Below are 288,358 nucleotides of genomic sequence, written 5' to 3'. Positions count from 1 at the left end.
CTAAGAGCTGACAGGGCTACTCTCCTGTCACCTTCTTGACAAGCTTCTGAGGTGAGGACTAAAGAAATGAAGGCTTAGCGGATTTTTTATTTGTGTAAGGCCATTGGAACTGGCGTGACAGCTGAGATTCAAACTCAATTACAGGACGTTTTGTTCTAAAACCAGAATCTTTGTTGTGTTGTGTTTTGTTTGTTTTAACTAATGTCTTGTTGCCTTAGATTCCTCATCTACATGCAATCCAGTGTCAGCTGAAGCCACCCATCCCTCAGACATCTAAACAACCTTGACTCGAGCATCTCCCTATCCACTGCCTATGGGAGACCATAATTTCTCCAAATCCTCAAGGGCATGCCTTGTCATGGGGGGTCTTTGACCTCAGATCTTCAAGTACTTTCCTTGTTCAGCCCATACCAACATTCCAGGATGAGAGACTCAGATCCTACACATCCAAATAATAACAATAATAATAATAATTACAAGTAGGACTCCATGAATTTAGTGATTTAAAACAATTTGAGAGCTCATGGGAGGACTCACAGCACACAGTTCAGCAGCCCCTCTCATCACATTCCATCTGGCCAGCTCTCTTAACTCTTCCTCTCCTTTCCCAAGGACCCCAGAAATGTCTTAAGTGAAGCAGTACTGGCCCTTTCTCAAAAGTGTTGAGGTTGGCCAACATTCATGGACTCCCCTGGTGAAACAGGAGTATCTAAGTATCGTCTCAGTAATACCTGAGCTTCTCTAAACAGGAGTCTTGGGCATCTGATCTTTTTCTATACATTACATGCAAAATATAATCGAGATGCCCAAACTGGGTTCTCTGAACCCCTAGGACTATGAACTGTTTTCAATATTTCCAAAAACCAGATAAATATTACATAATTATCTGCAACTAAGGTGCATGCAGTATCAGGTGTCCTTGTTTGGGGCTTGAATTATATCAGCTCTGTGAAGTATCTGTGGTTTGCTCATCTGAACAAAATATTTTGAGAGAGAACTCTTTGTTTCTGGTTAGTTAAAAGAGCTCACATAAATCCCTTATTACTTGACATTTATTCATTCACTCATTCAGTAAACATGTATTGATCAATTACTCTCTGCCAGGCTTGAGTATTCAGTGGTAAACAAGATGAAGTCCTTGCCTTCAGAATGGTGACAGGCAGTAAATAAACAAATACATTTGCATAATATTATTAGATAGTGATTTGGAAACTTGAAATTTGGGGATATATGCCTACACAATTCCCCCATTAAAATCCAGTCTGAAGAATTCTAGTTGGTTTTACAAGTCTTTCAGAAACTGTTTTAACCTAGAACACACTCCAGCCATAACTATGAATCCAGGTGAAAACTGGTAGCCAGCTTCACTGAACCATGAACATGAAAATGTTTCTTTTGCAGGACATGTGATGCTACTTCAGCAAGTGGTACAGGCTATACAGTTACACCCCTAGTACATTATCTGATTTGCATACAGTACAGCTTGGGTCTTAATTTAGATTTTGGGTGCCAAAGCCTTTTCCATAGAAATGGAAGAGGGCAGAAGAAGTCGGCTCAGAAAGAGCAAAGCTCCTCCACGTTCCTTCCTTGTGCTTTAATCTCCACAGAAGCACAATTAACCAGGCAGTGTCTGCCCCCTGCTTTCATCATCCTTGCTCAGGGATGAGCTTTCTCTGGGCACAATCAAGTGCTTTCAAAGCTTAAAAGTCAGAGCTTTTCAGTGATGCTAGCTTGTCCATTTCCATTTCATTCAGAACATGAGGAAAACAGATTGTTTTCTGCCAAGTGGATAAAAAGTGGGGGGAGGGGTGGCTGGGAAGACAAAGGACCAAAAATAATCTGTATTTCAAGAGCATATGAATAACTCTGAGGAGATGTTTAGATTTACAAGACTGGTCCGCCTTTTAAGATTTCATAGACCCATAGAAGGTAGAATTGGAGAGAATCGTAGAGACCAATAAGTCCAATTCTGTGCATCAACATAAGGGGAAACTGAGTCCCAAAAAGGAAAGTAGGCTTTCTAAGGCCACATGGTTGTTTGGTGGCAGAGTAAGAAGAACCATGATCCTCTGTCCAGTTCCCTTTCTGTTATACTAGACTGTTTCCATATTCCCTTTCTTCATTTATCCTCTTCCATATTTTTATAAATTTACTGAGGCACATAGAATCCTCCCTTTTGTACTAACCCCTGAGTTCTCTAGCTTTTATTCTCTATTCCATGTGCTTCAAGAAGTTAACCCAGTTATTCAAGAAATAACTTCCTCTCCATTCTCTGAAATTACGACATTTGCAACCTGAGTCACTGTTTATGCTGTAGCTTGCAAGTGACAATTTACAATTTAAATTGTCCTAAGTAAAAATAAAAGGGACAATTTGTTAGCTGGAAATCTGAACATTTAAGGGGTAAACCTCACTTCTGGAATAACTGGATTCTGAGGCTCAAATGATAGCATTAGGACTCAGCATGACTCTGTGTCTCTCTCCTCTGAGTGGATTCCTTTCTCAAAAGCCCCATCCTGGGTGGTATGGTGGCTGTCAGCTGCTCCATGCTAAACCTGTCCTCTTGCCAGCAGCATCAGGAAGCAGATTCTGTCTTTCCCAGCAGTCCCACAGAGTTCCCACATAGGAGTCTGCCTCATTGGCTCTGCTTGGGCATGTGCCCATTGTTGGCCTGCTGTGCTCACCTCCTCCTGGACCCCAGAGATAATTATCATCATTAGGCAGGTGTAGTACCTGCATAGGGATTCTTGGTTATTATTAGTACACTAAGGGCCCAGTGCACGAATTTGTGCACCTTGAAAGGAATGGTGGGCCATGAGACTGCAGTGGGCACAGGGCCAGGCCTTGGCCCATCCCCCCCACCCCTGCCCAGCCCCTCCCACTGCAACCCCAGGTCCCCTGTCTACTGGGGACTCCCGCCACCATTCCCACAAGACTCTGCACCAGCCCCTCTCATATCCGCTGACAGCAAGGAACAATTCTAGGTGCTAGTGGCAGCTGCTACCCAATCGCCCCTCAGGAGCAAGGGGAGATGGAGAAGCCCTCAGGGGTGATCAAGGCTAATGGCTTCAAGTGATCAGGTGCAAGCAGGGTTGGCACCAGTAGCAGGTGCAAGCGCCAGGAGGGACCACAGTGCACAGGAGCAAAGAATTTTCAGTAACCACCAGAGGCTCGCCCCAATAACAGCAGCCCACCTTGCTCTGATGCTCCCACTCACCTGCTCCACCATCCCGCCACAGCCAATGCCTCCCATGTTCTGTGCTCTGCTGCCTGCAGTCAATGCCCACCATGTTCCATGCATATCCCCTGGTGGTCAGTGTACGTCATAGCAACCGGTTGTTCAGTTGTTCTGCCGTTCGAGCTATTTGCATTTTAGGGTCATATATATATAGATAGATAGATAGATAGATAGATAGATAGATAGATAGATAGATATAGATATAGATATAGATATAGATATATATATAAAGTCATGACCCTCTGTCCAGTTCTATATATATATATATATACACACATATAGACTAGAGGCCTGGTGCATGAAATTCGTACATGGAGGATCCCCCATTAGCCCAGCCTGCACCCTCTCCAATCTGGGATCCCTCAAGAGATATCCAACTGCCAGTTTAGGTCGGATCCTGGGGATCGGGCCTAAACCGGCAGTTGGACATCTCTCTCACAATCGGGGACCACTGGCTCCTAACTGCTCACCTGCCTGCCTGCCTGCCTGATCACCCCTAACTGCCCCCTCCCCCCTGCCAGCATGGTCACCCCTCACTGCCCCCCTCTGCAGTCCTAGTCATCCCTAAATGCCCCCCACTTCTGACCTGTTGCCCCCAACTGCCCCCCCCCCCACCAGTCTGGTTTCCCCACACAGCCTGCTGCTCATTTGATAACCCCTCACTAACTCCCCAGCCAGCCTGTTCATCCCATGCAGCCTGTTCGTTCATCTGTTCAGTTGCGATGGTCGCTTAGGCTTTTATTATTATAGATAACTTGTGGACAATGCAGCATGTTGGTGTTACTGACAAGCTAAGAAATTGATAAGACTTGATAAAGTCAGTTTTGGCAACCATGGTGCTACAGTTTTATAGTGTAACACCTTCCTGAGATCTGTCAGGGCCTCGTGGCTGATAAAGCCAGTTCCAAAACCACCGACCCAAGAGCATCTTCTGTGGGAACTGGGGCATCTCAAGAAGCTGAAGTCTTTGAACATCCCACAGCCTATTGTTTCCTGGTATATTCTGCTGATAATATGTCCTTGAGCTTCTCAGAGTAATCTATAACTTCTGTAAGAGTTTGGTTCTGAGACAGCATTTTTTACATAATTCTGATGATGTTCTGCCCCTCTCTGAACAATCACTGGAATGTGATGCTCTAATTGGTCAGGGCTGGGCCACATGACTTCCTCAGCAGCTTCAATGGCCACATGGCAGAAATGGCTATAGTTTGGATTCTTTCATAGTATGTGTGGGGGTTTTTTCCTGGAGAACGCTAAATGCTCCTAAGAGCATGGAGTGTAGAGCAGCAATTCCAATGAAAACCAGTGTCTCTTGCCAGAAAAAGAGGCATTGGATGTTAGGCACAGAAGGAAAATGGTGATTCATTATAGGCAATGTTCTCTTATTGTTTCATATGGATAGACCTTGATTTTTCCAAATCAATTTTAAGGTCCTTGGAGGTGAAAACAGAGTTCAGTATATAGTCCGTAATCAATACATTGTTCTTGGTTGGTCAAAAGCAAACATTAATTTGGCACCCACAGAGAACCAGCTACTGTGAGGCTTAGAGGGGTCTTAAATATCAGACATTGCTTCAGATTCAGACTCCAGTTTGGCACAACAAACATTTCCTGACTATCATATGCCAAACAGAGTGCTAGTGTTTTGATTACAACATTGAATAAAATATAACCCTTGCCTTTAAAAAGTCTCATCTAGTGGGAGTAAGAATAACAGTACCACTGTTTACTGAGTGCCTACAGTGTGCTTATATTCCACACACATTAATCTTAAGTCTTAGCACCTCTCTGAGGTATGATGTATTACTTCAATGTGATTTTATTGAGACCCAGAAAATGACAGTTAAAATCTGATAATCAAGCATGGAGGGCAAATAAAGCATTAAGGATGTCCAAAGACACAGAGCTAATAATATGTAGTAGAGTGGAGAATTCTGGATGTGAGGGGGGTCAGAGAGTTCTGGTCATTAAGATTTGTAGACATCAAAATAAAGGAGAAAGAGAAAAATCTATTGCTAAAGGACTTTTAGACATCTCTTTTCTGAGGAATTCTGGAAAGCCCGTAAGACTTTATTGCTTCCCACCATGCACACACAGGCACACACTCCTTTAATTTAACTTTAGAACACATTGCATCCTCAGTTCTTTTCTATATAAATTACAAAGCAATTCAACCATCAGAGAAGCTCAGTACCAGATAAATACAATGTATTATAATTATTATTTTGATCATAACTCCTTTTTTCTTTATAGCCACTGAACACTACTTCTGGTTGATTAGGCTTCTAGTACTTAATAAGTTCTAATAGGAAATGAGCAGGATTAGTACAATATCTTGAATAATGAGCTATTAATGTATTTTTAATGACTAAGATGTTCCGACAAGAAACTCGTTGATTTTTGTCACTATAACGTTATTGGGGAAATGATCAGTAAGTTGACTGGGTGATGTTTTATTATGTGAAGTGGGATGAGGTGTTAGTACATTGAGAGCACTCTTTTAGAAGCCAACTTGATTTAAGAATGTTGTCACAGAAAGGAGGATGAGCTCAGAGGTCAGAATTGAGTATGAACTGCAACATTTTTACAATATTATAGCCATGAAAATCTATATCTTTTCCCCATAGATTTCACTTTGTCTCCTTTGGTACTTACTGGTTAGTAGCTATCAACCCATTTTACAGATGGGCAAAGTGGAAAGGCTTCTGCCTGGGCTGACTTTCAGAACAATCATAGAATCAGTTTACTAGGTTTTGTTTTTGTTTTTAATAAGAGCAGTTATATAACCTCTCTGAGTCTTAGTTTCTTTGTCTGTCAAATGGAGCTAACAAAGTGCATGTTTCCTGGAATATTATAAAAATGAAGTGAGATTAAAGTACCACTAGGTCTTCCCCTCTTTTAGTCCCTAAGCCAAGTCAATTAATGACCCCTGCCTAAGATAGTACTCCTTGGGGAAATTTTGTATTTCAACAGCCTTTACTATCCTTCTTAGGTTGTGAGCTCCCTGTGGTCAGGGGCCATATCTAACACATTTTCCTTGTAAGTCTTTGTATTTATACAGTATTGGGCATAGAACAGGTGGCCAAAAATATCTGTCAAAAGACTGCCTCTGAGGTGGTTCCAGCACTTATATGCTATGACTAGTTTCAACAAACTTCTCCAGGAGAAACTGGCTCATTCAATGATCATTCATTATGACATCAACCCTTTTCAATTTTATGGTAACAGTAAACTTAATTGTAAGGAACCTATGGTTAGACACTATCTTTCCAGCAAAATGTAGCTGCAAGTGCTTCCTAAAGTTAAATTTAAAGAATAATAGTAAATAGAGAAGGAAGGAAGAAGGCAAGTGTCTAGTATGTTTGTGTATAGTGTTTCATTTTAGATGGTGATTTGGGGTAATTAAGCAGATTAGCATATTTAAGGTAGGAAAGAGTAAGAAAATGAAAAAATATTTGACATGTAACAGAACATTGATTATATTTATCATGGTCATGTAGTAATTCCAATTTTTTGAGCAATTACTATGTCTAAACACTATGCCAATCAGTTTACATCTACTCTTTCATTTAATCTTCATAAAACTAAGAAGCAAGTACTATTGTTCCCATTTTACAGATGAAAAAAGTTAAATCCTTTGACAAAGTCAACAATCAATAACTAGTAGAGTTAGAATTTGAACCTAGTTCTGATGACTTAAAATAGCATAATTACCCACCAACCAGGTCTGAAATATCATGTCTGACATGTACACATAAGAAACTAGTTGACATTGAAATTGGGACTCAAAAGAACTGTTGGCCCAGAAAGGAACTCACTGCAGACTGATTCATTTGCCTCTCAGCATAATCATTATGGCTTGTTGCAATTTAGGTTCTTACAAGGGTATTCTTGGATCACATGATCTCACACATCTAGAGGAAATAATGAACAACATAAACTGATGAACAAAAACAGACCCAGAGAAAGAGAAGCAGCGATCAGACTCTCAAACCTCAGAGGGAAAGTAAGGGAGGGTGGGGGTAAGGGGAAGAGATCAACCAAAGGACTTGTGTGCATGCATATGGGCCTAGCCAGTGACCATGGACAGCAGGGGGGGTAGAGGTATATGTTGGGAGGGGTCTGGGGTGGGAATGGGGGTATGAGGGCAATTATGTGATACCATAATCAATCAATAAATTAATTTTTTTAAAAATAGCATAATTACCCTAGCTGGGTGGCTCAGTCGGCTGAAGCATCATCCCATACATTAATTCCCAGTCAGGGCACATAACTTGGTTATGGACTCAATCCCCATTTGGAGTGCTTATAGGAGGCAACCAATCGATGTTTCTCTTACATTTATGTTTCTCACTTTCTCTCTCTCTCTCTCTCTCTCTCTCTCTCTCTCTCTCTCTCTCACACACACACACACACACACACACACACACACACACACACACACACACACACACTTCTTTTCTCTCTAAAAATCAATAAAAACATGCCTTGGTGATGATTTCAATAATAATAAGAAAAAACTATCGAATTTAACCAATTCTCTAGCTCAGCCCTCAACTTCTCCCTTCTGCTAAAGTAAACAATAAATTGAATAGAAATTTAGCTAGAAATAAGTTACTGTATGTTAAGGGACTAAGAAAAACCCTATGTTACATGGACTGATTAGTTTAGCAATATAATAGTAACAATTGTCAGAGCCTTATCAAGGGCTAAATATGAGCTAGAAATTTTATACAGAAACATTAAGGTATAACATCTCACCTATGAGTCTACAAATAAGGTATAATAGCCTGTTTCACAGATGAGGAAACCAAAACTCAAGCCACTAAAATAAACTTTCCCAGTTTTCATAGGTGTTAAAGGGCAGAGGACACATCTTGGATATGGGTTATGTTTTTTTCCTTCGACCTCTGCTGAGGCAATATTATACCAGGGAAATCTTTTGTTGTATAGTGGTTGAAACAGGCTATGGAAAAAACATACTAATTCAGCTTGCTTTACAAGTTCTGAGACTCAGGAGGGTTTGGGTTATTTTGTTATTGTTGTTTCTTTTTTTAAGAAACTATTCAAAAGCATCTCTCCAGTGTTTGGGATTTGGTAAGGAATGCAAAAAAAAAAAAAAAAAAAAAAAAAAAAAAAAAAAAAAAAAAAATTTTTTTTAAATCCTTGTTCCCCTGAGAATGTTCTCTATTAAAATCTCTAAGTAATTTCAGGAGAAACTAATCCATATGTTTCTGATTTATTTCTCCCAACTTATCACCATGTTACATAGGGCCCATTTATTTTTATTATCTTATTTTTTAAACCTCACCTGAGGATATTTTTTTCATTGCTTTTCAGAGAGAGTAAAAGGGAGGGAGGGAAAGAGAGAGACACATCAGAGTGAAAGATTGACTGGTTGCCTCCCACATGCATCCCAATGGGGAGGTAAGGGGTGGCCAGGGAGAGAACCTGAAACCCAGGTATGTACCCTTTGGTGTGCAGGCTAATGCTCCAACCACTTAGCCACACCAGCCAAGGTATAGGGCCCATGATTTTTGGAATCGCCCTGAGCTACTTCTCTTTAAAACAGAACATTATATTTCCTGTGAGGCAAAAAAAAACTTGGTCCTCAGAGGGAAGAGAATGTGTTTCTGTTCTGTTAAAAGTATGAATTCTAAATCACTTACGGCCCCATTTGACAAGGAATGTTAGGAATCTTCTAAAGCAACTTAAGAAAGAGCTCTTAAGAAAAGGAGGCAGAGAGAGAGAGAGAAACATCGACAATCTTCCAGTCAGGATGGACTTCATGTAAAACCGTGAGCAACTTTCTGTGATTTCAGACCCTCTCATCCATATATGTCTCCCATTGATCTGAAATTATGCCACAGTCGCTTATTTGGGTTAACCAAAGTCCCCTGTTAGAATGTAAATAGCTTTTTGAGAGGGCACTGTGACCCATCAGATTGCTGAGAGTTAATAACACCTCAATCAGATTGTAGCAAGCAGGGGCCTGAAAGAACAGAAACAATGAGAAGCCAATTTTTAAAAATTGTGGGGAGGAGCTGCCAAAAAGAGCAGACCAGGGTGAGGGGAGAAGGTGAACAAAGCAGCCGAGCCAAGAGGCAGCCTAAAGCCCCTAGAGTAGACCCAAGAGGGTTGAGGAGTGGACAAGAGACCCAGCTACAGCTACCATACCCTAATGTCCCAGATGGTCACAGGTGCTAGAGAAATGTTCGTACAAGAGGCCACTGGGGTGTGGTATTTATTTAATTAATGTATTTAATAAACACATCATGCTTACTAAGTACCAGGCACCATTCTAAGTGCTTAACAAATATTAACTTGAATTTAACTAGCCAAAGGCCTTCTCGAAAGTCAGAGTTTGACAGCCAACTCCACTAGTTTCTGGTTGCCACTTCAGTAGTTTTTGGTTGTGTGACCTTGAACCAGTGACCCATGCCTTCTGAGGCTCATTCTCCCCCTCTCCGCCCTCCCCGCCACACAAAAAAGGGTACCTTAATGAAAGTACCTCGGAGTTATTGTGAAGACCTATCAGGCTAAGAGCCACAAAGGCACTTTATAGACTGTGAAATGTGTTGCAAATCATGACTAATACTATAAGTAAGCCAAGGACTGGCTCAGCCTCTAGTGCCAATAATAACAACAAAAATCATCTTCATGGTACATTCTTATCATCTATTACCTACCGTGTGGGCTCTGGAATTGGATGCCTTCATCCAGGTCCCCATTCCCAGTCTAACAACTGCATGACTTGAGGCAAGCTGCTTTAACTCTCAGTGATTCCATGTTCTGCTCTGTAAAACTAGGACTAATAATACTATCTACTTCATAGAGTCACTGTGAAAACTTTAAAAAGGTGATAAAAAAAAATAAGTATTTAGGATAACGACCTAGAGTAAATGCACCATGAATGGTGCATACCTCTACTCTTTTAAGCCTCATTCGAAAGTGTGTTATTATTGTTATTGTCCTTATTTTCCATACAAGGAAGTAGAGGCACAGAGAAGTTTGGTCACTTGCCCAATGCCACATATCTAAGGAATGGTAAGGCTGGGATTCCTAGGCAGATCTCTGTCTGACTTGGGCATTTTTGTATTGCCTAAGCCAATGTTCTCACTGTCCATAATGACACACCAGAAACAATGAAGAAAATTCTTGAGCAAAAGGAAGAATTACAAAGCTAGAAAAGAAATAACAAGTACCTGACTTCTCCCAACATACTAAGTTGTTGCATCTTCAAACATAATTGATGGGAACTGCAGAGGCTCCCAGAAGCCATCTGCTTCCAGCTCCTGCCCCAGGCATGTATGGCACAGCCTGAGACATTATAAACAAACTCAACCCCCCTATCTCCTGTGCCATTACCCAAACCCTGCAATGAGGTATGATGGAGTGCTAGACAGTGGAATGCAAATGAAAGAGACATGTCCCTCTTCCAGGCATGGTCTATCATCACCTCTTTTTTTCTAACTACTTAACCCCACTGAGCATGGTGACCTAAAAAGCCACATATTAAAGATGATGGAGCCACAAGATGAAAGGGGCCTGAGTTCTTGAGCCATTTCCTGGAGAAGAGCTGCCTACCCATCAAAAATAGCTCTCTTTGATGGTTGACCCATTTTAGAGTTTGGATCTGTTTGTCGCAGCAGCTGGCATAACTAACCAATGCCAGGAGGAGGAGGAGGGAAAGGGAGGCTTTCTCACATCCCTGACTATTGACCATTCAACCTCTGCTTAAATCTTTTCAGGGGTGGGGGATTTATTTTCTCCTGAAGTATTCACCCACTCTTCATTAATTGAATCAACAATTGTTTATTGAATACCTACTATGCGCTAGGCACTGAAGAAGCAGGAATGGACAAGGCTCAAAGACCTCTGCCCTCAAGAAGCATATAGCTCAGAATAGTAAACAGAAGCCAAGCAAGTGAGCAACAGCAGACATGATGTTTATTGCCTTTGATAAGTAACTTAAGGGAAATAAATATGTTGATAGCACAAAAATAACTGTGGGGAGAATCAAATTTAGTTGGGAAGGAGTTCATGGAAGCCTTCTCTGAGGTCACGAGAACAGCACAATTGGCAGACAGTTCTAATTGTGGAAAAAAAACACAGTTGGGTTTATTGTTGTTGTTGTTTTGCTTATAGTAACAGAAAAATGTGTCTCCTTTAGCTCTACCTCTGGTCCTACTTATATAGTCTGGGGTCCCAGAGAAATCTGTTTTTCCTTATTTCCAGCTGACAGCTTCCTCATCATCTTACAGTTGCAGACAGCTGTTACATCTCTCCTGTTCCCAAGAATCCCTCCGTCCCTTCCTTCCCCCACCCCCAAGCAGCCCCATCGGGCTTAGAAGCCCAAGCACCTGCAGGCAATATTAAAAATAGCAAGTAGCTGGCATCAAGGTAAACAAGGAGATACAATTCAGAAGCTATGTGGACACTCCCTCAACATCTTGGGGATAATCGGTCTCACTCCCGTGACACGGTTTGTTCATTTCCCTAGGGTTCGTTGCTAACTGCTGGCTCCTGTCAGGCCTGATTCTCTGACACTGTGAAGAAGCAGCAGGGTTAGGGTCTTCAAGGGCTACCGCTGGAAGCTTTCTTTCTCTTTCTTTCTCTCTCTCTCTAACAATTTATTATTTTATGTTAAAACTGTGTCCTTCCCCGCTGGTTTGAACACCAAAACAAACCCAACTGTCCTCAGAGTTGGGCCCAAACTGCAGGCTTTTGACTGGAGAGTCTTGTTCCTCCAGATTCCTGCTAAGCGCCACTGGGGAGGCAGGGAGGCTGTGTCTCCCTCTCCTCAGAATTAACCAGGAGGGGCCTCAAGGGCAACAAGTCTGCCCTGCCCCTAAGGAGCTCACAGGAGGCAGCAGTCTATGCGAGCTCCTGGGGCCTCTGGGTTAGCTGACAGCCCCTGTCCCACCCGCCAGATCAGGGGCAGACTAAGGCCTTTGCCTGGCACACTGTCCACAACTGTTTCTCTTGCTTGGTGTAGAGGTAAAAACAACTGCTGCTACTTGTTTTCTCACACTTTCCACTGATATCACTCGGGGAGGGAATGCATCAAGGCTTCCAGAAGGTGTGGCAATATGGAGGGGGGTGGAAGGAGCAAACAGTGGTGCTATAAGCACAGGACACTACTGAGCTCCTTCCTTCTCTGAGAAGTTAGATAGACTCATACCACTAGGAAACTGCCCATCTGAGCCTTCATGTACCTTGTCTACTCCCTGTGGTCTTTTCCACTCAGCCTGACCTACACATATGGGTCCTCTGACTCATACCTGGTCCTTCTTCATGCAAGTTCAGAGTTAGCCTTGAGAGTGAGTGCCTCCTTAAATTTTGCACCCTAGGCACCTCCCATGCCTCACCTATGCCTGGCCCTGTACTTGCCACCCAAACTTGGTTTCCCGTGCAGTTCCCCGAGGAAACATTTTATTTCTTTGATCTCTCTGATTCCCTGTCCACTTGAAGAATCTACAGATGGCTTCACACTCCTATGCAAAAAATCAAATCCAAATTGGAGAGGGAGAAGTGGTTTTTTGTTTGTTTGGGGGTCAGATAGTACTTTAATTTGTTGTTGTTATTATTGGATGCAGTTTCTAGCAGCAGTGATGGCCAGTAGGGATACTGGTCAGGGAGAGGAAGGGGGAAAGTTCCTGATATTATGAAAATCAAGCCATGAAGGCAGGTCCTCGTTCCATCAGCCAGGGTGCCAACAGGATTGACACCTGCAGCTTGGGAGAAGAAACCTATCTGACAGCATCAGAAGAGCAGCTGTGACAGAGGGACTCACGTTGGAATAAAAACAGCTCTGACCACGGTCAGGAGTCCTGCCTGGGGAGCCCACATTGGCCTCTGACTTTTGCACAATGTGGAATACAACTCCTCCTAGCTTCAAATTCCTCATCTCCTATTAGGGAGAGTTCAGCTGGATTATTTTTAAGGCTCCTTCTAGCTCTACTTCTCTTGAATTTAATGCTTACTATTCTTAGGTGGAATTATTCTAGTAAAAGCGAGTCTCAGAACATTTTTCGAGCCTAGCTGAGAAGAGCAATTGAGCAAAGATCAGAAACTACATTTCATTGATAGCAATGGAATTTTGTAACTTTCTCGGCTCTCTACTTATCCTTTCATAATTTCTCTGATTCTGCTGAGAATATATACTTGGAGGAGCTCAAACAATAGCCCGAGTCATCCATCCATTGCCTTAACAATCGCCTGTCTGCTTGAGAATTCACTAGGTGTGAAAAATAGTTTGATAAAGGCTGTGCCTCTATTTTAAAATACCCCAGAAAAAGAAAGCCTCCTGTCCGCACTGGGTGGGGGTGGCGATCAAAGTGGAATTCAATGCAACAGGCATCAACAAATATCTAGGCAGCACTCTGCACACCGTGAGCTGCAGGAGACCAGGAAATGCAATCAGAGGAAAGCTCAGGTCTTGTCCTCAAGGAGTTTACAGTGGGCAGGGAGGTTAGCACAATGCCTCCAGAATCCACATACATGACAGAGTAAGATAAAAGTCTTCCAGAAATATAATGTGCCCAGAGGACTCATTAAGGGGGGGGGGGGGGGGGAAGCAGTTACATAGGCCAAAGGATGAAATAGATGAGGACAAACAGAAACAAACACTGGCCCAGTCATTTCTTCATCTCCTGAGGATGAAAGCTTCCTGCCACCCGCCATTGTCTGAGCTAATGGGATGCAGTGGTTAACAAGACAGGTGGAGTCCTGCTCTCATGAGACTTACTTTTTAGTGAGGAACATAGACAAGAACACAAATACATCAGATAATTTCAGATATTGCTGAGTGCTCTGAAGATATTGAATGAAATTATTATCACAGAGAATGACTATGAGATGGACAGGGAAGACTTCTCCATTCAAGCTGTCATGAGATGATTTGGAGAACAGCATAGCATCCCTGGGAAGTGGGGTCGGGGGGTATAAAAGCCCCCAGCATAGAACTGATATAGACAGTCTGATAGCTAATACCACAGGGCTATTGGGGCTAATGGGTCTTTCTTAACCTGTTAACCAGGGAGTTCCCTTTTTAATTACGCAACGTACAACGGGCGCATACTCTTTCACTAGGAGGTGTCAGTACGTCATGCCCAGCGGATGTAATTTTATATTATTATTTTTTTATTTATACTTAATTAAAATAAATGAAATATATATTTTTTTCGTTTATTTATATATAAAGCACAAAGGAAAATACAAAATTACAAACAAATAGAAAAGAATACCAACAAAAAAATGGAAACATCGAATTAAAAAATTATAGCCGAAACTGGTTTGGCTCAGTGGATAGAGCGTCAGCCTGCGGCCTGAAAGGTCCCAGGTTCGATTCCAGTCAGAGGCATGTACCTTGGTTGCGGGCGCATCCCCAGTAGGGGGTGTGCAAGAGGCAGCTGATGGATGATTCTCTCTCATCGATGTTTCTAACTCTTTATCCCTCTCTATAAAATATCAATAAAATATAAAAAATTACAAATTTTACAAACAATTATAAAGATTACAAAAAATATATACCGTCCCTCTCAGGGTGCAATATATATTTCAAGGACATATTCATATGTCCTACCTGTTCCCGATAGTGTTTATGTTTGACGTATTTATAGGTCCCACTCGGTTAACAGGTTAATCCAAGAACCCTACATCCAAAATGGTTTTAGCCACCAAATCAGAGGCTGCATGAATTGCTCAAGCATCCCCACTACTTAAGGCAGTCTCTATAGCTATGTTTGTCTAGGTCTTCATTTTTATTCTGTTTTTTTAAAGATGGCAAGAGGGGAAAAGAAAGTATGATTTGATTCAAGATTTACATATTGAGTGCCTACTGTGTTTCCATTACACCCATCTTTCCCATGAACACAAGCAAAGACACGGTGCATTTGAGGAAATGCAAGTCCTGGTCTGGACTGCTTGGGAATGCCAAGCTAAGAAATTTTACTTCATCCTGTAAGATACAGACAATAGGGAGCCAGGGAAGATTCTTGAGCAGGAATGCACTTATTCAATACCTGAGGGGCTACAGGGTTAATATTCACTTCAGCAGAGCTGACCCCCTGGCCCTGCATTTTATTTCTCCCCCCCCCACCCCGGCCCAGTTTCTTCACAACTCAGTGTGAGGGGCACACAGGTGGGAGCCAGGAGAGCCTCCTGGGAAAACAAGCGCGGTCCAGCAGTGGCTGCATTGCTCAGGACAGATTCTTGCCCCCACAGGGTCACAGCGCCCTGCCTCTGAAGGGTGTGGGCGATGGAGCTGTTTTGGTGTGGCTCAGAAAACTGATCCAGGCTTGGCAGCACTTGAGAGCGTTTGGGAAGCTTCTTACCACGTTTTGTTTTGTTTTGCTCACAGGCCCATAGAGTGAGCTGCTGAAATAGCCTCTGCAGGCTCGGATCCCCATCGCTCTCTAGCTCCCACAAGCTGCCCTTCCCTGACCTGGTGTGGTTGTCTTCTCTCCAAAATTGAGCCTACCTACCACAGAGGGAGCAGCGTTCACCAGGTCAGCTCCAGGCGGAGGTGAAGCAAGAATACAGGCTGCAAATAACAACCCCTACAATCAAACCTGTGGCTTAGGAGTCCCACATAGCTGGACGCCAAGTTGAATATGTGTATCCTGTCATCTAATGGCCAGAACAGCCTAGCGAAGTAGGTACAATTATTTTCTTTGTCCATTAGATAAAATGAGGCACAGAGAGCAACGTGCCAGGCCACATAGCTTGTATGTGGCAGAACCTAGATTCAAACCTAGTTCTGACTCTAAAGCCTGGTCTTGAGACCCCAAGTCTCCCATTTCTCAACACTTCCCTTAGGCACCGCCCCTTCCTCTGCCCTCCAGGTACCTATTGCCTTGCACCTATATTTTCTCAGGTCAACATCCAGTTCTTCCCAAGTGTAGCTTCTTTTTCAGGAGAGTCTCAGCTCCACCATGAATTAATTCCATGATGCTGGGAGAAGTTCCTTCATCCACCTGGGCCTCAGTTTTCTCCTTGGTAGAATGGGCATTACCAGCCTATTTTATAGCTAGTGTGGGGATGAAATCAGTTTGTGATGGGCATGTAATTGGAAGGTCTTCTCATGATGATGCAGAAGTGGCTCATACAGTAGAGTAGGGGTGTCGAACTCAATCAGAGAAGGGGCCAAAATCTAAAATCCAGCCTAAATCGCGGGCCGAATGGTTTACTGAACAGTCATAAACTGTCATTGTGATGGAAACGCAGCGGAGTGCAGTGATGACAGCGCGGTGCGGGCCACATTGCAAGGCCTGGCGGGACGGATTTGGCCCGCGGGCCTTGTGTTTGACACATGTGACCTAGGAGGTCTTTACAAATAGGTTTGAGCAAGAGGTGTCTGTACCGGGGGCAGCTCGGTACCTGCCAATTCTGCCAGCAAAGCTTGCTCTTTGCTCTTTCCAAGGAGAGAGGTCACATTCCACAGCCCGGCAGCCCAGCACAAGGGAACAGTCCTGCCAGACACATTGGAAAAGTGAACATTAAAGGGGCGCTGTTTGTTTATAAAAGGTTATGAGCCTCCACATTCTCGTGTTTGTTGCCAAGTGGAAGAGACAGGAGAGGAGGAAGATAGGGTCCAAGGGAAGCATGGAAATTCCATGCTCTCAGCTCATAAACAGAGGCACTGGTCTCCCCAGGGCTGGGCCAACAGCTTTCCCTGCAGGCCAGCTGGGCACTGCTGTGTTCAGAGCTCAGATTTGGGTCTAAGGAGAAAGGAGCCTGGAAGCAATAATCCTGTGTTCGTGGTACATATGCTGCATTGGTTTCCTGTGGCTTTTGTGACAAAGAACCACAGAGTGGTGGCTTAGAGCAACAGAAAACTTCGCAATAAATTTTTAGCTCTGGAAGCTGGAAGTTCAAAATTGAAGTGGCTACAAGACCATGTTCTCTCTCAGACCTATAGGAGAAAGATCCTCCCTGACCTCTTTCAGCCTCTGATAACCCTCAACAGTCCTTGGCTTGTAGCATCATCCCTCCAGTCTCTGCCTCTCCCTTCACATACATTCTCCTTGTGTCTTCACATCATCCTCTATCTATGAGCTTTTGTGTCCAAATTTCTCCTTCCTAGAAGGACGCAAGTCATTTGAATTAGGGCCCTCCCTAATATTAGACTTTATTTTTACTTGTTTACCTCTGAAAAGGTCCTATTTTCAAATTAAGGCACATTGCAAAGTGATGAGGGTTAGACTTTAACATATTTTTTCGAGGCACAATTTGAACCATGATGCCTGCTTTCCTCACACTGTAAGAAGGAGAAAAAAGGGTCCAAAAGATTTGGATTTGAATTCCAGTTCTGCCCATAATTTGCTTCTTGGTTTTGATGGATTATTTCAAACACAATTCCTAATCTGGCTGATTTGGGGAAAAGATTAAATGAGATTATAGAAATCAGCAGTTTTATAGCTTGAAATGGCATCTGAGATCATCCAGTTTCCCAAAGTGCTCATGGGAGTACTAATCCTACAAAGTCCTTTTGGAATAACAGTGGGGACTATGAGTCCTACTCAGAGATTTTTCAATGTGCAGTGAAGGTCCTAAGAAGTTCTGTAGTAGAAAAAAAGCCTTATATTCCAGCATTTCCCTAACTTATTTCATATGAAACCCTGTTTTTTGGGTAATCCTGGTAATACTCTTTGATCACTAGTCCACACTCCAGATATGTTCATCTAGATTAATCCTTTTAGTTTGTTAGAAAACCAGGAACTTAGACTTTGGTTACCTCCTATGTAAATTACCCACTCCCACATCTTCATTTCAGGTTCAGCTTTGAATGGGATGCTAACTGAGACAAATCATGGTTTCCCAAATGAAAACAGCTTTACTACTATCTAAAGTTTCTAAAATTATTTTTAATACTATGTACTCAATAAATTTTCAAACACAAGAAAGATAAGCAAAACTCTCTTGAATCTTCCTACCCCAAAATAACCTGCTAATGTGAGATCTTATTACTTCTGCCACTTTTGATTACACAAGGCGGTGATGAAGTTTAGAAATGGGATAGGAGCTGGCCCCAGAATCAGTGAGCTCAGAATCATGTCCTGATATTAGTTCTTGCTCAGATTTATGAAAGTCCCTTGGTCCCCTTGTGCTTCTGCTACCCCTTTAGGGAAAAAATGTGTCTGTCTATAGCAGAGCCTAACGAATGGTAATATTAATGGCTACCATTTATTGGGTGCCTACTAGGTACACACAATATTATATTACATGTTATCATCATTCCAGAAATTAACTTAGTATCTACCCAAGGAGGCCAATGAGATCACTGAGGCTTTGAGAGTTTAAGTGTCTTGACTAAAGTCTTAGCTATAGCTGTCAGCAGCAACAGAGCCAATTTCCTAGGAAGAGAGCAACTCAAGGAGATTTTCTGGGAGATCTATTTTGCTGGCAAGAATGGTGCCAGCGATCTGACTTTGGGGGTGATGTTGTTTGTAAGGTTGAGATCTTGGCAGAGAGGCAGTGGTGGCTTCCTTGAGGGCTTGGTGGGACAGCAGCAGGGGCAGTGAGCCCCGATCAGTCCTTTCGATGGAGTATTTTCCTTTTTTTTCTTTTTTTGTAAATATATTTTATTGATTTTTTTTTTTTTAACAGAGAGGAAGGGAAAGAGAGAGAGAGAGAGAATCGGAAACATCGATGACAAAGAAACATCGATCAGCGGCCTTCTGCATACCTCCCACTGGGGATGTGCCTGCAACCAAGGCACGTACCCTTGACCAGAATCTTACCTGGGACCCATCAGTCCGCAGGCTGACGTTCTATCCACCGAACCAAACCGGTTTTGGCTCAAAGTAGTATTTTCATTGCTCCTGGAAACTTAGCTTCAAGACTGGCTCTCCATTTCTCCTAACAATTCTGAGAGCTCCCAGTTTCCTGTTGGTAAACAACTTCTCTGCCTCATTAGCCAGAGTCAGCTTCTGTTGCTGCCACCAGAAACCATGACTGATATGTGCTGTGTCAGTGAGACAGATACTTCTTACTACACACAACTCCAATGGCTTTTTATGTTTACAAAGTTATGAACAGAGATAGTCAGGTTTTGGTCAATTGTATTTTATCACAAAGGGAACTTCTGGCCAAAGTTGTACAAAATTGGCTAAAACCATACTGACCATATTACCCATCAGTGGCTGAATCTCTAGTTCACATTGTGTTTTGTACCTGGAGTCCAAAGCTAAAAGGCAGCCAGACTTGCCTGGATAAGTCTTCTTACAGTAGTTTAATTGAAAATAATATGTATCATGTTCATGGATTGGTAGAATCAACATCATTAAAATATCCATACTACCCAAAGCAATGTACAGATTCAATGCAATCCCCATTAAAATACCTACAACGGCATATTTCAAAGATCTAGAACAAACTTTCCAAAAATTCATGTGGAATAAAAAAAAGACCCCGAATAGCCACAGCAATCCTAAGAAGAACAAAGTTGGAGGGATCACAATACCAGATATCAAGCTATATTACCAAGCCACGGTTCTCAAAACTGCCTGGTACTGGCACAAGAACAGACATACAGACCAATGGAATAGAACAGAGACCCCAAAAATCTACCCAAGCCATTATGCTCAATTAACATTTGACAAAGGAGGCAAGAGCATACAATGGAGTCAAGACAATATATTCAATAAATGGTGCTGGGAAATTTGGTCAGATACATTCAAAAAAATGAAACTAGATAACCAACTTTCACCATACACAAAAATAAACTCAAAATGGATAAAGGACTTAAATGTAAGATGGGAAACCATAAAAATTCTATAAGACTCCATAGGCAGCAATATAGCAGTCATATGTTGTAGCAATATCTTTACAGACACAGCTCCTAGGGCAATGGAGGCTAAGAAAATAAATAAATGGGACTACATCAAAATAAAAAGCTTCTATACAGCAAAAGAAACCATCAACAAAACAACAAGAAAGCCCACAGCATGGGAGAACATAATTACCAATGATATTTCAGGTAGGGGTTTAATCTCCAAATTTTATAGAGAACTCACACAACTTAACAAAAGGAAGATAAATGATCCAATCAAAAAAATGGGCAAAGGATCTAAATAGATGCTTTTCCAAAGAAAACAAATAAGGCCCAGAGACATATGAAAACATGCTCAAAGTCACTAATCATCCGAGAGATGTAAATCAAAACAACAATGAGATACCATCTCACACCTGTCAGAATGGCTATCATCAACAAATCAACAGATAAGTGCTGGCTGGCGAGGATGTAGAGAAAAAGGAACCCTTCCTCTACACTGCTGGTGGGAATGCAGACTGGTGCAGCCACTGTGGAATACAGTATGGAGTTTCCTCAAAAAATTAAAAATGGAACTCCCGTTTGACCCAGTAATCCCACTTCTAGGACTATATCCCAAGAAACCAGAAACACCAATCAGAAAGGATATATGCACCCCTATGTTCATAGCAGCACAATTTACAATAGCTAGGATTTGCAAATAGTCTAAGTGCCCATCAGCAGATGAGTGGATTAAAAAACTGGTACATCTATACAATGGAGTACTATGCCACTATAAAAAAATAAGGAACTTTTACCATTTGCAACAGCATGGATGGAATTGGAGAGCATTATGCTAAGCAAAATAAGCCAGTTAGAGAAAGATAAATATCACATGATCTCACTCATATGTGGGAAATAAAGATCAACATAATTTGATGAACAAGACTAGATCCAAAGACAAATGGGGGGTGGGGAGGGTAGAGAGCAACCAAAGGACTTGTATGCATATATATTAGCATAACCAATGAACACAGACACTGGGGAGGTGGGGGCTTGCCTGGGGTGGGAATGGCTAGTGGGGGGTGGGGGGGAGTCAATTGGGGGGAAAGGAGACATATGTAAAACTTTAGACAATAAAAAATTTAATTAACTAACTAATTAAATAAATAAAAGATGTAGAATTAAAAAAAGAAAAAGAAAAAGCCACTGAACTGCACACTTTAAATGAGTAAACTGCATGGTATGTTCATTATGTCTCAATTAGGCTGCTACCAAAAGGAAAGAAAATAATATGTATCCTTTAATCCAACAAATCTCAAACTTTATGTCCTCAAAACACATTTTCATCTTAAAAATATTTAGGATCCAAATAGCTTTTGTCTATGTAGATTATATCTACCCATATCTACTGTATGCAAAGTTAAAAATGAAAAATGTTTAAATTGTTCATTTATAAATTCATTTAAAAAATAATAAAAATATCATATATTAACATAAATAATATATTTTTTAAATGTATTTTCTGAACAACAACAAAAAAAAGTGGTACTGTTGGACACTCCTGGAAATCTCTTTAATGTCTAGCTTAATAGAAGACAACTGAATTTTCGTATTTATTTTTGCACCAATTTGTTATGTGTCACATGTTATGTAGCCACTAGAAGACTCCACCATATATTTATGAGAGAATGAGAATGGAAGAGCAAATATTTTGACACTACTATGTGTCAACTTCACAAACCTCTTGAAAAGATATCGGGAACCCTCAGGGGTTCCCAGACTACAGTTTGATAACTACTGCTCTAACCTCTAAATTTTTTCATGCCTTATATTCTAAGTTTCAAATCCAAGATACAACTGATTCAGATGACAGACCACTTTTACATCCTAATTGTCAGCCTAATAATGTGGCCCTATCCTTTAGAATTATTCTATTCATCGGTCCATAACCTCTCTGTCTTGGGCTGTAGCTGATTATTAAAAACTCTGGTCAAAAAGTCAAAAAGCCTGGTTCTGCCACTAACTAGCTATGAATATATCAGTTGTCCCCTCTGGGCCTTAGTTTATCCACTTGCCAAATAGATACTTGTTAACTTCATAAAACTGCTTAAACATTAAATAGGATAGTAGGCCATGAAAATGCTTTTAACACATCCATGTAATAGGATATTATACCGTTATTTTAAATAATTGTATTATTTAGAATGCTTTGAGTTGTCAGGAACAGATAATACCACTCAAATAGGCTTAGATTTATTGACTCATTTAATTGAAATGTCTAGGATTGGCACGAGCCTCCAGCATGCTTTCATCCAGAGGTTCGTGATGGAGTCCAGGCTTTGATTTGTGTTTCTGCCACACTCTCAACTCTACTCTGTATTACTCCGGTCTCAGCCAGTCCTACCCTCTCCTGTTAGTAATAATGATTGCTGAAATTCTAATCCCAACCTCTCATGCCACACCACCTAAGGTAAAAGAGAGCATCAATTCCAGAAGCGTTCATGAAAGACAGAAAAGCATTCTAACTCAGAGGTCCTCAGCAAATGTCTCCTCTTGGATCCAAACTGAGTCAAGTGCCTACCCCTGAACCAATCACCGAAGTCTGGATGATAAGATGATTGGCTCAATCTAATCAAAGTCTATTCTGAAGCCAGGGTTAGGATGATTCATCCAAACCATTTGGCTGGGAAATTCTTCATTTTATTAAGAAATGAAAGGACAGGAATACTTGTTTGGAAAGCAATCAATGAATGTTCAGTGCAACATCACAGATCTGCATTTATTGACCAAGGAAGATGATCACAGCCTACTGTTCAATAAGAAAAAAAATGGATTGAAGAAGGATATGTCTACTAAAATCCTCATCTACAAAATTCATATGTATACATATATCTGTATAAATATCCTTAGTGGTAATGGCTAAGGGATGAGATTATGGATGACTATGCACTTTTGTTTGTTTATTAGTTTGTTTTTGGTCATCTAGCTTTTATATAATAAGTGTAATACTTTATTTTTTTAATATGTTTTTATTGATTCATAGAGGAAGGGAGAGGGAGAGAGATATAGAAACATCAATGATAAGAGAGAATCATTGACTGGCTGTCTCCTGGATGCCTTCTACTGGGGATCGAGCCTGCAACTCAGGCATGTACCCTTCACCGGAAATTGAACCTGGGACCCTCAGTCTGCAGTCCAATGTTCTATCCACTGAGCCAAATCAGCTAGGGCAAAAGTGTAATACTTTATATAAAATTCCCATACTGGGACAAGTCTAAGATCCTATACATTTATGAAGCATAATCACTGACCATCCCATTCTGCACTCCTAACACCTGCTGGTCTTCCATCCTAGCACTTGAGGCTGGCCTTAGCTCATGTCACCCAGTGGAACCCTGGCAAAGGCTGAGCCAGTACAGGAAGCTTCCAACTGTGTACATTTGCTTCAACACCCCTAAAGAATCACAAAACCAGGATCTCTTGCTTGAAATAGAAAGCAGTCTATTTTCATTCATATGCAATTCTAATTTTTATTGGTTCTTTTCCCTGTCTCCTCCCCGTCTACCCAAACCCTCCATCAGCTCCCATGACCTCATCATGATATTCAGAATAATAGTCTTTTCCCACAGGTCATCAGCTTCTAAAATAAATATATTTCCATCACCGGAAGCAGCAAAGTCACCAAAATTATTATACCTCAATTCAGAGCCACAAGCTCATTAAAGACTGATTATTGTGCTTCTTCCCCGCCCCCCCCCCCAAAAAAAATCAAAGTGGAAGGAGCAGGATGATTTTTTTTTAACTAGGGAAAGAGACACTTAGGCAGATTAATGTAAAAGGCAGCCTTTGGAGGAGGTAGATGAGACAGCTAGTAAGTAAGAAAATGAGGGAACAACAACAGCAAAATACCACTGAAGTCTTGGCAAACATTTCACTGACCTCTGAATTCCCCTGGAAGACACCAAGCAGTGAGACAGCTTGGTCAAAAGGAAGAAAACTCAAGAGCAGAAATCAGGAATTCTAGATCCCCTGCTGCATTTTATACCAGGTGGGACTCATCCACTTCTCCAGGCCTTTGAAGATGAATAAAATCATAGATGGCAAATGACATCCCTCCACCACCCCTTCTTTCTCGTTCTGGCAGGCATCACTAATCCTTTCCCAGGGAGCCCAGATGCAGCCTGGGAATCAGTGCCATGCTCCAAGCAGCCATTCTCCATTTATCAATGGACACATGAAGCTATCTGATTTCCCTGGGCTATCGATCTCTAAAATGCCCAGAAAATTCTGATGCTCTCATTTCCCTTTGCTCACCCAGGCTTCCTTCACTTGCTAAATGCTCACAGCTGGCATTTAATAATCAGTAATAACATTATTAACATCATTCATAAAAACAACAGTGAGTTATGAGTGCTTGCCATTGAGAGGAGATTAAAACAGTGGCAACACATCTAACTACTGTGTATGTCAGAGAAATTGTCATGTGCAAGAGAGTTAGGAAAATCTGTGTAACTCGAAGAAATGGGACTGAGGTGTTTCAAGGCCACAGGCTGGCCCATATGAGAACATTTCTCTACCTCTGGATGTATTGCAAGCAACGCGGGTTCAGCCACATCCCAAATAGGTTGTAGAAAAGGATCATTATCGTGTAGATAGACCCCGTGTAAGTGATGCAGGGCATGGTGAGGCCAATGGCAACCAGGGAGCACATGTCTAGTCTGAAGGAGACATGTACAAAAGATGCTCCAAGCAAATTAAGCCCTGCGTTTATTTCTTCCCTCCTCCAGCTTACAGCTGTCCTCCCTTCAGTCATATAAGCTCCTTCTTATTGTCTCCCCACTAGGCACTTAGCACTTCTGCCTCAGATTCATGTGTAAATAATGAGGAGGTGGCATAAACAATGAGCCATAGGAACACAGAGCAAAGAGAGATGGTTTTGGTATGATGGGGTTGGTGAAGACCTCCTGGAGACAATGGCATTGGCTCTGGATTCTGAAGGGGGTTGGAGTCCAACACTCAGTGATAAAGAGGAAAATGCCCTCCAGGCAGGAAAATTGCATGAGCAAAGGCCTGGAAAGGAAATGTTGGAGCAGAGGAACGTGAAGAGATAAAACTGGAAACATAGGACCCAGGCAAATCACAAAGGTTCTTGGATGCTCCACCAAGGAAGTTGGACTTTATGATGCCATTTAAGGGGTTTAACTCCTCAGCTTCCCAGAGCAACCCTCCTGGTCTCTTGCCTCATTCCTCACTCAGGCCTCCCCTGGAGGGCAAATGGGAAAGAGGCAAAGTCATCTGATTCTGCCACCTGCTACTTAATCTAATCCCAACTGGTACACAAAGGATATGAACCAAAGTGTATTTTAATCATACCACTTCCTATAGTCACTCAACAAAGTGAGGCCCCAAAATGTACCAGGAACTGGGGACAAAATCAGGGCAAAGCAAACTAGGTCCTGCCCTCTTTTTGCATACAATCTATTGGAGGATAATTAAGTAAATAAATAACAAAATAATTATGAACTGTAGGAAGATGAATAAAAGAAACAATTATGGTGCTGACACAAGGAATGGGGGAGGTGGCAATTGTTAGAAGACCTACAGTAAGCATGATAGTCAGAGAAAGGTTTCTGGGGATGTAATATTTAAAGAGACCAGAAAAATGAAAAGGAACCAGCCAGGTAAAATGGGACTGGAAGGAGGAGATTTGCAGACAGAATGCCATATGCAAAGGCCCTAGGGCAAGAAAGCACCAGGTCTGAAAAAAGAAACTGAAAATGGACCAGGGCAGCAAGATCATCAATGGAGCAAAGACAGTGATTCTCACAGCAACTAGTTGGCCCTCCTTTTATATTACATCTTATGGATGCCTCTGTGAAGCCAAATGGCATGCATTCGTGGCCAAAAGGAAAGGGCAAACAAGCTTTCATATATTATAGGGCTGAGGGTGGTAATGGAAAAACAGATGGTTTTCACGTTGGGAGATAAACTTTTAAGGCAAAATGAATCTGTCCTTTGAGTCTATTCATGAGTCCACAAAACTCTACTTTCTTAGCGAACACACCACACCCCAGGAACCTCAGAATACCAAATTCTAGAATCTTTCAGGAATTTCCACTGGAAGGGCATTGCTCAGTGTGGTAGCTTCTCAGGAGGGAAGGGAAAAAATTTTTAAATAAAAAAGGAAAGTTTCAGTGCCAATCAGAAGAAGAATGACATGGAGCAGACAGATGAATCTCCGGAGAAAGATTAACCAAAGAACTTATATGCATGTATGCATTACCCACAGACACAGATAATAAATAGAGCTGTGAAGGCCTGGAGGGGGTGGGATCTGGGTGAAGGGTATGATGCGGGGAGGAAAAGAGGGGAACATCTGTAATACTGTCTACAATAAAGAGAAATAATTAAAGAGAGGAAGGAAGAAAGGAAGAGAGGAAGGAAGGGAAGAAGGGAGAGAGGGAGGGAGGGAGAGAAAAAGGGAGGGAGGAAGGGAATCAAAATTTCTGGCCATTTCTTCAACCCAAATAGCTAATATGGCCTAGAGGAGAGAATTAAGTGAATATTCCTTTTAAAAGCAAATTGATGCTCCTATGGCATTGACAGGGGCACCGGGGCCCTTGCTTCATGTACAGACACTGAGCTCATCCCCAAAGACTTGGATTCAGTAAGATGGTGATAGGCCCCAGAGATCTGCCTTTCAACCAGGACCAAGTGTTTCTGCCATCACTTGGACTGGGGGAGAGGGCAGTTCAGGTAAGAAGGGAACAGGGCCAGAAGGAAGGCAGAGGTACAGAGACTCCTCAGGAAGACTGCACAAACTCTGAGCTGTGTTCCTGTGAGGCTGGGGTCACAGCTGCCTCAACACCTTAGACTCCTACCTTCCTCTTGCCCTGCCTATGATCTCTCTTGTTACTCCCTGCAGACACAACTGCTCGAGAGCATTCCCATTCTGTCAAAACATCCTGGCAAAACCTCAAAACCTCAGGCCTAAAGTCATGTATCTCCAACTTTCTTCCATGCGCATTGTAGCTTGAAAAGAAGACTCAGACAAGGTTTTAGGCCCACAAATCTCAAATATCTCCCCATGACCTGACTAAGGCCAATGCCTCCATCAGTTTAAGGAATCCCATTGCTTCTCTCCTACTCAGGAGTTTGCTGACATCTTTGTCCCTGTGCTCTTCTGTATGAACAAGACATGGTTCTTCATTGGATCATTCCCTAGGCCTACAGACTCACTGCAATATCTTCCATTACCTAGGCACCCACAGCTCCTTCAGTGACCACCCCCATTCCTCTGTTTCCCTTACATCAGTCTTTTCTGAAAAAGTTGTCCCTGCATGGCTAGCATGGCTCAGCAGTTGAGCATTGGCCTATAAACCAGGATGTAATGGTTCCATTCCCAGTCAGGGCTCATGCCCGGGTTACAGCTTGATCCCAGTGTGGGTTGTGCAGAAGTTAGTCAATCAACAATTCTTTCTCATCATAGATATGTTTCTCGCTACCTCTACTTTCCTCTCAATAAAAATAAAAAATAAAAGATTGTCTCTAGCCACCTTCCATCCCTCCCCCTTGTGCCATCTTTGTCCTCTTCAGTCCGGCTTCCAACCTTCCACTCTACAAAACCACTTCCTCTAATATCCCTAGCTGCTTCCTAATACTATTGCATTGGGAGTTAGGATTTCAGCACATGCATTATGAGGGGAAACAAACATCCATCCTCCCATAATATATGGGAATTTAAGCATCCAAATGTATCCCCAGACACATCTTAAAACAAGCAAAATTACTTTGCAAGCTTTCAGTTCAGTAACCATTATGTACCCACTGTGGACCTGCCAGGGTGGTAGGTGCTAGTTGTTCAGATGGAAGTCAGGCCCAGGCCCTCTTCCCCACAATTGGACTTAGAACCTCACCTCTTATTCCCATAGTATGATTTGAGAAGACCTCTTAGGGAAAGTGATCTTTTTAAAAAAGGTGGACACATTGTGTACTATTTTTCTTCCTCCTCAAGGATTCATGAACTTAGCTTAGTAAAGTTATAAATCCTAGGGTAGAAAAAACCTGCTCAACTTTGTTTAACCCAGTGTTTCCCCAGTTTATTTGCCTGCGGATTCCCCATTTTGAAGAATACCTATTTACAAACTTGTATTCCAAGGTACAACTTGATATAAACTATACCCCACTCTGCTGCTTACACCTCACCCCAATCGGACCAGTCATAAGGGATGGGGCGTGGTCTCCAAAACTCCTTCTTTCAAAATTGGGTAGGCCTGGAGTCCTTCTTTCCTCTGTTCCCCTTCTTTCATTTCCTCTAGCCTAGTGTCTTTATATGGACTCAGGGGATCCTAGAAGGGAATATTTTAATGTCGATCTAGCACCAGCCCTGGGTAAGTGGATTTTATGTTCACCCAGTAAGGAGCTTCCTGGAGCAGACTAGGAGATAGGGCTATTTTGGTCCAGGCAGGCGATAAAGCTCAGCTAGGAGCCAGCTGCCCACTCCTCCTTATGTCAGGCTGCCCTGTGAGATGTTCTCACTCTCCGCCATCCTCCGTCTATTCTTCTCGAATATCACCCTAACTCTGCAGTGTTCAAATAGAACTGGGGTTACACAACTTGCCTGTGTAATGTATGCTGCCACCCTGCTTCTTTGCCCAAAGTTACAAGAATCCAGAAGTAAAAGGAACTCATGTCTAGATTTCATAGGTCCCAATCCTTCACTGAACAGATGAGAAAACTGAGGCACAGAAAAGCCCAAAGTCAGTAATTAGGAGCAGTAGCCCAAGCTTGTGCCCCAAGTCCAGAACAGTTTTCATCCTATAATGGAAAGTCAGTAATATGCCTGCACAACTACACACACACACAAACATACACACACACACACACACACACACACACACACACACACACGAGATCCTGTGCATGAAATTCATGCGGGGGGGCGGGGGGTCCCCTCAGCCCAGCCTGTACCCCCTCCAATCCAGGACCCCTCGGGGGATGCCCAACTGCCCCTGGGGATTGGACCTAAACCAGCAGTCGGACATCCCTCTCACAATCCAGGACGACTGGCTCCTAACTACTCACCTGCCTGCCTGCCTGGTTGCTCCTAACTGTCCCCCCACCCCTGCCAGCCTGATCACCCCTAACCACCTCTGTATGTCAGCCTGATCACCCCTAACTGCCCCACTCTACTGGCCTGGTCGCCCCTTACTGGGCCCCTATTGGTCTGGTTGCCCCAACTGCCTCCCCTGCTGACCTGGTCACTCCAACTGCCCCCCTGCTGGCCTGGTCACCCCTCACTGCCTCCTCCTGCCATCCTGGTCACCCCACACAGTCTGCTATTAGGTCAGTTGATCACCCCTTACTGCCCCCTCTGCCGGCCTCATCGCTTCATGCAGCCTGCTGTTTGGTCATTTGGTCGTACCTCACTAACCCCCCTGCCAGCCTGGTTGCCTATCAGCTTGCTGTTCGATTGTTACTATGAGGGAATCCTGACCAATTTGCATATTATCCTTTTGTGTGTGTGTGTTTGTGTGTGTGTGTGTGTGTGTGTGAGAGAGAGAGAGAGAGAGAGAGAGAGAGAGAGAGAGAGAGAGAATGTATTTATGCATATTCTTTTTAAAATATACTTTTATTTCACAGAGGAAGGGAAAGGAAGAAAGAGAAACATCAATGAGAAATAATAATTGATTGGCTGCCTCCTGAATGATTCCCTACCAGGGATCAAGCCTGCAACCCTGGAATGTACCCTTGACTGAAATCGAACCTGGGACCCTTCAGTCTGCAGGCCGGCACTCTATCCAATGAGCCAAACTGGCATATTCTTTATAAAATTACCTGAAGAATCATACTTATGTTTCTGTGATTATTTTGGGGTTTTTTACTTACTAATGTTTTGAACATTTTCCTTTCCCCATGATCACAGTTAGATCTACCTCCGTACAATCCTGGTCTCCCTGACTTGGCTTTGCCTTTTCATCATCCTTGCTGAACACAGCAGTCAGCATAATCTTTCTAAAATGTAAATCAGATCCTGTTACCTTGAGGCTCAGAAACCTTCAGTAGCTTCCTATTACTCTTAAAACAAAGGCCAAACTGCTCAATCTGATCTCCGAGGCCTTAGGTGACCTAGCTCCTCACTTCCTTCTTGGCCTCACCTCTGGCAGCCATACAGACTTCTTTCAGTCCCTTAAAGACACCCAGCTCTTTCCCCAAACCCCTTGACTCACTCAGGGTCTTTAAGAATGCTCTTCCTTCTCACTGAAATACCCCTATGCTTGCATATACATGTACACACATATGCATGAATGTGTGTTCACATTTGCATACACACACATACTTCATCTAATCTTGAAAGCTTAGCTCAAACATGACTTCCTATTTTTCCTGAAACTCCCTCCACTTCGACCCCACTCCAGACTATATCACATCTGTTACTACTCACCCTTATAGCAGCATATATTTCTCTTTAAGTCTTTGTCCAAGTGTATACTTGCATTGCATATTAAATATTTGCAGAATTATGTGATGAACATATGTCTTTCTCTGTGAGACGGTAGGCCCATGGCGGGTAAAGGGCCGGCTTTGTGCATCGTTGTATCCTCACGCTTAACCCAGTACCTAACAAAGAGCAGACCCCAAATCAATATTTATAGAATGAATGAGTAAATGAAAATGCCAAAGGAAGAGAGGATGGGTGCAAGTTGTAAAGGAAAGTTGTCAAAAGAAAAGATGAGTCTTCCCCTGGAAATAAGAAGGCAAGTACACATTGCAAGTCTCAAATGCAATTTGACAGGAATATCACCTTCTTTATTTTAAAATCAGCTTCCTTCCTATTCTGAGCCCCCAGTCTGCCAGGGTAGAAATGGAGGGGTTAAGTCTTTAATGAAGGGTTCCTATTTCCTCCCACCCATGAATAAGAACAAAGTGCATTGCTGTAATGCTCCAGAAACAGAAAAAGGGTTATAACCTTAAGCCTTTCGTGGACACCATTGATATCTTCAAGGTCCACCCCCACAGTGGTCCATTAAAGCATCACAGGCTACTTGATCTCCATGCCCTGCATGGGGCACAGAATGCCCCTGTGACCCAGGCCCCCAGTCTTAGGGTCCTGCCTTCCTGGAAGAAAGGGAGGTTTACAAAACTGCCATCCTCAGAAGGTCTTATCTCCTTAGGAAGTTGTCACAAGACCTCCCCATAAAAAAGCACCACTCGGAGAGTGTGCCTAGAAGATGTATCTCCTGCTCAATACCTCTGTCTGCCCCTGACCCGAACCTCTCTTCCCTTTTGTTCCCAAGGACACTTGCTCATTGCCTCCCCTTCTCCATGGAATCTCCATGAAGATACCATTGTGTCTCCTCACAAGATGCAGATGAGCTGTGGGCTGCAGGCTGCTTCTACTGACAGGAATCTCTGAGGTAAGAATCCCAAAAGAACCAAGCCACTTGAATAAAATAAGGATAATTGAGGAAGCTTAAAAACAAATTAATATTCCAATAAATCATCTTACCGCACTAGTCACTTTGATGCCCTATACCCCTAACTTCCTATCTGAGCTGCAGCCAATTGTCATTTGCAAGAAGGTTCTGATTACTGAGGCTCAGACCTTATATGGGGAGGCATGTCTGTCCCCCAAGGGAGGGGGTGAGTATCTAATGAAAGGGAGGAATTTGAAGAGGTACTGGGGAAAGGGGAACTAAAAATATTGAGAGTCAGGAGGTGAGGCATCTGGTGGGCCATTTCCCAGACACCTACACTAGCACATTCTTCCCTTCCTCGTAGTCACAGCACCCCACTGCCCCCATCCCTGCTTCCTCCCTGTATTGCTTTAAGGCACTCTTCTGAGAACATCATGGTAGAAATGCTTACACCATCCTGGAAATTCAGTTGAGTTTAGCCTGAGAAGAGAAGAATGGCAGGACTTAAGGTCTCTTGCAAAAGGGGTGGTGGGTGGTGAGTAGTAGGTGGTGGGTGAAGATAACCCTCCCAGTATTGGACTATAAGACAGAATACATCATAGGCCAACTCCTTTACAACTAATCAACCAAACGGTCTTCTCACCACCATGGAACAGAAAAGAGGGTTCCTGCTCACCTGAATTACATTAATGCAGCCATTGGGAAATTCTTTTGAGTAAGCTAGGCCTCTCAGCAACTGGAAGATAAGCCAAAAAGTGGACTGTGACACCATGGTCTGAAGATAAGAGTTAGTCACACAACCTCAAGCCTAGGCATCCCCATCCAGAAAGCTTTCACTTGAGCTCAGCTGTTATCTCTGGCAGTTCCTGGCCATCGTAGGACAATCTGCCCAGTTCCCATTCTGGCGCCAGCTCGTGGGTGAACCACAAAGGCTAGGATGACTTTTTTCTTAAACTAATCTGTAGCAGCCACTCAGTTGGCTCGTGCCTCAAAGGCAGAAATTCCTCCTGTGATTCATCAACACTGATTTCTGCCAAGAAGCAGGGAAGGGACAGGCTCTTGTCTCCTGCCTGGCATATGAGCCCAGACACAGACTGTGGCTAATGGAGCCACTGATTATACAGGACCTCAAGCTTAGTCCAAGATAGCATATAAGGTGCAGGGTCTCCTTACCACAGGTCTTCCTTGGCCGGAAATCTCCACCTGGATCCTGGTGGTGATAAACAAGGTGATTATCACCTTGCTTCACCTCACCTTGTCCTAGGCGGGGACAAGAACCCCAGAGGACTAAATACCAATGGCTGTCAGCCCTCAATGAATGGTCGTTGAGTGAATGAGTAACTGAGGAGAATATTTGGCTTTGCACCAATAAATATTAATGATCTACACTGTTCCAGAACATTTTATGTGAGGTAGGGATACAAAAGTGGTTTGGGATAATTTCCTTAGAAGGATTATGGCCCAGAAGACACCAAACTCATGCAATGAGTGATGATCACTTAATAAACATTTACTGAGCACCTACTCTGGGCTGGTCACTGTGCTGGGACAATGTTTGTGACCAAGAAGACATGGCCTCTGCCTTCACGGAGCTCATACTCTCATGAGCATGATGAGGACGTAAATGAATAATTACAATAAAGTACAATGAATATTCTGAGTGCTATGAAATGCAAAAGCAAGAGAACTTCACGGGAATGTGCTATTCAAGAAAAGGCTTCCTGGAGAGAAGGCAGAAGCAGTGGAGGGAAGACAGGGGGCCTGAGCTACAAAGACTTGGAGAACAGACCCTGGTGGACAGACCAGCTCAGATGCTAGTGCAGAACTGAGATGTGACCAACATGTCTCATTCAAACTCCAGCTCCACTACTCACTCTGGTTCGATCTCAGATGAGCCTCAGTTTCATAGGGTAGCAAAGATGGTTAAATGAGTTAGGTAATACAAGGAAAGATCTTAGCAGAATAAGTCTCATTATTCAATAACTAATATTATTGTTACTTTATCACAGATAGGCAGGAACCAGGGAAATTATAACAATAAACTCAGCCCAAAACACCCTCATGGAACAAAGTCATAGGATTTAGTGACAGGCTGTGTCTAGGTATCAAGGAAGAGAGAGAATTGGCAGTGATTCTCTCATTGTTGTGGAACAGTGTGGAAACTGCACGGAGCTTTGAATTAGGATGTCAGAGCTCTAACATTTGGTAGCTGGTAACTCTGGAACATCACTTAAGTTCTGTTTTCACATCTGGAAAATGGAGATAACATGGCTTCTTTGTGTACCTCATAAGGTGGTAATACAGAGCAAGCAAAAGGTGGGTGTGAAGGCCCTTTAATTAAATTGTAAAATGCCACAGATGTGTGTATTGTTATTATCCTAAAGGTTCTAGCTTGTGGAAACAAAAGTACATTTTGGACTGAATTTAACAAAGAGGAAATCATAGATTTCTTTTTCTTTGCTTTCACCTTTCCTTTAATGGCTCTAAAGCTGTGCTTTTCAAACTTGTCTGTCCCTGCAAATCACCTGGGGATCTCAGTAAGTGCAGGTTTGTTTCAGTAGGTCCAGGGTGGGGCCTGAGGTTCTGCATTTCAAACAAGCTCATGACTGATACTGCTGCTGGTCCATGGACCACACTTTGAATAGCAGGTTCAATAGGGGGTCACATTCCTCAGGGTGAGCTGACAGCATAGTCTAAAGGGAGAGCTAGGACCCTGTGAAAATACTTAGGATCCACAGCTGTCAGGGTTCAACCAGTCACTCCTCCTTTAGGAACAGTCACACTGTGGTGCTTGCACAGTGTCCAGCTCTATTCTAAACGCTTGGTAAAAATATATTCATTTAATCCCCCATGACATCCCTATTTTTGCCCCCTATTTTACAGATAAGGAAACTAAGGCCAAAGAAGTTAAATTATTTGCCCAGGGACACACAGCGCAAAGTCTTTATACCTCCAAGTCCAGAACACAGAATAATAAAACAGCAATTCTGTGACCACTTGTCCCTCTGAACCTCAGAGCAGAAAAGCAACTGCTAAAATATTATCTACTATGAAGGCTGCTTAAAACTGAGTCTCTCAATGGTGATGGCCTAAAGGTACAGTCTCAGATTTGCCCTGGTTCCATCCTGATTGATCTTCCTCTCCCTTCCATCCTGTGAGCTGTACAGGATCTGTCTAATAAACCCTTTGCTTTTGCATAACATGGGGCCTGCCTGGCTTCCAATGCTGACTTCACCAGTTCCTAGTTACTTCACTATGCCAGGCTCAGTTTTTTCATCTGTAGCATGGGTAAAATAATAGTATCCACCCCACTGAGTTGTTGAAAAGGTTAAAAGTGATCAAGCTCATTGAGCATTTAGCCTGATGCCCAATGCACTGCATGGGCACCATAATTGTAATTGGTATAATTATTAAGGCAAAAGTAAAAACACACCCTTAGCCCCTGCACTGTGAATTCAGCCCAAAACCACCTAACTCTCTTCCTCAGATGTGGCAGAAGCCACCCGGGTGTCAGGGTGTCAGTGTGAATAACTTGTGCTTCTAGCAGGAAGTTCCAAGCCAGGAACCTGCCAGCCACATTCAACACTGCTTCTCTTAGAAAATGGGGAATGTGTCACAGTGCTGGGGGCCCTGTATTGCACATCAGGGAAGCATTTTGCACAAAAGGTTGGATCAACTCTTCATGATACTGGCCCTGGGCCCACTATGAGTCAGCCTTGCAGTCCAGCTCAGCACCACACTCTTCTAGAGGTGATCCTAAGGCAGCTCTCTTCAGTGATGCCTGCCTCCCACTCCTTCCTCTCCCCTCCCACCTGCTGTCACCAGCCACACCACCCTGAACCCCCAAGGAACCCAGGATGAAAAAGAGAGGCAAGTTGGTGATGTGAATGACAATTGTCCAAGACCCACACTGGATTCATTAACTGCTATTAAAAGATACTCCAAGTCATTATTATGACATTATGGTGACTTAGCTGATTGCAGCTAATCTCAGACTTCCTTTGTGTTCTTAATGGAAGGGAGCACTCCATGTGAAAAATCCCATTTTGTGCCTATTTTCTAAAATTTCATTTAAGAAAAATAACTAGAGCAAAATGTGATATTCAGCCATTGAAAATCAGTAAGATAAAGGTTTAGGTACAAAGCAAGGGCATCACGGTATGGAACTGTTTTTAGTCAGGTGGACATTAGGGACAACAGACACACAAGATGAATTAAGAAATAAGACATATTAAATCGCTTGATGAGCACATCATCCTCTTTTGATTCTCTTCCATGCCTTCCTATTACATCAGTGAAAAACTCTCGAGTAGTGTGCCTTTAATACCCTCTGATGCAAGCTAACCTCTCTTTTTTAACAAAGGGAGAATTGCCCACGGGTAATAGGCAACACAGCACAACCCACTTGGAGTAAAATCTCAGCTAAGGCACACACTTATTCTGGGACTTTGGGCAAGTGGATTAACCTCTCTGTGGCTCAGTTTCATAATCTGTAAAATGGGGATAATAATCGTCCCTCCTTCACAGAGTTACCTTGAGGATCAAAAGAGTAATATAAGAACCAGTGGTCAAGGATGATAGGGGGTTGGGTACATGATGGGGAGGGGGGGTTTTGGAATGGGGGATTGAGGACAAATATGTGATACCTTAATCAATAAAGAAATTAATTTAAAAAAATAAATCCACAAAAAAATAATAAAATAAAATAAAATAGCTGAGATAATATTAGAAGCACATCTGAGAAAAATCCCAAGTATTATAATTGAATTTTCACCCCTTACATGTAAATAAACCAGTAAGATAAAAATTAAATTCTATACATTCACATATAATGCCTTAAAAAAAAATGTAAAAATTTTTCAAAAAAAAAAAAAAGAATCACAGCCAACACAATCCCACTAGACTGTAATAGTGGTGCTCATTATACTTATGTTTATTGTTCAATTTTATGTGAGGGACACCATATTTGTTTTTTATTATTAATAGTAATATAGAATATATTTGTAAATGAGAGATACTTAAATTTTAAATAAAACTAGCATATTAACAATAAAACAGATAATATGAGGCTGTAAAAAGATCACTGAAAGTGGTACTTGAACAACTGAATTTTGGAAAACTTGATCCAGTCAAATTCATTTACTTTATAAGTGATGGCCTGAAGCCCAGAGAGGGAAAGTGAGTTCCCTGAGGTCACACAGAAAGCTAGAGGTAGAGTGGTACTAAAATCTAGAACCCTGCCAAAACCGGTTTGGCTCAGTGGATAGAGCGTCGGCCTGCGGACTAGAAGGTCGCAGGTTCGATTCTGGTCAAGGGCATGTACCTTGGTTGCGGGCACATCCCCAGTAAGGGGTGTGCAGGAGGCAGCTGATGGATGATTCTCTCTCATCGATGTTTCTAACTCTTGGTCCCTCTCTCTTCCTCTCTGTGAAAAATCAATAAATTTTTTTTTTAATCACAAGAAATGGGAGAAATACGTTCTCTTGGCTTTCCACTCACCAAGACCCCCCCAAAAAATAAATAAATAAATAAATAAAATCTAGATCCCTAACTTCCAGCCCAGTGATTTATCCAACATAATGTGTTCAGGTCACTAAATTGATAGTGTCAAAAGAAAGGGAAAATTAAAAGGTACCTTTGAAATGAGTGGCCATTCCCTTTGAAGCCCTGGAACTGGGGCTATTATTATGGAAAGCCTTAGCTGCAATGAACCACTTTCACACACACACACACACACACACACACGCACAAAAAAGGAAATAATATGATTTCAGGTTTTCAAAAATTTGGGGCAGGATGCAAAAAAAAACAACTCAGAACCCAGGATAATGTTTTCGTTGGATTATAAGAAGATATGCCTTTTGAAATCCTTTTTTTTTTTTTTCTCATCAAAGCATATTTAGGCCAAAGCAGAAAATACTGTAATAATTTTTTTTATATATAAAAGCAAAAAGAGCAGGCAAAACGGTGTCTGCCTCGTTAGAGAACAAAAGTGGAATTTATGTGGCCCGGTGTAACCACGGCGTGAGGCGTGACAAGATTACATCGCTGGGGAAGATCAGCCCACTGGCAACTGGAAAACAAAAAACAAATTGCTTCTCAGCCCTGGCCTGAGTGGTAACTGGCTCCAAAACTGAACATCAGACTCCCAACCTTCTTTATCCTTTCTCTTCTGTAGGCAGGCCTACAGGTGTCCTTTCATTGCTAACTTTCCTTGGCTCTGATTATTAGTGAATGAGTGTCATTCTATTAGTTCAGTACTGCAGTGAGCAACATACTAAACCTCGCCCTGCAGAAGTCCTTCCCTTCAGGAAGATCGAACTCACATCCTATGAATGAAATCGGAAGCAATGAAGAGCTGGACGTGACACCAAAGGAAGGGATCTCCCTTGGAGTACATTAAACTAAGAACATCAGTGTCGCAAACTGAAAAGTCCTCATGGAAGTGAGAGGAGTGGGCCCTCTGGAGACAGAGACGACCTAAAGGTTGTATGCCTTTCTAAAGGGGCAGCAGCAACTCAGCTCCAATGTAGATTATAATGGGGACCTAATATTGCCAGATCTTTCTATCATTGAAGAGATACCAGGATATAATTTTTCCCTAATTTTTAAATGTCAATGACTAATTTGCTTTTTATCCAAAATTCAGTGTACGCTCAATACAAGCATCTGAGCAGCAGACCCAGCCTCTGGGCACCTTTGGTCTGTACTCTCTCCCTAGGCAGCCTTTTTCCTTTCAGGCTTCAGGCACAAAGCATGAGCAATGACTCCCAGACTACCCTCCAGCTTGGCCTTCACCAGGGCTCTAGATCTGCTTGACTCAGCTCCAGCCTCCGGTTTTGTTGTTATTCTGGACCAACATATAAGGCATGGATGCTGAAGGAGGCAATGAAGGAAAGATATAAGAGGAACCTAGTCAGTGGCATCCAACATGGCAGAGAGGTCAGGATGGCTTCTTGTTCTCACTTATAGCCTCAACCCTGAACACGATGCCTGGTACACAGTAGGTGCTTAATAAATGTTTGTTTCTGGATGACAATATGAAGGAATAAACTGGAAGACAAATGAAGTCACTGCCTTATCCATAAGGAATAATGACTAGGGTCTGAAGCAGACATTAGCAATCACTATAAAGGAATCAGAGAATAAAAGACTTCAGCTTATGAAGTCAGAGGTCAAACAAGGAGAGAAAAGAAAGGTAGAGAATTTTAAATCCCATAATAGCCTTAGCCAAAGTTGGATATATCATCCAAAGACAAAAAGCTGGACTTGAGTCATTGTTCTGCTGATGAGTAGCTACATGATTTGGAGAAGTCATGGACCCCACTGGGTCTTGGTTTCTACATCTGGAAACTGGGACCAGGATTATCTGGCTCCTAGAGGGTCAAATGAGATAATGGATTTTAAACTGAAAAACATCCCAGAAGTGGGAGAGTCAAGTCACATAGCCGATTATGAGTCACAAGGACAGTGCAGAGCCAACATGTTTCTTGAGCTGTCTGCATCATGTAACGTGTCAGGACAGCTGTTGGCCTAGCACTTGGCTTGAGTCATCCTGATTAACAGGTGCCTGGCCAGCCAGGAGTTTGACTCTAAGATGATTAGATGACTGAATGAGGAGGAACTTGACCAGTGATGGGGGAAAGCTAAGACAACAGCCAAAGGGTAAAGCAACCTTCCCCACCCAGCCCAAGGATGACTGGGTCATCTATAAAACAGTTTGTCTCCAAGGGTACACATGTAACAGTTCTTCTAGGGTCTCAGTGGGGATGAAGAAGGCACTCCAACAAACAAGCTCATCCAGGGTGTTAATTATTTATGTTCACAGCATGCAAGTTTACACAGAACCATTAACAAAAGTTACACCTGGCAACCACTTCCAAACAATTATAGTTAACTGTGGTTTTAATAGTGACTGACATAATAAAATGGAGCAGCCATCTCAAGTCTGCGGAGTGTTACTCCTTGACCTCAGCAGCTGGAAGCTAGATAAATGGTTAAGAACATGGTCTCTGGGGATAGACCTGGTTCACTGTAGCTGCTGCCCTTTTAGAAAGGCACACACTCTCTATGGAGAAACATTACAGTTACTTCAAGTGTAAAATAAAAATAATAATAATAGTTGCTGCTTTTTAAAGAAGTGATTAGGATTAAAGGAGATGACTTTCGCAAGATGCTAAGCATAGTGCTTCTCTCAGAGAAAGCAGTCCAAAAATGGTAGATAGTATGTCTATTTCTAGAGCCACTTTAGAATTCCACCTTAGATTTAGGCCCTTGATGATGCATCTGGGGGACTCTGGACTGTTAAAGGAAGCATCATTTAATTAAGGCTCCTGAAGGCAGAGGGTATCTTGAAACTCCACAAGAAACTCTTTGGGGAGAGAAAGAAGATCCCAAATTAGAAAAGCTCTAGGTCACCCATGAGTTCTTCAACCAAAATAGATCCATTTTTATCTGATTTCTTATATTGGAATTTGGTGTGGGATTTTGCATGATGAAAAGTTTTCAGTAGTAAATGTAATTCCACTTCATTTTATGAAGAGAGAAGTGAAGCCCCAAGAGCAGTGGCCTGTCCCAGGATACCATGTGACTGTGTAACAGATACAAGATTGGCTTTTATGTCTCCAAACATTTCTTAAGCTTAATAGTAATTAATCTAAATTTTAATTGTTAAAATTAATTAATAATTAATGCAACTATTCCATCCCCAATGCAACTATTCCATCCTTAATCAGATCAGTTACACTCAGCCCAATATGCTTCTTTTTCTTTGAGACTTATGATAAAAAGACAGCATCTCAGGTCCAGAGAGATGAAGAATCTCACTTAGGCATGTATACCTTATGCCTTGATCTACAGTACAACTCAAGAATCTTTACCTTCTGTTGCTTTGCTTTGGCCTTTATTTTCAAGCTAGCGGCCTGATGCATAAATTTGTGCACATTGGAAGGAAATTAATTTGAAGAAATATTTTAACATTGCTCTTGGCCCTTTCTCTACAATAGAAATAGTGTCAATCAAATTCACAATCAACAATGACAAATCAAAACACATCTGTGAAATTGGCACAGCGAGAGATTTATATGTATGCCCAAGTCAACTTAGCCTTTTATATAGAATAAACTTGCTTAATTAGACCTGCTTTGTGATTTAGCAAAACCTTTTCCAGCCCAGTAAAGCACCCCAATTTCTCTTTCAGGTAATTGTCAGCAATGCAGCAGTAATTATCAACATGAAGCACATTATTATTGTAGATCACACAGGGAGAACAAAGGGTAAAATATTTAACTGCAGCAGTATTTGACTATATTCTGTGCAGTGAAAAAACCTGAAGTCATTTTCAATGTCTACTATTTCTTACTTCTTTTCAGCCAGGTCAAGTTTCTAAGCTTTCTAAATCTCTGTTTTTGGGTAATGAAAAGAAAATAGGATTCCATTGAGTCTCCTCTCTACCTACTCCAGGACTTCTATAGGATGAAATGAGATGAGGCATGGGAAAACACTTCGCAGACATTTGGTTAAAGTGTGAAATGTTTCCACCTAGCTATAAAGTAAGTCGTGTTCCTGGGCTGAAGAAACTTCAAGGAGGCTAGTCGCTAGGGAGAGGAAGCCAGGCATTGCTACATGACATCATTACCCAGACGGACACTTACATATTAGCCATGTACACTAGAGGTCCAGTGCACAAAATTCATGCACGGGGGGGGGGGGGGGGGTTGTCCCTTAGCCCAGCCTACACCCTCTCCAATCTGGGATTGGGCCTAAATGGGCAGTCAAACATCCCTCTCACAATCTAAGATGCTGGTTCCCAACCATTCGCCTGCCTGCCAGCCTGATCACCCCCTAACCACTCCCCTGCCAGCTTGATCAATGCCCCAACTGCCCTCCCCTACAGGCCTAATTGCCCCCAACTACCCTCCCCTGCTGGCCATCTTTTGGCAGCCATCTTGTGTCCACATGGGGGCTGCCATCTTGTGTGTTGAAGTGATGGTTAATTTGCATATTAGGCTTTTATTGTATAAGATAGATAGGTGAAAGAGCAAAGCAAGCTAATTTAAAAGAGATAGTGAGGAAATAAGAGGGTAGGCAAACAAGAATGCAGAAATCTCAAATTATAAGAGATCTAGATATACAGAGAGTGTCTAGCCCCCAGAACATCATTAAATTATCCCCATGTCTTCATGTGTATCCTCAGAGCTGGCAGCTTCTGAGTATTTATCTGAGCCAGGCTCCATGCCAAGCATTTTGCATGTTTCCTCATTTACTTTTCAAAAGCCCTATGAGGTAAGTATTATTAGTCCCATTTTACAGATGAGAAAAGAAGTACAGAGATATTAATTAGATGGCACAAGATCACAACACAGGGCAAGAGCCAAAGTTAGAATTCACATCATTGTAACTCCAAAACTCATGCTCTTTACCATGGTATACTGTGGACTCATATACCCTAGAGTCATATGTAACTTACATGGATTCAGCTGTATATATTTAAATAAGCAAGGAAGGAAAAAAGAACTAGAGAAAGAGAGATAGATAAAGATAGAGAATCCAGTAGTGTAGGTGGTCTCCAACTGTCCTTCTAACCATTTACCATGGACTCCCAAGGTGAGTATCAAATTGAAAATGTGCAGTGATGATCAGTCCATGGCCAACTTTTGTAGCATTATCACCACTACATAGGAAAAGTGATTCTAGATACATTTTTTTTTTCATTTTACCTAAATGTAGGTTAGCTATGCAATCTGAAGCTGCAAGAAACAGCAATGATATGGTCCAATACTGGGAGAAAAATGGCTGTGTTTTGATTCTTACATTGTTTAACAAGGACAAGTTGTTCTAAGGGATGTTCAAGGGAAATTTCAACCACACCCAATTTTTCTCCTGTGTGCTCACTTTAGAACACAATCCCTTTAGAAGTTATGCCTCCTATCTCTGAATTGACAGAGAGCCTGATGGAAGGCAGGAGAGCCAGCTTCAGGCCCTCACTATGCCACCAACCTGGAAGGAGACCCCTTCTAATTTTCTGCCAAGTTAGGGTTGGATTAAGCTGATCACCAAGGAGCCAAATGATAAGGAAGACAGGGCTTTGCGTTTGGGTCTAGTTTCTGAAGACTGCAGACAGTGGGTTAAACCAAGTTTCGGTCTACAAGAGGACTGTCCAAACCTGCAGGAGATTCCGGGTTGTCACAGAGTGGACGCCCACTAAACCATCCTTCCTGGGATCCATGTTGTTTAAGGGTTGAACCTCTTCTTGGGTCTGTGGACATATGAAAAGAGACAGCTTCTTGACCTGGAGACACCATTGCAGCTGAGTTGGGCTGGGGCTCAGACCTGAGGAAACAATGACAGGCTGCAGAATCTCTCTCCATCCAAATCAGCCCCCTCTGTAACCCGGCAACCAGCCCCTGATAATCCATCTCAATGACAGAAAAGAGATGGGGAGCCAAAAGAAGGAAATACATCCTTTCCAACAAACTGGGATCTAAGCTGTTGCATCCAGAAGTTTATTTTATTAAAAATAAAAAGGAACAAGAAAAACTTGACCAAGTGTGATTATAGCATCTTAGACTACATATGGCTGGGCCACCTGGTGATAGATGAGGTCTTCCTCCTTCAGCCAGTGGTTTTGTCTTCATTTTGCCAAACAGCCAGCCACATTTACTTTGTTTTCTTTCAATGAATTGACCCGTTTTATTTGCCCAAACAGACCAATTGTTTGAGTGCCATGCAACATAGCCTTCATATTCTCCTGCAACTTAGCAAAGTTTCTCACATAACAGCTTTGCACGCCTGCTCAAGCTGATGAAACATCCAACTTAATCACTGAGGGCCCTGAGCCAATGTGGTTGCTGGAGGAGACAAACATAACAGTCTATGTGTAATGAAGGTCCAGTGTCCCATGGAACTTAGTAGAAAACAACGCTCTTTGGGACTGAAATCTATTGAGGAATTTGATCCTCCCCCAGTGGAATTTCAATTAAAAAATACTAAAAGGAGCTAGAATCAGGCAGTCCTAGACTGAACCATTCTGCTGCCCACTCAGACTCTGTAATGCAATTCCTCGAACTCCTGTGGTCTGCCCCTTGGAGAGGTCCCTCTCTCCCTAGCCAGATATGCTCTGAAGACCAGCCTGCTTAAGGAACCCAAAGTTAAAGCTGGTACCCATTTGCTACTGGTGCACTTACTTTCCAGTTTTAGGAAGTTGTGTGTGTGTGTGTGTGTGTGTGTGTGTATGTATGTACATATATAATTAATATTAATGCTATATTTTATGCCTGTGAACTGTGATATTACCCAAGAACCTTGCTTTTGTTCTCAAGCTGTTTTATGGAGGTAAGATTTTCCTTTTCTTTCCAGTCTAGGAATATCTCTTGTTTCTCTAAATCAAAAGAAATCCAGTGGGTATTAAAGGAGGCGTTGTAAAGGTTCATTTAGCAATCCAATGTTTGACTCCCTATCCCAGAGCCCAGTACACAACTGGCTCACAGTTGCCATTCAGTAAATATTTGACCACTTAATCAGGAGGTTGGTTAAAAGGCTAACTGGAGCCTGCCCTGATCAAAGGCAGTTTCAAGTCCTTAGCTCTGCTTCCTTGACCACACCAGGGCCTCAAGGACCTTCATCATCATCTAATAAACACATACGTACACAGTTGTAAGCTCCACAAGGATAGTTTGGAATTCCCTCCTTTCCCAGGGCATCCCCTGAGCCAAGGACTCAAGGGCAAGTTGTTTATTTCAGAGGTGATTCCAGAAAACCCTCTTAGGGGGTGGGAAAGGTAAGATGGAAGGGAAGGAAACCAAGACTGGGTGTGTTAATGAGCAACTAACTCATATTCCCAGTGGGACCTCTGAGAGAAGATGGAGAACATGCTCTAGAGTTGCCCCCGACTAAGAAGATATTCTCCCAACTCCCATCTGTGAATTCAGGGCTCTTCCTATAGATATCAGTCCTCAGCCTGCCCTGCTCATGGGCTGAGCATGTGGCTGCAGCCCAGGAAGCCCTGAGGCAGAGGCAGAGGCAGAGGTGCCACAATAAGAAGCAGGTGAGCAAGGGAAGGATCAATCTTGGGGATAAGGAGTAGGACACAATCATTATTACAGCTAGATTCCCAGGGCCTCTAGCAGTACCCGGCATATAGCTGATGCTCAAAAGCAAAGTGCACAAATGAGTGCATTCATTCTATTGATTTTTTAAAACTTTTTTTTAAGGAGGACACTTTCTTCCAAGGAAATTTTATGAGAAAGGTTCAGAATGTGTAAGACATTACAGAGGAGTTGCCTAATTGAAGAACCGAAACCCCATTGCTTTCCCCACCATACACAGACAGCTGTGAAAAACAGCCAGAGTACCTCAGAATGGTAGGAAGTCCTGATTTAATTCATCCCCTTCATTTTACAGGTGGGATAATTAATGTGTTGTGTCTCTGCCGACACCCTGAGTTGGTATTGGAAGCCAGAGGCAGCCCAGGAGAGTTGGTCACTGGGGATGACACCACTCTAAGCATTAGCTCGGTCTCAGCAAGAACCTTCTCTGGGAGCACCTGGGAAGACCTTGCTCAAGATAGATGCACTTCCTTCAAGAGTGGCAGGGGAAGAGGGAGCCATCTATCACAATATCATGACACCTCAACTATCTCCAAGAGCACAAGTGGTTATGTTTATTGTCATTCATAGCCCATCTCTGAGATATGGGGGTTGCCAGCACCTTCCATTGTCACCATCACTGAATCTCCATTCCACAGCTGCCAGAAGGACTATCATTATGGACAGGAAGGCTCTATGCCCCATGTGGAACTGGATCCCTTCTTCCCTGGGAAGTCATGCCAGACACATCTTAAGGGGATGGATGAGAGCAAATATCCCAAAGAACTTAAAAACATATTTGTGCTAGAAATCCAAATTGGAGACAGCTAAACTGGAGCAAAGTCATAGTTTGGACAGAAAAAATAACTGAGATGTGGAAGAAAAGATTTCAGCATTAACTTCCAGAAGCTCTTGAATTTCCTATGGCAATGTTTGAATCTATGCGGCCACCCCTCTGAGTCTAGGTCTCTCGCAGCCAATACTGAAAACTCCCAGTTCAGCCACCTTCCTCCAGTCGTGACATCAGTCTGAAAACCTGGTGAGGTAGCCAGGGCTAACTACTGGTTTTACCAATGCAAGTGGGAAATGCCTCTCTGGAAAACCTGGGCCTTTCCTCTGCTGACCACAAAGAGAAAATAAATAATAAAGAATGGTTAGTGTGAACCCCACTGGAAATGAGCTCTCCTTCTTGGTCCATTCTTCGAAGAGGAACACTCAGCGGATCATTCCAACCAGGGCAATTGTGCCCACACTCCTCATTTTCATGTATGAAAATCTGAAGCCCACAGAGGGGTAAGTAACTTCTTTAAAATCTCAGTTATTTAATAGAATATCTACAACTGAAGTAACAGTTTTTCCTCATTTCTGGTCCAGTGTCTTTTATACTAATTTGAAGTACAATCAACCATTTTTTTCTTTTGCTCTACATTTTTTTCTTTCTTGTTTATTTTTATTTTTATATTTGTTTATTTAATTTTTATCTCTGTGCCTGGCACATAAACGCTATCAAATATTTGTTAGAATGGCCCTCGCTGGTGGATCAGTTGGTTGGAGCATTTTCCCATACACTGAAAGTTTGTGGGTTTGATTCCACATCAGAGCATGTACCTAAGTTGTGGGTTAGATCCCTGGTCAGGGCACGTATAGGAGGCAACTAATTAATGAGTCTCTCTCACATCAATGTTTCTCTCTGTGTGTCTCTCCCCCTCCCTTTCACTCTCTCTAAAACCAATGGGGGGAAAATATCCTCAGGTGAGAGTTAATAAATATATATATGTGTCCTTTTTATGCCTTTATTATATGCCAGACACTGTGCTAAATGCCTTATATACATTATCTGAGACCTTTACAGCAAGTTGAGAGAGCAGCTTTTATTCTATTGTTGGGAAATGTAAAGCATAGAGGGGTTAAATGACTTGCCCAGAATCACATATCTGGTAAAAGGCAGAGCTAGAAAAGCAAATTCAGGATTTTGGAGTCCTAAGTCCATGCTCTTGACCAGGAAACTACATGGTACCCTTCATTCCACTGGTTGAGGCAGATGTATGTACACATGGAGTCATATTCTACACATTGTTCGTAACTTGTTTGCGTGTGTGTGTGTGTGTGTGTGTGTGTGTGTTTTCATACACAAGGGCATTGAGTTTTCAATCCTTGCCTTTAAACTTAAAATGTCCTGACCCAATCCTGATCCCTAAGACCAGCCTCTGCCCCTCCTGGTGGTCCTTGCTACCCTGACCACTCATCTCAACCTTCTTGCTCTCTGTCACTCCTCAACTCCTCACATTGCTCTCACCTTCAGGTTGTCATTTTACACTTATTTCTCAAACCAGATACTGTATATAGACCCACTGACCCAGACCTCAGGTTTCAAACAAACCCTCATCCCCAGGATTAGGCCACTCTAATCACTTTGGTGGTGAGCCATCTTACCCTATCCAGCCTGCTCCCCAGTATCAAACCCTCAATACAAGTTTTTGCCTTGCAAGCACTTGTCACCTTTCCAAGACTGGCTCTGGCTGAATAAAAAGTCAGATACAGAAATTCTGCCCATAACAACTAAATTAGTTGAAAACAATGCCCAGTGTTACCACCTCCACTTAAATAAGGAGATGAGGGTTTCTTGATTAATATGCACAGACTAAACTGCCCTGAGGTTGGATTCTGTCCATTGGTCTGCTTGAAGTATCTTGCTGTGGGACTTTGAGCAAGTCACTGTTAGCTCTCTTGCTATTAATGTCTCTAGCTGTCAAAAAACAGAAATACAATAGATAGTCCCAGGCCCTGGAAAACACTGAAATTCTATTATCCTATCATTAAAGAAATGACAAGCCTGGTAGATAGTACTCCCATCAGTGTTTTTGTCCAATCATTAACCAAACTAATGAGGTCGTTTATGCAATCCAACTGCAAAGTTCACATTGGGGGAGAAAGGGAGGAATCAGGGCAATTGGACATTCCAGGACCTCATTGGGGGCCAAATGTGAAGTTGATGGTAGAGTGCAGGCAGCAGAGCAAGGAGATCAGGGATCCTCGCAGAAAGGAGGGTGCATTTTGGAACGAGGAAGCACTTTCGGTGAGTAAAAAACTGTTGTCTGGCTGAAGCCATAACAAAATCTGCTTTTTGAAAATGTTTGTTGTTGTTTTAAGTTTGGCTCAATCACTTGTTTTTCTCTGTTCCTTATGTAATCTTGTGGGATGCGGCGTCGATAGTCATAAATCATTCATGGTGCTCTGGAAAAAAAAAATCACTTAAGCAGATGCAACTTAAAATGAAATGGAAGAAGTTTTTGCACAAAACACAAAGAATAATATAACTCATAGCCCATGCTGATCACTAATTCCCACAATCACTATGTGGCTTGCTTTTGATTCTGGCTTCTAAATGTGCTTCATTTTAAATGGAGACTGGATTAAAGATATAGCCTGTCATAAATACACTGCATTTTTTGAGGAGTCTTAGAAAAGATGCTGTGGTTGGAGTGTTTGTGGGTATGACTGAAGCTGGCAGATTTTATTTTCTGCTTCAAGAAACCAAGAAAGCCCCTTTTTTGTTCAAAAATCCCTTTTTCAATATGCCTGTCACTGAGGTCCATAATTCCATGTGTTAGTTATATCCCCTTTGTAAATATAAATACTCTTCCCCAAAACTCACAAAAAAAAAAAAAAAACCAGCTAGCCCCCAGCAGAGGTAACCAATAAGGCTAACTCCCAAATATTAATGCCTTAAATAAATGGCCTAGCTTTATAATTTTTAATGTGGCAGCTAGCTGTGAGGAGATTTCTAATAAACAAGAAAATTATGGGTTTTTAGAAATCTCTTTCATATTCATGAACTTGTTCGAGCTTCACAGAAGTAGCAAGGCCAAGTATATGTTCATTCATTAATTCATTCCCACAACAAGTTTTATGCTGAGGTGCCAAAGGTACAGACAGACAAGATAAAGCTGCTTGCCCTTGAGCCACTCACAGTAGATGGGGAAACACTTAGCAGAGTTATATGGGAGAGACTAAAGTTCTTTTAAGCTGATGAGGGCAGAACAGCAGCCATACGTACCATGGAAGTAGGTTTCAGCTTCATATAAGGAAGAGCATCCCAATTGTTGTAGTTCACCAGTTGGAAAAGTGAGTGAGTCTACATTGCCAGAAATGCTTCAGAAGGATCTGGAGTGGCTGTAGGAGACATTTCTATACAGGCTAGGAAGTTAGCCCAGAAGGTATATACATGTCTGCCCAGCTCTGAGTCCCAAAGTCCCTCAGTACTTAGCATGTTTCATTCATTTATCCAACAAATATTTAATGATAGGTGCTGACTTTGGGGCCATCTTGGCTGGGTATAAATCTCAACTCTGCCACATTCTCACTGTGAGATGGTAGACAACTCAGCTTCTCTATATCTCAGTTTCCTCATCTATAAGATGGGAATCGTAATAGTTTCTGGTCCTATAGTTGCTGTGAAGATTGAAAAGAGATGATTTATATAGAGCACTTTTGAACAGTGTCTGGCACATAATTCACAGCTGATTAATATTAGACATTTGATAGAAATAGTAGCATATATCAGGCACTGAGCTACTCACTAGGTCACCAGGGTTAAGAAAAGAGATGAGTCCTACCTTTCTTGAGTTTAAAATTAGCCCGAATGTGGTAGAATACAAAAGAGATAAAACTAAAAGTCACACAAAAAAATACAAATACAGCTTCATGCTATGATAATCACCATGAAAGGGAAAAAGAGAATGTCATAAGAAAATATAATAGAGAAGAAGGGGTCTCATTAGATTGGAAGGTACATGGGGAAGTTCTTTGAAGACTTATCACTTAAGCTGAGTTGCAATACATGTGTTTTCCAGTATCCAATGGTGTAAAGCAGTGCCCCAGTGCCAGGCCTTATTTTAAGTCAGCAGAGAAAGGAAGCCAGATTGTTCTCTGCAAGAGTCACCTGTCGATCTGAGTTCCAGTTTATACATTAAGCTTCACCTTGTGCAATGTAGATGGGTTCTCTTTGCTTTAGCTATTAGCTTCCATTTGATTGTTTTCTTAAATCTGTAAACTCATCAGTTTATCCATCCATGCATTCATTTATCCAGTCTAGGGGGGGCTCAAAGATATGAAGCCCCCAATCTCAAGGAGCTCCTAAAAAGGAAGGCTGATCTATACACAAGTTCCTATAAGCAAAGATACATCGGGGAGATAGAGGGAAATGTTACGGAAGTTTAAGGAAGCTAGAAATTCAACACAGATGAAGGGGTAAAGGGAGAATTTTTTGAAAAGGTAGCAGGATGAATCATGCCAAGGAATTCTAAGCAAAGTGAATTTGAAGGAATCCAATCTTACTCAGCATTTAGGTTCTAAAATCAATGCATAAAGCCAAAAAAAAAATGACTAGATGATAGTCAAAAGTACCCTTGAAAATTCCTTCAGCAGTGACTGAGTTGGCAAAATGACATAATATCTTTCAAGAAATCCAATACAGTGTTTCCTCTAGTTCTGAAATCAATTGCTGTTGCTTCGGTTGAGCATCAGACAAATGTGTGAGCTTGCCTTGAGGTGCCAAGTTGAGTGAAAAAATATGAATTTCTAAATGCAGAACTCACACATAGTACAAAGTCCACAGGAGAGGAGAGAAGGGGCAGTCATTACCAAGCCTCCTGCATCCTCCAGGGCAGGCACTCATCACGTACCATGTGGAAAGTGAACAGAACTGTCCCCAGTAGCCTCACTATTAGTTCCCTCTTGCTCTCTGCCTCTCTCTGACAATCTATCAATTATTCTGTTTCTTTTCATATTTGCCAAATAGTTAAATATGCATGCATTAAATATAAATATGCATGTCCAATATAACATAATCAAAGTCCCAAGTCCAGCAAAGAGCTAGACTTTCAGGAAATAGCTCAGTGACATGATATAGCCAAAAATTTGGGATCTGTGTTAGTTTTCTAGAGCTGCCGTAACAAACCACCACAAATTGAATAGATTAAAAGAAAAAAAAAACCACTCAGAGAGAAATTTATTCTCTCACAGTTCAGAAGCCAGAAGTCTGAAATCAAAGTGTGAACAGGACCACACTCTCTGGAAGCTCTAAGGGAAATTTTATTCTTTATCTCTTCTAGCTTCTGGTGCCTCCATGTCCCTAAATTTATGGCAGCCTACCTCTAATCTCTATCTCAGTCTTCAAGGTTTCTCTGTAGCTCAAGCCTCTCCTTCCTTTCTCTTAAGAACACACCAGTCATTAGATTTAGGGCTCTGTCTAAATCTAGGATGACATCATCTTGAGATCATTAACATCTTCAAAGACCTCATCTCCAACAAAGGTCACATGCATAGGTGCCTGGAGTTAGAACTTATACATATCTTTTGAGGGCCACCATTCAACCCACCACAAATTTCAAGAAAGAGTAATAAAAATGGGTCTAGCCCTGGCCAGCTTGGCTCAATGGATAGAGAGTAGGCCTGAAGACTGAAGGGTCCCAGGTTCGATTCTGGTCAAAGGCACATATCTGGGTTGTGGGCTCGATCCCCAGTAAGGAGCATGCAGGAGGCAGCCGATCAGTGATTCTCTCTCATCATTAATGATTCTATCTTCCCTCTCCTTTCCTCTCTGAAAGCAATAAAAATACATATATATTTTTTAAATGCTCTATTTTGATAGGCTTAGAATGCCAATTTCAGGTGTCTTTAAGGGTCTAGTTCTTTGCAGAGTTCTAATGCTGACAACCTTGACTTCCACTGCTGCTTAAATGCCTTGTAATGTAGGGTCTCCTCTGCCTCACTGCCACCATCCAACACCCTAAAGTCCTTCTCCCACTACTTTAACTACTCACCAGGGTTCCTGCAGCATGATAAACCTTGACATACTTTATCATCTACTTTTCCATGCCCTAATCAAAATTCCCATCTCATATCCCATCCTCTACATGAGTGATGGTTAATCAACCAAAATAATTTTTATTAAGGCACTGGCTTGTCAACATTGTTAAAACCTGTACACGTAGCCCTTCAACTGTCATCATGTTAATATCAGCTCCACACTATGGAGATGCAGCTGCTGCCTGAGACACTACTTGAAGCTGACAAGAAAGGAGAAATGCTCCCACCTACCCCCTTCTTCTTATCCCAGATCTCCTACAATTGGCCAAACTCACCTAGAAGCCAGCCGATACAGGACCCTGGGAATAGTAGCCTGAGATATCAGTCCCCTGTGACACAGAGCAGAGGAGGGAGGGATAGGCATGGATATGAGGCTTGGGACCCACACATATTATTAATCTTCATTTTACAGAGTCGGACATGGAGCTCAGAGTTATTAATTGCCCAGAGTTACATACTAGTAGGTATTAGTATGGATTCTGAACCCAGGTCTATCTGAATCTAAAGGCTGCATTCTTGCTCTGCTCTGCTCTCACTACCACTGCATTCATTTCAGTGGTTTTGTCCAACTGCCTTGGTCAATGGCATAACTTGGGGTTCTGAGAGGCTTGTTTTGAGGCTGTCACATCAACAAAAGGACCTTCTCTGGGCTTGAGATTTGGGTGTTGTGTAGGACAGAGATGCCCCACTGAGATCTCCCTTCAAGAAAGAACTCACCATGCTCAACACTGAGTGCTGTGAACTCATCTTGGCCCATAACCTACACATACTAGTTGATGATGGGCCACTGTGCAGAATAGTGAAAGCAATGGGGATGGTGTCACCTCCTTTTTTCTTAGACACTCTACAGGCTTCCACACCTGCCCTCACTGAGATTTTTCTGGATAATTTAGACTGACAAGCAAGTGAAGATACCATCAGATGGTGAGGCATTTGGCCATTTTCTTGATCATCTTTTGCTGATTTTCCCCAGAAAAGGTCATCAAGACCCTTTGGTCTATGGAAACATAACCACCAACTCTTTAACCTCACCTCTGTTTCCTATGCAGAGGCCAGGAAATTCTTCATAACCACTTACTAATTTGGTGGCAGGGACTCAAACACATCCTAACACTCTTCAGCACTTCTGGGATGTTGAAATCTACCTAGAAGTGGCCAAGGTTAGGCTTTGTCTTTTTGCAGAATGTTCCTTCTTCATTCCTGCAGAATGCTTAGAGAAATGCCCAAATTCACTTATTTCTGACTGACTGCCCCCTCTGCCGTGATAAAGGCCTGGAGTTTGAAGGAGCTTCTGAAAGCTATCAAGCCCTCTGTCTGCCTTTGAAGAAAGACCCCTCTCTCCAACACATCCATAATTTTTTCTTTTAAAAAAATGAAAGAAATTCCCTATTTTCTTAGCTAAACAATCAAATGACAATGAGCTACAGAAGCTGGCCTCCCCCACATACTGTTTTCTTCCCTGCCAACTAATCCTGCCCTTAACCTTCTTAGGTGTCAGTATAGGACCTATTATTCATCCTTCATTGACATTTCTTCTCAATCCCTGAAGCTGGTGGTGACTCACCTCTTGTTTCATCAAAGGACAGCACACAGTACACTGCATGAAGTTCCTGTTAGCTCTTCTCTGATGCCTTTTAGCAGAAGTACTCCAAAAACTTTCTAATTTGATGATCTAGATGCAAACATAAAGATTTCCAAGTTTACAGCCTGTGGACTTTAATTAAGCAACCTATCTGGGTCACACAGCCACCAGGACTCTGGACTTGGGGAGCACAGTCCCCAAGTCCATGAAAGTTAGTTTAACAAAAGTTAGTTTGAACTTACCACCCCTCAAAATGCTCTTAGCACAGAAGGGGAACGATATTGCAGTGCAAGCCTCTGTCTGAAAACAGTGTCCTTGGATTTTTCTTGGAATAGTTTTACTTTGCTGAAAAAAACTGAGCACTTATTGGGCTAAATGGAACTGAAGAGGCTTGCTCACTGACAAAGCTTGTGTTTCTGTAGCACTAATAAAGTCATATAGAATGGCACTTTTCTAGGAGACTGCATCCAACTTCCTAGCCTCACGGCTGTCTGGTGGAATAGACGCTCATCATTCCTATTCTTAGAGCCTAATGAGCTTAGTAAAGAAAGTCACAGTTACCCTTTCAGTAAAATCACACACAAGACCGATTTTACCAATTTTTGTGTGAAGAGAAGGTTTATCTTGCAGGGTAAAGGTTTGATTGTTCCACCTTAACTACAAGCCAGAGTTTTTGCCTTTCTCTTCCCTTCCCCTTTCTTCTATCTATCATTTCTGTTTCACCCAAGCCCACAACCACAGCCCCACCCAACAGCAAAATCTGAAAGAACTCACTGACAGCCCACACTTGAGATCAAGCCCAGGAAGCAATGGAACTCTGGGATTAAAGCCAGATCACAAATGTGTGCCCTCTAAACTATACACAGTGCTCAGAAGTGCTCATTTAGTCTATACAGTATATTATTTAAATTTTAAATGCTTACATAAAATTGAAAGATTCTACATAAAAATACAGTTTTCTGATTTCACTTAAAAAAATAAAAACACCTGGTCATGCCCTGCTAGCACTCCTGCATGACCATCACCAATGAAAGTTAACTAGCCAGCACCAGTCCCTTTACAAGGAGTACTAACTCTCTAATTTGCTTCTCTTAAACAGGGCAGTTTCACCTTTCTATATTACTTGGATGCCTGGTCCCTGCAGGCATCCAAGTTTGAGTCCCTTGGATTATGGAAGGGAAGGGAGAAGGAAGAGAGAAGGTCAAATGAGGATGTTTCCCTAATGTATTACTTGGAATGCTTTGGGATACAAGTAACAGAATATCTGACTAAAAGTTACTTAAACAATAAGGACTGTTGATACTTTAATAGAAAGTCTACAAGTTGGCTGTTGGATGCAGGATTAGATCAGGCACTCAACAATTTCAAGGCTCTCAGTCAGCTTCTCTGCAGTGTTCTTGGCCTTCTCCTCATGGTAGCAAGGAGGCTGCCACAGCTCCATGCACCATATCCTCACCCAATGACATTCATAAGAAAGAAAAGAGAGACAAGAGTTTCTCCTCCCATGTCTCTCTTTAATCAAAGAGCAGAATCTTTCCAGAAGACTCCAAAAAACTTCTCCTCAGATCCCATTGACTAGAGCTGGACTACATGACCACCCATAAACCAAACATTGGCAATGGAGATGGAATTATTATGTTTAAGGAAGAACAAACATGGTTCATCTCTGGATCTAGTGGAGGTGTCCGCCTTAGTACATTGTTGTCTACACAGTGCTGCTAAGAAGGAAGATGGAGAGGTGTGACCAGGCAGGGCATCCCAAGATTCTACTATAATAGCCCCATTTCAGCTGGGATATTAAAGAACTAGAATGTGACTGAGGGGCATCACCCACTGTGGTGTTTGTAGGGGATATAAGTCCGGGGAAAAAAGTGAAAGACTATTTATCCCTTCTTCTGGACTCTCTGTAAGCCCAGCTGACAATAAGACCATTTTATTAGGAACTATCAGATCTCCTCATCAGGGGACACGATTCTTGTTTCTTGGGTATTCACTGGCCAATAGGAAGACAGGTTCCTATCCTGACCTAGTCCCAGAATTTGCTTTCTGGGTTTTCTTCCCCTTACGGGGTGCATTAAAAGGGGTTTCCCTTTGGAGCAGGCCTGAGACTCAGTACTGAGGCTGGAGAGCAATTCATCTGATGGAAACTCTTTCCCAAAGGGACTGATGATGTGGCTTTTGGAATAGGGAATATCAGGCCATAAATCAGGGTTTTTGCTTGGTCCTCTATCACCTCATTGTTGGCTCACTTAGTCCAAGCAGTCTCAGAGCTATAAGCTCTGTGAAATAGCAAATAAAAATTTAGCTCCTGATCTAGTGTGCCCTCTTCACTTATAAACCACTCTGCTAAAATGAAAGGACTGAATAATGTCGATGGCCTCAGAAGGCTTGGGGACAATAGGCAGACCCTTTAGATGTCCCTTACTCCCACTGTACCAGATTGAAATGGCAGACAGGAAATGGGTCTGGAAGTCCATCACACCTTCCATCAACCAGGTGCCCAATCAGGTCCAACAGCACATCAGTTGGAAAATTGTAAAAACTGAGATAAAATACTTATTTTAATACTCTATGTGATGTCATGCTCTCCAACCTTCTTTTAAACACATTCACATCTCTTATCTCATTTGAGTAGCCACAAGGACAGGGGTCACAGAAGTAAATCTCAGACATCCTAGCTACCATTTTATTGGCTGCCTGCTATGTCCAAGGCACTGTGCTAAGTGCTAAGGGTGTCTCATTTAATGATCTCAACAGCCCTATGAAATAGGGGCAACATGTTAGTGATCCCATTTTATAAGTGAGAACCCAAAGTTCAGAAAGATGGTGCAACTTGCCCAAGGCCACATAGCTGGCAAGCAACAGAGCCAGGTTTCAAGTTCAGGTCTGTCTGGTTCATAAGCCTGGACTATGAATAGCAATTATAGTATCCTCTGTCTGGAAGTAGTGTTTTAATGGTGGCTTTACCTCTAGAACTAGAGGCACAGTGCATGGATTCATGCACCGTTGGGGTCCCTCCACCTGGCCTGCAGGGATTAGGCCAAAACCGGCTCTCCGACATACCCCCAGGGGTCCCTAATTGCAAGAGGGCAGTTCTCCAGTGACGCACTCTGGAATCAGGCTCCCTCTTCTCTGGTTCCAGGTGCATCACCCAAGAACTGCAGCTGCCAAGTCACCGCATTGAGCATCTGCCCCCTGGTGGTCAGTGCACATCATAGGTACTAGTCAGAAAGTCTACTCCTTGGTGGTCAGTGTGCATCATAGCTACCGGTCGGACAGTCACTTTAGACTTTTATGTATACACTGAGTGGCCAGATTATTATGATCTCTGAACACATAATAATTTGGCCACTCAGTGTATCCTATCTAATAAAAGAGTAATATGCAAATTGACCATCACACCAAGACACAAGATGGCTGCCACCATGTGGTCAAAGATGGCTGACCCCATGTGGACACAAGATGGCCTCCACAAGATGGCTGCCACAACATGGCTTGCAGTGGAGGGCAGTTGTGGGAAGTTAGGGGTGACCAGGCCAGCAGAGGAGGTCATTTGTGGGAGGAGGTTCCAGGCCTGCAGGAGAGGGCAATTGTGAGTGATCAGACAAGCCAGGAGGGCAGTTAGGGGTGACCGGGCCAGCAGAGGAGGACAGTTGGGGGAGACTGGGTCAGCAGGAGAGAGCAGTTTGGGGAGACCAGGACTGCAGGGGAGGGCAGTTGTGGAGGGAGAGGGACCAGGACATCAGGGGAAGGCAGTTGGGAGGGACCAGGCCTGCAGAGGAAGACAGTTGGGAGCCAGCAGTGCTGGATTGTGAGAGGGATATTCAACCGCCAGTGTATCGGGCCCTAAATAGGCAGTTGGACATCCCTCAAGGGGTCCCAGATTGAAGAGGGTGTAGGCTGGGCTGAAGGACACCCTCCCCCCATGCATGAATTTCATGCACCGGGCTTCTAATACACACACACACACACACACACACACACACACACACACACACATACACATACACACACATACACACACACATACACATATACATTAGAGGCATGGTGCAAGTTTTGTGCATGAGTGGAGTCCAGCCAGGCTGGCCAGGGGATGGGGAGGAGACATGGGTGGTTGGCCAGCCTGCCTGCTGGTCAAATTCCTGGTTGAGGGAACAATTTGCATATTAGCCTTTTATTATATAGGATATACACTGAGTGGCCAGATTATTATACGTTCAGATATCATAATAATCTGGCCACTCAGTGTATAGATAAGGCTGGGTGTTACTGTCCTCCACTTCTTGATTTTTCCTTCTCTTCTAAGCCTCACTTCCTGCTGCTCTTTTTTGTACTCTGACCTCCTCCCCAGGAATAACTTCAGAACTCAAGTGCTGGATTTGGCACTCTGTATCCTAGAAGATCAGGTTTAATGCACTTCATTATGGTTCCATCAGGACTCCAAGGCAAAATTAGGCCCATGAAATCAGAGATAAAAGCAGATAGATAGGATCAAAGGGCACGACAGGCTCAGGCCACCCTGGCATGTTGGGGAGATCAGGACCAGCAGACCCAGAATGGCCCACTTGAATCAATAGAGTTCAAAGACAAGTGGTGGCTGTTACCTAAGCCATGTCCAGGGCCAGGAGTCAAGGGCCAAGAGGAAGAGCATGTGTGGGTGGAGCACAGGTCTGCACTGACAAATGGGGTTCAGTCCATGGGGTCTCCCTCAGCCTGGAACAAAAGTTCAGATGCACATACGTGCCAATGGAAAGCAGTGGGAGCTGAGAGGAGAACCCAAACTCCAAATACAACTCCAGGCCAAGCGGAAGGGCTCACAAATAAAAGGCCAATAGAACAAATACTCCTCAGAAATCTTGGGTGGGGTGCAGGGGTCCCTGTTTCCTTCCAGGTGCAATCTGATCAATTAATCCAACTAAACTGTTATTGGTCGGTAATAACTTCATATCCATTCCTGAAGTAATACACTTGTACCATCTCTAATCCTTAGCATGGTCCCAAAAACATAGTAGGTATCAGTGAGTCACCATTTTATTGATGAGCAAACAGAGGACTGGAGATATTAAGTGACTTGCCAAGATCTTCTAGAAGAAGGGGCGGGATTAGAGGTCTGGTCTTCCTGGATTCCTAGAAAATGTTCTTTCTTCTCTAGCATGCGTAGTACCCACAAATTGTGACTGGGGTCCTCTTGCACTAAGAAATTAAAGAGATAGTGCATGTGCCCATCTTCTGGGTGCTGCCTCTATGTCAGCTAGTATGCAGGGTGCTAGGGGTGCAACACTATGTGAGACACAAAGTCTGCACTCAAAGAGTTCACTGACCCCACCAGCATTACCACCAAATTTTGCTGGTGTCCCTCAAAGCTCAGCAAAGAATCAGTGCCTTTTCCTACCCTGTGAAGGAAGATTGAATCCAGTGACATTTTCTTCATGCCACTTGCTCTGCTTTTTACAGAAACCACGCTATTGACAAAGGCAGGGCCAGCAGATTAGACTGTGTCATTTTGAATCTAAACTGCATCCTTCATGATCAGTGGCCCCTGCTGCCCCTGTGAGATTTCTGTTTGCTTGGAGCTGGAAGGCTTTGCCTGGATTAGCATATAATTGCCTGTGCACTGAGGAAAGGGGCCCAGTGGCTGCCAGTGGACCAGATGGGACACAATCAGCTCAACTCCTCCCTATGGACCACAGTCCTGGAGTGATACAGCGCTTCTCTGGGCACCTGCAGCAACAGGCGCCTGCCTCTAAGGAAGCACGATGGTGGGAATGACATCTCTTGGTTATCTTATCACTCAGCATCACTGAAGCTCCTCAGGAATGATTTCAGCCCCCTCTCCAGGGCTATAAATAAAGATTCCCCAGGGATGCTGAATCCTGCCCTTCGTCCCAGGCGCTTGTGACTCATCCCGCAAACAGATTCATCTTCCATCTTCTTGATTACAGGGAGAGGGAAGTGAACGTCTGCCTGTCATTGTACATGGGTGTGCATGGCCATGCTTGTCTGCATGCCATGTTGCATTTACTTAGGTGCAGTCTGTGTGCATGCACGTGTGTCTGTACATGGAATTCTGCATGTACACATGTCTACTTGTGACCCAGTGTTTCATTTCAAAGGGTAGAGGAGATGTGCCTTCTCATCCACGCTTTGGTGTGGGGACTGTAAGCTAAGATTCCAGGTTAAATCTTATCTACTAGTATTTTTTAAGTTCCTTCTGTGCACAGTTCTATACTAAGCAAAAAAAAAAAAAAACAAGACACGAGCTCTAGCATCTTTATGGACTACAGCTACTTAAAGCAAATAAAATGCCTGAAGTGGCAGCAGCAGTTGAAAAAGCAGCATTTCATGAAAAAAAAAAAAAAAGACTGACTTTATAACAGAGAAAAATCAAGAATGCACCCACTCACTTACTGAGCTCGCCTCTGTGCCAGGCACCAGCTAAGTGCTGCATAATTTACTTCTCACAACAACACAGCAAAAGAGAGTTTCTCATTCCAGTTTTCACAGATGAGAAAACAGCCCCAGAGAAGTTAAATAACTTGTATAAAATCACATAAGCTCTGAAGTCCAGGGTAAAATTAGAATCCAGGCCATAGTCTTAAAGGTCTTCTCATCTGAACCTTCTTTTAATGTTTGTATCTACCCTACAAAATCCCTGAAAATTGATCATTTGGCCATTCCGTAGGAGAAACTCAACTCCTGAGCCAAACTCTTCACCTTTAGGCAGTGCCAAACTGCTGGAAAGTTTTCATATCAGCACATCAGCTCCCTTATGCCCTCTTAGGTTAATAAGGTGAATCTAATTCCTCTTCCTGTCACTTCCCTTCAAATAAAGATGACAGCCATCATCGTGCTGTTTCTCCCACCAAGCCAGGCCCTTCAACCATTTCACACTTGAAATAATTTTAAATCTTTAAATATTTGTACATCACTGTATCCCTCCTGCTGGTACCCACAGTGCTGGCACATTTAGGTTAAGTAAATATCAGTTGAGTGAATAATGAGATGAATGGGCCTTGCAGGGTAGATGGTGCCATGACTTGTTTCATTAAGACTTTTGTCTTAATTAAGGATTGCCTGGTTGCCAGGAACAGAGTCTCTGTCTAGTTCAAGTAACATTTCAGGTTTGAGAGAAGGATCCAAAGGACTCTGAAGAAAGCTAAATATAGGAAAATTGAAAGGCCTTGTGAAATGAAAACAATATTAGAAACCTCTTTCTCTCTCTCTCTCTCTCTCTCTCTCTCTCTCTCTCTCTCTCTCTCTCTCTCTTCCTTTATATTTTCTGCTCTCTACTTTTTTTGTGTGTGTCTGCTATGTTCTCCTCTAACTATACTGGTTCCTCTCTTGCTCAACTCAATATGACAGATGACCCAGAACCATATTCCTATTTGGCTCCATGTTCATCAGCATCTAAGTGACAGAAGTTCTATGTCTCTCTAGAGAGAAACTGTTACACTTACATCAAGTGGCCACTCCTAGGTCAGTCAGTGAGAGCTGGCAGGCAAAAGGGGATCATCTAGAACAGTGGTCGGCAAACTGCGGCTCGCAAGCCACATGCAGCTCTTTGGTCCCTTGAGTGTGGCTCTTCCACAAAATACCACGTGCAGGTGCACACATACAATACGATTGAAACTTCATGGCCATGCACAGAAGTCGGTTTTCAGTTTGGGCGAATCTATTTTGAAGAAATGGTTCTAATGCCAAGCCACACTCAAGGGGCCAAAGAGCCACATGTGGCTCGCGAGCTGCAGTTTGCCAACCACTGATCTAGAACAAATATTCATCCTTCGATCCCTCTTTAGCAAGGACTTAAAGGATTTGTCATAGGGGAGGAAAGATTCTTTGGGAAAGGAGTATACCAATATTATAAATCCACCTGAAAGACAGAATGCTCTCAGAAAAGCATTTTATCCTTAGGATGTCCAAATATGGATGCTAGAGACTTTGGGCCTTCAGACTTTCTTGTACTTCTATAATTCAGCCTCAGGACCATGGAGCTATTAAAGGCCTAATGAGTGTCCACAGGTGGCCTGAAGAAGGCTCAAAGTTCCCTCCTGTGGGAGATGTGCCACTGAAATTAGTAATGACTCCTTAGCATCTTGTCAGTGATCCTGGTCATCTCCAGGTTCAACCAGCAATTACTAGACACATAAGCAGCCCATTTTCTTCTTCCCTGTTTTAATCGAGAAGGATTATGTGTATAGAGTGATGAAGGTTATGGTTAGGGAAGGGCTAGATAAATGGGGGATGTAACTGTTTTGCAAGAGAAATTCATTAATTATAGATTAGGGAGTCCCTTAGAGGTCATCTAGCGATGTAGTTATCAAACTGTGTTCCTCGGACCTCTAGTGTTTCCCAGAAGTACCTCAAGAACCAAAAGAAGAGGTAACCAAGGAGACTGAGTAGGCAGATTTCTCCCTAGTGTAACCATCTGGCCTACCAGTATTCTTCCAGCAACCAGAGCAATTCTGCTATTTTTAATATTATATGTTGGGTTGCTGTGTGTTATTTACTCTTTTATAGGTGAGGAAACTTCAGGGGGGTAAAGTGACTTTCTCGCATGGCTAGCCAGAGCCTGAACTTTGCTGGTTGCCCACTGTACTGACTCCCAGAGCGCTCCTTCTGCTAGCATAGGTCATATTGAGACAAGAGAGTGATGGTTTTTGACAAGGATAAGTATCATGGCAAGCTAACCATCTATACCTCCAACCTGCAATGAAGCACCCAGCAGGCACTACTAACTCGTTAACATTGTTCAAGCATACAGCTGTGCTTGGCAATGGTTAAGCAGCAGGACAGTAAGGAACTGTAGCTTCATGGCTCAAGTCCCCTAAATGGTCAAACTTGCTCCTTGGGCATCTATTTTGCAATTAGCTGATTCATAAAGGGACCTTATAACAGCTAGGGTTATTTAATCTCAATCAACAGAATCCAACTCTATCTTAAAGACTGAGAGAGACTGCTAAGGAGCTCTCCAATTTAACAGTGTCAAAGCACCGTGACTGGAAAATACGAAGGTCAGCCAGTCTTCCTCAGACATAAGGTTCTCAAAGAGGGAGATTGATGGATGAGCTCAGTTTACATGACCACTTGCTTAGTGGCCACTGATGTTCTCTTGTCCAACTGCTATCCCAGGCTCTCCATGCCACCATATTTACTACTCCTCTTGTGCCAAATCCTGATTAGCATAATTGCAGCAGTCATAGGCTTTCTAGCTCATAAGTTGGTCTGGCCCCTTCTCCCCTCTCTCTGTCTGACTTGTTTCTTGTCATACTTCCATCACTCTAATTATCTTAAGACCAAACTCTTGTCAAGCTCCCAGAGTTCCTTGTGTTCTTAAGTATCTTGTAGTTTGGTGGTATGATTCTTTCATTTCACTCACTCATTTCTTACCATGCCCTCTCTTCTAGGAACTTAGGCAAGGTTTATTTGGGACTGGAACAGAGGGTAGCATCCAAAAAGTGTAGCATGCAAAATTATCTCCCTTCTTTCATGGGGCATCCAAGAACTAGACTGAAACTTAGAGTCGGTTCAATTCAAGAGTTAAGGGGCAACCCTTATTCCCATCGTGGTTCAAGAATTTTAGCCTAGAACAAACAGTCAGCTCCAACATATTCCCTCACTAGTTCTCCTAAAAAGCCTATGGGGACTTCATACAAACAGAATCTCTGCGTCAGAGTCCCTGCAGCAGACACAAATTGGGCCCATGGAATTTGCTGCAAAAACATTTAAACACATATTCTCCAAAGTCACTTCTAGCTCTAAGGGTTCATGATTCTCTGAGGAAGCAAAGGGAATTTATTTCTAAGAAGTGGGTAATGAATGTCTTACTCAATGAACCATAATTCACTCTGCTAGATTCTGGAGATTTTCTGGCTTATCATTGAGAGCACTCCCATGATGCTGAATTTCTGCCATTTGCCTGGGAGTTTATGACACTAGAAAGCAGGGTCTGGCCTGACCTTTGGAAGAAAAATATGTTCTAAACTATGAGTTAATAGAATCATTTCTACCCTCAGAACCAAACACGTCACTTTTTGGTTGCCTGAGGTCAGTTGATCAGCAGCTGAGGGGTTACTAATGGTTGATTCAGCCGACCACTTGCAACAAACAGGAGAAGGTATCTGTGCCATCTGCTCAATAAACAGCCTTTATTGTGTCCAAAAGCCAAGAATAAATTAAGAAGAAGAAAATCAATTCAATTATGCATATGGAACTAAGCTATGTTTTGGGGTAGGGGAGCTTAAAAAATTGGTTGTTCCATGTAACTAAGGAATAGTTTGCATCCCCCAAGTGACATACCATTATGTTTTGAGATGTTTTGTCAAAATGGGAATGGTTTTTCACCAAACTGTCCACTCTGGTCCTTCTTTAAAATAAAAAGTGCACATCTGTAGCCACAAAACACTAAGGATTTATCTCAATTAGTTAGAAATGTTCAAACCTACCGCCCTTTAATCCAGAACACTATTTGAGGGGGGCTTGCCATCTTGGATAGAGGAAGGATTCCAAGGTAGGTTCCTGGAGTAGAAAAAGGCAGATACTTTGTTGTGAGTGACAGATGCTTGGTTCTTGAAATCAGTGCCTTTTGGCTGGTTTTTAGTATGCTGGCTTGAGGTATTTCCAAGAGGAGAATAAAAATTGGAAGCAAAAATGGTACATTTCAGTTACCCTCTCATCAGAAGAGTTAGAAACCAAATTTAACCCAGCATACACTGAGAATACCAAGTAAGGTCAGAGTCATGACTCTCATAACAGGGAAGAGACTGGGAGAGCAAGCAGTCCAAAGCAGACACTGATGAAGGAGAAGAAAAAGGAGAAGGAGAAGGAGGAGAAAAGGAGAAGGAGAAGGAGAAGGAGAAGGAGAAGGAGAAGGAGAAGGAGAAGGAGAAGGAGAAGGAGAAGGAGAAGGAGAAGGAGAAGGAGAGGAGGAGGAGGAGGAGGAGGGAGAGGAGGAGGAGGAAGAAAGGGAGGAGGAGGGGGAGTGGGAGGGGGAGGAGGGGGAGTGGGAGGGGGAGGAGGAGGAATGAATATTATAGTGAATTAGAAACAAATCCTAGAAGAAAAAAAATAACAGTAGTGAATTTTACTGATGGTGGAGATTTCAGTCAGATGCCCAGCCAGTGTTCCTATCTCTCTTCCTCTTTTCCAACAGAACTTCAATTTTGTTCAGGCACCCAACCTCCTTCCAATTAGCCTCAGGTGCAGCTGACTGTACCTGTCAAGTCCAGAGTGAGCTCCATAGGTCAAATGCTTCTTTCAAGTAATTGGTGAGAACAAGCACCTGACCTAGTTCTGGCCAGTAAGATATGAGCAGGTTTGCTGGTGGGATACAAAACAACTTTCTGTGCTTCAAATAGTCTGTGGAGGCACATCCTTCTTCTCCAGGATACTGACACATTTAGATATGATGCCTGGGAATGAGGCAGCCATCCTGATACCAGCCTAAGAGTGGAGCCAACACTCAGGATCACAAAACAGAAATATGGGAAGAACCAGGTTCTTGATGACATCATTGAGGAACAAATTTAACCAACTTCAAATACATCTTCTTGTTTTTTGGATTACCTGAGCTATTACGCTTCCTTGTATAAGCCATTCTGAGCTGGAGGTTCAATTACTTGCAGTCAAAAACATCCTAAATTAGAGAGAATGCTTACCATGTGATAGTGCTTATACCCTACAGCATTATTTTCCTTAATCCTGTTGACAACTCTCTGAGATGCCCATTGTTGTTATCCCATTCTACATTTGAGGAAATTAAGTCTTGGGGAGATTAAATAACTTGTTTGGAATCAGTTGGAAGGGTTGGGGGTAGATTTAAAATTTAAGTTCGACTACAGGGCCTGCACTCTTAACCTCCATGCTTTATAACCCAGGAAAGGAAAAGACTTGCTCCAAAAAGCACCATAAGTCAGTATCGTTCAGGAATTTAAACTGAGGCCTAGTGTTCTTAAATGCTCATATGAATGATGATGATTTCAGAGCTCAGAAACCAGTGTGGTATCTTCAACCAACCTTTCACCAAGGCATCCCTTCTCATGGAACCCATAGTCTGATTTAAATGACTGGCTCTTCTCTCTAACCATTGGCTACATCGCTGGCTCTCTGTGCTCATCTCCCTTCCATCTCTTTCTTCATTTGTGCCTTTTTAGCTCATTAATTGACTTTTTTGCAGCCATTGAAGAGAGACATGTCATTCTCCTGGAAAGTCCCCCAGTGCATTGGCTCATTGCTGGTGGGGAGTTCTCACCAGCAAAGAAATTCATTGGCCTGCTGCTGAATGTGGAGGATGCGTTGGCAGGTTTCCTGTACTAATTGGTTTTCATCTTGATTTGTGGGTCTACCAATCCAGGTGACTGCTCAATAATGTCTAGCAAACACTCAAAGCTGCTTCAAGCAGAGGATGAGTCACCAAACTTCACCTAGGAACCTCACAGGCCTTGGATTGTCCATGAGTGAGAGGGCAGGCTGGTGATAGCATAACAGACTGACATCAAGATAATGACACAAACAGAAATGAGGAGCCCACCCTTGCAATGTAGGGTTCTGGATGTGGGAAAGTGATAGGATGCTGTGGTTATGAGACTGGTCTTGTAATTAAGCAGATATGGATTTGACTCCCAGTTCAGTTACTTGCTAGTTTATGAAAGCATAAAAAGTGAATAGTGGAACTTTGCTAAACCTCAGTTTCTTCCTCTTTAAAAAATAAGATTAGGATGGTTGTGGGGATTGGATGTTCATTATGCCTGGCACATAATAATTGCTCAGCGTTTGAATATAATGATACTGGGTACAAAGATTATGACAATAATGATGGAAACTGAGTGTATAGAAAACATGTGTTAATTCTCATGGTCAAAGTTTCTCCTTCTTAATAACAACTCCAAATAGGTCCCAGCCTCATTTGAATAGACTTTTATCTTCTATTTTCCCCCGTATTCCCATATTTCTTCCCTCCTTAAAAAAAGCACAATTCAATGCACTTGAACTTTACCCAATCAATTGGCTATATCACATGTGTCAAACACAAGGCCCGCGGGCCAAATCCGTCCCGCCAGGCCTTGCAATGTGGCCCGCACCGCGCTGTCATCACTGCACTCCGCTGCGTTTCCATCACAATGACAGTTTATGACTGTTCAGTAAACCATTCGGCCCGCGATTTAGGCTGGATTTTAGATTTTGGCCCCTTCTCTGATTGAGTTCGACACCCCTAGGCTATATAAAGATAATTTTCTATCATTTCAAGCTGTGTTAATGGTGAACAACCACCTCAACGCAGTAGAGTCAATTATTCGGACTACATATAGAATTGGGAAGGGTGAACCAAAACAGATAAAGTTAATTTCAAGAGGGAATTTTTGTTATGGAGTAACTAAGCCTCAAGGCTAATATAATGATCTTATCAGGATTATGGTGCAAAGATGTGGGCTACACTTATTCAGATATCTGATTTACATCTGCCAGGCAATATTGTGTGGTTATCCAGTTGGCCAAAATATGCATGTCTATTTGACATGGCTTTAGAGAAAATTTGCACCCCAGTTTTTAAATCTGTTGGTTGAAATGATGCTGTATGTAGGCTATCATTTGAGCAATGCATGGACATATTTTACTAGTAACCCAGTACATGGATTCATGCACATTGAAAGGAAATTAATTAGAAGGTGGCCAGCAGGGCAGGACTGAGTGAGATGGGCCAGGCATACCCTAAAGTCAACCTCCCATGGTTCCCTCCCCAACTGTCCGCACCTGGGGTGGCTCAAAGGGCATCTGCGGAATGAGTGGGGTCCCTCTGGAAGGTGGGGTTCCTCAGCCTGGCCTGCAGGGATCGGGCTAAAACCAGCTCTCCGACATCCCCCAAGGGGTCCTGGATTGTGAGAGGGCAATTCTCGGGTGACAGGTGACGTACCCAGAATCAGGCTCCCTCTCCTCTGGTTCCAGGATGCATCACCTGAGAATCACCGCTACTAAATCACCACAGCTTGGCAGATCCTACATTGAGTGTCTGCCCCCTGGTAGTCATTGTGTGTCATAACGACCAATGGGAGGTCACTTAGCCTTTAATATATATAAATTAGCTCACCTCCTTGTTCCTGTGTGTGAAATGCTGAAATACATAGGAGATACAATATAGTGCAACTATAACTTTGATCCATGGAGCCCTAGAGTTCATGATAGAAGTGTCACCAAGGGTTCAGGACAGCAGGAGCACTGGGGTTCACAGAACTCTGGAATGCCCACCTCTGGCTTCAGCCAGAGCATATTTTTGGTTTCCATATTAGGCTTCCACATAATATTACTCACAACTTTAAAACGAACATTTGGAAATCACCCTTCTGATTGAACTCACTTATTTTTTCAGAAGAGGAAGTCATAGCCCAGAAAAGTCAACTGACTTGTCCAAGATTGCACAGCTAGCTATTAATGAAACCTGAACTAGAATTCTAGACTCAAAGATCATTACACCTGCCTAAGAAAAGATACTGACACTTTCTCTTGCAAATATACACTTCTGATCTTCATAACTGTCACTACATATATGGCTACTGTCACACACCTACCTGTGAGTGTGTGGTACTGTATTTACCACCTTGGACTTAGAGGGGCAGAGTACAAGAGTAACATCAGGATGGCTTCCAGGAGAATTAATGCCTAAACAAAGTTTTGGAAAATGCATGAGTTTACTAGGTTAAAAAGGAAGAAATTGGAGCATTTCAAACATTCAGCCTCTTTGATTGAGAATCATATTATAAATGTAAAGCATATAGTTCTTGCCAGAGTCCAGTCAGAAAACAGGAAGCACATTAGTATTTCAAATCAGGGAATTTGATGCAGGAAACTAGTTACAAAGTGTTGGAAATGCTAGAAGGACAGAAAGGAGAAAGTGAGGTAAGCCAGAGACTAGGAAAAGCAGCAAGCAATTCCTTCTCCCAGGGCTGGGACAGAGATGAGAGTATGTTATTATCCAAGTGCAGGAATACACTTATGACTTCACCACTGGGGGGTGCCAGAGAATGTGATGGCACCACCAAGGAGAGACCATTGAATCAGTACTAGGAGCAATAGGGAAGACAGTACTAAGCTATGGAGGCTGAAGTTGGAATTGTCAGAGATGCTGTCACTCTCAAAGATCACATGAGGGACATCAAGAGTCAGAGAGACAGCCCTAACTGGTTTTGCTCATTGGATAGAGCATTCGCCTATTGACTGAAAGGTCTTTTGAGTTTGATTCAGGTCAAGGGCACATGCCCAGGTTGCAGGCTCAATCTCCAAATAGATTGCAGGAGGCCGCCAATCAATGATCTCATCATTGGTATTTCTATCTCTCTCTTCCTCTCCCTTCCTTTCTAAAATCAATAAAAATATTTTTTTTTAAAGAGAGACAGAGATAGATAGGCAGTCAGAACAACATGCTTTCTCACCTCCTCCCACCTTCCCACTTCTTACTAATGCTTCCCATTGGCCAGACTTACCAAAAGTGGCCTGGAATCTGGGCCCTGTGATGGAAAGGCAAGAATAGTGCAGAGAATAGGCAGGAAATAACTAGCATACCATATTTTTTATTTTTATTTATTTTTTAATATATTTTATTGATTTTTTTACAGAGAGGAAGAAAGAGGGATAGAAAGTAAGAAACATCGATGAGAGAGAGTCATCGATCAGCTGCCTCTTGCACACCCCCTACTGGGGATGTGCCCGCAACCAAGGTACATGCCCTTGACCGGAATCGTACCTGGGACCTTTCAGTCCGCAGGCCAATGCTCTATCCACTGAGACAAACCAGTTTCAGCACATACCATGTTTGGTTTTTGTTTTGTTTTGTTTTTAATATATTTTATTGATTTTTTTTGCCCCCCTCCCTCCCTCCCACACATCCCCTCCCTCCCCAGAGTTTTATGTCCATTGGTTGTACTTATATGCATGTACATAAGTCCTTCGGTTGATCTATTATCTCCCCCAGATCTTCCTCCCCTCCCCACTGTAATTTGACAGTCTTCCTGTTGCTTTACTGTCTCTATATCTGTCTCTTGATTCATCAATTTATAATGTTCTTTATCATCCACAAATGAGTGAGGTCATGTGGTGTTTCTCTTTCATTGATTGGCTTATTTCACTCAGCATGATGTTCTCCAATTCCATCCAGGTTGCTGCAAATGATGAGAATTCCTTCTTTTTTATGGCAGCATAGTATTCCATTGTGTAGATGTACCATAGTTTTTGGATCCAATCACCTGCTGACGGGCACCTGGGCTGTTTCCAAATTCTGGCTATTGTAGATTGTGCTGCTATGAACATAGGTGTGCATATATCCTTTCTGATTGGTATTTCTAGTTCCTTGGGATATATTCCTAGAAGTGGGATTACTGGGTCAAATGGGAGTTCAATTTTCAGTTTTTTGAGGAAACTCCATACTGCTCTCCACAGTGGTTGCACCAGTCTGCATTCCCACCAGCAGTGCACGAGGGTTTCTTTTTCTCCGCAACCTCGTCAACACTTGTCGTTGGTTGATTTGTTGATGTTGGCCATTCTGACAGGTGTGAGATGGTACCGCATTGTTGTTTTGATTTGCACCTCTCGGACAATTAGTGACTTTGAGCATGTTTTCATGTGCCTTTTGGCCTTCCTTCTGTCTTCTTTTGAAAATATTCTATTTAGGTCCATTGCCCATTTTTTAATTGGATCATTCATCTTCCTTTTATTTAATTGTATCAGCTGTCTGTAAATGTTGGAGATTAAACCTTTATCAGTGGTATTATTTGCAAATATGTTCTCCAACGCCATGGGCTTTCTTGTTGTTTTGTTGATGGTTTCTTTTGCTGTAGAAAAGCTTTTTATTTTGATGTAGTCCCATTTGTTTATTTTCTCTTTAGCTTCCATTGCCCTAGGGGCAGTATCAGTGAAGAAGTTCTTTTGGCATATGTCTGAGATTTTGCTGCCTGTGGATGCTTCTAGTATTTTTATGGTTTCCCATCTGATGTTTAAGTTCTGTATCCATTTTGAGTTTATTTTTGTGAATGGTGTAAGTTGGTGATCTAGTTTCATTCTTTTGCATGTGTCTGTCCAATTTTCCCAACACCATTTATTGAAGAAACTGTCTTGACTCCATTGTATATTCGTGCCTCCTTTGTCAAATATTAATTGAGCATAGTGATTTGGGTTGATATCTGGGTTCTCGATTCTATTCCATTGATCTATATGTCTGTTCTTGTGCCAGTACCAGGCTGTTTTGAGAACAGTGGCTTTGTAATATAGTTTGAAGTCTGGTATTGAGATCCTTCCTACTTTCTCAGGATTGCTTCTTTCTCAGGATTGCTGTGGCTATTCGGGGTCTTTTATTGTTCCAAATGAACTTTTGGAGAGTTCTTTCTAGGTCAGTGAAATATGTCGTTGGTATTTTATTTTTTATTTATTTTTTCTTTTTTTTTAAATACATTTTATTGATTTTACACAGAGAGGAATTGAGAGGGACAGAGAGTTAGAAACGTCGATGAGAGAGAAACACTGACCAGCTGCCCCCTGCACACTCCCCAGTGGGGATGTGTGCCCGCAACCAAGGTACATGCCCCCGACCGGAATCGAACCCGGGACCCTTCAGTCCACAGGCCGATGCTCTATCCACTGAGCCAAACCGGTCCCGGCTGTCGTTGGTATTTTAATGGGGAATGCATTGAACCTATAGATTGCTTTAGGAAGTATGGACATTTTGATGATGTTGATTCTACCAATCCATGAACATGGTATGTTCTTCCATCTCCTTACATCTCCCTCTATCTCTTTTTTCAGTGTCGTGTAGTTTTCTGCAAATAGGTCCTTTACTTCCTTAGTTAAATTTATTCCTAGGTATCTTAATTTTTTTGCATACCATGTTTTTTAAGTATAATATTCTTCTCAGAAGTTTCCCCAGTGTCTATTCTCCTCTCCCCCACAAATGCACATTGGCACACTGATATACCCACATGGGACCAAGACTGAAGCAGCCCTGTAGGGGACATTTATAATTTTTTGTCAACACAGTACCTGAGATTTCTTCCTATTGGGGGAATCCCCCATTGTACAAAGATGAACTCTAGGTCTTTAATCCCCTTGCAGCTAGATGGTGGCAAATGACCAAGGCTCTACCGATCAGATCTATCTGTTTCTGGACTTGGAATTGGGAGCTAATTATACAGAGAAATAGAGACATGAAGGTTACACCCTGATGGAGAAATTGCCACATCTAGGTTCCAAGGGCTATGGCAACTGTACCTTTACTGAATTGGTCCTCTCATGTGACTTGGCCCTTAATCTCTAATCCTCCCAAGGTTTTAAGAACTATCTGAATCTTTCCAATAATTTCATTTTCAGCTTAACTCATCTAGAATAATTATCTATTCTTGTAACCAAGAATCTCTACTATTGTAGTATAAACTCCTCCCATGTTTTGTGACCAGAGATCTTATATCTTGAGTCTAGCACTTATGGTTACCCATAGGTTTTAAGGAGCTTTGTCTCCTATATCCAAGAGAAATAGGCAATGAAAGTTAAGGTCTTAGTATAGAACCTTGGAAAAGTCCTGAAGAGCTGGGGTAGGCTGTGAGCCTCCAGCACGCAGAGGCGTGAAAGCATGCCATCTCCAGCCATGATGATGGAGAAGAGGACTGTGTTCAAAACCCAATGGCAGAGTCATCTTCATGCCTCTCCCACAAAGATTCACTCAGTCCAGGAAGCCATCAGCTTTGTTGCATCTCTTGCCCTCTCCTAGACCAAGCAACTATCAGAAATTTTTGCCCTCTTCTCCCCTGCAATTTCAGAACCTCAACCTCCTTGAAATACCAGCCAAGGATCTCCTTGGGTCAGGATACTTACCCTACTCCTATACTAATTTGCTATCTATTAAACTGGTCATCTATTGCTATATAATGAATCCCCTCAAAACTTGGTAGCTTATGCCGAAACCGGTTTGGCTCAATGGATAGAGCGTCGGCTTGGGGACTGAAAGGTCCCGGGTTCGATTCTGGTCAAGGGCATGTACCTTGGTTGCGGGCATATCTCCAGTAGGGGGTATGCAAGAGGCAGCTGATCGATGACTCTCTCTCATCGATGTTTCTAACTCTCTATCTCTCTCCCTTCCTCTCTGTACAAAATCAATAAAATATATTTTTAAAAATTGATAGCTTAAAACAATAGTAGTCGAGTATTACCTCTCATGGTTTCTGGCTTATCTCTGCTCCATACTGATTGGAGGGGCTTCAGCTAGAAAATTAAAAGGCTAGAGGTTGCATTCATCCAAGGGGCTTGTTCACTCATATATGGCAGTTGATGCTGGCTGTAACTGGAACAGTTCCCATACATGGCCTCTCCCTGGCTTGTGCTTCCTTACCACATGGCAGCTGGGTTCCATGAGCCAGGCAGAAGCTGTTTTGCCCCCTGTGATCTAACCTTGGAAGTCATGTGGCATCACTTCTACTTCATCCTGTTGGTGGAGACAGTTATATAAATTCGCCCCACTTCAAGAAAAGGGAAGAGAGATACACACACACACTTTCCAATGGAGGATTGTCAATGTCACACTGCAGGACAAATCTGTGGAATGGGAGATATATTGACACAGCAACCTTGAGAAAATACTTTCTGCCACAGTCACCTTCAGTAACTCACAAAAAGGTCCCTTTCGACTCGTTCTCCTTTAACTTAATTGCTACAATTCTCATGTAGCAACTCACTCTGCACCTATCTTTCTATATGTACTCACCCTCAGTGGGTCCAAGACACCCTATAGCACCTCACTGAGTCCAAAAAAACCCTCCACATCCCCTTCTAAGAAAGGGACTGCACTCAGTGAGTCCCAAACTGTCTTCTGGATCTTTGTTCTGAAGAAAAACATATAAATGCAAATGTCATCTCAATAGCGCTCCCCGCTACACACGTGACCCCAAGGATACTAATTGCAATTACCCCTTAGAGCTAATACACACTTTATAGTTCACACTGTGCTTTTGCTTGCAGGCTCATTTAATCAATAAACTACAAGATTACTTTTCTGATGAAAAAAAAGTAAATGAATAAAACTACACAGTGTTAAGTACCAATGTGGCTTGAAAATCACTGATGCTACACTTCCCCAGCTTACCGTCTACTGTCTTCAATTATATTCATGAAGACCCAGCCCTAGGGGGCTGACACCTTGGCATGAAAAATGTTGCACATCAGCAAGCTTGCTGAGGTGGGAGAGGAAACCAGGTAGGAAGGTGGCTTCTACAACAGGAAGAGGAGGCCCTAGCAAACCTGAGTTAATGTTCCCAAGCGAAAGATCTTGCAGGAGCTAGATAATTTGGAGGCATAAAGGCACCAAATAAATTAACTGTGCTTTTAGCCCTCAGGCAAAACATCAGTGATTCATCGCTGAGAATTTTCACAACAACCTCCAGCGGCCACGTAGCCTCAGTGCTTCTGCTGGAGACCAGGCCTGACTCCATGTGAGACGAAGGCAGGCTGGTGTTAGGGAAGCCTGGATTGGGTACAAACTCTAGGCTGCTCAATGGCCTAGAGTCTGTGGTAGGGGAGAGTCTCCTTAATGTTTCTACCATGACTGTAAAATAGAAGTCATGTGAACTTGTCAAAAAACTTGAGTTATCAATGCTGAATTTTGACATGGGTTCCTCATGGCAAATAAAAATAATTGCCATCATTTGAAGAGCCTTGGTTTATGCCAATCACCATATTGTGACCTTTATAGATATTACAGGAGTCAGAAACGTGCTTCCTCTGCATGCCTGCCATAATTCCAAGCTCTTGTATCACTTCCCCAGAGCTTAATGGCACCAATCAATTTTAAGTGATCAAATGTGTCCCCAGAATTCTCAGAGATCCCTCCTGATTCAGATAAAAAGGTGCAAGCTACGGAAGAAAAAATCTGATGATCTACTGTTCACTGCATGTGGATGTGAAAGGGTAGCGACTACATGAGTCCATTATTTCGCAGGGTTTGGAAACTTAATATGACTTGAAACCAGTTGCAAGTTGTTTTCTGATGTGAACATCTCAGGATAGACCACTCATCAGCCATGCTCCACTGGAACCTCATATCTTACAGCCCCCTCAACAAAATTCTCAAGAACAGAAAGTGCTTCCCAGCACCGGGCAGAAAAAGCATCTTAGTTATCTCTCTCAAGACAGAAAAATGCTGGGTCATCATCTATATTCAATGTGATAACAGGTGAGAATGCCTGAGGCAGTGCCCAGCATAGTGGAGTCTGAGAATTCCCTTCTGTCATGAAAGAGCTCAAAGTAACCAAACTGTCTGGGTCCCAAATACTTACTTACAGAACATGGGACCATTTGGAAATTCCGTGGCTTTCTTTCCTGTATTTTTCTCCCCAGTAACTCTTTTAGGCAAATTGGCCATGGCTCTGCTGTCCCCAAGCAGTGAGGAGGAATTCAAGGCTCAGACAATCAAGGGAGTGGACCATGGCTGGGATGGGAATGCAGCTTTTTGGACCCCAGGGGCTATTTCTCTGGACTCCTCTGCCTTTCCCACTGGCTGATTTGGTATCTCTTGAACTGGCCCCACTCATGGATGAAGGAGATGGTCATTTAAGCAGAGTGATTTTTTTTTTAATTTTTCTGCCCAAAAAATGTTTCCTCTAATGACCTTGTAAAATACCTGAAACCCTTGCTCATCTCTCTGCAAGGTCAAGTGTCCATAGGGAACCCTTCACAAAGCTGACCCATCTGAGACTTCAAAAGACCCCAGGCCTATGCCTGTTGGTGAACATTTGAGTCAAGATTTTGCTTCTGGACTTTCAGTGCCTTCATCTATAAAATAGTCTGTGTCACATGATCTTCAAAGTTCCATCCTGCCAGGACATTCTTTGTCACTCTGTTCTGAGCATACATCTAAGGAGTTTGGCCACCTCTTCCTTGTTCACTTACAAAAGGCCCAGTAGCAGCATAAGGACAAGGGGCATTGGTGCCTGAAAAGAAATGTTCCTGCCAGAGTCTGGCAGAGCTCCCTATTCCAATGCCAACAATTTAATAACACTCGCCGCCCCTCCCTGCTCTCTTTCCTCACTCGCCTGGCCAGGCTGGCAAACCACAGGCAGAGAAGTCCTTGGCAAGGCTGGTCTGTGGTGTGTCCACTAGCTCTGCCTGGTTCCACTTAAAGAAACCAGCTGTGCTGATGTCTGTGGTCCTGCCCAATGTGTATGGCTGCTTCTGCTTTGCCAGTAAAGAGCACTGAAGGATGGCCTCCCCTGGCACCTGCCACTACCACAAACTCACAAGTTCACTGGTTCCTATGAACACAGACAGCCATGGTGGGGGAAGAGAAAGAGAGAAGAGACCAACTCAAGAGATAGCCATAAGGTATAGGGCTGAGAGAATTATCCCCCTGGATTTTAAATTTTCACCTTTTACTTACGTTCTAACCTAGGGTTTAAACAGGAATACAAACAGCCCTAGTTGGTTTGGGTCAATGGATAGAGCATCGACCTAAGGACTGACTGGTCCCAGGTTCCATTCTGGTCAGTCAAGGACACATGCCCAGGTTGCGGGCTCTATCCCCAATGATTTTCTCATTTATGTTTCTATCTTTCTCTCCCTCTCCCTTCCTCTCTGAAATCAATACAAATATATTAAAAAGAACATATTATAACTGCCAGGCTCTGAACAAGGCACAAACCTTACTTAAGCACTACAAACCTTATTTTCCTGTTTCCAATCAAGAAATTTTAAACATTAAATTAAAAAGAATACCAACAGAGATTAAGAGCTATTTGAAGGTCAACCATGTGTTTATAGGTTTCAACATGGTGATTTTTAATATTTTATTATTCAATTACTAATTATTGGCCATTTGTAAGATGTCAGTTACCATCTCAGGACTTTACTTGTATTATCTCATTTAATCCTTAAAACATTCTATGATGTTGTCATGGCCATATTAACTGTTTTGTTTGGGAGTTTTCTTGTTATCTGATGCTAGTATCAACAGTCAGAAGCTAAGTGGAGGTTTGGGAGGGGAATCATTCTGAAGTGCGCTACTTACTCACTTTAGCACAAGAAAGCAAATAGATTTTAGCTACAAATGAAAACTGGTGGGAACCTAGAAGGTTGTGTTGAGAAAAATTCTGAGATTAAGTCTGTGTTTAGTGGAAAAGAGTAACATGATTGGTAGGTAATGCATGTCATGGTTACTGAAGGGATTAGTGTCACTACATGTGACAAGTATTTGTCATCCCTACTGAAGAACAAATCCCAGACCCATCCTCTTGGTGTAGGCCTCCTAACTATGCCCATACAGGTCATGCTCTGCACAACTCTAGAGGTGCCTATAGATTTTGGTTAAACAGAACCCCTGAAATTGTGCGGTCCATAACCTGCACAACTGCACTGGCAGCCCTGCTCCTCTGATCCCTCATGGAGATGAAAACTGAGGTAGAACATGGTGACCTGGGATGTAGGGTGGGTCCTTAAAAGAGCAAAGAGCTCCAAATGGGAAATAATGAGTCCTTGGCCCTGTTCTCAGTTTATTATGTGTCCTAGAGCAAGCATGTTAACTTCTCTGGGCTTTAGTTGAACATCTTACAAAATGAACTATTTAGATCACAGGGACCCCAAAACCCTGCCAAATGTGTACTTTGTGGTGAATTTGTTGTTGATTTTACTACCCAACATATCTTCTGCCTCTTGTGATATCATAGCCCAATTTTGTCTGGAGAGCTGCACTCCTCACTCTCAACTTTTACATTTTACTCCAGTCATGAGCTAAACTCTGATATAACTAAGCAGTGTGTCTCATCCACCCCAAACCCACAGCCACAGTGACTGAACCCATAGCCCCAATAGGGCCAATGAGACTCAAATCCAGGGATTTTTCTAAAGCTGGCGTAGAGGTGAGCTTCATCTCTCCTACTGGATGTGAACCTGGAAGCATGTAGCCCAAGAAGTGTTGGCAGTCATTTGGGGGAACATGAAGTTAAATCCTGATAAAATAAAAATAGAGCCCTTAGCAAAGAATCAAAATTTAAAAATAGAGAATTGTATACAGGTTGTACTGTCTGAGTCTTGCACCACACTTTCCCTAAAGCCAGACATTCTCTGATATAAACCAATAAATTCCTTTTGCTTAAGTAGTCTAGTATAGACTTTCCAATCACAGGATCCTAACTGAAATGTTTGGATTTATAGATTAAAAGAGTTAATATTAACACCCTCTACCTCTGGCTAAAATTGGTCTTGGATCACTGACAAGAGCCCAATAGAATTGGGACATCTGCGTGATGCTGTGAGATATTCAGTATGCATCCCAGATTCCATGAGAGTGCTGCTCTCAGACACATCACACACACATAATGGGACTAGGAAATGAAATAAGTTATTACTTGCTTTCCAAAACTTCCTCTTGTAAATGAGTGTTGTCATCAAAGCAGTCACCTGGGAAAGGAAGCTGTGGATTTATTTCTTTATGTCAAAAATGCTTCCAGTACTCTTTTTGAAGGCCTGCAGATCCAGAGTGCAAAACCCCCAATTAGAACACTCTAGATCAAAATTACAACAAACCTTTACTGACCACCTATTAGATGTAAGGGTCTTTCACAATCACTGAGAGATGAGCAAATTACAACAAAAGAGTCCAGGACTTCAAAGTATTTATAATTTAGAAGGAAAAAAAAAATAAGGCATGTGGCCAATCCATCCAAACACTATACTCCTGCTGGCTCATAAAACTAATCTCCAAATGTTAAGTGATTTTCGAGTTAAACCCTCAGGCTCTTCTCCATCTCATTTTGCATCCTGTGTGCTCTGTAGTGAATACCTATGAGGTGCCTCTTTTTGAGAACTGTCTCTCCCCTTGTCTGTACAGTCACCATGGAAGCCATCCCAGAAGGATGTGACCTTTCTCCCCTGGCCAAGGTTGATGATCCCGGGCTTATCACCTACCCAAGCTGGTGCAATAATAGAACCATTGCCTCGTGACAGCTGATTGGCCCACATGTAATTTATCTGAAGCCTTCCGTGGGAGTTTTAGAATAAGGAGCCAGATATTTTTGTGACTGCCTACATTCTTAAAATGTAAAAACTACAACTTTTGTGGTCTTGTTTCTCATCATGTGAATCAAAAGAAAAGGGTTTCATCCTGTGGGGGAAAAAGAAGGAAGCAAAGATGAGATGTGGTACATGAGAAGTTTTCCAAAAGTTCTTAAACCCCGGGTTCAGTTGCTGCTGAAGCCCAAACACAGGTTTGAATTGTGTGTTATATTCAACTAACATAATAAATTCCTGGTTTTTGCTTAAGCTAACTGGAGCTAGTTCTCTAGAATCCTTGTAAACACATGGTCCTGATACCCTGTTTCCCAAAAATAAGACAGTGTCTTATATTAATTTTTCCTCCCAAAGTTGCGCTAGGTCTTATTTTCAGGGAATGTCTTATCTTTCCATGCGCTAGGTCTTATTTTCGGAGGATGTCTTATTTTCGGGGAAACACAGTAGGTATGATGTCTCTGGTTCCAGTTCGAGTCCACAAGACAGATTTGGTCCCCTCCCTACCTTCTGCACCTGGACCTGCATGGATGTGAGCACACTGAGCACTCCTGCAACTTGATGCCTTCCATTCTTTCAGGTGGCGCTTCCCCACCTTTATCCCAACCTGTAAAACTCCAGCTTGATTCCCCTGTAAAGGGAAGAGAATAGGACAGGACATTCCCAGGAAACAGCGACATCTGGTTGTGCTGGAGCTGTGTCCACCGCACTGTGGGAACACTGAGGAAGGAGCAAGCAGATCTGGCTGCAAGGATGGGGAGAGAGCCACAGAGACTTGGCCAACCCTCCAAGGCTGAGTAGAACTTGCATAGGTAGAGAGGATTGTGATTATTAAGAGGAGAAAGGCATCTTGGAAGGAGTATTTCTAGCAGAAGAGGGAAAATAGGCCAAACGTTTGTGGGGAAATGGATAAGTACAGTGTTAGTAGACATCTATATGAAAAAGCCTTCCATCTTGACACCTACATTACTTAACAGATTTGGCTCCAATTGACTTTGCCCTTTCAAAATAATTTTTGGAGGGAAACATGGACAGTTGATTACATGTCTATTGTTTATAAAAGCAAATGAAACTTTTAGAAAATATGAAAAAGTGTACAATCACCTATAAACCTTCTACTTATTCAAATATAAGCCCAGCAAATGTATTTGTATATATGCTTGTTACCTCTTTCTAATCATCTAAACATTTACATAATTATAAAATGGCTTTAACTATTTATATAGTTTAGCACTCTCGTTTTTTTACTTTCAATATTTCATGGACAGAATGTCATGGAAAATATGCTATGTCATGAGTTGACATCTTTGTCATTTAAATGGCTGCATAGCATTCTTCATGGGGATGTACTATAATATATTATCTAGTTTCCTATTGGTAGACATCTACCCTGACATTTCCAATTAGGTGTGAGTGTATATGTGTGTGTGAATTTGCTTTTACGGAAAAACTGTGATAAGCTGATCTTTGCACATTTGTTTGCTTATTTTCTTAAGATAAATTCCAACAAGTGGGATTGCTAGGTTAATGCTATACATATTTTAGAATCTTTTGACGCCTTTTCTTAAGGGCCCTTTTAAAAAGTGCCAATTTACACACCTACCAACTCCGTGTGAGACAATCAATTTTCCTTTTCCCTTTTCTGATTTTTCATACTTACTTTTGTTCCTTTCTATCTACGCAATAGGTAAAATCTCGATATCATTGTTGTATAATTTGCATTTATTTTATTACTATACAAAGCTTTATATGATTATTGATGTTGTACATATTTTATTTAAGATTTATCCATTCTTTTACTTTCCACGTTTTTATTTGGAACTTACTCTTCTTTTCATGATTGGTCTAGAAAGATTCTTTAATTATCTAGAATATTAATATCTATTATTAATGTAAGTTGAAAATATGTTTTAATATATCCTTTGTGTTTTAGCTTAATAATGTGATAAGTTACGTACAAGTTTCACATTTTTATTTATATTCATAATCATTTCTTCTGTGGTTTCTGATGTTGATAGCAATGTTAAAATACTTCCCTAATCCTAAGAAGCTAAAACTATGCACCTGTCCTTTCTTCTAGAAGTTTTATAATTTAGATGTTTACATTTAAATCTCTAATTTATCTGGAATTTATATTTTATGTAAGGTGAAAAGTAAGGGTCTAACTTTTTTTTTTTTTAATATCCAAAATTGATGCCATTTGTGAAGAATGGAAATGTCACATATTAGTTCTGGTGCATAGGTGGGATCTGGTTTTAGGTGATATATTTTAATAATCTGCCAGCCTAATCCTGGGCCCATAATATTATCAAGCATTTTAATTTGTAGGCAGTTACCTCCACATAACCCTTCTTTTTCTAAATTTGTTTGGTATTAAGCATGTATTCTTCCAGAAGCATGTTGGAATCATTTTGTTACATTTCCTCCAAATCCCATTGATATATTTTTATGGCATTGCCTTAAATAGATTCCATTATTTTCAGAAGTATAATATGTCTTTCCATTTATTTGTCTTCTTTCATACTCTTTACTAAAAATGAGTCAGTTTCTCCATATACTTCCTTTACATTTCTCTTTTTAAAATATGATTTTATTGATTTTAGAGAAGAGGAAGGGGGGAGAAAACGAGGCCGGGGGCGGGGGGAGGGGGGGGCGCGATAAAGAAACATCAATTGGCTGCCTCCTGCATGCCCCCTACTGGAGATCTGCAACCCAGGCATGTGCCCTGACCTGTAATCAAATGTGACCTTTTGGTGCATGGGATAATGCACAACCAACTGAGCCACATCAGCCAGGGTCATCCTTTACTTTTTTTAAAAAATATATTCCTGGGTTTTGCATATTTGGTTGCTATTGTGAGTGAAATCTTTTATTTTATAGCAAGTTCTTGCTGGTATATATATAGTAAACCATTGATATATATTTTTATATGTATAGAGGCCCAGTGCACAAAATTCATACACTGGTAGGGTCCCTAGTGGCTGTTGGCTACTGGCCAGGGCCTCCCTCCCTTCCCCCAGCCAGCCCCACCCTCTGGTTGAACTCCTGGACAACTCACGGTTGAGGGGACAATTTGCATACTATGCTTTTATTATATAGGATTATTTCTATATATTATATGTGTATGATTTTTCTAGTGGAAAAGGAACCATGGAAATGATGAATCTTTACCAGAAATAGCCCCCAAGAAACAGAGATAAGGGTGTGTAGGGGTGATGAGAGAAATGTCCTGGCTTTTCTTATTTCTTTCCCTCTGCCATGTCCCCCACTGACCATAGCCCTGGAAGGTAAGGAGTTAGCCCCAAGCCATTTAAAATAGCTCAGGGACATCATGGAAAAAATCTGGGAGAGACAGGCAAGGATGAGGGAGGGCTGTGTGCCTTCATAAGGACTATTGATTGCTTCTAAAAATCACATCTGCTCTCAAACAATGAGTGCTTGACTCCACCATAATGTTCCCAAGAACATATATTGGTTTGAGAACAATATTAAAAGAGGAGGGGAAATACAGTTTAATTGGATTATTGAAACAAGTTTATTGCCTCTCAAAGTGACTACTCAGAAGCAGAAAAATTATATATGGACATATTGGTATTTTTTAAGTAGTCACACTAATGTAGAATTATTCACAATATATAAAATAGATGTGTTACTCCAATAGGCTCCCAGGTGGAGACCAAACATAGTTTGCTCTCTGAAAGGACTCAGTGAAATCCCTTTTCTCTGCCTTAGAGTAGCCAGCTTGACTTCCTGGGGAGAAAGTGAGGGGACTTCCCAGGTGGTTCATCCCCTCCAGCCTCCAGAACCAGCCAAACAGGCCAAATAGAATTCCAATAGGAACAATACTTTTAAAATAAAGACTTGCTAAATGCCAGCATGAACTAATGAACCCACTATGTAATTTCAATTCTGAATCATTCATCTTTCTTAAAATCAACCTTGAGGAAAATCCAGCATCTTTCTAAAAGCTCCCTAAGGGATTTCCTGTTCATCTCAACTGTCTTCAGCACCTGGTAGATGCTGAAAGAATAAAATAAAGTTGAACCCATTTGAACACAAATGATTGACACACTCACTCTTGGCGCTGCCCCACACTTTAAATCTCACCCTGGTGATAGTTCCCTGTTCGATGACTTATTCCCCTCATAATCAATAGTATTGTTGATGACAGTGTCTATGTTTTTCCCACATTTGTATTTTCCGCTTAGTCTTAACACAGCCTGGCACAAAGCTCAACAAATGTTTGTGCAATAAGTGAAGGAGTACATGAAATAGGGCCTCAGTGCCCTCAACCATAATATGGGAGCCTTGAATATCTGCCTTTGGAAGAGCCTTGTGATGGAGAAATTACTCTCAGTCTCTCTGCTTGTGGGAGGTGAGAAGGAGGGGGTTTTCTTCCTTCTGTGCCACCCATGGGTGTCTGTTCCCCTCCTAATGAGTCATCTGGGAGCCAGACACCATCTGTCTCAGACAAAACCAGTCAGGTACTTACTCAGGAGCAGCAGGCCATAAATCTGAACAGCATCCCCATGGTTACCTAGGGAACAGTGGGGCATAAGCCAGGAGGGGAGCACTGCAGACAGAGAGGACTCTGATCAATGTCCCCTCCCTCTCAGTGACAACCCTGCAGGGGCTCCCCACTCTCTAGTTCGGAATCAGAATCCTGTTCCCTGCAAAGGGCAAGATGGCCCCCAGCCAAGAGGACCTGAAAATCATCAAGATCCTGCTACCAAACAGGCGAAGGGATCAGTTAGGTGGGGAACTCAGGGGACAGTACCAAGGGAGGTTGAACTGAGACAGAAATTGGGACAGCTGGAATCAGGTACTGCATTTTAATCCTTTACCTTTACACAAACAGCCAGAGCAGATCCCCCTTCCACTCTCTGTGGGTATGGAGACTAAATGAAACAATATATTAAACTGTTTGTCATAAGTCCTGACCACAGCAAACAATCAACAGAGGCAGCTATAAATGTAGTTGTTATTGTCGGGATTGATAGAACTAGTAGCATATTTTCTTCACTATGACCTCCCAGGTAGTATTCCACTTTACAGATGAGGAATACTGTGCTCAGAGATTAAGTGACTTGCTCAAAGTCCTTCTGCTAAGAATTGGATCCACTGGTCATTGGCACGCAGCTACTCTAAAGCACTGGAGTTATCCTCATGGGAATTACTCCTGTGGGAGTGAGTGGGAAGGACAGGCACTATCAGTCAGCTCTGTTCAGCTCCACATTCATACAGGTAACCTCACAGTGATCACATGGTGGATGGAATGCCTCAGACCCTGCTCCAAATCCTACTTCCCCTCATCTTCAGATCTCGTGGCAAAGAAGTTCTGAGCTCTCATTGGCTATGATTGAATTAGGGTTTGACCCTAGAGCCGTAGGAGGGAATGAGCCTGTGTCTGAAAGGTGGGACTCAGAAGACAGCTGTGAGTACCAATGGAGGCTGAATGGAGGTGATGGGCCCAAACAAGATGCATTTGTATGTGTGCATGGGTGCATGTGTGTGCATGTATGTGTGAATGTGGAAAGTCTAGAAAACATTTGCAGTTTATAGTGATGCTCTCTCTGGACAGTAGAACAAAGAGTGATTCCCTTTTATTCTCTATAACTTTCCCTAGTTTTACCAAAAGCACAATTTACTTCCATACTTTTTTTTAAAGCTATTTTCATTTGCTTAATGTTTAAATAATGTAAAAAATATAGTTAAATTAAATATATTTATATTTGAGAGTATTGAGCTGAACATTAGGGGCTTCCATTCTGGTTCTGGCTCTGAGTGACCATGGTCAAGTCACTTGCCTGGCCTCACTTTCCCCATCTATGAAATGAAGGATGGGCTACACAATTTCCACAGTCCCTTCTGAATGCCTCTCTTCTGAGTACACACAGCAAGTAAGAGTGTGGTTCAGCTGGATCCTAGGAGACCCACTTGAATGCAAAGAGAGTAACTGTTTTCAAACAAAAATCAATTCTGAATATAAGCAGGTGCATTTATGGAGTCAAGTTGAATATCCCCAGAACCACAAAGAGAACACCCCTCCTCAATGGAAGCCAGCTCACCTACTCCAGCCCTGAAAATCCCTCCCTCATTAGAGGGAAGAAGAATTACCATGACTGAGTGTGCCTACTGTGTGTCCAGCAAAATACAAAGTGCATTATACATGAAATCTAATTTACACTCACAGCACTTGGTGGTTAGCATCATTTGTTGGACAAGCAACCAAGTGTCTAGGAGTGTTATTTAATTACCACATTGTTGTTAAATGTGAGTCCATGACACCTCCATAAAGATCCTTGAGGGAGAAAAACACTCTTTATCTCTATATGTCCCTCAGACCCTAACATGGGGCTCAGTAGATATTTGCTGATTATTAGAAACCTCTTCCCATCATCCATGCTTCTTGGGCTCCATAGAGGATGATCCCTAATACAAAGGTTTCACCAGCTCATTGGAGCAACACAATTTTGGCTAAGAAAGAGAAGATGGGAGGCAACAGATGGTCATGATCCATTGTTGGGAGGAAGCTATCACTTTGAAGAGTTGTCCTAACACAGGCCTTCAGAAGGTAGGGCATTGAACTGGTTGAATTTGACCAGGAACAGGGGGTTAGAAAAGTTCAGGATTCAGCAGTGAGTGGAGGCGGCAACATGGAGGCATTGGGACCTTGGGCAAGAGTTAGAGTTGAAAGGAAGGGAGGCTTTCATAGAGGAGATATTTACATGGATATTTAAATATTATTACATGGATATTTAAATATTATTAAAATATCCATGTAATAGAGGAGAATGGATCCCCAACATAAAATGTGCTGTAATAATAGAAAGATTAAAGAAATGATAGAGAAGAGAGACAAAAAAGACAAACAAAATCAAGGAAAGCAAACCTCCTCCTACACAGTTTTGCCTCTGGGAAGCTCTGGTTTCAGGGATAGATAAGCAGTTAGGATCACACAGGCTCAGCCAAAAACAACCGCCCCCCCCAAAAAAAAGGGGGGGGGGCCTCAAAAGAGAAAGCTCATTGAAAGGCAAACATTTCACTAATTTTGTTTTATTTTGACTTTCAGTTAAGACTATCATTCATTCATTCATGTACTATCTAGTAAGTATTTATTGAGTACCTACTATCTATCCATTACATACTATGCTAGGCCTTTTTTTTTTCTTTCTTTTTTTCCATTTCTTCACTCAAGCCCTGGAATTCAATTGAAAATGTATATTCACTGGAGTCTGTTCTCTGCCCCTTTCCCTACCTCTTCTTCCCCTACTCATGGATCTGGGCCTCTCTGAGGTATTAGGGAGAGATGGAGGTTCTCAGGTGTCCCCTTCCTTCCCTGCCTTTCTAGGGCATGAATGGTAAATAGTCTGTGAGTCTCTTTAGTCTGATTCACAAGGAAAATTCCTGTTGACGCTAATTGTACCAGGGACCAAGAATTATAGGCTGGGAGCCTGCCACCTGCTGAACCAAGCTGTTTCCCTTTCCCTCTGCACAGAGAGCTCACTGCCCACCCCCCACCCCCCACCCCCAAGCTCACCCACATTGGCACTGGTTTTGTATCTAATCTTGCCAGGAGTTCTCTGCAAGAAGAAATATTTCCAGCAAGCTCAGGCTCTGTGGGTATGGCAGAGGCCATTTCAAGAATTGCATCTCAAAGGCCAGATAAAATATTTCTGCCTATCTAGGTTCTTGTGTTAAAATGAGATAGTGTGTGAAGACTATAATACAAACCTAGCACACAGTAGGATTCTCAACAAATGGTAGCTATTGTTATTGGTATTATTGTTATTTTTCCAGTCACTATTTATATATTTTTTAAAAAGGAATCAATTATATCAATTGGCAAATAAAGGGTTAGAAGATTCACTGAGAGGTCAACTAGGAAAATCTTTACCTCAATACCCCAGATTCTGAGAATCTGTTTTATGTTTTTATAATTACACATAATTCAATGATAACATCTATTGGGAGGTTTCTAAGTGCCAAAGTCCCATTGAATCCTGACAACAACTCAGTGGGGTAAATATCATTAAAATATCCATGTAACAGATAAACAGACTGAAGCTTAAATAAATGAAGTAACTTGCCCAAGGTCAGAAAGCTAGGAAGTGCCAGAAACTAGAAATTGGTCTGATGTTTAATAAGCTAGTTCCTTAGGTCTGACTAGCATCTCTCATACTGAGTTTGCACTCTATATATCCTCTCTCTCTCTCTCTCTCTCTCTCTCTCTCTCTCTCTCTCTCTCAACAATTGGTTATCATCATGGGATCAACAGCCTTTTCAGTTCTTGAAGACATTATGAGGTCAGGTCTTTCACTTTTCTTCTAGGAAGATTTGATATTCCTCAAGCTCACTTGAGCTTCCCAAGGAGGGGTAAGGAGGAGAGATGGAATCCTTGGACCCCACTCTAGAGAAGGGCCCATGTTTGCACATACAGCCCAAAACAATTTCTGCCTCTGAATCCACATACCTAGCTGAAGTTTGCCCAGTAATTCCTGTAATTTTGTTTAGCTAAGAGGGCAGCCTACAGCCAAATTTGGATAGTATCTGGGAGATAAAAAGTATTGATTTTGAGTCAAACTGTCTCTGCCCTAATCCCAACTCGGGGTAATCATGGATATGTAATTAATCTTGTCCTCAGTCGCCTCACCTGCAAATTGAAGCCAACAATGTCTTCCTCAAAAGTGCTTTTGGAGGATTAAATGAGATGTTGCGTGGGAATTAGCTTAGCACAATGCCTGATGCATGACTGCACTCAGTCATAAAATAGGGACTGGGCAGAGATAGTGCCTACCTCTCAATGGATAGCACCCCAAAGGGCAGGTAGATATTTGGAGGCCCCTCCAGGAACTTGTATTCACAGCATACAGCTAACTGCCATTATACCAGGCTGCTCCTGTCTAGAAGTTTTCACACAACCTTCCCCAAACTCAACCCCCCAAGCACTTAACAGGGCAGTCCCCAAAGAGGCAGAAAAACCAAGGTTCCTCCTTCTCCTCCCTTCATTTTTTCAGGACTCCCAAATCTACCAGGTTGGCATCCAGTAAACAACTGAGAAACACTGGGCATTTCCTGTCCCAGAATTCCTCAGTACACGAAGGATATGGGCAAAGAAAATTGCCTTTCTCACCCTCTGCCCTCCTTTTCCATGCCCATGTGCCCTGCAGTAATGTACACACCAGTTCCCAAGCATGCCCACCCCCATCCAGGGTCCTACCCTGTCATCTCTGCCAGAGAAGATATGAAAAGGCAGAAGTCACCCTCTGACATCACTTTCTTGCCTTGCTCTAGTCCACATGTGTCAAACACAAGGCCCGCGGGCCAAATCCGTCCCGCCAGGCCTTGCAATGTGGCCCGCACCGCGCTGTCATCACTGCACTCTGCTGCGTTTCCATCACAATGACAGTTTATGACTGTTCAGTAAACCATTCAGCCCGCGATTTAGGCTGGATTTTAGATTTTGGCCCCTTCTCTGATTGAGTTCGACACCCCTACTCTAGTCTGTCCTCTCTGAAGCTGAATTTTAACACTTTATCCAGATACCATTTTTAGATGCCCCCAAGGAAAAAGTGATTTCCACCACTTCCTGTCACCTTTCTGAACTTGGTGGCCACCACAAGGGAGAATCTTCCAAAAGGTTTGGATGGTTTGGTTCAGAGGGCCACAAGAGAGGAAGAAGAGGGAGTATGGAGAAATTTGAGACCTGTGTCACGTATTTTGTTTCCTTATTTAACTTGCATCCATGTTCAATGTCTCACACAATGCTCCATGCATCCTCAGATGCACATTCTGTTATTCATCTTAGACCACAAACTCCAGGAGGACATTCACTTTATTCAGTTCAAGTTCTACTGCATGATGAATGGGGAAACAGTGAGTTAGTTCTGTGGCCCAGGATTGGAAGAAGTGACACCAAATGAAATTAGCAGGAGAGAGGCCCAGCAAACAAAAATAAGAAGTAACAGGGTGAAGATCAAGTCATCAAGGGGCCTGCCAGGATCTTGGCAATAAGGAAGCTCCTGAAATTAGCAGGAGAGAGGCCCAGCAAACAAAAATAAGAAATAACAGGGTGAAGATCAACTCATCAAGGGGCCTGCCAGGATCTTGGCAATAAGGAAGCCCCTGTCAGAAATTCAGGAAAAGGGTGGAGTAAAGCCATGTGTCCATAGCTTTCAGTAGGTTCTCAGTAAGATCTAGGACCTAAAAAGTTAAAGAACCACTGGTAAGGAATAGCCCTTTCCTTCATGAAATATGGAGTGGGAGGGATTAGATTGATGCATATAAGATTACAGAGGACATCAGTACAATAACAGTAGCTACTTCGGGTTGAATGTTTTGTGTGAGCCAGATCTCAGCCTAAGCATTACAGGCTCCTTTAATTGTCACAATCACTTCGTATGTGCCTTATCTCAAGAAAATAGAATGCATTATCTCCAGGTCTAAAAGAGTTCATGTAGCTTGCCCATGATCATATGTCTAGTCAACTAAAGCTGTAATTCAAACTCAGAGCCTGCTCCTGGCTGCAGAAATAGATGACAGGAAAAAAAAAGAAAAAAAAAAAAAAAAAGAAAAAAAAAAAAGTCACATTGGTGGAATCAAAATCCCAGGCTACTCACACTGGTTTTGCCTTAGGCAAATCCCTCCTCCTTTCTGGGCTTTGTGTCCCCACATGTAAAATAAGAGGGATTGACTAGCCCAAAGTCAACAAAGGATTTCTATGAAGGGTTAGAGAACAAATATTTTAGGCTTTGCCGGGCATGGGGCCTCTGTTGCTGCCACTCAACTCTGTCATTGTAACATAAAAAATACCCATAGGAAATGTGTAAGCAAATGGGTATGGTGTTCCAATAAAACTTTATTTACAAAAAAAAAAAAAAGGCACAAACCTGGATTTGTTCCAAGGACTATAGTTTGCTGAGCCCTGGACTAGGCAATCTCTAGGGTCCTTCTGATTCTGACATTTCTGAAATCTATGATCCTAACTACAACAGTATAGCCTTCAAAAGTCAATTGTAAAGAGCCTATTGCCATAAGTTTTGTTTTGTTATGTCTTACTTTAACCTTTAATGGTTTCAACAGTGTGATTAGAAAGTACATTCTGGCAGCAGCAATACAGAGGCAACTTGGGAGAGCTTTAGTGCCAGTAAAACCTCCATCAGCTCCCTGCCCTCAGTCTTTGATATAAACAAAGACATCTGTCTTGTGGAGAACATGCTGCAGACACTACTACCCACCCAGCTCCAAATCAGATCATAGCCTAGAGACCCTTCCTAGATCAATTTTGGGGTCACCATAGATTCCTGGGCAGAGTGTTGGGCAAAGCCCATGGCCATAAAGGGACAGCCAGAGTCATTCAAGGAAATGGCACTCTCTCCCTCCTGGCCCCTCGACTATGCAGCACCACAGGTTGGTTTGGGCAACCTATTTATTTTGTCCCACCCACCAGAGGAGCCGCTGGGGCCCAAGCGAGAATAGACCCCTTTCTCCAGCTCCCGAGTTAGCAGGTTTTTCACATTCCACACTACTGTGCCCTCACACCCCAGACCTCCAATTCAGGGCTCTTCCCAAGGTGTGAATGGGCAACCATTCTGAGACTCAGTTTCCTCATCTATAAATGTTGATAATAATAGCATCTACCTCATAATATTATTGTGAGGATTAAATCAGATCATGGCCATAAGGCATTTGGGGCACAATGCCTAGCATCTAGCCAACACTTAATAACCCTTAGCTGATATTATTACTATTACTCTGTGCTGGGCACATGACACACATTATTGCATTTAATTCTCACCTCATGAGGCAGGGACTATTTCGATCTTCATTTTACAGATGAGGCGAGTGGGGCTCCGAGTGATTAGATAGATGACTTGCCCAAGGACGCACAGCTAATAAATTAGTGGAACTGGAACATAAATCTAGATCTGTTGGATGCCAAAGTTCAGGCTCTTAATCACTTTACTCTCCTGCCCAAGGTCACATTAGTAGCTATTAAATGAGAGAGGCGGAATTAGATTCCAAGTCGGCTCTCAAATTCTCAGCAGACGGGGTGTTGGCCAGGAAGCCCGACCTGAGAAGCTCCTCGGCAGGACCTTCTCACCTGGCCAGCTCTGCCTTGCCGTCCGCTCCCTGACCTCTGCCTCACTCAGGAACCTGATCACATTCTGTCTTCTGCTGTAATTTCCTTCAAGGCGAACACTGAGCCTGCTGCTGCCTTTTTTTTTTTTTTTTTTTTTTTTTTTTTTTAATCTCAGTCTGCTGCAGAGAGAGGGATGCAAGCTTTGGAGCCTGACAACAATGCTTTGAATACCAATGCTGCTTACTCACTGAATAAGCTTGGCCATGCCAAAGGACCTCTCCAAGCCTCAGTTTCCTCATTTGTAAAATAGGGGTAATTCCTGCCTTACATTGTTGTGGAGATTTGCATAAATGCACACAGAGTACCTACCTAGCACAGTGCCTGGCACATTGAAGGTACTCTCTGGCGGGTGCTCTACCATCTTATTCATTGCCCATGGCACCTAGATCAGTGCTAAACTGTAGGTTTGATTTAATTAATCTTTGATTCACCCACATCTCCTAGCATGGTGCCTGGCACAGAGTAGATGCCCTGTATATAGCTGCAAACCTGGAGAGAGCTAGAGAGGGAGAACCATCAAAACTGCATGATCTCGCCGAAACTGGTTTGGCTCAGTGGTAGAGCGTCGGTCTGCGCACTGAAAGGTCCCAGGTTCGATTCCGGTCAAGGGCATGTACATTGGTTGCAGGCACATCCCCGGTAGGGGGTGTGCAAGAGGCAGCTGGTCGATGTTTCTCTCATCAACGTTTCTAGCTCTCTATCTTTCTCCCTTCCTCTCTGTAAAAAATCAATAAAATATATTTTTTTAAAAAAAAAACACTGCATGATCTCATGTGAGAGTTCTCCTCCCATACACCCTCAAAGCAGATCTCTGAGTCTCCCATCGTCTTGGTCTCTCCAGAGGTCAAACTCAGTGGCAGCTTCACCTAGAGGGCTCTCAGAAATGGGAGTTTGCAACATCAGAAGATTCTAATGTAATCACCGATAATGAAAAGGTTCTTCTTCCCCAAGCCTCAAGTGAGTCAGAGCTCTGTGCTTGGCTTTGCCCCAGGGAGTGCCAAGAAAATAAAATATCATCTGTATCCCCATGACACCTAAACAAACGGTCAATTCCATCGGTCAAATATCAGCCAGGCGGAGTTAAGACGCATCTCCAGTGAAGAGAGGGGAGGAACAGCAAGGAAAGGGCCATTAGCAAAGGTTGCTTTAGTGGTGTCCTGGTACATGGCTGCTATTAAAGCTAATACCTGTTTGCCTTGCGGTGGGATGTTTGTTTTGTCTTCAAGAAAGACACCGGTAAATGACAACATGTCTGAAATCTACAAGGGTTTTGAACCTCTGGATATGGCTCAATAATCTCTTCCACATCCTGACACTTGAATGAAGACATAAGGTCTCATCTAAGTAATACACTTTTCTCTTTCAAACAAGTATAAACCAACTCTGAATCTCAGATTTGCTCTTTTTCTTTTCCTAGCCTTTTGCCACCCCAGGAAAATACCTGATGGGCTGAGCTTTCACACTGCAGCTGGTTACTGTGATTATGTAGACACAGCCTCTAAGAATTCAATGGTGTGTTGCTGGATGTTCAATAGCTGGTGAGATTAGTGCCCAGGGAAGTGGGAAATGGGCCACCACCATCGAAATGTGGGCTCAGGGCTTGCTCTCCATTCTGTCCCACTCCTCCTCTCCCACATCCCTGCCTTTGTGTTAATTGCCAGCTTATGCCCAATTTACTGGCATTCTCTACCTCCTCCCACTCCTGCTTGGGAATAAACCAGTTTAAGCCACCCAGGACCAAAGTCAATCTCTCCTCTTCATAAAGACCCTTGGCAGAGAGTTGTCCCAGTCTCACACCCTGCTGTGTAAGTCATGAGTAGCTGTCCTATGTGGCTTCCCTCTGGGGCAGAGGCAGGAGCACAGCTCTGTGAGACCCGGAAGCCCTGTTTGATGACCAGCTCTGCACCTGACTAGCTGTGGGAGCATACCACTTGCCACTGCCTCCTGGGCCTCCTCCAAAATGGAAAATGGGCAAGTGAGGTTCTAATAGTTCTTGAAGAGTAAAGTCACCATACATCTGTGAATCTCTTATTTTAAAATATTAAAAAAAATTAAGCCAGTTTAATTAAAATAGAAAAATTTCAGAGCTGTCTCCACTTCAGATATCTTAATCTCATGGAATCCCTTGAAATTGTGTGTTTTGTGCATTTTTATGATAAAATATTAAAACCTTAGGTGTATAATAACCACCTAACCCCTGCCCCCAAATATATGTGTAAATTAAATAAAAAGAAATTTAGAACCTTCCTCTAGGTCAGTGGTTCTCAACCTTTCTAATGCTGCGACCCTTTACTATAGTTCCTCATGTTGTGGTGACCCCCAACCATAAAATTATTTTTGTTGCTACTTCATAACTATAATTTTGCTACTGTTATGAATCGTACTGTTTTCCAATGATTGTAGGTGACCCTGAATAGCGACCCACAGGTTGAGAACCACTGCTGTAGAGCCTAAGACCATCGGAAAACACAAATATTTACATTAAGATTCATAACAGTAGCAAAATTACAGTTATTAAGTAACAGCGAAAATAATTTCATGGTTGGGGGTCACCACAACATAAGGAACTGTATTAAAGGGTTGTGGCATTAAACAGGTTGAGAACCACTGCTCTAGGTTGTGGAGCCTAAATGTCAGTCACCCTGAGTGATTTCCTGGTTTCCTAGCCCTGAATATCAAGTTATAGTGGAGGTAGGAAACCCTAGATGCAGGCTTGCAGACAGGAGTAAAAGAAAGCATGAGGCTTTACTTTTCAGTCTCCAGCTGTGACTGCTTATGAATCTGTCACATGTATACTGGTCATGTGACCTCAGGAATATACATATGCTCTCTAAATCATGGTTTTCTCACCAGTCAATGGAGAATGGTTTTACTTCTCTCAAAAGGGTTGTTGAGAAGAATAAAGGGGAATTCGTAAGTGCTTGGCTGGCTATCAGTAAGAGCTCAATAAATGTGGGGTCCCAAAATTGACTATTTGGAAGACTGTGCCTTCTATAACAATCAATCCACCCCCTATCTCAAATTTACATTGGAATAATCCTATGAAAAACCACATGTAAGTGCCAATTAAAAACAGAATTACCATATGATTCAACAACCCCACTTCTGGATATATGTCCAAAACAAATGAAAATAGCAACTCAGAACTGTACCGCATGTTCATTGCATCATTATTCACAATAGCCAAGATATGGAAACAACCTAAGTGTTCATCAACTGATGTGTAGATAAAGAAGATATGGTGTATATACACAGTGAAATTTCATTCAGCCATGAAAGAAGGAAATCCTGCCATTTGCAACAACATAGATGAAACTTGAGGGCATTATGCTAAGTAAAGTAAGTTAGACCCCCAAAACAGACATGCTGTATGAGATCACCTATTTGTAGAATCTAAAAAAGCTGAGTTCATAGAAACAAAATTGAGTGGTGGTTACCAGGGGTTAGGAGAGTAGGATGGGAAGATGTTGGTCAAAGGGTACAAACTTCCAGTTATAAGATGAATAAGATCTAGGGGTCTAATGTATGGCATGGTGATTATACTAGCACAAGGCAGAAAGGCGGGGGAGGGGGAGAGGAGACCAACAATTAATCTAGATTCCCCAAGTCCTGTGCCCTGATGCCAAGAGGTCTCTTATCCCCACCATCACCATCCTCACACCCAGATAACTCACTACTAGCTTGTTCCTCATTTCTTTCAGGTCTTGACTCAAATATCATTTCAGTGACATCCTGAGCACCCATTCAAAATTTAAAATGCCACCCCCCTATACACACCCCATTCCATTTCCCCCCTACTTGCCATATTTTCTCCGTGATATCTGTCAGCATAGGACACCCCTCATTTGCTTGCTTTTTTAATGACTGTCTCCTTCCACTAGGATGTAAGCTCCTAGGGGTCTTTGTCTATCATTGGTTCAATTGCTATGCCCACAGCACCTAGAACAGAACCCAGGGCAGGCGGTGGGCACTTAGTTAATCTGTTGAATGAATGAGTGCGTGTCTGAGTGAATAAGTGAATGGTTGAATGAATGAATGAAGAGAAGCCTTGGCTTTATTTTCATGGAGAGGTAAAGGATGGAGGTTGGTCTCAGATCTGACTCAAGTCCTTCCCACCCGCCTAACCTAGGCATTCTTCCTCTTTCAGGTGCCACACAAGTTGCATATCCCGCTAATTCTGGGGGTTGACTCCAGACGCCATCCTATTTAAAGGTAAGCACCCCCACCCCACTTTTTAAAATGAGTAAATAGGAGGGAAAAGAGCCTCAGCGTGCCCCCTGGGGATGGGGCGTAGGGGAATTCCCACGCTCAAGTTGTTCTTTTTGCCCACCCCCTCATCCCCACCCCCACTCGCACACATACACACACCAGGCTTGCCGTGGGGTGGTGGGGGCACAGCTAGCTAACCTGGGTGGCGGCGTCGGGGCTGCGGGCGCCTTGGCTGGACCCGCATTGCCCCCTAGTGCCGCGCGGAGTCAGGGCGCCGGGCTCCCCCGCCTGATGTCACCAGCGTGCAGTCAGCCCAGAGGCGGCTCATTGAAAGCGGACCCTCCTCGGCGCTGGCTGGGCGGAGACGCTGCTGCCCGCCGACCCGCAGTGGGCGAGCCCGCCGGAGCCCGCGCCCCTCCTCCCGTGGCTCCGCTCCCCGCTCCCTCGCGAGCCGGCCGGCGCGCCTGACGTGGACCATTAACTTGGAGCTGCCGCCTCTCCCCTCTCCTCCTCCCTCTGACAGGCACAGGCGAGCGAGGAGCAGCGCGGTGCAGGAGACGCACTGCCGGCTGCTAGGGGAGATGCCTCCTCGCCAGGAGGGTGCCTCTGGGAAGAAGCCCACCGCAGGGGAGGCAAAGTTTCAGGGCAGCTGAGGAGCCTTCCCCGCAGCCCTTCCAGCCCTGTCCACCCCCTGGCTATGGAGGGCGGACTCTAAGATGAATCCCGACCTGGACACCGGCCACAACACATCAGCACCTGCCCACTGGGGAGAGTTGAAAAATGCCAACTTCACTGGCCCCAACCAGACCTCCAACAGCTCCAGACTGCCCCAGCTGGACATCACCAGGGCCATCTCCGTGGGCATGGTGCTGGGCGCCTTCATCATCTTTGCCATCGTAGGCAACATCTTAGTCATCTTGTCTGTGGCCTGCAACCGTCACCTGCGGACACCCACCAACTACTTCATCGTCAACCTGGCCATCGCCGACCTGCTGCTAAGCTTCACCGTGCTGCCCTTCTCGGCTGCCCTGGAGGTGCTGGGCTACTGGGTGCTGGGCCGGATCTTCTGTGACATCTGGGCCGCGGTGGACGTCCTGTGCTGCACCGCCTCCATCCTGAGCCTGTGCGCCATCTCCATCGATCGCTACATCGGGGTGCGCCATTCGCTGCAGTACCCCACGCTCGTCACCCGAAGGAAGGCCATCTTGGCGCTCCTCAGTGTCTGGGTCTTGTCCACAGTCATCTCCATCGGGCCTCTCCTCGGGTGGAAGGAGCCAGCACCCAACGATGACAAGGAATGCGGGGTCACCGAAGAACCCTTCTACGCCCTCTTCTCCTCGCTGGGCTCCTTCTACATCCCGCTGGCGGTCATTCTGGTCATGTACTGCCGGGTCTACATCGTTGCCAAGAGGACCACCAAGAACCTGGAGGCCGGGGTCATGAGGGAGATGTCCAACTCCAAGGAGCTGACCCTGAGGATCCACTCCAAGAACTTTCACGAGGACACTCTCAGCAGTACCAAGGCCAAGGGCCACAACCCCAGGAGTTCCATAGCTGTCAAACTTTTTAAGTTCTCCCGGGAAAAGAAAGCAGCCAAGACCTTGGGCATCGTGGTCGGGATGTTCATCTTGTGTTGGCTACCCTTCTTCATTGCTCTACCACTTGGTGAGTTGGGGGCTTGGTGGAGGGGCTGTGGGCATTTTCTGATCTTGGCTTTACTGATGAGTTTACTGCAAAGTTTTCTTTTGGGGGGTGGGGGGGGCCGGTTGGTGTGGTTGTTGTTTGTTTTTTTTCAGTCTGTGAGTGTTTGGAGATTAAAGAATACTGTTTGTTCTGCAACGGCTTTGCAGATTGGATAGCTGGCTAAGAACCAACTCAGGTGTTAGTGGAACACGCTAAGATACTAGCCGCTTGAAATAGAGCCACAGGAGGAAAATCTGGTATGCGGAATGATTCATTCAGCAGCCTCAGTTTAATAATTAAAAATGCCACTGGACTTGAACATCACACCGGCGTTATTTCAGTAGTAATCATGTGTCAGCTAAGGCAGCCCCACGAATGCAGCATACAAAGTAGTTTGTAGTTACCGCAGACGCGGCACTGGAGAGCAGGGAGGCAGCTCGTACACAGAAAGGCGGTTTTCATTCAGCATTTCCAGGGCTCTTTGCAGAGAGCCCCATGCTGCTCTAGAGCTTTGCAGAGGCTGCGTGCTCCCCCTCCTCCCGGCACGGCTTCATTATGAGTTAATAAGATCATTTTACAGTCACACAGCCCCAACTTGCCTTTAAGTTATCTAAAGCCTGAGATTTGAAAGAAAAGGAAGATGACCTAAGGATCACATAGTCTCAGTTTTCACCCAAAAATGCTCCTAATTCTGGTAATTTATGAAATGACCAGAATTGAATTATAGTCGTCCCTCACCATTAACTGCCAGACACCAAATCCTGCTAGGATGAAATTGAGTCCTTCCCCTCCTATAAAAACACGTCCATCTTATTTTATTTTTTTATTTTTTATTTTTTTACTTTTTTTTATTTTGGTGGTCCTACTGAGTTATTCAAAGGCTACCTGACTGATTTCTTCTAAGGAAGAAGAGGTCTGGTTAAGAGGCAAACCTAGAGCAGAGTGTGATATGCTATCCACACGGGCTGGGAAACACTTGTCCCCTCCTCTGAGGCACTGATCTGCTTTGATTTCTTCTCCTATCTCTGGGGGACGCTCCAGAAAAATGAATGGAGGGAGGCGATCACGGCAAAGTCATGTGCCGTGGTATCAGAAGACGTAGCAGCTGCTATATGTCATGGACCACACATGCCTGCAGTCACACCAGAGGCTCAGTTAGAACCTTACACGACCAAATTCCTCAAGTGACTACAATTCTGAAGACATGCTGCTTTAAAAGACAGAGGCAAATGGAAAGAAAGCAAACTGATATCAGGAATTGCCCTTTAAAAAAGATAAAGGGAAAAGACTGTTTAACCTACTCTCCATGTTATCATTTCTAAAGCCCGGCTAATGCCGTCATGACTGTTTTCAGTGTTTTCAGAGGAAAGGGTTAAGCTCGAGTGATCACATCCCACTGCAGAGAAGCTTTCTGTTCTTTCCCAAGGTCTCAAGGTCCTTTCGCAGACTTGTCAGGTTAAAGTGAATGACGATTCACACTGCATTTGGGCCATTCAAAGCTCCTATTTGTATGTGGAAGTGATTTGGCCACGTATCATTAGCTAAGCGACCTGGGCAAAGACAGCTCTTCTGTGAGCCTGAGTTTCTTCATCTGCAAAATAGACCTGTTTACGATTTGCTCCACGGGGTTTGCACTAATGCATGGAAGGGATTTAATGCGGTGTCTGGTGCACAGCAAATGCTCAAGGAAAGTTAGCTGTTGGTACTACAAACCCAACCCAAGTCACCCATCAGCTGTAACTGTGTATTTCCTCCTTCTCTACTCATTTGCCAGTCCCCACACCTGTTACTAAAGGCTCAGAAAAGAACTGGGCCTTTCTACTCCTGCTCACTGGAGGCTATGACCACAGCATCCTCAGGAAGGAGGCCCCAGCAGGATGCAGGGATGGATCAAAGGGGCAGGCGCTCACAGTAGTGGGGAAGGGAAACAGCTCCAAATAGGTGAAGAGGCTGCCGGCATGGCATGTCGGAATGCTCTGGGAGTCAGGAGGAGTCTAGTTTTTTTATGCATTGCTCTGAGGATCAGGAGCCATCTAGTTCTCATGTGAGCTTCGCCATCATGTGACTTTAGGATTGTTGCCTTACCTCAGTGGGCTTCAGAGCTCACTTTCAAAGAACCACAGGGTTCGAGATCAAGGGCTCGAAAGCGTTAATAAACATCAGAATCATCTGTGGAACCTGATAAAACATTCAGCTTCTTAGGCCTAACCCACCGACACTCTGACTCAGTAGATCAGATGAATCCCAGGAGCCCAGGTGGTGATTCTGAAAAGGTGGCCCGCCAACCAGGCTTGGAAAGCCACTGCTGGGACCCTATCCAGCCTGCTGGAGGCCATGGTTTTACACAGTGTGAAGCCTTGTCCTTCTCCAACCACAGGGCGGTGTAGGATGATATGGCTGCTCTCTGGCTCCTGCTCTTCAGGACCACCCTCAGTTGCTTCTTACTCCCACCCTCCCCACTTTCCCCCTTTCTGTTGATGCCTTTCTGAGACATCCCCGTAACAGCTTCCACACCACAGAAAGTGAGATGTGCTCGACACCATGATGCTCTCAAAGCTCCTCTCTCCTATCCTTGCCATGAAAACTTTCTGAGCATCCATGCCATTATCTCCCAGAGAGGTCCGAGTGAGCTGCCCCTGAACTGACCCCATCCACATCCTCTCCTCCAGCCCCCTCGCCTTAGCAGATGAGGAATATGGACTCCAGGCTTTGGGTTTGAAAAGGTACACAAGTGCTTCAAATAGAGAAGGTGCTTAATTAACATGTTCTTAATAATTCAGCAAGAGCATCCAAGCAAGCCATAGATGTGGATTTCTACTTTCTCTGAGTTCAAATAACACCCAAATAAGAGTAGCATGATGTAGAAACAATAACTCCTCTGGAATCTGAAGAAGGTTCCAAACTCTAAATTTTCCATGAAAGACTTTCTACTCATAAGGAGAAAAAGCAGATCTGAGAGGACAGTGGTTGGCAAACACAAGTGCAGGTAGGAGTAACTTCCAGTTGGCGATAAGGGCCTGGATGGCAGGAGATTTCCATAGCTGTGTTTGTCTTCTCCGTGGGAGAGAAGGGTTTGGTATTCCTCTTGGGAAAGAGGGAAAATAACCATGCCCCCTGCAGGGTCCTAGTTAGGAGCCCCATTTGTTTACCCTCCTCCCTTATTTTTATTTTTGGAAGCAGGGTTGGGCTGCCTCTCATCTCCTGTGGAGCCCTCCCCACCTGCAACACCCTCCCTACCTCCTCCCCACCCTTTTCCTGTGGCCTCAGACCAAGTAGGGCCAGGGACCAGCTCTCACTTACTCTGGAGCAGGAATGGACTCCACCAAACAAGGACCTCTTTATTTGGTCCCTGGAATCAGGCCATGGAGAGTCAGGAAATAATTGGAATATAATAGAGCAGCATTTCTACTCATTTGGGTCATGTACAAGATGTTCAAGGAATCTTCACCTGCCCAGTATTATCATGAAGGTCAGCTCCCACCTGCCTGGGGAGGGCCTGGACAGGGTCTCAAGAAGTGACTGGGCTATTGAGGGAAGTGCAATCCACTGGGGGAAAGGATGGGATTGGAAGGGGGGTAGCAGGAAGTGCTGAGCAGCCAACTAGTAGCTGGGTTTAGTGTGTTGTTTAGAAAACACTGGAACCTTGCCTTGCTCCAAATCTTTCTTCCATCTTTTAAAATGCTGAAAGGCCCCAGGAAGCCCTTATTGAACTAACTGCTTTCCCCTTCAAATAAATGAAGGTCTATTTCAAAGAAGCAGTTGTGTTCTCTATAGCACTGGAACCAAATAGGAATTCCTCCCTCCATTGATTTGTTTCTCCAGTCTTCTCATTCCAAGTGGGGCTGATGAATCCCCACCTCCCACAGGAGCATACAGGAGGTAGGGGTCTCAAAGGTGACTCAGGACAAAGCCTCCCCGACAAACACAACTAATCCTCCAGCTCAGAAGTTTCAAAACACACGGATTTGAGTTGCTCACAAGGAAAGCAGTTGATTTGAGTTAGGAGAAATTTTCACATACAGGGAATCCTTCCTGCAAGAGGGAAATCCTACAGAAGGAAAATACATTCGACCATTAATGAAATTATTAATAAAGACTTTCTAAAGCACCTACTAGGTACCAAACATTATGTTAATTACTGGGTGGTTGAGCCAAAAATAAACATGGCTCCTGCTTGCAGGAGAATTACAGCCTAGTGGCATCATACTAACATGGAACACATCTTATAAACCAGACATTTTGCTAGGCCCTCAACAGACATTATCTCATTAATCCTGATAGGGGAGAGTAATTGCTCCCTCTCTATAGAGGAACATCCTGGAGCTCGGAGAGGTTAGTCTTCCTGTTCAGGGTCACACAGCAAGTAACTGATGGTGCTAAGAGTTGAATCTAGGTCTGTCAGAGCAGGCACATACCTGTTCCACTGCACCCAGGAGATGTCTGTCCTTTCTGCTCTGTGGTTCCAACCTTCTCTCATAGCAATTGGTCTCCAGGAAACCCAGAGCCACCTGTCAAAAGTGTGTTATTGTACTTCTGTTACAAAGCCATACCTTTCTCCCACTCTTCACTCACTCCCGTAAAACATCAGAGAAGTTCATCCAACACCCCGGAATATCTAGCTAGATCTTCTGCACACCTCTTGCACTGTATAGGATGTGAGTGTTTCAAGGATGGGCCTTTCATCACCCCAGCCCAAAGGAAAAAAGTGGCACCTGGCCCTTCCTCTAGTCCTAGAGGGTTCTAGCTCTACATATATTTAATCATTCATTCATTCACTTCACTTAATAAGTATGTATTTTTTGCATGCCCACTATTGTGATAAGTGACTTGAAGAAATGGGGTGAGATGCTATTTGAAGTCTATAATGGGAATCAGTGTATCATAGGGGTCCCTGAGTGACATTTAGGGAGAATCCTGGACAGTTCGGAGGAGCTAATTCAGTGAAGGAGAGGAGTGTAGGCAGAAGGAAGGACACACCTGTAATTCCTGAGGTAGGATTTGTAGGAAACTAACAGAGCCCAGAGAATGGAGGGGAGACGGGTACAATTGGAGGCTGGAGGTGTGAGCAGAGGCCATGTCATGCAGGAACTTTTAAGTCCCATAAAAACTTCAGATTTTATCTAAGTTGCATTGGCCACTATTGAAGGATTTAAAGCAGACAAGAGACAGAATCTGAATCATGTCTTTAAAAAGACAACTTGGGCCAGCATGTAGAACATAGACCAGAGACAGAGCAGTTAGGGGGCCACAATCCCAGTGAGACCTTGTTGTGACTTAGACCAAGCTGGTGTGTGGGAATGGAGAGAAGTAGGCAGTTCAAAGACTTGGGGGTGGGTTAGTTTTGATATAGGAGGGTTTGTGAGAGCAAGAAATGTGTCTGAACAGTGTGGAGTTTCCTCAAAAAACTGAAAATGGAACTCCCATTTGACCCAGTAATCCCACTTCTAGGAATATATCCCAAGAAACTAGAAACACCAATCAGAAAGGATATATGCACCCCTATGTTCATAGCAGCACAATCTACAATAGCCAGAATTTGGAAACAGCCTAAGTGTCCGTCAGCAGATGATTGGATCCAAAAACTATGGTACATCTACACAATGGAATACTATGCTGCCATAAAAAAGAAGGAATTCTCATCATTTGCAGCAACCTGGATGGAATTGGAGAACATCATGCTGAGTGAAATAAGCCAATCAATGAAAGAGAAACACCACATGACCTCACTCATTTGTGGATAATAAAGAGCATTATAAACTGATGAACCAAAAGATAGATATAGAGACAGTATATCAACAGGTAGACTGTCAAATTACAGCGGGGAGGGGAGGAAGATCTGGGGGAGATAATAGATCAACCGAATGACTTTTATACATGCATATAAGTACAACCAATGGACACAAAACTCTGGGGAGGGAGGGGATGTGTGGGAGGGAGGGAGAGGGGCAAAAAAAAATCAATAAAATATATTTTTAAAAAAAAGAAGAAAGAAAAAGAAATGTGTCTGAGATTTCCAGATGATAGAGGGACCATTTGTTGAGATGGGGAAGATCAGAAGGGGGGGGGGGGGGGGGGGGGGGGGGAGGGGATGAAACACACAGCCAAGAGAATTCCTCCCAGGATCATCTTCGGACCCCATTCATGAGGGCCCATAAGGCACCATACTAGGAATGATCTGCCAGATACACTTATGGGTTGAGGGGTCAGAGTGTCCCAACCCAAAAGCCAGAGAGTCATGATCAACAGCTAACTGAGCTGCTCATCAGAAACATCAGCTGTTTTTAAAAGTAAAGTTTCTTGGACCGCCATCTGCAGACCTGTCCTATCAGAATCTCTGCTGATGGGCCCGAGAATCTTGATTTTTAACAAGTTCCTACAGGTGAATCTTATGTAGCCAGCATAGCTAACATCAGTCTCCCGCCCTCTCCCATGCCTGGAATCAGAACCCCATGATGGGACCAGAAAACTTGATTAAGCCTCCCCTGGTACAGCCATAAGCATCTTAATCCTGCCCAGAGTCTTGGACTAGTCCACATGGTGGAAGGCAGGAAGGCTGGCAGGAGGGAAAAGCCTCCTTGGAGAAGGGGAGGAAAATGAGCTCTGTGGAAGCAGCATTGTCAGTGTAGCGGGTGCTGTATTCTTACAGCTCCTCTGCAGAGCAACATCTATGTATTTTTAGGCAAGGGAACAAGAGTTCAGAGAGGTTTGGTAACTTGCCCAAGGTCACACAGCCAGTAAATCATAAAGTCTACCAGACTCCACAGTTGGCACTGAATAAACAGTCATTATATCATTCCTTTTGTAATCACAGTGCTTCCCAAACATTTATCTGAGGTCTGGTGCCCGTGGGTGATAAAATTTTTGCTGCTCATGATGAAACGAGAGAGAAAAAATTATAAAAATTCTGTGTTTTTCCAAATGTATTCAATATACCATGACTGTTCTTTTATTCTATTTTGGGCTCTGAAATAGCAGGTTTTTTTAATGGAACCATTATGTTTTTTTTAGAAAGGATGGTAATAAGTGGTGGCGAAAGTCATTGTGTGTGTGTGTGTGTGTGTGTGTGTGTGTGTGTGTGTGTTTAATGCCTTACTTACAAAACAAAAAGTTGGTAACTCTATGTCCCCTCAAAAAAATATATATTTTGAATTTTTACTATGAGTCTCCTAAAGTCCTGGAGTCCTGGAAAACACTATGGTGGCTGCATACAACGAGTATTTGTGGGAAGAAGCGAGGGGCAGGGTAGAAAGAAGAAAAGAAAGGAGAGAAAGGATGAATCATAGCCTCAGCTTTGCCGTGAGATTCAGAGGACTGGGGCAGAGGGTGGGGAGGGGGAGCTGATGCTTGTCAGGTACAATAGGATGAGGGGCCGTTTGTGGAGACATCCAGTCCTGCTGGAGCAAAGCAGGCCACAGCCATGCCAGCGGGTTGTGTGTGACTGCGGTGACATCACAGATGGGCCTATTAAGATCTGTAATGCAGGAGAGGCCTTTACCTGAGCATGTGCGTGGCTCATAAAAATAACTGATGGCCTCCAGGCCACACTGGGAAATTGCTTTCTGCCATTTCTGCAGGGGGTTTCCACAGCCACTGTGCTCCCGACCACGTCTGATAATAATAACACTAACAGTTACCATTTATTAGGTCGGCCACGTGCCAGGCTCATTGTGCTACACCAGGCAGGGGTGCTCTCTATGCATTCTCTCACTCACTCTTCCCCAGAGGCCTATGAAGCGGGCACTATTATTGTCCCCATTTTATAGATGAGGAAGCTGACACTCAGAGAGACTGAGGGATTTGCCTCAGGCTACCCAGCTGACTAGTGATAGAACCTAGATTGTCTAGGTAACCAGGTAATGCTAAGAGTTCATCACTAGGGATACCCTAGGGATGGGGCTCTGAGCCCCTTTAAGGAACCCCATGAAGGAACTGGGGAAACCAGATCCTACTCTGAGAAGGAGGAAAGGAAGGGTAAGGAGCTACCTATAGTTCAGCCACCAAGAGGCACAGTATCCTGCTGAGAAACCAGAGAATATAAAAATAACTGAGTCTTCCTTCCCCTAGCAAGAGAAATCAAATTTTCTCTTTTATTATGAACTAGAGGCCCAGTGCAGAAATTCGTACACTGCGGGAGGAGGGGGGCCTCAGCCCGGCCTGTGCCCTCTCACAGTCTGGGACCCCTCACTCCTTACTGCTGCCTGCTCTCTGTTCCTTACCACTGTGCTCACTGCTCTTTAGCGCTGCTGTGGAGGCGGGAGAGGCTCCTGTTGAAGTGCACTGACCACCAGGGGGGAAGCTTTTGCATTGAGTGTCTGCACCCTGGTGGTCAGTGCACATCATAGCAACCGGTCATTCTGGTCGTTCCACCATAATGGTTGCTAAGGCTTTTATTATATAGACTAGAGGCCTGGCGGGTATGGTCCCTAGGCCTAGCCTATGATCAGGGCCATCTCGCTGCCACCCACCCCCATTCCCCATTTGCCATCAGGCGATGGGAGCCTAACAGCCGGGAAAAGAGGCCAAGAGGAGGTCGGTGCACCTCATAGTGACTAGTCGAGCAGTCGTTCTGGTCGTTTTTCCATTATGGTCACTGGACTTTTATTATATAGAATACTCCAGACTTTCCTCAGCTTCATAACTTACTAGCAATCTCACATAACATTTTTAAGATTTTTATGAAATTTGGGAAAACATCAAATTTGGAAGACTTTTTTTGCAGTTTCATTTCTGGCTGCATACATTTCACCTCTGTCATCCACATCTGTGCGGTCCCAGCACCACAGGACTCCCCTATCAGGGACCAGTCTGGAGTCCGACCACTCAATGCCACAAGACCAGGTGGATCGGCATCATGGACAAGAGAGTATTTCTAGAAGCTGTTTGTCCGCCATGCCCTAAGTCTGGCTCATGACAACCGAGTTATACAGAAAGAAAAATTTGCAAACCACATATGTGTATTCAACAGAACACAAATGAAATGTACCTTAACTCTCAGCTAGTTCCTCCAAATGCCCATGGCTCCTATACTAACACCCACATGAGGGGAAATCTGGCAGAGGAGGGTCAGAATGGAAATAGACTGTGATCCTAATAATTGTAGTAATAGATCTTACTTTTGAAATCTTCGCAAAATCATACAATCGTGAGAAACTATGCTGGGTTCCCTCCCAGGGCCTTGGAGGACCCCATGAAGAGAGGGGGTTTGAGGCTCAGTAGGGGTCCACACCCAAACACCACAGGGATGGCTCTCTCTGGCAACCTCATGTCTGATGCACTTCCCTGTCTCATCTCTAAACTATGATCTTCTCATAAGCAGTGACCACATTTTTCCTCACTGCCTAACCCTGGTCACCAAAGCTAAAGGAATAAGTGAATGCACAGCACTGTGAGTTTGGCAGAATTAAGAGCATACTCTAACTCCAATGGAATTATTTGCATTTCACAATACAGCTTGCTTGTATTTTCCTTCCCTGGTGCCTTTGTTCAGACTGTTCCCTCTGCCAGGAATGCTCTACCTGTACTCGCTGAAGATCCCAGTCCTGCCTACCTGTAAACCCCCAGTTATGTGGACACCTCTGTATGGTCTTTCCTGGCTCCTACTCCCTTTCTAGGCAGTGATCACTCCTTTTATACCCTATGGAACTTTCCACATTTGTTCATGGGGACCAGGACTGATGTGCACACCTTTAACAGTTACCTGGCTGCAGACCTCTGGAGGGCAGGGTCCAGGTTTGACACATCTTCTTGTCCCCCCAGCCCAAAGATATGTACCTAAGTGACTCTTGGTGAATATGGCACTTGAATAAGTTAGTGTGTACCCAACTTGGTGAATATGGCATTTGAATAAGTTAGTGTGTACTCAACTTTTTTAAAATTTCTTTATTGATTAAAGTATTACTTATGTGTCCTTATTCCCCCCTTACTCCCCAACCCCCATTTATGCCTCCACCCCCCTGTTGTCTGTGTCCATTGATTAGGCTTATATGCATGCATATAAGTCCTTTGATTGACCTCTCCCCCTTACCCCCACCGTCCCCTACCTTCCCTGGGGTTTGACATTCTGATTAATGTTTCTCTGTCTCTGAATCTGTTTTTGTTCACCAGTTTATGTTGTTCATTATATTCCACAAGTGAGTGAGATCATTTGATATTTATCTTTCTCTGCCTGACGTATTTCACTTAGCATAATGCTCTCCATATCCATCCATGTTGTTGCAAATGGTAAGAGCTCCTTTTTTTTTTACGACAACGTAGTATTCCATTGTGCAGATGTACCACAGTTTTTTAATCCACTCATCTGCTAATGAGCCCTTAGGCTGTTTCTAAATATTAGCTATGGTGAATTGTGCTGCTATGAACATAGGTATACCCTACTTTTGAACATCCCAGCAGCCCATCAGATAGATATAAGTGTTACTCCCATGTTATAAAGGAAATGGGCTCAGAGGGGGTAAGTGACTTGTTCCGTGCTTGACACCGCTGGCAGCCCATTGAAAGGAGCCTGAGATGGGGAGGGAGGGAACCTGGCACCCACAGCTGCCACAATCCAGAGAATGAAATGAACATCAATTTAAGGAGAATGGATGTATGGGTTTTTGTGGGAAGTAGGAGTTATTGTAAATGCTAGTTTGACGTTTTTAAATCTTCAATTAATTTACCCTGGTTACCCTGGGATCTGAACCCGTGGTTAGCTGACCCTATATACTTCGTGAATGAATAAATGAAGGAATGGATCGTTTCAACACGAGGAAAATGGTGTGATCAGAATGATGAGCATCTCAGGAATGTAGGGGGGATGGAAAGGAGGAGGGCTGCACAAGAATTGGGGGAAGGAAAAGGAAGCGAGGTGTGTCTTAATGACTTATAAGGCTGAAATGGCTGTAGGGGGAGGGCATCTCACCCTGTCCATCATGCTCCCTCCTGGAATGACAGAGCATGAGTCAGGGCACAGCCCCTACTGCTAGGCTAATGTTCTTAGAACTCTGTCAACAGCCCACTCGTGACCACACCTACCCACGGCACATTGGAGCCCCCTTTGAACACTCAAGTGCCCCTCTCTGGTGTGAGTACACAAATTGTGCTATAAAAGTTGCACCAATAAACAGTTCGGGCCAAAATGTTCAGAAACAGAATGTCCTAGCACATGCAAGTGGACCATTCCTCACCGAGCCCCGTTTAACTTTTTTCATAATAGAGGTCCTCGGTGACTTGTTCCCCTGAATTTGGGATGCATGTGGGGCTTGGTCTTGTACGCTTTTTGAAATTCCTTAAAATAGTTTCCTGTCAGGCAAACATGCATTGCTTAGAGGCACCCTGGCCCAGCCCCACAAGGAGGTTCACATGGGACCAAGGACAAGCCGGGCTCACCGTCGTTCACAGGCTTGGGCCCCAGGCATCATAGCACCAGCACAGGGCTGGGCAGGGATCCAGGGAGACAGCTGGTAGGGGGTTGGGGGTGGAGGTTTCACCAACTATAACAAAAAATATACCTCCAATTTCTATATTCAGGCCATAAATTGCCCCTGGCAACAAAAGAAACTGATAGGGCCTCCTCTTTTGCTTGCAGGTACACCCTCACCATGTCCATCAGAACTTCTTGTCCCCAACCCTTCAGAATTGATCTTAACAAAGAGTTCCATGAGCCCCTTTGGCAATCTGGAGAAGCCCCTTTGCACAACAGTCATAAGATGCATAGGACTTCAAAGAAAACCAATTAGGTGGAACTAGTTATTATGATATTGTAGAGGCAAATTTATTATAAAGAGAAACAATATTCTTAGTTATTAACATATTAAGTAAACAAAGATCTAGTAGCAAGTCAAATAAATAACTTCTGCAGTTTTAAGTTGTGAAAGTGGAAATATTTCGAGATACCTGCAAAAAAAAAAGTAATGTGATATCATAAATCTGATTTATATTGGTGAAAAATTCTGCTAATTCTACTATGGCTTGTAGCCTACATTCTTATTGAAGAAAATGCTCACTTTCTGCCAAAGATTAGTTTTGGGTTGTTGTTGTTTTTTAAGGTAATTTTTCCCATCCAAGTTTAAGGATCCCCAGAATAAGAACCCTGCCTCTGACATTATGAAGCTGTGCTTCAGGCAGTGAGGTTTTCTCTCTTTTTTCCTTTCTTTCTTTCTTTCTTTCTTTCTTTCTTTCTTTCTTTCTTTCTTTCTTTCTTTTTTTTTCCCCCCAAAAATACAGTCTTTGGACCTCAGGGAACTTGGACTATGCCATCGTACTTTGCAACTGTTTTTGCATGACTGCTTGTGAGGATTTTACTTTCTTTATTAAAAATAATGCATAGATTTATTTAAACCAGAAAAAAAAAGCAATGAAAACAATTCTTCTGCCCTCCCAAGACCCTGGTCCATTGCCATTCTGCATCTTTTTTCTCCAGAAACAAACACTGTTACCAGATTACTTCCAGAAACATCCTATTTACGTATTTGTAAACATAGACATGCAAGTATGTATATATATGAGTGTGTATGTGCATGGAATATATGTATTTCTACCCTGTTTATTTTTGCAAATGGGATTTTATAAGCATGACAGTGAAAGTTACATTTTATACTCAGCAGCATATCTTGGACATCACTGTCAGAATGTTTAGAGTTACTGCTTTCCTATTTGTGGCTATATAGTAATTCACTTAGTGGAGTATTCTATTTTACTTACCAATTTCCCAATTCATTGGCACTTGGGCTATTTTTAACCTTTTATTACTATAAACAATGTCTGTACCCACGTATTCAGGATAATTTCATAGAAGTGGAAGCACTGGGGCAAGAAATATTTGATATTTCAGGTTTAGCCTAATTATGTTCAATTTTACTACATAAGGAATTTAAAATATTGTAAAATGAAACACGTATGTTAGATGTGTCTACTAAACTATCATTTAGAAGGATTACTCATCATATTTACATTTAAAAAGTAATTCATAGAGTATATGTAATCAGCCGAAACCGGTTTGGTTCAGTAGATAGAGCGTCGGTCTGTGTACTGAAGGGTCCCAGGTTCGATTCCGGTCAGGGGCATGTACCTTGGTTGCGGGCACATCCCCAGTAGGGGGTGTGCAAGAGGCAACTGATTGATGTCTCTCTCTCATCGATGTTTCTAACTCTCTATCTCTATCCCTTCCTCTCTGTAAAAAATCAATAAAATATATTTTTTTTAAAAAGAGTATATGTAATCAACCTATTCTTAAAAGCTATTGACTTAGTCACCTCAGGGGATAAAATGAAATGAGCAAGAGTAGATTAACTTTTTCTATTGTACATACCTCTGCCTTATTTCATATGTTACAATAAACAAATATTCTATTTGTGATTAAGAAAATGTGATAGAATATAAATTGGGTCCCAATACAATTATAATTGAGACTATTACATTATGTTTAGGGGGGTGGGGGGGAATCAAGGACCAAGAAAGAAAAGGTAGTTGTCCTTAGTCATTTTTTTAATGTATTTTTATTGCTTTCAGAGATGAAGAGAGAGGGAGAGAGAGATAGAAACATCAATGATGAGAATCATTGATTGGTTGCCTCCTGCTCACCCCACACTGAGGATTGAGCCCACAACCCAGGCATATGCCTTGATCAGGAATTGAACCATGACCTCCTGTTGACTCTCAACCACTGAGCCACTCAGGATGGGCATCCTTAGTCTTTTTTAATCTTGACACACATTTAATATAATTTTAGTTGATTGAAACACATACACACATGTCCTGCTATGTGATCACCAGCTCTGGAACACTTGAAAATTACTTTGACCCCTTCTGCTGGGTATAGCCCTGCCTACTCCCCTAGTTCAAAAAGATGTTGTTTGTTGACTTTTGTTTTTATAATTTTTAAATGAGAAATTTTCTCTCTTGATAGCAAAAAAATAATTCACACACAACAAGATACAAAAAAGAAAGGAAAAATCACACAAATCCTATCCTCTATATAACTATGTTTAATATTTTCCTATAGAACTTCCCAGAATGTTCCATATATGCATGTGTGTGCATATACACAAGCCAGATCATCTAGTGCTTTTATTACTAAGCATCAAGCATGGATTTCTTGACATTTCAATAAATTGGAATGTCTTCATTTACTTTTTAACATATTTTTATTGTTGCATTTCATTCCATGATAGAAGATATCATTATGTACTTAACCACTTATGACAACCCACTTATGTAAATAGGTGGGACATACACAAAGCATCATATCCACAAGGCCCAAGTGGGGGGTGAAAAGAGTGTCCCTCTCACTCACTGGGCCCCAGCCATTCAATTTCACCCCCACCAAGAGACAACTATTATTACCAGTTTCTTGCACATCTTGTCTGTGATATTCTATGCATACAGACATATATTTATATGTTCTTTTTTTAATGGAAATAACACTATAAACATTCTTCTGTACCTTGCTTTTTTAACTGAATAATGTATTTTGGCAATCTTTTCATTTCAATATAAATAGAGCAATCTCATTCTTTTTAATAGCTACATGGTATTCCATTCTAATTTTTTTCAAATAGACCTTTTATATTTATGTTATTTCAAATAATTTGCTATTACAAACAATACTGTAGCAAACATGTTTTTAAATTTATTTTTGTTTTTGAAAGTATTACAGAGGTCCCTCTTTCTCCCTCATTGACTCCTTCCATCCTGCCCCAGGCCTTCACTGCATTCTTGTTCATGGGTTATGCATATATGCATATAAGTTATTTGGTTAATCTCTTCCCCCTCCTCTCTCCCCATCCCTCTGAGATTCATCAGTCTGTTCTATACTTTCATGTCTCTGGATCTATTTTTGTTGTTGTTGTTGTTTGGTTGGTGACCTTTTAGAGAGAAGGGAAGATAGAAATATTAATGTAAGAGAAACACACCGATTGGTTGCCTCCTGCACACACCCCAACTCTGGCCAGGAAGGCATCTGCAACCAAAGTACATGCCTTTGACTGGAATCAAACCTGGCACCCTTTAGTCTGTGAGCTGATGCTCTATCCACCAAGCCAAACTGGCTAGGGCATTCTGGATCTGTTTTGTTTGTCAGTTATTTTGTTCATTAGATTCCACATATAAGTGAGATCGTATGATATTTGTCTTTCTCTCTCTGGCTTATTTCCCTTAGCAGGTCCCTCCATGCTGTCTCAAAGGGTAAGAGAGTCTTCTTTTTCACAGCTGCATAGTATTCCATTGCAAGCATTTGTACATGCTTCACTTCCCATATTATCTGTAAGATAAAATTATGGAAGTGGACTATTTTGAGGTAACTTTTTTATTTTTATAAATATTGCCAAATTGTTCTCCATAGAAGGCAGTTGGTCGATGTTTCTCTCTCATCGACGTTTCTAGCTCTCTATCTCTTTCCCTTCCTCTTTGTAAAAAAATCAATAATATATATATATATATATATATATATATATATATATATATATATTTAAATTGTTCTCCATAGATATTTAAATATCCATAACGAACATTTGAGAGTGCCCACACATTCACCAAGAGTAGGTTATCAGACTTTCAATCTTTGCCAACTTGATGGGTGAAATGTTTGTGAATGAGGTTAAGTTGATCCATCCCCTCTTGGTGCACATTTGTTTTGAGTTTTCAGCTGTGACAAAGGTTCTTACACACGTTTTTAATATATTTTGTGCACCTGCCCTTTAGGATCTCCTTAGGGTATGAATGGCTAGGTCAAGAGGTAGCCTCTGTGAAAGGCCTCAGACAACCCTCTGGGAAGGGTGTGGCAGTTCACACTCCCATTAGTGTGTCTCAGCACAGCCAATGAAACTGCTTTTTATACAGATAGTTCCTCTTGGCCTGAGGCCCCAGGCATCTGCATGACCAGTCAGCTTCCCCTCCGAGGTGATAAGATGGCTGGGAAGTTTCAAATCCTTCCAACTGACTTGGTTGTCAGCTTCCCAAGTTCAAGGCTAGCAAGCTGCCTTCTTGGAATACAACACCCGTCCAGCAGGGGAGCCAGAGCAGCAGCGGCCTTGGAATGTGTGTATTTTACCCCAGATCTGAGAACAAAAAGCAGTCACCCATGGTGTGTAAACGCATTTGATCTTTCTCAGGGCTGCCAGGCCCACCGCGGTCCACATCAGTGGTTCAAGGCTCCGGGGCTGACATCCCGATTAAAAACCATAACAATATAAAAGAAAGGGCTGGAAAACAATCAAGTGTACAGCATTCAGAGGATAAGTTCATAAGGAGGAATGCCTCTGGGCATCCGAGTTTGCCCTACCCTACGGTGGGGGCCTGTGCGGATCCTGGGAACGCAGTGGGCAGCCTATATTTAGACAAGGGCATGGCGAGTGCACCACATTTTAGTTGAAATATTCAAGTTGGCTCTGGAAGATGCCAGCCTCACGAATTAAAAATTGAATTGAGCACCATTCAAGAATCAGGGAGATGGCCCATTGAGAGCATTCTGCCGGGGAAGGAGTTTTGATGAGAGACAGTCGATGGGCCCTGGTCAGTCAGGGGCATAATTTAATCCTGACCTTGAACAGCTGCCCTGGAAAGAAAGGCAGGGTTATTTTCAGACTGTACTAAATCTAGAGGTGTTGGAACTGACATCTAGGACAAGACAGGAACGGGGTGAACTTTGACCCACTGCCACAGGGGCTGGAGATCAAGTTGACATTAAACCAGGGTCCTAGGATCACCCAGGAATTCTCAGAACCTGACCAGGAAAGCCTTCTCTGCCACCTGTCTCTGTCACTGCTGCCCAGGGAAGGACTGGCACCTTCCCTTCCCTTCCCTGGGACATTCTCGTTAGACCTTCATGACTCCTGTCTGAGTGGCAGCTTGGAGTACTAGCAAGAACAGGGACATAGAAATAAGACAAATCCAGGTCAGAAGTCCTGGCCCTGAAGCTCATTTCTCTAAGCCTCAGTTAATTCATCTGTAAAATGCAGCTGAACTCATCTGTTCATAGGATCGTAGTGGGAAATAAATTTTAAAAATGAATGAAAAGGACTCAGCCAGGTGCCAAATATAACTACATGTCTCATAAACATCAACTGTTAATACATGTGAAGCCTTGAATACATTATTGACTTCAGAGGCAATATTTAATAAGTATCTGATATTGTGATGATGATTAATTCTATGAATGGGCTATACCTTTGGGGAAAACAAAAACTGGACCGATTTCTTCTCATTAAAAGGTTAGAGGTCCCACACAGCTGGTGTGGCTCAGTGGGTGAGCATCGACCTATGAATCAGGAGGTCAGGGTTCAATTCCTGGTCAGGGCACATGCCCAGGTTGTGGGCTTGGTCCCCAGTAGCGGGGAGTGAAGGTGTGCAGGAGGTAGCTGATCAATGATGATCTCTCATCATTGATGTTTCTATCTCTCCCTCTCCCTCTCCCTCTCCCTTCCTCTCTGATATCAATTTAAAAAAAGATTTTTTTTTAAAGGTTAGCAACCCCTCTGTTAAGAAAGACAAAAAGAATAAAAAACTAAATAAATAGAGTGCTGAGTATGATAGTCACATGCTCAGAAAATATCAGAAGATTTTAACCTACATTTCTACTCATGTTTCTCTCTTCTTAAAATTGTTTTGACATTTAATTATGAGATATCTCAGTCATTTCCAAAAATAATAATAATTTAAGAGAGATGCCCAAGATTCCCCCACCCAGATTTTACAAATGTTAACATGTGCCTGGATTTGCTACATATCCTTTTTCTTCTAAGAAATAAAATGTTACAAATACATCTAAAGCCCCACTCCTCTTCCCAGTCCTCTCTCTCCTTCTCCGAGGCAACCCCCAGAATGCATGTAATTAAATGGACTCTGTCCTCTGCACCTTAAATATGTTCTCTCAGAAGCAAGGAGAAGAGTGGTCGAGACTAAGGCTTTAGATTATGTATGTCCTGAACTCAAATTCTACTCCTGCTCCTTACTAGCTGTATGGTCTTCAGCAAATTGTTCAACCTCTCTGTTCCTCCTTTTCCTCCTCTCTACAATTCGACAAATAACATTTCACTGGGTCATTGTGAAGATGAAATAAGTTTACTTGAGTAAAGCAATGGTTATCAGTCAAGCGTGATTTTCCTTCCCCACCCCCTATGCTCCAGGGGACATTTTTTATTGTCATCACGAAGGTGTGCTACTGGCAGTGGCAGAAGCCAGGGACATAGCTGAACCTCCTATAATGCACAGGGAAGTCCCCCAGAAAAAGAATCATCTTGGCTCGAGACATCAATAGCGATCAAAGTAGAGAAACCCTAACATGAAGCCTGGGGTCACTATTTCATAAGGGCTCAGAAATATTTGTTCTATAAACCTAAGAACAAAATGTAATTCTTTCATTTATAAGATATCATACTAGACACTTTTCACATATAATATTCTTTCACTAGTATCCAGTGAGCTGCCTCTTCCTGGTTTAAAAAAATAAAAGAAATAGAAGGCAGGGACTGTTTCTTCTGCATGTCTAAGAACATCCTATTCATTAAATCAGTGGTAAACTTATTAAAAATGTAAATTTTCAGGCTAATAGATTAACTGGAAGTTGCTACTCAGAGTCCAACTCTCATTGCTCTCTGTGAAGAACAAATGGCATCATCACTTTCATTTACTAGTAAATCACAAATATCCCTTCAGCCTAAGCAGGCACAGGGCTGGCATGGCAAAAAACAAATAAGGTCTCATAACGAAGTAAACATTTTGGGCCCCTGTTTGCAAGGACTGGCTCCCAAAGGCTCAAGAAACTGCAGAAGAGGAGTGAAAAATGGGGAAGAGGAGAGAGGCCAGAGCCCCGCTCCTCTGAATCACCCCAGGCTCAGTGGACTCAGAGTAATTGCTGCCCATGGCCGCCCGAGGGATCGGAGCCACTGTGGTGGCCAGAGAGCACTCACTAGGAACATCCTTACCCTGTGGGTCTCCAAGTGTGGTCCCCAACCCAGCAGCATCAAAATTCCCCCCGAGCCGAAACCGGTTTGGCTCAATGGATAGAGCGTCGGCTTGGGGACTGAAGGGTCCCGGGTTCGATTCCGGTCAAGGGCATGTACCTTGGTTGCGGGCACATCCCCAGTGGGGGATGTGCAGGAGGCAGCTGATCGATGACTCTCTTTCATCGATGTTTCTGACTCTCTATCTCTCTCCCTTCCTCTCTGTACAAAATCAATAAAATATATTTTTAAGAAAAATTCCCCCCGAGCTTGTTAGCGATGATAATTCTTAGGTTCCACCACAGACCTCCTGGATCAGAAACTGGAGTGCTCCATGGCAATCTGGCTTCTCCTGAACCCTAAATGTGATTCTGATGCAAACTCAAGTTTAAGAACCACTAGCCCAATAAGACCAGATCCCATGTTCCCTGTGGGCTGGTCTCCTGTTCCCCAAGGTCTTTCCGCCGTAGCCAACACAGCTCACCAAGGCAGAAGGGCAGGAGCCACTACTTCCAGCATTCTGCTTGCGCTGGGTGCTTGAGAGATATCCTTGAGCTTTCCCAACAAGAATGTGAGAGACCAAGATGGGAACAGCACAGCTGAGAGAGCTTAAACAGCTTACCTAGGGCCATACCTACACAAAGGGCTGGAACCAGGATCCTCATAAAGATGATGTCACACTGCCCATTGATGATGAGAGACAGAATACAGACATTCAGCCCTGCTGGGACCAAACTCTGAGCCCTGCCAGGTTTGTCCTTAGTGCTCCTCAGGAACCTGTCCTGGGGTTCACCTGCCCACAGATAATCCCTCAGGGTACTTAACCGCTAGTGTCCTAATACTGCCCCCTAGAGGCCAAGGCTTCCCTCGCTGAAACCCTCTCCTAGCCTTTGCCTCACGTTTTGGGACTTCTAATCACTACTCTGTCTTACTGGCTGTGTGACTTTTAAGCTGACTCAACCTCTCTATGCTCCTGTTTCACATCTATAAATCAGTTATATGAATACATTCATATCATGGTCACTTGAGAATGAGATGAGATAATAAACATAAAAATATCTAGCTCAGTGTCTGGTGGATAGCATAAACTAGTTAACTCTTGTTTTTTTCCCAACTTGCTTTACACACCACTATCAAAACTACACAATCCAGAATTGATTCTCTTGAAGTCTCATTTATTTGGCATACTATTAGCTAATGTGATGCGCTAATCCTCACCAAAGTGTTAATGGTTTTCTGTGTTTACATCAGCATTTCAACCAGGGGCCCTAAGTCCTCAAAATTGTGCAGGTTGAGAATGATTAATGGTGGAAATATTAGGGAATATGAACGGCCAACAGGGAGCCTTTCCCCATCCTCCACATAGCTTCCAAACAACTCCAATGGGCAGGAAGAGCAGAGAAATGGGGAATGAGATCTTAAAAAAGAAAATATGACTTCAAAGTTGCACCTGGCTTTGAAGATGAAAAAAATTTACAGGCATTTGAATATCAGAATAGTTGGGAAAGGTGCAAAAAAGAAGTGAAATCAAAGACTAATGGGTCGTTTGCCAACATTTAATACAATTGTTTGGGATCTGCGTACTTGAATGTGATAAAGCTTCATTAAAAAGTAGTTATAACAACTAATAAGCCCCTAATTAAATTAACTTTCACTGGGCAAGCTGCTCCCAGGTCCTAATCAGGTTATTTGCTGCCATTGCCACAGTCTGAAAACAAAGGCAGATTCTGACCTGTCTTCAGTGATGCCCAGAGCGCCAGGGCCCTGGCTTTGTGCAGGAAATGCTGAGAGTCTTTAACTTGGAGGCAGCCAGTCTGTAACTCTCTTAGCTCCCCAAAAGCCATAGTATATGTCCAGAGTGAAATACTGTAATAGTTCCCACTGCTCTTAGGAGCCAGCCAGTTTTAAAGACGGAAAGGGCATTTAGAGATGAACATTCCAGGAATTTCATTTGACGGAAGAGGAAACAGGCCATGAGAAAGTGATGTATCTAAGCTGCCCCAGTCTCCGTCACCGTGCTCTGGAGTAGACAGAACTCCAGCTGCTGGCATGGATCTCCATTTGGGAAGAGAGAGAAACACAAAGGGCTGGATTCCCAGAGGCTCTATCTTTGAAGCCGTGAGTGTGTGTGTGTGTGTGTGTGTGTGTGTGTGTGTGTGTGTATTCTGTGCGTTTGAGTGTAGATGAGCATGTGTGTATGTGTGAATGAGTGTGAAAGTGTGTGTGTGTGAGTGTGTGTGTGTATGTGTGTGAGTGTGTATGTGTGAGTGTGAAAGTGTGAGTGTGTGTGAGTAGTAGTGTCACTGTGTAGAGTGGTTCAGTCCCAGGTAAACTGCTGACCTGTGGGTTGAGCTCTCTCCAAACCTGTCTTTGCATTGCTGCCACAATGAGCTTCCTAAAACACAGACCCTGCTTGAACTCCCATGGCCACTTCTCAATTCCTGGACATGGCAGAAAAGTCTCGTGGCAATTGGGCTTCAACCTACCTCATCCCTCAGGACTGAGGTCTGTGCTCAACAACCTGGAATCCCAGCCCCAACCCTCACAAGTGGTGTGGCCTTTAGCAAATTACACTCTCAGCTTCCACTTCCTGCCTGTAAAATGGGGGTGACATCTTATCAGGCTAATGGGAGAACTAAATGGCAATAAAGCAGATAAGCCACACGTGACCCACACGAGAGCGGTTCCCCTTCCCTGAATACATCTGGCTCATTCATGCCCTAAGACCTTGCACATGCTCTTCCCTCAACCCCTTCTCTGTGCCATGAATTCTCCCAATTCCAAAGCCCAGCGCAGGTGTCACGTCCCATTGTGGTCTTCCACCACTCCCCACCGAAGACTGCTGCTCTCCTGTCTTTCCCTGCCCTCTTCTGTCCCTCTCAGAAGGTGGTCACACTGACTGGGAGGGGGTTTTGATGCCTGCCTCCCCATAACACTGGGTCTCACCTACCACAGGCCTGGCACAAAGTGAGAACTCTACGTGAACAAAATCTTATCCCAGGAACTATGAGGAGGGATTGTGAGGAAGGAATATGATTGCTTCCAGAGCCTTTTTTTGTTCCTGCCCCCAAAGCTGAAACATCAATCAATTCTATGTACACACACACACACACACACACACACTCACGATATCAGAGTAGTACCGATGGCCATTATTTTCTGCTCATGCTTGCTTCAGTGAACGTGTGTTACTCTTGTGATTTAAGAAATCAAACCATAATGACGGTTCTCTCTCCCTGGTGAGCTGAAAGCATAGAGGAGGTGCCCGAAGTGTAAATTTCCAAACACATCCCTGAAAAAATTGGGAGTTGCCTGAATTTCAGTGTGGTGTGTTTCTGACTGCCTTCTTTGTGATTCTGTGGCAAACGCTGCTGTGGAGCTGCAAGGGGCCGGCCAGAGGAAGGTCACACCCTGGCATCTAAAGGTGTCTTTAGGGCACTGTGAGTGTTCACACCCCGGACAGCGTCAGTGTTGTGTGTCCAACACGGTAGCCACTAGTCGTATGAGGTGAATCCAGTGTAAACTCATTAAAATTAAACAACATTTAAGATTCCCTCCCTCAGTCATAGAAGTCCCATTTCAGTAGCCACATGGGGCTAGCAGCTAGGCCGGATGGCACGGATTTGGAATATCCTCATCACCATGAATGTCAGGGTTTCTCAGATGCTCCAGACGTGGTAGGTGATGTCTCGAGAGGATAAGTGCATCCTCTGATCCCGTGAATATGTTCTTTCTTATTAAAAAAACAAGCAAGCGTATTCTTTGTGGCAATGCAAAATGATGCAGCCACTTTGGAAAAACAGTCTGGCAGTTCCCCAAAAAGTTAAACATAGAGTTGCCTTCTGACCCAGCAATCCCACTCCTGCTAAATACCCAACAGAATTGAAAACATGTGGTCACACAACAACTCGTACACAGTGCATGATTAACAATCAATTTTAAAGGTCTTTATTAAAATAAAAGCATACATTGAAAGAGTCTCTGGAGGAAGTAAAGAGAACTAGGATAGAGAGCAAGTTTTGTTAGTGTGTGTGTGTGTGTGTGTGTGTGTGTTGTTGTTGTTGTTGTTTTTTCAAAAAAAATAAACTACCTGAGGGTAATCAAATACTTTGTTAATAGACCTCGTATGGTCTCCCCAGGAAAACAAGCTTAAACTTTGCCCAGCCCTGAACTCTCTGGGGTTGCAACTACTCCCTCAGGGCTATTTCCTCTGGTTTCCAGGCCAGCGGGGCCCCAGACATAAAGCTCTCCAACCCCCTACCTCCACCTGATTAAAAGCCACTACTTGGAAGATGTCCTGTCTCCGTCACCTGTCATCGCCTCTCCCTAACCTGGAACTGTGCTCCCAGGGTGCCAAATGCTGGCTGTGCTCATCTTATACCAACCAGAGGCCTCTGACTCATTTGTCAGGAACAAACAATCGTGTTTTATTCTGACAAAACTGCAACATGGCGTGTCAAGAGACCAGGTTCCCAACGTTGTTCTGACGTGTCTTTGGTGAGGGCTAGCCCTTCTCTGTATGCTGAATAATTACCGACTGATTAACAGAGACCTTTGTGCCACTTTGATCATTCTTCAAAAGGCAGGGCAGATGGAATCTGTACCTGGAAGAATGAGTAGCCCCTGGAAATGCTTTTATGCTTCTGTACCTGTCCTTGCCGAGATGATTGAGGACACTGCCTGTGACCTACTTAGGGGGATTTTGTTCCCAGGGGTCAGAGAAGAGAAGAGATTTGCTTTTCATTTGATTTTTTCCCCAATTTTTTTTCAGTCCTTTCTTCCCTAGATCACGAGGCAGTGGGAGATAAAATGCAGAGGAACACAATGGAACAAACACTTCTCATTTTGTAGCTAAAATTCTGCGATGGTGTCCTTCCAATCAGGATGTTATTACCTGGTGACTGACTGACAACCACAATCGGCTCTCATTCTCTCTCTCTCTCTGACTCTTGCTCCCCACTTTTATCTTTCTGGGGTTTTTTGTCCTTTCTAATCAGTTAGCTCTTTATCCTTCCTTGAGGTTCTTTACCCAAGATTTGCCCATTTATTTACACTGACATCTTACAGAGATCACTTTTGCCTCTGTGAACTCCTTAAAGTTCTGTTCCCCCTGAACCTTTCTAGCAGTTTTTTTTTTTTCCCCATTTTTTTAACAAGACACTTCTAAAGACATTTACCTACTCAGGATGCCCCAGAAGCAAATGGCCCCATTTGTTCCAGCCATAGCCTTGGCAGCTTGCTCTCTCACTGGCCTGAGGGTTTTGCGCCTGTGTCTTCATTTTTTACATGCCCGACTGGGATGCAGTGTCCTACAGGCTACTCATTCTTCTGGGTACAGATTCCATCTGCCCTCCCTTTTGAAGAATGATCGAAGTGGCACAAGGTCTCTGTTAATCAGTCGGTAATTACTCAGCACACAGAGAAGGGCCAGCCCTCGCCAAAGACACGCCAGAACAACGTTGGGGAACCTGGTCTCTCGACACGCCATGTTGCAGTTTTGTCAGAATAAAACACGATTGTTTGTTCCTGACAAATGAGTCAGAGGCCTCCGGTTGGTATAAGATGAGCACAGCCAGCATTTGGCACCCTGGGAGCACATCTGGGCACTGTGTGAAGGCCTCACATCCATTGTCTCCTGTAACCTTTACAACAACTCTGGGGATAGATGGAGAGGCTTATGTCAGTCTAGTTTCACAGAGATGGACACTGAAGTTCAGAGGTTGAGAGGCTTATAAGATCACACAGCCAGATATCTACTGAGTACCCACAATGTGTTGGGCATTCCTTTAGGCATTGTAATACAAGAGTGAACAAAACAGGCAAAGCCTCCACCTTCATAAGGCTCTCAGTCTTGGGGGAATGGGGAAAAGGAACAAATAGTACATGTTTATACTGACAAGGTGATATAAGTCATTCTAGGTACTATCCTATATAATAAAGCCTAGGTGATACAGCGCAATGTTGGCACAGGATGGCTGCCATGAGATGGCCACCACAAAATGGCCACTATAAGATGGCCGGCAGGGGAAGGTAGTTGTGGGCGATCAGGCCAGCAGGGGAGGGCAGTTAGGGGCAATCAGGCCGGCAGGCAGAAGGTTAGGAGCAGTCAGGCAGGAAGGCAGGTAAGCAGTTAGGAGCCAGCAATCCTGGATTGTGAGAGGGATGTCGACTGCCGATTTAGGCATTGTTAATACGAGAGTGAACAAGACAGGCAAAGCCTCCACCTTCATAAGGCTTTCAATCTTGGGAAAAAGGAACAAATAGTACGTGTATACTAAGGGGTCTAAACTGGCAGTCGGGCATCCCCTGAAGGGTCCCAGATTGGAGAGGGTGCAGGCCAGGCTGAGGGACACCCCCACCCCCCCATGCACAAATTTCATGCTCCAGGCCTCTAGTCTATATACAGGAAAGCCTAAGTGACGGTTAGGACCAACCAATCAGAACGACTGGTCAACCAGTCACTATGACACACACTGACCACCAGGGGGCAGATGATCAACACAGGAGCTGCCCCCTGGTGGTCAGTGTGCTCTCATAGCCAACCTCCCATGGCCAGCCAGCCTCCTGTGATCCCTCCTGCCTGCTTGTCAATCTCCTCCTTTCTCTCCCCCTCCCAGCTGGCCCCCCAAGAGTCCCCAATCAGAGGGCTGGCCATCCACCTCCAGGGGTCTCTCCCCCCAGTGAGGCAGCCCCCAATAGGCCTCGATTGCCAGCCAGGCCGAGGGACCCCATCCGTGCACGAATTCATGCACTGGGCCTCTAGTAGCAGAAATAAAAGAAGATGGTTCACAGGAGAGGGATGGGATAGGGAAGATCATGGAAAAGCACAAGAACATTGAGAGGAAAGGGTTCTTTAAGATCACAGATGGAAGCATGAGTGACTAGAAGGAGCCAGCCATGCAGGGATCTGGGGTAAAAGCATTGCAGGCAGCAAAATAGTGAAGCCAAGGGCCCCAGTATAGGGATGTGCTTGGCCTGGTGGAGCAGGAAGAATGGCAGGTGGAGTGCTGGCATGAAGCAAGGTGATGGATGATGTCAGGAAGAAAGATAGCATGGACATTTCGTGCAGCCTTGTAGGTCAGGATAAAGAGCTTAGAGAATTCACTAAATGGGATAAAAGTCACTGGAGGGCTTTAGAAAGGGAAATAATATCATCTGATTTACATCCTTTAAAGACCTCTGTGGATAAAGAGAATGCATTGTAGAAGCTCGCAAGGGGAGTCAGGGAGGCCACTCAGGAGGCTGTAGCAGTGACCCCGGAGACAGGTGATGGGGGGCTGGGGTTGTACTCTCTTCTTACCTATAAAAATGTAGACCATTCAGGGAAAAGCGTGATCTAGGGTTTACAGAGAATTCTCCACCTTCCTGAGGAAGTTGACAGGAGACATCTGCAGGCCTTGTCCCATCATACTGAATGTGTGCATGTGTCAAGTGTGTGCCACTTATTTTCTTTAAACTTTTTATTAAAACCTGACATCAATACAGAAAAGTGCACCTATCATAAGGGTAAGGCCCAATCTGTTTCCACAAAGTGAACACATCCCTGTAAGCAGCCCCGGAGCAGGAAAGAAAAGATTACCCACATCCCCAAAGCATCCTTCCTGCCCCTTCGGGTCAGTCCCTGGCTTCCAAGTGTGTTTTGCCAGAGTGACATTCTGTAAATCATTTTTGTTCAGTCTGGCTTAACCCATGACCCCTTTTTCTAAACGGAAAGTCACATGCCCTCTGCAATCAGATTCTCTTATACCACCAGCCAAGAAGATTCAAGCTTTGCTTTCCGAGATGCGTATAATGAAAATAGGGTCCTCGCATTAAAGATTATAGAATAATGTTGACCATGCTTTTTTCAAACTTGACATACGGTGCAAATTCTGGAAAGACTACCAGTCGCCTTCGTCTGGAAGTATAGTCTAGAAATCCAGTGTCACAGAACGACAACATGATTTAGGGGCTTTGTTCAGGGGGCAAGATGCCGGCAGAGTACTAATATTTACTGAGCGTTTTTTGTGCCCCGGGCCCTGAGTGAGGTGTTTCCGTGTGTTATCTTATTTAATCTTGACCACTCTTTAATGGTGGTAGCAGTCTCTCCATTGGATGGATAAGCAATCCATAGCTCAGAACGGGAAAATAATTGGCCCACGTTCTCAGGGCTCCTAAGGGACCAGCGCTGAGCTTGAGACCAGCGCTGAGCTTGGAACCAGCACTGTCTGCGCCCGGCTCCCCTGCTCTTTTCCCTCAACAACAGCAGCCTCTCTCCTGCTTGTCTTCCTTTGATCTAGACGAAGTGCATTTAAAATGTTGGCCTCCACATTTGGCTGCTGCAATAGGCCACATTTCTTCTAATGATTTCCCTTCTCCATTCTTTTTTAATACAATGACTTTCAAATTAACAGTAAGGCTATTCATACATGAAATAGGGCATCCGGCTAGAACTTTGCTTCCTTCCAGCAAGCAAGGGCTCTGTAAGCCTGGATGAGGTTTAACGCTTGCTATAAATCCAGGAAAGAAGCTAATGAGCACAATTTAAATCACCCAACCCAGAGTCTGGCCACGTGAAGGGCACGGAGCCCCTGTGCAGCACCATGTCATCAGTTACTGAGGAAAGAGCCAGCAATTAGCACGGCAATCTAGATTAACCATGTTAACATCTCTGGGGGAGTGATTCGCGTTCCCAGCTTTCTGGAAGCTCTTCCAAGCCCCAAGCTGTCTCTGGGTTCTTTGGCTTTGCATCAGGAAGGGAACTGATTTGATCAATTACATCGCTGCTGTCTCATTAGTAAGCATGGCCACACTCCCCCATCAGTTTCACAGAGATTAAACCCGGGATCCCGACTGCAGACCAATTTTTGTAGCTGAAAGTCGCTGTACCTTTCATCTGCCATCCATACCAAGGTCCCCAGAGTCTATCACAACCTGCCCAGGGCCTGAGGCAGGTTTTCCACGTCCAGATGGCTGGGCCTCGGGTCCTCCTGCAACGCAGACAATCTCTGAGGTTAAGAACCCCTGCTTTCCTGCGCCTGCCACGTACCTCACCTTCGCAAAGCACTTTCACCTCCGCCCTTTCCTTTGAGTTTCCCTTTGTCTCAAGGAGAGAAGGGACAGCTTTCACATGAAAAGAGGGACCTGCACGGATAGGATTACTCAAAGCCACATAGTGTTTCTCAACTCAGATTAGTCATCCTATTTCTAAAAAGTAACTTTTACTGGGTTAGTTTTGTCTTATTGCTACAAGTTATGTTCACTCATTGTAGAAAACATAGAAGATACAGAAAATCAAAAAGAAAAAGCCATCCCTCAAACATAACCACTGAAATATTAAATGTTTATTTCTTCAACCATTTTTCTATATGACGGCATACTATGCTGTCTTTTGATAATTTATTAATATTTTAACTAATCACATTAACTAATTTGATATTTAGTGGTTGAGGTGTATGGATCATTAAACCAGTCACTGATGTTGGGTAGGTATTTGGGGTTGTTTCCAATTTTTAGTTACGATAAGTCATGTGGCAACAAAACTTTTATATTTAATCATAATGAACATTTAGTATATATTGTGTCTCAGGCACTATACTAAGTGCTTAACATGTATTATCTAGTTTAACACCCCCCCCCCCAATCCTATGGATAAAGGATATTACCTCCATTTTACAGTTGAGGAAACTGAGGCCTAGAGAGCTTAAGTAACTTGCCCACGGTGACATAAATAATGACTCCAGAGCCAGTGCCCTTAGCCATTAAGACAAATTCTTAGAATTGTAATTTCAAGGTAAGGTCTCTGAGTCATATTACTTCAGAAAGCATCCCAGTTTATACTCCCACAATCAAGGTATGACTGCCAACTCATTCACTTACATCATCACCAACATTGAGCACTATTAATTTTTATTATTCATTAGAGAAAGGAAGGCCAGACCTCATAGCTTATTCACACTCTTTAGAGCATGCATTCAATCCAGTTCCTGATTGAAACATTTTCTTTCAATGAATGCTTCTTAACCTTTTTTTTCTTTTCTTTTCTTTTCTTTTTTTGTCCATGGGCCCCTTTGCGAATCTGATGGGAGCTATGAAGCAGCTACACAGAAAATGCACATAAATGACCTTTATTTCTCAGGGCTTCACAGACACCATTAAGTACTCCTGTGCTTGCTAGAGGATTGACACATCAAGATCATTGAATCTAATACTAAAAGCAGGAGTAATAAAGCCAGTAAAATGCTGGTTTGACCAGATTGTCCTTTCAAACTATCCTAGAGCGTAAGGAGCCAGCTCAGAAGAGACTGAAATAACATGGCCGAGCCCTATCATGGTGCGTTTGTGTGTGGAGAGGAGGTACCTTAGGTCGTGCTGTCCTCTACCACCCCGGCAAGAGCAGATGGACGGGCCAGCACTGACCTGCCCCATCGGTGCACTTGACCAGCCGCTGAAGAACAAGGCTGGGATCCTCCTGCCAAACGCGCTTCTTCACACTCTGTTTTCTATTATCTCCCCCTGCATTCTTCTCCTTAGCGATTTGGAAAGCCTCGTCCCAGATCAGTCAAGCCTCCACCGATCCTACCCACACCCTCCTGTTACAAGCCCTGGATTAGGACAGCAGGGGGAGGAAGCGCCAGAGCCAGAGCCAGAGCTTTGCCCGTCCATCTGCTGCTATGCCTGGCAGGTTTTTCTGGGAGCCCTCCTTGGCGTGAGAACAGGCTTCTGAGAGTAACGGGGCCGTTTTTCATAATGATCCACCGGGCTCAGTGACACTTCAGAATGGGGGTGGAACATCTCTCCCAGCCTGCAAAGGAAGGAGGTGCACAGAGCAATTAGCGCACTGGAGTGAATTGCCAGACCACCGGGAAGCACACAGGAAGCGTGCCCGCAGCTCCCTGGCTGGAGCCTAAGTTGCCCTGGCCTCCACCCCCCATGCAGGGCCACCTTTAGAAGGGTCTCCTTTTGCATGCAGCTACCACATCCTTTTCGGAAGCACAGGGAGGAGTGATGAGGAAAAGGGGGCTGTCCTGTCCTTTTATTTCCTGGTTCAAATCTCTTTTGCACTCTGTTTTTCTCCATTCTATGAAAACTTACCCTTTGCCCTATCCTCTCACTTTTGTTCTTGGCATTGCCTGTCTGTAGATGATGGAAGAATTTCTGTTAAACATTCTTTCTCCCGTCCCGTCCCCCCGCCCCCCCCCCCCGACACACACACACACACACACACACACACACACACACACAGTAAGAATGTGGAACTCTGGAGCCACGTAGGAGGAGCGGGTTTGCTATGGGAAAGGAAGAGGAGGGCTCATTGCCTCAGGTGCTAGAAGCAAGCGGGCTGGCCAGGGACTGGAGCCGGAGGAGAGGCAGGAATGAAGAGAGTCCTCTGCCCCACTCTACAGACTCCACCGAGGGTCCGGACTCGCCAGGGCTATGGAAGGGACACTCAGGATAATCTCGCCTCGCTTTCAAGAGCAGGAAGGCCCCAGCTGATGTGGGAGCTATACATGTATAAACAGCACAGGCAGGAATGCTGAACATTGTCCTGTGGCCACAGCCAGCCCGGCCCGCTCTGTCCCACAGCCCCTCTCCAAGTGTGAGGAGCCTGGGAGCTGGGAGAAAGGCAGCATTTCAGGGTGGTTTTATGGCATGCCATGGACAGGGCTGAGAAGCAGGAGGAAGTCCCGCTTTGCAAAACCTGCAGAGCGGCACGTATGCAACAGAACAGACTAATCATTTCATTAAAGGATATTCAAGACACCAGCCACGCGCCTGGCTCTCGGGGTTCAGACAGGCAGGAGAGGGCTCTGGTAAGAAGACAAGACACCCCAGAGAGCCGGCTGGCATCTCTCACACTGTGGTCCAGAAACGTTGAGGGCTGTGCGTGTCAAGGAGGGCATGACCCCCCGGTGTGGCCCCCTCAGGTAGGAGTATGTCCAGATGAGGCCGGATAAGTAAAAAGAAGGCGCAGAGCTGTCCGGGGTCCCAGGCCAAACTGAACCTGGCCAGCCAGTTTGGATGTAGGGCACCGTTTTGATTACCAGCCGCCAAAGGACAGAGCAGAGGGATGAGTCCAGGGAAGCCTGTGGACCACTGCTGAGAGAGGGGATCAAAGGCATTGCGCGGAGCCTAAGCGGCTAAGTGGCCCAGCCTAGGCGTCATACCTTCCCATTCGCCAAGGCCAGTAATTGTCCAGGTTCCCTCGTGGAGCCTTTCATCCAAAGACACTGGGCCTCTCGGCCAGCCCGCGGGTTCATCTGCTGCCTCAGAAGGAAAGATCAAGTGATGTGTGATGTTTGTTCCAGATCTAGGCTCAAAGGCACTCTGGCTGCAGGTGCATTTATATCTTCTCCCTAATTTCCATTCTGCCTCTGTAATGGGATGAATACAAAGCTTACAGTCTGAAAAGGAGGGGGCCCTAGTGGCTAATGCCCCTTTGTCTCATACATGAGGAAATGAGGGCCCTGGGTGGTGATCGGGCCTAAAGATGGACCAGCTACTAGCCTCTAGCCTATACTGGTTCTTTTCTTCCTATGTGTGCGCTCGCGCTCTCTCTCTCTCTCTCTCTCTCTCTCTCTCTCTCTCTCTCTCTCTCTCTCTCCTTCTCTCTCTCGCTCTCTCTCTGTCTCTCTCTCTGTCTCTCTCTTTCTCTCTCTCATCAATGATTGTTCATTGCAAAAAAAATTTCAAATACAAAGTGTGAAATCTTATCATGAAGCCATCCCTCAGAGGTAACTACTATGAACAGTTTGGTGATTTTTTTTTTTCTATGAACATACTAACACACAATGTTTTTTTACAAAAATCAGATTATACTGAAATTTGCTTCGGGTAGGAATATGTCATTCTCTCCTGAAATTTCCTTTTTTTTTTTTACTTCTGTCATGGACATCATCCATGTGGAATAGCTTACTGTTGTAAGAGATGTATGGTGGTGTTTCATTTGAATGCTGCAGGTTTATTTTACAATCCCCTATGTTGGAATTTAGGCGATTTCCCATTCGGGGGGGAACCTCACTGCAGTTCCTTGTGTTTTTATCTTTGCTCCCTTTTAAGAGTGCTGCTGTGGGATAAATTCCTGGGTGTGAAGGTACTTAGATCAAAGCTGTGCACATTTTCATTTTATTAGATAAAACCAATTTTCTACCCCTACCCAGAATGGATAATACTCTGTTTTCCCACACCTTTGCCAAATTCAGCACATAGAATGTTTTTAGATTTCATTTTATTTTGCCGTTTTCCCCATCTCTCTTGTATACTTTGACTTCCCTCACTCCCAGGAATACACGAACTTCTTTCATACATAGAGCTCTATGCACATTCTGATCCTCTGCCTAGAATACCCGCCCCTGCACCCGCTCTGCCTGGCCAGTTCCTTCTCAATTCCTCGGTATCACACAGGCCTTGCCCTAGCCACTGTAGGACCACCCCTACCTGCACCCCACTTCACTTTGGTTATGATTTCCCCCCATAAGTTAATAAACCTTTATGCTACCATCTAATTCCAATATCTGGGTATTCTCAATTTTAGTTGTGTTTTTTTTTTTAAGATCTCCCAAACTAAGAGATCTAGAATAGTTTGCCACTTTTTAATTGGCATTATTTATTTTCTGAAAGAATTTTATTGTGTTTTTATTCATTCATTGGCTGTTCATTGTACGTCTTTGCTTATCCATATTATTTGCTTTGTTTTGTATTAAGTTGTTTTTCTTCTTGATTTGAAACAGAGCTTTGTGTATTAGAAATATTATTCCTTTTACTGTTGTTTAAATTACAAATATTTCTCTCAGTTCTTCTTTTAGCTTTGCTTTTGAAGTTTGCAATTTACAGAAATGTTCAGGCAAACTCACCAATACTTCTCTTTACAGACTCTAAGCTTCTGTCATACTTAAAAGGGTCTTTCCTATTTCAAAATAATAAAATTATGCACTCAGACTTTCTAATATTTTAATAATTTTTATGCTCAAAACCTTGGGTCCATATGGGCTTATTTTGATATAAGAAATAAAGTAGAACTCCACCTTTATTTTTTCTAAAAGACTAGCCCGACCATATCAAAGGCTAATGTGGGCCAAATAAACGAGGCATGCGGCCCACAGGCCACGAGTTTGACATGCTTGGGCTAGCCTGTTGGTCCAACAGTGTTGATAGAATAATCTCTTCTTTCCCACAAACATTGAAATGGCATATAAAATTCTCATGGATATATGGTTGTCTTTACAAACTGTATAATTTCATTGATCTATCTGCCTCTTCTTGCACTTCCTGCTCTAGTATTTTTTTAGTTACTGGATTTTATAATGGGTTTTAATATCTGTAAGGGTGGACCAACCCATCTTCTTAATACCACCTCCACTATTCTTATTTATTTTAATTGACCTTGCTGGGGTTTTTTTCATGATTATTCTTTCATATTCCATATTCTTCCATATACTTAACTTTGGATCATTTAGGTTCCCCTCCACCCACCCAAGAAACAACCTCCTGTTGTAATTTTAATGAGGTTGTCTTCAATTTCCAAATTAGTTTGAGAAAAACTGAAGTCATCTTAGGTAGAGACTTCCTGTACTAAAGCAGACTAAGTCTCTCCTTTATGCATATCTTCTTTATGCCCCTTTATGAAGTGTTACAGCTTCCTTCACGGAGGCCCCACCAATGCTCAAATTCTGAAAGTGTTCTTCAGGGAAATTGCTATTTTCAGTGAGGTCAAGGCATGGAACACTCTCCATTTGGCATCATGTAGACCCTTAAGTGCTACAGACACCACTCCACCCCATCTGGCTCTCACCTCTGGGCCTCGACCGGGAGGTAGCTTCCCTTCTGGAAGACAGAATAGGTCTATCAATTGATTGCACTGACCATATGCTCAGCCCTCCCTGTGCTAGAAATATAGGACACAGATCACATCTTTAATTTTAATTTATATTTTTATTGATTTCAGAGAGGAAGGGAGATGGAGAGAGAAATAGAAACATCAATGATGAGAGAGAATCATTGATCACTGCCTCCTGCATGCCCCACACTGGGTATCCAGCCCACAACCCAGGCATGCGCCCTGACTAAGAATCGAACTGTGACCTCCTGCTTCATAGGTCAATGCTCAACCACTGAGCCATGCTAGCAAAGCCAGACCCCATCTTTAAGGAGAGTGGACACTGTCTGCCTAAAAAGTCAAGCATCATATCCCTTAACAATAACCTTTCGTGTTAACCCATCTGCTGCAGACTCTGTTTTTATGGGAAATAAAGGAGAAGAGGCCTGGAACAGTCAGGAAAGCTTTCAGGAAGGAGATGGGAGCCACACTGGGCATTGGCTTGTGTCACACTTTAAATAAATAAATAAATAAATAAAAGGAGGGGAAAATACAAGAGGTCACTCCACAACTGTTTATTCAGCACCTACTATGCACACAACAAATGAAAAGGAGATCATGTGCTCAACAAATCTTTTCAGACCTTCACTATAAGCCAAGCTCTGCATTAGGTGCTGGACATACCAAGACAAGTAAGATCAGCCCTAGCCTCAAGGAACTTGTAAACAACGGAAATAGAATCTTAGTAAGTCCAATAGCTGTTATGATAGAAATCTGTGACAAGAACATCAAGAGACCCTTAATCTGGTAACCGTACACCTCATGGGTGTACCATGAATGGGATTCAGCAGGTTTGTGAGACCCTGAAATTATATGATGCTAAACTATTTGCATAATAAATATTGTTAAGAAAGAACCACTGGGTCCCTGACTGGTTTGGCTCAGTGGATAGAGCATCGGCCTGCGGACTGAAGGGTCCTGAGTTTGATTCCAGTCAAGGGCATGTACCTTAGTTGCATGCATATCCCCAGTAGGGGGTGTGCAGGAGGCAACTGATCAATGTTTCTCTCTCATCGATGTTTCTAACTCTATCACTCTCCCTTCCTCTCTGTAAAAAATCCATTAAAATTTTTTTTAAAGTCTTTAAAAAAAAAAAAAAGGAACCACTGGGGTACAGTGATTCAAAATTCTTGGCCTCTAGACATATTGTTTGTTGTGGAAACTGTCCAAGTTTGGGACCAGGCATATTTGGGTTTGAATCCCAGCTCTACCATTCAATAGTTGTGTGTCCTTGGATGAGTTCTGTACATTCAGAGACTCAGTTTTCACATCTGTAAACAGGGAATTGAGCATTACATTAGGTAAGGCAGTGTTTTTCAACCTTTTTTGGGCAAAGGCACACTTGTTTCATGAAAAAAATCACGAGGCACACCACCATTAGAAAATGTTAAAAAAATTTAACTCTGTGCCTATATTGACTATATATAAAGTAATTCTCTTAAATAGGAATCAAATAAACACAAAGAAAGTATTTTATAATTACTTTATTATGAAATATTAAGTAAACAAAATAGTGAAAAATTATAAAATTCTTGTCTTGTCTGCACCTACGGCACACCAGGCAACATCTCGCGGCACACTAGTGTGCCGTAGAACAGCGGTTGAAAAACGCTGAGGTAAGGTGTGCGGGTCATCTGGACTTTGGCAGGTCTTTGAGGCCTGCACATCCCTTCCTCCTGCTTTCACGCTTCAGAGGAAGCTGTGCATCGTGGGCTGTGGTTATGGGAAGAGGCATTTGGGCCAGGCTGGGAAGGGTAGAGAGGAGGAGGGGAAAGGAAAGGGCTTCTCACACTAGAGGACAGCGTGACTAAAGGGAAAGGAGCCAGAAAGTGAACTCATGTTGCAAAGAATCGGGCCATTGCAGCCAAGTTGAGCAGGTCTTAAATTCCAGCCTAGGCAGTTTGAACTTTATCCTATAAACTCTAGAAGCCACTGGAGTGTTGGAGGCAAGGGGGTCGGTCAGTCCCATGGTGAGGTGGCTCTCAGCCCAGCCTTTGCTCATCCATGAATCCCAAGACACCCAGAAAACATGGCTAAGGCCATGCTTCTCACTTTGAGATCTTGTTAAAAGGCAGATTCTGAGTTACTGGATCACAGAGATTCAGCATTTTTAATAAACACCCAGGTGGTATCCATGCTGCTTCTTCAGGGACCTCACCCTGAGTAGCCAGGGGAGAACATATTTCAGTTCTTTTCCCCCCACTGTTATTCACGTAACACAGGTTGGCTGCGTGCCTGTCCTATGTCAGTCTCTGGGAGAGAGAGACAAATCAGACATGAATTCTCTTTCCTAGAAGTTCACAGTCTAATCAGGGGACGTGAGGCATAGCCCTAAGCAACTGTAATTCAAGGCAGAGGGAGATTAAGTGCTGTGACAATTCAGCAAAAAGAGAGATTGTTCCCAGTTGAGGGAGAAATTACCTGGTGCTTAAGGAAGTAAATAGAAGCTTCTTTTTTCTTATAAACAATGAAGCAGACTTCAGAGATGGATTTTAGTCCTAGCTCTCCCACTTACTAGACATGTGGCGTTGTCTCCTAAACCTAAATGTCCTCGTCTGTGCAATGAGACACGATAAAGCAGGGCTGCTGGGAGATGGTGTGAGCAAAGGTTGTAGACATAGCGCCTCATAACTGGCTCCTAGTTCACTGGAAATGGTGCCTCTGGTGATTCTTACTGTTTTCAGCTTTTCCTTTAAAACTTCACTTGGGCCTGTTGGCCCCAAAAATATTGTATCTGGTGGATAGTTTTATGATCTCATTCAAACCTTGAAGGGAATTTCCAAATCCAAGGAACACCCTTCCCTCCCACCCCCCACCCCTTAATAAAGCTGGTGCTGAAAGAATCAGCAACTGTTTTTAATTTTTTTTGAGTTTTTATTGAGCTAAACTGGAAGGCTTGGCTTAGCTATAGGTATAGCCAGTGCCCCTAAGAAGAGAGACATTGGCCCTGGCCAGTGTGGCTCAGTTGGTTGAGTATGGTCACTGTACCAAAAAGTCACCGATTCATGCCCAAACCGGTTTGGCTCAGTGATAGAGCGTCGGTCTGCGGACTGAAGGGTCCCGGGTTTGATTCTGATCAAGGGCATGTACCTTGGTTGCGGGCACATCCCCGGTAGGGGGTGTGCAACTGGTCGACGTTTCTAGCTCTCTCTTTCTCTCTCCCTTCCTCTCTGTAAAAAATCAATAAAATATATATTTTAAAAAAAAACAAAAAGTCACCGATTCAATTGCTGGTCAGGGCACAGCCCTGGTTGCAGGTTTGGTCCTCTGTTGGGGGAGGCGGGAGGAGTGTTTCTCTTTAACATCAATGTTTCTATATCCCTCTCCCTTCCTCCCTCCCTCTCTAAAAATCAATAATAGTGTATTTTTGAGAGAGAGAGAGAGAGAGAGAGAGAGAAACAGACAGACAGACAGACAGACAGACATTGCAAAGGAGTTCCACTCTATTGACAAGCTGATCAAACAGTTTCACCACCCACTGGCTGCGCTGCAGTCATCGGCTTATCTGATGCTGACTATGAAATAAGTCAAGTCAAGTTTATAAGCCTAAAGTCCCAGAATGTCAGAGTCCAGAGGGATGTTACAAACCACCCAACCCTGTGTGGACCAGATAAATGATGCATTAGGTCCTCATGCCTCACTACAGACTCTAAGCCCTCCCACAGTCATTCCTGCATCCAGTGTTTAATAAAGGCCTATGGATGTAGGTTTACATAAAGAATTAAAAGGGCCCCTTTCTGCCCCACAGTAAGGCTCCATAAGCACAGTAACAACTAACAGAGGAGGCTGCTGAGTTTAACAACGAAAGATCTCATTTTAAACCCTCTCTTACCTGCACAGAACCTTGGGCAGTGTGGCCCTCCACCTGGGCCTCTGTTTCATCTTCCTTCTTTGCAGTAGGGATAATCCACTTTGCTGTTATGGGAATTACATGAAATAGAACATAAAGTTGGCTAATGCATGACAAGGACCCCAATAAACATGGTATCTTTTTTTTTTTAAGTATCTTTTGTTTTGGGTGTTGTTTTTTTAATATTGCTATTAATTTGAGAGAGAGAGAGAAATGGAGAGGGAAAGAAAGAGAAACATCCATCAGCTGCCTTCTGGATATCCCCCCTATTGGGGACTCAGCCCACAACCAAGTCATGTGCCCTGATCAGGAATCAAATCAGCAACCTTTCGATGCGTGGATGATGCCCAATCAATTGAGCCACACTGGCCAGGACTGTTTCTTTAAATAATATTCATTGGATTTTTACCAATTAAAAAAGTAATTCATGTTTATGGAGAACATTTAGAAAAAGACTGAAAACCACAACAGAAGGGAAATTACCCCGTAATTTCAGCACCCAAGGATAAAATTGTTGGTTTCCTTCCATGTATGTACTTCCAGCCTTTATACATGTCAGCATACAAATTGTACTTTCCCATGAGCTGTATTAATAGTGATTGAGAGGCTGCCCATGCTAACAAATTTTAACTCAATTACCTACTAACTAGCTCCGGGACCTCGAGAAGGTTACCTTCCATTCTCCTCCCCACATCTCTCACACACACACACACACACACACACACACACACACACACACACCAGTGATGGCCTCCAGCGGACACATGCAGGATGGACAGCCTACTATAGTATGGAGAATACAGTGTAGAATGGCGCCCCCTAGAGCAAGGCACTGTCTTGCCTGGCTGCCTTTGGAACAGTGACTGTTGAAGGAATAACTGGAAAATGATGGTTATTAAGCATTTAGCCCAGTGGCTGGCACAGAGTGAGCTTGTTAAATGGTATCTACTATTCTACAAACATGCCCCATGGTTTTGAAGAGAGGAGGTTCACAGAGACCTTGTGTTCCCTGTTCAGATTTGATGAATGGCACCTTAAGGATGACTTGCTGGGACCACGTCCAGCTGAGAAATGCTTCTCCCTGTGCCAATCCTGCTCAGCCTTAGCTTTTGATCCTTGAACTTCAAAATCCCTCTAAATCGCCTTAAAGCAGGGAAGGCCCAAGTACACCATCTGCTTTCGGCTTTATCCATCCCCCTCAAACTCCTCCTCCTCATCCCATTCAGGTGTCCAGCTTGCAATCCCTCCAAGCCCTTTCAGAAGTGTTGCCTCATTTGATCTGCTTTTAAAGCCTCAGTAAGAAGCTACAGGAGGCATCAAAATGGAGCCATGGCTGCCTCCGGCTAGTGGTTTCCCAGGACTGGGCCTACACTGCTCCTCAGGTTCAGTACAGAGTTGAGTGGTGTGCAGAATAACTTGAAATGACAGCTAGATTTGGCACAAGAGTCTGTGAATTATACACTCAGTCAGTCAGTCATTGAGCAATTGCTTATTTAGCCCCTACTATGTGTCAGTGAGGACGGTATTCCAAGTTCACTTCTCTTTCAACCATTCAGGCTCCTCAAAGAGGAATTCCCTCAATTTAGGGCAGCAAGTCTTCAACACCCTCCAACCCTAGCTAATCTCCCTTTTTGAAAAAGAGCAGACCTTGGACCCACCACTGTCTCTACCACGACATTCTATTTATAACAAACGGTACAGGTTTTTAAATAGTGATAAAAGCTTCCTTAAGTATTTTTAAAATTTAGATATCAAAAGTGAGCTAACTCGGCCTTGGCCAGTATGCTCAGTGGTTAGAGTGTCAGCTCGCAAATTGAAGCGTTGCGGGTTCAATCCCTGGCCCCAATTTGGGCATATGCGAGAGCAACCAATGTGTGTGTGTGTGTGTGTGTGTGTGTCTTACTCTCCTTCTCTCTTACCCTCCAGATAGATAGAAAGATAGATAGATAGATAGATAGATATTTCTCTGTCCTGCTCCCTCTCTCTCTCCCTTCCATTCTCTCTAAAAATCAATGGGAAAAATACCCTTGGGTGAGGATTAATTTTTTTTTAAGTAACCTGACTTAAAGAAAGGCAGTAAAAACAGGTGGTCCAAGGGCAGTAACTGATGCTTGGAAACCATAGACGAGTGAGGTCTAACCATTCTAGGGTTGCTGACTCCTTCAAGCCCATGGTGACAGCTGTGGATTCTCCCCCAAGAAAAATAGGTGAAAGTCACATACAATTCCAGCTGGTTCAAGAACCACCTGAGTTGCCGAACCGGTTTGGCTCAGTGGTAGAGCGTCGGTCTGCGGACTGAAAGGTCCCAAGTTCGATTCCGGTCAGGGGCATGTACGTTGGTTGCGGGCACATCCCAAGGTAGGGGGTGTGCAGGAGGCAGCTGGTCGATGTTTCTCTCTCATCAACGTTTCTAGCTCTCTATCTCTCGCCCTTCCTCTCTGAAAAAAATCAATAAAATATATATTTTTTTTTTAAAAACCCACCTGGGTGGGACCCATCTATGGGCCTATATTGAAAAGAGCGTGTGTGGCTGGTGTGGGTCAGTGGTTTAATGTTGACTTATGAACCAGGAGATCACAGTTCCATTTTTGGTCAGGGCACCTGTCCGGGTTGCGGGCTCTATGCAGGAAACAGCTGACCCAAGATTCTTTCTCATCGGTGTTTATGTCTCTCCCTCTCACTTCCTCTCTGAAATCAATAAAAATATGTTCTTAAATAAAGAGCAGTGAAGTAAGAGTCCCAATATGTGGTCAGCACAGATCTCAACCTCTTGGCCTCCTTCCTCATCTTTGTAGCAGTAATACTGGCAGGGATGGCAGTGGTAATAGTAGTTGTGTTGGAAGCAGTCAGAATAGCTGCACAGGAGTGCTCTCAACATGCCTGGCACTGACCAAGCCCAATAAGCTCATCTCATCCATGCACAGAACTGTCGCCCTCCCTATTTTCCAGGCAACAGCCACACCAGGTCATGTAGCTTCTCCAAAGCCACGCAACTGGGAGCCAGATCTGCCTACCTGTGGCCTTTAAACAGATCCTTAGCCACTAACCCCAATGCTCCAATAAGCGTTTGTGGAACCAACTGAACAACTTAAATAGATTTGATGGTCATTCTGCCATTTCCCAGCTGACTGCCCTTGAGCAAGTCACCTATCCTCACAGAGCTTCTGTGAAGGAAGGTTACCCAGCCCTGGCAAGCCAGGATTCTAAGTCACAGGGCAGGGAGCCTGGACCATGTCATAAGCGAGAGAAGTGGAGCCAGGCTCAGGGACACGCACAGTGAGTTTGTGGCCCTGTCACAGAGCCAGCAGAGCGCTGACTTCCAGCAGAGAGCAGGCTTCCAGGAACCTTCAGTTCCTGTTGCTATTTACTCCCCTAAGGTCTGTTTGGATGCCCAGCAGAAAAGATCCTTGCCACCCATCCTCTTTCACGCCAAAGAGGCTCAGCACCTTCCTCAATTAACTAGGCTTTTTGGCTCCCACCAGGGTGGCCAGTGTGGCAAACAGGGCCCCTATTCCCAGTAACTACGATGCTGCTAGGGGGAGAGGGAGGAGGAAAGGGGCGGAAATATGCAAGGAATCCCAGGCACCAGCTGGCCCAGTCCCTGCCCTACACTGCCCCTGTGTGGTGAGTCCAGAGAAACTGACTCACCCCTGCAGGGGTGGACAGGGCTTCCATCTCAGACCTCACAGACTGACTCTAAGGCCAGAGAGGACCTAGATCAAACGGCTCACCCAAAGGAGGGACCCTGAGGCCTGGAAAGGGAAAGCAGCTTACCCAAATGATACATCGAGTCCCCACACAGAGGTCTCACGCACAGGCTTCCTGGAAGCAGGTTTCCACCACAGTGATTTACAGAAATAATCATCATTTGGTTGTGTTAATGCAGAGGTGGCAGGCCCCTGGTACTCACACACAGCCGATGCGAGAGCCAACCGCTGCCACCCACCAGTTCAGAAGGCAGTCTGCTGGCTGTCAGTGCTTTTGCTTGAGTGTGGAACTGGCCTCGTGATTACTAGGATAGGAATTAATTCTACAGAAACACTAAAACGTGCAGAAATCAAAATGCAAGAGGCTTTTCCTGACTGCAGTTTGTAACAGCTGAAAATTGGAAATCACCTATTTGGCTATCATTTGGAAAGGGGTAAACTACTGTGTATCCAGACAGTAGGCTGTAATTCACAGGAAGGAGAGGGTGGGAGTGGTGCAGCACCATTATGTCCTGACTTGGGAGAGTGTCTTATATGTATTCTAAGCAAAGAAAGCAATTTTGGGAAAAGTATGTGTATGACTCCACTTTAAAAAATATCCTAAGAGGATAAAAACAAAACTATTACTGGTAACTCTGGTCCCCTCTATTTGAACTCTATATTCTAAAGTGTTTTTGTGCAATGTGTAATCTTTTAAAATTCAGCATGTGTTGCTTTTTTAGTTTAAGTAAGTGAGGTTCTCTTTATAGGCTTTATTTTTAGGAGCAATTTCAGGTTCACACCCAAATTGTCAAGAAGGTACAGAGACTTCGCATATATTCCCTGCAGCCACATGTGTATAGCCTCCCCCATTATCAGCCTCCTTCACTGGAGTGGTTCATACCATCTCATCATCACAGGTCTGGGTTAGCATCATTCTTATTTCATTCCCATTCCTCATTCCCATTTCCCTCTGCCTCCACCTTTGATCATTCATTTTGTGTTTAATATGTGTGGGGGGTTTTTTAATTTGAAAGTAATTTTGCAAAATGTGTGTGGTTGTTTGACATGTTACTTAGTAGTATTGTTATAAATCTCATTGTCTCCTACTTTTTTCTTTTCTTTTTTCACAAAGAACAATGTATGTAAGACCTTCCCATATTGTGATATGGACTTGTCAACCGGGGCCTCTACGTGCCACACAGTCTCCATGCTGTGCATCTACCCCACTCTGCCGTCCCATAATTCCTTGTGAGGGACCCAGGTTTTCTCCAACTCCCTATCACCACAACAGCACTGCCCTGAGCACATTCATACATGTCCCTTATGGACGTATGTAAAGACTCTTTTGAGATCTAGGCCCTAGAGCAGAGCTGCTGGGTTAGGAGGTGTGTGTAGACTTAATTGGATCACGTGGTGCTAGAGTCTTCTCCAGGCTTCACAGTCTCTGCCCGCACCGGCCACGCAGAAGGCTCCCCATGTCCCTACAGCCCACCTACGCTTGGTGCTGCCCATCGTCCTAGTTTTTGCCAGCCTAACAGATATAAATTATATTTCTTTATGGTTTTCATTTTAATCTATTGGACTACCTAATACTTTGAGCTTCTTTGTCATGTGCTCATTAACCCTCAGGTTTCCTATTTTGTACATTTCCTGGTCATTTTCTTTGTCCATGTTTCTACTGGGAATGCCGTTTCGTCCTTTTCTTGTAAATATCAACCCTTTACCTGTCTTATTAGACATTGTAAATACGTTCTCCCACCCTTTTTTTGCAGTTTACCTTTTTGGGTCATTTTCCTTCATCCCCAGGTCAACAAGATCTTCCTTTTCATTGTCATATTTTGCTTTTAATGTTTTACCTTTCACGGGAAGGTCTGTAATGTATCTCATATTTGCCATGGAAATAAATGAGCATCTACTTCATGGTGTTCTGTGATGGATAAAACAATACAAGTGAAAGGCCCAGCAGAGTGCCTCTGACCCAAAAGAAGCGTGCAATTGCGGGTGGCTAATAGCATTTTAGCAGAAACTGGTGAGCGTTGCCCCAGGAAATCTAGAGCTATTAGGAGCTTAGGTGCTGCTGAGCTAGAGGAGGAAAGCTTTCATGGGCGAAGAGGGGGGGGGGGGTCGATATTGGCCCTAAAGGTGAATGGAGCATTCATTCCTTTTGAGACGGAAAGGCTAGCATTCCGGATGGAGGGAGGATCCTGAGGTGGGGAGAGGGGGAGAAGGAGGGGAAGGATGCCCAGGTGGCGCCCGTGGAGGGTGTGACTACTCACAAACCGCTGTCTGTCTCTCTGCCTGTGCCCCCCACCCCTTCCCCTGCAGGCTCCCTGTTCTCCACCCTGAAGCCCCCCGACACCGTGTTCAAGGTGGTGTTCTGGCTGGGCTACTTCAACAGCTGCCTCAACCCCATCATCTACCCGTGCTCCAGCAAGGAGTTCAAGCGCGCCTTCCTGCGCATCCTGGGCTGCCAGTGCCGCGCCCGCCGCCGCCGCCGCCGCCGCCGCCGCCGCCTGGGCCGCTGCGCCTACACCTACCGGCCGTGGGCGCGGGCCGGCTCGCTGGAGCGCTCGCAGTCGCGCAAGGACTCGCTGGACGACGGCGGCAGCTGCCTGAGCGGCAGCCAGCGGACCCTGCCCTCCGCCTCGCCCAGCCCCGGCTGCCTGGGCCGCGGGGCGCCGCCGGCCCTGGAGCTGGGCGCCTACCCCGGGTGGAAGGCGCCCGGCGCGCTGCTGGGCCTGCCCGAGCCCCCGGGCCCCCGCGGCCGCCGCGACTCGGGCTCGCTCTTCACCTTCCAGCTCCTGGCCGAGCCCGAGAGCCCCGGGACCGAGGGGGACGCCAGCAGCGGCGGCTGCGAGCCCGAGGCCGACGTGGCCAACGGGCAGCCCGGCTTCAAAACCAACATGCCCCTGGCGCCCGCGCCGTCGTAGGGCTGGCTCCCTGTCCCGGGGAAGGGAATCCTGGCGGGGGAAGGGGCGGAGGGAGGGCATCGCCGGCGCCTGGGGGAGCCGGGCCCCGGGGAGGGGGAAACGGGGGGAGGGGGGTTGGGAGAGGGGCAGCTGCTTTTCTGGCAGGGGCATGGGTGCCAGGTACGGCGCAGAGCTGGGCCGCGCATGCCGAGAGCCTGGGGACCCGACGCCGACCGGGGTTACGCCTCTCTCTCTCTCTCTCTCTCTCTCTCTCTCTCTCTCTCTCTCTCTCTCTCTCTGTGTATATATATATATATAAATGAGGCCCTCTGTACATGTATTTAACTGTGGGTACACGTGCGTGTGTGTGTGTGTGTGTGTGTCCGTGCGTGTGTGTACGTGTGGTGTGCATGTGTGTGTGGGGTGGGGTGGGGGGCAGAGCGAGTGCGCGCCCAGGAGGCAGCGGGAGCCTTGTTCGTCTCGTGACTTCGTACCTCTCAAGCCCCTCTTCGAACTACACTGAACGCTGGCACTTTGGCACTTTGGCGGAGTTGGAAACAAAGTCGGACATTAAAGATCATTTCTCCTGTGCGGCTGTGAGTAATGTGTGATGAGGTGGGGGGAGGGGGTGGCAGGCAGGGGCTGGTGTGACCCAGCCCCTCGGGCCATGCTGTGGGGAATAGTGGTGGGGGCCCCTGGAATCCACTTCTGCCTTTGCCATTACTGCCCTACCCCCACCCACTAGAGCTAAACAGATCTGACCCAGTGGCTGCAAGTGACCCCTGGGACTTGTCCCATAAATCCTGCCTGTCTGCTTTTGGCTCAGCAATGTCTAACTCCTCCTGCTGGCAATGTCTGGCCTGGCCCTGACCGCTAGGACCCCAGGCCTGGGCAGGACCCTAGGTGGGTCTGGCACCTGGGAGGGATGGAACCCTGGCAGAGAAATGGGCTGGTTTCCTTAACCTCCTCCCGGCAGCCCTAGGCCAAACACTCCATTGTCTGCCTGTGCCCACAGACTCTGAAAAAATCCAGACTGCAGAGTTTTCTGGGTAATTATGGATCCATGTGGCCAAGCCACACACCTGGGCACAAAGTCCCTCCTGAGCTCTTCTACCTGGCGGCTGCTGGGAAAGAAGCACTGAGGAAAGTCACACAGAGAAGGTAGCCTCGGTTCTGGCATTAGTCCTATTCCTGTATGACCTCCAGAGTCACATCCCTGCTCTAGGTCTCGGTTTCCACCTGTGTAATGATGGAATTGATTCCAGCATCTTTACTAGTCTAAAAGCCTCCAGTTTGCTAGAAGAATAAAGGATAGGGAGCATTTTTCCTACCTGCAATTAAAAAAAAAAAAAAAAAAAAAAAGCATGAGAGGAATATCCATTCCCCCGTTTTTTTTAGCTCTGCTTACCTTTATATGTCGCCCTTGTTTCCTTTACGCAAATAGTTTTCTCACATCATTCTTACTACTTGAGCACCCCCTTCCCCAAAAAAGGTTTTCCAGCAGTTCTGCCAAAAGAAAAAAGAAAGAAAGAAAAGAAAGAAAGAAAGAAAGGAAAAAGAAGAAAAGAAAAAAGTCCTGGGAAACTAGAGGTTCTGTATTGCAGTCTGCTTTTAGACTCTGATGAATACTGTAGATACAGAAAAATGCACATACAAAAAAATCTACAACATTTTCATGTGATTTCAGGTGACTCGCCCTGTTTAAGATCTGATTAGCTAAATCTGACAGCCCAGTTACTTAAGCCAAAGTGGATTTTCAGAAATATGTAGGCCAAGCCCTCGTTTTTGCAGAGGGGGAGACTGAGATGAATAACGTGACCCCATCACACTAAACTGGACCCAGTACCTTTTACAGTCCCGTGTGTTGCCATCTTGGAGTTGAGTGCTTCATCTAATGGGAAGCAGGTCTCTTCTTGCTCCTGTAGAGAAAGAGGAGCCTGAATCCAATTCCCAAGGAGGAAGAAGCTTGGGTAGTTCTCTGAAAATACTTTGTTAGCGGCGCAAATCTTTCAAACCAGCCTGACACAGAATCCTGATACAGGTGTGGCCCTGCGCGAAGTGGGCCACTTCTTTCTCTCCTTTCTCCACCTCCTCCTCAGTCCCTGCCTCTGGCCTGCCCAGGCACCTAGAACTCCACACAGAGCGGTTTGAAAACTACTGGGCTCGCACAAGTGAATAGGACTGGGCATCAGTGGGGCCTCGGTCCAACTTGGCACTCTTTGTGACCTTGAGCGCTCACCTTGCCTCTTCCGGTCTGTTTCCCCATCTGTCAAATGGATTTGACCATCACAGTCCACCGGGACGCCAAAAGGAGTCAGTGAGGTCATGGTGGTATAAATCCCGAGCAGTAAATCACTAGGCAGATGCAAGTTATAATTTGGACCTCAGATATCCGAAGCCACAGGCACCAAAGGCATTTCCTGAGCCACTCGGTTCTGATGACCTCACGCATTACTGGTATTTGGAGGCCACACACGCAGCAGAGGGATCTGCCTCTTTCCAGAAGGGAGGTGTACCAGGCAGTGGCTCGCATCCCCAAAAAGTGCTGGGTTCCCGATCTACCCCCCGGCCAGACCCCGCATTACCCTGACCTCTCAGGTCATCGCCCCCTGGTCAAGCCCAGCAGGGCCCACAGTTCATCAAGAGCCGTTGGGGCAAACAGGTCCTCTCTACTCTGACCTCTAGCTGGCAGCAAGGCAGCCTACTTTGTTCTCTCCGGCCACCCAGGCACTGCCGAGTCATTTGCTGTCACTGAGGCACAAGGACACATCTGCCAATCAAAGAGGTGAGTGGTTCAGGAAGGTGTGATAACTTAACCCTCCAGATCTGGGCTCAAATCCCACCTCTGCCTTTTAGTAGCTGTGTGACTTTGGGATCTCGTGACCTGGGTCTAAACCTCACTTCCCTTAACTAATAAATAAGGATGATAATAGCACCCACTTCATAGGAACATTTGGAGGGTCAAATAAAAGCATGAGGGTGAAACACCATGCCAGTCACTACGATAGCATCTGACAAACAGTAGCTATTAACAGATGTATTAATTATGCAATTATTTACTTTGACATCAAAAGTTTAGAAATCTGAATAAAAAGACAAAATAAATTTGGTAGGGTTTTTTGTTGTTTTTAACCAGATTCCAGTGTTTTAGGACTCAGGGCCTACCTTGAAGAAAAAAGACACAAGCTCATGACAGTATAGGAATTTTGTGTCCTACAGTGTGAAGAAGCATATTACTCAAAGAGGTGATCGACCTACACTAAGAGTAAACATGAAATTTAGTAAAAGTTATGAGTTTGTTATACCATAACAGGTAACTAGAAACGAAAGGAAGACTTAAGATTTCTACCTGGTCTGACCCTGGAATTCACTTCCATAACCGTTACCCTAGTACCGAATTGGTACCCAACAAGTGTTTGTTCTCTCTCTACAGAGCTGGTGAAATGCAGGGCAAGATTTAAGGTCTGGCACCTACTGGCCTTGAGTTGCAAAGTAGACAGAGGGCATGAGAGGAAAAAAATAGAAAATGGGGCCAGAAAGGATATGCTTTGTGGTTTCATTGTTTTCCCCCAGCTTTCCTGAGGTACCATCATTGATCAATAAAAATTGTATATATTTAAGGTTATAAAACAATGCGATGTTTTATAAAATGGCACTACCACACTCAAACCAATTATATCCATCACCTAACATAGTTACCTTTTTTGTGGTGAGAATGTTTAAGTTCTACTCTCTCAGCAGATCTCAGGTTTGCTATCCGGTGCTGTTAACCATCGTCACCTGCTGTGTGTTAGGTCTCTAGAACCTATTTGTCTCACATGATGGAAACTTTGTACCTTTGACAGCACGGCCCCTGGCACCCACCTACTCTCTGCTTCTATGAGTCAATGTGTTTAGATTCCACGTGTAAGTGGGGTCATGCAGTATTTGTCTTTCTGTGTCTGGCTTATTTCACTCGGTATAATGCCCTCACAGGTTCATCCCGTTGTTGCAAATGGCAGGATCTCCTTCTTTTTTAAGCCTAAAAATATTTTAAATTAGGACAGGCAGCTTTCTCCTGGTCAACCTTGAGGCCCTCCAAAGTTTGTTTAGCGTTGTGTTAGTTTGCTAGAGCATCTGTGGGCTGATGGCTTCCACCACAGTAATTGGTTTTTTCACAGTTGAGGCTCCAAGTCCCAGATCAAGGTGTCGGCAGAGTTGATTCTTTGAGGCCTCTTTCCGTGGCTGATAGATGGACGTCTTCAGCGGGTGACCTCATAACCTTTCCTGTGTGTGTCTGCGTCCAGATGTCCTCCTCTGAGGACAATAAGCTTATTGGATTAGGGCCCACCCTAAAGCCCTCATTTTACACCCCTTCCCTCCTTAAAGACCCTGGCTCCAAATGCAACCGCATTCTGAGGTACGGGGGTCCAGCACTTCAACATATGAATCGGGGGGGGGGGGGGGGGGGGGGGGGGGGGGGGGGGGGGATGAGGAACGACACAAATCAGCCCATAACAAGGATCAATATCTCAGAACCTTGGGACTAAAGCCATAATGTTAGGGCACATCAATGAGGTAGGCATTCGTAGTGTCTCATTTTTAGGCTTAGAAAAGTTTAATAGTCCAGACGATAGGGCTTTCCAGGTGGAAGAGGCAAGGGTTTGAATCAAAGAGCCAACCGACCTTGCTCTGCACACTCCGAGCCTGGATAAGTCTCTGTGTGTGGAAGGAAGCTCTTCTCACCTTCCTGTTTCTTCAGGGCCCTTCTCCTCTCCCACCAACCCAGCTCTGCCCTCTCTCCGGTCTGGGGCTTTAAAAAACAAAAGCCAGGAAACCTTTTACCTGCTGACACCCTGAATGCCCTCTGTTCACACCTCACCCGAGACTTGGAAGCACAAAGCCTGCCGCCTGCTGAATGAAGGGAACGCGGTGGGGGTTGGGGATAGAACATGAGTGAACAGCACAAAAACCCATCCAGTGGCACCACCCCAAGGTCCCATGGATCCCCATCGGAAGGGTGAATCGGTACTGACATGCTTCCTGTGTGTGCATGCTGACCCCGCCAGGTGTGGAGAGGGCCAGTGCATACAGCTAATGCAGCTCCAGCTCACCCCCTCCTCCTCCTCCCCCTCCCCCTCCTCCCCCTCCCCCCCCCCCCCCCCCCCCTCTCCTCAGGCTCTTGCAGAGCAGGACTGGTGAGAGAGCCTCTGCTGCAGCATGCAGGGTGAGGCGGCCTCCTCCTTCCCCTGCTGATTCCAGGTGGTCCTTAGACCGCTGTACTTGAGCATGCACCCCTCAGGAAAAGCACCCCGTTTTACTCCCCCTCGAGACCCCCTCCAGGGACCCACGTGGCCCCACACTGAGATGGAAAAGCTGCTTTCTCCCTCCCCCCGGGGCGAGTGTTGTAAGCAGCTCAGGGAGCCTGTTCCCAGAGCTCAAGCAGCAATTGCTTTCCTGCCTTTTAAACCACGCCGGGAGGTTTCAGTTTCCTCCTTTTGCAGGCTCGTGCACATTTGGTGTTCAGCTTGTTTTCTTCCACCGCCAGCAGCTCTGATCGCGGGTCCCCGCGGAGGGGGGGGGGGGGGGGGGGGCGCGGGTCTCTCCCGGGGCTCAGCGGGCGGGCGCCACAGCGGCGTCTCCAGCAACGAAGACGCAGGCTCTCGGAGCTGCCCCTCGCCTCCCGGAGCGTGGCGCCCTTCCCCCGTACGTGCCGAGACTGGGAAACAGTCCTCAGACACCGCAGTGTCCGAGACCGAGGCCGCTCCACGCCCCCTTCGCTGAGCAGGTGCTTTAAGGCGGACCCGGGCGCCACCTGCTGGCCGTCGCGCCTAGGCGACTAGGAGCAAAGTCGCTTTGCCATTCAGCTTGCTCCGTCCACTTCCTCGGAGCCCCCTATTGGTGTCTCAGCCGCAGCCAGACGTTCTAGAAATCTGGACTAAGAAAACTTGGAGTTGTGTGTTGGCTTCAGGGGATCTGGGGACCTCCTAAACCGTAGGTAGAAGGTAACATCTTGGAAGAGTGTAGTACAGCTTTCATGAGTCGAGCTACTGTTTTATTTTATTTTTTAGTTACTTTATTGATTAAGGTATCATATATTTGTCCTCATTAACCCCCCCATTCCCACCCCAAACCCTTCCTCACTCATACCCCCACCCCCCCTGTTGTCCATGACCACTGGTTAGGCTCATATGCATGCACACAAGTCCTTTGGTTGATCTCTCCCCTTTATCCTCACACACACCTCCCCCCTCCCCCAACCTTCCCTCTGAGGTCCGACAGTCTGATCCGTGCTGTTCTTGTTCATCAGCAGTATTTGTTGTTCATCATTTCCCCTGGATGAGTGAGCTCACGTGATACTAGAAATACACTCCTGTTTTATGATCCGGGGACCCCATGTCCAGCAACGTGCAAGTCATTGGTAAGTCAGTGGTGACCAGACAGACAGGTTACTTCTCCTCCTGGACTTTACATGAAACTTACTATGGTCTGCAGTAGGCTGAATAATGGCCTCCAAAAATGTCCACCACCTAATCCCTGGCCTTGAAATGTCACCTTTTCTGGCAAAAGTGAACTTTGCACATGTGATCAAATTAAAGATCTAGCTGGAGGTGATCAGATTATCCCGGGTTATCCCAGTGGACATGATGTGATCACAGTGTCACTCTAACAAGAGGGACACAAGCCAAGGCAGAGACAGCCAAAGGGTGGTAAGTGACGACAGACCCAGAAGGATGGAAAGAAAAACCTTTGAAGATGCTGCGTGGCTGACTGTAAAGATGCAGAGAAGAGTGGCATGACCCTTGGGCAAGGATGACACACAAATTCGTGATCCGTTCCATGTTTACAAAAATAAAGATAAAGATGTGGAAACGGGGCCAGGAGCCCAAGGATAGCGACGGTGTCTGGATGCTGGGAGAGGTGAGGAAACAGATGCCCCCCTGGAGCTGCCAGAAGGACCTGCTGTCACCCTGACTTGAACTCGGGGAACCTGCTTTCAGGCTCCCTGCCTCCAGAACTGTCCGGGAATACATTTGAGCTGTTTATGCCTCTCAGTTTGTAGTGATTTGTTTCAGCAACAATAGGGAACGAATCCATATCTCAGCAGGCCTCAGCCCCCACCGGTGGGGAGACCCCATACTCACAGCCTTTCCAATGCCGAGGGTCTCTACATCACTGGCCCTGGCTCTCTTCAGGAGGAGGCAAGTCCATGAGGCAGGAAGTGCACTAACACTGAGGGCTGGCTCTACCCACCTCCTTCCTGGGACTGGGAGGTGAGCCTGCCTCTGAGTCCCTCCCCCGGAGAGCTGTGGGACTGTGGGGAAGGTGAAATTCAGGTTGCATTTTCCTACCTGGGCTACCAGAGCTGGGCCAGGGACTCCGCAGAGCTGGGGGATAAATGTGGGCACCTCTTCGAGCCCCAATTTTATCAGAAGAGACAAGATTTAAAACGTTTCCAATAGAGGCCACCTCAGCGATGGTGCGGGCTCTGTTTCAGACCACCGCAGTAAAGCGGGTTGTCATCTTTTTACTGGAGGGTCCTGCCTGCAACTAGGCTCAGAGCTCAAATTTAATAATCCTGCTTTCATTATATTTAATTTTACTGAGAACTTTTTTTTTTTTTTGTAGCAAAGGTGGGAATTTATTGAAGAACAACTACAGACTCACTCCCACTTGGGGAGGGGGAAAGAATCACAGCACAGACTCCCCTGTGGGGAGAGGGAAGAGTCCCACAGAACAGACTCCCCCCGTGGGGAGGGGAAAGAGTCCCCGAGAACTTCTCTTTAGAGCAAGTGGCACTGGTATCATGCAGATGACATAAAATTCTCCTTTTAATGTACATCTTATTAAGTAGAAAAGGATTAAAATATTTTAAGATTTATGTCAATAATAGAAAACCACAGAAATAGCAAAAATCACAGTGAGAATATGCTAATGACTGAAGTACTCTCTTCAATTACTGCTGTTACTTCTTGGAAACTGTAACCCATCAAACCTTGAGAAATACAGGCTGTGGGCAAGTTCTAGCTAAGAACTCAGGTTGTACCAGCCTCTGTTCACCCCCACCCTGTCACTGTGTCATGGGAATGGAGCAAGGGGAGTGGGCCCGAGAGGCCTCCAGTTTGGACATTAGAGCTGAGGAGACAGGAGCTGGTCCAGGGCCTCTCGCGCTGACCCTGAGGGTGACTGGGGAGCTGTGTGACTCCTCAGAATCCCCCAGCAGGGGCAGGGATGGGCGGACAAGAAGAAGCATGCCTGTCAGTCTCACGGCCTCCCCAGTCCCACCTCACCCTCCAGAGGGGGCACGTTAGCCACCCCTGAGCTAAGGAATTGGAAAAGCTGCCTGCCTGCCTGGTAAAAGGAGGAAGGGAAAGATAGGTTAAGCACAATGTAGTATTTTGAGAAACAGTCCTGCTCATGTACTTACATAATTAAGAATATTAATCGTGTACTTATACAATTAAGTCAGCATATTGAGTCAGGCTGCCACAACAAAATATCACAGGCTGGGTGGCTTAGAGAACGGAAATTTATTTTCTCACAGTTCCGGATGTCTTACGACCAAAATGTCAGCTGGCTTGGTTGCTACAAGGCCTCTCTCCTTAGCTTGCAGGTGGCTGCCTTCTCACTGTGTCCTCACGTGGCCTTTTCTCTTTTTTTTTCTTTTTTTTTTTTTCTTTTTTTTTTTTTTAATATACTTTATTGATTTTTCACAGAGAGAAAGACAGGTGGTTAGAAATATTGATGAGAGAGAAATACTGATCAGCTGCCTCCTGCACACCCCCTACTGGGGATGTGCCCGCACCAAGGTACATGCCCTTGACGAGAATCAAACCTGGGACCTTTCAGTCCGCAGGCCGATACTCTATCCGCTGAGCTAAACCTGTTTCGGCTTCACGTGGCCTTTTCTCTGTGAGTGTGTATCCCTGGTGCCTCTTCCTCTTCTTCTTGTATGTGTGTACATATATTTTTTTTATTTTTTTTATTTTTTTTTTATTTCAGAGAGGAAGGGAGAGGGAGAGAGAGATTGAAACATCTTTGAGAGAGAAGCATTGATTGGCTGCTTCCTGCATGCCCCCTACTGGGGATCGAGCCCACAACCCAAGCATGTGCACCTGACTGGAACTGCACCTGAGACAGCCTGACACTCTACCCACTGAGCCAAACCAGCTAGGACTCTTCCTCTTCTTGTAAGGGCATCAGACCTGTTAGATTAGGGCCCCACCCTTATAATCTCCTTTAACCCTCTTTAGTCCTCATAGGCTTGATCTCCAAACACAGTCACATTGGGAGTTCGGGTTTTAACACACGATTTTGGGGGGAGACACAGTTCAGTCCATAGCAGACAGGGCATGGAAATCTCCCGGAAGGACACACAGCACACTGTTGTTAATGTCATCTCTGGGGAGTGGTGACAGGTTCCAAGTTAGTCCTATTCTTCCCCCTGAAGTTTGTAAATGGTGTTCTTTTAAAAGGTGACGGTAAGAGGATAGTAACTGAAAGGGGTGACGGATTTTAACCTGCCCTGTACATCTAAAGCAGCAGCCCATCCCTGAGTGTGAGAGTCGTCGCCCCTTCTCCCCCTCCCCCCTCCCCCCGCCGAAGCCTACTTTGCAGGCACCAGCTGCCCGGTTGTCCCCAGTCTCAGTGCGAGGGGAAGGAAAAGGGCCTGTGGGGCAATAGCTCCATCCTATGACCAGACTGTAGGCCAGATGCGTCTGTAGGAACCTCCACTCCCTCTTTACCCTTTGACCCCATCTTAGGCCCGTAGGCGTACACATGCCTGCGCCACCGCCACCGCCACCACCACCACCACCACCACCACCACCACCACCACCACCCCCACCCCCTGGGTCCCCAGCTCTGGTGGCTGAAGTCCACAGCAGAGTGGCCACTGGAGCAGGAAGTAAGGGGCGGGGCTTTGAAGTCTGAGGGTCCTTTGCAGCCTCCCACAGCCTCTGCACTCACTCCTGATCCCACACCCTCCCTGTGAAGTCAGCTCAGTGGCAGAAGAAATATCTCCGGGGCTCATGCAGAAATCTTGGCATAAACGAGAAGTGGCCTCAGTCCCCTGCATTTACATAAGCCTCCTAATTGCTTCCATGTGTCTGGTTGGTAGCCACTAATTATTAGGTGTTTTGTCTCCTTCAGCATTTTCATAAGCTATTCCTTTCTGTGACAGGCATTTGATCCAGGCTGAGTTGCCATGTTTGGTGCTGTGTGGGGGTTTTGAAGCTGTGAGCCAATGTGGTAGAAATGTGCTGTGCGTTGAACAGCAATGCACTGAGACAGCAATAACAACATCTGCATTTAATATGCCGGGCACTGCGGTGCATCCTTTGCTTCCTTGAATCCTCGCCAAGAAACCCTAACTGTTGCTCTTATAGCTGAGAGGCTCAGAGAGGCGTCGTCACCCGGCCAGGAGGAGGTGTGTGTGTCGGTCAAGGCGTGAGTTTGGCTGCTCTTAGCAGATACAAGTAGCAGTGGTTTGGACGAGTCAGAAGATTTTTTTTGTTTCTGTCACTTGTAGGCAGTTAAGGAACAGATAGTGTGGCCGGTTCATAGTGTCAGGAGAGGCCGTATCCCTTCTCATGTGGCTACAATGTCCCTCTTCCAGGCAGGAGGGGGAAAGGAGCAAGGGCAAAAGGTGCATACAGGTGACTTTGTCTCTCTTTTAAGGAGATTTCCAGGAAGACCTGTCTCTGTGTGTCTGCTGTGTGTGATCGCTGTTTCCGCCTGACGCTACCGCATGTGTGATTCTGTGCTAAGCATCACATAGATTACTGCCTTGATTTTTTTCATAACCGCCTTGGAGAAAGGTCTTTCCAACCCTGGTTCTAGTTTAATGCCTGCTATTACTAGTGCACTGCTAAGTATTCCTAGACAAATCACTTTCCTGCTCTGCCCCTCAGTGTTCTCATTTGTTTTATGAGGAATTAGACTAGATAAGGAGTTCTTTAATTTGGGGGTCTACAGACCCCCACAAGGCCATAGATAAAATTCAAAAGGGAGGGTGATGAAAAATTTGGATGATGAAAAAAATGTCATATTCTTGTTTTCACTAACCTCTAGTTAAAATTGAGCATTTCCTTCTGACTGTAGGCAGCAGATCACAGTAATCTTAGCAGAACCTGTGACTTTTCATCAAAAGAAATTATTTTTTAGCATATTATAGTAGCTCAGATATATTAAAATAGTGTTTTTTGATCATCACTACCTCAAAAGTATGGTATTTAATACACCTACCATATTTAATGTGATTATATGTACATGTATCTCAAAAAATGTGATTTATGTCACATTTTTAAATATTTGAGTAACTTATTGCATTATAATTTATTTTCCTCATAATCCTGTGTGTTTTGTTTTATGCACACACAGGAAAAAAAATTTTTTTTCTGGCCCGGCCAGTGTGGCTCAGTGGTTGAGCATCAACTCATGAACCAGGAGGTCACTGCTCGATTTTCAGTCAGGGCACATGCCAGGGTTTCAGGCTCAATCCCCAGTAGGAGACATGCAGGAGGCAGCCAATCAATGATTCTCTCTCATTTTTGATGTTTCTATCCTCTCTCCCTCTCCCTTCTCTCAGAAATCAATTAAAAACGTATTGAAAATCATTTTTCTTAAAAGGGTCCATAGGTTTCATGGCCAAAGGAACTCTTGGGACAAGTGAGACCACCTACTGGGCTAGGAGATCTCTCTGCCCCTCTGGCTGTACATGAAACTCTGCCACTAGCTCTCATCCTGAACAAGTCCCTTCAGCTCCCGGTTTTCTCTTCTGTAAAATGGGTACCACACATGCTTTGTCTAGCTCAGAGCTGCTAGGAGAACCAACGTGATCTACTTGAAGCGCACTCAATAGCAGAGTGTATGCATATTCACTTACATGAGGTCAGCTTCTGAAGTGCTAAGCAAATGTAGAGTGTTATTAAATTATTCCATTTTAGCCCCATTTCCCAGAAATGCTGATGTTCCTCTATTACTTCCAGATAAGTGTCCTGCTACAGCCATATAATTGCTGGTGCCAGATTGGGATTGAGCTAGTGCAAAATTCAATAACAAAGAGGAAAATGCACCTTAAGTGCACTTGGATGAACTTGCTTAAGAACACGAGATAGAATGAGATTTCACCATGGATAATATAGCTTCAATTGTCTTAGGAAAATGTGAGCCATTGTTTAAAAAAAAAAAAAAGTCATGGATTAACAAGTCATTTTCTCTGCAACCTCTAAACGCAGGGATAATTGGACAAATGACAGGAAAGTCAGTTTCCTTCCTAACAGTGCCTTTAAAATATCTGTGAATACTTATTAAATATGTACTCAACCAAGACATCTGCTGAGGAGGGATGTCTTTAAAACCATCATGAAGGTTTTAAATAGCAAAGTAACGGTCTACAAATACCTTATTTCTTAAATTATATTTTAGAAAGAACCTCAAGTGATGTTTGGCATGTTACAGAATGCTTTCAATCCTGAACCCAAGACACAGATAGTCAGCTTGGCCAGGAAAGATGGCCCCTAAACGAACAGGTATTTCTATCAGTTTCCCCAAGGATTTATGGAAATACTCATGGATGTTTTTGTTGGAGAGAGTGTTTGTTCTGCGCCATGGAAGCTGCCCTTTTTCCTGGCTGGCTGAGGAATTTATAGGTTACTTAGTCCCCAAATACCCATTGCCTCTGCTTTGACCCAAACAGAGGATGACAGACCAATCTCCTTTCTGGAGTGAAAAGAAGTTCTCCCCCTTCAAAGGGAGGCTGGCAGGATTCAGAGAGAGGGATGGCAGATGAAAACAGCCGGCACCCTGCTTCCCACCCAGCTGGTCCCTTTTTCCTTCTGACGCCTGCCCTTGCCCCTTGCTGGACCAAAATCGGCCCACTGCCTGAACTTGCAAAGGTTTGTACATCACCACAATGCTTTATGCTTTAAAATGGGCGTTGCCCTTTAATACAGAAAAGTAAGGGTCAGAAGTATGACCTAACTCAGAATAAATTGTTTCGTGTACTTGATGAATCTCAGTCATTCCATTTGTGGCTGGGGCACTTTTTCCTTAGTCTGTGAGGGCTGAGGGGGGTTGAGCAGTCAGGCTGGTGGGTGCAGGATGCTTGCCTTGGCAGGCTTTTGGCTGACTGCCTCCAAGATTGTCAGTCTCCATGAGTATGGTACCTTTACCCATCCGTCACCAGCATCAAAGGTTGCATCTTTTACCCAGCTCTGAGCCACTTGCCTGACACTGACAAACTGCAGGATTTTCCTGCCAAGTGTATATCCATATACATTTGTATAGCTATAGATCACTTTCAAAGGCCACTTCTCCTTCTTGCAGTTAAGGTTATTCTATCTGCCACCTCTTTTGTTCTTTAGAAAAGCATACTTTGTGGTTAGACCTGGCATTATGTCCTTGGTCTGTTCTATTAGCTGTGTGACCTTGGAGAAAACGTTTAACCTCTCTGAGCCTCCACCTTATAATTTGTAATAATAACACCCAACAATGGCACCCATTTATGCAACATTTGAATATTGAAGCAAGACAAGTTCTGAATCCTTGTGGCTCTTACAGCCTAGTAGAGGGAATTATAATAATCAAGTTAAGAAATACTCCAGATTGTTACCGACGTGATAACAGACACAGAGGAAATGGACAGGGTGACATAATAGAGTGGGCTGCGTAAATGATACTAAAGTGAGATCTGAAGAACGAGAATGAGCAGACCATGGGAAGAGCTGCTCACAGCAGCAGGAGAGGAAACAGCACAAGGTCTGGAGGTGGAGGAGAGATTGTGCTTCAGGAACAAAGAGGAGCATCGTGTCCAAGAGGGAAAGGGGGTACGAGGTGAGGTCAGAGAGGTAAGCAGAGACCAGATTGCCATAGGGGTCGTGATAAGGAATTTTAGATTTTATTCCAATCAGAGCGGGAAGTCAATGAAAGTGGTTAAGACTTGTTTGGTATTTGTGTTGGTAAGGGATCGGGCTGGTTACTGAATGGTGAAGGGATGAGAGGAAGCAAGGGTGAAAGCGGGGAGGCCAGGGTTATTGTGGGTAAGAGTTACAATAGTGAGCACACCCTTTACATAATGAGCACGGCCCCTGACACACAGTACTTCTCTAAGAATGTTCATCAGCTGTTGTTCCAGAAAGTCTGAGTCTATGCCGTCTAATGCAGTAGACACCAGCTTTATGCAGTGATTGGGCATTTAACATGTGGCTAGTGCAACCATGGACTTAAACTTCTCATTTTATTTAATTTTAATTAAATTACACTTATAGTTAGCCTTGGCTGGTGTGGCTCGGTTGGTTGGGCATCCTCTTGTGCACGGAAAGGTTTCCTGTTCGATTCCAGTCAGGGCACACGCCTGTGTTGCAGGTTCCATCTCCAGTAGGGGGCGTGCAAGAGGCATCAATTGATGTTTCACTTTTGCATCAATGTTTCTCTCCCTAAAATTCAATAAAAAAAAAAAAATTTTAATAAATTAAACACGTTTAAAAACTAATATTTGATTCAGTCATTGGGAAGTACATTTTTTTGAAACTTGGATATATGAATCTAATTATAAATGTTATGAAATTTTCTAATTATAAATGTTATGAAATCTGAATGTAGATTTAAATATTTTCAATGGAAACTTAATGTCCAGATTGAGATGTGCTTTAACAGTAAAAGCACACGTGATCCCAACAACTTAGTATGAAAAAGAGAATGTAAAATATTCTATTAACTGTTGTATTGATTACATGTTTAAGTGATAATATTTTGCACATATTGGGTTAACTAAAATATCATGTAAATTAATTTTTCTTCTCTTACTGTTTTTAATGGTGCTACTAATGACTTGAAATTAGATCTATGGCTCATATCTTACTGCTAGTGAACATGCTGATCTCAGAGAAAACAGAAACATAGATATTTAAATACTCAGAATGTTAACTCTTGATTGTGTCTCCTGTGAGAAATCTCAGTTTGAGGATTGGAACTGGGAAAGAATAAAGAGCAATAGCATCTCTGAGAAACACTATACAGGCTCTACATCTAAATTATGTATTTTATATTCATCTCACCCTCAGGAACCTTTTGGCGTCTCTGGCTGTTGGATATTGGCCTGCTGTGGCAAGTTCAGGTACCCCAACTCTGGGGGAAGATGAAGAATGGTCCCAGAGTATAAACCTGTATTCCCAAAGCCAGGCTCAGTAAGCCTCGTGGAATTAATATATCCACTCTGGGCACAGAAAGAACTGAGCCAGTGTAGCAAAGATTTATTAAATATCCAGGGAGCATAAAAGCACAGAACCTCCCAAAAGTTTAGCACAGTGTGGGCGGAATAAGTCACTGGGGAGGCAGGAGTGATCTCCATCTCTGCCTGCACATTCCCTACAAAGCAATTTCTTCCCAGGTAAAGAGAGTGCCAGGTTCAGGTTCATTATCCCACATAAGCCTCGTGAAACTTTACAAAGGAGACATCAAGGTTCAGTGACCTGTCCGAGACCAGATCACACAGCTGCTAAAAGCAGGGCAAACTCAGACCGTCTGACTGCCTTCACTCTTAACCCCCATCCTGGGCAGCAATCCCGCTGTCCTGCCGTGACCCAGAGGGCCACCTTGCATAGAAGGCCCTTCTCTTGTATCCTCCACCACTTCCCACCAGGCTGTCACCTGCTCACCTCTCCCTAGTCCCTGCCCTGCTCCCGGGAGAGCTGGCCACAGACCGGGTGGGCAGCTCCTTACTGATTGTAACACTAAGAAATCACCTGCTGGCCCTGACCGGTTTGGCTCAGTGGGTAGAGCGTTGGCCTGAGGAATTAAGGGTCCCAGGTTTGATTCCGGTCAAGGGCATGTACCTTGGGTGCGGGCACATCCCAGGTAGGGGGTGTGCAGGAGGTGGCTGATTGATGTTTCTCTCTCATCAATGTTTCTAACTCTATCCTTCTGCCTCCCTTCCTCCCTCTCTCTCTCTCTCTCTCTCTCTCTCTCTCTCTCTCTCTCTCTGTATATATATTTTTTTATTTTTTTATTTTTTAAGAAATTGCCCGCTGCTCCCCCAGAAAGAAAAGCAAAGAGAAAATGGCTCCTTCACTACTCTCCGGATTTACTGCTGTACCCACCACAGGGTCTAATATGATGACTAGCATCCATTCCTTACTTATTCATTCATGTTCAGCTTCCCCCTCCTTTCCACACACTTAGGTGCTCAGTCTCCTGTCTATGGGGATGTGAATGAAAGTTGCACAAATAGCCAGGACCAGTTTGGCTCAATGGATAGAGCGTCGGCCTGCGGAATGAAAGGTCCCAGGTTCGATTCCGGTCAAGGGCATGTACCTTGGTTGCGGGCACATCCCCAGTGGGGGGTGTGCAAGAAGCAGCTGGTCAATGTTTCTCTCTCATCGATGTTTCTAACTCTCTGTCCCTCTCAATTCCTCTCTGTGTAAAATCAATAAAATATATTTAATTAAAAAAAAGAAAGTTGCACAAATATATCACTGTTAATAATATTGTTAATTATCATTAGTAGCACTAATAATAATTAAATTCCTACCTATTAATAATTGGTCAGAATGATGGTAATACTGTAATGGAGGCCTTCGTGAGTAATAAAGATTACAATGACAGCAAACGTTTATTGAGCACTTACTGAGTGGTGTTAATAGGGAGGCATTTTTTTCTTTTTTAAGCACGTTCCTTTCTGTGTTTTAGATAAGCCATGACACCATTTACAAGAATCCTATAAGGTCATTCCAGAAGTCTCGAAATCTATGCAACTCACCAGAGCACTGAATGGCCAGGGTCTGGGCCATAATTCCCTAAAGATCACCCATCCATGTGCTAAGAGGTAGTTCATTTGCAACTGTAGACAAGACACACGTGGTCTCTACCCTGGGCAATAACCACAGAGCCACCCTCTACATGAGAGACCTTTCTTCCTTTTAGAGCAGCCGTGAGTGCTAAGAGACGAAATCTCTGGGCTTCCATCTGTAAAAGTATGTGTCTTGCTCTATGGTCTATAGCACATGTGTCAAACACAAGGCCCGCGGGCCAAATCCGTCCCGCCAGGCCTTGCAATGTGGCCCGCACCGCGCTGTCATCACTGCACTCCGCTGCGTTTCCATCACAATGACAGTTTATGACTGTTCAGTAAACCATTCGGCCCGCGATTTAGGCTGGATTTTAGATTTTGGCCCCTTCTCTGATTGAGTTCGACACCCCTAGTCTATAGTATAGTGGTCGGCAAACTCATTGGTCAACAGAGCCAAGTATCAACAGTACAACGATGGAAATTTCTTTTGAGAGCCAAGTTTTTTTAACTCAAACTTCTTCTAACGCCACTTCTTCAAAATAAACTCGCCCAGGCCGTGGTATTTTGTGGAAGAGCCACACTCAAGGAACCAAAGTGCCACATGTGGCTCGCAAGCCGCAGTTTGCCGACCACGGGTCTATACTTTAGCAGCATTCTGCTACTTATTGTTAACGTGAAAAGCAAATGGAGAGCAGCCTTGCGGGTTCCCTGAGCGGATAAAACCAGTTTAGTCATTAGTTTAGCTCATTGCCAATTGCTGCGGAGAACAAACAGCCGCTGCTCCCTCCTTCACTATATAAGCTTCTTTGTAACCAGGGGCCCTCCCTGCACCTCAGCCTGTGTTTTGGTTTGAGTGCTCTGGTGGGTGCACGGTGAGTTTTTACCAATTACTACTTCTGTGGTTCAGGGTTTTACTGCGGCTGTTTCTGAGCCTTTGGCATTCCGTGGCACCTGCAAAGGGACCCAAAGAAGACGAACCCCAGCAGCCCAGAGGCCAGTGAGCCAGGTGCTGGTACCCACAGCTCTTTGCACTCACTACTTTCTCGTGGCGTTTTGGGTGTTTCTTGGATCCAAACTCCCCTCTCTCTGCCTTCTGAGCTCTCCAGCTGTATTGTGCACACTTGCTTTCTGTTTCTGTTCTGTTTCCTGGTATCTGTTTCTGTTGAAGTTTCTAGGCAAGTCATCCATCCTGTTCAAGAGAGGGGGACACAGTGTGTGTGTCTCACTGCCCAGCCCCAGGGAACAGCTGTGGGTTCAATGTGCTAGGGAATCCAAAAGTCAGATAGGTTCCACCTTCTTCTTGGGCCTGCCTCTTCCGCCTCTCTGGAACATGGATGAACTTTTGGATATTATTTATTTTGCTCCTAAAGTCACCAACATTTAATTAACAGCACTTCTTATAAGTCATAAGAGGTCTAACCACTTACATTTGTAAAGTTCCTGCTACATTTAAAAATTAAAATTAGTTTCAAATCTTTAATACATTTTTAATGTTTATGTTTAGTTCATTAAAGCTTTTGACTTGCACAAAAATAGAACCTCATTTAGACATAAATTCAAAAAACAAGTTTGCTTTCTTCCTGAAAAAGCCCCTTCAGCTCTTTGCAATGAATTACAGAAACATACTTAATTCTCACCTGTCATTGCTGGTTACCTGACTAGCTACCTTAAGGGCTATCTCAACTCTGAATTCCCAGCACAAGGTCTGGTGTCTAACAAACATTTCTTTGAGTGAATGTGTAGGTCCACAGTTCCGGTTTGGTTCCAGGACCTCATCACAATCTTAAATATTATTGAGGAGCACAGAAAGCTTTTATGTGGGTTATGCCTATCAGTGTTTGCTGTATTAGAAATTAAAACTTAAATGAGTTAATAAATGCTAACATTTTTTAAAGTTAACACTACACCCATTGTATGCAAACGTAAATAATCTTTTTATAAATAACTATTTTCCAAAGCAAAACACATGTAGTGAAAAGAGTCTCATTGTTTTACATGCTTGAAAATCTTTGGCTTAATAGAAGACAGCTGGATTCTCATAGCTCGGTCTGCATCCAGTCCATGGAGCCTCTGGAAAACACTGTACAGTCACGAGAGGACTATGGATAAGGCAAATGGTAGTATTATTATTATGAGAACCGTTTTTGATATAGAGGGGCCTTGAAAGCACACTTTACAGACCATTAGAGGGAAAACTCCATTTTTTTATAAGGTTTTTGCTATACATTGCCGGCATGAGAGCAGTCGGAGCAAAGGAAGAAGAGAAACGCCTTTTTCCCCCCCATGCGCTAACGCGGAGTCTTGCCGTAACACAAGATGGCCACCGCCCCTGGTACTCCCGGGCCGTACAATGACGTCACGCAGCGCCGTTCCACTACATTTCCCAGGATGCTCTGCAAAAAGCGACGCCATTGGTCGGCGCCGACGGAAGTGTACTTGACTAAGCGGAAGTAGAGGGTTCTCGGAGGCTAGGAAGGTGAAGAGAGGAAGCGTGAAGCGGTGAGTAGCCCGTTGGGTGTTTTTAGTGTCGGAGAGGGACGCAGCCGGGGCGGCGAACTGTTGGGAAGCGCGGGGCGGCCCCTTCTTAAAACAGGGACCTCACACTGCTGCGTTCTTCCCGTAGACTCGGGAGCGGGGAGAGACGAAACGCTGCGGTGGAGGCGCAGTCTCCCTGTTGAGATATTGCTGTTTTAAGTTTGCTTGGGACGAGCTGGAGCGAATCCGGGTTCTTGCCGCGACCCCGGGGTCGTTGGTGTAATTTTTCTGCTGCCGTAAGGCTGGGGCCGTGTTGGTCTGACTCAGCTTCTCCCACGGTGGTTGTCAGTTGGTTGCACATTAGAATCACCTGGGACGCCTTTAAAAAAAAAAAAATTACCTATGCCCTATGCTAACCCAGCGAAACCAATAAATCAGAAGCTGTGGTGTGTGAAATCTGAGCTAAAGCGTACCAGGTGTTTGGTTGTGCAGCCAGGGTGGGGAACCATTCTTATTTAGCGCATGATTTTGACCCCCACGGGGATCCTCCTTTGGACCACCTGTGCCAGGGCTCCCCTTCCGCTGTAAACTGCGTGGGCTCTGTCTCTCTCGGATTTGGGGTGAAGTTGGTGATCACTGGACATGGATTGCATTTTGAGTTCCATAAGAAACTTACTCTTTTGGGGAGGGGAAGAAAACAAAATTTGTGGAGGGGCGGGGATACGAACTTCCTGCTGCAAGGGAGGGAGCCCAAAATGGTTGACCCCAGAAATTTATTCTTGACCTTTGTGCGGTAGTGCTGGAAAGTCAGGGTGTAGTTCTTATTTAGGACCTGGGTTTTCATTCTGAATAAGCTTTGGGTCACTTCATTTATCTTGCCATTGTTCTAGCTTCTGCCTTTCTTTTGCTATTGGACAACTTCCGAGCATTGGAAAGTAGAAGTCACATTCAAATCGGTCTCTACTGTTGCTTATAAGAAGTTCTGGAAGGGAAATCAGAATGGTATTTGGCATTATTCCTGGGGGTACGATACTACATAATAAATTCTAACAAAAGGAAGCGAGAGTGTGTTTTGAGCTCTGGGGGAGAAGTTTGTTTGGGTGTGATAGGGTTGTGTTTGAATATACGCACCGTTGCCCAACGTGTGTTCTGTTTTTTCCAGAACCAGCTTCACCTCCCTCACTGATTCAGCATGGAGGAGAAGTCAGAAAACGGTAGGGCTCCCGAGGACCTGCTCAGTGGTTTGCAAGTTACAGATCCCCAGGAAGCAGAATGTGCTAGTCCTTCAGTTTCTAATCCCAGTGACCCCCAGCCCCAGAGCAAGCCGCCACAGGCTGTGGAGGCCCAGCCCCAGGAGGACCAGGGAGAAGAGGAGCACTTCCATGACTGCAGTGCCTCCTTTGAGAAGGAGGAGCCAGGAGTGGACACGGTTGAGGACAAACCTGAGGATGATGTGAATTCCTCTGAACTCGACGAAGAATACCTAATAGAACTGGAAAAAAACATGCCAGATGAAGAGAAACAGGTAAGTATTTATTGTGCATGAGTCTGCCACGTAAAGTGCTTTTTAAAATGATTAAGTGGGGCTGACTGTCATATACCACGTCATGTGTGGTTAAGAATAACTTGCTCATCTGTGTCTTTATTGCTTTAGTAGTGATGCGTCTGAGATAAATCAGTAGCATGACAGGGAAGCATAGAGTGTATCTGCTTAGCAAAAAATTTCCTTTCTTTTGAGACCTTTGATTTCTTATATTCATCTTGTGAAATTATTTTCTAACCTTTTGGCTTTTTTGTGTGTGTGTGACCTTATCTATAGTTGGCTGCTGAAATTCTTATAATGAGCATAGTTAGACTTCAAAGTTATGGAATGCTGCCCATTCATATTGGTACCTTGTTAGTAAAAAATGACTGCCTGAATATCCTGGTGGTGGTTTGGTTACAGAGGGGAGTTACTGGGGCCTGTATCATTTACATAGCGTTCTCAAGAAACAGAATTGTGTATGATAGTAGCTATAATTTGTTAAGCACCTATAATGTGCCAGCCGCTGAGCTAAAAATGTTACTTGTGTTTTCATTTAATCTTCGCAGCACGCCTTAGAAACAAATACCGTTAGCGTCCTTTGTAAGAGAACAGTTCAGTGGTAAAGTAACTGGCCCAAGATGATGCATCTAATGGCAGAATTGATTCTCAAACCCAGATCGGTTTGATACCAAAGAAAATATAATGTAGAATTTAATAACAAAATGAGCTGTTTTCCTACAAAGCCAATACACTAATAAAATGTACACCTTCCTGCTTCTTTACCTCTGGGCCCCCTCCTCTTAGTGTCCTCCATGTATCCTTCTGATCTCATGAGCAAGGTCCTTTGAAGAGCTACCATAATATCTGAGCTTGGGGGAAAGGGGAGATATATGTAATACTTTATAAACAGGAAAGAATTTAAGTTTTAAGAAGATACCTGAGCTTGTCTGCACAGGACTTGAATAAGACTTGCAGTTTAGCCTTGGCCAGTGTGGCTCAGTGATAGAGCGTCGATTCCCTCTCATGGGCATGCAGGTTCATTCCCTGGCTTTGGTGTGCAGTAGGCAACTAGGCATGTGGGAGAGAACCAATCCATGTGTCTATCTTACATCAGCATTTCTCTCTTCCCTCCCTCTTTTCCTCCTTTCTCCTCCCTCCTTCCTTCCTCCCACCCTCCCTCCCACTCTCTAAAAATCAGTGAAAAAATTGTGCTCGGTGAGGATGAAAGTTTATAACAACAACAACAAAAAACCTGTAGTTGAGACTCTGAGGAGCTCACTTGTCGAACAGGTTATGATAGATTGGTAATGGGCCGAGATATTAAATCTATTGGTTTTAACATTCATGTGTTAGCTTTTGTGCTGTGTATGCCACTAGTAGAGAAGGATAAAGAGCAAAAATGAGCCAAGTTCATAAACTACCTCAGCAGAAATGGCTCAGAAAATTAAACCAAGTGCTATTTGATAACATTAGAGAGATGATTTTCCAGAAAGTGAATGCGTGGGTCGGTTTCCATATCACTGGTGTAGACTTTAGAAAAATATGTATGTTTAAATGGTAGCAATTTTCTGATGCCTTACTATATTTTGCCCTGATATTACAGTGAATTTTCTAGTGTTGTTGGTTTGACAGTTGAGTGGTTTGGCCCAAGTGTTATACATAGTCTGCACCCCGTTTCCAATTTGCAAAATTTTTTGTGTCCCTCGGCCAGGAAATCACATTTTAAGTTCTAGAAATATTTGAAATTTTTATTGCCTATCAATTATATTTTTTAAACAGCACATACTTTTTAAACTTTTAAAAATTTAATGCAATTTACATATAGTGAAACTGTTTATGTTCTGTCGTGTACAGTCCATTGAGTTTTGACAGCTGTATATCACTCACACCCCTATCAAGAAAGAGAACATTTCAGCCAAAACCGGTTTGGCTCAGCGGTAGAGCGTCAGTCTGCGGACTGAAAGGTCCCAGGTTCGATTCCGGTCAAGGGCATGTACCTTGGTTGCGGGCACATCCCTGGTGGGGGGTGTGCAGGAGGCAGCTGGTTGATGTTTCTCTCTCATCAACGTTTCTAGCTCTCTATCTCTCTCCCTTCCTCTCTGTACAAAAATCAATAAAATATTTTTATTTTTTTTTTAAAGAAAGAGAACATTTCTGTCTGGCTGGTGTGGCTCAGTGGTTGAATGTTGATCTGTACACCAGGAAGTCCCTGGTTCCATTCCTGGTCTGGCAGTGCCTGAGTTAGGCTCAGTCCCCGGCCAGGGGTGTGCGGGAGGCAGCTGATCAATGTTTCTATCTTTCTTTCTCTCTCCCTTTCTCTATCAAAATCAATAAAAACATTAAACAAACAAACAAACAAACAAAAAACACTTCCATCATGCCAGAAACTCCCTTTATGTGCTTGACCACTCATTCCATCTCCCAACCCTCACCCACCAGCGGAACCACTGTTCTGACTCGTATCCATGGGTTGGTTTTTCCTGTTCCAGTGTTTTGTATAAATATAATCACTTAAAAAACAAACATTTCATATACTTTTTATCATCCCATATGTTTTCATAGCTAATTTGAAAGTTTATAACAATATCCCCTAGAAGTGATATAGTAGTGATAGCCATTACTTTATAGAATATAAACCATTAACTTCACTGTAAGAAAACAACCTGTGAGAGTGCAGACAGCCTTTAGCTAACTGTAGTACTACTCTGTTAGCTATTTTTACACTGTTTTGATAAATATCTGTGAAATAATTATTAGGAAATCAGCAAAACAGTTGAAGAAATGTCTCTTGGCTACACATAGGTTAGGTTTTATAGGTTTTTGGGAACAGGATATCTTTAAACTTGACTCTTAAAATGGACAAATTTCAAATAACCCAACAACAAAAATAAGCACAAATGGCCCAAAAATGTGAAAAGACTTTAATAATATATATGTAAATTAAACATTATATCTCATGTATTAGATGAGAACATTGATCTGATATTGACAAGAAGAAGATATAGGAACTCATGTTGGGAGTTAACATTGCTACATCAGTTTTATGGGATATAGGTATCATGTTTTATATGAACTTTTCTTTAGACCAGGCTATCAATAGAACCTTCTGCAATGACGAGAATGTTCTATTTTTACACTATCCAGTTCGGTCACTGGCCATCGGCTACTGCATTTTAACAGTCATCTGACAATTGTCATCCAATAAATTTAATTAGAAAACAACAGTCATCTGGATGAGCACTTGAAATGTGAATTTTCCAATTTTTTATTTTAGTTAATTAAAATAGTCACATGTGGCTAGTGAATACCTATTGGACAGCACAGCTTTAAACTTCTAATTCTCCTTTTGTCATTTATTTTAAGGAAGTTATTAGAGATATGAACAGATGTATATATAAAGATGTATTGCAGCATAATTTTGGAAAACTAGAAATGTTAGAGGGTATCATTCTAAATATTTTTGGCATATTTATGCAGTAGTGTGCAATGAAGTCATTAAGAAGGAGCTCAATCTTAGAAATGACATGGGAAAATGCCTGTAATGTAGTGTTAAATGAATTAAGCAGGGGTGACAATATGATTTGTAATAAATATATATTTAGTTATTGTCCAGTCCTTGGCACCAAGTACCTAAAAGCCTTGGGATTTCCTAAGTCACATGTGTCAAACACAAGGCCCGCGGGCCAAATCCGTCCCGCCAGGCCTTGCAATGTGGCCCGCACCGCGCTGTCATCACTGCACTCCGCTGCGTTTCCATCACAATGACAGTTTATGACTGTTCAGTAAACCATTCGGCCCGCGATTTAGGCTGGATTTTAGATTTTGGCCCCTTCTCTGATTGAGTTCGACACCCCTACCCTAAGTGATAAGGGATAAAGGTGTATTTTATTGTTAACAAGCCCCTTTCAACCACACTTAAGTCAGTGTTAACAGGTGACTTTTGGAAAGCCCCTGAGGATGAGGTCTGGTTATCAGTTTGGAGCTTTCAGTGCCACCTGACCCCTGCCTCTTGAAAGGGGAGAGGGGCTGAAGGTTGAGTTAATGGCTGATGACCCAAGATTTGGTCTGTCATTGTTACACAATGAAGCCTCCATTGAAAATCCAAAAAAAGCTGAAACCGGTTTGGCTCAGTGGATAGAGCATCGGCCTGTAGACTGAAAGGTTCCAGGTTCAATTCCGGTCAAGGGCATGTACCTTGGTTGCGGGCACATCCCCAGTAGGGGGTGTACAAGAGGCAGCTGATCGATGATTTCTCTCTCATCAATGTTTCTAACTCTTCCTCTCTGTAAAAATTCAATAAAATATATATTTTTTTAAAAATCCAAAAAGATGGGATTCAGAGAACTGAGTTGATAAACACATGGAAGTGCTAGAAGGGTGACACACTCAAGGGCATAAATGTTCCCCTTCCCACATATCTTGCTTTATACATCTCTTCACTAACTGTTCCTGGGTTACATCCTTTATAGTAAACCAGTTATCTAGTGAGGAAACTGTGTCCCTGACTTCTGTGAGCCTCTCTAGCAAATTCATTGAAACTGAGGATTAGGTCATGGGAACCTCCACTTTGGAGCCAGGAGGTCAAAAGCAGAGGTGGCAGCCTGCTTCTAAAGTTAGCATCTCAAGTGGGCGTGGAGAGGGGCCAGTCTTGGGGGCACTGAGCCCCTTAACCTGTGGGATCTGATGCTGTTTCCTAGTAGGTAGTGTCAGAGTTGAGTTAAATTTTAGGACATCAGCTGGTGGTCCTTGTGGAGTTGGAGTTGCAAGTTATTCCATTTTTAGAATGTAAATAAAGATTGATTCTTGACAACCAAGATGGACATTTTACCGAAAGCACATAAAACTGACCTTTGAGGATTGGGGAAGAAGTGTTGACATAACATCTATGTATTGCTGAATGTTTCTCTTGGGTAGAATTAAGTACCATTAGCCAAAGTCTGAGGCACCCGCTAGCTCAGTCGGTAGAGCATGAGCCCTTAACCATTTGTACACCTTACGCATCTGGTTAATAGCCTAAGTCTGTTATTCAAGCTGACTCAACTTGCCTGGTGGCTAAGAAGATAATCTAGGCGCAAGAGTGTGAGTTTTCAGCAGAGCTCCTAAACCCTGAGGAATAATTAAGGAAGAGGACAGCAGTTAAGATTTGATAAAAACAGGCAAAATCTCTTAACATAAAGCACTGTGTATGTGTGTTTTTATTCAAATCTTAACTGTGTGAAAGCCTAAATGTAGACATGATGACCCAGAGGAGTGGGATTTTAGCTGATATTTGCGATATAGTAGATGTGTGAAGCAAATAAGGATTCTGGAAGGCTTGGCTGAGGTAGAGGACAGATCTGGTAGGAGATGAAAGTTGTTGCTATAACCTTATGACATAAGATGCTTATAGTACTGGGACCTATAGGATATCCTTCAAGAGACTCGCCTTTTATCGGCTACTTGTCACAATAGAGTTCTTAGGCCTCAGTGGGGTTTCCTGTGGAATTCGTATGCACACTAACAGTTTCAGGGCACAGTCATGGGGCCCTGCACATAGTCTTTCTTCATTAAATAGTATTGAATGGACCATATGGTTATCTTTCTCATGAGGGCCAGTAATTGCCCGTATAGAGATTTTTATCTCACACATTTATTCAAGCAGTATTTGCATTTCTCCACAGGCCAGGCATTGTGTGAGGCCCATAGGGATACAGTGGTGAAGATGAAGAGGGCTTCTTTTCACTCATAAGTACTTTTCTAGTTGGGAGGTATGGAAAAGATAAGATGAAGTGATGAGGGTTGGGAGGATGGGAAGGACTATTCCAGATCAGGAAAGGCCAGTCTGGGGAAAGGGCATTTCAATACAGACTTGGAGGGGAAAAGGAGTCAGATGTGTTAACAAACATGTAAAGAAAGGCTCTAAGGTAACTATAAGCTTGGTACACTCTTGGCATGCAAGGTATTAAAGGGCCAGGCCAGTAGCTGGAGTTGTGGTTGAGGAGGAGGGTGAGGTGATGAAGTAAGTGAGGGTCTGATTATGGAACACTGAGTTGTGATAAGGAATTTCAAGCTTATTCCAACAGGAAACAGGTGGATAAGCCAGAGTAGAGATGAAGTTAATCTGAAAGCAAAATGCAGATTTAGTCATTTTCATGGGTTTGCTTCATAGTGCCAATTGTTTGCGTAAGGTATTCATTGTAAGGTATTCATTTACACATAGTAGATACATAACAAAGATCCATGTAAGTAAGGAATACAAAAGTCTTACTTGGTGAACATGGACCCAGAGCACATGGCTTCTGGGATTTTAAAACATTTTCCTTAGGCTCTGAAAAAGTAAAGGATTATTCTTTCCTTTAAGGCTATTTTATTTTTAATCAGGAACCATTATTGCAGTATTGGTTTATAACAGAAATTTTATATCCATTCTCTTCCTTCTTTTATTTTTCCTAAATCCTATGGTTTCATTTTTCCTAAGTCCTTCTGATTCCATGTTTCTGCTGCCTCACCTCATTGCATTGCTTTTATAATGTCATCAATGCCGTAAGAGTGGCGTGTTTACAGAGAATATTCTCCTGGTTGGTTCCAGAAAGTTTTCAATAACTTTTCTGTAGTGGCATGCATGTTCTGTTAACCTCATAGGAAAATCTTTGATTTATTGTTTCCCTTTTATTTCATTCCTAATGGGCATTCTTTGGAACTAAGGTTGTCTTATTAATTTCTTAGAGTTTACCAGAATTAGGTTTATGAATGCTATTGACAAGTGATTAAATGAAGTCCTAGAATTTAAGAACTGAAGGGACCTTAGATTTCTGTGCCTGGGTTTAAACCAGGAGAAATAAGGCTTGTTTACTCCAAAACATTTGGAAGTTAATATATTTAGATTACCTGCTGATGGGAGAGGTAAAGTGTCCTTCAGTGCTTCTCAAACTTCATTGTGCCTAAGAATCACAGGAATCTTTGTAGCCGTGCAAAGCCTTGAGCAGGGACCGCAGGTTGGTGGGGTGCAGCCGGCGTTCCCCTTTGTCTACATCCCCAGGTCATTTCTGTGGCCACACTTGGGAGCCAGAGAGCCAGATTGATACAGATGTCTAACTTCCAGAGCGAAGTAATGATCTAACAGTTATATTGACTGCATCCAACATCAGAAGAACAGTTTTCTAATAGGATTTTTTTCTTTTAACTGTCATATGTGCTCAGTGTCTAAAGAGGACTTACTGTGTGGAATTTAAGCAATACCAAAATAAGGAAATTTATTTCTATTAAATTGAGGTTTTGGAAATAGAATTTTCTGAGTTAAAAAACAAAGGAATATTTTTTTCAAGATTAACTCCTCATAGATCAATCATCTTTCCTCAGAAAAAGACAATAAGAGTCAGGTTCCAGGGATCCAAGATGGCTGCGCCCAGGTGAACACCTAGCCGCAGCCGCACACAACAATTTCAATAAAATACAACTAAAATATAAAACGGACATTGCCCAGAACTACAGGAAGGTTGACTGACTGGAAATTCTACAGCGAGAAGCAAGGAGAAAACCAGAAGGAGGTGCGGAAGAGCTGGAAAAGCCAAGGTACGGAGACGCAGAGACGCGGCGCGCGGAGAGGACGGAGCCGGAGAGGAGGGAGGCCGAGTGCCTGGCGGGCGTTCCTGAGCGGAAAGGAGAGAAAAGCTCCGACTGTGCTGGGCCCCCGACTGCTCTGATCCCCGGTTCTGGGCCAGACCCCGGGGACTCAGGCTCAGCCATAGGGAGCTGGGCTGTAAGGCAGAACCCCGGGGAGAGGCGAAAGGAGGTCCTGGAGGCGCGCACATTGCACGCAGAGAAGGGACGGTCGGCTGTGCCGCGGGATCGCCCTGACGGGAAGGAGACTGGGGCTCCAGACTGCTGTGAACGCCACCTCCAACTCCACTTCCAACTGAACTGAACCCCAATACCGGGCTCATTGGGGGAGAGCATAGACTGTTTGGCAGCAGGCGAAAATCGAGGGCACCTTTCTCTCAGAGGCGCCGGCAGCAGCGAGCACTGAAGGACCCGTATAGGGCGGGGCTGACAGAAGCCAAAGCTGCAGGCTCCACCCTGAAACCCCGTCCCATCTGTAACAGCGAAATGCGACAACAAAATAGATCACAAACGAAAGAAATGGAGGACAAAAAGCGTCTGGATATAGAGTTCAAATCTACGCTTATAAGTTTTTTCAAGAATTTCTTAGAAAAGATGGATAAGGGCTACGAGGATATGAAAAGAGATCAACTAGAATTAATAAGGAGTCAACAAGAAATGATAAGGGATCAACAAGAAATAAAGAATACATTGTCTGAAATAAAAAATATTTTACTGAGTCCTAAAAACAGAAGGGAAGATCGCAAGAATCAAGTCAAAGATTTGGAACATAAAGAGCCAGAAGACACTCCTCCACAGAAGCTAGAAGGCAAGAGAATCCAGAAAATTGAAGATAATGTAAGAAACCTCTGGGACAACTTCAAGCGAACCAACATCAGAATTATGGGGGTCCCAGAAGATGAGAGAGAGCAAGATATGGAAAACATACTGAAAGAAATAGTGACAGAAAACTTCCCCTACCTGGTGAAAGAATTAGACTTACAAGTCCAGGAAGCGCACAGAACTCCAAACAAAAGGAATCCAAAGAGGACCACACCGAGACACATCATTATTAAAATTCCAAGAGCAAAAGACAAAGAGAGAATATTAAAAGAAGCAAGAGCAAAGAAGGTAGTAACCTACAAAGGAGCACCTATACGATTGTCAGCTGACTTCTCAACAGAAACCATGCAGGCCAGAAGGGAATGGCAAGAAATATTCAAGGTGATGAATAGCAAGAACCTACAGCCAAAAATAATCTACCCAGCAAAGCTATCACTCAGAATCGAAGGCCAGATAAAGAGCTTCACTAATAAAAAAAAGCTAAAGGAGTTCATCACCACCAAACCAGAATTATATGAATTGCTGAAGGGGGTTCTTTCAGAAGAGAAAGTAAACAAAGATAAAAATTATGAACAACAAATACATAACTATCAACAAGTGAATCTAAAAACCAAGGAAATTAAAAAAATCTGATGAACAATATTAACTGTTGAATATAATAGAATCAGAGGTATGGAAGGGGAGTGAACTGACGATTCTTGGGGTAAAGGGGAGAGGGGGGCGTGGGAAGAGACTGAACATAAACTGTGCACCTATGGATGAGGACAATGGGGAGAGGGGAAAGGGCAGAGGGTGGGATGGGAACCTGGTGGAGGAGAGCAATGGTGGGTGGGGGGAAAGGAACATTTGTAATAATATGAACAATAAAAACTTATTAAAAAAAAAAAAAAAAAAAAAAAAAGAGTCAGGTTCCAACTAAAGCTTAAATCCAGAGATCTTCCCGCCAGGTTTCCCAGAGGGCTCCTGAGGGATTTGTGGGAAGAACAGATGTGTCTGTATGTGGAAAGTAACTCTGTCCAATTTCAAAGAAAGCAAGACTTGAGCATTTGTTTATTTTTTAATGGTGAAGAATTCCCTTTCAGAATAACTTGTGGGGCTGGTTTCCCTTGGCCTTTCAGTGTATAGCTTTCCATCCCACCTAGACTCAAGCAGAAAGTTGTTGCATGTGCCTCCATTTCCCAGCCCTTTAACCGGTGTGTATTTTTTTCAACCCTTTGTTTACCTGGATGTGATTGGTCTCTGGGTGACTATGCTCGACTTAAATGTTTCATTTGTAGCAATTGCTTTACAAAGCTGCAGGGGGCAGCAGAAAGCCGCCAATAGATTTACAACATGGAACTTGCTGGTGTGAATCTCGTGGCTTTCTCCCCATTGTCTATTAAATACATGCTCACTGCAGATTTATTTAAGAGAATATTTTAAAATAAATTTAATAGTCTTCCTTAGAATGCAGACTGTAAAAAATATATCTGCTGGGACCGGTTTGGCTCAGTGAATAGAGCGTCGGCCTGCGGACTGAAAGGTCCCGAGTTCGATTCCGGTCAAGGGCATGTACCTTGGTTGTGAGCACATCCCCAGTGGGGCTTGTGCAAGAGGCAGCTGGTCGATGTTTCTCTCTCATCGACGTTTCTAACTCTCTGTCCCTCTCAATTCCTCTCTGTGTAAAATCAATAAAATATATTTTTTTTAAAATAGTGTGTGTGTGTGTGTGTGTGTGTGTGTGTGTGTATGTGTGATTTGGGAATTCAATTCTGCCTCAAAGGTTATTTTTATATATTTTATCGAATAGTGATAAGAGGCATATACACTTGTAAGCTCCAAGTTAATGATGAGTGAGCAGTACAGAGCCCTATAAAGTTCTTTAAGTCAGCTTTATTCACTGATCTAAAGCATGCAGGCAGACCCAGGCAAAGGCCCTGTAGATCCTGGAAGTAGACTGGGGAGATGTAGGCAGGACTTCCGGGAGCATAGTCGGAAAAGGGTCCATGGGAGGCAGGTTGTGGTCAGAAGGCCTTCACAGGGCCCCTCTTGCCCAGGTCTAAGGAGTGTGCACTGTTTTACAACCCATGAAATTATTTAAGCCTTAAGTACCATAACAAATTCTTTTTTAGTTTTTTATAATTTAAAAAAATTTTTGAGGCAGAATTGAATGTCCAGAGTAGAGACATTATGTGCAGGCTGCATTCAAAGGAAGATCATGTGGGAAGGAAGTGAAAGGTGGTCCTTGAGAGGAGATAGGTTTTGTACTAGACTTAGGAAATTTGGTTTGGACAGTCGGGGAAGATACGGAAGAGAAACAAGGGCATTGCTTGAATAAACAAAAGAATGGACTGAAGATTAAGCATGGTGAGTTTTGAGAGACAGCAAAGAAATCAGACTGTCTAGAAGAGAGGACTTGTGCTGTTATAGAAAACCAGAGAAGAACCAAGCAACACTTAGAGATATGGAGTTACATTTATTACGCATGGGCCCAGAATAAAATGTCTCAAATTCTGGACCCCAACAGGGAGGAACTTTCCCTATCTGTAAGTTTTTACCTTCTTTGTCTCCCAAATATGGGGCCCCCTTTGCAAGTTCTTAAAGAGCCCCTATGGCTGAAACCGGTTTGGCTCAGTGGTAGAGCGTTGGCCTGCAAACTGAAGGGTCCAGGGTTCGATTCCAGTCAAGGGCAGGTACATTGGTTGCGGGCACATCCCCGGTGGGGGCTGTGCAGGAGGCAGCTGGTCGATGTTTATCTCTCATCGATGTTTCTGGCTCTCTATCCCTCTCCTTTCCTCTCTGTAAAAAAATCAATTTAAAAAAAAAAAAATATATATATATATATATATATATATATATATATATTTTTTTTTTTTTTTTTTTTTTTTTTTTTTTTTAAAGAGCCTCTATCTGCTGGGACATTGAGATCTCAACCAGAGGCCTGGCCTTGTGCCAGCACTGATAACATGGTCCGGGGAAGGTTTAATGGCCTCTCTGAAGCGGGAATAGTCTTATTTTCCCTATTATTTAAGCAAGCAAGCATTTACAGAAGCCACATAGCAGGGTTAAAATTTCAGACAGCAGTTTTTATATAAGATGGATGCTTCAGTTTAAGGTAGCAGGGGGTAAAGTTGAGTAGGTTGTAATAGAGGTTTGATGTATAATAGTATAAAGAACAAGTGATTTCTGAACCTTGATTGCTTACCTGTAAAATGGATAGTTAAATACGTCCATGTCCTCCTCGTAGAAGCAAATGAGTCATGTATGTGACAGCAGATTTTAAGCAGTGAAATGCTATACTGGTGTGTGTTGTATTGAACTTTAAATACCAGGCTGAAAAGTTTGAAGTTGTAGTAATAACTATTGAAATAGACTGCATTTATCAAGGGCACTGTCTTTTGGGGGTTTTCCCGGACAGCTCCTGTGATGATTGTACAGTGCAGAATGATGCCGCTCTTTCCCCTGAGTTTTCAGTGATGGGGAGGAGTGAGGAGTACAGAGCCCTGTAAAGTTCTTTGATTCCCACTGTGATGGAATGGAATCCTAGAGCAGATGTTTCTCTGTGAGGCCTCTGGAATGTGCTAAAAGGCATTGTTGAGGCCTGTGAGAGTCTCCTGACCACATTAGACCAGGGCTTGGACTGATTTGCATCTGATAATGCTGCAGAGTATCAGCAGTCATTTATGTGTGACTGCCCCTGGCACTTAGCATGTTAAATAAGGCACATACATATAAAATCTGTCCTTGGATTCCAGTACCATTACATAGTACGCATGCCATCCTTTCGGGAAAAGCTGTTCCAGCAGCAGAATAAACCCTCGTCTTTGTACTAGAATCAAGTCAGTCTCTTGGCACAGCTGGGAAATGGTGCAGCTTTCTCTTCAGAGTGTATTTTTAGCTGTTTCCAAGGAGATGTTCAGCGTGATATTGATAATTGCATTAGTCCTCACTTTACACAATCTGTGGAAGCAGTAGCTTCTTTCCAGTGTTTACTGCTTAATAGGTCACCGAGTTATGATTGGTCAAGCCAAAAAAATGAAATTCCTTCCTGAGAATAATTGGCCATAGAAATATGTTACGGAGTCTTTCTGCCAGTTCAACTCTTGATCCTAGTTTTGAAGACACTGGGAGCTTTTCTTGGGCTGGCTGGCTGCTCAGGTTGGCTCTTAATCAGTAATTCCTTCTGGGCATGCCTTGGATCTAGGCTTTGCCCATTGGGGTCTTCATGTTCTACATTTACTAACGAACAGTTAAACTCAACACACACGCACTCACACAAGAGCCTAGCCTGGTAGGCTGAGTGATTCATCTGTGGTCAAAACATTCCTGACAAGTTGGCACTGGAGAACAGATTTAAATCAAAAAGTAGCTTCAAATTAGAGTTAAAGTAGAGGAGATCGAAATTAAAGGATGGACATTAAACTCCATTAACTTGATGAATTGCCTCTAAAGAATTTGTGTTTTTAAAGTAACTTAAAAATATATTTAAAAGGAAGACCTGTGTAATACTTTCAACAATAAAGATTAAAAGAAAAATAAATAATATATTAAAGACCTGTAAGACCTATGGTGCATTTATTCATGAGAGCATATCTTCTCTCTTAACTTAACATGTTACCTTGCATTGATATATTTCTAATGTGAAACCAACTTTTCATTTCACTTTATTCGACAATGATATATGGTGTGTGTGTGTGTTAATTTAAAATTAATGGACTGAATTTGCTAATAATTATAGGGTTTTACTTTTACCTTAATTTAAATTGTTTTATAATTTTAAAATTAAATTTCTTGGGGTAACATTGGTTAATAATATTATATAAATGTTATATTTCACATGTACAGCATTATAATTCAACATCTGTGTACTCTTGCATGCTTACCCCCCAAAGTCTAGTGTCCTTCCCTTACCATATATTTCGCCCCCTTTACTCACTTTGCCCTCCCCCTACCTCTCTTCCCTTCTCGTAACTGGCATTCCATTGTAAGTATGAGTTTATTTTTGTTTTATATCCCACATGAATCCATCTGACTTATTTCACTTAGCATAATACTCTTAAGGTTCATCCATGTTGTTGCAGATGGCAGTGTTTCAACTTTTTCATGCCTCAGAAGTATTCATTGTATATATGTACCACATCTTCTTTATCCAGTCATCCATCAACGGACACTTAGGTTGTTTTCATGTCTTGGCTATTGTAAGTGTTGCAGTGAACATAGAGGTACATGAATAAATGTTTTCAAATTTGGGGGATAGATCCCAGAAGCTTGCTGGGTCATATTTTTTAAAGAACCTTCATGTTGTTTTCCATAGTGGCTGCACCAATTTATACCAGCAGTATAAGAGGGGTTTTTCTCCACATCCTCTCCAGCACTTATTTTTGTCCCTCTCCCTTCCTTTCTGAAATCAAAGTGTGTGTGTGTGTGTGTGTGTAATTTTAAGTCCAGCTGCTGCCTATTAAATAGCCTAATATGTAAAGAAAGCTGACCTTTTGTTCACTTAAAATAATATTGTGACAAATTCTGTATATCTCTGATCTCTTACTTTATTTATTTGTTTGTTTGTTTGTTTTTCTGATCTCTTAGAAAAGAAGAGAAGAGAGCACTAGACTGAAGGAGGAGGGAAATGAGCAATTTAAGAAAGGAGGTAAGAGAGAACTGTTTCAGCACTGATATCTTCTCATTCTTAACTCCTCTTTCTTTCGTACAGTCTGGAGAAAGCCCCAAAGAACATTTGGAAACAACTAGCAAATAAACGGCTCTCAATACATTCTGCCTTCCAGCATTTGCAGTATTGTTTTTTACCAGGTTCAAATCGTTCTCAGCTGACAGTGACCAGTTACCATGTGTCTCTTGGCACAGGCAGAATTCTTCTTTTCTATAATCCAATCTCTATAAATCCAGAAATTGGGAGGAAAACTCTTCAGCTGTGGCTTTGGAGATCTCTAACTGGAATGTTAACAGGCTCTTTGCTGCACTGCTGCAAACCCAGGGCCCGAGTCCTCACTTTGCATAGCCTATAAAAGCCAGCCGCGGTTCCGGCAGGCCCAGGGAGAATCCTGCTTGTACTTGGGCTGCGCTTCCATGTGCCTTTTCTTTGGATACTGTAAGCAGAGAGATGCTCCTTATGTCCTTCTGGGTTTCCTCCGTAGCTTAGGAATAAGTCGGGCTCATTCCGATACTTTGGGCAGCTGTTTGATCTTATGATAGCCTTGGCCACATCTTAAAAGGGTAGATGCCTTAAAAATCTAGGCATAGTAACATTTCTCCTTAGTTATTTCTTGGATTAAAGATGTGTTTCTTACATCCTGGTTTAATCAGTCATCACTTATGTTGTTCTAAGAGAACTAATAGTTCTATTATAATTTTGAAAACATATCTCTTTGTATTTTATTATTAACTATTTCTAACCTGAGAAAGACGTGAATAGACAATTTTCCTTTAGGACTCTGATTGTCGTTCTGTATGTGACAATGAATATATAAATGTGTTACCACTTTCTCTTTTAAGGTCTTTAGTCAACAGGCATTTAATCCCAGGCTTCAGTCTGTTTCATCTGTCCAGTTCTCAAACCCCTTTCCAAGTTCCTCACTAAATTGAGAAGCCAAATGGAAGCTGAACATTTGGAGTTTTCTGTTGGAGCCCTTTGTCCTGTGACTGGAAGACTTTGCACTCTGAGATCCAATGGAACACAGTCTTTCGGGAGTAAAATAATAACCTCTCGCCTTTTACTTTATCCTCAGATTACATAGAAGCTGAAAGTTCTTACAGCCAAGCCCTTCAAACGTGCCCATCCTGCTTCCAGAAAGACAGGTCTATTCTGTTTTCAAACAGAGCTGCTGCGAGGATGAAACAGGTATGTGACATTGACCTTTTCTTTTTTTAAGATGCACGTGGACTTGCCGTGTATTTGTAGGATAGCGTTTCTCCAAAAACTCACATAGGGCCTTAACGTTGGTGTCTCCCTTTTCCTGCTCATATATCTCCGATATAAAGGGCACAAGAAAGATAGAAACATATTGTCTTAAAACTTGAGTCAGATTACTGTTAGCATTCCTCATTAAGATGGCTGAGTGAACACTTTACAGAAAGAAGGCTGGCAGAGTTTCCACCAAACTAGGGAAGGTTCATGAAGCAAAGCCCTTAGAGGTGCGTGGCTTGGAACAGCTACAGCAGCTTGTTTTGTTTTAGGCTCGGGGATTCTAGATAAAGACCCAAGGGAAGCACTGGCTAAAACTTGGGATTTCAACATGCTTCTTCCAGAGGGTCTGATTTTCCTGTTGAAAGTATGACGTGGGGAGAGATGCCCACCAGTTGGAATGAGTGGTGCCCTTAACAACAAGATAGGTGTCAGGGAAAGTTCAGGAACATTTTGCATTTCTAAAGGCTTGAGAACCTGGTGTAGCACGTGAATGTAGAATAGAAAAGAGTGTACCGGTAGTTGTATTTCTTTTGAACCATGTTGGTATTAAAAGTTAGATTTGTCTGATTTCCTGTTTAGTCAACATAGTAGATTTTGCTGGATTGAAATAAGAGTTGTTTAAAAACACTACACTTGTTTAACTATGGCTACTTGTGTCCAAAGCACAAAGAGTGGTTATTTAACATATCTATAAGCAACCACGAAGCAGGCCCTTGCTTGGGCAGAGTGGTCCTTTTATTTGCTTAGGTCAGCTATTCACGTCACTTTCTCATTGACGTTGCCTGAAACACACAAGTGCCGCTATGGAAGTCTCTTTGGATAACCAAGTTTACAAAGGGTGGGGGCGGGGAGAAGGGAAATCCAGGGTAGTTTAGATGTGCAGAATGGTGTTGTTTCTTTAAAACCAGAACTTGTTTGCTTTATTATTGGATTCAGTCTCCAAAGTGAAGTAAGTTTTGGGGGTGATTCATGTGGCATTAGAGAATAATTCTAGAGTATATAAACAGACATATTTGGGGAAATAAAATAATTAGGTATATTTAAACATTACTCACTAATATATTCTATCGTCGATCAGGATTCACACCTAACGGAGTTTACACTTAGCTTGGAAAACTCTATTTCGCTTTTGCTCCTCGGAGACATCTGTCCTGTTCTCAGACTGGAAGTTGTCATTGCTAAATGGAATGGAGGGCACCTTCAATGTCAAACAAAATGCACCATGCCCATCTGGCTCCTGGGACTGGGGATTCTTTGTTTCCACAGTTGCCAAGTTATTGGTATTGCTAGGCTCGGGCTAGTATAATCAACTGGTTCTGAGTCAGGGCGATGTGTGGTCTTGGTCACATGTAAGGAGAACTCAGGAGAAAGTTGCTCTGTGACCATTTTCTTTACAAAGGATAGCTTTTCCAGGGTGGGTGGGGGTTGGTGGTTTTGTTCTTTTCAGTTGCACTCTTTGATATTTTTAAGAAGATTCAAAAGTTGGTAACTTGAAAATGTCCAGGATTAATGCATTTTAACAATTAGGACCATATTCTGAGTTTATTCAGAGGTGATGGGTTCACTGCTTTAAGAAGAATTTCTGAAAAGCAAGTTTGCAGGCTCAGCATCCCTGACTGAGTGTGTCCGGCCAAACTTTACATTTCATGTCTGGAGAGAGAAAAGACAGACGGGTGAGGGCCGAGTGTCACGTCTCTGCCTGCCTCCACAAGAGAGACAGAACCCTAAAAGTTTTTTAAAACTACCATCCTTATATATTATGTGCATTGACTTATATATGTATATAGACTAATAGAAGTTATGAAAGGGTGATAAAGAAGTTCTAATTTTTTCCCCACATGCCCCGCTTTGCAGATTATCACTCTAAGCAGCAGGCAACACCTGGGTCCCCTGAGCTCTTAGCAGACTCTGAGCCTGAAGCAGAGGATTCTGCAGTAAAAGGCCACCATCCCTCATCTGCAAAAGCCAGCTGTTCCTAAGACGCACTGCAGCTTAATGCTTACTAAGGGGCACAAAGAATACATCACCACAGATGTGCACATGCATTGTAAAGAGCCTCTCCTTTTTCAGATATGAAATTGAGAGTCCTAGATTTATAGAAAGCTAATGTATTGGGGAAAAACTGACTTGTACAAAGTTACACAGATTGCGTTACTACAAGACTTCTTTGACCTTTTGATATGTGAATTGCTATAATGAACATTGGAAGAGATATAATGCATTGTTTTCCAGATGACTCTGGAACCTTCTGTGTTTATTGTGGGTAAAAGGCACCTGGCATAAAATAGACTGTTTAGCCCTAGCTGGTTTGGCTCAGTGGATAGAGCAATGGCTTGTGAACTGAAGGGTTCTGCCTTGGATTCCTGTCAAGGGCACATGCCTGGGTTGCAGGCTCGATCTCCAGTAGGGGACGTGCAGGAGGCAACCAATCAATGATTCTCTCTCATCATTGATGTTTCTTTCTCTCTCTCCCTTCCTCTCTGAAATCAATAAAAAATATTTTTTAATTGACCATTTTAATCTTTTTAAACCTTATATTTAGTTCCATTAAATACATTTATAAGTGTTATGCAACTATCACCATTTGGTACCAGAACTTTTTCATGACCCCAGAAGGATACCCTGCACCCATTCAGCCTTCACTCCCCATCCTGGAACTGTTTTTAATTAAATCCTAAAATTCAATTTGGTAGACATTGCTCTAAAATACTCTGCAAAATATTTAGTATTTGCTACAGTAGCTATTACAGAATTGTTAACATTTATTTGAACTAACATTTCTGTAATGTAGAATAATACAGTTGGGGGAAATAGACCTTTTAGAACTGGGAGGTAAACAGCAGGTTGGTGTCAGAGCTGGAACAAGAGTCAGGTTCATTCGACATTGGTGTTCTGTCCGCTGTGCCATGCTTCTAGATTCAGCAGCTCAGTCAGTGAGGCGTCTCATTTGGTAGGTGGTTGTGTATCTTTGTTTCATCAGTGGATGAATTGAGGTTTTAGCTGAAACTGCATGACAAGCCACACTGTGTTATTGTAGACATAGCATTTGTATACTTTCTAGAAGATACTACTTTGGGTCAGTTAGCCAAAGAGGAGGGTTATTAATTCAGTTATCCATATTTTAGTCATTTGCCCTGTTTATTGGTCACAAAGTTTTCTCAGTATCAGCATTCTGACATAGGGCATCTTGCAAATCAAATAGGTCCATGACGACAATCTTTAAAATATTTAGGAAGAAGCTACTCGAATATTTTGTTGCCAGAAGACTTTCAAGTCACTATATTTGAATTTTAGCTTGGAAATAAGTTGCATGTTTTTGTGTGTTTTCTTTGAAGAGCATTCTGTATCTCCATAAGCAATTATTAATGATCAGCTTTGTCATTGAGCCTTTGGACCATTAAGATAGAACCAGGGTGACACATATTAATCTTATATTTCCTTTTAGGACAAGAAAGAGATGGCCATCAGTGACTGCAGCAAAGGTACAATTTTTTGGTCTTGTTACATGTTAACATTAAGAGCCTCACCTCAGCCAGACCAGCAGAGACAGAGGCTGTGGGTTGGGTGTGAACTGTACCTGTGCCCCTTCCTCTGAGGCCTTTGAAGAAGTAGCTTTATGGTTTAGCCCTTCTCAGAGGTGTTATGTAGTAGTCACCTCAGTGTAAGTGTGCTCTTGGATTGATAGCTGAGTCTGTTTATCCTGGCTTATAAACAAACTAGTGACCCGGTGCATGAAATTCATGCACATTAAAAGGGGATTAATTAGAGGAAATAAATTAATATTGCTATTTGCCCTTTCTCTATAATAGAAGTGTCAGTGATGAAAGAAAATTAGTAAAATGTATATGAAAACCTTCCTCCTGTCAGTCTGGGGCTCACCATGGGACCCAGAGTCAAGTCCCGCCCACCCACATGCACCTCAAAATTGCATGAGACCCAGACCTGGTCAACCCTCTCCCATTGGGCTAGATCCAGATACAGCCAGTCCCACCCTTGCCTGTGGTAGGGGGCTTAGCCTCAAGTCCCCTGGCCCGGCACCAGGACAGGGTGGGGGGTAGGGGGCGGGGCCCGAGGTCCCCCAGCCCAGGGCAGGGATGCGTGCCTTGAGGTCCTCTGTCAAGCCCTGCCAGGTGGGAGACACAGCCTGAGATTGCCTGTCAAGCCTCGTTGGGTGGGGGGCATGGCCCGAGGTCCCCCATCAAGCCCCGCTGGGCGGAGGCGCGGCCTGAATTCCCCCAACCCGGCACTGGGGGTGCACCTTGAGGTCCCCCTTCAAACCCTGCTGGGTGGGGGCGCAGCCTGAGGTCCCCTAGCCCAGCATCAGGATGGGAAGTGCACCTTGAGGTCCCCTGTCAAGCCTCGTGGGTGGGGGGCGTGGCCTGAGAATCCCTGTCAAGCCCCACAGGGGCGAGGGAGGTGTAGCCTCAGGTCCTGCTGCTGCTCTTTAAGGCTCCTTTTGGGAAGTTTGGGTACAGCCATCTTTGTGATAGGGTGATGGTCAATTTGCATATTCCCTCTTTATTAGGTAGGATATGTGAAGAAAAATTCAGAGCTACCTTGGCAGCAGCATCTGCTGAAACAGAATTTACTTCCTATAGTGTCCAAAATACTTTACTTTGAAATTGAAACTGAAGATTCCTAGCTGCTATCAGGGCATCTGGATCTGTGTGTTTGGGGTTGCGGGGGTAAGGGGCAATTTCTGTCGGGAATTGGTACTCTTCAGATGTAATAATTCTTCTAAACCTATTTGCCATCATTTTTATTACCCTTTCAGGTTCCACAACACTGAATCAAGACTTTGCCACTTTTTATCTGCGTTCTATCAGGGTCTTTCCATCCCACCAACTTAGAGATACCTAAACTTAGGATCACTATTGTTTTGTTTTCAAAAAATTTTATCTTTATTTTCCTTTTTTTCATTGTTTAAAGTATTACAAATAGTAATCTATATGTCTCCTTCCCCACCCCCCACCCCCAGTTGACCTTCCTCCAGCCTCCCCTACCCCCAGCACATGCCCTCACCCCCCTCCCAGTGTCTTGCGTCCATTGGTTATGCTTATATACATGTATACAAGTCCTTCGGTTGAGCTCTTACCTTCCCCCACCTCCCAACCCTCTCCAGCCTTCCCACTGTTGTTTGACAGTCTATTTGATGCTTCTCTGCCTCTGTATCTTTTTTTTTTAGATATATTTAAATATATTTATATATTTTTTAAATATATAAAGAGGGATAGAGAGTCTGAAATATTGATCAGTTGCCTCCTGCACAACCCCCACCGGGGATGTGCCCACAACCAAGGTACATGCCCTTGACCAGAATCAAACCTGGGACCTTTCAGTCTGCAAGCTGATGCTCTACCCACTGAGCCAAACCGGTTTCGGCTGTATCTATTTTTGTTCATCAGTTTATAATGTTCTTTATTATCCATGAGTGAATGAGATCATGTGGTGTTTTTCTTTCACTGACTGGTTTATTTCACTGGAGAGCATTATGCTAATTGAAATAAGCCAGTCAAAAAAATTTTTGATAGACCAGTTTTTCTTACCTTTCTAACCAGCTTGGTGTGGAGAACATACATAATCCCTTTTCCTTGCATCTTACTACTCATGAGATTTATTAATACTAGCTAATTATTACTTTACATAATTTGTATTTTTGTTTTCCTCTCTTTAGATAATAATTTCTTTGAGAAAACCATAGGATTAGAAAGAATCTTAGGCTGTTTAATCCAACTCTCATAGTAAGCATGAGTTCTCCTATTTTTTTTTTATTTTTTTTTTTACATTAATTCATCATCCCCTCTACTGGGGCTTTCTTTTCTTTGTATTTCTTAATTTCTTTTTTAGTACCTGAATTAAACTATTGCTACATTAGAATGTAGCTAACTACTTCTGATCTATTACTATCGTGGGCAGGAACTAATTCTGAATGTAGTTTTGTTTGGAAGAAGGAATTGAACCTTAATCTGTGTGTGATGTGTGGCTTTGAAAAATTTAAATTTAGGAACAAACTGCTGTTTTTCAGAGTTCCTCTCTCTGTAACCAAATGACAGAAATGCCTTGTAAGCTTGGTTAGCAGGGTGTACAGTGGGCAACAGTCATTCCCAGCTGTGGTCCAAAGAGGAGGAGCCACGTCAGGAAAATGAGAGGAAGGGGAAGACTGTTTTCCAGATTTGTGTTTGGGTTGGTTAAACCAATATCCATGAGAAATAATATTTTGTGACACATGGAAATTATGTGAAGTGTGAATCTCAGCATCAGTAAGGTTTATGGGAACTCACCTTGTTGGCTCAAGGCACTATCTGGTTGCTTCATGCTACACTAGCAGAGTTGAGTAACTGTGACAGAATGTCTGTCCTGCAAAGCCTGAAATCTTCAGTCTTTCTTTCCAGAAAAAGCTTGCTGGCCCCAGGTATAGCCTTGGACAAATGGCTCTTTCTTTAGACCCTGAATGATGGTTGATAACCAGTTAACTGACACATGTCCAAAACAGAAACCATCCCGCTTGCGTCTGTAGACTCTTATGGATAGGCCGAGTATGTATAGGCCCTTTTCCCCATGGTAACAGTTACCTCCTCTCCTTTTACAGCCATTCAGCTAAACCCCAGTTACATCAGGGCCCTGCTGAGGAGAGCGGAGCTGTACGAGAGCACTGACAAGCTCGATGAAGCCCTGGAAGACTACAAGTCCATTCTAGAAAAAGACCCATCAGTGCACCAAGCCAGGGAAGCTTGTATGGTAAGCCTCATTCTTTTCTTCTTTTCCTCGTGTTGCTACTCAGTGAGTCTTAAATAATCCTTGGGACACAACTGCATTCCATTTCTATTCTTTTGAGGAGCCTTATCACAATATATGGGCAACAGAACTTGAAAGTGGTAGCCAGAGACTCACCATGTGCCATTTAAACTCCATCCTCAATGTGTTACCTGTATAAACCTTCCGTCTCTAGGGTTGACAGAAATCTTACTTCATTGTTGGACTAGGACACTCTTGTCCACTGTAGTACAGTTCAGACCAAAGGGAGTCTTAGTGTTATAGGTAAGGAATTTCTGGTTTTCTATCCATCCTTTTTCTTATTCAGTCACCAAGTTTCTATTTATTGTCATATAGGCCTAACACATTTGCAATTGAATATATCCTAAACTAATCTTCTTGTCCTTTTTTAAATGACTTCTAGTCTTATCTCCAACACTGCATTCCTTTTGCTTCTAGGTGTTATAATTTTTTAAATATATTTTTATTGATTTCAGAGAGGAAGGGAGAGCGAGAGAAACATCAGTGATAAAGAATCATTGATCAGCTGCCTTCTGCATGATCCACACTGGGGATCAAGCCCCCAGGTTTTCTGACTAGGAATCATACCGTGACTTCCTGGTTCATAGGTCAACACTCAATCACTGAACCACGCTGGCTGGGCTAATTTTCATGTCAGTTGTAAATTAGCTAAACCTTACTGCTTCCCCACTTTAAAAATAACTCCGGTTTGTACTTTACCTTTAAAACCACTCTGATTGTCCCTAATGCATAGAGCAGCAGCATATATTCTAAAGGATGTACTATTGAATTGGATGTGCACACGTTATTACCCCATAATAATGGGTGTTCAAATCAATTTGAGAAACCTGACTTCAACTAAATAGCTCTCTTCACTGCCACCCTCTGCAGAGAGCCGTTCGGGTGGAGGGGCCTGTCTTGCACCCCAGCACGCCCGGGGGAGCATGGGCCAGCAGACAGGAGGTGGGGATCTACAGACATGTTTTGTTTAAGCCAGGTTTTTGTTTGTTTTTAATTGAGGCCACTTGCCAATATTGAAAAACGGGAAGATTTGATTAGATAAAAATCAAAGCATACTCTTCTTGAAAATAAATAGGAAGTCCTGGCCAGTGTGGCTCAGTGGTTGAGCATTGACCTATGAACCAGGATTATAGTTCCATGCCTGTCAGGGCACATGCCTGGGGTGTGGGCTCGATTCCCAGTGGGGAGGGTGCAGGAGGCAGCCGGTTGATGATTCTCTCTCATCATTGATGTTTCTCTCTCTCCCTCTTCCTTCCTCTCTGACATCAATAAAAGCATATTTTTTAAAAAATGGAAGATGCGGACATAGTGGGTTCTTGAACACCTGCATGCGCCATCTGTCTGGAGCTCTCCCATCCCACTGCTTGCCCCCTGCTCCATACTGCCTTCTGCCGATTCCTTCCCTTGTTTCTATTTCCTGTCTGCCCTGCTCTGCAGAATTTCCCACCTCTCTTGGAATGATTATTCTACTGAGCAACCTGAGAAATGTTGACTGATCTTTTTGCATTAATATCCTAGGTGGTGTGAGTTTTGTTTTGCTGTTTTTATACATACTTCCTTCCATAATAACATTCTCTTATTTATCTAGAAATGGAGTAATGGAAGACAGCCTGGTTTGGATAATTAAAATACATAAGCAATTTGAAACCAGTGTTCTTTATTTGACTTTTAACATATCTCTGAATGGTGGTAAGATCAACTAACTTTGACATGAGGAAACATAATACTTAAAACCTTGGCCAAATTCTTGGTAGCCTTTATCCTTGTCATATTAGTTTTAAGCCTTCTGTGAAAGGAAGCCTTTTATGCTAGTAGTTATATGCATAAAGAATTTATTTTTAATTCTTATAATAGAGTTATTACTGGAATCCCAGAGTACTTGGGGCCAATTACAGAGCTAAAAGGGTCCAAAAGAGACTCTAACCCAGATCAGTGGTTCTCAGTTAGGAATGATCTGGTTCCCAGGGACATTTGGCCGTGTCTGGAGACATCATGACTGGAATGGTACTATTGACATCTTAAGTGGCAGGCCAGGATTGCTCTCCACATCCCACAGTGCACAAGACAACCCCCGTAACAAAGGATGTCCTAGTCCAAAATGCCAATAGTGCGAAGGTAGAAAACATCCATTATCAATCGGATTTTCTCAGTAAATTAGATTCTATAAAGAAAGGACTTCAAGGTAAAAAATATATAAATGAGCAAAAAAAATTAAATATCACCCATAATCCCAACACCTAAGTATACATACCATTGTAAAATTCTGGCAGGTATTCTTTCAGACACTCTTTTGTGTATATGTTTGGTCACCACATCTTTTTTTTTTTTTTTTTTAATATATTGTATTTTATTAATTTTGTACAGAGAGGAAGGGAGAGAGATAGAGAGCTAGAAACATCGATGAGAGAGTCATCGATCAGCTGCCTCCTGCACACCCCCTACTGGGGATCTGCCCGCAACCAAGGTACATGGTCACCACATCTTTATTGAGGTTTTTCTTGGGCCACTGTTGCCAAGAACTGGATGTAGAGCAGTGAGCTAAATAAAACTATCTTCATGTGGCTCACCCACAAAGACTTGTTTTTTTGTTTAATATCACATATCTGTATTTTATCTCACATTCACATTTGTTTTTAATGTTTCTCAAATTCAAAATAAAGCCGAGGGATCTTTTACCAACCCCGGTTTCTCCTCTTTTCCCGCAGAGATTACCTAAGCAAATTGAAGAACGAAATGAAAGAATGAAGGAAGAGATGTTAGGTAAGTTTGTTTCTCTTACTTCTCTTGACCATCGGTATCTGGGAAGCACAGGTCCCAGGGACAGAAGTATTTTTATTCAAGGGAAACACAACAGTTTGAAACGACTTCTGGGCCTTTCGTTTGTTGTGGGCGGCAGTTCCGTGGGGCTAGTGAGCTCTTAGCTGTTTCACTCCAGGAGGGGCACTGGTTTACAGTGGGGGTCAGCTTCTCAAAACCCCAAACTGCTGTTTACTTTTCTTGGACATTTTCCCTGCCTAAAAGAATGCAAACACAGTTCCCAACCTGGGATACCAACAACCTGCACTTCAGATCATGAGTGTCATGAAGACAGTGGCGTTTTTTCACTGAGTGAACAGCCTAAGGCTTTCAGTTCATTAAGATGCTGTCACTACCCGCCAGTACCATGGCAGGATCAATGGAATTTCTGTTTTGAAAATGCATTGAGTCTCTTTGAGGAGACGTGAGAAGGTAGGGATTTAGGAGTAAATGGGGAGGTGGGGGAAGGCTGTGAGTGGAGGGTAGGGCAAATGGATTCTTTTGATCCATGTTTTAGTTACTTCTCTTGTTTGCCAGAGTATTTTATAGTTGGATTCAGAGAAACCCCTCTCATGCAACAGTATGCTCAGCATATTCTGCTTATAACCTGATGTTTCCCTACTCAAGATCAAGTATAAGGTCTTCCTTAGGAATAGTTCCTAAATCTGTCACGTAACTTACATTTAATATATTGCAGTCACATGTGCCTAAAGAAAACAACTTTTACAATAAATTGAACTTGGCCTTTTATGAGCTGTAAGTGTCAGGATCCAGAGAATGAGAACAAATTTCCCCATAGTTCACTCTGACAGGAGAGCTAACCCATTAGCCCAGGCAATCCACAGCCCTCCAACCCTGCTGGCTGGACACAGGCTCCAGGGGGAGCTGCTTCAGACAGGCAATTTCTAGAGCCTTCCCCAGTTTTTCCCCAAAAGGCTCTTTCTCTAATTTACTTATTTAATTAAACTTTTACACCATATTTGAGCAGAAAAGTTATTTTAGAGATACTCTTTAAAAAAAAAAAAAAAAAAAAAAAAAAAAAGTGTTTCTCTCCTAACAATGCTGCTTTCTTTATTTTTGCCAAAAATAAATAAATAAAAATCTATGTGCATTTAGCTGAGCTAGACTTCCTGCTGAAAGAGATGGCTTTATGGACGACCACATTGGACATAGGAAAGACAACGAGGCAGCGCTCTCCAGGCTTTGTGCAAAACGTAAAGGAATGAGTGCAAACTGAGCCCGATTGTGTCGTCAGTGGCAGCTGGCATCAAAACTTCCCTCTGTCCCCGTCACTGTAAATTCTAATGAGCCCTGTCTCCATGGCTTTGGGTTTTACTTATATTTTTCCCTCCATGTGAAATATTCAAGTTGAATTAATTCCTTCAGTTGCTTCTGTAATGAAATCTCCCATCTTAAGCAGTTTAAGTTCTTAAGTAATAGTTTGTTGTTACATATGAATAGATTAATAGCTGGATTCTTTTTTCGTCAGGAATGTCAGGGTCATGAATAAAGTATTGCTTGTGGGTGTTACCTGCCATGGGAGAGCCTGGAGGGGAGAAATCACTGTACAGACTGAGCCCCACAAGAGTTGTCTAGTGTTCTCCCCTCCTTGTTACGGGTGTCGTGGCTGATCGTGTGCCGTGAGATCCTTGGAGGGTGGTCATTCTGAGTGCAAGATAGTGTCACTTTCTTAAAAGCGGAGCAAGCTTTTGCCATAGAGTTGGCACGATTTTTTGTGCAAGTTTCTGTAGGAATGGTGGCTTTTGCTGGAGCGCTGGTAGTTAAAGATTTAAAAAACTGCTCAGTGTTAGGAAGTTATGTGGTTATTGAACAAAATGAGCATTTTGGGGGTTTTCTTTTCTCTCTGTGACTTGACTTTCTTTTGTTAGACCTATATACCCCCTCCTTAGGGGGAAAAATCCTAACTGAAATTCGGAATGGGTAAACATACTCTGCCCTCCCTTCCAAGCCTGTCTTTTATAAATGTCATCAGAACAGGAGTGGGGATCTGGTGGCCTCAGCCCCAGTGCCACAGTCTTTGCTGAGCACAGGACAATCCGATTGGCTTCCTATTTGAGGAAAGTGGTCACAACGGGAGTGTTTGCTGTTGTCCCTTTCTCTGGGCAGATCAACCTCAGGGCCATGAAAGGCAGGGAATCTGAGGTCTGAAGGAGCTCAGGCATGGGGTCAGTGATGTGGTGAGGTGGAAATAGATGTCCTGGCCAGAGCTCCCCAAAGCCAGGCCGAGTGAAGGTGCCAGGTTTGCTACAGGGGTAGTAAGGAAACCTAACTGATGACTGCCCGGGTGGCGGAGTGGGGGTAGAATTTGGCCACCAGTGAAAAGTGTGGCACATAGGCCAGTTTGGCAAGTGATCCTGCCTTAGGCACAAGGAAGCTGCCTTTTTTCTGAGTGTCCAACCTGCCTCTAAGCAGCAGGAAAATTGTGGGTGATTGTGCATCTCTTTAGGAGCATGATCGTCACTGAAGGTGCTTCTCTGCCATCATCTTAAACAGCAAAAGGTGAACTTTTCAGATGCTAGAAACTTGTTGGTCCATCCAGAAAGTTTTGCACTGTTGCCTAGTGTTCCACTGGCCCTACTCTGGATTCTGAGTTGCTTTACCCAACATCGTAGACATTCAGATGTTTGGTCAGTGAATAAATGGCCTCTTTCCCACAATGCAGCACTGCCTTTCTGTCAGCCACTCCAGCCTCTCTGGTTCATTCTCTACTTTGTCACAGCACTAACAACCCCAAAGCTCAGCACTTAAACCGTCAGTGGACTTCCCTATGACACGAGAACCACAGACGCTGGGCCTGGCTTGTGGAACCTAAACCTGATGCCATGTGCCCTCTCCCCTCCCTTTCCGCCCACTGACACACTGCTCACTCCTGCCTCCCTGAGGAGGGGCCTGCAGTGCCCCCTCCACCCAGGGAGTGGCCCTGGACAGGGTTCCTCCAAGTGGAACTGCCCTTCTGGGACTCTCAATACGCATGCTCACGCACTGTCAGAGGAGCCGCCGATTATGCCAGCAGGGACATTTTATTTGGCTCCTTAAAATATTCATTTCCTCCCTCTCCTCAACGCCAAGACAGACTGCCCAAGTTCTGGGTGACACTTTCCTAAGGATGCCCCATCTTGTCTCTGCTTGTTGTCCCCATCCCTGTGTTTCTCTGCCAAGACCATGCTCTGTGCTGTCCCCTGTGTGCAGGGAGGGTTCCACACCAGTGATGCTCCTTAAAGAGAAGCACTGAGTATGTCTTCCAGGTTTGTGTGTGGGAAGCCTGCCTGGAGAATGGTTGCCCTGCATTCCTGGAGCTTTCTCAGAATGTGGTGAGCTTCAGAGGGATAGATCTTAGAATGAAACCAAAAGTTCTTTCCAGGAGTTATTAGTACAGGCCTGGACATTTGAAGGGCAGGCATCTTTATGTTCTTTACCTGGGCTTTACTTCAAGAGGGGAGGCCTCAGAGGGACAAAGCTGCTAACAGGGATAAGATGGGAAGACCCTCTGGTGATTGGGGTTTCTTTCCCTCTTACCCCCATTCTCATCTCCATTGGAAGCAGACCTGCAAGAAAAATTAAGAACAGTTTTAGAAAGGATTGAAACTGTTTTCTCACTCATCCTAGCCAATATTTTCTAACACTCCAGGTTTGAAATATTCCATCCCTTTGCCCCATAAATCTCTAAGAATCTCTCAAATGTTCTAGAAATTCCCTCAACTATTGATATACAAACTCCATAACTTCTTTGTATGTAGAATCAGCATAAAATCCCTTGGTTACACCATGTGTCTCAGTTCTGGCTTTAGGACAGGAAGTCACTGGTAGTTGATAAAGCCTAGAACTCGGGGAGAGAAGGCTGGACTGTTGAGGTTGACAAGCTTGTGCAAATGAACGAGATCACCCCTTCCCCGTAAGCGATGAGTTTGGTGTGGAATCCAGGTGAGGCCTTCTGTAGAAAAGTAGGAGGCTGTTGATTTTGAAATTGTAGAAATCTGCTAAGTGGAATTAGCTTCAGCAGGTGGCTGCTGCTGTTTCTTAGAGAACAGACATGGAGAGGCCTGTGTCCCACCGCCAGGCAGTGGGGATTGGCAGGGTGCCCTTGTTTACCTGGGAGCAGGTGATTCGGCCACCACTCACCCCAGAGTCTGTCCTTCGATGGGTCTGGCCAGTTTGGACAGGAAGCGTTGCTGTCCCAGGAGCCAGCTGGGCTCCCTCCCGCTCATGTACACGCAGCTTCCAGGGTGGACGGCATTGAAGTGACTGCACTCCGGGGAGCGGGGGGACTGAGGCTTCACCATTTTAAAAGCAGGAGTTTTGTAACTACCAAGAGATGCTCTTTATATTTTGTAATAAGGCAAGTTCAATGGGGACTTCCTACTTCTGTTCTTTCCCCATATTTATTTGCGTTTTTTGCTTTTACATTGCAGGTAAACTAAAAGATCTTGGGAACTTGGTTCTCCGACCTTTTGGACTCTCCACAGAAAATTTTCAGATCAAACAGGATTCCTCTACTGGCTCCTACTCCATCAATTTTGTTCAAAATCCAAATAATAACAGATAACAGAGATAACAGTAACTTTTAAAGCTGGCTAGTAAATTGTGTGCTGCTTGCTGGTAGCAAGGGGAAAGGCCCTGCCAATGTTTACGTTCTAAAAGCATCTTATCTCAGAGAGGCCATCCAGTAGACCCCAGTGCACCTCTCCTTGTGTGTGATGATCAGGGTGAAGTGTATCCTGATGTAACGAGCCTAATTTGATTTCCATTTTAAGTTGGTGTCTGTGCAGCTGTTGTCCTTTGTTGTATCCAGGAGGAGCCTTAAGGCTGACCTCCTGAGCCAGACAAACATACAAGCCAGACGCCTGATCTCCTGGACCGAGCAAACCTGCTGGTCAGAGACTGCCCAGATATGACTGACGGGGGTCCTGCCTCCTGCCCCCTCTCCCAATCACACGCACTGCCCAGGCTGCGCAGCGTGGACTCCTGATTTCCTCTGTGGTAATAAATGCTTTCTGTGACAGTCTGAGCCTGTGCATTTTGTCCTCATGACAGCTGAAGCAGAAGGCTTCTCTCTGGCTCTGGGAGCAGTGTTCAGTTCATTGTTTCTGGATTCCACAGATTTGCCTTAAGTCTTAGTTGTCACCTTGAGGATGACCTTGGAAAAAGTTGGCCATTCTACCATGTACTTGACTTCAGAAACGACCTCAAGCTTTAGCCCTCCCCAACTTTGCACAGATGTTATAAAATCACTTTTTTGACCAAGCATTTCTTATTTTCAACTTAAAATAGCTTCATTCAGGAATATGTGAGTGCCAGAATAAAATATTCTTTTAAGACTACATGAACCCAGAGTTTTCAAAGGTAGGTGTTTATTTGGGTTTTTATTTATTAGTTGATGCTGATGAAAGCTTCCAGTTTTGCTGGTTTGTGACAAAGGCAGTGCCATGTTTCATCTCAGAAATGAAGTGCATGTATAACTGACATGCAGTAGTCCCATTCCCAAATTAAGGATTGTGCTCGCTCTTTGATCTCTTCTCAAAACCCTTTAGGCTATTGCTTTATGGATAGTTAGCAGAATTATGTGCAGTATTGACTTTAATTTGCTAAGCTTATATCCCAGATTGAAAAGAAATTCTCCATAGAATTTACTATGGGAGAGGGAGAAAGAACATTGCTAATTTTGTTTTATTCTTTTATGGTAAATTTTCCCCAAAAGATGTGAGAAATCCTGCGTATGTAGGGAAACATAAAACTGGTGGTGCAGCATCAGTGGCAAGTGCTTCTTGTGGGGCCATGTCAGGCTGGAGTTGTTCTCAGAACCCTTTCCACTCAAAAACATTTAAAGAATATTTTGGCTCGTGTGGATTGTCTCTGTTAATATATGTTAGAATTTAAATACATTTCATATTAACATAAATATTCCTAGAAAAATATCTTCCAAAACAAAGCACATTTTAGTAAGAGTGGCATTCTACATATTTGCAAAGCTCTTTAACATGAGACATGATAGATTATCATATTGTCACAGTATCACATCCTGCAGTCTGGAAAATTCTGCATTGCTCATGACAGAATGGTGGTGAAAAAGAGATAATCCCATATTACTATGAAAATATTATGGATTCTGTTTTGCTTAGACTTTGAGTTCAATGGCTGAGACTAAGCACAGGTTGGGACTGAGATTCCTGAAGGACTAGCTGAGCTCCAAGAAATAGGAATCGTTTGCCTAGAAACAGTCCTGGTGAAGACACTACTCTTCCTGCAGGGTGTATAGGTGTTGCTTTTTTACGCTCCCCCTGCCCTACTCTCTTGAAATCGTACAGGACCCACATTAAATGCCTCTAGTGAGTGGGCCATGTACATGGAAAGAAATGAAGTTTGCTTAAGCCTAGAGGTTTTTATGTACCACTATTATTTCTCTACTTCCAGAATCTTGGGGAAAAGGTAAATTCAAACACTTTGAAAACATTTGGCCATAGAAGAACCTTTAAACTGTTGAAAAGTAGATATTAGTGTAAGGAAGGAAGGTGGCCTGTTTGCCTTCTGTTGCTAAAGTATGATTTAAAGTTCAGTGATGCCTTCCTCCAACCAAAACAAGTATGCCAAAATTTACTTTTAAGGTAATCACACTGTGACATTGTATGTATTTTTATTCCAATGCTGTTGGTCAAAATTTGGTTCTCCTTCTAGAGTGTTTTTGGAGGCTCAAAGACATGTTTTAACCTATCTGCTTCCATGAATAGACCAGGAGCTCCTAGAAGGTAAGGGCCATATTTACATTCAAAATAGCACTGCTGCTCTACTAGAAACTTATAGTCTGAAAGGACATTGCTCAATAAGTGGTCTATGTGAGCTCACTACAGCGTGTTCATTCTGTGCTCTTTATTCAGTACCTGTTTTAAAATGTCTCCTTTGCTGCTAACAAATATGTTATCTCAAGATAAGTAGCAACTAGTTATTCTCAAAATTTTAAGACTAGCAAGTTATTCAAATATCAGCTTAGGTTTATGTGCTACTAGTCACCTCCCAGAGAATGTGGTGGGAGGTAGTGAGACAACCTGTTGTCTTGACCTCATCAGAGCCGAGTTCAGCTTCTGCAGGATTTTGTTTGCATAGGTGTGTAGTTCTGACCACTTTGGAGGGCTCATCTAGGATTTCTCAATAGTGAATTCAGTAATCGCAGCTTAACTTGTATGCATGCATACAAACAAAACCAATGGACAGTAATGGGGGTAAGGGCTTGGACTTGGGAGTGGCTGGGGAGAAATCAATGGGGGGGAGAGAGGGAGAAGGAGGCTCATGTAATACTTTAAACAATAAAGTATTTAAAAAATGTTTGTAAAGAAAGCCCCTTAGTGAGCCCATCCTGTGTAGCCACGTACAATGTCCTCACATATTGACTGTTCAAACTGGCTTATAAGCATATCTTCTGCTTTTTAAACTTTGCACCTTAGATATTTGTAAGGATTTGTCTTGACTTTCAAAAATCCCCAACTTGTCCTCCAGTGTCAGCTTCCCCACTTTCTCCTAGATCACATTTACATTGAATCTCATGTCCTCTATGTCTGCACTCTCTCATCACCTCTCCAACTTTCATGGAGCAGCTTTTCCATCCACTAGAGCCTCTGTACAAGGCTTACCGGAAAAGTGGGACTGTTCCTACAAGTTCACACCAGCTGGTGGTTTCTGTAGTTGTCTTCACATCTTGGGTCTGAAGTTCTGTTCTTGAAATCCAGCCTCTTTCTATAACCAACTTTCTGCATGTGTTTCCTTTCCATCACAAGCAGTGCATCTGGGTTATTTCTATCCTCTTGCTCCATGAACCCCACCCCCCAATGTCCTGTGGTTTTACGTTATTGTACTTATAGGAATAGACCGTCACTCTGGGTGAGGATATGGAGCCCAGGGAGTGGCTGAACCTACTAGCTAATGACCTGAACATCACAGCCCTGGGCCCACATCTGAGCTTCAGTAAAATGACGAGCCCTCACACTTTGGACCTTCAGATTGCTCAGGTATTGTCAAAGTCACAGTTTTGTTTAATTCATAAATGCCAAGTGTATTTCTAATATTTTGTGTAGTTTAAGTAGGGCACAGCTCCCAGGAAATGTTGCTAGGCCTGGGGATTAGTGTGGTGTGCCTCTGGTGTCTGAGTTGACCTTAGATGATTGCCGAACACCTTCAAACAGATCATAAGCTAAAATCCAGGCAGATTCAGGAAGAGCAGACCTGGACTTTTTCAGTGCATTTTACTATTTGATTAGATTCAGGGGAACAGGCCGCAGGTGTTAAATTTAAACCTGACTAAAGCCCTGACCCGCCCCCAGGAAAGCAGATCTGTAAATTCTGTCCTTTATAAACTGGCTTAGCCAAACTTCAACTCCCTTAAGCTTGCCCCTGAAATGAAGGGAAAGCCTAGAGCTGCAGCGGTCTCATGGGTGCTGCTTGTGAACCTGCAGCCAAAGTGGCTGCCATTCATGTTTTCTGTGACCACTTCCCTTCTCGCCTCCCTAACTCATCCCTCCCCGACTTCTCTAACACGCCTATCAGTCTATGTTGTGTACTTGGTACATATCTGCCACCTTAGAAAAACTTCCTTGGAGAAATTTGAGCAACTTATCTTTCAGGCTGCCCCCTCTGCACCACAAAAGTCACAGACTGTCCTCCTGTCATCTAAATCCTTTAAAAAAGGAAACGTGTGCACGTTCTACCAGAAGTGACTGGAAAACCTGTTCCTTCAGGGAACTGCACAATTAAAGCTGTACAGAGGAGGAAGGCGATCTTTCCAGGCACTTCCTGTGTTGGGCGAAAGCTGCCGAGCCTACAATAGGAAATGGATGACTTGCTACTAGCCAGCCGAAGTCGAGTGGTAAAAAATAGCCACAGAGCATATAACTGCCCTTTCAAGGGGCAAACTAGTTATAAAAGTAGGTTATGAAAACTAGTGACTATATTTCAAAGCATCAGAAATTTCAGTCTTCCTGGCTACTAGCTGATTGAAGCTAGGGATGGGTACATGAGGTTGTTATCCTGCTGTACCTCTGTAAGTGAAATATTCCACAACAAAAATAGTTTTCTTCCCATTTTCCAACCCTCTGGCATCCACCATCTAGGTATAGGTTCCGTCACACGGGTTCTGTCAGCCAGAGCTAGAAGTAAGATGCCCCACCTTTTTCCTTTCACTCAAGGGGAAACTGGAAGCTCACGGTTCCTTTCCCCTTAGCTAAAAGCAGGGCTTGCTGCCCCACTGCTAACAATCTGTGGCTGTGACTCAGTCCCAGCTACTCATTTCTGGCTGGCTAAAAAACATGGCCTCTCTCAATGGGAACTCCTATCGGGCACTGGGCTGCTAAGCTCAGGTATCACGACAGATGAAGACAAGACTTGTCGGGTGATTTGATGGTCCCAAAATAGAAAGCTATTTGCCTCACGAAGTCGACTGGAAGGAAAGGTCTGATAACTGGCTCGGGCTGTGTAGCACTTGTATTGGACTCTGCCGTTGGTGGTGCTGGCATCAAAGGCTGGAGCTACAGCTACAGCTTCTGCTGTAAACGCTTTTCCAGCCCACAGGCGTGAAAGCAGCTGCATTTAAACACGTGAGGGACTGCCTGTCACTGCCTTCTGTTAGGTGGTCTCTTTCTGAAGGCCAGCTATGCTCTTCTGCGGCCAGACACATTCGTCTCCCTCCACCTCTTCTTGCTGGACACGCTGCTGATCAGTTCATCTTCAGAGCACAGGGTTCTGCTTTGACTTAGGATCCACATGAGTCAGGGGCTGAGCTTAGAATTCAAAAACACAAGATTGTAGAACATTTTGCTCAAGGAAAGATTCCTTTGTCTCATGTTTTGGGCCTTGGCTAAGTAGAAACTGAAGGGCTTGAGTGAGACACTTTTCTACACCCCATTCTGGCCAGCGCGGCCAGGCCTGGTTCTTCTGTCAGGAAGATAGAACTAAGATTAGAACCCATGTCATCTTTCTCTTAATATCACCAGTGTTAGAAGCTTCTTCTCACATGCCTCACGAGGGAATGAAAGGGCTAACCCAGAAGTGTTCTTAAGGACAATGTCCTAGCCTCTGTGTTTGGCCAGCTCTTCCTTCCTCTGGCAGTTTTCCTAAGTTGTATCTTCTTTCAGTCCAGGTTCATTACCTTCTTGATATCTAAGCAAAGGAGTTGTTAGGCCATGAAATTTCATTGTGAATAAGCAGAGATTTGGCAAGACACTCATCACTAGACAAAGTATGCTTTAAAAACACAGCATGCTCCATTTGAGTACTGAAGGAGGAATCATTACTTGAAAGAGAAAAATGAACTATAAAAGCAGTAAAACGGCTTCTAGCCACAGTGACATGCCCAGGGAGGTGCCGATACAGTCCACACATGATTCCTGGACACGAATATGAACTTATATTTCCTTATCTTAAGTGTGTCCATGGGTTGCATCCCTCATTCCCTGTATTTTGTAGGAGTTGTGTCTGTAAACATACTGGCACACGTCATGACACCATTAGGTGGATACCATGGTATGGAGGTAGGAGGAAGAGGTCTCATGTAGGCCTTCCAGATACTGAGCTCATGGCTTATTTACCTTCCCTGCTTCTCTCTAGCTCTCTTATCATTAATGAGAAACTTGAGGAAGAAAAGATATTACCAGATTCCAGTGGCCTCCTTTCTACACTCATTTAGATAAGGTGAAATGGGAGAATGTTTGCAATTAAAGACTCCAGGTATACTCTGGAAAAACTGGCAGCCTTCCAAAGGATTGCTTTACACAAAGGGGAAAAATACACACACTGACCTAAGTTTTTGGGTCAGTACTGAAAAACTTCAATTGTCTGGTAGGTTTTAAGAGGCTACTTTTTCCCTAACAGCTTAGTGTTTCTGAGCAAACACTTGACTTCACTTTCACATTGGATGTGCTGGGCTTATTAAAGAAGCGACCAATTATCCATAAGGGCAGGACTCCTTTAAACAACCAACCAACCCACCAGTAGATATTTGTTTCCATCATTCACATTCCTCCAGGCTTAGACATAAAGTAAGTCCCATAAAATCCTTCCAGTGACTAAAAACTTGCAGGTTCTCCTAAGGAAGCGATGCTACTTAAAACAGCTCCACAACTAGCGGTTGAATTTCAACACTGAGTAAAAAATAACCTTTAAAACCTGACTTCTATAAAGTAAATAGTTTATAAATAAATTTTTAAAAATATCAGACTTTATTGGATGTTACACAACATTCTTAACATTTATGTCTCAGCATACTTTAGATGAGAAACAAAGTTGTCATTCAAGTCTACAAAATGAAATAGGCTTCTGAAGATTTGAAATACAAAGGTAGCATGAAGCATAGCTTAAATATTAAGCAACTAAAGCAATGAAAGTGAAATAGCAACATGGTATGTCCTAGATTTTAAATACCACCAAGTTTTGTTTTTTTTAAATGAAAATCTGGTTTATAACAAAACACCTTTTGAGAATTTATGAGAAAAAAAGATCCTTAAAGCCTGATCTCTCAAATTTTTATTTATTTATTTATTTATTTTTTTTTTTTGCCTTTTATCATTTCCATCACTCTGCACAAATAATGCTAAAGCTTACTTAAAACTCTTGATTATACAACTCACATGGCAGGAGTTGTCTGGTTCTGGAAGGGAGTCTGGAAGGTACTGCTGGTGGTCATACAGCTAAGACAAGATGGGCAGAGAGTCTGGTGCCACTGAGGCCTGTAATCTTGGACTCCCTGCTGGCATAGTTCCTGAGCTTTTTCAGATTTCATCATATGAATAATGACTTCACGATAAATACTTTTCCAAAAAGACAATTTTAGAATTCAATCAACTTTTTTACTTACAGTGCAATTACGATTTGCATTAAACTCACAGAAACAAGAGTGCCTACCTTTTCTTCTTTGAGTTGTGAAACAAGTCCTTAGGTATATTAAATGTTCTAAAACTCCCCCCAGAACCTTTTATTAATCCTGAGTGTGGAGTTAATAATTCCAAACCTAAACAGTAAGATTATGTAAAGTTTGAACACTTAAGCCAAATGCTTAGTTATGCTGCTTTAAGTGAATTGTTTTTTGGCTTTTTTGTTTTTTAAGTAATCAATAAGGATTATCTTTCTGGTTTAAAAAATAAATTGGTATTGCCACTAAAAAAGTTCAGTTTTTATTATTATTGAAAGTACGGCACCATCAAATATAAAATACCTTAAAAATGTAGCACTAACAGGTCAATCTGGTTATCTCCGCTCATTAAAAAAGAAAAAGGTTTCTTTTTATAATACGTATTTTCCAAAGATAAGAATTCATGAACAGCCTGACACCATCTTTCTGCTGCTAGTTCCCCATGGATAAGCCACACCTGACACCTGTGAGAATTTCTTGCACTGACACAGGAGGAGCAGCTCTCTGGGGGGAGAGCACCACATCAGAATTTAGACTTTTCACCTTTTGGGATCTAAATAAAATCAGTAATGATAGGAAGAGTAAACGCCTTTCCAGCTCAGATTTCAGGACTAGCTCTCAGAGTATACATCACTCTGAGATCAACGCTAGCCTATCTACTCTGACTCAGAATTTAGAAGAATGGGATTATGAAAATGTACACAAAATGTTAAATACTGGTGGCAAATAAAGACATCTTAATATGTATTAAGGAAATACAGCCCTGCTTTATCAAAGAAAGAAACATCCAAATTTTCGGGGTAGGGGTACCTTGCCATCCTTTTAGGATGATATTAATCTTTCCTGTCGTTCCCAGGGGCGCCCTGAAGGGAAACACTGGCCTCAGCTTGTGACCACTGGTTCCACAGGCGAGTCATTTTAGAAATACCTTTGCTCATATCTGAACTGAGTAACATAAACCTTGGGGAAAGAAAGTTTTAGTATGAAAGATAATTCAGCATTTCTGCCATCATCCCATGCCTTTTAGGTCTGTCCACTTTTCTCCTCAACTCATGCATAATTTATTGCAAAAGTTTGTTTTAGAAAACATTCCCCCTAATACCTTTTCTTCGGTTTTATATAGCACAATTTACAGGTGCCCTTTAGAGACTGTTGGTTTTAACCACTGCCTGAACATTTACTTCTTATGCAGCTTTAAAAATCTGTCTCCAATTTCATTCAGTCCTGGTGCTCTGGTGTTCTCTGTGTCATTGTGGTACAGGTCCATGAAACCAGCAGCCTGCTAATGTCTTTGTGCTGAAATATAGTAAAGAAAAGGAAGAAAATGTAGTTAAGCACAAGTAATTATATAAGAAAAGTGATGTCCTTGTTTAATTAAGTCCTATATAGATGGAGATCACAACTGATTTTTTATTTTAAATCAGTTAAATTTGACCAATTTTTGAGAAAACAAATTACTGCCACTCTAAACCAGCAGAAGCATTCGTGTTCTTTCCAACAGAAATAAAATGGTTGTCCTCTTCACATTGCCAATCTGCACTGGAAAATTTCTGAAGAAGGAACGGTAGCTTTGTTCTTTACACCGCCATTCACAGTTACAACACGAAGCGTTGTGAGCCAGCTTAGCTGCTGTGCACTGCGGTGAAGCACCAGCAGCCTGGCTTTAGCACAGGCTACCTACAGACTTTAGAACTATGTATCTACAAAACCTGGCTCTGTCAGAATCCACTGCAGATCACTGTCCACGCATGTGCAAAGCGCAAAAAAAAGAGTGAGGGGTGACTCCCCAGAGGTAGACACGAACATCAGAGACATCAAGAGCACCATTTTGTTCTAGAAGACAACTTGTGCACACTGGTTAGACTGACCAGTCCTCCTACAAAAAGCAGGACTCTGAACAGAACATTAGGAAGGACAAGGCTTATGAAAATTACTACCCAATACCGTGACCAAAATACCTAACATGCCAACCCGCCTTTAATAGCAGAAGTGGAAAAAAACCACTGAAATCCTCTACAATCCCCAGTACCAATGAGAATTTGACTTGCAAAAGAGGTGATCTGTGGAGAGAACAATGAGTTTTTTGGTCAAATGTATTTTTAAACCAAAGATGTGGTATTTTCAGTGGGATAACAGACAAAACAAATACAGAATGCAAAAAGAAAAGGAAACTCTCCATTCTTCCCAATATTTAACTTCCAAACATTTCACAGGCACCTTTCCCACTCTTTACTAGAACTCTTTTTCTATGTTAATTTCCAATGGTTGCCATGCTTCATTCATTTACGGGATTAAAGCCTATAAATAAATTCCACCAGGCATTCTATCTTCCGAAACAATGAAAAATTACTTCTAGCCATAAACACAACACACAACAGAGTGGAAGGTGAGTGTAGTCCTTGTTTCTGAAGGACCAGATGATTAATACAAGTTCACATTTAGCTAAGAGCAGTGATTATTTTCTAAGACTAAGATATTAGTTTAATATTAGTATAATTGCTAATATAATACTAATAAATATTTAGAATTATACTAATATAATTCTCAGAACTTTGGTAGTAAATATCCTTTTTATATATTTAAGGAGAAAAAAGTAGCCAATCCTATGTACATTTCCATTTCCTATTTACAACTGTCAATAGTTGGCTTCAATCTGAGTGAGGCCTATTCAAGTTGGCAGGAAAGTCAAGAATTGTAGCAGATCTTACTATTCATATGAGGTGCAAACAAAGATGCTATTTCCTCAAGAGCTCATTTTAAGGGTAGCTGCTACCCCTATACTGGTAAGAATCCATAATTTCCCAACCTCAACCCTCTGATCCAAAATATGCCATTCTACCCTCCTTGCAAATTACAGCTTATGCAGTGATACAGCCCAATGAATAGCCTTTATTCAGAAAAACAAAATCGCAAATTCAAAAGCAGCACAATGGAATCCCTAAACCTTTCCTCCTGTTTAAGAGCCCAAAATAAGCCTTTTGAGCGTTACCCAAGGTTTTTATTAATGTGCTTAAGTAGATTACAACTACATTGCCACACCCTTACCACCCACTGAGTTGTAAATGATAATTTTGAGATTAATATATGTAAGTATATGACTACGAAGTTAAGAGTAATGAATTTAAAGGTGACAAATAAAGGATGAGATAGTGAAAAGATAAAGGAATCCACTATTTGACCATCCAGAGAGGCTCGGTTGCTATTTGGCATAAATCTATAATCTGACACCCAACTTCTATCACCATAGGAAAAATTCTTCTCAATTCCTGGAAGCTCGAAGGAGACTGGCTCTACTTTTTAGCACAGCAGGTAATACGATATGAAAAGTTAATATGACTCATTAAAACGATCACCTTCATAAGGGATACGCAGCTACCAATGAAGGCTAAGGAAAAAGAACTAATGAATCCATTTACAGCTAGCCTCATCTACTTTGGAAATGGTCAAGTGATGACATGGTGCCCTCTTCACTCTGTGGCAGGGCTGAACACAGACAGACCTGCCCGTCTCACTGTTAACGTCAATGCTCCCGGTCTGAATCCACAGTGGTCTGTCAGACACTGTAAGGGAGCAGCAGGGTTCGCCACTGTCTGATGTAATAGCTGCCATTTGTTGAGACCTATGGTAGAAAAAACCAAGTTAACAAAAGTAGAGAAGTCATTTGAGTTCGAAAAAAATTTAAAATATCAAAATTCAGTTGAATTTTCATAATTTATTCTACATAACTTACTGGCTTCACAAATGTGAAGCTTTGGTTCTAAACCAAGGAAAACTGACAAGGTGTGTAAACACCAGCCTTGGCCAGGTGAGGGCTCTCCGGCCCAAGACAATTCAGCAGCAAACTGCCTTCAGGTGCACCGAGAAGCTGCCCTCCAATGCTAACTAGCACTTACTGTTCCTGACAAAACTTGTATTAGCCTCGTATTGGCATAGTCCTGATCTTAGCATTCAACGAGGGCTGGAGTCTCCATACCTTCCGCATTACAACATTAATGAGACCCTGTTTTGCAGAATGACCAAAACGTGCCTAAACCCCTTTCTCTTTTAATGCCAATGACCATTTGTGCATACTATTCAGGGACCTGAATCAATGACTCAGTATCTGCTTAAAACAAGTTTAACAAGATAAGCTTTCTCACTTAGGCATTCCGAACAGAGACTTCAAATACTAAGCCTAATTCAAATAAAAAATTGCTATTTCAAGCCTTATTTTTTAAACATATCTGCTTGTCTGCTTAATTCCCTACTTTAAGTATTAACAGATCTATCAAATTACTATAGTTAACTCTGGGGTCGAGTTAGAGAATGTTTGGTCCTTACAATATTTTTTAAATGCTAAGTTAAACAAGAAGCATGTCAAAACTTTTAAAAAGGCTTTTCTGACATTGAAAAGGATAAATTTCATACACCTGATCTATAAACATAATTCTGAATTTTAATGGAGAACAATTTCCTTTAATGAGGCTTAACAATGAGATTATTTTTACCCTTTTGTTCACAGGAAAACTTAAATATACTACGGTAGCCCAACAGCAGTCACATCAAGAAGAAAAGGAATCTGAATGCACAAGAGCATTTCTTTTCAACACCTCCCTCCATAAGTAACACCTTTTAGGTCTGAACAATCATTCCAAAGAACCTTCTTTTCCATTCTAGGCAAAAGTTAAGAATCTGCATCAAAGAACTACCATCCTTTCCTGTGCATTGCTTCCACACACACACTCCACCACCACACACACACAGGCTTTTGTGTGAATGTTGAAGATGAAGTTTTCCCTCCCTCGGTGCTTTTGGGGTCTCAAGGTTCTTCTTTAGATACTGACCATACCTACAAAATCCATTAGAAAAAGCCAGGGAGCCCTGACTGTGATACAGGAAATGGAGGGACACCCTCCTGAAAGCCATTTCAGGGGAATTACTTACTTTGTTCATTAAGTCAAAGCTTACATGCAACAATGTAAGGCAACGGTTCCTGGGAGGCGGCAGAGATGTAAAAGGACAACTCAGAACAGGGTAAGGAAGCACTCAGTCTCCTTTCTGGAGTGCATGAAAGAAGCAGAGAAGGTCACACTCTTAGAGCAAAGCCCAGAATGAAAAGCTAAAGAATTAAGATTACAAACATGCACCTATCATCTTGCTGAACACTCAACATGAATTTTCTCTTAATACAATGTAATATGCTTCAACATGAACAAACAGATAAAAGCAACAATACAATAAGACATTCTGGCTTCTAGCCTTAGTATTTTTCTAACCAGAACATTAGGAGTCACATCTAGATGTGCTATTCCCAGCCAGATTTCCTGCTAAAAGCTAAATTGTGAAGGAAAATCACAGTTTTGTAATCAGCATCTCAAAAACGAGCCATGAGTAAAAACTACAGAGAGAATGTGGCCACAGATCAAGACCTTGGAATGTGGAGTATTTCCCTCCTAGAAAAGGGAAATGGCTCCTACTCAATCATACAAATAGCAATAAAAAATGAAGGGGGGTGGGGAGATGAGAGGAAACGTTCAAATTAATATCCACTTTTCACCATTACGCAAAGTATTAAATAAAATAATGAAACACCAGGGTCCCAGGGGAACACAGCATCTGTTCAAATCAACTAGTTTACACTACTCAGTGCCGACGAGGGTAGCTTTGTGGTCCTAATACTTTTGGAAACCTCCTAGGAGGACCTCTACTCCGCTGGGCCCCACCTGCTCACTCCAGCCTCGCTTCTGAAAATGGTGACTAGACCTTAGTACACATCAGTGTCTTCCTCACTCACACATAGACCATCATCTCTGCTATGGCAGGCCCCGTGCTTGATATAAAAGAAGAAAACAGCAAGTAACAGACTCCTTGGATTTATGTGACCCGTAAATGAATGGGGCAAGCGTTGAAATGTTAATGCACTTCTCCCTTCACAAGTCCCATGACCTCCAACCCAGCTGCCCTCCACATGCCTGCTGGAAATAATTCATACCTACGTATAGATATTTGTGGATGATCACATTATGATTATTATTTTCATATAATGTTGCTATAACATTTTTTTCCAGTTATATTCAGTATGTTGAGGGATATTAAAAGCTACCTGAGCTCTATCTGATGTTTCTCAATGGTTAGTGTCAGTCCAAGCACCAAAAGGTCTCAGGTTCAATTCTCAGTCAAAGGCAATTACCTGGGCTGCAGGTTTGAACCCTACCCCAGTCAGGGTGCGTACATGCGCGCAGGAGGCAACTAATCAATGCGTTTCTCACATGTGATTTTTCTTTCTCCCCCTTCCTCCCTCCCTTTTGCTCTCTCTAAAAATCAATGAAAAAATATTCTCAGTTAAAGATTAACAAAAACAACTACCCGAAAGAAATTTTTATCCCATGCACAGTAAGTGGTGGTTGTGGTAATGATAGTAAGTATTTATATAGGTCTTCTACCAGGCACTTTATTGGTCTAATGAGGAAGTACTATTATGAGGAAGTACTATTTTCCCTGTTTCACAGACAATGACATTGAGTACCCTGCCTAAGATTACACAGCTTGTGACAGACCCAAGGCAGCCTTTGCATCTAGGAAATCTGGCTCGAGACTGTACTTCCAACCGTGTGCCTGGAAAGTGGATGAGATTGCCTTTCATCAATAATAGCCTGGCCGGGACTGGTTTGGCTCAGTGGATAGAGCGTCGGCCTGCGGACTGAAAGGTCCCAGGTTCGATTCCGGGCAAGGGCATGTGCCTTGGTTGCGGGCACATCCCCAGTAGGGGGTGTGCAAGAGGCAGCTGATTGATGATTCTCTCTCATCGATGTTTCTAACTCTCTATCTCTCTCTTCCTCTCTGTGAAAAATCAATAAAATATATTTTTTAAAAAATAATAATAGCCTGATGTCAAGCACCACCGGCGCCAAAATGTTAATGAACGCTCAGACTCACCTGCATCAGTCAGTTATACCGTCATAACTACCCATTTCCATCTTTTACACTCACAGGATGACCCTCACATTTCTACAACATTCTCCCCAACATTCTTCTGGGTTTTACCGGGAAGGGATTGCTCCTTCTGGACGGTTCAAAAGCTTTTAGGTGAACCTCTGTGTGGAGGGAACTGAGGGACACAGGATTACAAAATTATCTTTATTCTTTTTAAAAAGCCCTGGCTAAAGATTGATATGCATTATAATTACAAGTTTTTTAGTTTATATAAAAAGGGGGGGGAAATTATAACAGCCTAACACTTTAGCTATGGAATGTCTTGTTTTCCTTCTAAAGACTGACTACAGGATAGAAAAAAAAGTTTTAAATCATGATCTCTGGTCAAGACTTAGATATCTAAGCGAAACCGGTTTGGCTCAGCGGTAGAGCGTCAGTCCCAGGTTTGATTCCGGTCAAGGGCATGTGCATTGGTTGTGGGCTCATCCCCGGCAGGGGGTGTGCAGGAGGTGGTTGGTGGATGTTTCTCTCATCGACGTTTCTAGCTCTCTATCCCTATCCCTTCCTCTCTGTTGAAAATTATATTTTAAAAAAAAAAGGGGGGGGTCAACTGTCTCATTCTTATGACACAAAGAAAATTGAAAAAAATACTTAATTCATGTTTAAACCAAGTTTTAAGACCAGGCATTTTTAAACTAGCCTGTTATCAACATCAGTTTTTAAAAAAAAAAAAAAAAAAAAAACTTTTATAATTAAGTGTCCAACAGAATAAGGCCTATAAGTCAGACAACATATATTACAAACATCTCATTCAGTTGGAAAATGAGAATTTTGACTCACAAATTCAGTATTTTGATAAATCCTGATACCATTTGAGTCTATAGTTTCTTCTTTTACTTTACACCTCCCTGAAGCCAATCTTTAATTTGTGCCAGAACATAGGAATCTATAAGAAAAAAATTCAAGTTTGGCCATTAGTTTTTTCAGAGATTAATTAGATGCATGAAAATTTTATTCAATTCATCCCAAGATGGACTTAAAGATATAATATAAAAATTAGTGTTTCCTACCAAAGTGTGGTACATAAGATCTTAGAGTTGTGTTCTAATTCTCTACCTGCTTCAGGCACGTAAGTTTTCCATTAGTTTTACTGACATAAAAAAAAAAAAATTTAAAGTGCACAAATTTGAAAATGAGGCAATTATGATGATATGTAAAATTAAGTTTGGAAACTAATGTAATTAACAAATCGTTTCCATATTCATAAAGGTGTCCAAGCCCAGCCAATGTGGCTCAGTGGTTGAGCATCGACCTATGAACCAGGAGGTATAGTTCAATTCCCGGTAGGGGCACATGCGTAGGTTGCAGGCTGGATCCCATGTGGGTCATGCAGGAGGCAGCGAATCAATGAGTCTCTCACATCGATGTTTCTGTTTCTCTCCCCGACCCCTCTCTGAAATCAATAAAAATCTTTTTTTTTAAGTATCAAAAACAATATTTTGTCAGTGCGAGAGGATGGTTTTAATCTAAAAACCTACTCTTAAGAGTAATGGATAAATGCAGTCCCACTAATTCACCTAAAAAGAGTTTAACTGTTTCTCTTCTGATCTGTGTCAACTATCCATGATAAAGACACCAAGACATCCTAGAAAACTAAAAATATATTGACCACCTAGATGTCCAACTTTAAACTTACTATTCTTTCATTTAAAATGGCATAACAAGAAAAAAAAGAGACATATGTACTATTATATGTAATAGTTTAAATACAAAAAAAAATAAAAATAAAATTAAATGGCATATTAATTGCTAAAGCTTTCATTTTCTTTATTCACTTTGTTGAAGAAATACGGTAATTGCACACAGACTATAGATAAAGAATATGAAGAGCCTATTAACTTAAGTCAGAGCTAGGCAAAATTAATGCAGCTTAGCTGATTTTGTTGTTTTTCCAGTGATTTTTTTCAGAGTGGAGGGGAAGGGAAGAGACAGAGAAACATCTATGTGTCTCTCAAATCGATTGGTTGCTTCCTGCACCTGTCCTGACGGGGCCAGAAATCAAGCCTGCAACCAAAGTAAATATCCTTAAGCAAAATCGAACCCACAACCCCTCAGTCCACAGGCCAATGATTTATAACCACTGAGCCAAAGCAGCCAGGGCAGCTTAGCAGTTTTATTTTCTCCTAGCAAAGCATGGATGACACCAGCCTCTTGTTCTATTTCTGAATTCCCTATCAGGCATTTCAATAGCAACCATATTAATACAATCCCAAAGCAAACCCTGAATTTCCCACGCCAAAAAAAAAAAAAAAAAAAAAAAAAAAAAGTCTTCACTGTCCTACATCTGGCCCAATCAAAACAACATTCTGAATCAAAATATTAACTTTTCTAGACATTTGCCAGTCTCTGCTATGACCATTTAACAAAAGTGAACTAATGCAGAATGATAGAAAAAAATCACAATTTAAAAAGCTAATTTTAGATCCAAATTAAAGATTTCTTAAAGTATTTCCAAATCTCAATTCAGTTATCCTATATAAAGGATGTATAATGTAAATGTGTATCTTTCCTTCCACAAAACCAATATGAAGTACAACCTCAGAGAGGTGGCAACTCAGTATTTTTTAAATTAGAAACTCACCCACTAAAATATACTTGATTTAACAGTTCCATATTCTTTGTCTGTAGTTCTTTATATCTATAGTCCTGTCTATTTTACTTAGCACTAATCTAAAATTACTATTTATAAATTTTCCCATCGAAACCACATCAGGACACATTATCAAACCATGAAAATGGACTTCAGATTAGTGAATTCTACTTTACTTCATTTAGATATCTGTTTCTAATTCTCTAAATAGGTTGAATAGATATTCTTTCCAAATGAAGTCAGCTTTCTGGCCTATAAATCCTAGAAAAATAAAAAGGAAAAAAACTCTTGACACTAAATTTTGGAGCATTTCTAGAAATAATTTCATCTTTGGCTTTTACATCTCTTATCCTGGGTTAGCCGTTTTTACTAAGACCACTGCAGATCTGGCCCGCTCCTAGTTCTCTCTCTCTACAAGGAGAAAAACTACCCATTTGGTTACTTCCTTACAAGTAAATGTCTCATTTTAACAAGTGAAAAGAAAAAGGGGTTGCAATCACCCAATTCTACTCTATCTCCATCTACAAATTTAACTGCTTAAGAAATTTCTATTTGAACCGAACATTAAAATGCAACTATTGGATTAGTGTTCAGAAAGTCTTTAAAATTCATCTCCCTATTGAAACTTCAGATGCAATGGCCAGACTGCCAGTTTGTAAGGGCATGATTGGAGATCATGCACATTTGTGATTAGCTTCAAGCCTTTCCTCAGAAGAATGGAGTATTCTTTTTGTACTCAACCAATTTACTTGAGTACCATTTTCTCTTTTCCCTATGGCTTCTAAAACCAAATTTGGTTTTTGCCACAAAAGTCTATGTGCCAAAGCACTTGACTATATTAGCAATATCACTGTCAAAACTACCATGTTAAGAAGAAACTCACCTGGGATCATTATATTGAAGCCTTGGAATTACATATTTCAGGTGACTTTTTGCTCCCTTGTTTAAATCTGAACCTTGAATAATCAAACTTTCAATATCTGAACAAGTTCATTAATCTGAAACAAATACTCGGAAAATCTTTTGAGATACTTCCTTAAAACCCTTCAATCACGATGTGAACTTCTTTCAACCTGTTATCAAAAATAAATTATAAATAGTTGTTTCTGTTTGCAGGAAAGAATATGTTCTATTCAAGTGAAACATCTTGTTCTTTTCAATTGTGTGTTTATTATAATCAAAAAGCATTGACTCAGTTCCCCAGAAGAAATTCTTTCTTTTGCATAAATCAGTACATAAATCAGAAGTCCATAACCTTAAAGAAGCTAACATGAAAACTATGGATTTTAAATCAACATTAATCTTTTCATTATTGATTCCATAGTAACAAAGGTATTTCAAAATGGATTAACAGAAATCCATGAAAAGTTGCTCCTTAAAAATTTCGTTTCCCAAAGTGTCAAATTGACATAATACCAAAATTTAAAAGTTAGACACCAAAAAGTATGAAAACATCATCTTGGGATAAACTTGCCTTCATAGGCAATATATTTTTCACTAACAATACAAAGCTAAAAATGGAAAATAAACAAATCGAATCTTAGGGCCATATGGACCATTTAGAAAACCGATGAGCTAAGTTACCGGCCCCAAAAGCAATGATACCTGAGACTCTGGAGCAAGGATAAGAGACTGGTGGTAATTACCCAATTTAAAAAAAAAAAAAAAAATCAAGCACATGATGAAATACTAAGGCTAGAAATGAAAAATTAAAACCCATACATTTAGAAGAAAATGGCAGAAGGGTCTCAAATCTAGAAGCATATTAGACCTCTATACTACAATATTTCATTTAAAGATTATTATCTATGCTCAGATGTTATATTCTCTGATAGGGCAAATAAGAAATGTTTGATTTTTTTCACCTCCTCTACACAGTTACAAAGATTAATTTTCTACCATCTTAAAAATTTTCAAAGCTTTTTGAGAAACACACACAAATAATTTGGATTTAGTTCATTTTATTTACAGCTTTTTTTTTTTTTTACATTTCAGAGCATTACACAATTACATTTTCTCATTTTCTGACCTGCAAACAGATACCTTAAATGGAAATATTTTTTTTAAGTTATCAAATTAGGTACATCCAAAAGGCAATAATTACACATATGACAATTAATTCACAAAGTGTAATTCATCAGGACGTATCCTAAGAATTTAGGAACAGCCAGTCAGGAGTAATCTGACCAAATTTAGCAACCAACTATTTACATATCCAAAGATAAACAAACCTAGCTGAACTCCCAAACCAGAAGTTGGAAATTTTCTGTTAAATCCTCATTGAACAAAGGAGAGAGAGTGATGATTCAAACCTACCCAACCTTGGCAATCTTAATCCCAACACTGAGCTATTTCCCCAGTCCGAAACTGAATAGCAAGCGTCTCAGTTTGTCAAACACCTAAATATCAGCTCTTGCACCATTATGCACATAGGAAGGTTAAGTGTTCAATAATTTAAAAACAAGTAGTCATTCAATATCCACACTACTTCCCCCAGCTCAGCAGCCCTTACTACAATCCCAAATATGCAACGTGTGTCACACAGTGACAGGCTAGATTATAATTATATATAGTATGTATGTATATACACACCAATATTTGTGTATATATGCACACATACACACAGTACTAGGTACAAATGGCAATAATCCCTGCAAGAATTCATTTTCAGTTGAGGCTATGGCTCCTGTGCCTTAGGATGGTTTTAGACTTTAAAACTGAAAAATACTACTAAAATCTCACAACCTTAAGACAAAATTTGATTTCTTCAGTTTAGCTTCTCAGACTAAAAATGGCTATAAGGTAAGTTTTTATTTTTTTTAAAAAGCAGCCAATCGAGTTCCATTTCTCTCTCCAATTTGGCCAGGCTATTTCGTAGAAGTTCCTCCTAACTAGACTAGAAAAACCTGTGGTACCTTTCAATGGTTCTTGCCTACCTTACTGTCCGTGTTCACGTTTCAAATTGTGTCAACAGAGCCCGTACTTCCGGGGTCAGCTGCTTGGCAGCCTTAGCTGCCTCTGTGATAGCCTTGCGATACAGGCCCTTTCTCTTCTTATTAAAGCGTGACTGGAAGTTTTCTAAAAAAGGGGACAGTTGCGATAGAGCAAGGAAAGATGTTGTTGGAGACCCGAACCAGGAAATACGGGCCTCCTGTCGAACTAAGAGGCCGTTATCTTTCCGGCTCACAGTTATAGTAAGAATACGGGCTGGCCACCAAGGGAAGCCATATATCTTGGCCCAAACAATGTCCCCTACACATATGGTCCTGCCATCTGGTGTGATGCATTTAGAGACGTTTTTGGAAAAGACTTTCATTTTCAAGGAATTACTGAGCTTTCTCTCTTCCTTTGAAGAAGAGGATGTGGAGGAGGTGGAAGGTGCATGCATACTGCCTGGAGGAAAATCAAAGCTTTCAGAAGAACTACACTCAGAGTTGGAGGATTTCAAATCATCTGTGCTATCAATGCTACACACTGAAGCACTGGAAGAGTCAGATTTCTTTTGATTTAGGGTCATGTAAACAGAGATATTGCTTTTGCTGCCCTTTTTGCCCAATGTCTGTGGTTCCTGCTCACTGGGCACAAGCACTTCGTTTGTGTCCTGAACCTCACCGTTGGCCTCTTCAGGGCCTTTTGAGGGACTCTGATTTTCTGAAGGGGCCTCACCTGCTGAGCGGGTAGAGGTGCAACGGGACTGGGGCTTGGGTGCCAGCTTGCCACTCCGCATTTTCTCAAGTCCCGTCTTCAGAGAAGAGTCATTTTCTTCATTCCGGTACCTTTGTGGTTTTAAACGAACCCGGGGTGGAAGGGAACCTGAGCTAGGGTTCTGATAGCGACGAGTGAAGTGGACTTTTGAATGTGCATTTCTGGACGCAGAGGTTTCACTTTGCTTCTTTTGTGCCTTTTCTTTGGCAATTTTTAACACTTCCCGAGCTTTTGCATGATCCATGTTCTTACTCTGGAGCACTTTTTTAGTACTTAACTGAGCTTTTGATGTATTCGCCTGAGCAGGAACTTTGACTACTCTGCCTCTGCTGTGAGCAATATTTGAAACCTTAACCACAGCATTTCTTTTCTGGCTTTCATTTTGGTTTTTCCCATCCACTTTATGGTCAGCTTTCAGTTTTTTGTTCACAGTAGTTATGCTTTCATTTCTCCGTTTTCTATCTTCATATTTAGAAGAGTCACTTGCACTACTACCTTTTCTAATTTCCTTTTTTTCAGCAACAACACTGTTTTTACATTTGTCACATAGGACCTGCCTGGGACGTAGTTTAATAGCATTCATTATTGAAGTAGATTCTTCCCTGTACATTTTCCGTTTGGGTCGCTTAATTTTCCGAGGCGGCGGCTGAGGTATTGATTGGTTATATGTGTCCCTGATAAACAAAGGGGGAGGGTAAGGTGCTCCTTCATGGAAGAGTGGTGGTGGTTTGGAAGTCCACAGGCTTTCAGCCAGGCTCGGCTCAGGTGGCGGGACAGGAGAAGGGTCGTTGGGAACAGCACCATTCACTTCACACTTGACTTCTGTCCCTTCTTGGAATGTATCACTTTGGAGCTGCATGGCTTCAGGTTTATCCTTATATTCCCTTTTGGGAAATACTGTCACAGGAATCCCGTGGGGCCCAAACCTTTGAAAGAAATGAAAGAAAAAGAAAGCCATTTAATTAATGGCTATAACACAATTTAATAAACAATACCTAATAATGGAGTAATTGCATGAACTTTCCTGAAAACTATTTCATATTAAAGAAAAATAAAAAAACCACTTACCACCTCCTGCCCCAAAATCCCAAAGCCCTCCTCCTCATTTTATAATGGTCTTTCTAACCAATGCCACAATAGTTGAACTTATTTAGAATAGACCTTTTCAGTCTTGAATCAGAAAGGATACGAGATATCTTAGTATGGAACATCTGATTTATGTTCACTCAAATATACGTAATATGTACAAGCAAATTCAATTATAAAATTGTAATATACATCTACCTCTGGTTAGGACAGCTTTCAAAAACTTCACAAAACAAATTCAGCCTTAGCTACCCAAAAAATATTGAATCTGTAAAATCCCATTTCTACTTTATTAATCACTAAAGTTCAAAAATAGTTGTCCCTTTTTTGCTCTTATATTCCAACTCTTAAGCCCTTCATCACAGCACTTCCCTACAAAAATAGTAGAAATTTAGTATTATGAAAGCAGACAGATACAGAACTGTGGATCCCTACCTACCTTTTTAAAATCAAATCGCACATTAAGAAATACAGAGTGGGGCAAAAATAGGCTTATAGTTTTGAGTCTAGGGAAGTTTATTCTTATATTATTTATTAATTATTGAAACAAAGTTTATTCTTATATTGTCTTTTCCATACAACTGTAAACCTCCTTTTGCCCCACCCTATATTTTCACATCATAACCCAAAGCTTATTTATATATAAAATGATTGCCAACTATACATACATAAATATACACATTCAAGTAAAAGTATCACTAACTACTTACCCTTGTATTATGTGATACAGAATAATTTTTTCTATCGTGGTCTATTTTAATTTGCTTTCACGCTAGTCACATGCATCAAATGGATTTCAAAACTTACAGGTCCAGACCCAGTTTGCAAAGCAATTGCATGGGACACAAATCTTTATACTATTCTCAATTTCTAATAAAGCAGGGTCAATAACCGTGTTTCTTATGTAGAATTAGAAGTAACTGTGGCTTAATCTGCCTGGGCTAAACATCAAGAATGCTTAAAACTTGCCGAAACCAGTTTGGCTCAGCAGTAGAGCGTCAGTCTGCGGACTGAAAGGTCCCAGGTTCGATTCCAGTCAAGGACATGTATGTTGGTTGCAGGCATATCCACAGTAGGGGGTGTGTAGGAGGCAGCTGGTCGATGTTTCTCTCTCATCGATGTTTCAAGCTCTCTCTCTCTCTCTCTCCCTTCCTCTCTGTAAAAAATCAATAAAATATATATATTTTTAAAAATATAATCTCAACAATTTACTTTTTTTTTAAATGCTTAAAACTAAGTTCGCTATGCACAGATTCCTGCACATAGAAATAGCTACACTATCAAATATGTACATGTTAATTTTAAACACTATTTGAGTTAAACAGCATTAAACACAATACAATTATCAATTATAATGCCAATCCTTTAAGGCAGAGATGCTTAGAACCCAAGAATTTTCTTCAGGTAGTCACACAGAATCTGACATTAGATGCAAATGTTTTATATTTGTCTGTTTTCCTAGTCTTTGGTTCTCAGATTCTCCAAAAGGTTCAAAATACCTTTTGTGGGAAAACTTCTTGACATTAAATAACTAATAATTAGGCTGTAGATATTCCTAAAACCAGGCAAAGATATAGAATGAGCCAACATTACCAGGATATCTGGATCTAACATGTAAATAGTTTTCTTCCTAAACTCTTTATTAGCTTGGCTACCACAAACCAACAACTTATAGCAAATACTTAGAAACCACAAAGGGAAGCAGACAGACTTTTTTTTTTTACCAAAGGTGGGACAAGTTTGGGTTTGGGCGAGTCCACAAAGGACACCCTTCTCAAAACATCAAACTTTGCAAAAGTGGGTTTTTATTCTAGCATTACAGCTGGTATCTATTTGCTTCCTGACTACTAACTGCAAGGCACTTAGAACATTTAGCTTTTTCTTATATTCTAGAGCACATGTGTCAAACACAAGGCCCGCGGGCCAAATCCGTCCCGCCAGGCCTTGCAATGTGGCCCGCACCGCGCTGTCATCACTGCACTCCGCTGCGTTTCCATCACAATGACAGTTTATGACTGTTCAGTAAACCATTCGGCCCACGATTTAGGCTGGATTTTAGATTTTGGCCCCTTCTCTGATTGAGTTCGACACCCCTATTCTAGAGGCCTGATGCATGAAATTCATGCACTGGGATAGTGCCCAGCCTGCACCCTCTCCAATCTGGGACTCCTCTCACAATCCAGGACTGCTGGCTCCCAACCTTGCTCACCTGCCTGCCTGATTGACCCAACTGCTGTCAGCCTGATCACCCCAAGCACACTCCTGCCAGCCTGAATGATGCCTAAATGCTCCCCTGCTGGCACAATTGCCCCTAATGCACTCTCCTGCCAGCCTGGTCACCCCTGCAGGCCTGGTCCCTTCCAATTGCCCTCTCCTGCTGGCCAGATTGCCCACAACTGCCCTCCCCTATTGGCCATCTTGTGGTGGCCATTTTGTGTCCCTTTGGGGGCAGCCATCTTGTGTGTTGGAATGGTGATCAATTTGCATACTACCTCTTTATTATATAGGAGGATCTGTGCTCAATAACCAATTTTTCAAAATGCCAGAACAGAGAGGTGATTTTGGATTTTAATGTAGAACTACATAAAACATTACAACTTATCTGAGGTACCAATGCGTGCATAAATAAGTGGAACAACAAAAAGATATTTCTCTTCCTTCCTCTAAAAAATAAATTAAAAAAAAAACTAAAAAAGAGCTCTACCCAGTATGTTCAGTGGATAGAGCGTTGGCCTGTGGACCAAATGGTCCTGGTTTTGATTCCAGTAAAGGGCCAAAATTTTGAGGAGGGAAAATACTTGAGCTTAACAGTTATTCTGAGACAGGGCAAGAGAAAATCACTATAGAGGGGGGGCCTTGTGCAGCACGCTGGGCAGAGGTGCAGGCGCGGCTGCAGTGAGCAGGGCGCCCCCACGAAGAGGGATCGGGGTTCAGTGGGGAGGCAGTGGCCCCATAGCGTGGTGTGGCACCTGGGACAGAAAGCCATCCCCATTCCGGCATGAGCCGCAGAACTGTTTGAGGAGGCTATTGCAAAAGATGCCTACTGCTGTGCTCAACAAGGGAAGAGGAAAACCCTCCAGAGGGGAGATCTGGGTAAAGCTATAGAAGCTGTTAGTGAATTTGGTTTTCTGGAAGATATTTTGGATTGAATACTGAGCGGGACACTTTTGTGAGCCTTTACCTGCATCTTTCAGCTAGCCCTCTGCAGGCCTCAGCTTTGAAGGACAGAGTCCTTGGAAAGTCGCATATATATTTTCCTGTTCTAACTCTACCTAAAGCCAGAATAACCTGTTTTTCTCTACAAAGTTTTCCATGGCTGTGTCTTCCATTTCTGTCTGAATGCAACTGCTGCTGCTTGAGGCAGAGAAAAGGAAAATGATTTGTGTTGGTTGCTTAATGAATGACAGGGATCAGAATAAAGATCTCTGATCAAGTTAAAAAAAATGAAGAGAAAAATCACTGTGAAAAAGAATCCTCACCATATGTAAAGGTGAAACAAATGTAAATGTGGAGTATTTAAACCAGAATTCATGATGTGACTATTATAGGAAGTAAAAGGATATTTTCTATTATTTGTGTTCCACTTGACATATGAATTTTACCGATGATTCTAGCTTTGACTAAATGAAACCTGTGTTTGTTCACTGAGAAACTTTACAAAATTAAGGTTCTTGGTCAGATTTCTAGCATTTCCAGTCAATCCTATACCTAAATAGGTATCCCTTCTTGAAGTGAAGCTCATAACCATCATCCAAGCTCCATTTCCAAAGGAATACCTCAAAGAAAACTAAAAATGTTAACTACTCAATTTTTTAAAAGCCAGACAGATTGATAATTCCTACCTCTTATTCTGTAACTTTTTTTAATGCTGATAGTGTTCGTAACCATCAACTTCACAGCAACATCAAGTAACTCATCTCTCACTTAGAGATGAGTTGTTTTCCTTCCTGTTTCCAATAATTTTATAGTATGCTTGATTCTAATTCTGATTGTTGCCACACTCCAACTGCAGGGGATTCTTTTTAAAATATTATACACTCTAAAGCAACAACAAAAAAGGCACTGCAAACTTTAGGTACACAAACAGAGGTCCTGAGGAATTCAATGCTCAGGAAAAAAAGGTCAGAAGGGTCACAGAGACAGGCCTCAGTGTTCTGGCTAGACAAAACCTCTCTCCAATAAAAGATCAACAGAAGACAAAAAGAAAACTCGCTCCCAAACTTCTTTTCCCTTAAAGTAGAGGTGTCGAACTCAATCAGAGAAGGGGCCAAAATCTAAAATCCAGCCTAAATCGTGGGCCGAATGGTTTACTGAACAGTCATAAACTGTCATTGTGATGGAAATGCAGCGGAGTGCAGTGATGACAGCGTGGTGCGGGCCACATTGCAAGGCCTGGCGGGACGGATTTGGCCCGCGGGCCTTGTGTTTGACACATCTGCCTTAAAGAATCTACAGTAAACAACAACAAAAAATTATATTCAATTAACTTAAATAATATCCAGGTTTATTTCATTTCAAGGATAATTCCTTAAATTAGCAAGTTAAACCATGAAGGAAGGAAAACTGAAGCAAGCTATTTTGGTTCACATTTCATCTCTGAGACTGGTTATGCCCAAGTTAACGTCCACACAAATGAAATTCCATACACATCCATTTGCAATAGAAAAATTTTCAAAATAAAAATGTAAATCTATACCTCAAAAAAATTAAAAAATAGAAACCAGGCATCCACTCCTGAGTAAATACCCAAAATAATTAAAAAAAGGTCTCAAAGAGATATTTGCACAAGTTCATAGCAGCATTATTCACAATAGCCAAAGGCAGAAACAACCTAAGTGCTCGCTAAAGGAACAGAGAAACCAAATCAATAATAATAAAAGCATAATATACTAATTAGACCTGACAGCCTGACATCATTTCATATGTCCTTCCACAGCAGGGGCTGAGGCAGAGGTGGTTAGGGGCAATCAGGCAGGCAGGTGAGCAGTTAGGAGCCAGCGGTATTGGATTGTGAGAGGGATGTCTGATTGCTGGTTTACGCCAGGTTCCTGTACGATCGGGAGTCATCCCAGAAGGGGTATCAGATTGCGAAAGGATGCAGGCCAGACTGAGGAGAACCCTCCATCACAAATTTTGTGTACCAGGCCACTAGTATGTATATAAATATGCAATATTACTCAACCTTAAAAATCCTGTCACATGATACATGGATGAACCTTGAGAACATTATGCTAAGGGAAATAAATCTGTCACAATAAAACAGATACTATATAATTCAATTTATTTTTTTAAATATATATATATATATATATATATATATATATATATATTAATATATTTTATTGATTTTTTTACAGAGAGGAAGAAAGAGGGATAGAATTAGAAACATTGATGAGAGTTATCGATCAGCTGTCTCTTGCACACCCCAGGTACATGCCCTTGACCGAAATTAAACCTGGCACCTTTCAGTCTGCAGGCTAACACTCTATCCACTGAACCAAACCAGTTTCGGCAGATACTACATAATTCAATTTAAATTATCTAAAGTAGTTAAATTCATAGAATGAGAAAAGTAGAATGATGGTTGCCAGGGGCTAGATAGAGGAAGAAATGGGGAGCTGTTTATTGGCTAGAGTTTTAGTTTCGCAAGTTAAAAAGTTCTGGAGATCTGTTTCACAACAATGTAAATGTGCTTAACATTTACTAAACTTTTTAAGTTCAGTGAGAAGCAGTATATTTTCATAGTAAAGGAATTGTTAGTGCAAGAAAGATAATAGTAACTACACTGGGGAATGACGGAACACCTTGACCTGAGGGAGAATCCAAGTGAGCATCCCCAATGAGAAAAAAGACTATCATGTGCCTGCAGATGAGAACACAACACTGTCTGAACCTGAACCCCTTGTGAGCAAATATAAGAAAAACCTCAATTGAGGAATAGTCCCTATTACAAATGCTCTATTTGATATTGCAACTAAATGCAATGATCATTTACAGGAGGGGGGAAAAGTTTTAAAGGGCATTGCAAAATTTGACAAAATAATTAAATATGGGCTGCAAATTTAATTATTTTAGATAAAAAGTACTCTATCAATGCTTCCTGAATTTGAAAACTATATTGTGGTTATGTATGAGATTATCTTTGATCTTAGGAAATACAGTAAATGCTCAAGTATTATGGGGTAAAGGAAGAAGATGGCCCTGGCTGGTATGAGCAATGGTTAGAGCACAGTCTGCACACCAAAGGGACTCAGTTTCATTGCGTTCTCCATCAAGGGCACATATCTAAGTTGCAGGTCTGAATCCTAGACCATGGCCCCTGCCAGAACTAGTGCCAGGGCAACCAATCTCTCACATGATGTCTATCTATCTGTCTGTCTGTCTGTCTGTCTGCCTGCCTGCCTGCCTGCCTGCCTATCTATCTATCTATCTGTTTGCCTCTCCTTCCTCCCTCCCTCCACCTCTGGGGGGAAAAGAAAAAGAAAAAAAAAATCAATGGAAAAAATATCCTCAGGTAAGGATTAACAAAAAAATAATAAATTTTAAAAAAGGATGTATGTAATCTAATTTCAAAGAGTTCAAGGAAACAATGTTTATATAAAGAGTGATAAAGCAAATGTGGCAAAATATAAAAAATTAGTGGATCTAGTTGGAGTTCATAATATCTGAAATGATTAAAAATGAAAAATTTTAATTGAGTTTTTTTAAAAAGTATAATCTTACATTTAATTGACCTTAGTTCCACCAAAACATTTTAAGCATATTAAATTCCCTCCTAGCTGAAACTGGTTTGGCTCAGTGGTAGAGCGTCGGTCTGCGGACTGAAAGGTCCCGGGTTCGATTCTGGTCAAGGGCATGTACCTTGGTTGCGGGCACATCCCCGGTAGGGGGTGTGCAAGAGGCAACTGGTCGATGTTTCTCTCTCATCGATGTTTCTAGCTCTCTATCTCTCTCCCTCCTCTCTGTAAAAAAATCAATAAAATATATTTTAAAAAATAATAATAAATAAATTCCCTCCTCCATAGGAGACAGACAGGATTAAAGAAGCAATAAAAGAAGCAATAAAAAGAAAGGTAATCCATCTGGGAGAAATAGAGGCATGTGTTATAAGGCTGGGTAATTGTGATGGAAGAAGAATACTAATCTCAACAAGACAAGGTCAGTAAAGGTATTGAAAGTGTCTAAATCACTTTTAAAAAATGTAAGCTCAGCCCTAGCTGGTTGGCTCAATAGATAGTGCATCGGCCTGTGGCCTGAAGGATCCCGGGTTCGATTCCAGTTAAGGGCATATGTCTGGGTTGTGGGCTCGATCCCTAGTAGGAGGCAGCCAATCGATGATTCTCTCTCATCATTGATGTTTCTTCTATCTCCCTTTCTCTCTGAAATCAATAAAAATATATTTAAAAAAAAAAAACTTTAAGCTCAACTCTACTACCCTGGTCAAATCATTTAATAAGTACAAAGAGCACAAAAAATTTCCTTTCACTAATTTTGAAATGTGTCATTCTCAAAAGGGAGCTATTTTCGATTAAGTTTTAAAAGCATGGAGGAAGCAGAAAGACTGTAAGAACTCAATTTCCCTAATAAAGTTTTAACTTTCTCTTCATGACAAAGACCAAAATTTCTTCATAAAGCCATCTGCCCCGGGGGTTAGTGAGAAGAACTACTGAGAAGCACCTCCCACCTACCATTTGCAAGCAACCCCTACTTATCTCATCCCTAGTAAAATATAAACATCATCCTTCCTTATTAATTTGAGTTATATTTTGCCAGTATTACCTGAAGTTTCTATATGTTCTTTTAAGATATTTTAAAAATGCAAATTATACTACAGCCCACAATACAACAGGATCTAGGTTGATTGGCTATTCAAGCCAACCCATTTTAAGTGACTATATTAGATGTTCTCACATTTATCCTAGTTCTACCACTTAGAAGCACTTCATAATAGTTAACTAAACACTTATACATCAGTTTGGCATACACTATTCTAAATATGTACTCATATAAATTAACTGAGAATCACAACCACCCTACTAAAGTGCTATTTCTATCCCTATTTTATAGTTAAACTAAATAGAGGGTGAGTTATCTTCCTAAGGACACGCTGCTGGTAAGCAGCAGGGCAGGGATATGAATCTAAGCAACAATCCCCGTCAGGTTCCTAACTACTGCCACCCCTCATCCTCTCCTCCACCCCGCTTCCCCACTAAGGGCGGGGAAGAGCAGCTGTCCACATGTTCTTTTCTGAATTCCATGGATGTAGACAGGCTTCACAATTCATGATTTTTTCTAGTTTGCAAAAGATAATAAGCACCCTATTATCAAGCATATGAATATTTCACTAGTGAAATGAAAAACCACACTAAATGGGACAAATAGATCTAATAGCCTCACATAACTTCCGGTCATGATAGGTTTTGCCACCAAAAAAGTAACAAAAATTTCAGTTCTCAGAGCTTTAGGATTTTGAAATTGCAATTAAGTAACTTGATAGAACTGTCATCAAAATTAAAGAATATACATAATAGCTTACCACAGGGCCTAATACACAGTAAGCACAATATATAAGAACTATACTATAGTAAAATTAAAATTAGATTTTATTAATTATAGCCCCAGGTATTACAAGGGCAATCTGCAATGTCTATAGGCACTACAAGGTGAGAAAGGAGGATGATTTTAGCAACATAAACACAAAGCATACACCAATTAACAAAATACCAAGTAATACCTTTTTAAATTAATGGGTGGGGAAGATAGCAGCATAAAGTTCTTACAAAACATCTCTCTAACCATAAAAATGTACTCAATCTTTTAAAAAGTCTATTCAATCCTCATAAAATCACATGGAGCTTTGGAAGGTGGGGGAAAAGAGGTTAAACTCTAATAATTTAGCTTTCAAGCTCCCAATCATGTACCTTCTAATGATCCTCTTTAAAAACTTACCTTGATAATTAAAGGAAACTATAGAGAAAACACTTTATGCTTCAGTCTTTTTGAAAGTAAAAATAATAACAACATCTGTATGGTGTTCAAATCATAACATTTTAAAATAGCCACACAAAAATGATAATAGCCACAAAAATAGCAAAATGTTTTTCGAAGCAGACTCATTTTGACTCACATTTTGTACATCACTTAGAGCAACATACTTGACATTTTCCCAGAAATGCTAAAGGACCTTTTTAATTATTAATGTAAATATTCATCAGTTTTAAAACACTTGAACAGAATTCCCTTGATTATAAGCAGTTTTAAGTTTCCTATGTTTCCATTATGACTTTTATGTACTTTCAATATTTCTTTTGTTATTCTGTCCAGTAGGGACCATCACACAGAAGTCTAAGTATGTCAAGAGATGAACTTTTTAAAAAATGGAATGTAATCAATTTATGTCACTTTTCCTATTTTACAATAAACAGGTTGTCCAGCAACTTAATGTATTTTAGTCTGTAAAATCCTTTCCCAATTCAATCACCCAGCACTTAGTTCTGATCTTGTGCTCCAAATCTGACTGTTCTCATGAACAAGTGGGACTCCACTGTTGCCAGGGCCAGGCCAACCAAGGCAAAACGAAGGATACCTAATCTAAGATCCAGGACCATATATGAAGAAGAAACCCCATTTGCAAAATGCCCAAAGAGGTCACTAAACTGAACTGAAGAGCAATTCACATCTTCAAAGCAGCAGCTGTTCCCTGGCTCAGTGAGGAACAGGGAGCTCTATCATTTCTACTTACCAAAGTAACAGCCCCACCGAAATCATGAGCTAAAATGGTAGTGATTAAATATAGTTAAATGTATTAGAACAAGATTGTTTTCAAACCTTAGAGAGCAGTCTATCATAAAAATAAAAAAAATTACTGTCAATACACATAATGTCTGCCATCTATTTTAGGCAATTTACTTAAATATTTCTTTACCTGTGAAATGAGATTAGAATTTAAGTTCAAAACAATGTATACAAAGTACTTGGCCCGATGCCTGCTTAAGCGTGGGAAATACAGCAATGTCCTGGTGGCTCGGTTGGCTGGAGCATGTGGTACATCAAAGGGTTGAGTTGGATTCCTGGTCAGGGCACATACCTAGATTGCAGGTTCCATCCCCTCAAAACCATGGAGGAAGCCAGCCAATCAGTGTTTCTCTCTCACAATCAAATATCAATGAAAACATAACCTTGCATGAGGCTAAAAAAATAAAGTGGGAAATACATAGTAGCTACTATTAACTACAGAAAGTAAAGCTTGGCAACCGTCTTAGATGCTGGGAATATGCAGAAAAGTGTACTCAATTATTATAAGAGGTGCAAGCTTTCAAAAGCTGAAAAACATTATTCTGCAGTAAAGTGACCATACAAAATTGGTCCAAAGGTAAAGAGGTAAAAATTATGGTCTCCTGAAATTTCTAGTGGGCAACCAGACTTAAGAAACTATTTGCAAGTTTAGTTACCAGTTTTGTAATAAGGATTACATCTGCCACCCAAGTAGTCTTTAAAATCCCCAAATGTATTGCTTTTTTGTGATTACACCCATTTGAAATTAACCAGTAACTTTTAAAACTGGTTTAACAAATTTATCATTCTACTATTTTGGCAAAACAATCCCTCAAACCCCCCCCCAAAAAAATTATCTCCAAATATGATCTGAGAATCACCTTGTTAAAAAATGCAAGGTGAGCCCTAACTGGTTTGGCTCAGTGAATAGAGCATCGGCCTGCGGACTCCAGGGTCACAGGTTCGATTCCGGTCAAGGGCATGTACCTTGGTTGCAGGCACATCCCCATTAGGGGGTGTGCAGGAGGCAGCTGATAGATGTTTTTCTCTCATCGATGTTTCTAACTCTCTATCCCTCTCCCTTCTTCTCTGTAAAAAAAAAAAAAAAAAAAAAAAAAAAAAAAATTCAATAAAATATATATTTTTTAAAATGCAAGGTGATGGAGAGGAGAGCTCAGAAATCTTACGTGTATTTGTTTTGAGGCCTACTACCCAAAAGTGTTTAGCAAAAGCACTCTATATTAAATCCACCCAGAATGTAACTTAACCTCCACTCACTTTCTTGCAAGATCTGTCTCTAGGATAAGCTGTGTTCTTCTGGTAATGTGTGCCTAAGTTTGGGCATTTAAGGAGAACAGGGTGAATAAATATAAAGAAATAAGGATACACTTTATAGGCACAAATAACCACTAAGGACATCATTCATTCTCTATCAATGTGAAAATATCTTAACAGAGAAGATGATCACATGCTACAACCACCTTTTAAAAAGACCCACACACCGCCGGGACCGGTTTGGCTCAATGGATAGAGCGTCGGCTTGGGGACTGAAAGATCCCGGGTTCGATTCCGGTCAAGGGCATGTACCTTGGTTGTGGGCAGATCCCCAGTAGGGGGTGTGCAAGAGGCAGCTGATCGATGACTCTCTCTCATCGATGTTTCTAACTCTCTATCTCTCTCCCTTCCTCTCTGTACAAAATCAATAAAATATATTTTAAAAAAATAAAAATAAAAAGACCCACACAAGAAAAGTTTAATCTTAGGAAGATTAAGCTTAGTTGCATCAAGAGCACAATACACAGTGAAGTATAGTCTTATTTGCACACAAAAAGGTTGAAAATTAACCTCACTAAAAATCCTAAGTCCAATAAAACATGCCTGACACAGTTGGTGTAACACATCTAGTTATCCACTTTATAAAATTTAGTTATACAATTTAATGCCACAATATTACAGGATTCTTTACACTCAGATTCAAACTAGGTTTTTAATGTCCAACAACTAATCACTTCCAAAAAATCATTTCAGTCCAACACTCTCAATACAGTACATATATATATACTAGCATGGTACTAGTGTCCCTACAGTGTCTGGGCCAGAGTGATCAGCACTTTCCTCCATGCTATTTTACTATGTGAGGCCTTTCTCAACCTCGAGATATGAGCAGAATGATCACCAACAAATATTTAAGTGTTTCAAATATGTACAACTCAACATAATCATTCAAGCATACTACTTGAGGGCCTAAATTCTCAACCTGGATGCTTAGCGTAAGCTACTGATACTACTACTCACTGCTTCACCAGAATTTTTCCCACCAAAGGTAGGGCTATTGCACCATAGGTTTCATGGTCTCTGTAACGAAAAAAAATCATTGTCTTGGTTTATATTTTCTTAAATAACAAGTTAATTTTCTACAAATCGCTTTACGCTTTAAGAACTTAGAGAAACCTGAAGTTTTCTAAAGAAAGTACCTCAATTCTTTTTTTATGCAACAAAATCCCATATATACACACAGAAAGTCAACATCTGTAAAATGTTGTAATCTTCCAATTCTGAACTATAACCTTTAATAAACATGTATCACAAAATTAAAATGCACAAGGACTTTTAAGCATTAGCATTTATTTCATGATCCCTTATTTTATATCAGGTCCAAAAAATGGAACTCAGAAAGGTTTTTCAGGATTTTATATATTTTATAATTACTTATTAAGATATGGAAAACAGCCGAAACAGGTTTGGCTCAGCAGTAGAGTGTCAGTCTGCGGACTGAACGGTCCCAGGTTGGATTCTGGTCAAGGGCATGTACCTTGGTTGCGGGCACATCTCTCTCTCTCCCTTCCTCTCTGTAAAAAATCAATAAAATATATATTTAAAAAAAAAAAGATATGGAAAACAGTACTAAACAGTTTTAATGATCGCTCTGCATAGACAGAAACTATAGGTGCCAGGAAAATACTGTCCCTGTTGAAAAGGCTGAGAAAACTCTTGCCTTTGTAGATGATCTTGACTGGTTACATTTTTCTGTTTGTAATTACTACAGTTGGAGGTGTAATTTAAGGGATAGTCTAAAAGTTTGCCAGTAGACAAGAGACTTCCACACCATTTCTAATGACTCAAAACAAGGGTTTCAAAAGTGACCCTCCCAGGACTATGGTTGTTGTCCCTTCAGTTCGCTCCTGAGGGAAAAGAAATATTTTAAAACATTATGGAAGTGCATCAGAAAGAAAATGCAGAATGTGAAAAATTCTACCAAACTATGATTTACCAAAAAAAACTAAAGCGAATAAGAGTAGTGACAGAACTGCAGAAATCTTATGAAATTTACCAACCAATTGCAATGTATAATTGTTACTTAGATCCTGATGTAAACAAAACAGATGTTGACTGATATGTTAATTTTAAAACTGGTCTGTGAAATTTAACCCTAACTGGATATGATACAAAGGAATTGCTGTTATTTTAGGTGTGGTAATAGCAATACAATTTCAGTTTTTAAAGTCCTTATCTTTTTGGAGATCTATACTAAAATATTTATAGTAAAGTGGTATGATTAGGATTTCTTCAAAATAACCCAGAGGAGATGGACATATGATGATGACACAAATTTAGCTAATGGTTGAAAAATATCAAAGCAAGGGTAATACATTCATAAAAAATTTTAAATGATGGTACAATCACTAATTTATTCCTCTATCCTAAAATAATCATTAAGATAGCTTAGTAACTTGAAGGAATGCTTATTTTAGAATGCTAAATGAACAAAATGTACCTGTCAAAATTTCAAAAGCATAAAGTATGTCCTGGGGGAAAAATTTTTTTTAAGTATAATGTTAAGGAAGAAAAGGAAATAGGAAAACCAAATTAAAAGTGTGGTTAGCTGATTATTTTTATCTGCTAGTATTACACTACTGTCATTAGACATTGATAACAAATTCAGAAGTAATCAAGTAATTTAATCTACCTAAGAAGGCTGGGTATAAAATAGTGAAGGAGCCCAGAGTAAACTAGAGAATGCATGGCTCACCATAAAGGCACTTATAAAGTTTCAAATAAATACTATGATACATAAAATCTGTTCTAACCAGATATTCAAACACCCTTACTTTGCCCTGACCAGTTTGGCTCAGTGGATAGAGCGTCTGGCCTAAGGATTCAAGGGTCCCAGGTTCGATTCCAGTCAAGAGCCTTGGTTGCAGGCATATTCCCAGTAGGGGTGTGCAGGAGGCAGCTGATCGATGTTTCTAGCTCTCTATCCCTCTTCCTTCCTCTCTGTAAAAAAAATCAATCAACCAATAAATAACAAATACCCTTAATTTTAGGGTCACTTATTGACTAAAGCAACCTACCACTAAAGAACGAAAGAAGGAAGAAGTAACAATCAATCCAGGATGAGACAGGAAAACCAGACCAACTGGTCACTCCATTCACTTCACACATGTATATAAACTGAGGAATAGTATGCTTGCTTGCTTGATTGTGCTTAAGAGAACTGCTGAAAGTCAAAATGATTTAGCCTCAGAAGAACTGGAGGCTGGAGCTCACAGGTTTGCCCTAAGTCAGTGTTAATTACCAGAGGCCAATACTAGAACCCAAGAAGCCGGACACTGTCCAGACTGAGCTATTATTTAGTACCACTTCCTTTCCTTTCCGCTTAATTACATGTGTTCTGCTCACTTTTCCATAAAGAGATTCTCCCCAAAGAGGTGTTCTTCAATCAACTCACTCTAAAAATAAGACCAAAAAATAATGTATACAGAAAAGTGAAGAATGTCAAATGGTTAACAAAAATCAATCCATCGCCGAAACCGGTTTGGCTCAGTGGATAGAGCGTCGGCCTGCGGATTGGAAGTCCCGGGTTCGATTCTGGTCAGGGGCATGTGCCTTGGTTGCAGGCACATCCCCGGTAAGGGGTGTGCAGGAGGCAGCTGGTCGATGTTTCTCTCTCATCAATGTTTCTAGCTCTCTATCCCTCTCCCTTCCTCTCTGTAAAATATCAATAATATATATATATATTTTTTTTTTTTTTTAAATCCATGTGTATGTGAAATTCTGTACTCTACGTTCACTTTCAAACAACTCTTCCAACCTTTAAGACATCTCTGTACCATGCATATTAGAATAAAATCATTAGTAAAAGTAATAATTGGCCCTTTTTTCAGACCTCAGAAAAGTACACAAAAGCACTCAGTAGACCTCACTGTACAGGCAAGAACCAAAACTTCAACGGGGCATCTCTAGGAAGAAGACTCCATGGCGATTAGTCGACTAAAGCATCTGCTTGGTCCGGCCGGCGTGGTTCAGTGGTTGAGCATAGACCCGTTATGAACCAAGAGGTCATAGTTTGATTCCCGATCAGTGATTCTCTCTCTCTTCCTCTCCCTTCCTCACTGAAGTCAACAAAAACATATTTTTTAAAAATTAAAATCTATACTCGGCTGTAACAACCATAGTCTATGGATTACCCATACTTCTACTGAAATCAAGTACTAAATTTCAGAAATATACAATTCTTTACTTATTACTTAAAAGAAATTTTGCCAGCCCAACTAACTTTAACATGGAAGTAGGCTGTTTAGATCCAGATCGACCTACACTTGAATCCTTTCTCTACCATTTATAAGCTAAATGACTAGTAAAATTAAATGAACCTCAATTTTCTCCTAGATGAATGAATTCTAAAGATTAAATAAAGCATGTAGTACAATGCCTGATTAAATAGGAAACTCTTATTTATACCTAAAGGTTTAATTCAATGGCCAATTCAAAAAGGACACGAACTATTTTTAAAGCAACTGATTACTAAGGTCATGGTCTTGGTAGTCTATAAAGGGTATCTCCTGGATCATCCTGCAAGTGCCTGTGAAAGAACTCAATCCCCTTGGCTGGTGTGGCTGGTGAAAGGTTTTGCCCTCAGTTGGTAAAAACCACAACACCTGTGAAGTGCAACAGAGGAATACCTGGGAGGGTGTCTTACACACAGATGTGCTCAATAAATAATGTTTAATCAAAAATTGGTTTCCTTTAATGGCTTTTAAAATATACATTAAGCCGAAACTGGTTTGGCTCGGCGGTAGAGCATCAGTCTGCTGACTGAAAGGTCCTGGGTTAGATTCCGGTCAAGGGCATGTACCTTGTTTGTGGGCACATCCCCAGTAGGGGGTATGCAAGAGGCAGCTGATCGATGATACTCTCTCATCGACGTTTCTAAGCTCTCTATCTCTCTCCTTTCCTCTCTGTAAATAATCAATAAAATATATTAAAAAATAAAATAAAATATACATAAGATTATCCTTTTACATTTTCACTTCAAAACACTAAAATGTAAAAGGTTAATAAAAACAGCTTCGCCCTAGCCGGTTTGGCTCAGTGGATAGAGGTCAGCCTTCGGACTGAAGGGTCCCAGGTTCGATTCAGGTCAGGGCATGAACCTTGGTTGCATGCACATCCCCAGTAGGGAGTGTGTAGGAGGCAGCTGAATCGTTATTTCTCGTTGATATTTCTAACTCTCTATCCCTATAACTCTCCGTCCTCTCTGTTAAAAAAAAAAAAAAAAATCAATAAAATGTATTTTTAAAAATAAATAAATAAATAAAAACAGCTTCCCCAACAAAAGAAACTGCTGCTTAAAGAAGTACTAATTAGCCGAAACCGGTTTGGCTCAATGGATAGAGCGTCAGCTTGGGGACTGAAGGGTCCCGGGTTCGATTCCGGTCAAGGGCATGTACCTTGGTTGTGGGCATATCCCCAGTGGGGGGTGTGCAAGAGGCAGCTGATCGATGACTCTCATCGATGTTTCTAACTCTCTATCTCTCTCCCTTCCTCTCTGTACAAAGTCAATAAAATATATTAAAAAAAAGAAAAAAGTAGTAATTAGCCCTAACCTGTTTGGCTCAGTGGACAGATTGTCTGCCTGCAGACTCACCGGTGCAGGTTTGATTCCGGTCAGGAGCATGTACCTTGGTTGCCAAGTGCGGAGTGTGCAGGAGGCAGCTGATTGATGTTTCTCTCTCATGATGTTTCTGACTCTCTATCCCTCTCTCTTCCTCTCTGTAAAAAATAAAATATAATTGAAAAAATAAAATAATCACCTCTAAATGAATTTTTTTAAAGTACTAATTAGCAAATTATACCAAAATCCAAAAAATTGCAATTCTCTACCAAATAAATTTTTAAAAGTAAAACAATAAAATGAGCACCTCAAAAAAGGAAAACACTATCCATTCCATTTCTAGAAACTTACCTTTTCACACCTTCCTTTTGCAGATTTGAAATCCAGATTCTCACACAATCACCGGCCTTCACTTCTGTTTGATTCAATAGCATACACACAGCTGAGTCTCTTTCGTTATTAAATACATCAGTAGAAAGCACACTAGTCTTATTTTGTTTCCTAACTATGAAAACCAAAGGGCAAAAGTTCTAAAGTCAAAATTACAAAAGAAAAAAGAAAACAAAAACTTGGGATTAAAAAACGTGCAGAAATAATTGTAAAGACTCCCAATTTTTCGTAAAAATAACTGTAAAGGTTTCCCATTTTTTTTGCCCCAAATATCATACTTTGAAATGTATTTTGAATAGATTTTGCCCCCCAAATGGGAAAGGACTCTTGCACCTTAATGGGAGGGGGGCAAGGAGTTAAAATTAAAACATACTAAAATAAGCCAATTCCAAACAGGTGAGATACCAATCAGTGTGTGTGCTGTTGCAGGAAAACAGAATGGAGAGCCGGGAATGGGAGTCTGCACTTCATATCTGCAAAAGAAGAGTGAAAAGAGTGAAAAGGTTACCTCAACTCTACAGACTATCTTCCTTACCTATTTAAAACATTTTTTTAAATATTTTTTTATTGATTTTTCACAGAGAGGAAGGGAGAGGGATAGAGTCAGAAACATCAATGAGAGAGAACATCGACCGGCTGCCTCCTGCACACCCCGCACTGGGGAAGTGCCCGCAACCCATATACATGCCCTTGACAGGAATCGAACCTGGGACCCTTTAGTCCGCAAGCCGACGCTCTATCCATGAGCCAAACCGGTTTCGGCCTTCCTTACCTATTTAAAGCAATATTTAAAGTCAAAAGACGAAAATGTACTGGCTAAGACAGACTTGTGCGTGAACTTATTTGATACTATATATCTACACAGCATTAGAAGTCGGTATGCGAACACACACCACACCACCTTGATAGTCACGGTTTTTAAAAATTCCATTCTCTTCGTTAGACTTTCCTTAGCGCTATCATCATCATTAGCCAAATGTGTTTCCCGTTGAACAATTATCTTAGGGGAATCGGTTCTAACTGTAAGAATAACGGTCAGAGGGCTCGCTTTAAACCCATGCTCTGCCCCTGCGGGGAGAGACGGGTAACCTTCTGGGAACCCCAATGCGCACATCCCTGTCTCCACCCTTACTGAAGTTCCAGTTTGATTTGAGAACACAAGTGGCTCACAAGCCATCCCCGCGGCCAGGCACCCGGTTCTCTGCAAAAACCCTTTGCGTTTTGCAGGAACGAAGCCCCCCGCCCTGGAGTGGCTGAGCCGCGCGAATGCAGCCTGGGGGGGGTGGGGGGGGGAGCGGGGGAAGTAGATCTGCAGCCCCATCTGGCCCCTCGCCCCCTCCGGGCCGCACACCTGCCCCGCGGGCGCTCACCTGGGGCGGGGACCGCCCTCTCCGGGCCGCGCGAACCACGCGGGAACCGAGGGCGGTGCGGGCACGGGGCGCGGGCGGGCAGGGGTGACGGGGCCGCCCCGGCTCCCTCCCTCCCTCCGGGGGAGCGAGCAGCCCCGGCGCCCCGGGGGCGTGCTGGGGATGGGCGCGGTACCTTTTGGACAGGTCCATGAGGACCCCGGAGAAGAGCTTCTCCCCGAGGCGGAACGACACGACGAGCGCGTCCTCGATGATGTGGTCCAGCGTGACCCGCACCTCCGAGCCGGGGATGAGTTGCGACACCGCGGAGTCCCCGCCCGCCGGCGGCAGCAGCGCCGGGGCTGCGGGCTGGGGCGGCGGCGGCGGCTCCGGGCGCTCCTCGGGAGCCGGGGGCTGCTCGGGCGCTGGCGCGGGGGAAGCGGGGAGGTCGGGCCCTTCCTGAGGCGCGGCAGCTGCCGCCGCCGCCTCCTCAGCCACCTGGGCGGGCAGCTTCTCCTCAGCCTCCGGCTTCGGCCCCGCCGCCTCGGGGCTGCGGGCGGCGAGCTCTCGCGGCGGCGAGAGCGGCGGCTCGCCGGCCTGAGGAGCGGACGGCTGTCCGTCGGCCTCGCCGTCCGGCACAGATGCTTCGGTGGCCGTGACCGGGAGCGTGTCAGTGCCGGCCTCGCTGCCGGGGATGGGCTCCATCTCCGGCTCGGCCTCGCCGGCGCCCCCCTCCCCGGGGGACGCTGCAGTCGCCGCCGCCTCTGCAGCCACGGCCGCCATTTTCTTCCTGGCTTCTCCCTCCTCCAACTCCGGTTGCGGCGGCGGCGGTGGCGGCAGCGCTGCTTGGTTCCCTGGGCCTTCCCCTCCCTCCCGCGAACTGTTTCGTCCCGCCCTTCCACTGATGCTCGTTATTGGCACCGCGCCATTGGCCGCGTCCTCCACTCCTCCCTCGCTTCTGATATGCCATTGGCCAGGGCAGGACGTCTGTTATCTAGTCAGTCCATCCCTCCCATGTAGAGTAGGAACTTCTCATTGGCCGGGAGAGTTGTCAAGTGTCCAATGGGAGTGGGGGGCGGGCCCAAAGTGGGCGGAGAAAGTAAAAAAACCTGAGCCATATACTTAGAGCTCCTCACTATTGGCTAGGAGAGGAAATAAAGTGTTATGGTTGGCCTGCACTCCTGCCCTTTATCAGCCAGGCTTTCAGAGAAGGGAGAAAGGAGGGAATCACGTGGCGAGCCAGTTCTTTCAAAGGCGAGTTAAGGGGAGAAGCGAGCGAATAAGGGAGGGGAACTGCTTCCCAAGAATCACTGCGCAGTGGTCTTTAGAATAAATGTTATTTCTAGGCTCGGACCTGCGTGCGGCTGCTTGTGGGCACAAGTTTCCTTGGGAAAGACAACTAAAGTTTGAAAAGAATTCTGCAAACACGTTTTGAGTCCCTGGTATGCTAGGCACCATGCTAGGTGCTGGAGATAAAATGATATGCAAAACTATAACCTTATGGTAACTAGTCCAGCCCCACCCCAGGAATGTTTTCCTTGACTTCACTTTCTAGGAAAATGCTAATAAAAAGCACAATAGATTAAGCTAATGAAAGTTCCTGAAAGCAGTCTTTGAGGCTCCCACGCCAATATTGCTTGTTCTCCCAAAATCACTAGAAAATGGGTGCGCCTGAGTCCTGAACAGTTTTTTCTTTCCTGTCCTCTCCTATGCCACTGATACAAAAAAAGTCTCCCTCTTCGGTGTCATAATGCTCCTACTATTCTATTCTTACTTTAAGGCTCTTGGTTTGGATGTCTGGAAGAAGCTTCTGAATCCATTTCTTCCAAATTGCCCTTCAGAGTCAGCGTTCTCTCCAGAAGAGATTGAAGGCACTGAGAATACCTACAGAAGGGAGAGGAGAAAAGTTGCCCGCATTAAGGAGAGTAAAATAAAATCCTAAAGGATTATAGCTAACATTTGAGAACCTACTATGTACCAGGCACTAGTACAGACACTTAGTGTACCATCACATGTAATACTTACAATATTCCTATGAGGCAGGTACTATTATTATATCTATTTTATAGATAAAGAAACTGGGGTGCCCAAGGTCACTCAGCTAGTTAAGTTGCAGAGTCACAATTCCAGCTTTACACTGGAAAAACTGAAAATAGCAAAAAGTAAATATCACCATATGCTCTATTTTCAAGCCACAAGACTGTTGAGAAAAGGCCAGTAGGAAATCCCTGTCAGGGCAGGTTCAGCATCTCCAGAGTAACAGAAGGAAATGAATTTACTCTGCCACAGATTTTCTCATAAGCTTTCATTTAAATGCCTGCGCTAAGTCTTCTTTTTCTTTACAGATAAACTGACCTTAGCCAGGTTAAGGATCTTCTTAAGGGTCATGCAGATGGCTAGTAGCAAATCCTATCTAACTTTCTAAGTGCATGATTGTTTCACTCAGTTACTGAACAAATAACTTCTCTCCTGCAGGCCTCGCTGCAGTAAATAGATGTGGATTCCACCTTACAGGGTCTTCACTATGATCACTTTATAGTTCACCATTATCAATTAATTAAACACAGGGAGAAAAATACAGCTCAGGTCCTAGATTCCAAATACCTCTTGTAGTGATTCATTGCAAGACACTGCAGTGAATTATTTAAATTAAGGATTTATGGCAGATTGTGGCATACCAAGTTAACCCCCTAAATCATTTTTTTCATTCAAGAACTTCTACTAGCTTCCTGTGTTCCCATCAAGTGTACCTTCTTTTGCTTGTCTTTCAAGGCCCTCTCAGTTCCTACTCTACCTCTCAAGATCTCTTTATATGGTCATGATTTTTTTATCCATTTATTCAACAAATAAACATTGAAGTCCTACTACTATGTGTCTGTTACTGGACTAGGAAGGCAGAAGTCATGCAGGGGGGGAAGGGTATGAAAGACTTTTTTTTTTTTAATTATTATCTGTGTATATATCTTACCATTGCCCTTCCCCCCCCCCCATGAAACTTTTTTTTAAATATATTTTATTGATCTTTTTACAGAGAGGAAAGGAGAGAGATAGAGAGCTAGAAACGTCGATGAGAGAGTAACATCAACCAGCTGCCTCTTGCACACCCCCTACCAGAGATGTGCCCGCAACCAATGTATAATACATGCCCTTGACCGGAATCGAACCCAGGACCTTTCAGTCCACAGATCGACGATCTACCACTGAGCCAAACCGGTTTCGACCCAAATGAAACTCTTAGTACCTGGCCTCCCTGGACTTATTTTTATGGTTAGGAAGTTAGAAAATAAAGAATAAACAACATTATTGTGGATTGTGACCAATGCCTTAAAAGAAATAAACGGTGAGGTGATAGGGAGTAGCTGGGGAGGGGGAAGAGAGCATCTATTTTAGATAAAGTAGTCAGAAAACGCCCCTCTGAGGACAATACATTTTAGTAAGTTGCAAAGGATAAGAAGGAGCCAGCTATTAGTATTGCTTGATGAATATTTGGGTCAAAAGGAACAGCAATTGCAAAAGTCTTGAGGCAAAAGAGGTCTTATTCCAGAAATGGAAAGGAGACCAGTGTAATTGAATAAGTGGGTAAGATAAGATTGAAAAGGAAGACAGGAGCCAATCATATTTTATGCCCTACAGATACAAAAACAAGAGATACTATCCTCAAGGAATTCTAAATCCAGTGAAAACCTAGCTTTCATAAGTTTTGTTGTATTCTGGTCACTTCTGTATTCAGCTTCCTCCTGGCATTAAATCAGCAAGGCCCAATGGTATTAGTGGAATGGATAGCTCCATGGTATTTGTGGCTGGCTGGCTGGCTGGAAGATTGGATGGGTGGTTGGATGGTGTCTTAGTTTCTTCAGAATGCTAGAACCAAATACCACAGATCTGATGGCTTATTAACAACAGAAATTTATTTCTTACAATTCAGCAGGCTGGAAGTGCAGGATCAGGACACCAGCATGGTGAAATGAATGTCTTTTTTCAGGCTGCAGACTTCTCTTTGTATACTCACATGGCAAAAATGGGCAAGGGAGCTTTCTTGGAGGCTCCTGAGGGAGGATGAGAGTGGGAGTGGGGGTGGGGGGTTCATGGAAACTCTTACACTCTGCTCTGACCTTAGGAAGTCCTACTTCATCACCCACACAGTGGACTTCCCAGGGAGACTTCATTTGAAATAAAATGTCTGATTGCTCACAATAAGGTCACACCCTATGAAATCCTTTCACTAGGGAGGAAGTGGTGAAGGTGCAGACATTAAAAGTCTGAATCCTTCTCTCTCATTACTGATGTTTCTATCTCTCTCTCTCTCCCTTCTCTGAAATCAATAAAAAGATATTTTTTAAAAAGAGTTTGAATCCTGCCCAGCTGGTGTGGCTCAGGGTTTGAGTATCAACCTATGAACCAGGAGGCTATGGTTTGATTCCCAGTCAAGGCACATGCCCAGGTTGTGGGCTTGATCCCCAGAAGGAGCATACAGAAGGCAGTCAATTGATAATTCCTCTCTCAACCTTTATGTTTCTTTCTCCCTTCCTCTCTGAAATCAATAAAAAATATATGTATTTTTTAAAAGATATTAATCTCATTCAAGAAGGCCCTGTCTTTATGACCTAATCACCTCCCATATGCCCCACCTCCTAATATTATCACCTTAGGGGTTAGGATTTCAACAAATAAATTTTGGAGGGACACAAATATTCAGACTATAGCAGATGGATAGTTGGTTGATTAGAAGATGACTGCAGCAAAAAACAGTTTGGCTCAGTGGGTAGAGCATCAGCCTGCAGACTGAAGGGTCCCAGGTTCGATTCTGGTCGAGGGCATGTACCTTGGTTGCGGGCACATCCCCAGTAGGGGACGTGCAAGAGGCAGCTGATTGATGACTCTCATCGATGTTCTTAACTATCTCTCTCCCTTCCTCTCTGTAAAAAAATCAATAAAATATATATTTTTTTAAAAAGAAGATGACTACAGGAATGGATGGGTGGCTGGGTGGAGGGATAGATGAATGGCAGAGATAAGGAATCCAGCTGACTACTCAAACACATCTTCACTGTCACAGTAGACTTTGATCTCAAGCTCTGTGGAAGATAACAAAGTTTAGTGACTAAAAACTCAGAGTGGAAATTAATGAATGAATCTGTATGTGACTCTCAGTCAGCCTCTGACTAGCTGTATAATATGGGCAGAATGCAGTCTTAGGCAAGTTGTTTAAACTGTTTCCTCATTTATAAAATAGCTTAAAATAGCTTAACTAGCATCCTATCAGGTTGATGTGTTTGTTTATAAGTTATGTAACATATATAAAATGCTTAATATAGACTCTAAATCATCATAAGTGTAGCTTCATAATTGTTAGCAACTAGATCTAGAAATTCCATTTTATCATTGCATCATCTGGGGTTGACCATACTCCAGGGTTCTGACTTCCAATAACCAAACTTGTGAAAAGCCAAGTAAAAACCCAAATACTGGGGTATTGGTTCATAAAAGGATAAATATCTGTAATTGTGACTTAGTGGGGTTTTTTTCTTTTGTTTTATTTTTCTGGGCCTGGTCTCTCGGGAAATCAAATTACAGACAGAGAGTAGCATGGGGACCAGAGACTCAAGACTCAGAGCACAGTGCTGTGAGTGGTGGCTGAGTGAATTACTTGTCCCATCCTAACATATTTCTGTCCAGGTAACCATTATTTCTCTTCTAAAATCAGTCACTTATTCCCAGACCAAGACTGTGATGGATAACTACTGGCAAACATGTCAATCACTGGCTCTCTTTCCATGTGTCTCAGTGGTTCTCAATGTATCAAGGGATCTCACTGAGAATCTGCTAAAAAGCTATTTTTTACATACTGTGTGCACTCATTTGTATAAAGTACAAAAAAAAGCAACAAAAAAAAAGTATGCTGGTAAAAGCTAGCATTTATTTTATCACTGTGTCTGTGAGCAGAAATCTAGGCCTGGCTTAACTGGGTCCTCTGCTTAGGGTCAGGGCCTCTCTCTCTCTCTCTCTCTCTCTCTCTCTCTCTCTCTCTCTCTCCTAGAATCAAGATGCCAGCAGGGGCTGCAGTCTCATCTGAAAGCTTAAAAAGAGAAGGGGCCATTCCAAAGCTCATTCACATGATTCTTGGCAGGATTCAGTCCATCAGTGGCTGTTGGTTAGGGGCTGACCTCAGCTTCTAGACACATGTGCCTCTCCATAGAATAGTTCACTACAGTTTGCTTCAGCAGAATGAGCATAGGATAAGAGCTAGGAAGAAATGGTGCAAGAAAGCAAGAAGCCAGTCTTTTATAGCCTAATCTCAGTAGAGACATCCCCTCACTGACACTATTCTGTTCAGAAGCAAGTCACTAAGTCCAGCCTACACACATGGGGAGAACATTATACAAGGGTATGTATGAATACCAAAAGGCGGGGATCATTGAAAGCTGATCATCACACAATTTAAACATTTTTTAAAATATGTATTTCAGAAATTTTTCTCAAATGCCCCCACTACATACTTATCCATAAGATGTTAAATACCTTATAGCTCATACTATCTACCCCCTGGTAACAGATCTTCACTTCAGCGCTCTTGGTGGGAAAGACCATCATATTTCAAAGGCAAATTCCTCTATTGAGGACAATCCCTATAAGGAGAGCCATCATTGATTGAACCATTTAGTGAGCACCTGCTCTGTACCAGGCAGATACAGCAGCCAGATGAGCCTAGGTGGCAAATTGTGGCTCAAGAGCCACATGTGGCTCTTTGGCCCCTTGAGTGTGGCTCTTCTACAAAATACCACAGCCTGGATGATTCTATTTTGAAGAAGTGGCGTTAGAAGAAGTTTAAGTTTTTAAAAATTGGCTCAAAAGAAATTTGAATTGTTGTACTATTGATATTTGGCTCTGTTGATTAAGAGTTTGCCCGTCACTGGCCTAAGAGAGTCAAGCCTATGAAAGGTGGGCACTCCCCTAAAACACATTCCTCCACAGTCTAAGTGTTCTTTCACATGCTTTCCCTCTCTTTGTATAGTCTCAACAGACATGTCAACACGGTTCCTTCAAAATGGACCCTGTGAGCACAACTTTGGAGGGAGTGGTTCTAGGTTGACCATCTTGGGTTGCCTGGGACTGAGGAGTTTTCTGAGATGCAGGATGTTTGGTGTTAAAAATGGGGCAGTCCTGGGCAAGTCATGGTAGTTAGCCAGGCTTCATGCTGTGTCTTGCAGAAATGAACAATGATCCTTACAATCATGGAGCAAGCAAAGAAAGCCTCAGATTGGTCAGAGAAAGCTTTCAAAGCTGTAGACTGGATTAGGATGGGAACTGGACCTGCCAGTCTCCAAAGAATGTACTCCGACAACTTTGATCTTTGTGCTGTTTCTTATATTTCCTTAGCCATCCCCTGGGACAGGATCCTTGGGTAAATGAATATCAGTGTGCATTTTTTGTCCTGCCTTCTAAACCTAAACCCACAGATTAAACCTCACCTTAAGAGTCTGACCACCCCTGTTAGAGCTCACCCTCTCAAAAAAGCTCTAAGAATGTTTATTAACTTGACATTCCTCTCAGTTGAGTTCTCTCATCATTTCAAATGTGGTAGCTATTAAATTATTAGAACTAAAGTAAGGACTTTATTTTATAGCTTCCTTAGCATTGCGCTGGGACAAGAAGTAACATCCAATATTGATCAAGTGCTTACTTTGTATCAGGTATTAAATCAATTAAACCTTATTAAATCCCTATGAGGCACATCATATAATTATCACCAATTCAGACTGTGGCATGTTAATTAAGTCGCCCAAGGTCACACAGGAAGTAAGAAGAGGTACCAGAGCTTAAACCCTATTTGCTCAGTGATGACAAAGAGCTCCTGTGTTTTCACTGGGAAGGCAATCATTTGCTCTGACAGCCTCTGAAAAATGGGTGGAAACCTCAGCTGAAGAGGTACATGTGATCTGAGAACCATCCTTGAAAATCCACAAACTCAAGATCATTTTGACAGAATTGTTTCTCTCTGCTTCATTTTTTTCATCTGTAATAGGAGAAGAAGAAGAATCATCTCTACCTCAATTAGTTGTTGTGAAGGTTACCTTAAATTAGATCATGACTGTGAGGTAGTACCTATTCTTCTTACCCCTCCCAAAAGTCTGGAAGCCTGGGTGGGAGCGTGGAGATGACTTGATTCATCCTGGTATGTAAATTCTGAGCCAGAAGCTGAGGACCAAGGACTGGTCTTAGCATCTACTTCATAGCTGTCCATTTCCAAGTGTCTCTTTAAGTGTTTACATCCTCGTTGTTCCGCTGACAGTATAGTTGCTACATATGCAAATACAAAAATAACCCGAGTGTGCAGTTTTAAGCTGTTTTGGTTCTTTTATTTTTTTAAACCAGATTTCTACTGTCTGTTTTATTTGTATTTGTTTAAAAAACAGCAGAGTTTTTTCTTTTTCTTTTCTTTTCTTTTCTTTTTTTTTTTTTAAGGAATGTGTGTATACCTATACCCAGAAAAAAGCCCCTTGTTTGGTCTTGTTTATTATTGCACCTCTCACAGGTAGCACAGTGCCTGGCCTACAGTAGGCCTTCAAAATGTTTGTAGAATTCATAAACAAATGACTCAATTAGTGAATAGTCATTTCCAAGGGCTTGGATCACTGTGGGTTTTCTTTTCTTTTTGCCCACCTACATGTCCCAGTTTTCCTAATTTTCTCATTTTTCTACAATGAACATGTATTTCTCAAGGGAAAATGTTTAAATTATGACTTCATCAAAGAAATATATATAAACAGCCCTAACCGGTTTGGCTCAGTGGATAGAGCGTCGGTCTGCGGACTGAAGGGTCCCAGGTTCGATTCCAGTCAAGGGCATGCACCTTGGTTTCTGGCACATCCCCAGTAGGAGGCAGCTGATGGATGATTCTCTCTCATCGATGTTTCTAACTCTCTATCCCTCTCCCTCTCTATGGAAAATCAATAAAATATATATATTTTTAAAACAGAAACATATAAACAATTGAATAAATGGGGTATGGGCCTTGCCGGTGTGGCATGGTTCAGTGGTTGAGCATTGATCTATGAACCGGGAGGTCACAGTTCCATTCCAGGTCAGGGCACATGCTCAGGGTTAGGAGCTCAATTCCCAGCATGGGATATGCAAGAGGCAGCCAATCAATGATTCTCTCTCATCATTGATGTTTTTATCTATCTCTTCCTCTCTGTTCCTCTCTGAAATCAATAATATCCATTTTTTTTAAAAAAGGGGGCCTGGGTAATCTTGTAAAAGGAGGCTTTCCAAACAAGGGCAGGTGTGAGGAGCCCCAGGACTGATGGGGTTGCTGGGCATCTGATGGGGAGGAGGGACAAGAGAGTCCCCACCCTAGAACCCAGAGACTGTACCAGCCTGCTGTTTGTGTTCTCCTTGGAGTCACATCTTTTTTTTTTTTTTTGCCCTGGTGTGTTTGCTGGGTAAAGGCAAGCAGCGAGTCCCAGAAGAGTTTTTCAAGGACTCTAAATGATTCATAAGGATCTCTCCTGCTGCAGCGGAGGCCAGGGTCTTGGCTATCTCCATGGCGTGACACTGGAGATAGGGGTGCTCCCGCCCTCCCCGCAACACCACCTTCCCTGAACCCTCAAGAAGTGACCCCCTTCTCTGTTCAAATTAAAAATCCTTCCACTCGGCCTACTCCACCCAGGTCTGTGGATGCTGACAAAGAAGGGAACAGACAAGCCAATTTAGTTGTCGTCCTCCCTTTGTTCCCTTGACCTTGAGGCACTTCACTCAGCGGAGCACACTGTTCCGGGAGCCGGCAGAGTTCTGGAATGAAAGACAAGAGACCTTGGAGGGCTCTTGCAGCTCACACTCGTCCTCTCTGCTTTGGTCACCATAGTGACTTCTCTCTGAAGGCTCACCGTGGTGGTTTTTGCTCAGTATTCATTCATAAGGCCACCTCTGCGTTTTCCACCCACTGGGGAACAGAGCACGGCGTGCTTTGGCAGTCACGTGGCTGACACACTGGGCCTCTAAAACTGTGTGTGTGTGTGTGTGTGTGTGTGTGTGTGTGTGTGTGTGTGTGGCTGGGGAGGGTGGGGCAGTCCTCAGCTTCAGAGGGAAAGGTCAGGGCTAGGAAGGAATTCAGATTTCTCTGGTACTATCCCCTCCGTTTACATAGGAGGCGGGATTTGCCTGAGGTTGCTCAGCCCCTCTGAGGGACAGCCCGACTGGCACAGGGGTGCCCTGCCCCCAGGCCCAGTATTCACTGCACCCCTCTATACAGGAGAACGCAGGGTCCACTGGTCTCCTCCCACATTTTCTAACTTACTGGCCTTTGGTGCCAAGCACTGAAGTCACATTTCCTGGGACTGTCAGAAAGGTCCCCGAGATTTACAGTAATCAGAGTCTCTGGTGAAAGGCCAGAATAGAGCTCCTGTAGTGAGACAAAACACTTCCATTTCCCGTACAGATTTGTAAGTAAATTAGCTCATTTAATTTTCAAAATTACTCTGTAAAATGACTATTATTCCCTTTTAAACGGGGAAACCTGCAGCTGCAGAGAGTAGTTGAATGCATCAACTGGAAGTCAGGAGGATTTGAGACATAACTGCAATTCTCTGATGATCAAGAATGGCATAATCACTCTTTAGTATTGGCATTGACTTCAGGTTCAATGAGATCTCATCCTGCCTGTTTCCCTGCTGTGTGACTTTGGACAAGTTACTTACCTTCTCTGAATCTCCATTTGTGAAAATAGCATAATAATAAAAAAATAGCATAATAATAGAACCTATTTCATAGGGTCATTGTGAGGATTAAATGAAGTAATGCATATAAATCACTGAGCACAGTGCCTGACACTTAATAAGTGGTTTTTATTATTCCAAAGTTAGAAAGTATTATCCTGATGGAACTGCCGGTAATCGGACAAAAGGAGAAAATTTACATCCCACTTCCATTCCAGGCTCACCCAGAGCCCAAGGCCTTCCTCTGTGTCAGCCTAGGAACTGAGTACTTGAAAAAAAAAAAAAGACAATCCAAAGACAGGAAAGTGAATTTGAAAGACGCTTTCATAGCTTGATTTTGCATTTTTAAAAGATTCAGATAAGGGAAAGGAGGGGAAGTGTTGTAATTTCTGTCTCTCTATAGCTTTGCTGCTGCACCCTCCAAAGCTATGCTGCCCAACACAGTGGCTGCCAGCCTCATGTGGTTATTGAACACATGAAATGTAGCTGGTCCACATGGAGACATGTTGTAAATATAAAATGCATACCAGATCTTAAATACTCAGGATAAAAATATTATAAAATAGCTCATTGGTCAGTTTTATACAGATGACATGTTGGAATCTTTCAAATAAAATACATTATTATAATGAATTGTACCCATTTGCAGGAGAGACTCAGAGCTAGGAAGGGAATTGATGTATATACTCTGAGCTAGGAATGCGCCTTGGGGGCTTTTAAAAGGTCATTGCAGAATGATAACTGCAGAATGATAAGAGCAGATGGTTAGTAAATAAAACTGCCCTGCCCTAACTGGTTTGGGTCAGTGGATAGAGTGTCTTACCCGAGTACTGAGGGTCCCAGGTTGGATTCCAGTCAATGGCACATGCCTGGGTTTCGGGCTTGATCCCCATTTGGGGGTGTGCAGGAGGCAGCTGATCAGTGATTTTTCTCTCATCATTGATGTTTCTGTCTCTCCTTCTCCCTTCCTCTCTGAAATCAATAAAAATAACAAATAAAAAACACGTTGCCCTTCCATATCATAGGTCAAAAAAGGTTATCTCCGATAATCTTTTATTATAGGCTAGGCTCCTGACTCAAGTTCTTCTAGGTAGTTAAGATTCTCCTGAATCTGAGGCTAAAACTGCCTTTAGCTCAAAGTCATCTGAATACCATTGTTGAGGCATACCTTGGGGTGGCTCATTTTGGTCAACCTAAAGCCTGTTCTCCTTTATATCTACCTCCCCATAACTGTCCCAGGAAGTGATTGCAGTTTGCATTTAGCTATAAATTAAATGATTTTTGAGTTTGTGTGTGTATGTGTTTTAGAATTTCAGGCTCTTCCTGGAAGGATGCAAATGAAACCATGAGGGAGGAGGAAGCAGGAAACTGAATAAGAGCCTGGCCTTCACTGGACATGGGGTGCTGGGGCCTTCACCTGGGCTCAGTTTATTAGATAGTAGCCAGAGCTTCCTGACATTTCCCATCAGAAGGAAAAATGAGAAGGGCTGGTTAGAGAGAAATCCCTCTTCCATATTCATGCAAGATGAAGTCAAATGTGTTTGATTTCTTTTTTCTTTTTTCTTTTTTGAATATTTTATTGCCTTTTCACAAAGAGGAAGAGAGAAGATAGCTAGAAACATTATGAGAGAGAATCATCAATCAGCTGCCTCCTGCACACCCCCCACTGGGGATGCGCCCACAACCAAGGCACATGTCCTTGACCGGAATCGAACCCAGGACCCCCCCAAGTCCGCAGGCCGACACTCCATCCACTGAGCCAAACCGGCCTCAGTTGATTTCTTTTTTAAGTACTCCTATCACTTCAACAGTGATTACCTTTTCCCAAATCCAAGAACAGAATGGGATGGGAGCTGTCCAAGGCTGCCAGGGGCTTTTCTAACTGACGGGATTTAAAACCAAACCCCTCCCTATGCCTGAGTTACAATTGATTTCTGACTTGTCCACCTCCCAGCTTTGAGCTTTCAGAGCTTAGCCCTTAGGGGGAACTTCCTGACTTCTAAAGCTGAGGGAAAATCTGCTCAGTATTCACCTTCTCCAATTCCAGTCCCGAAGGTGCAGATTTGCAGGGATTGGGGAAGCTGGCATTTTAAAGCCACAAGTATAAGGGGAGGCCATGATAATCATGTCTTTTAGTCATATTGGGCTTTGTGACTATAATGACTGTTACTTTGCTAGATGCTTTTGCAAACAACAGTATCATTTAGTCCACAGGCAACCTAGGGGGTCAGACTTGTTCATCATATATATAGGAGGCTTCCCTAGCTGGTTTGGCTCAGAGGATAGAGCACTGGCCTGCGAACTGAAGGATCCCAGGTCCAATTCCAGTCAAGGGCACATACCTCGGTTGCAGGCTTGATTCCTGGCCCTGGTTGGGGCAGGATGTGATGATTCTCACATCAATGTTTCTCTTTCTGTGTCTCTCCCCTCCCTTCCACTCTCTAGAAAACAAAAAAGAAAAGAAAACTGAGGCTAAGAGAGGTTAAAAAACTAGCTTAAGTCCACCCAGATAGTAGGTGGTGGAGCCAGAATTCAAAGTGAGAATTCTATAGTTTCCATTGCTTACTAAGCATGAGAAAATGAAGATCATTAGCCCCACATAAGATCACCAACTCAGGACTTCTCAGAATGCGGCCCTAGCTGTACTGAAAAGTCTCCACAGGTGACCTGAAATCCATCAAAAGTTGCAGACCTAGGCTCACTTTTTTAACTACTCACTTGCCTCTGACCCAGTATTAATCATCTTTGTTACTACCCCACAAGAATCTTTGTTTGGTAGAACCACTCATGGTGTTTGCGAAGGCTTTGGTCCAATGATCAACTTTTAAAAAACATATATATTTTTATGATTTCAGAGAGGAAGGGAGAAGGAAAGAGAGAAACATCAATGATGACAGAGAATCATCAATCAGTTGCCTCCTGCATGCCCCTACTGAAACCTAAGCATGTACCCTGATTGGGATAGAACTGTGACCTGGTTCATAGGTTGACGCTCAACCACTGAGCCAACTGGGCCAGTGACCAACTTTTAAGATGTGACTTTGCCTTTGAATTCATGGAAACTGGCACACAGCTCAGATGAGTTCAGAACCCAGATGATCTAGTTAGTATCTTCTGAGCCCAGGGAACTTGCCTTTCATTCAGCCTGGAGCCCTGCGCCCTCCTCCTTGTCTCTTTAGTGTCTCCTCGTTCATCTTTCAGGTCACAATTTCCTACCTAGGCATAGGAACTGTGAATCATTCACATACTAGTAGCTTCTTCTATTTATTTAAGTGATTATTTATTTGTTGATTCCCCTTGCACTAGACAAAAAAGAACAAAGTCCAGACCTGCTTTTGCTCATCTCCAAACCCAAGCCCCAGGTCTGGCATGAAATAGGCACTTAATACCTAATCTTTTTTTTTTTTTTTAATTGATTTCAGAGAGGAAGGGAATGGGAAAGATAGAATCCTAGCTACCTTGGAGAAAGGGAAAGGACCTTGATGAGAGATGAGCTAGAAATAGCAGGGAGCAGGCACACGTGAGCGGAGACCATAGCTGCCTTCGTATCCCAGCTGGAGAATGTTCCTTGGAAAAAGCTAGAGCCTTATTAGGATTGTCTTTAGACTGAGATGACAGCGATGAGAAAGAATCATAGGCACTCAATACCTAAGCCTTATAGAATGCCAACTATGGGTCAGGGATTGTGCTGAGCACTTCATATATATTCACTCACTAAATTCTTACAACCCGCTAATCCCCATTTCACAGATGAGCAAACTGGGGCATTGAAAAGTCAAGTGGTCACTTAAGCTTAAAAGGCTCAAAATATACCAAGCTAGTCGATGGCAAAGTCCAGTTTCAAACTCAGGCAGTGGAACTCCAAATTTGAAAGTCTTGATTGATGGTTTAATTAATGATTTGTGGAGCAGCCACACCCACAATTCAACTTCGGGAGACTAGGGCTAATGCCTGACCAGATAGGGCTGATCTGTGTATCCAAGCAACATGGTCAGAGCACCAACCCTCAGAGAGATGCCAAGTACCCTGGGAAAGAACGGGCTTTGGAGGCAGTCTTCAGATTACATTCTGGCTCCTTCACTAACCCTCTGGTCCCCAGTTCTTCCATCTGCCATGGGGGTTAATAACTCCTACCCTCAAGAATATTATGAAGATTGGATGGCCTAATGTACATGAAACAACTCGCCATGATGCATCACACCTTGCAGCAGGTGTTCAACACATTTGTTTCCTTTCTTTAGTCAAGCTCTCTCTTTCTGTCATCTCAGTCTAAAGACAATCCTAATAAGGCTCTAGCTTTTTCCAAGGAGCATTCTCCAGCTGGGATACAAAGGCAGCTGTGGCCTCTGCTCATGTGTGCCTGCTCCCTGCTATTTCTAGCTCATCTCTCATCAAGGTCCTTTCCCTTTCTCCAAGGTAGCTAGGATACAGTCTTGTTAGGCCTGGCCCTCAACTCCCTGAGGTGGCCAACGCAGGGCCTTGGACAGGCAGACACATGCGGAAGCCAAAAAGGACAGAATCAACAGGAAAAAATGTATCCTGAGAACAGGGGCAGAGCTTCTGCCTCTAACGTTTCCACCTCTCATGGATCCAAAATTTTAAGAGTAATTCTTATTTGCCAAAAATCATTGTAGCTTCAACGCCTCCAAAACTGCTCCCATTATTACCAAATCCATATAGCCACCCCACTGCCACCAAATCTACCACCACCACAACTGCCACCAAAGGCATCTCAACCTGGTTCATCCAGGTTACAGCAGAGAATATTATTTGACAATAAAAAGAAATAAAGTACTGATGCATGCAATAACCTGGATTATTCTATCTGAAAGAAGCCAGGCCCAAAGGACTACATATTGCATGATTTTGTCTATATGAAATGTCCAAATTAGGCAAATCTATAGAGACGGAAAGTAGATCAGTGATTGCCTAGGGCTGGGAACAGTAGGGAAGAAATGGTTAGGGACTACTAATGGGTAAAGATTTCTTTTTGGGATAATGAAAATATTCTAAAATTGATTTTTGTAATGGTTGCTGAGTTCTCTGAGTATACAAAAAAAGCACTGAACCATATACTTTAAATTAACTACTGTTATTTGAATTATATCTCAATAAAGTTGTTAAAATAATACAAATTAATAAGACCTATGTTTTACCACATAGCTTCTCAAGAACTCAGTTCCTCATTCAGTCATTCATTCATCCAGTATTCATAAAATCCAACCATGTGCCAGGCACCATTCTGGTTACTGAGCATACAGTGGTTTACAATCCAGACAAGGACTGGACCCTCACAAGGCTAACATTATAATGAAGGGAGGCAGAATATAAACAAACTAGTGACCTGGTGCACAAAATTTGTGCATGGGGAGGGAATGTCCCTCACCCCAGCCTGCACCCTCTCCAATATGGGACCCCTTGAGGGATGTCCGACTGCTCGTTTAGTAGGATCTGGCCTAAACGGACAGTCGGACATCCCTCTGACAATTCAGGACTGCTGGCTCCCAACTGCTCACCTGCCTGCCAGCCTGATCACCCCCTAATCACTCCCCTGCAGGCTTGGTTACCCCTAACTTCACTCCCCATCAGGCCTGGTCCCTTCCAACTGCCCTCCCCTGCCAACCAGTCACCCCTAACTGTCCTCCCCTGCAGGCCTGGTCCCTTCCAACTGCTCTCCCCTGCAGGTTTGGGTCCCCCGCAACTGCCCTTCCCTGCAGGCCTGATTACCCTCAACTTCCCTCCTCTGCCAGCCTGGTTACCCCTAACTGCCCTCCCCTGCAGGCTTCATTGCCTCCAACTGCCCTCCCTTGCAGGCCTGGTCCCTCCCAACAGCGCGCTTCCCCTGCTGGCATCTTGTGTCTACATGAGGGCAGCCATCTTGTGTGTTAGAGTGATGGTCAATTTGCATATCACTCTTTTATTAGATAGGGTCAGTTTTAGAGAGATCATTTCAGATAGTGGTACCTGCCACAAACAAATTTAATGGGTTTTTAAGATAGAAAGTGACTAGGAGGAAGGGAAAAGTTAGCTACTTTAAATAGGTTGTCAAGCAAAGCTTATTTGAGGAGGTGCCCTGTAACTGAGTCATTCATTCATTCACTCATTCATTCATTTGTGCAAACATTCTTTGAGCTTCTACAGGCATTGTGATAGGAACTCATTACATTGCCAATTCAGCATCAATGAATGCTTTTTTTGGTGGATTAATCTGTTTCCTTGCTCAAATCAGTGCCCATCTGATTTGTGATAAGTCTTTATGGCATCTTTCCCTTTCTCTGTCTATAGGAGGGTGGAGGTAGCAAAAACTGTTTCCCCTTGAGACAGTGAAGTAAAAATCATTCACAGAGCAAACCAGAATATAAAACAAATATTTTCTTTAAGTCAATGCCACAGACTAAACATTGGTTTTGTTCAAGCCTCTGGGAATTTCCCTATATCTTACATAAACCTGGTTGACAAATGAGAAATGAGCCCCAAAGGTGAAATGCTAGTTGGGCGGGCCGTGGCCTTGGCTTAGCAATTCCAGTGGGCCCTCAGGTCCAGACGCGGGTGGTTCAGAACAGTTCTTTCAGTTTCTTTATGAGCTCATGGCTTTCCCTCCGAGGACTCTAATCCCAGTCCAATGATCAGAGAGCACTAGGTGGCTCAGAGACCCTGACTCCAAGTGCTCACCACCAATGCTGTAAAATTATTTATTTATTTGAGAGAGAGAGAGAGAGAGAGAGAGAGAGAGAGAGAGAGAGAGAGAGAGAGAGAAAGAGACTGACTTGATGTTCTACCCATGTATGCATTCGTTGGTTGCTTCTTCTATGTGTCCTGACCAGGGACCAAACCCACAACCTTGGAACATCAAGACAATGCTCCAACCAGCTGAGCTATCTGGCCCGGGCCTCACAACCAATTTGAATGCCACCCAAAGTGGGTATTTGTGAGTTTAATTAGTACAGCAAATAGTCCCTTTGCCAGGATCTGAGGCAGGTCACAAAAGGCAGACTGAGCTCTTCTCTCTTATGGCCATCATAGGGAGCACCAGCGGTCAAAATGAAGTTCAATCCCTGTGAGACTTCTGACCAGAGCAAGACCCGTAAAAGGCATTTCAATGCACCTTCCCACATTCGCAGGAAGAGTATGTCATCTCCTCTTTCAAAAAAGCTGAGACAGAAGTATAATGTTAGATCCATGCCCATCCGAAAGGATGATGAAGTTCAGGTTGCTTGAGCAATTACAATGGGCAGCAAATTAGCAAAGTAGTCCAGGTTTACAAGAAGAAATATGTCATCTACATTGAACAAGTGTAACGGGAGAAAGCTAATGGTACAACCATTAATGTGGGCATTCACCCCAGTTAAGGTGATTATCACTAGACTAAAGCTAGACAAAGACCACAAAAAAGTCCTTGAATGTAAAGCCAAATCTTGCCAAGTAGGAAAAGAAAAGGGAAGATACAAGGAAGAAACAGTTGAGAAGATGCAGGAATAAAGTAAACATTATATACAACTTCCATTAAAAACTTAAAAAAAAAAAAAAAAAAAAAAAAGCAGACTGACCTCAGGAGACAAAGGGAAAAATCCAACCAAATTTGTATCTTACTTGAGTCTCGTCACTTTTTTGGGCTGTAGTTTTTCCATTTGTGAAGCAAGGAGGTCAGATCAGTTCTGGGACGACTAAGACCAGACCTACATTCTGCCACACGTACGCTGGTCATGGCAGATGTCACTAATTGATCAGGGACTCTTGAGAATCAGCCTCAGAATTTTTCTCAACAGTCTTCTAATCATGGATCACCAGTGGGTCAGCAGCAATGGCACACAGCTTAGCAGCTACTAACCATGTTCCTGAATCGTATCGCTTCTAAAGGGCCCATCCAGCTCGGATAGTCGGAAGCATTAGAGCTTCTAGGTTTGCAATCACAACTGGGGCCAGTATGGGAGTAGTAGGAAAGGAAGGTAGACATTAGAGTCAGAAAGTCCTTGGTTTGAATTCCAACAGCTCCATTTACTAGTTATGCAAACTTGGGTGAGCTAGTTCTCATTGAAAACAGGATCAGCTGAAACTGGTTTGGCTCAGTGGATAGAGCGTCGGTCTGTGGACTGAAGGGTCCCAGGTTCGATTCCGGTCAAGGGCATGTACCTTGGTTGCGGGCACATCCCCAGTAGGGGGTGTGCAGGAGGCAGCTGATCGATGTTTCTAACTCTCTATCCCTCTTCCTTCCTCTCTGTAAAAAATCAATAAAATATTTTTTTTAAAAAAGAAAACAGGATCAGAGTTCCTGACACATAAGGGGTTGTACAAATTAAATTAGGTAATACTTATAAGGTACCTATTGCTTGCACACGGAACACAGACACACCCAGCAAAGGTGTACAACCAGAGACTTGCCTTCTACCCTCTCCGTGCCACTCAGCAGAGAAGCCCCTGGCTTCTGACTTGCACTGCCTGGAGTCCCCTCCTCCACAGGCTGTATCTTCTGTCAGTGTCAGATTGTTTTCCGCCCTTCCAAAGCTCCTTGGGGCCTGCTGTCACACCAGGGAACTCAGAGCAACCTGGCAGTCTTTTGAGCATGGCAGAAGCTTGAGAGAACCATCTGAGGTCAGTGAACTGTGGGCTTTCCGTTGGCTCTCACGCTTGGCCTCTGCTTAAGGACGACAGCACCAGATGCTCGGTGCAGATGGGAATGTAGTGTCCTAGAAGCAGGGCAGTAGCTGGGCTGTTTTTCATCTCTCAGTTTAGGTACCAGGGGTCATTATAGGAAAAGTTGGTGTATAATTTCTCTAGACCGCAGATGGCAAATTCATGGCCCAAATATCAGCAATCCCTCCACAGATACCACACCGCTATTACTGTGCTGATTGAGACCTGGTTTCTCTGGGAGGTAGACTCTGAGAGATCTGCATGCAGGAATTTTACTGTGGATACTTTCAGGACCAACAGCTGTGGGAAGGGAGGGAAGTAGGATGAGGCAGGGGAGAAAATGAATTATGATGTAGGTACAAAAAAAGGTCACTACCGTTCCAGCAGCTGCTAAACCACTGACGGGCTTTCTTTGAAACCCCAGTGGGCACGCAGAGAATAAGTAAGCCTGGTCCTCCCAGCTTTTGTCCAGAGAGAAAATAGCCAGAGCACCTACACTTAGAGGCATCAGTTGCTGCCAGATCACCTTTGTGCATTCTTTGTACAGATATGATTTTAGAGGAAAGACTTTTTGGAGTCCTCTTCATCTAACCCACTCATTTTACAATGAAGTTAACACAATGCCAGGGAAGGAAACAGACTTGGCAGGAAGGCTGTGGTTCGAATCCCAGCCAGCCATTTTTATTTTTTTAAATTATTATTACTATTATTATTATTTTAATAATATATTTTATTGATTTTTTTGCAGAGAGAAAGGGAGAGAGAGATAGAGAGAGCTAGAAACGTCAATGAGAGAGAAACATCCACCAGCTGCCTCTTGCACACCCCCCTCCGGGGCTGTGCCTGCAACCAACATACATGCCCTTGACCGGAATTGAACCTGGGACACTTCAGTCCGCAGGCTGACGCTCTACTGCTGAGCCAAACCGGTTTCGGCTCAGCCAGCCATTTTTAATTAAGCTTTGCAACTTGGGCGGGTTATTTAACTTTTAGAAGCCTCATTTCTCCTCAGGAAAGTAAGGATGATAATACTTTCTTTTTGGAAATCTGAGGAACGAAGAAAACGGTGGAGGTGAAACTCACAGACAGCCACGTGACTGATGCTGCATGGCAACTGCTCCGGGATCACTCTCTACACCAGCCACATCTCTTCACTCTCCATCACTTGCCCGGCATTATTGTCTCCTGACATCTATCCTAACCTGACACTGTTTATGTGTGTACTCCTTGGTTTCATCCTTCCCCCTTCCTCCACTAGAGAGTAACCCGGACCCACACTGGCCCAGCAGCTAGGGCTGTGTCTAGCACATTGCTGGCATTTGTTAAACGTTTGTGGAATAAATGGCACTCTAGCATCACTCTGGGATTAGATCAAGCTTGTTTATTCGAATGCCACACAACAAAAGGCCCCTTTAGGTAAATTATTTCAGTAACTGTTAAGAAGCCATCAGTCTAAGAGAGAGATATTTAGCTCTATGAACAGAAGGTAGTTCATTTCTCCAGGGCCTGAAAGAGCAAATGAAATGAAGGCTTTTTGTGCAAGTACCTCTTTTGCTGGAATAGGAAAGGAAACCCAAGAGAAGCACCGGAGTGCTGAAGTTAGAGGTAGGAGTAAGATGGATATGAGATGGGTAAGACAGTGAGACAGTGGGGGGACTAAAACTATCCAGAGCTAGATTCGTTTTCCTAGGATTTTGAGTTCTTAGAAATCATTGTGTTAAATCAGGGCAGCTTAGTGATGTAATACATAGGCTCTGGGGCCAAAACTAGCTTCATCTCTACTGCCTGGTTGATCTGGAGTCAGGCTGGTTTCCTCTCTGAGCCTCGGTTTCTTCATCTGTAAAATGGGATAACAAAACCAAGTACTTTACAAAGTTATCCCATGGTTAAATGAGAACAGTCATATAAAGGTCAGCATAGTGTGCTGTTTAAATACACCTCAAGGCTCTAGACGGAGCCACCCTTGCATGGAGTGTCAAGTCAGCAGACCAAAACTTAGGTGACTTCTTATCCTGAAAATACTCTGCCTGACCAGATATGCAGTATATCTAGTCAGTCAATCCCCTAGCCCCAAGCTACCTCAGTGCTCTGTACTTACTTCCTTCTTCCTTATTCATTTTCTAGCTTTCTCTTCCCTGTTCCTCATTCTTTATTCTATGAAAGCTTCCTGCCTTTTGTCCCCTTTCCAGGTTCTCTGGATCCTTGGGAATGGAGACTGCCTACTTCATGAAGTATTAAATATAGTTTGTTTATATTGCCTAAATTTCCTTCTTTAATCATTTTTTTAAAGTAATGAAAATCTTTTTTTAAAATATATTTTATTGATTTTTTACAGAGAGGAAGAGAGAAGGATAGAGAGTTAGAAACATTGATGAGAGAGAATCATCAATCAGCTGCCTCTTGCACACCCCCTACTGGGGATATGCCCGCAACCAAGGTACATGCCCTTGACCGGAATTGAACCCGGGACCTTTCAGTCTGCAGGACGACGTTCTATCCACTGAGCCAAACCAGTTTCAGCTCTTTAATCATTTTTTAACAGTGCTCAGTGCAGGGGAGTGGCTGAATAATTCTTAGCTATATTTTCGTCCAAATGAAATGTTAAGATCCAGAGCAGAAACATGCCTGCCAGTTGCTGTCAGAGTGTAGGCTAGAACTCATTGCTCTTGGTTCATGCTCTTCATTCCACTATCTGTTGTGGCTGCCAATTCTTATCTCCAAGAGCCTTAGAGCCTAAGAGGGGAACCTGAATGTGTAAAAAATAAATCTCCGGAACACAGAAGGGTGACCACTGAGGCTTGGTATGTGCAGGGACTTTAGGATCTTCAGAAAGAACCCCTTAACCCAGAATGATGGTGATGAATATAGTTAATTCAGTGCTTTTTTTCTACATGCAAGACACCGGATGAATGCCTTAAATGAATTATGTCATTTAATCTTCAAAGCAACCCTGGGAAGTAGGAGTTTGCAGGACTCCATTGTATAGATGTGGAAAGTAAGGCCATAAGTTTAGTTCAAGGCCATGTTAAGAAAGTTTTAAGCAAAGCCATTCTGCTGGCATGCAGCTTCCCCTCCTTGCCTCACCACAGAATGAAGTTCCACTCTTAAAGAGTCCTATTTCTGGTTCACAGCCTCACCCCCTGCAAACACCCCAGACTATATACTAAGCCTTGCCTGTCATGTACACATCAGAATGTGTGAATCTGTTCACAGTAGACTCTCAGAGTTGAAAGAAATATTAGCAATAATGATAGCTAATACTATAGTTGTGAGTTCACTTAACAGGTGGGGGTGCATAGGATGTGTCGAGACCCTCCCCTGTGCCTACAGCAGCCTCGAGGCCCACAGATCCTTTCAAGGTGCATGAATTTGTGCACTGGGCACCTAGAGTGTGTGTGTGTGTGTGTGTGTGTGTGTGTGTATATAAAAGCCTGCTATATTTGGTCAGACATTTAATTAAATCACTGCCTAATCCCTTGGCAGGGCCAGACCAAATGACTTCAGGGGCCTTATATGACCCTGCGGGTCAGATGTTCCCCACCCCTGACCTAAAGTAATAAAAACAAAAATGCCAAGGGTGAATTAAAATGTTAACTGGCACTTGGTCTCAGTGGGCATCGCAATTGGTGCCAGGTGGACATGCAGGCCCAGTATTAACAGATCTTACAAACTTTCTAAAGAAGTTGGACACATGAATTTTCATGTGAAAGCTCCCAATTTTTAAAATGTTGGCTCAAATTTTTCTTAAACCGTGGGAGAGCCAAATACAGTATGTTCTGAACAGTGAGCCGCCAGTCTGCAACCTCTAGAGTGGGTGTTTTTAAACCTTTCTGCTAGAACATTCTGTGGAGGGAGAAGTGAAGAGGGAAGGAGGACAGGAAGGAAGGAAGGAAGGATGGCAGGAACCACAGGGACACTTTTCAGTCCCGGCTCAGCCTCGGAGCCTCTGCAGTTCAGCAGAGGATGGGGGAGAGGGTACGGCCTGGCCTTTCCGTGCTGTAAGGCTTTGTTTAGGTTAACTGTCCTTCCCTCCAGCTTCCAGCTTTCACTTGGGAGAACTGTAAAGGCCCCAGGCCTCAGCAGTGTGTCAGCAGGTCTGAACAGCGAGCTCTGGTTTGTGGTTGGAGGGGAGGGGCCGTGGAGGGAAGACAGGGAAAGGCATCCTAGGCCAGAGGAGGGCTCTGAGCCCCAGGCTCAGGCTGGGCTGCTTCCTGCCTTGCTTTTAGCTCTCCAAGCGCCCCGGATGTATTTCTGACGAGGCCTCTTTATCAAAGAGGGAGTGTATGGCTCCTGGATGATGTGGCTGACCGCCAGCCTGGCAGATGGCCAGAGCCCAGAGCTTGTTGGAAAGGAGCATAAACGAGGCCTCTGGTGGGCAGCTGTGACCCAGAATCTCCCGGCAGAAGAGCAGCGAGGAGAGAGAGAGGGAATAACACGGGACCTTCCCCTGATCCCTCAGGCTGCCTGGGACCTGAGCATCAGTCAGGGACGGGATGGGGCTCGAGCCCACTTTTAAGGAGTCTTTCTGTTCCAGCCTTCTGAGGCGGTGATTACGCAGCTCTATGATTCAGCTTTTCTCATCCTGCAGACGTCTCTCTCTCTCTGCATGAAGGACATCTGTGGTTTCCCCTTGCTTAGACTCTGTTGCGCTCCTTCTGTTAGCAGCACCCTAGCTATCCCCCTGGAAACCACCCCTCCTGTGCTCTCAGTCTGCGTGGTTTGGGTGAAGCTGACCCGGCCTTTCCACCCGCTTGGCTCCAGGGTGGGCACATGTGCCAGGCCTGGCCTGGCTGATCAGCCAATTTCTTCCCTTGCAGAGCCCAATGAGACCAAACCCAAGGAATTTTGCTAGAATTCTTGGGAAAAGAGAGGTTGCCAGCCACTGGCTTGGTGCACAGCTGGAGGGGCTGGAGACCATCTGGCCATGATATGGGAGGAGCCATCACAGAAGAAGACAGCATGGAAAGGGAGGGAGAGGGGAACAGATTGATCCATTAATTGATTGGGGGGGGGGGGGCAGGGGTAGGGAGAGACCAGAATGGCTTGAGCTCCTAGATCCAGCTTTAACTAATAAAGTATCAAATTCCTAAACTTTTTAAAAAATGTATTTTTTTATTTTTATTATTATTCTTTTTTTACAGAGAGGAAGGGAGAGGGATAGAGAATCAGAAACATTGATCAGAGAGAAACATTGATCAGCTGCCTCCTGCACACCTCCCACTGAGGAAGTGCCCACAACCAAGATACATGCCCTTGACCAGAATCGAACCTAGAACCCTTCAATCTGCAGGCCGAAACTCTCTCCACTGGGCCAAACCAGTTAGGGCAAATTCCTAAACTTTTGATGAAGGGATCCAGAATATGCCACATTGGCACAAAAATTATTTTGAGAAGGAATTTGAGCTCCTGATATCTGTTATCTGCCTAAAAGCACAGATTCCCCAAAAGAACTCAACTGTCCTTAAATGCCCTCCCTGAGGAGCAACTTGGGAAGACTGACTAGAGACTAGAATCACCAGCCTGAACAGACATTATCATAAAACTACCATATCTCCCACCTATTCTCCTAAGGGCCCAATGAGCTTTCTTTTTTTTTTTTTTTTTTTAATCATTATTAAAATATATTTTTATTGATTTCAGAGGAAGGGAGAGGGAAAGAGAGATAGAAACATCAATGATGAGAGAGAATCACTGATTGGCTGCCTCCTGCATGCCCCCCACTAGGAATCAAGCCCGCAACCTGGGCACATGCCTCTGACCGGAATCGAACCTGGGACCCTCAGTCCGCAAACCGACACTCCAGCCACTGAGTCAAACCAGCCAGGGCACAATTAGCTTTCATAAAAGTCATTTGTTTTCCCTTAAGCGCCCTTCTCCCTCCCCCCCCCCCCCCCCGCTTGATAGTATATAAACCCCCAATTCTAACCACCTTACTGAGTCACATTTTTCTATAAGCTCCTGCATGTACGTAATTAAATCTGCCTTTTTTTCTTGCCGATCCATCCACTGTTAGTTTAATCTGCAGACCCTCAATTAACAGAACCTAATAGAGTAGAGGAAAGGCTTTTCCTCCACGAAATCAGTTACCTAAGCAACCCTCCTCCCCACCCCAACATCAGCTTCCATGACTCCAATATTCCACACACGTCTATGATTTACTGTACAATTTACCTAAGAACTAAATTCTACTTTGCTTTTTTGCCGAAACCGGTTTGGCTCAGTGGCAGAGCGTCGGCCTGCGGACCGAAAGGTCCCAGGTTCGATTCCGGTCAAGGGCATGTACCTGGGTTGCGGGCACATCCCCAGTAGGGGGTGTGCAAGAGGCAGCTGGTAGATGTTTCTCTCTCATCCACATTTCTAGCTATCTCTCTCCCTTCCTCTCTGTAAAAAATCAATAAAATATATTTTCTAAAAAAAAGTTTTTTTAAAATAAATTCTACTTTACTTTTTATAGGGTGTAGAGAAGCCAGCAATGACCCGGGCCTCTGTCTGAAATCAGAGGAATTTGCCCATGTAGCCTCAAGGATCCTGGCTGTATTCCTGGCCTGCCTGCATCCCCAGTACACCCTAGGCAACCCTGGTCTGTGGCTTAGCCTGCAAAAGGGAATGTCCCTTGATGCATTCATTTGTTAATTCCACACTCATTTAATGGAGCACCAACTGTGTTCAGAAATGGAGTTCTTATCCTCAAAGATCTTAGGGCGTGGTGAGGAAAAGAGACAGTGAAAAGAATGTTTACCAGAATGTGATTAGTGCTCTTAGAAAAGGGGAGAGAGGTATGTCACAGAAGCTTTCTGAGTGAACTGACCCCTGAGCTGGATTCCACGGGATGAGGAGCCAGCTGGGCAGAGGGTAGAGGAAATGCATTCCATGCAGGAACAAGGAGCAGCAGGAGACACGATGCCAGGTGGGAGAGGCTGTGGCCTGTCACAGCAGCGGGCTGGGGGAGGTGCCGGGCCTCCCATCAGGGAACTGGGTGGCTGGCCACGTTTGACAAGCTGGCTTTGAGGAGGGCCGCTTCTTCTGTGTACAAAAACGCAGATAGCAAGCAATGCAGCTCAGCCCTGAACCTGAGGCCCGGGAAAAGCCTGACTCGTGCCCACAGAGGAAAAACAAGCTGGATGATCCCCGGCCAGGGTCCCGAGTTAAAGTGGTGTGACAGAGTGTTGTGAACAAATTATTGGTGAGCTCCCTGCTCACAGAGAAACCCTGGACCTTCCTATAAGGAATAAGGACAATAAGCCAGTGGAGCCAGAGCCCAGGGCAAAGTCTTCCATTGTCTCTCCCACTCCAGATTCCTGCAGGATTCCTCCCATTCCCCATGTGTCTTTGAGCTCTGCGGGGCCTGTCAGGGCAGGGACTACCCTGGATAAAAGCAGGGATTTTCAGGTTGGGCAATCCTGGGTCCTAATCCTGGCCGGGCAATTAAGTATGACTTTCTTTCTTTTGTTTTTGTTGTTGTTGTTAATCCTCACCAGATGATATTTTTCCCATTGATTTCCAGTGGAAGGGAAGGAAGGGGGGAGGCGGGGAAAGAGAGAAAGAGAAACATTGATATGATAGAGACACAGATTGGTTGTCTCCCGCATGAGCCCTGACTGGGGCCAGGGATCCAACGTGCAACTCAGGTATGTGCCCTTGATTTGGAATCAAACCCACAACCCTTTGGTGTATGAGCCAACACTAACCATTGGAAAACACTGGCCATGGCAAGTGTGACCTTCTTACTCAACCTCTCCATTTCTCTCCTCTGCAAAATAAGGCCAACAATAGTACCAATGAAAGTAATGCATAAACCGGTTTGGCTCAGTGGATAGAGCGTCGGTCTGCGGACTGAAGGGTCCCGGGTTTGATTCTGGTTAAGGGCATGTACATTGGTTGCGGGCACATCCCCGGTGGTGGGTGCAGGAGCTGGTCGATGTTTCTCTCTCATCGATGTGTTTAGTTCTCCATCCCTCTCTCTTCCTCTCTGTGGAAAATCAATAAAAAAATTTTTAAAAAATAAAAACTAAAGTAATGCATATATGTGACAGAATCATGAATTCATTCCTATACTCTTTCTTTTTGTATTGTCTTCATAGCACTCCTTTCTTTGAGATCCACAACATTCTATGCACTCTTTTGAGACTTTTAGTCACAGAGCCTAGGTCTCTTCCTGGCCACAGGGACGAGACACTGAGCATGCCCAGACGATCATGATATCCCCCCTCTTGGCAACAGCAATTGGTCTCTAGAATGAGCTCAAGACTTTGCAGGCCAAAGTCTACCATGGGAAAGGGACTCTCCTTCCTGGAGTTACTGAGCTGGAAAAGAGAGAGCCCATCTATCAGTGGGTGAAGTCAGTTCTTACAGGAATATAGAATCAAGATGATGGTGATGATGATGATGATGATGATGATGATGATGATGATATATTTATCACCATGCATTGCTGGGAGCCAAATCCACTCCTGGACTTCCCAGTCCCATGACCCAATTGATTAGCATATTTCTTAAGTCAATTAGTTGAGCTTCCTTTACCGGCAGCTACAAGAATCTGAAGTCATTTGACTTGTAAAGCTCTGAGCACAGTATCTGCCACCAGAAGAAGAGCTCAATGAATGGTCATGCCAATGAAGAGGGTGACAATGGTCTCATGCTCCTTCCCCAACCACTCTTCTCCCTCCCAGAAGACACTCTCATCCCTTTCGTTCTAACGGGGGGGGGGGGGGGGGGGGGGGCAGCCTGCTGGCTGGCGTGGCTTCCCATTTGCAAGAATAAGCTGGATGGGGTAAGGGATATGGTGGCAGGCAGGCCAAACCACTTGGTTCCCAGCAGCCAGCATGGAAGCTGCAGCAGCCCCACTGCGGTCTCCAGCCTGTCCACTGACTGGGATTTGGAGTGGTAGACTTGCTCAGAGTCTTACAATAGTAAGTGGTAGTACTGGAATTTGCATCCAGGCATTCCACATTCTCACCCACATAGGACCTCAAAACCTACACCAGAGAGTTCAAGAGAAGGAATTTAATATGGGGAACTAGCTGAAGAGGGACTAGAAGAGATTAAAACCAAGCAAGGGGTAGGGGTAGAGATTAACAATTGCAGAAAAACACCATTTCCCTAGGACTGAAGGGACCAAGGAACAGGTTGGAGTCACTGCAGCCCAAGAGCCACAGCCGCCTGCTGAGAACTGGGACACTGGAGGAAGAAGCCATCTTCCAGAGTCTCTGCCAGAGACTGCAGGATTGTTGGTATGAGGGGGTGGGGTGGGAGGACTACATCCTGTATTCTCCCCACCCCAGCCTCTAATTTGCCGTATCTCCCATTGGCCACACTTAATAGGAAGCCAGTGGTTGGGGGAGTCTGGGAAATGTAGTTCAGCCCCTTCAACGTTGAGCCCAGCAGGGTGAAGGACAGGGAATGGATCTAAAGGCAAATAGTAAATGACCAGCATACCCATTGTGTTATACAGCTCCTCATAAAAAAAAGCAGGGCACACAGAGGCAATTGTGCTATGAACGGCAATGGAAGGCATACACTGCAAGGCCAGAATTGAGCTTCCTTATCCCTGGTTCAGTGTGTGTCCAGCACAGGAGTAGAATGCGGTGGTTATGGGCATCCTGTAATACTTGCAAAGCAGGAAAGGGCAACTGGGGCTCCTGATGGTGTCTCCTTCTGTTGGCCTTTGGGCATCTGGAAGCTTCTACAGACAGCTCAGCACAGCTTGGTGTTGATCTGCCACAAGAAGCAAGCGCTCGCGCGCGCGCGCTCTCTCTCTCTCCCTCTCTCTCTCTCTCTCTCTCTCTCTCTCTCTCTCTCTCTCTCTCTCTCTCTCTCTCTCTCTCTCTCTCTCTCTCTCTCTCTCTCTCTCTTTCTTCTTTAAAGCGAGTGGGAGCAGCCTGAAGTTCCTCAGCAACTGCTTGGGGTCTGAGAGAAAAAGATGCAGCTGCTGCTAAAAATCAGGAGGCAATTAAGTGGGATGTGGTCTGTGTCTCTCCCCCGACCCCCACCCCCAGCTCCTTTTGCAAAGGCTATCATCTCTGTCCCTGCGGAGTCCTCAATCTCCTCTCCCCTGCAGACCCCTATGTAACCAACTGGGAAGCAGCTGCCACCTGCTGCTCTGGAATCAGGCAGGATCCCACAGGTGACAGCATGAGCAGGGGCTAGAGCCAGGCCAGAGCACAAAAGAAGACGTGGAGTCTGAGCCTGTCCTGCCAGGATGTCGTAGAGATGGCTTGGGGAACCCTTCCCTTTGATCCAAAATTCCGCCTCTAGGAATTTATCACACAGATAATCTTACACAAGTGCATGAAGACTTCCAGGCAGGCTATTCACTGAAGTATGCATTGCAATTAGCAGAAGACTGGGTGGGGTGGTGGGGGGGGGGGGGTTTACACACGACACCACACAAAAAAGTAGGCAATAGGAGGTGATTTGATTAAACAAATGATGGTGTATTTGAACAATGAAATTCTCTGTGCTCTTACAGGGAATGAGACCCATCTGTATGTGCAGAAACAGGCTGATCTTCAAAATTAATTAAGTGAAAAATGCAAGGGACAGAACAGTGTGTCCAGAATGCTCACATTGGGGGGGGGGGGGTGTTTTATGTATATTAGACAAGCATCTCTTGCTATCCAAATCTGTTTGGTTTCTGAGTTTCGATAGTGAGGGTTCAGAAAGCAAGGGATGCCACCCTTACTGGAATCGCTGACTCCTGCATTTAATTTCAGAGAGCAAATAAGAGTTCATAGGTAAATGGTTCATCTGAGAGGATGTCAGAATCCACTTTGTTCTTAGGCTGGAAGAGTGTGGGGATAACCTGAGCAGAGGGTAGGGATATCTGTGTATGTAAAGCTTTCACCCCATGTACGTGTGGACTTCCCTCTGGGAAGATACACCAGGAATTGGTCAGTAGCAGCTGCTGCCAGGAGAGTAATTCAGCCCCAAGGAAATGGGGTGGAAGAGAGACTTATTTGCAGTTTACAGGCATGTTGTGGTAATTTTAAAACATGACCCCAAGTTCTTTGAGAGGTGGGACTATGTTCCCTCCTGTTTGATTTGAGGGGGTTTGCATCTGCTTAGAGAAATAAAGAATGGTGCAAGTGACATTATGTGACCTTTAAGGCTAAGCCATAAAAGGTCATGCAGTGACATCATACTTCTTGGATTGCTTGCTCTGGAACACTCTCTCTCAGACCCCAGCCACTAATGGTGGGCGTGAAGCCGAAGCCACATCATCTGAGCTCCAGCTGAGAGCGAATGTCCTAGCCAGCCACATGAGTGAGCCATCGTGGGAATTTCAGCCCCAGTCAAGCATGCAAATGACTGTACCTTCATGCAAATGACCACAACACCAGGTGCCCTAGGTGAGAACCACCTGTGTGAACAGAGTCAACATACAAAACTGCAAAAGACAATAACACATTGTTGTTTTCAGCCATTAAGTTCTGGAGTAGTTGTGTGTGTGTGTGTGTGTGTGTGTGTGTGTGTGTGTGAATGTTAAGTGGAAAATATCTATTACCACATGTATTACCTAGCCAAAATTAAGAGTATCTTCCTTGATGGTGCAAAATGTGTAATGTGAATATGTACTTTATTCCTCACTAGTTGCACGGCCATTATGTCCATTTCACAGATGAGAAAACCAAAGCTCTGAGGGGTTCTTTGGTTACTTGCCCAAAATCACATATCTCTTTAAGAGGCAGCCCTGGGATATGAAACCAGGAGGTTCTCTCAGTCCCAGGCTAACTGTCACGCCTGGCTCTCATTCCTTGCACACTGTGGGCCTCAGTTTCCCCAGTGAGGAGTTCAGAATAAGGGAGATGGAAAACTCAAAGCCTGTGCAGTAATGAGGAGGGCTGAGGTGGGTGTGGTGGGCTCTGTCTGGAGCAGCCTCAACCCAGCTCTGGAAAAGCCAGCTCAGAATTATCAAATCTTTGCATTTTTATTTTATTTTTTAAACATATATTTTATTGAATTTTTACAGAGAGGAAGAGAGAGGGATAGAGAGTTAGAAACATCGATGAGAGAGAAGCATCGATCAGCTGCCTCTTGCACACCCCCTCTGGGGATGTGCCTGCAACCAAGGTACATGCCCTTGACCGGAATCGAACCCGGGACCTTTCGGTCCGCAGGTCAACACTCTATCCACTGAGCCAAACCGGTTTTGCAAATCTTTGCATTTTTAAAGGAAAGCCAAAAACATATTTTTATGTGCAATCTATTTCTGTTCTGATGCTGGCAAGTAATTCTTTTCTATCATTTTTTTTTTTCTACACTTGTTCTTAGCCAAAAGGCCGAGAAGCAATCTTTTTTTCCTTTCCTTTTCAGACTGAAAGGCAAAACAAAAGCAGCCAATTTGCCTCTCTGGACTAGAAGATCTCTAAGGAGGCTTTGACTCAGACATCTCGACTTCCAGTAGAATCTCTCTGGGGAGACAGCTCACATTCCAATCCCAAGAGGCTCAGATCTAAGAAAGGAGAGGGAGTGTGAAGACAGATGCCCCATCCGCTCCTGCTACCCACCCTGCCCACAGTAGTAGGGAGGCAGGGGGTGCTGGGAAGCCGGGCCTGGGGGAGCTGAGCACTGCGGGAGGGCGGTGAGCTTGTGATGAATCAGCTGCCATAAGCTGTTGGCTTCCCCAGAGCTGTCAGGCTGTTCCCTGGGGCTGCGGGAGCAGCCAGGGCTCCGGGGGAGACTGAATTTCCGTTGCAACAGGAAGACGCCCCGCCCACACCAGCCATTGTCTCCACCTCTCCTCCTCACCCCACTGCTTTCCCAATGGGAACCCTGCCCCTGCCTCCTCCTCTAATCGACCCTCATTATGTGGAGCGGGCATCGATCCAGTCCCTGCTGTCTTCTGGGCCTTCCCTCCACCCCTAGAGTCTTCTTCGATTGCCTCCTGAGCCTGGGTCTTCAGCTGGCTTGTCTTCCTCTGAGACATAGCCTGACAGAGTGCACGGGGTGATTGATGAGCTCAGAAGCTCTGGCTAGCGAGTGGGTGGGCAGCCAGCCAGAGACACGCTCTCACAAGATAGCAGAGACCCCCGGGGGAGAGCCCACAGCTACCAGGAGGCTCCCTGGGGTCACTCCACTGCTCGGCGCCCCCCCCCCCCCCCACCTCCGTGCAGAGCAGATAGCCACATGGGCCATTGGTACGGCACCTGGCACACAAAGAGAATGCTCCTGCCTTTTCCCACTTGGAGACACACACACAAGGTGAAGATGGGAAACGTTTTAAAGCTGGGATGTCTGTCACTCAGCCATGCCACTCAGTCCAGGTGTGTATAATCTGCCCGTTCACTCATCCATTCATTCGTTCATGCAAAAGGAGGGGTTACTGTGGGGATCAGTGCTCTGCTATAATTACTAGGTGGTCTCTGGGAGGGAGGAGGGCGGGTTTGAATCCAGGCTTCTGTGGCTTTCTAGCTGGGTGACCTTGGGCAGGTCACATCACTTCTCTAAACTGCTGCTCCTCCCTCAGGGTTGCCTCTGTGAGACTCAGTCAGATAATGTAAGTACTTAGATGATACACGTTACAAATGAGGAAACTGAGGCCCAGAGAGGGGAATTTGTGCACACGCACACAGCAAGTCAGTGGCAGAGCTGAGGTGAGGGAGCGTGGAAGTCCTGCCTGCTGGTTCAGGGCCCCTCCCACCCTGTCCCCACTTCTGTCAGCCCTCCCTCCCTCTCCAGCCTTCTGCCTTTGAAGATGTCAGGAGCCAGCAGATTGGAGCTGACAGGAAATCCCTAAGTGCCTTTTTCCAGGGTGAAGGCATCGAGTTACATTGGGGGCTGACGGGAGACCCATTAGGGAGCTAAGGCTGAGTTCCTGTCAGTTCCATTAGTGTGTCTGATTAACCCATTAGCACCCACTGGGAGCAGGAAACACAGGGACCCCAGAAGGGATGAGTCACAAAGTCAGTCAGCCTTGACGAGGCCCGGGGAGCAGAGCTGGAGAGACCCAAAAGAAGTCTTGCCTCCTTCCTTGGAAAGTGGGCTTCCTTGGAAAAGGTGTCAGGTGGGTCAGGGATGACAAAGACCAGGCAGGACTCAGAATCCGGGTGATTGGGGGCTCAGTGGAGCCCCTTGAGCGACCTTTAGTACAGATGTGACAACTGAACAGCAGAGAAAAGGAATCTTTGTGAGTCACTCACAGAGAATCCAGGGTTCCTGCCCACAATACCACTTTGCAGGACTCAAGTGTGTTACAGGAACCCTGGCTAAAAATACAGCCAACCATTATTGGGGTACTGCTAACTGCTGTACATGCATTATCCTATTTGTTATTTATTTATTATGTCACACACTGTCAAGTCTACATAATGGCTTGTCTCAGAGGAGAGAGCACCAGAATAGGTGGGACTTTCTTGCTCCCTCGAGCTCAAATTACATCAGAGAGTTCTGACGGTCTGCTACAGTGTTGCTTGCAATGCATTATTTCATTCTCAAGGCAACCCTGGGAGGTAGGTACTATACCCCCAATTTACACGGCAAAACTGAGATTCAGAGCGGTTGAGTAATTTGCCCCATCACTCCGGTAACACTTAGAAGAGCCAAGATTTGGACCCTAGCAGCCTGATCACCAAATCTTCATCTTTGTTATCCTGCCATCCTACTGAGCAGCTCAGACAGACAGAACCACTATTTGATAAAAACTTCCTACAGAGTCCTGCCGAAACCGGTTTAGCTCAGTGGATAGAGTGTCGGCCTGTGGACTGAAAGGTCCCAGGTTCGATTCCGGTCAAGGGCAAGGGCATGTACCTTGGTTGCGGGCACATCCCCAGTAGGGGGTGTGCAAGAAGCAGTTGATTTATGATTCTCTCTCATCAATGTTTCTAACTCTCTATCCCTCTCCCTTCCTCTCTGTAAAAAATCAATAAAATATATATATATTTTTTAAAACAAAACTTCCTACAGAGTCCTTCACATAGTGATGCTGCGATAGCCAGGAGCAAACTTTCCTCTATCCTCAAGGCTCGTTTGGCTGATCTAATAATCAAACAGCCATGTGGCAGATTAGCAAGAGAAAAGAACCAAATTTAATACACACATATGTATGAGAAGCCTGCATGCATGGGAGTCCAAGACAAACATGCAGGAGAAATTCAGAGATAAAAAGCGAACATGGAAGTATAACACCCTGAGCTAGGGATGAGGTAAGGTGCTCTGAGGCTTCTAAGAGCCACTGCAGAAAGATAAAAAGAGCAGATAATCAGTCAACAAAAGTTTGCCTTGCCATATAGGTGGGCCAAAAATGTTATCCCTGGTAATTTCTTATTATGAGCAAGGCCTCTAATTCAAATTCTTCTAGGTAGTTAAAGGGATGGGCGAAAGTTTCTCTTGAGCCTGAAGCTAAAATTACCCTTAGCTCAAAACAATCCACATACCACAGAAGAATACCTTGAGGGTGAATAACTCTGAACCCCAACACCAGCAACCCATAGAGAGAAGCAGAGGTGGAACTGGAGATTCCAGAAGTGGTTTCAGTATGTACTTCATCCCTGATATAGGACGGTGAGGAGCCACTGCAGGAAGGATGCAGTGGAGTGGGGATAAATAAATGCTGGGGGGTGGGAGGTAGGGAGAGGACTGGCTTGGTGGAGTTTCCAAAGATAAGGAGGGCTTTGGAGTTTGATTAGATCTTCCAGGGAGGGGCAGGAATCACAGGCAAATGGCCAGGTGGGGGTTGGAGAAATGAGGAGCCAGGGAACAGACTTCTGGGGAAGAGAGACAAATTCCCTTGAGCTGTTGAATATAAGATGTCTAAGGGGCATACAGTGGGTTCTGTCCAGAGTGTGGTTGGACTTACTGGCTTGGATTTTAGGCCTTACTGGTCTACAAGTCTGCAGAGAACAGATGGCAGGCCTTTTTACCCTGTGCCTCAGTTTCCTCATCTGGAAAATAAATAATAACATCACTGCATAGAGTTCTTGTAAAGAGTTGATGGATATAACATCTATAATTAATGTATAAAGCTCTTAACATAGTGCCAGGCACATGGGAATGCTTAATAAAGGTTAACTGAATGACTGTATGGATTGATGGTTCTTTGCCTGTGGCTGATAGAAGTTATTTGGAAAAAGAGGTGTTTTAGCTTGTTTGGCTCAGTGGATAGAGTGCTGGCCCATGGACTGAAGGGTCTCTGGTTCAATTCCAGTCAAGAGGACATACCTCGGTTGCAGGCTCGATCCTTGGCCCTTACCAGGACTTGTGTGGGAGGCCACCAATTGATGTATCTCTCACATCCATGTTTCTCTTTCTGTGTGTGTCTCTCCTTCTCCCTCCTAATCTCTCTAAAAAATCAATGGAAAAATATCTTCTGGTGAGGATTAATCATAATAATAAAAAGTTGATTTAAAAACCCAAGGACCTTTTCCTCCCTCTTCAATACTCAGGGCTGCTTTGGAGGGTAAGGGAGAAATACAGTAACACAAATGTTACCTGGAAAGGATTGCGTGGGGAGAGGGGATGGTGCCATGTTTCATCCTTAATCCCACTCTGGACACACACACACACACACACACACACACACACACCAGCTACAACACGAAGAATAATGTCATTCCATTCATACCGTAGCTTCATCTGTGGTCTACAGTCATCCGGACTTTTGCTAGTATTTTGCAGATGAGGAAACAGAGTAATTAACCTTTCAGGACTCTTCCTTCCCTTGAACCCATGTCCAATATACTAGCAGGTTGTTTTGAAAAGTCCTTGAAAATATAACCTGAATCTATCCATCAGGGGAAGGAGGAGAGCCATAGCATTCTTTGTTTGGAGCTACTATGATTTTTAATTTTTAAATTATTATTATTATTTTAAAATACATTTCTTTATTGATTTCAGAGAGAAAGGAAGAGGGAGAGAGAGATAGAAACATCACTGATGAGAGAGAATCATTAATCAGTTGCTTCCTGCGCGTTCCCTACTGGGGATCGAGCCTGCAATCTGGGCATGTGCCTTTGGCCAGAATCGAACCTGGGACCCTTTAGTCCACAGGCCGACGCTCTATCCATTGAGCCAAACTGGCTAGGGCACCATGAGTTTTTAAAAGTGCAGATAGATCCCTGCCACATCCTTGCTTAGACTTAGGTTTCCTAGTTGACTTGGGGAAAAAAAAAAATCCAAAACCTTCCCTTGCCCACAGGGTTCTGTGGCATCGGGTTCATCTCTCTCCCCTCTCTCCTCCCCCACACCCTCTGGACCCCATACCCTCATTCCTGGCCCTCCGGCCCGCAGTGGTTTTCTTTCTATTTCTCCATCTCTATAGGGTGCCCTGGCTCCAGCCCTCATCTGACCTTCTGCACTTCCTGCAGGTCCACATCCCTAGCAGGCTCCCGGGCTACCCCCCTACCTCCTCCCACCCTCTTAGCACAAGTCCCGTTTCCTTCTCTTTCCTGCTGTCATCCTATCTGATATTCCGCCCACAGTGTCTCCCCCAGTGGAATGTCAGCTCCATCCCAGCAGGAACCTTGTTAGCTTGCTCTCCTTTAAATCCCCAGTGCTCAGCCACATCTGACGCACAGTAGATGCTCAACAAATATCTGATGAGCGAATGAGTCATTGTGCCTGGATGTCTGTCCTCTCTGTGGGAGATCATGAACTTGCAACAAAACCATCCAGCAGACATGGAGCCTCTACCCTGTCGCTGGCCCTGGGCCATCTAGCGGGGGAGGCAGCCACAGAGACACGTCCCTGGTCCGAGAGACTCATTCGCCCCTCAGGCAGACATGAGCACTCACAGGAAGGCCAAAGGAGGCGGATGTGCCCCGCTCTGCTGGAGCTGCCTGAAGGTTCAAAAGCAGCTGGAGAAAAATGCCTTTGTCTCCTGGATCCCGTCAGAAACCTTGGTGCTCTCTGAGTCCCAGAGCTGGGCCTCACACCAGGGACTCCCTCTGCCTGGAACACCGTCCTCACTGAAATATGATAGCAACCATACTTTGGTAAAAACTGCTGTTTGAATTTTAACCCCACTATTCTGACTTTGACCTTCGATTACTTACTTAAACAATAGGGTAGTTACAGGCGATTGACTCCCACTGACTCAGTAGCTTCAGGGGTAGAAACTAGAGATAACCTTTAGAGATTAACCTCTGAGTTCTGCTTTTGTATTATGGGCAAGATAGGGCCACATTCCAATGTTCCTAGCCTTTAGAATTTAGAACAAAGGGAAATTCCTGTGGTTTGAAGCTTTAAAAGGGATTGCCCACACCTGGATCAGTGCGGTCATGTGGGGCCCACCTGCATGTGGTGCTCCCGAGGCCGGCCGTCCTGGCCAGTTTTTCAATAAATCCTTGCCTGCTTTTTTAAATCAATCATCAGCCTCCAGTGGTCTTATTTTGAACCCAGGGTTTGACCCCACAACACTCACTGCACCCCCAGCCCTCCTCACTGCATCCCAGCCCTCCTCACTGCACCCTAGCTTCCTCACTATACCCCCAGCCTCCTCACTGTACCCCCAGCCCTCCTCACTGCACCCCCAGTTCTCCTCACTACACTCCCAGTCCTCCTCACTGCACCTCAGCCCTCCTCACTGCACCCCCAACCTCCTCACTGCACCTCCAGCCTTCCTCACTGTACCCTCAGCCCTCCTCACTGCATCCCCAGCCCTCCTCACTGCACCCCAGCCCTCCTCACTGCACCCCAGCCCTCATCACTGCACCCCAGCCCTCATCACTGCACCCCCAGCCCTGCCTGGCTGTGATGCATTCTTCAGACCCGAGTTTCTACATCACTTCCTCTAGAAGGCCTTCCCTGATCCCTCTGGTGGGACCATGATATCTCTTTAGTGGATTCCAGGCCTGGCACTTACCACTTTGCATTGTAGGCCTGGCACTTATCACTTTGCATTATTGACCAGTTTCCCTGTTTGGGCGTTCACCTCCCCCTACTCCCCCACCCCATAGGGCTGTTTGTTCCAGGGAAGCAAAGACCTTGGCCTGTGCTGGGCACAAAGTAAGAGCTCAAGAAATATGTCTTCTGTGTGAACAAATGCATGGGCAGAGGCTTTCCTGGGAAACAGAATTTCAACTTTCCTTTAAAAAAAAAAATAAATATATTTTATTGATTTTTTTACAGAGAGGAAGGGAGAGGGATAGAGACTCAGAAACATCTATGAGAGAGAAACATAGAACAGCTGCCTCTTGCACACTCCCTACTGGGGATGTGCCCGCAACCAAGGTACATGCCCTTGACCAGAATCGAACCTGGGACCCTTCAGTCCACAAACCGACGCTCTATCCACTGAGCCAAACCTGTTTTGGCCAGAATTTCAACTTTCTGAGACCCAGACCAGAGGCCCTCTGTAGTCACAGCCCATTCTTTGTGTTTGCAGCTGGCGAGGCCTCCTCTCCTCCTCTAGGGGCTTTAGTGCCAAGCCCCAAAATGATTCTTTCTTTGTTTTCTTTAATAGGTCTATGATGGTACACATTTCTGGAGGCATGACAGTGTACACACTGATGCTTCCCGCCCCCCCTGCCCTCCTCTGGGTGGTACATGCCCCAAGGGATCCCTGCAGATGAATTCCCAGGCCTCCAGCCCTGGTGACCACTTCCTGCTGGAAGGGAGGGTGGCGGCTCTGGCATTAGTGTCCTTCTCTGTAGCTGGGGATTGGGGCAGAGGCCATGATGGGGCGAAGGTAGAGGGGATTGCTGTGCCAAAGTGTCATAAACCCCAAAGACTACCAGGGAGCCGAATCCGATGCAATTGCAGAAAGCCTGTATTTATTTCGGACTAGTCCGAGCTCAGTCCCACTTACACGGGCGACGGCATGGCGGGAGAGAGAGAGAGAGAGAATTTAACATATCGATAGGTTTTATAGGGAGGGGGGGTGGTGCCACTACCTTGGCTGACCTGATTAGATGGGTTAGGGCTAGGGTCCAGTTACACAAAATGGAGTCGGGAGCTGGCCCGCCAGGATGATTAATACACAACTGGAAGACTCCCAGGCTCCAGGGCATCTGGGGAACCCTCTGCTGAGAGAAAAGACAGTACCAGCTGTCCCCCATTACGGACCATTACAGGTCTTTGTAGGTCCTCCAGGCTTGAGGAAGGGGGCTGGGGAGTGATCCAGCTCTCAGGGTGGGCCTGGAGAAGAGACATTCCCAATATGGCTCCTTCTGCCAATTCTAGCTCCAAACCTTCCCCAAGGGTGATGTCAAGACTCTATCTTCTATAGCCCTTCTCTCCCCAAACATATGAATCCAGGTAATATTAGGTTAAGGTGAAGAGCAGGAGGACCCAGAAGGGAACCTTGATGGGTGCTGGGAAAGAGGCACAGTTGGTTCCCTAACTCCCGGAGGCTCTCCTGGGGACTGGCATGTACAGGAACCTCAAGTTAAGTTTTCAATGGAGGCTGACAGCTCCATTTTTGAGTCATTATCGAGTTGCAAAGAGTGGGAGGGACAAGATATCTCCCAGTCAAATCCAATTTCCTATTTCCCAAATCTTAGGACAGGGAAGGCATTCACAGCCACTCCACACCCCCTTCCCGCTCCAGACCTCATTCATTAGTCTTCATACCTGTCTGCTAAGCCCTGCACATTTCCGCCCTGGAGGAAACATTTTTGCAGCCCTGCCTTCACGGTATTCTGCCTTAGCCCTATCAGTATCCCCAGGTGGTGCGGCCTCCCCTGCAGCTTTGCAGTGTCAACCTGGGCAGCCCTACTCCTGGCCCTGCCAGGGGGAGAGACAGCTTTGGAGGATGGGAGTGGGGGTGGGGTTCTTGGGTAGTACGCTTCTACCCTGCTTTGACCTTAGCAAGTCCTACTTCATCTCCCACACAGTGGACTTCTCAGGAAGACTTCATTTGAAATAAAATGTCCCATTGCTAACAACAAGGTCACACCCTGTGAAATCCCTTCACTACAGAGGAAGTGGTAAAGGTGCAGGCATTGTGAGTCTGAATCCCAGCTCCACCTCTCATTGCAAGGGTCAGTAATCCTCCCTCCCTCCCTTGGTGGCTGGGAAGACTGAGGAGCTGATGCAGGTACAGGGCAGCCACATAACTCCTGCCTGACAAATGGCAGTAATGACAGTGGGACCACAAGGAAGAGGACAGGCCCTTCCTGCTCTGATGGCAGAGCCTGGGCAGGGTCTCAACCACAGCACTACTGACATTTGGGGCCAGACCATTGTTTGTTGTGGGCTGCCCTGTGTCTCCTGGGGTGTTAAGCAGCATCTCTGGTCTCCACTCACACTCCCTCCCCAGTGATGACAATCAAAAATGTCTCCAGATATTGCCAAATGCCACAAGGAGACAAAGTCACATCCAGTTGAGAACCACAGGTCTGGGAGGTGGGGGTAGGGGCTTGGCTCCCGCAGGACCAATGGGAAGAGGAGGACACACTCTCCAGTCAGGGCCTCTTGCTCTGTCCCTGGAGACCCTCTGTCTCTGCTGGAGGCCTCCTTGTGATAAGGCTGCAGATAGGGGATGGGGAAGGAGCCAAAGAGGTAAGGACAAGAGAGAAAATAAGAGCGAGAGGGACCCGGACAGTGTGGCTTCATGGTTGAATGTTGACATATAATCAAGGAGGTCATAGTTCAATTCTTGGTCAGGGCACATGCCCAGGTTTCGGGCTTGATCCCCAGTAGGAGGTGTGCAAGAAGCAACTGATCAATGATTCTCTCTCATCACTGATGTTTCTATCTCTCTCCCTCCTTTCCTCTCTGAATTCAATAATGTGTGTGTGTGTGTGTGTGTGTGTGTGTGTGTGTTTAAAAGAGGGAGAAGGAGAGAGGAGAGAGGAGAGAGGAGAGAGGAAAGAGAGAGAGAGAGAGAGAGAGAGAGAGAGAGAGAGAGAGAGAGAGAGAGAGAGAGGCTCAGATGGATGGGTAAAGAAGAGACCTACACAAGGCTGAAAGCATCTAGAGCCCCCAGGTCCCTGGTCTCTGAACACACCCTAGATTCATCCCTGGGGCCTCTGCAATGGAGTCTAGGGTCCTTTGTCCCTCCTCTAAGCCATCAGAGGGCCCACCCCCAGCCTGATCTTGCTCTCCCCATTCCCTCCCAGACAATCCAGGTGCCTTCCCTCAGGCTTCTAAGATGCACCAGAACTTGACTCCTTCCCACCCTGGGTTAGCCACTATCTCTTTGTATCTGGACACCAGGAGTCACCATCTGGCTGGCTTCCCTGCTTACACCCTCATCTTCCTTATCATTTATTCTCTACATGCCAAGACCGGTTTGGCTCAATGGATAGAGCGTCGGCTTGGGGACTGAAAGGTCCCGGGTTCGATTCTGGTCAAGGGCATGTACCTTGGTTGCGGGCATATCCCCAGTAGGGAGTGTGCAAGAGGCAGCTGATCGATGTCTATCTCTCATCGATGTTTCTAACTCTCTATCTCTCTCCCTTCCTCTCTGTACAAAATCAATAAAATATATTAAAAAAAATATTCTCTACAAAGCAGAGGCATGACATATTAAAAACACAAATCATCCCTGACTCGGTAGGATTGCGGGTTCAATTCCTGGTCAGGGTATATACCCAGGTTGTAAGTTGAATCTACACTGGGCAAGTGCAGAAGGTAAACAGTTTTTTTAAAAAAATATTTTTATTGATTTCAGAGAAGAAGGGAGAGGGAGATAGAAACATTAATGATGAGAGAAAATTATTGATTGGCTGCCTTCTGCACACCCCCTACTGGGGTTGAGCCGGCAACCTGGGCATGTGCCCTTGATCAGAACTGAACTTGGGACCCTTCAGTCCACAGGCTGATGCTCTATCCACTGAGCCAAACCAGAAAGGCCAAACAATTGATGTTCTCACATTGGTGATGTTTCTCTCTCTCTCTCTCTCTCTCTCATCAATTACAAAAAACCCACACAAATAAATAAAAATGCAAATGAGATCATGCCATCTTCATGCTCAAAGCCCTCCCAATGGCTTTCCTGGCTGTCGTTATCAAATCCAAACTCTTGGCATGGCCTTCAAGCAGCGTATAAGGTCCCCAGCCCCCAACTTTTACCCGCAGCTCCTCTATCCACTATCCCCAGGCCTGGCTGTGTCTACAGCATTAAGGTGTCTATATAAAGATGTTCCTTTTTCAGATAGGAATGCTCTGCCCATCCAGTCTGAAAATTACTTCCCCAAACACTGACACATCAGCCTGTTGTGTAGTCTTCACTGTACTCTTTCTTGATCACCTGAACGACCTCGTTTCCTTGTTGTTTGTCTCTCTTCCCCTGGAGTCTCAATTCCTAGAAGACAGGCACCTTGTCTGTTATTCATTTCCACATCCCCAGGGCCCATGTGTCTGGCATATAGTAAGCCCTCAGTAATTATTTCTTGAATAGACAAACGAGAGAACGATTAGATGGTCTCCATAGCCCTTCCCACATCGTGCCTTGGCGAGGCTCACAGGCAGAGGCCGTGGTGATGGGGAGGCAGGACAGGGTGCAAGGTCATCTGGGACAAATGCAAGGATGTCCCAGGCCACAGAGAGGAGGACACTTTTTTTTAGGGGTTTTTACATCTTTTTAATTTTTTTTAATTTTTATTAAGCATGCTAGAATTTATTACAGATTCGAATCTGGACTCAAACCATGGCTGACGCAGCAGCCGGTAAACAGGGGGTTTTTACATCTTTTCTGTGACTCAAATGATAGACAATGGTTTCAAGAGCTCTTTTCCTCCTTTCAACAGTCTCTTTGTGACTTGTTGTGAGTGCCTCATTGTTTTATCATTAAGCTGGATTCCCACGAAGGCAGGACACTTCTAGAAAAAGTGGCAGGCCCTAGAGCTGATAGAGGGGGGGGAAAGGGACAGCCCCGCCTCCCCTGGGCCCCGCCCCGCCCAAGCCTCCCCAGGCCAGGTAACAGAATTCGCCACCAGAGGGCGCTCCGAGGTCCCGCATCTGGACTGGAAACCAGAGGTGGGTTGTGCTGGGTGTGGTTTGTCTGTGCTACCTGCTGGGGTATCGCTCTAGTGAGCTTTCCCTGAACTCTTCATTCATTTACTCATTGATAAACTTTTCTTCTTTATTTTTTCTCCCTATGAGATGCTTGTTCACAATTTATGCCGAATTTGCTTTTGGGTCCTTTGTCTTTCTTCTTCTGTGTTTTGTTTTGTCACCTAAGGATATATTTACATTGATCTTTTTTTTACAGAGAATGGAAGAGAGAGGGAAAGACCGAGAAACATCAATGTGAGAGATACACATCAACTGATTGCCTCCTGCATGTGGCTGGGGCTGGGCTGAGGAGGGGCCTGCAACCAAGGTATGTGCCCTTGACTGGAATTGAACCTGGAACCCTTTGGTCTGCACACCAACACTCTATCCACTGAGCAAAACCGGCTAGGGTGGTACACTAGGGCGATATATTTGTTCACCACATGTGCTCTGGGACAGAAGCAGGGATTTAGGTAGATGGAGACTCTGCTATCTGCTGTCTAGGGTGGGGGGAGGGTGGGCAAGTAGACAGATACTGTGAACCTACCACTACCCAACAACATAACATCACTGCCATTCCCAAAGTAAATCTGACCTAGCCTCCAGGGTGGGAAAGGCTTTTCTGAGCAAGTGACTGCTTTTCCCTTTAATTCTTGAACAATCTCTTAAAATTTCTTATGGAAGAATTCAAACACACAGGAAACTAGAGAGAATGTTATAATGAACCCATGCACCCATCACCCAGCCATTCAGTTTCATGTATACACCATTTCATCCCTACCCAATTATTATCTTATTTTTTGAACAACTTGTTTTTTTTAAAAAGTATATTTACATTGATTTTAGAGGTGAAGGGAAAGATGGAGGGAAGGAGAAAGGGAGGGAGAGAGGGAGGGAGGGAGGGAGAGATGATGGGGAATCGAACCGAGACTTCCTGGTTCATAGGTTGATGCTCAACCACTGAGCCACGCTGGCCAGGAGCTACCCAAATATTTTGAAACAAATCACATATTATTTCATCTGTAAATACTCTAATAGGAATCTCTGAAAGAAAAGGATTCTTTAAAAATAAAAAGATGATCAAAACACCGTTATCAGACCTAAACCCAAAAGAACAAAATGAATCTTTCCTTAAGAGAGGAAGCAACATAAAAGCTGAGAGCAAGCTAAGTAGAGGGAAGAGCAGGTGCAAAGGCCCAAGGCAGAGTGGAGCATATACAGACATAAGTACCCTGAAGGAATGAAGAGAAGGCCCATGTGGCTGAAGCAAAGACAAGGGTGGTGGGCAGTGACCACACCATTTGGGGCTTTATGAACCATAGTCAGGAGCTTGGCTTTGAACTTCATCCTCATAGCCATCAGTAGCCCCTGAATGGCTTTAATCAATGTTGAAAGATGATCTGATGGGCTGTGGAAAAAGTAATTCCAGCATAATACCTTGGCCTCCCATTGACCATGAACTGTGCTTTTGTTTGACAAGGTCATGTATTGGAGGGTGAGCAGTTATTTAGTTTTTCAAGTGTCTCAACATCTGTGTTCCTGTTTGGTGACAGGGACTGAGTGTGGGCTCTAGAGTCAGGCAGACTGCAGTTCAAATCCCAACACTGCTTTGTTGTTGTTAATCCTCACTGCAGGATATTTTTCCATTGACTTTTAGAAAGAGTGGAAAGGAGGGGGAGAGACAGAGAGAGAAACATTGTTGTGAGAGAGACACTTCGATTGGTTGCCTCCTGCACATGCCCAACAAGGGCTGGGGATCAAGCCTGCAGCCAAGGTACATGCCCTTGACCGGAATTGAATCCATGGGCTGATGCTCTATCCCCTGAGCCAAACCGGCTATGTCCCATCTCTGCTCTTTTTTATTTTTTATTTATTTATTTTTAAAAATATATTTTTATTGATTTTTTTACAGAGAGGAAGGGAGAAAGATAGAGAGCTAGAAATGTCGATGAGAGAGAAACATCAACCAGCCGCCTCCTGCACACCCCCCACTAGGGATGTGCCCGCAACCAATGCCCTTGACCGGAATCGAACCCGGGACCCTTCAGTCTGCAGACCGACGCTCTACCACTGAGCCAAACCGGCTTCGGCTCTGCTCTTTTTTTAAAAATGTGTATTTTTATTGATTTCAGAAAGCACGTGAGAGGGAGAGAGATAGAAACATCAATAATGAGAGAGAATCATTGATCAGTTGCCTCTTGCATGCCCCACACTGGGAATTGAGCCCGAATGTGCCCTGACCAGGAAAACAAACTGTGACCTCCTGGTTTATAGTCGACACTCAGCCACTGAGCCACGCTGGCTGGGCCCACCTCTGCTCTTTATAAGGGGTATAACTGTAGGGAAGTCTCTGTCCCTCCCCGAATACCCTTTTCCTCATCTGTAAAAGGACCCTCAGGAGTCCTTGCTTCAGAGCTCACAGTGGGACTGAACGGACTTCAGTAGAGGATGGTCAGTGACGGCACATCCTTGTCTTTTCTCCCTGCTTCCTGTCCCAGCTGGCATAATGTCTTTACTGGCAATGCTACAGAGAAGGAAGGGTTCAGGGCCTCCTAAGGCAGGAAGCCTCGCCCTCCTAGAAGCCTTGAACTTCCTGCTCTCTCTGATATCCTGTCCTGAGGTTTATTGCCCGTTGGGTGGGGCTGGTATGGAGCTGATGAAGAAAGAGGGTGTAACAGCGAAGCTGTTTGGGGCTTCAGGCTGGGGGCAGGGGTGTGTGTGGAAGGTCTCTCCCTCCAATGCCAGCTCTGTGGTCTTAGTGGGGTTATGATAAGGGGTGAGTCTTCTGCCTCGCTTGAAACCCAAGGTCTCCCTGTCAAGAAGAAGGTTCTAGTAAGGATCAGATTGTTACCTTGGCCAGGTTTTGTATTCTCAGAGTCTCTATTCAAGAAGGTCACAGCAAGGGCAGCTCAACTCCATCAAGTTTCTCCACCATGCATGCACACATGAGACCTACACAAGGCTGAGGCATGCACAAGCCCCTGGCTCAGGTAGATAGTCTCATCTGCACACATCTGCACACATATCACGTGTATTTGCACATCCCTCCATACATACTTGCCCATCTGCATTGTGCATATGTGCACATATACAGGCATGGCATGCATGCGTAAACTGACTCACGCACTTACACGTTACCACATACCCAAACCCACACTCCTTAATACACACATACAAACGAAAAGGCACACACTCAGATACACCCACCCTCATGTTCAATGTACACTGCTGTTGTGATGGATCATTCCCAAAGACGGCTGCCATGGATTTCTTCCTTCCTTATTCTTAGGAAAGCCACCCCAGAAGCGAAGATGCATTTATCTGTCACTGTATTGTTAGTGTCTGAATGTGGGGTATGGAAATGCTGCAGCCATTTTTTGTGACAATGAGAATACATAATTTAAAATATATATATATATTTTATTGATTTTTTTTTACAGAGAGGAAGGGAGAGGGATAGAGAGCTACCCTGTTTCCCCGAAAATAAGACAGTGTCTTATATTAATTTTTTCTCCCAAAGTTGTGCTAGGTCTTATTTTCAGGGGATGTCTTATCTTTCCATGCGCTAGGTCTTATTTTCGGAGGATGTCTATTTTCGGGGAAACACGGTAGAAACGTTGATGAGAGAGGAACATTGACCAGCTGCCTCCTGCACACCTCCTACTGGGGATGTGCCCACAACCAATGTACATGCCCTTGACCAGAATCAAACCTGGGACCTCTCAGTCCGCAGGCTGATGCTCTATCCACTGAGCCAAACCGGTTTCAGCAAGGATACATAATTAAGCAGAGTGGAAAGGTGGGAAGAAGGCAGGCCCTAAAGAAGGCATTTTTAAAATGAAAATACATACATACACACACATATAAATATATTTGTGTGTGTTTGTAATATATATATATATATATATATATATATATATATATATATATATATATATATATTTATTTATTTTTTTTTTAAATTTTTCCCCAGAGAGGAAGGGAGAGGGATAGAGAGAGAGAAACATCAATGATGAGAGAGAATCATTGCATGCCCCACACTGGGGGTTGAGCCCACAATCCAGGCATGTGCCCTGGCCAGTAATTGAACTGTGATCTCCCAGTTCATAAGTAGATGCTCAACCACTGAGCCATGCTGGCCAGTCCCTTAAAGGCATGTTTGACCAATGTAATGCGTCAGTTTGGGTCTTCCCTCTCCACCTCTGGAAGTCCAGTTCTGCAGAGGGTTGGGAAAGAGGGACTTGCAGACCAGGCCAGGGCCCAGGAGGCAGGAGGTCAGTTCCTGACTGTGGTAAGTTTGTTTCTGCCCTCAAAGGGGAAGAAAACCTCCTTCCATATTGACACAAAACCCACTCTGGCCGGGACCGGTTTGGCTCAATGGATAGAGCGTCGGCTTGGGGGCTGAAGGGTCCTGGGTTCGATTCCGGTCAAGGGCATGTACCTTGGTTGCGGGCATATCCCTGGTAGGGGGTGTGCAAGAGGCAGCTGATCGATGACTCTCTCATCGATGTTTCTAACTCTCTATCTCTCTCCCTTCCTCTCTGTATAAAATCAATAAAATATATTAAAAAAAACAAACAAACCACTCTGCCCTTCAAGAAGTTCTTTTGTTTTCTTTACAAACTATTGAATTAAACATTACATGAAAGTGAAATTTCACCATTTTATACCTCTGGGCATTCTAGGTACAGAGAAAACCATGTGTACAGGCAAGGAGGTGCAGAATAGCAGAGTGAGTATGAGAAAGCCAATGATAATGAGTTTGCAACAGGGAGAGTGAAGGAGACAGAAAATGAGGCTGGGGAGGTGGGCAAGGTCATATGGGGGGACTTGGGCTTACCTCTAAACTCCCAGGGCCTATCCACGCATCCTCACTGTTGGGGCCATGTGACTGCTTTTAGGACTTCATCTTCCTTCCATTGGTCTTCTCATACTAAACTCCTAAATAAAATTGATAAATAAGAGATAAGACAGCAATAAGCAGACTTCCTTTCTGTCTGGTGTATGAGGTTACTTGAGCCAGAAAAGTTATCAAGGATATTCTTTTTAAAAATATATATATTTTATTGATTTTTTACAGAGAGGAAGGGAGAGGGATAGAGAGCTAGAAACATTGATGAGAGAGAAACATCCACCAGCTGACTCCTGCACACCCCCCACCGGGGATGTGCCTGCAACCAATGTACATGCCCTTGACCGGAATCGAACCTGGGACCCTTTAGTCCTCAGACCGACGCTCTATCCACTGAGCCAAACCGGTTCTGGCTCAAGGATATTCTTGTTCAATTAGCTTTTATTGACCATTTCACAATGTAAATTCACCTTTCAGCAATTTCATGTTTCCAAGTTTAATAAAAATTTTTTTTTCTAAAATAGCACATATAGTATGACCCTATTTTGAATTAAATGTTTGTATGTATATTTATATGTGCATATAATAATGTCTGGAAGTATAGCTATATTATAAAAGGCCATTGGCCATAATGCCATAACAACCGAATGATCGGTCACCAGGAGGCACATTAATGAGTCATGTGGTGTGGCAGATCTGGGATCCCAAGGTGGCACAGCGGTTTTGAGTCTCGCACAATTTTGTGTGCTGGGCCTCTAGAGTGTGTGTGTGTGTGTGTGTGTGTGTGTGTGTTTGTGTGTGTATCAACTGTTAAACAATAGTTATATCTGAGCGGTAAGATAAATAATAGATTAATTTTATTTATTTACTGCTTTTAAAGCACATGTGTCAAACACAAGGCCCGCAGGCCAAATCCGTCCAGCCAGGCCTTGCAATGTGGCCCGCACCGCGCTGTCATCACTGCACTCCGCTGCGTTTCCATCACAATGACAGTTTATGACTGTTCAGTAAACCATTCGGCCCGCGATTTAGGCTGGATTTTAGATTTTGGCCCCTTCTCTGATTGAGTTCGACACCCCTATTTTAAAGAGAGAAACATTATTTGTTGTTCAAATAAATAGGAACAGCCATTTGTTGTTCCACTAATTTAGGCATTCATTGGTTGCTTCTTGTATGTGCCCTGACCAGAGATTGAACTTGCAACCTTGGAATGTGGGGATGATCTCTAACTGACTGAGCTACCTGGCCAGGCCCGGAGATAGGGGTTCTGCTCCTAGTCTTGGCACCCAGTAACCTTGGACTTCACCTCAATCTCCTTATCTGTCAGAGATATAATGACAATAATTGGGATGCTGTGATGATCAGATGAGATAACTTATCTGTGACTGCTTATCTGTGAACTCTGAGGTTTGGCATAGGTCACCTTTTAACCAGCCACCTGTCTCCAATGCAAAAAAAATGCTTCGCTATGGTGGAATTTCAGACTCAAGCAGTAGGCAAATGGAGACCATTTGGGGGCATGATCCCCTTTGGAGGGGCCTTTAAAATCCCAACACGAGGGCTGCAGCCTGCGCAGCCCTTACATTACAGGATATAAAGTCAGGGACCTGCACAGCCAGTTCTTTTCTGTACACTCCAAGGAGAAATAATAGGAACAGCCACTTCCCAGCCACCTTGGAATGGCTGGCGCTTTCCATAATTTTGCTGCCTGCTCTGGATAATTACTTTGCTCCTGCTTATGAGCTTAGAGCAACAGTGGTTCCCAATAACTAGAGACTTAATAAGGCTAAATTATATTGAGTGTCCTACGAAATTACACACCACATTAACAACAAATGAGTTCATTAGAAATTCATTAGGAGTGATTCTTGTGGCTGCCACAGGAATTCATCACAGGTAGCTAATGGCAGGAGAAGGATGGGTGAGTGATTGCACAAGTAACTGGATGAAGACCTTTTGACATCTGGCTTTGGCCTGAAGCAAGATTTTTTTTTTAAATATATTTTATTGATTTTTTACAGAGAGGAAGGGAGAGAGATAGAGAGTTAGAAACATCGATGAGAGAGAGTTATCGATCAGCTGCCTCTTGCACACCCCCTAATGGGGATATGCCCGCAACCAAGGTACATGGCCTTGACCGGAATCGAACCCGGGACCCGACCCTTCAGTCCCCAAGCCAACGCTCTATCCATTGAGTCAAACCGGTCTCGGCTGAAGCAAGATTTTCTGAGAGTCATGGGCTACTCCGGGTGTAAGTTTGGATGGAGATGTGGATGCTTGAGTGCTGTTGGAGCTACCTCCCGCTTCCTCCTGGTGATGGTCCCAGCCAGCACTGGACTGGTGGACATGGGACTTTCTTGTACCAGTTATCCAATCCTCCTCTGACCCTCAAAGGTGGGTTGAATTGTTAGTCCCATTCTGCCTAGTGTAGCGGTTAAGTGACCTTTCCAATAACTGGACAACCTGGGATTTGAGTGGAGGGCTGTAAGGATGGAGGAGTATTGAAGGTCACCGTGCTCTACTAGTTTATGACCCATGTACGTCCACAGGAACTTCAGCCTTATACCACTCACCTCAAATAACACTATTCATGCTAATAATAGTTTTGAATAATACTTTTCTTTATTTTCTCCACATTTTGGTGTTTGCCACTCGTGTGTACTATTTTTCCTACCTAAACTAACTGTCCAACAATAGGGGACTGGTAAATTGTTGCTATGGCCCTGGCCAGTGTGGCTCAGTAATTGAGCATTGACCTATGAACCAGGATGTCAGGGTTTGATTCCCAGTCAGGGCACAGGCCTGGGTTGAGGGCCCCATCCCCAGTAAAGGGCATGCAGGAGGCAGCCAATCAATGATTCTCTCTCATCATTGATGTTTCTTTTTTCTTTTCTTTTTTTAATTGATTATTTACAGAGAGGAAGAAAGAGGAATAGAGAGTTAGAAACATCAATGAGAAAGAATCATCGATCAGCCCTTGACCGGAGTCGAACCCGGGACCCCTCAGTCCACGGGCCGATGCTCCATCCACTGAGCCAAACAAAACAAAACAAAAAAAATCCTGACTAAAGAAAAGAAAAAAGAAAAATTAAAAAAATTAAAATAAAAACCTGATTAAGGGAGGACCATGAATTTGTAGTGGTGTCATGACCCCATTGTGACTTTTCTTGTGGTTGTAATCAACAGTCCAGAAGCAAAAGGTAAAAAAAATAATAATAAATTTTTTTGTCCAAAGATGGAAGGAAACTGGGAAGCTAAGGTGGCCCAAGAACACTGAGGGTCCTGGCAGAGGAAGTGATGCATCCATGGATGGGTAAGAATAGGGGGTAAACTGGGAGAAAGGGGATGAGCTGTGAGGCTGGAAGCTCTATCTAGTGGGGTGGGCGCTGTCTTTTGTTGAGCACTAGGCTATGTGTTAGGGAATGAATGAATGAATGCATGCATGCATGCATGTCTGGGTTATAACTCTGGCATTAGAGCCAGAGTCTGGCACTGGTTTTCATTATAGTAGGAAGTACCACTTGAGGTCAGGGAGAACTGAATTCAAATCTGAGCTTCATCAATGACAAGTTTGTGACCTTGGACACTTAACACACTCTTGCATACCCCATACCAAGCTCTGGAAAATTCTTTACAAAAATTAATTCATTTCATAGTCATAACAACCCTTTAAGGTAGACACAATTGTTATCCCCATTTTGCAGATTAGAAAACTGAGACACAGGAAAATAAATAACTTGCCCAAGGTCACACAGCCAGCAAGTGGCAGAGCTGGGATCCAAATCCGGGCAGTCTGGCCTCAGAGTCCCTATGTCTTCTAATTTCAAATTATTTCTAATTATGGATAAACGAAGTGCCAACTAGACTTTCTATGAAAATAGTAAATTTCTTAGACTCTGATAAAAAGAGGGGAATCATCATGGAATAAATTGCCCTCAGAGGTTCAACTTAGTCTTGACATTCTAGGATCAACCTCAATTAGTATTTCAGATTCTTAACTGAGGGAAAAAGAGGAAGAGGGTTTGATCCAGGAATCTACAACACTGACCAATCCTGTACTTCATGCAAGGCCTGGTTAGGAAATTGGGCCCAGGGCTTCTCCTCCAATAATGGACTCAAGCACCTGCATTTCCCACCCTTCACTAGTCACTCCCAGAATAATGGTGGCCAATTTGAGGCAGGAACCAGAGTGGGGTGGGGGGAGTGGTTGGACCAGGAGGGCTAGCCTTGGGCCCTTCTTTATCTCCACTAAGGTAGTTACTCTATTGGTTCAATTGCCCCATAAAACCTCGCTGTGAGTTCATTTACCCTTCTTGGAAAGTTCTCAATGAGCCTGAATTAATAGGTGAACCCCAGTTCAAGAGGGACTGGGTGTGAGTAAGAGGAGGGCTGGGGGGCAGCTTCAAACAGAGACTCCGTTAAAGGGGAGAGGAGCTGTCTCAGGTGTTCTGGTACCAATGTTGTCCTTTCCACACCCCCACCACTCCTATCTGCCACTGACAATGACCTTGGTTGATAGCTACTAGAAAGAAGCCAGTTCTGGCCGTTCAACAGAAAGTCAATGAATAGGGCATTACATGGGGGCCTGGCGAGGCCATCTGGTCCACCCGGCCAGCTCTTGCTAACGTCCCCTGGCCTGGAGCTTCTCAAGGTAAGTATGCAGCATACCCACTGGGAAACTTGTCAAACGCAGGCTCCAGAGCCCCACCCACACCTATGGAATCTGAGTTTCTGGATCAGGGCCCAGGGATTTCCATTGTTCACACACCCTCCCCTCCTGCACCTTCAGCCGTGTACAATGAAAACATGCTTGGAGGAACACAGCCTCATGGTCTATTCCAGACTGATCTGAACCCATAAAACAAAATCAGCAGCATCTCAGTGCCGGCCAGGTTCACCTCCATACGAAGTATGAAACGGAGCCTCTCTCCTTGAAGGGATTACAACCTAATAAAGGGAGATGAAAGGCACACTTTGTGAAGGAGTAAATTAATGCTACAATAAAATACTGATTCAAAAACAATAGGTAGATGGGCTGGACAAATTGCCAACGAGTAAGGATAACAGTACCAGTCACTGAAATACTAGATTCAGTGCTAAGCACCTTATTTACATATTCTTGTTTCATCCTCATTTAAACTCTGGATGACAGGTATTTTTTTTTTTTTAATATATTTTATTGATTTTGTACAGAGAGGAAGGGAGAGATAGAGAGTTAGAAACATCGATGAGAGAGAGTCATCGATCAGCTGCCTCTTGCACACCCCCTACCGGGGATATGCCCGCAACCAAGGTACATGCCCTTGACCGGAATCGAACCCGGGACCTTTCAGTCCCCAAGCCGACGCTCTATCCATTGAGCCAAACCGGTCCCGGCTGGATGACAGGTATTTTTATCCTCACTTAATAACGAGCACATTAAGGCCTTGGCTTATTTGTCAGTTCCTTTCAGGTTGGCCTTCCCTGACCCTTAGGAGGTGGTCAGGATGATGTCTCCTTCCCACATCATTATGGCCTTTACCCCATTTATCACACCATGTTGTTTTTGCTCGTTTACCAGGCTGGGTCTTTCACAAGACTTGAGGACAAATACTTGGTGTCTGCCTACTGCACAGGAGGTGCTCAGGTAACATGTTGAATAAATGAAGGTTGCGTGTCTGAAGTCTCGGAGCTAATACATGAGACTCTAAAGCCTAGGTTTCTTTGAGCCATTACAAGTGGAAAGTACACACTAGGGGGATTCCTGAAAGGGTCCATCTATAGGTTGGAGTAATCAAGGAAGGCTCCCTTACAAGGGGGCATTTGTAAGATCAGTTCAAATTTGAAAAGACAGATGGAAGGTGCACAGTCAATCCAGACAGGCCAAAGCTCAAAGGTAGGATTTACCAAGTGCACACTTGCTCCAAGACTAGAACCACCTGCCCCCGGGGATTTCAGAAAACTGCACTCCACCCCCTAAACCTCTCTAGCTTACTCACTGATTGTCATCTTATATCTAACTTTCATTCCAGTTACCTCTGTTAAATTGTTTTCCTCCAAGTTTTACAGGAAAATGGCAAATGCTTTACTGTTTTCCCATGCCTAGACAAGGATGACATAATATATGCTATTAGTGTATTTCTCCATTGGAAAGTCCCCTTTAATAATGAATGGGATAGGTTTCATGAAGAAATAAGATTCATAATGTCTATAATATACTGCAAAAGGGGGTGGGGTGGGAAGGATCAAGACAAAATAGTATCTTTGGGTTCAATTTTGTTAAAAAAAAAAAAAGATAGTTACGAATATGTTTGTGTGCATATGGGAAATGTCTAAAAGATTATATATACTGAATTTAACAGCTGCTGGTTCTGGGAAATGAGATGCAACGGAATATGGGGCTTTTACCTTTACTTGACCCGTTTTGAGCTTTTGTCTTTTTACACATTTGAGTATGAATTAACTTCACAATTGAAAACAATTGTAGCTGAAACAGGTTTGGCTCAGTGGATAGAGCGTCGGCCTGCGGATTGGAGGGTCCCGAGTTCGATTCCGGTCAAGGGCATGTACCTTGGTTTCAGGCACATCCCCAGTGGGGGGTGTGCAGGAGGCAGCTGATCGATGATTCTCTCTCATCGATGTCTCTAGCTCTCTGTCCCTCTCTCTTCCTCTCTGTAAAATATCAATAAGATATAAAAAAAATTGGTCTATATGGAGCAACAAAAATTTAAAAACAAAGAAACAAAGAAACAAACAAAAAAACAATTGTAGTGGGATTTTAGGTAGCCTTAACTTTATTTGTGTTTTGCTTCTCCCTAATTTTCTACTGTGAGCATCTATTACATTTATAATCAGAAAATTTGAAACCCTTTTCTCCATAAAGGTTGTTAAAAAGAAAAGAAATAGATTCTAAAGATGGCACAATTTGTGATGGCACTAGACAGAATGTTTGGGGAAAGTATGTTTTAAACTCTGCGTCCCAGGCAAGCTGTGCATAAATCAATTTAGTTCCAATTTGGCAAAATATGTTAAGAGCTGTATGAATGTTCCAGATCTTGTAACTTTGTAATCCCAACCTGGGGCTTTAGCTCAAGGAAATGCTTAAAAAAAATCCTCTGCGTATAAAAAGCTCACTGTGGCCTAGCATTAATGGGGTAAGCTAGGATCTGCCCTAAAAAGTCCAAGAACAAACATTAAGTAGCCATTTCTAACAGCCAAGATGGCAGCTTTTCAGAAACATGGGACTGTGTTCTTTTTTCCTCAGTTTTGCTATGCAAAACAAAATAGAATGAAATATTGCATTTGCATGGAGATTATGGCTATTATATATCTTTATATATAATATGTATATTATATATAAAGATATATGTTATATAATTAGAGTCAATGAGAAAGAAAGCAAGGATGATAGAGGAGAGAAAAGAATGAAAGAAGGAGGAAGAGAACAGGCAAAATAAAGTAATGGTGCTAGGGTAATGGGATTATGGAAAATGTTTGGAAATGTCCTTAAATGATGTCGAAAGTTGTTTTGGTAGTAAATATGAACTATACACAGGAGCTCTGTGATTTGGGGCAAGTTATTTAGCTTCTCCGAACCTCAGTTTCCTCCTTGGCAAAATGGAGACAACAATAGTACCTACTTCATAGAGTTGTTTTGAAGATTAAATGAGATAATGCATATAAAACACTCAGCATTGTGCCCAATGCATACTAAACACTCGATAAATGTTAGCTATTAGTGTCATTGCTATTCCATCATTATTATAAACTAGAGGCCCAGTGCACAAAATTCATGCAGGAGGGTGGGCAGGGAGTCCCTCAGCCTAGCCTGCACATTTGCAATCTGGGATCCCTCTGGAGATGTCTAACTGCCAATCTGGGAACGTTGGCTCCTAACTGCTTGCCTGCCTGCCTGATCTCCCCTAACCCCTCTGCTTCGACCCTCGCCACTTCGTCTGGAATGATGTCTGGAAGGTTGTTCGGCTATCTGGTCTAATTAGTATATTACGCTTTTATTATTATAGATAAGGGGAAAGTGTCATATGTTATAGGTGGGAACATAATCTGTTAATACCTTCAGGAAGGCAGTAGAGTAATACATATAAACATTTAAGATACAAAACCCCTCTGTTCTCAGATCTTCATATCTAGGAATTCATTCTTAGCAAATAATCTTAGTAAATAATCTGACATGTACAAAAGGGGTGTGAATGAGAATGTTTATCTCAGATTTATGATAGAAAAAGATTGGAAACAACCTACAGATTCAGCAATAGCTATATAAGTTATAAAACATACATACAATAAAGTATTCTGGAGCTATTAAGAAAGATATGATATATATATAAAAAAAAATCCAGGCCAGTGTGGCTCAGTGGTTGAGCACTGATCTATGAACCAGGAGGTCACAGTTTGATTCCCAATCAGCATGTATGCCCAGGTTATGGGATTGATCCCCAGTGAGGGATGTGCAGGAGACAGTTAATCAATGATGTTTCTCTCTCATTATTGATGTTTTTATCTCTCCCTCTCCCTTCCTCTCTGAAATCAACAAAAATATAATTTAAAAAAACCACATAAACACACATAAATCACCACACACACACACACACACACACACACACACTCATCATAATTATCATCATGGATTTTCTGATGCTATATTATATAAATTAACATTTCATAATTCGGAGCAATAGACAGTCCTATGTTTTTTGTTTTAAAAAATAATAATCCTGGTTGGGGGTAAGAAATTCCAAGATTGGAGACTGAAGACTGGCAAAATGTGGCAAAACTGGTTTCATCAGTTTAGAAATCACTGATTCCCAGGTCTGAGGGTTAGCAACTGTGGCGAATTCTATAGAAATGATGGGTATTCATGGAGAGCTGACTCTGGAAAGAGAGACAGACTTGAAAAATGTTCCTAATTAATAATAAGAAGGAGAGGCTTCATAGAGTGCTTCAGGATTTGCACTGTCAGTCTGTTGGGTCCAGAGGTCAGTCCCATGAGAGAGTTAGAGGCAGGGCGGGAGTTACACTGGGATGATGGAGTCCCCACGTGTGTGTGAACTGGTGCTAGAGACAGAACAGGAACCAGAACTCAGGGATCTAAACTCCTAGCCCTCACAGTTGTGAAGCTTGAACAATGCAAAGTTCATTAAGCTCCTCGTCCATGACTGTCACACAGTGGGTCTTCACACACCCTTGCACCTCCAGGTTGGCTCCCTGGGTCCATGGGCTGCTGCTTTACCCTGCTGTGTTCTCTGCGCCCTTCTTGTATCTATTCTTTCTTTTTATCCCCATGTTTTTATTGATTTCAGGAAGAGAGATAGAAATATTGATGAGAAAGAAACATCGATTGGCTGCCTCCTGTATGCCCCCTACTGGTTGCCCTAATGGGGAACCAGTGACCTCCTGGTAGATGGGACAGTGCTCAACCAACTGAGCCACACTGGCTGGGCTTGTATCAATTCTTTTTCAAGTACTCTTTGCTACAGCCAAATTCATTGTTTCCTTTCAACCTGGCCCTTCCTCACACTGTTCCATTATCCTGCTATGTTGTTTTCCTATATTCTTAGCTTCCTCCAATCTTACTGCTTGTCCTAACATCCATATCCTATTGTTGTGCCCTAGCCAGTGTGGCTCAGTGGATGGAGCGTCATCCTGTAGACTGAAAGATCCCAGGTTCTTTTCAGGTCAAGGGCACATGCCCAGGTTGCAGGCTTGATTCCCAGTA

General features: G+C 43.4%; 3 protein-coding genes, 2 long non-coding RNA genes, 2 other non-coding genes and 1 pseudogene across 26 annotated transcripts; 6 read left to right on the top strand and 2 right to left on the bottom strand.

Moving 5' to 3' along the window:
- The first annotated feature begins 94,435 nt into the window (after window positions 1–94,435).
- Window positions 94,436–140,818, top strand: ADRA1B (adrenoceptor alpha 1B). The gene is made up of 2 exons (XM_036424074.2): window positions 94,436–95,990; window positions 139,644–140,818. The coding sequence occupies exons 1-2, from the start codon at window positions 95,042–95,044 to the stop codon at window positions 140,246–140,248; spliced, it is 1,554 nt and encodes a 517-aa protein (XP_036279967.1). The 5' UTR covers window positions 94,436–95,041; the 3' UTR covers window positions 140,249–140,818.
- Window positions 140,819–146,951: 6,133 nt separating this feature from the next.
- LOC118711926 lies at window positions 146,952–147,054 on the top strand. The gene has a single exon (XR_004985879.1). It is a non-coding gene; the product is annotated as a U6 spliceosomal RNA (small nuclear RNA).
- A 1,339-nt stretch (window positions 147,055–148,393) lies between these two features.
- TTC1 (tetratricopeptide repeat domain 1) lies at window positions 148,394–190,928 on the top strand. Of its 3 annotated transcripts, none has more exons than XM_036425000.2 (9): window positions 148,394–148,405; window positions 150,630–150,635; window positions 160,633–160,995; window positions 174,982–175,042; window positions 176,139–176,251; window positions 179,763–179,799; window positions 182,907–183,055; window positions 185,818–185,872; window positions 190,339–190,928. In XM_036425000.2, the coding sequence occupies exons 3-9, from the start codon at window positions 160,663–160,665 to the stop codon at window positions 190,470–190,472; spliced, it is 882 nt and encodes a 293-aa protein (XP_036280893.1). In that variant the 5' UTR covers window positions 148,394–148,405; window positions 150,630–150,635; window positions 160,633–160,662; the 3' UTR covers window positions 190,473–190,928. The 3 variants fall into 3 exon arrangements, 2 of the variants coding, with proteins under 2 accessions (XP_036280893.1, XP_036280892.1); XR_004985802.2 differs by lacking the exons at window positions 148,394–148,405; window positions 150,630–150,635 and adding exons at window positions 159,342–159,494; window positions 189,119–189,240 and having other exon boundaries at window positions 190,339–190,495; XM_036424999.2 differs by lacking the exons at window positions 148,394–148,405; window positions 150,630–150,635 and adding an exon at window positions 159,342–159,494.
- Window positions 167,585–170,872, top strand: LOC123651756. Its single transcript, XR_006740659.1, has 2 exons — window positions 167,585–168,353; window positions 170,325–170,872. It is a non-coding gene; the product is annotated as an uncharacterized LOC123651756 (long non-coding RNA).
- Window positions 186,947–231,512, bottom strand: PWWP2A (PWWP domain containing 2A). Of its 18 annotated transcripts, none has more exons than XR_006740655.1 (6): window positions 230,768–231,509; window positions 224,236–224,295; window positions 211,042–212,006; window positions 201,313–201,432; window positions 198,995–199,109; window positions 189,346–189,474 (listed from the first exon to the last, which is right to left on the bottom strand). XR_006740655.1 is itself a non-coding variant. In XM_045576490.1 (5 exons), exons 1-5 carry the CDS (start codon window positions 231,352–231,354, stop codon window positions 199,096–199,098), a joined length of 1,746 nt encoding a protein of 581 aa, XP_045432446.1. In that variant the 5' UTR covers window positions 231,355–231,509; the 3' UTR covers window positions 192,625–199,095. The 18 variants fall into 18 exon arrangements, 12 of the variants coding, with proteins under 12 accessions (XP_045432447.1, XP_045432446.1, XP_045432449.1 ...); XR_006740657.1 differs by lacking the exon at window positions 189,346–189,474 and adding an exon at window positions 205,566–205,671 and having other exon boundaries at window positions 199,091–199,109; XR_006740656.1 differs by lacking the exons at window positions 189,346–189,474; window positions 201,313–201,432 and adding an exon at window positions 205,566–205,671 and having other exon boundaries at window positions 192,625–199,109.
- LOC118711713 lies at window positions 214,626–229,829 on the top strand. Its single transcript, XR_004985804.2, has 5 exons — window positions 214,626–215,280; window positions 218,718–218,720; window positions 218,966–218,978; window positions 228,405–228,407; window positions 229,819–229,829. It is a non-coding gene; the product is annotated as an uncharacterized LOC118711713 (long non-coding RNA).
- Window positions 231,513–244,250: 12,738 nt separating the features above from the next.
- Window positions 244,251–248,780, top strand: LOC118711710 (annotated as a pseudogene).
- A 15,426-nt stretch (window positions 248,781–264,206) lies between these two features.
- On the bottom strand, window positions 264,207–264,327 carry LOC118711952. The gene has a single exon (XR_004985901.1). It is a non-coding gene; the product is annotated as a small nucleolar RNA SNORA28 (small nucleolar RNA).
- Between the last annotated feature and the right edge of the window lie 24,031 nt (window positions 264,328–288,358).

This window comes from Pipistrellus kuhlii, unplaced genomic scaffold (genome assembly GCF_014108245.1).
Source record: "Pipistrellus kuhlii isolate mPipKuh1 unplaced genomic scaffold, mPipKuh1.p scaffold_m20_p_8, whole genome shotgun sequence".
Taxonomy (NCBI): domain Eukaryota; kingdom Metazoa; phylum Chordata; class Mammalia; order Chiroptera; family Vespertilionidae; genus Pipistrellus; species Pipistrellus kuhlii.
Note: the sequence above shows the minus strand (reverse complement) of the source record. Positions and strands in the feature narration are given on the sequence as shown.

Excerpts from the sequence above, each read along its gene's own strand:
- ADRA1B (XM_036424074.2), top strand. The coding sequence starts at position 95,042 with ATGAATCCCGACCTGGACACCGGCCACAACACATCAGCACCTGCCCAC. Across the intron at positions 95,991-139,643 it reads CTTCATTGCTCTACCACTTG|GCTCCCTGTTCTCCACCCTG; the intron begins GTGAGTTGGGGG and ends CTTCCCCTGCAG.
- TTC1 (XM_036425000.2), top strand. The coding sequence starts at position 160,663 with ATGGAGGAGAAGTCAGAAAACGGTAGGGCTCCCGAGGACCTGCTCAGT. Across the intron at positions 160,996-174,981 it reads TGCCAGATGAAGAGAAACAG|AAAAGAAGAGAAGAGAGCAC; the intron begins GTAAGTATTTAT and ends CTGATCTCTTAG. Across the intron at positions 176,252-179,762 it reads CTGCTGCGAGGATGAAACAG|GACAAGAAAGAGATGGCCAT; the intron begins GTATGTGACATT and ends ATTTCCTTTTAG.
- PWWP2A (XM_036424985.2), bottom strand. The coding sequence starts at position 231,354 with ATGGCGGCCGTGGCTGCAGAGGCGGCGGCGACTGCAGCGTCCCCCGGG. Across the intron at positions 224,296-230,767 it reads CTCATGGACCTGTCCAAAAG|AGACCATGAAACCTATGGTG; the intron begins GTACCGCGCCCA and ends TTTTCGTTACAG. Across the intron at positions 212,007-224,235 it reads GGAAAAATTCTGGTGAAGCA|GTTTGGGCCCCACGGGATTC; the intron begins GTGAGTAGTAGT and ends TTTCTTTCAAAG.